Genomic DNA, 262,631 nt, shown 5'->3' with positions numbered 1-262,631 from the left:
ACTGCTCCCAATAGCCAGTTTCCTACTCCAGACTGATGAGGGGCAAATACCCCGAAACAGCTGTCTGTGGATGGGTAACATGTTTTGGCATAGGTGGTTTTCTTTTTTGGATGCTGCCCTTCCCGTGGTTGTTTCTTCCCGGTGAAAGACCTGGCTATTTATTGCTTGCGTTGAGAAACACGTGATGGTGTCTCCGTGGCTTTTCTACATGCATTTGCATATTTCCCATAAGGGATAGGAGCAGTGTTCTGGATCACTGCATTGAGAAACACGTGATGGTGTCTCCGCGGTGTTGGATGTTTTGATGTCCCCGAGGTCATTCATCCTTATGTTTTTAGCATAACAACACCATAAATAGAATTGATTGTATTTTTTTTTTAGTATTTTCTTCCAGATTTCTGGCAACCGGAGAGAGTTTATCATCCCTCCACTTCCAATAGCGGCTTGGAATTTCCACCCTGTCTGGAATAGTTGCGGAGACCTGCCGGGCTTTGTGGAATGTTCTCCGGGATGAGTTTATACTCCTACCCACCGCAGACATGTGGATTGAAATTGCTGAAAAATTCTGGAGTGTGTGTGATTTCCCCAACTGTTTGGGAGCGGTGGATGGAAAGCACATCCGCATTATAAAAAAAGCCAGAACAAGATCGGAGTACTTCAATTATAAAAAATATTTTTCTGTTGTGCTCATGGCAATAGCCGATGCGGACTGTCGCTTCATCGCCGTGGACATTGGAGCTTTTGGCTGTGGCAACGATTCCCAGACTTTTAAGAACTGGATATAGGCTGCCATGTGTATGGCAAAAATTTTAATTTTCCACGGCCACGACCTCTCCCCAACACTCAAGGTCCACCGATGCCATTTGTTATGGTTGGGGATGAGGCCTTTCAGATGTGTGAAAACCTACTGAAGCCATATTCCAGTCGGGACTTGAACCACACTAAAAGGATCTTTAACTACAGACTGACCTGGGCCCGAAGAACAGTAGAGTGTACCTTTGGCATTCTAGTCTCAAAATGGCGCATTCTTGCAACAGCCATTAATCTAAAAATGGAGACAGTCGACGAGGTGGTCAAAGCCTGTGTGGTTCTGCACAATTACATAATGGCTAAGGAGCGACCCAACATTGAACTGGATGAACCAGTTGCAAACCCATTGCCCGATTACCAGCATCACCCGCTGCGGTCAAATGCTGAAGTTGGCCACATGCGGGACCAATTTGCTGCCTTGGCAGGACAATGTTGTGTAAATGTCCTGTTGGTATTTTGTCTGTATTTTCTTAAATGTTACTAATATTTGTTGTTAATAAACTTTATTTTTTGGTATCTTGACCGTGTCTGCTATGTATTTCCTCTACAAACCAAGGCTGCCCTCACACTAGCAGTATTTTATATCAGTATTTGTAAGCCAAAACCAGGAGTGGGTGATAAATGAAGAAGTGTTAAATATGTTAATATTATACTTTTCCTCTAATTCAGTGTTCCCCAAGTGCGGTCCTCAAGAGCCACCAACAGGCCATGTTTTCAGTATTTCCTTAGTATTGCACAGGTGATAATTGCATCACCTGCACAGGCAATAATTCCATCACCTGTGCAATGCTAAGGAAATCCTGAAAACATGACCTGTTGGTGGCTCTTGAGGACCGCACTTGGGGAACACTGCTCTATTTGTTCCACTCCTGGTTTTGGCTTACAAATACTGATGTAAAATACTGACCACATACTGCTAGTGTGACAGCAGCCAGGTTGTTAGTGGTAAGGTTGTTGACGTCATTGCGCCCTGATTCTGTTCTGCAGTATCCATTGGACGCAGACTGAAGAGACAATGGCTGTTTAATACAAAACAGATCTATACTCATCAACTCAGGTGTCAGAAATAATGAATTCATGATGCACATATAACTATTTCTGACACATGTCCAGGTGAGCATAGATATGCCTTGTATGATCGCCATCGTCCCTTCACTTTGGGCGAAATAGATTACATACACAGAAGAGAAAAAGGAGGTTATACAATGCACTTCTCTACTCACCAGGTCAGGTGTCCTAACTAATGAAACCAAATTGAACAGGGCATGTCGGAAAACCTTACTCCTGATCTCCAGCTTAGTGTCATGCAGTCAGGCCTGCAATGCTGCTTACGTGCAGGCTATGCAGCAGAGGTCTATAGTTAGTGTGGCAGGTCCACTTGCTGCAGCGCTGCTGGATGGCTGGGACGGGTCCAGAACCTGGGTCAACAGTGCAGCTTCATGTGCTGTGAACAAAGGAAAAAAAAATAATACGAAAAACTGAATAAACGCCAACTAATGTGGAATGGAAACATACAGATTATGGTAATACTTACGTTCTCTGGGCAAGGACCGGTCTTAAACATGCCAGAATGCGATGGTATTTATACTTTCGGATCCTTGCTCCAGAACCACTGGGAACACGGCTCTCTTGGCGCAGGTCCTTGTTGAAGTGGTCCTTCATCGAACGCCAACGTGTTTTGACTTTGAGCACTGTTAAAAATACAAAACATAATGGTTAGACAATCTACTTTTGGCCATGCTCACACAACTGTGTGTGATGAGAGAAACTCCTGAGAGTTTGTGTCATCACACACAGTTGTGTGAGCACGGCCAAGGTCTCTGCTGCTTCACACTGCATTGCAATACTTACCAAATGCAGTTCGGACCCGAGTCGGGGCGTTGTCCCAGCCATCCCACCTCGCTTTGGCCACCTCATTCCATAGGCGCCGGATCGTCACGTCCGAGTGCTGTGGAACCTGGGTGTCCCACAAAGGAACTCGCTCATGGACCAGGGAGATGAGGATATCATCATCAATGAGGTCCTCATCCCATTCTGGAACCTAAAACATAAATGAAGACATTAAATGTTGTATACATTAACATAAGGAAAAGAAAGAAAACAGAGGCTGAGAAATGGCATGAGTAAGGAAAGTCAAGATAAGAAAGGAGTCCAGAAGAAAAATGTAAAGACAGAGGAAAGTAAAGAAAGGAAGATTCAAGAATACTAAAGTGAGGATACAGTAAAAACAGTCAGCCAGGTAAACTTACACGCTGCCGCCTTGACACCCGACCGTGACCCCGCTGCTCCTGCTCACCCTCTGCCGCAGTGGAAGAAGTGCTCTAAAAAAAGGAAAAAAAATTGTCATATGTGTAGATGTGACAGTGAATACCAATCTGAGGAGTTGAGTACTCACTTCACTGACATGTTCAGCTTGAGAAGGCCCATGACGTTGCTCCTCATCACAAGAAGAAGACATTCTGATGCATGCAGAAAGAAAGAAATGGCAGAAATTAGGACATGTAGAGATAGAAAATAGAAAATAAAGGCATTGGCTAGGATATACTCACATTGTTCAGAGTCTTGTTTCCTCCAAGGTGCTTTTGTCTGTCTGCTCTGCTTCTCTGTCTGCTGAGTAGTGACCTGCAACTGTCCACTCTTTATCACCTTGTATGTGGGGGGTGGCTAATCAGTGTCTAGACATGTTTTTCTCTGGTGCAACGCATGCGTTCACGAACGCAAGCAAACACATGTGCTTGCGGCTGCATGCGTTCACATCGACAGCAATGCGTTTTTTTGCCGCATTTCTTCCGCTAACCGCATACGTTTCTAGGCGGCAAATTGACGCCTCTAAAATTACTACATGTAGCGTTTACCACGCCAAGCCGCAGACGACGAAACGACGCATGCGTCGTCAAACACGGCAAAACGCAATCAAACGCAGACACATGCGTCCCTAATGTTAAATATAGGAATACACAACGCATGCGGATTATTGCAGAAGAAACACTGCGGACACAACCGCAAATGTGAAACCGGCCTAAAAGGTGTACGGAGCGGAACCGCGTGTGTACGAGGTGTACGGAGCGGAGCCGCATGTGTACGAGATGTACGGAGTGGAGCCGCATGTGTACGAGGTGTACGGAGCGGAGCCGCGTGTGTACAAGGTGTACGGAGGAGAGCCGCGTGTGTATGAGGTGTACGGAGTAGAGCCGGGTGTGTACGAGGTGTACAGAGCAGAGTCGGGTGTGTACGAGGTGTACTAAGAGGAGCCGGGTGTGTACGAAGCGGAGCTGCGTGTGTACGAGGTGTACGGAGCGGAGCCGCGTGTGTACGAGATGTACGGAGCGGAGCCGAGTGTGTATAAGGCGTACGGAGTAAAGCCGTGTGTGTACGATGTGTGCGGAGCAGAGTCATGTGTGTACGAGGTATACGGAGAGGAACCGGGTGTGTACGAGGTGTATGGAGCAGAGTCGTGTGTTCAAAGTGTATGGAGCGGAGCCGCGTGTGTATGGAACGGAGTCGTGTGTGTTCGAGGTGTATGGAACGAAGCCGCTTGTTTACGGAGAAGTGTCGTGTGTGTGTACGAGGTGTACATAGCGGAGCCGTGTATGTACGGAGCAGAGCCGTGTGTGTACGAGATGTACGGAACGCAACAGTGTGTGTACGAGGTGTATGGAGCAGAGCTGTGTATGTATGAAGCATACGGAACGGAGAAGTTTGTGTACAGGGTGGTACCGTGTGTGTACAAGGTGTACGGAGCGAAGTAGTGTGTGTATGGAGCAGAGCTGCATGTGCACGAGGTGAACGGAGCGGAGCTGCTTGTGTACGAGGTGTACTGACACCTCATACACACGCGGCTTCACTCAGTACACCTCGTACACACACGACACTTCTCCGTACACCTCGTACACATTTGGCTCCGCTTCGTACACACATGGTACCGCTCCATACACCTCGTACACATTCGGCTCTGCTCTATACACCTCATACACACGGCTCCACTCCGTACACACATGGCTCCGCAGTGTACACCCGGTACACACGACAATTCTCCGTACACATGCGGCTCTGTTCCGTACACCTCGTACGCACACCGATCTGCTCCGTACACCTCGTACGCACACGACTTTGTTCCGTATGCTTCGTACATACAAATCTATGCTCCGTACACCTCGTACACACGCGGCTCTGCTCGGTACACGTCGTACACACATGGCTCGGCTCCATACACACATGGTACTGCTCCGTACATCTTGTACACACATGGCTCCTCTCCGTACCACTTGCGTACACACAGGGCTCCGCTTCGTACACATTGTCCACACAAGGCTCTGCTCCTTACACCTCGTACACACACGGCTCCACTCAGGGTACGTTCAGACTAGCGTTGTGCTAGTGTGCGTCGGCGCCGCGTCGGGCGACGCAGCGGTGACGCACGCGTCATGCGCCCCTATGTTTAACATGGGGGACGCATGCGCTTTTGCTTGTTGCGTTTTGCGACAAATGCGTCTTTTTTGCCGCAAGCGTCGGACCAAGAAAACGCAACAAGTTGCATTTTTCTTGCGTCCGATTTTCGGCAAAAAACGACGCACGCGTCGCAAAACGCAGCGTTTTTGCCGCGTTTTTCTGTGCGTCGCGTCGCCGACGCAGCGGCGCACAACGCTAGTCTGAACGTAGCCTTATGTAAATAAAAGCTTATAACCTGAGGTTAAATTCATCCATTGGTTGTATAAATTATTCTTTTGAAAGCTGAAACCCTCCGAAATGTGGTTTAGGCCAGCGTCACACTGGCGTATTGCATCCGATGCGAGAGCATCGGATGCGATATGCTAATGACACTCGGCTCCTGCTCGCAATAGAGCAGGAGCAGAGTGTCATGCGTCTGTGCTCCGATTCTCTCGCACAGGGAGGATTGGAGCACAGCTGCGGAGGAGGCGGAGATATGAATTTCTCCATCTCCTCCATTGCTGGGGTCCGCTTATAACGCACATCACTCGGATGATATCCGAGTGATGTGCGCTGTCTCACTCGCACCCATAGGCTTATATGGGTGCGAGTGAGCCGAGAGTTTTCCTCGGTCCGAGACAATCGCAGCATGCTGCGATTGTCTCGGACTGAGGAAAACGGCCGACAAAAAGTCGGCTGGTGGGAGCTGCTCCATAGCTTAAAATTGGTCCGAGTGCAATGCTATTTTTTATTGGCCGTTTAAAACGCCAGTGTGACGCAGGCCTTAGGCTAAGTTCACACTGCGTTAGTGCAGTCCGTTCAACACATCCGTTAAACGGACTGCACTAATGCAAGTGCCGACGTTTGCACATCGCTAGCGCAGATGGAGCATCTGCTAGCTCCATCTGCGCTAGCAGTGCTGGATCCGGAAACGCTGCAGCCCGCGTCTCGGGTCCGTCACTCAATGACGGCACATCGCTAGCGCACGCCCATTGTGGGTGTGCGCTAGCGATGCATCCGCCATTGAAAGTAATTGCGGCGTTAACGGACTACGTTACACTGCGTTATGCCGCGGTGTAACGTAGTCCGTTAAACGGTTCACACTAACGCAGACTTAGGTTAAGAAAATAAATTGGCATCAATGCAGAAATACTGATCAGTTAATGGACACAGAATGGTCAGATTTTGGCAAGACAAACGTTTTGTCGCCCACAGAAAGTAATGTGATATTCAAACAAATAATTAACCTAAAATACAAATATATGTTGCATAACATTGGTGAATGAAGTTGTCGTGCTATTAGAGTCATATTTAACATTAAGTGTGACTTCCATGAGCTTGAAGGACTGCATCCATGCGGTTCAACATTGATTCATACAATTTATTAATGAAGTCATCAGGAATAGCAAAGAATGCAGTCTTATATTCTTCCCAGAGATTCTTTGGTTTTGTCTTCCAAGCTTCCTCTTTCATCCTACCCCAAACATGCTCAATGATGTTCATTAGTGATAAGCGAATATACTCGTTACTCGAGATTTCCCGAGCATGCTCGGGTGACCTCGGAGTATTTTTTAGTGCTCGAAGATTTAGTTTTCCTCACCTCAGTTGAATGATTTACATCTCTTAGCCAGCTTGATTACATGTGTGGATTCCCTAGCAACCAGGCAACCCCCACTTATGCTGGCTAACAGATGTAAATCATTCAGCTGATGTGAGGAAAACTAAATCTCCGAGCACTAAAAAATACTCGGACACCCGAGCGTGCTCAAGAAATCTCGAGTAACGAGTATATTCGCTCATCACTAAAGTTCATGTCTGGTGACTGGGCTGGCCAGTCCTTGAGCACCTGGATCTTTTTTGCCTGGAGGAACTTTGTTGTAGAGATGGATGTATGAGATGGAGCACCATCCTGCTGCAGAATTTTAACCCTTTTATGATTTGGAATATAAGAGGTAGCTAATACTTCTTGATATTTTAGGCTATTGATATTGCCTTCCACCTTGCAAATGTTTCGCACACCCCCATACTGAATGTAACCCCAGACCATGATCTTTCCACCTCCAAATTTAACTGTTTTCTTTTCTGGGTGTATTTTGGATCCATACGGGCTCCAGTAGGTCTCCTGCAGTATTTGAGGCAGCTGTGGTGTAATTCTACTAAAGATTCATCAGAGAAATCCACCTTCTGCCACTTTTCCAGCGTCCATCTGATTAGCAGGCTGTGGGACTTTGCAAATGCCACATGGTTTTTTTATTTGCCTTTTGTTTAGTGCTGGCTTCTGGGCACTGATTCGACCATGGAGGCCATTTCAAGACAGAATCCTACAAACTGTTCTAGTTGACACAGGGACTTGAGGTGATCAGGCCTGTTGGAGCTCTGCTGCAGTGGAAGAGGGTCTTGCTTTGGATTTTCTAAGCAATAAACTTTCCTCCTGAGCAGTTGTCTTGCAGGGTCTGCCGGACCTGGGCTTGTCAAACATATCTCCACTCTCTTCAAATCTTTTTTTTAATTCTTTGTACTTGACGCTGAGACACATAAAAGGTGCCAGCCACCTCTGCAATGGATCTTTTCTTCAGCCTCTTTATAATCCAGGCTTTGGTTGCAGGGTGGATTTTTGGCATGTTGTCAGAGCTCAAGTTGCAGTTCAAGTGAAGGTCTGGGGCGCTGGGTTTCTTTTTATACACACACACTAATTATCCGATCATTTACTGAGCACAGGGGAGTAGTGATGAGCAAATATACTCGTTACTCGAGATTTCCCGAGCACGCTTGGGTGTTGTCCGAGTATTTTTTAGTGCTCAGAGATTTAGTTTTCCTCACCTCAGCTGAATGATTTACATTTCTTAGCCAGCTTGATTACATGTGGGGATTACCTAGCAACCAGGCAACCCCCACATGTACTTATACTGGCTAACAGATGTAAATAATTCAGCTGCAGCGATGAAAACTAAGTCTCCGAGCACTTAAAAATACTCAGAGGACACCCGAGCGTGCTCGAGAAATCTCGAGTAACGTGTATATTCACTTGTCACTACAGGTGAGGTTGTAAACTAGGATTGGGTGCATTATATGGCCAGGGGACAAAATTTTTGTCTTGCCAAAGTCTGACCATTCTGTGTCCATTAAATGATCAATATTTCTGCATTAATGCCAATTTATTTTCTTAACCTAAACCACATTTCGGAGGGTTTCAGCTTTCAAAATAATAATTTATACAACCAATGGATGAATCTAACGTCAGGTTATAAGCTTTTATTTACATAACATGGATAAGCGACATAACTTCTGTCAGGGAGTGTATGGAGCAGAGCCGTGTGTGTACGAGGTCTACGGAGCGGAGCCATGTGTATAAGGTGTAAGGAGAAGTGTTGTGTATGTACGAGGTGTATGGAGCAGAGCTGTGTGTGTACGAGGTGTACGAAGTGTCGTGTGTGTACGAGGTGTACGGAGCGGAACTGTGTGTGTATGGGGTGTACGGAGAATTGTTGTGTGTGTACGAGGTGTACGGAGCAGAGCTGCTTGTGTATGAGGTGTATGGATCAAAGCTGTGCGTGTAAGGGGTGTACGGAGAAGTGGTGTGTGTGTATGAGGTGTACGGAGCGGAGCCTCGTGTGTACGAGTTGTGTGGAGCGGAGCAGTGTGTGTATGAGGTGTACGGAGAAAAGCTGCGTGTGTATGAGGTGCAAGGAGAAAAGCTGTGTGTGTATGAGGTGCACAGAGCGGAGCCGTCTGATGAGGGAGGATTGGCAACTCCGAATGTTCTTGTCTATTTTGGGTTTGAGAGTTAGGAAAAGGGACAGGAGGACCTTTTGGGTTTTGTTTTGGGTGGTCGGGGACAAGAGATACAAGATTTGTCCATATAGTGTAATATTAGTGATGAGCGAGCGTGCTGCCACTGCTCAATACTCGATCATCATCGGGGTCCTCAGGTACACTCTTAATTTGAAGACACAAAAGAGCATGGTAGAACCAAAAACACTCAAAAAATCACAGTAATCCGCAAGTGCTAGTAAAAAGATGTAAAAAACAGGGTATTTGGTTGATACGTTTTTTGCAAAAAATGTATACTAAACTGCTCCACCAAACGTCAAGGTATACCCATATCAGAGCAGTCCTAACTGATGTATGCAATCCCTATCTGATGTATTTAAAAACCTGATCATCTGTATATTGCCTGTGTGAACAGGGTTCAGAGAGGAAAAGTCCATGTGGACATGCTGAGTGGAACAGCTTTTGTGCAGATAGCCCAAAAGGAGTGGTGGGTATCTTGTAGACACAAGAGAACAATTATGGAAACAGGAACACATGGGCTACTCGCACAGTGATCAAGTCTGTAGGAACATACTCACACACCACCAAGAAACGATGTATGCAATCCCTATCTGATGTATTTAAAAACCTGATCATCTGATAGGGATGATGATAGGTAATACATCAGATAGGGATTGCATACATCAGTTAGGACTGCTCTGATATGGGTATACCTTGACGTTTGGTCTAGCAGCTTAGTATACATTTTTTGCAAAAAACGTATCAACCAAATACCCTGTTTTTTACATCTTTTTACTAGCACTTGCGGATTTCTGTGATTTTTTGAAACTGAGTGTTTTTGGTTCTACCATGCTCTTTTGTATCTTCAAGTTTCTTGGTGGTGTGTGAGCATGTTCCTACAGACTTGTTCACTGTGCGAGTAGCCCATGTGTTCCTGTTTCCATAATTGTTCTCTTGTGTCTACAAGACTGGGGAGTTACCCACCACTCCTCTTGGGCTATCTGCACAAAAGCTGTTCCACTCAGCATGTCCACATGGACTTTTCCTCTCTGAACCCTGTTCACACAGGTAATATACAGGTGATCAGGTTTTTAAATACATCAGATAGGGATTGCATACATCAGTTAGGACTGCTCTGCTATGGGTATACCTTGACGTTTGGTGGAGCAGCTTAGTATACATTTTTTGCAAAAAAACGTATCAACCAAATACCCTGTTTTTTACATCTTTTTACTAGCACTTGCGGATTACTGTGATTTTTTTAAACTGAGTTTTTGGTTCTACCATGCTCTTTTGTGTCTTCAAGTTTCTTGGTGGTGTGTGAGCATGTTCCTACAGACTTGTACACTCTTAATTTGAGTATAAAACCCGATGACACAATGTAGCCGGCCAATCACAGTAATGCTAATAACCAACATGTCTACTGACATTACCGTGTAAGGCAGGAAATCCCTGTATGTTTATTGGCTGTGTAGCAGACGCGAAACGTGGGAAGCGGATGCCAGCATGGTGCTCGAGCACGTGTGATATTCCACTGAGCACCCGAGCCTCCCGATAATCGAGTATCCAGCAGTAGTGAACACGCTCGCTCATCACTAGAAAATATATAAATATGAACAGATAGGTCCAGAAATATTTTGACAGTGACTGAATCTTCGTGATTTCTGCTCTGCAGGCCACTAATTTGGATGTTAATGAAAAACTAAGATACAACTGAAGTGGAGACTTACAGGTTTAATTAAAGGGGTTGAACAAAAATATCCTGTGAAACGTTTAGGAATTGCAGCCATTTTACAACAAAGCCCTCATTTCAGGGGCTCAGAAGTAATTGGACAAATTAACTTCACCATAAATAAAATGTTCGTGTTTAATTACTGTGAAACAAAATAATCAGAACAGAAAACATATTATATTCAGAATATGTTCAGGCCCTTATGCCCCAATGACAGCAGTGCTCACCAAATCATTTTTTTCTAAAAAGTCCTTTAATCCAATAAACGTGGCAGGATTGCTGGGGATATGTGTGGGTACGGAGTGGACATTGGCCATTTTGCATGTTGTTGACGCTTCTAAGGGTCTATAATAAGTGTGTGACAGCATCCAAACATAATAATAATAATAATAATTTTATTTATATAGTGCCAACATATTCAGCAGCGCTTTACAAATTATAGAAGGGACCTGTACAGACAATAGACATTACAGCATAACAAAAATCACAGTTCAAAATAGATACCAAGAGGAGTGAGGACCCTGCTCGCAAGCTTACATAGTAACATAACATAGTAACATAGTTAGTAAGGCCGAAAAAAGACATTTGTCCATCCAGTTCAGCCTATATTCCATCATAATAAATACCCAGATCTACGTCCTTCTACAGAACCTAATAATTGTATGATACAATATTGTTCTGCTCCAGGAAGACATCCAGGCCTCTCTTGAACCCCTCGACTGAGTTCGCCATCACCACCTCCTCAGGCAAGCAATTCCAGATTCTTACCGCCCTAACAGTAAAGAATCCTCTTCTATGTTGGTGGAAAAACCTTCTCTCCTCCAGACGCAAAGAATGCCCTCTTGTGCCCGTCACCTTCCTTGGTATAAACAGATCCCCAGCGAGATATTTGTATTGTCCCCTTATATACTTATACATGGTTATTAGATCGCCCCTCAGTCGTCTTTTTTCTAGACTAAATAATCCTAATTTCGCTAATCTATCTGGGTATTGTAGTTCTCCCATCCCCTTTATTAATTTTGTTGCCCTCCTTTGTACTCTCTCTAGTTCCATTATATCCTTCCTGAGCACCGGTGCCCAAAACTGGACACAGTACTCCATGTGCGGTCTAACTAGGGATTTGTACAGAGGCAGTATAATGCTCTCATCATGTGTATCCAGACCTCTCTTACAAACTATGAGGAAAAGGGAGACACGAGAGGTGAATGGTAACAATTGATTTGTTGTTCTGACCAGCCATAGTGTAAGGCTCAGGTGTTCATGTAAAGCTGCATGAACAAGTTAACAGCCTAAGTATGTAGCAATACAGACACAGAGGTCTATTAACTGTATAAATAGTATGAGAACATGATACGAGGAACCTGATTTAGTTTAACTTCTATGAATGGGTCACACAGGGATAGTTAGGTTAATGCGTTGAGGCGGTAGGCCAGTCTGAACAAATGCGTTTTTAGGGCACACTTAAAACTGTGGGGATTGGGGATTAATCGTATTAACCTTTTATTCTGGATTATCTCAATGAGAATAACTGTTTAACTCCATATCAGCATGGGTTTATGAGAAATCGCTCCTGTCAAACCAATCTAATCAGTTTTTATGAAGAGGTAAGCTATAGACTGGACCACGGTGAGTCATTGGACGTGGTATATCTCGATTTTTCCAAAGCGTTTGATACCGTGCCGCACAAGAGGTTGGTACACAAAATGAGAATGCTTGGTCTGGGGGAAAATGTGTGTAAATGGGTTAGTAACTGGCTTAGTGATAGAAAGCAGAGGGTGGTTATAAATGGTATAGTCTCTAACTGGGTCGCTGTGACCAGTGGGGTACCGCAGGGGTCAGTATTGGGACCTGTTCTCTTCAACATATTCATTAATGATCTGGTAGAAGGTTTACACAGTAAAATATCGATATTTGCAGATGATACAAAACTATGTAAAGCAGTTAATACAAGAGAAGATAGTATTCTGCTACAGATGGATCTGGATAAGTTGGAAACTTGGGCTGAAAGGTGGCAGATGAGGTTTAACCCCTTCAAGACCCAGCCTATTTTGACCTTAAAGACCTTGCCGTTTTTTGCAATTCTGACCAGTGTCCCTTTATGAGGTAATAACTCAGGAACGCTTCAACGGATCCTAGCGGTTCTGAGATTGTTTTTTCGTGACATATTGGGCTTCATGTTAGTGGTAAATTTAGGTCAATAAATTCTGCATTTATTTGTGATAAACACGGAAATTTGGCGAAAATTTTGAAAATTTCGCAATTTTCACATTTTGAATTTTTATTCTGTTAAACCAGAGAGATATGTGACACAAAATAGTTAATAAATAACATTTCCCACATGTTTACTTTACATCAGCACAATTTTGGAAACAAAATTTTTTTTTGTTAGGAAGTTATAAGGGTTAAAATTCGACCAGCGATTTGTCATTTTTACAACGAAATTTACAAAACCATTTTTTTTAGGGACCACCTCACATTTGAAGTCAGTTTGAGGGGTCTATATGGCTGAAAATACCCAAAAGTGACACCATTCTAAAAACTGCACCCCTCAAGGTACTCAAAACCACATTCAAGAAGTTTATTAACCCTTCAGGTGCTTCACAGCAGCAGAAGCAACATGGAAGGAAAAAATGAACATTTAACTTTTTAGTCACAAAAATTATCTTTTAGCAACAATTTTTTTATTTTCCCAATGGTAAAAGGAGAAACTGAACCACGAAAGTTGTTGTCCAATTTGTCCTGAGTACGCTGATACCTCATATGTGGGGGTGAACCACTGTTTTGGCGCACGGCAGGGCTTGGAAGGGAAGGAGCGCCATTTGACTTTTTGAATCAAAAATTGGCTCCACTCTTTAGCGGACACCATGTCACGTTTGGAGAGCCCCCGTGTGCCTAAAAATTGGAGCTCCCCCACAAGTGACCCCATTTTGGAAACTAGACGCCCCAAGGAACTTATCTAGATGCATAGTGAGCACTTTGAACCCCCAGGTGCTTCACAAATTGATCCGTAAAAAAGAAAAAGTACTTTTTTTTCACAAAAAAATTCTTTTAGCCTCAATTTTTTCATTTTCACATGGGCAACAGGATAAAATGGATCCTAAAATGTGTTGGGCAATTTCTCCTGAGTACACCAATACCTCACATGTGGAGGTAAACCACTGTTTGGGCACATGGTAAGGCTCGGAAGGGAAGGAGCGCCATTTGACTTTTTGAATGAAAAATTATTTCCATCGTTAGCGGACACCATGTCGCGTTTGGATAGCTCCTGTGTGCCTAAACATTGGCGCTCCCCCACAAGTGACCCCATTTTGGAAACTAGACCCCCCAAGGAACTAATTTAGATGCCTAGTGAGCACTTTAAACCCTCAGGTGCTTCACAAATTGATCTGTAAAAATGAAAAAGTAATTTTTTTTCACAAAAAAATTCTTTTCGCCTCAGTTTTTTCATTTTCACATGGGCAGTAGGATAAAATGGATCATAAAATTTGTTGGGCAATTTCTCCCGAGTACGCCGATACCTCATATGTGGGGGTAAACCACTGTTTGGGCACTCGGCAGGGCTCGGAAGAGAAGGCGCGCCATTTGACTTTTTGAATGGAAAATTAGCTCCAATTGTTAGCGGACACCATGTCGCGTTTGGAGAGCCCCTGTGTGCCTAAACATTGGAGCTCCCGCACAAGTGACCCCATTTTGGAAACTAGACCCCCCAAGGAACTTATCTAGATGCATATTGAGCACTTTAAACCCCCAGGTGCTTCACAGAAGTTTATAACGCAGAGCCATGAAAATAAAAAATAATTTTTCTTTCCTCAAAAATGATTTTTTAGCCTGGAATTTCCTATTTTGCCAAGGATAATAGGAGAAATTGGACCCCAAATATTGTTGTCCAGTTTGTCCTGAGTACGCTGATACCCCATATGTGGGGGTAAACCACTGTTTGGGCGCACGGCAGGGCTCGGAAGGGATGGCACGCCATTTGGCTTTTTAAATGGAAAATTAGCTCCAATCATTAGCGGACACCATGTCACGTTTGGAGAGCCCCTGTGTGCCTAAACATTGGAGATCCCCCAGAAATGACACCATTTTAGAAACTAGACCCCCAAAGGAACTAATCTAGATGTGTGGTGAGGACTTTGAACCCCCAAGTGCTTCACAGAAGTTTATAACGCAGAGCCATGAAAATAAAAAAAAAAATTATTTTCTCAAAAATGATCTTTTAGCCTGCAATTTTTTATTTTCCCAAGGGTAACAGGAGAAATTTGACCCCAAAAGTTGTTGTCCAGTTTCTCCTGAGTACGCTGATACCCCATATGTGGGGGTAAATCACTGTTTGGGCACATGCCGGGGCTCGGAAGTGAAGTAGTGACGTTTTGAAATGCAGACTTTGATGGAATGCTCTGTGGGCGTCACGTTGCGTTTGCAGAGCCCCTGATGTGGCTTAACAGTAGAAACCCCCCACAAGTGACCCCATTTTGGAAACTAGACCCCCAAAGGAACTTATCTAGATGTGTGGTGAGCACTTTGAACCCCCAAGTGCTTCATAGAAGTTTATAATGCAGAGCCGTGAAAATAATAAATACGTTTTCTTTCCTCAAAAATAATTATTTAGCCCAGAATTTTTTAATTTTCCCAAGGGTAACAGGAGAAATTTGACCCCAATATTTGTTGTCCAGTTTCTCCTGAGTACGGTGATACCCCATATGTGGGGGTAAACTACTGTTTGGGCACATGCCGGGGCTTGGAATTGAAGTAGTGACGTTTTGAAATGCAGACTTTGATGGAATGCTCTGCGGGCGTCACGTTGCGTTTGCAGAGCCCCTGATGTGCCTAAACAGTAGAAACCCCCCACAAGTGACCCCATTTTGGAAACTAGACCCTGAAAGGAACTTATCTAGATGTGTGGTGAGCACTTTGAACCCCCAAGTGCTTCATAGAAGTTTATAATGCAGAGCCGTGAAAATAATAAATACGTTTTCTTTCCTCAAAAATAATTATTTAGCCCAGAATTTTTTATTTTCCCAAGGGTTACAGGAGAAATTGGACCCCAAAAGTTGTTGCCAAGTTTCTCCTGAGTACGCTGATACCCCATATGTGGGGGTAAACCACTGTTTGGGCACACGTCGGGGCTCAGAAGGGAAGTAGTGACTTTTGAAATGCAGACTTTGATGGAATGGTCTGCGGGTGTCACGTTGCGTTTGCAGAGCCCCTGGTGTGCCTAAACAGTAGAAACCCCCCACAAGTGACCCCATTTTAGAAACTAGACCCCCCAAGGAACTTATCTAGATATGTGGTGAGCACTTTGAACCCCCAAGTGCTTCACAGACGTTTACAACGCAGAGCCGTGAAAATAAAAAATCATTTTTCTATCCTCAAAAATTATGTTTTAGCAAGCATTTTTTTAGATTCACAAGGGTAACAGGAGAAATTGGACCCCAGTAATTGTTGCGCAGTTTGTCCTGAGTATGCTGGTACCCCATATGTGGGGGTAAACCACTGTTTGGGCACACGTCAGGGCTCGGAAGTGAGGGAGCACCATTTGACTTTTTGAATACGAGATTGGCTGGAATCAATGGTGGCGCCATGTTGCGTTTGGAGACCCCTGATGTGCCTAAACAGTGGTAACCCCTCAATTCTACCTCCAACACTAACCCCAACACACCCCTAACCCTAATCCCAACTGTAGCCATAATCCTAATCACAACCCTAACCCCAACACACCCCTAACCCCAACACTAACCCCAACACACCCCTAACCCTAACCACAACCCTAATTCCAACCCTAACCCTAAGGCTATGTGCCCACGTTGCGGATTCGTGTGAGATATTTCCGCACCATTTTTGAAAAATCTGCGGGTAAAAGGCACTGCGTTTTACCTGCGGATTTTCCGCGGATTTCCAGTGTTTTTTGTGCGGATTTCACCTGCGGATTCCTATTGAGGAACAGGTGTAAAACGCTGCGGAATCCGCACAAAGAATTGACATGCTGCGGAAAATACAACGCAGCGTTCCCGCGCGGTATTTTCCGCACCATGGGCACAGCGGATTTGGCTTTCCATATGTTTACATGGTACTGTAAACCTGATGGAACACTGCTGCGAATCCGCAGCCAAATCCGCACCGTGTGCACATAGCCTAATTCTAAAGGTATGTGCACACGCTGCGGAAAACGCTGCGGATCCGCAGCAGTTTCCCATGAGTGTACAGTTCAATGTAAACCTATGGGAAACAAAAATCGCTGTACACATGCTGCAGAAAAACTGCACGGAAACGCAGCGGTTTACATTCCGCAGCATGTCACTTCTTTGTGCGGATTCCGCAGCGGTTTTACAACTGCTCCAATAGAAAATCGCAATTGTAAAACCGCAGTGAAATGCGCAGAAAAAAACGCGGTAAATCCGCCATAAATCCGCAGCGGTTTAGCACTGCGGATTTATCAAATCCGCAGCGGAAAAATCCGCAGAGGACCAGAATACGTGTGCACATACCGAAACCCTAACCCTAACCCTACCCCTAACCCTACCCCTACCCCTAACCCTACCCCTAACCCTACCCCTAACCCTAGCCCTACCCCTAACCCTAACCCTACCCCTAACCCTAACCCTACCCCTAACCCTAGCCCTACCCCTAACCCTAACCCTATTCTAACATTAGTGGAAAAAAAAAATTTCTTTTTATTCTTTATTTATTCTTTTTTTTCTTTTTATTGTCCCTACCTATGGGGGTGACAAAGGGGGGGGGGGTCATTTATTATTTTTTTTATTTTGATCACTGAGATAGATTATATCTCAGTGATCAAAATGCACTTTGGAACGAATCTGCCGGCCGGCAGATTCGGCGGGCGCACTGCGCATGCGCCCGCCATTTTGGAAGATGGCGGCGCCCGGGAGAAGACGGACGGGACCACGGCTGGATCGGTAAGTATGATAGGGTGGGGGGGGACCACGGGGGAGGGGATCGGAGCACGGGGGGGGGAATCGGAGCGCGGGAGGGGTGGAACGGAGCGCGGGGGGCGTGGAACGGAGCACGGGGGGGCTGGAATGGAGCACGGGGGGTGGAACGGAGCACGGGGGGGGGTGGATCGGAGTGCAGGGGGGGTGATTGGAGCACGGGGGGGTGATTGGAGCACGGGGGGAGCGGACACGAGCACGGGGGGGAGCGGAGCACTGGACGGAGGGGAGCCGGAGCAGTGTACCGGCCAGATCGGAGGGCTGGGGGGGCGATCGGAGGGGTGGGGTGGGGGCACACTAGTATTTCCAGCCATGGCCGATGATATTTCAGCATCGGCCATGGCTGGATTGTAATATTTCACCCGTTATAATGGGTGAAATATTACAAATCGCTCTGATTGGCAGTTTCACTTTCAACAGCCAATCAGAGCGATCGTAGCCACGAGGGGGTGAAGCCACCCCCCCCTGGGCTAAACTACCACTCCCCCTGTCCCTGCAGATCGGGTGAAATGGGAGTTAACCCTTTCACCCGATCTGCAGGGACGCGATCTTTCCATGACGCCGCATAGGCGTCATGGGTCGGAATGGCACCGACTTTCATGACGCCTACGTGGCGTCATGGGTCGGGAAGGGGTTAACAATGATAAATGTAAGATTATACACATGGGAAGAAGGAATCAATGTCACCATTACACACTGAACGGGAAACCACTGGGTAAATCTGACAGGGAGAAGGACTTGGGGATCCTAGTTAATGATAAACTTACCTGGAGCAGCCAGTGCCAGGCAGCAGCTGCCAAGGCAAACAGGATCATGGGGTGCATTAAAAGAGGTCTGGATACACATGATGAGAGCATTATACTGCCTCTGTACAAATCCCTAGTTAGACCGCACATGGAGTACTGTGTCCAGTTTTGGGCACCGGTGCTCAGGAAGGATATAATGGAACTAGAGAGAGTACAAAGGAGGGCAACAAAATTAATAAAGGGGATGGGAGAACTACAATACCCAGATAGATTAGCGAAATTAGGATTATTTAGTCTAGAAAAAAGACGACTGAGGGGCGATCTAATAACCATGTATAAGTATATAAGGGGACAATACAAATATCTCGCTGAGGATCTGTTTATACCAAGGAAGGTGACGGGCACAAGGGGGCATTCTTTGCGTCTGGAGGAGAGAAGGTTTTTCCACCAACATAGAAGAGGATTCTTTACTGTTAGGGCAGTGAGAATCTGGAATTGCTTGCCTGAGGAGGTGGTGATGGCGAACTCAGTCGAGGGGTTCAAGAGAGGCCTGGATGTCTTCCTGGAGCAGAACAATATTGTATCATACAATTATTAGGTTCTGTAGAAGGACGTAGATCTGGGGATTTATTATGATGGAATATAGGCTGAACTGGATGGACAAATGTCTTTTTTCGGCCTTACTAACTATGTTACTATGTAACCTGGGTAGTGCATTCCAGAGAATTATATATATATATATACAAATATATATATATATATATATATATATATATATATATATATCTATCTAATATATAAAGCTGAATGTGTGTGTGTGTGTGTGTGTGTGTGTATGTCCGGGATTGGCATCTGCACCGTCGCAGCTACAGCCACAAAATTTTGCACAGTCACACGTCTGGACCCCGAGAGCGTCATAGGCTATGTTGTGAGGCGAAATTTTAACCCCGCGCGTTCCAATTCACCAAACAATTTTGCCCCTATCTACATAATGGGGAAAAAAGTGAAAGGAAAAGTGTTGGAGGCGTCGCAGCTACAGCTACAAAATTTTGCACAGTGAAGGAGGCAAATTGACAGCTGCCAGATGTGAACAAGGGGGACTTAAAGAATGAGAGCGATGGCGCCAAAGAGTATATACCGTACAGTTGCTAAGGTGGGGCCCCGACATGGGATACTCACCACACACGGGGATATAAACACACACACAAAATGCGCCACACACTACCACATGCTTGAACACATATTACCCTCAGCACACATTTCACCACAAATACACCAACCTCGCCACATAAAAGTCGAAACACAAAAGTCGCCACTCAAAACTCGCCACGCGCAGAACTCGCCACATGCAAAAACTAGGCTCTTGCAAAACTCGCCACAAGTGCAAAACTCACCTCATGGAAAACTCGCCACACGCAAAACTTGCACACGCGGAAAAATTGCCACATGCACAAAACTTGCAACACATGCAAAAGTTGCCTCACACAAAACTTTCACATACTCAAAAGGCACCACACATAAAACTCGCCACGCGCAAATCTCGCCATGCGCAAAACTTGCTGCGCACAACTTGCTACACTAACCTGTCACATACAACTCGACACACAAAAAGTTGCTACACGCATGTTGCCACACAAAACTCATCTCACAAAAGTCGCTACATGCATGTCACCACATGTCACCACACGCAACTCAACACACACAACTTGACAAATGAAACTCGCCCTAAAACACACACAAGTCTGGTATTATCCTTCAAAAATAAAAATCTGATTAATAAGCAGACAAACTACAACAAATGTACCATATAGGAAATACGGCAGCTGTCAGTCACATGACCTGTCTATTATGTGTATGTGTGAGCTAATATATACTGCCAGGGGGAGGGCTTCCTGTTGGCTGGGGATTTATCAGGCTGCCAATTTAGCTTACAAATACTGAGGTAAAAATACTGAGCAAATAACGTGTGAACGAGGTCTAATACAGGAGGAGATGACACACAGGTATATATTATATACAGGGGAGATGACACAGATATATACTATATACGGGAGAGATGACACACAGGTATATACTATATAGAGGAGGAGATGACATACAGGTACATATATATACAGGAGGAGATGACATACAGGTATATACTATATACAGGAGGAGATGACACACAGGTATACACTATATACAGGAGCAGATGACCTACAGGTATATACTATATACAGGAGGAGATTACATACAGGTATATGGTATATATAGAAGATGACATACAGGTATATGGTATATATAGAAGATGACATGCAGGTATATACTATATACAGGAGGAGATGACACACAGATATATACTATATACAGGGGAGATGACACACAGGTATATACTATATACAGGAGGAGATGACATACAGGTATATACTATATATAGAAGGAGATGACATTCAGGTATATACTATATATAGGGGAGATGACACACAGCAGGTATATACTATATACAGGGGAGATGACATACAGGTATATACTATATACAGGACATGACATACAGATGTATACTATATATAAGGGAGATGACAAACATGTATATACTGAGGTGATGAGGTGAAAATGAGAGGTGTGAGGTGAAAATGAAAAGGTGTGAGTGCAAAATGAGAGGAGTGAGGAAAAATAGTGGAGTGATCAGAAAATGACAGATGTGAGGTTGAAATGACAAGTGTTAGGGGGGAATGAGAGGAGTGAGGGAGAAAATGAGAGGTGTGAGGGGGAAAATGAAAGATGTGATTGGGAAAATGAGAGGCGTGATGGGAAAATAAGACAAGTGAGGTGCTATAACTAACCACAGATGTTTACTATGCCCAGGCAACGCCGGGCTCTTCAGCTAGTCTAATATATAAAGCTGAATGTGTGTGTGTGTATGTATGTATGTATGTATGTATGTCCGGGACTGTCATCTGCACCGTCGCAGTTACAGCCACAAAATTTTGCACAGTCACACGTCTGGACCCCGAGAGCGTCATAGGCTATGTTGTGAGGCGAAATTTTAACCCCACGCATTCCAATTCACCAATTTTGCCCCTATCTACATAATGGGGAAAAAAGTGAAAGGAAAAGTGTTGGAGGCGTCGCAGCTACAGCCACAAAATTTTGCACAGTCACACGTCTGGACCCTGAGAGCGTCATAGACTATGTTGTGAGGCGAAATTTTAACCCCGCACTTTCCAATTCACCAAACAATTTTGCCCCTATCTACATAATGGGGAAAAGTGAAAGGAAAGGTGTTGAAGGCAAATTGACAGCTGCCAGATGTGAACAAGAGGGACTTAAAGAGTGAGAGCGATGGCGCCAAAGAGTATATACCGTACAGTTGCTAAGGTGGGGCCCCGACATGGGATACTCACCACACACTGGGATATGAACACACACAAAATGCGCCACACACTACCACGTGCTTGAACACATATTACCCTCAGCGCACATTTCACCACACATACACCAACCTCGCCACATAAAAGTCGAAACACAAAAGTTGCCGCTCAAAACTCGCCACGCGCAAAACTCACCACATGCAAAAACTAGGCTCACACAAAACTCGCCACAAGTGCAAAACTTACCTCATGGAAAACTCGCCACACGCAAAACTTGCACATGCGGAAAAATTGCCACATGCACAGAAGTTGCAACACATGCAAAAGTTGCCTCACACAAAACTTGCACATACTCAAAAGGCACCACACATAAAACTCGCCACGCGCAAAACTCGCCATGCGCAAAACTTGCTGCACACAACTTGCTACACTAACCTGTCACATGCAACTCGTCACACAAAAAGTTTCTACACGCATGTTGCCACACAAAATTCATCTCACAAAAGTCGCTACATGCATGTCGCCACACGCAACTCAACACACACAACTTGACAAACGAAACTCGCCTTAAAACACACACAAGTCTGGTATTATCCTCCAAAAATAAAAATCTGATTAATAAGCAGACAAACTACAAGAGCAACAAATGTACCATATAGGAAATACGGCAGCTGTCAGTCACATGACCTGTCTTATCTGTAAGCTAATATATACTGCCAGGGGGAGGGCTTCCTGTTAGCTGGGGATTTATCAGGCTGCCAATTTAGCTTAGCTTACAAATACTGAGGTAAAAATACTGAGCAAAAAACGTGTGAACAAGGTCTAATACAGGAGGAGATGGCACACAGGTATATACTATATACAGGGAAGATGACACACAGATATACTATATACAGGAGAGATGACACACAGGTATATACTTTATAGAGGAGGAGATGACATACAGGTACATACTATATACAGGAGGAGATGACATACAGGTATATACTATATACAGGAGGAGATGACACACAGGTATATACTATATACAGGAGCAGATGACCTACAGGTATATACTATATACAGGAGGAGATGACATACAGGTATATGCTATATATAGAAGATGACATACAGGTATATACTATATACAGGAGGAGATGACACACAGATATATACTATATACAGGGGAGATGACACACAGGTATATACTATATATAGGAGGATATGACTAAATACTATATATAGAAGGAGATGACATACAGGTATATACTATATATAGGAGGAGATGACATACAGGTATATACTACATACAGGGGAGATGACACACAGCAGGTATATACTATATACAGGGGAGATGACATACAGGTATATACTATATACAGGAGATGACATACAGGTGTATACTATATATAAGGGAGATGACAAACATGTATATGCTGAGGTGAAAATGAGAGGTGTGAGGTGAAAATGAAAAGGTGCGAGTGCAAAATGAGAGGAGTGAGGGAAAATAGTGGAGTGATCGGAAAATGACAGATGTGAGGTCGAAATGACAAGTGTTAGGGGGGAATGAGAGGAGTGAGGGAGAAAATGAGAGGTGTGAGGGAGAAAATGAGAGATGTGAGGGGGAAAATGAAAGATGTGATTGGGAAAATGAGAGGCGTGATGGGAAAATAAGAGAAGTGAGGTGCTATAACTAACCACAGATATTTACTATGCCCAGGCAACGCCGGGCTCTTCAGCTAGTATATATATATATATATATATATATATATATATATATATATATATATATATATATATATATATATATATATATATTTTCACACATACATACACACACACACGCACGTGGTCAAAATTGTTGGTACCCCTCGTTTAATAACAGAAAAACCCACAATGGTCACAGAAATAACTTGAATCTGGCAAAAGTAATAATAAATAAAAGATCTAAGAAAATAAACAAAAGAAAGTTAGACATTGCTTTTCAACCATGCTCCCACAGAATTAAAAAAACCTCATGAAATAGGCCCGGACAGAAATGATGGTACCCCTGAAAATGTGGCAAAAGGGACGTGTTACTCACCCATTTCTGCATCTATCCAAGTATGCAGTACGGCAGATCTGGGTAATATACGAGTTATTGTATTGAGGTGCGTTCTAATGAGCATTCTCTTTTTTTTTGGTGATGCCTCTGACATTATGGCAACAATACCAATACTTCCAGATGTGACTCACTCTTTATAGTACTTTTTTTTTTTTCTATTGGTGTCATTTATACAAGTCATATTGTTCTTCTAGGGCAATACCATATAGAAGGGACTGAGACCCCCTTTTTGTGTCCTCAGGGCCGTATTTGCCACTAGGCACTTGAGGGCACGTGCCTAGGGCGGCAGGATGCGGGGGGCGGCACCCGAACAAGGTATGTTTGTTTTTTGTTTTTGTTTGTTTTTTTAAAGTCCTTTTTGCAATGGAAAGAGCGGTCCCGGAAGCAGGACGCTCCGCCCTCATCTCAGATTGCTGGAGGACTGGGCGCCTCTCGCTGGTGGCTGCAGGGATAGTGCGGCTGTGCCAGGGGCGGCGCTCTCTGCTGCTTGGAGGACTGCCATAACGAGAGGAGCGGGCAGAGGAGGAAGAGAAAATGGTGGTGTGCCAGCATCTGCCGCCTCTCCCACTGCTAGTAAGTACCTTGGATCAGTACTTGCTCCTTCCATCCCTCCGGGTTGCTAGAGAAACGCCCCCTCCATGGCCGCCATTTGTTGCAACTTGCTATGGCATCATCACAGTTTCTCCTTCTCCCGAATGGCTCAAGTACAGAAATGTGCAGCTCTTGTGGTATCTCCCTGTCAGCTCTGGTCACCGGCCGTACAAAGGAACCAGACACTGAGGAGGGGGAGGCGGCACCTTTAGTATCGAGCGTCCTGCTCTGATCTGTGTAGTAACCAGGGGGCAAGTGCTACTGTACCTTGTGCTGCTGTGCCCCCTACATAACTGTACTCTGCTAATTGGCCCCATGTGCTGCTGTGCCCTGCTACACTACTGTACCCTGTGCCCCCTACTGTACTGTACTCTGCTAATATGCCCCATGTGCTGCTGTGCCCTGCTACACTACTGTACCCTGTGCCCCCTACTGTACTGTACTCTGCTAATATGCCCCATGTGCTGCTGTGCCCTGCTACACTACTGTACCCTGTGCCCCCTACATAACTGTACTCTGCTAATATGCCCCATGTGCTGCTGTGCCCTGCTACACTACTGTACCCTGTGCTCCTACATAACTGTACTCTGCTAATATGCCCCATGTGCTACTGTGCCCCCTACACTACTGTACCCTGTGCCCCATGTTCTGCTGTGCCCCCTACACTACTGTACCCTGTGCCCCATGTGCTGCTGTGCCACCTACACTACTGTACCCTGTGCCCCCTACACTACTGTACCCCATGTTCTGCTGTGCCCTCTGCAATACTGTACTTTGTGCCCCATGTGCTGCTGGGCCCCTTACACTACTCTACCCTTTGCTGCTGTGCCCCTATAGTACTGAGCTCCATGTGCTGCTGTATCCTCTCCCCCATGCACCTTTTTGCCTTCTGCTTCATGCACTACTGTGTCCCATTATTGTTGTGCCCTGTGTATTATGGTGCCTTGTGCCTCCTGTACTACTATGCCCCACGTGTTGTGGTGCGCTGTGCCTCCTGTACTCCATGTATTGTGGTGCCCTGTGCCTCCTGTACTGCTGTGCACCATGTATTTTGGTGCCCTGTGCCTCTTGCACTGGTGTGCCCCGTGTGTTGTGCCCTGTGCAACCTGCACTGCTGTGCCCAGTGTGTTGTGGGGCCCAGTGCCTCCTGCACTGCTGTGCCCAGTGTATTGTGGCTGGAGGGTCCAATGTTACTTGTCCCTGCCCCAATGGTCAAGCAACCCATTGCTCCCAGGGGTCTGTGGCCCTCTAAGCGCCACATACTTGCTGAGTGTAACCTGGCAGCAGTGCCGTATTTGTCTCTAGTCTGTTGAGGGCACCAGGATGCGGGGGAGGGGGGGGCACCTGAGCAAGGTTTTTTTTTCTTTTTATGTGGATAAGATGCCGGATCTGCCGCGAATAGCAAAAATCGCTGATGTGAAAGTAGCCCAAGGCTAGGGTCACAATGCGTTAGTGCAATCTGTTTAGCGCTAGCGGATTGCGCTAACGCAATTTTTTTTAAGGGGCCGCGTTTCGGGGTCGCGGTAACGTCCCCGCTCTCGCAGATCCCCGATCTGCGAGAGCGGAGAACGGACCTCGGGCGCGCCGCGGACGCTGCAAACAGCGTCCGCGGCGTGCCACAAAACACCAGCGCGTCGCTAGCGCGTGCCGAAAATGGCACACGCTAGTGATGCACATTCCCATTGCCGTGAATGGGCGCGCTAACGGACGCGTTGCATGGCGTTAATTTCGCTGTGCAACGCTGTCTGTTAGCGTTGTCCCATTAATGCAATGGGAACCTAGCCTTAGTCACTGCCGATAGTGTCATACTCACCAATGGGGGAGGCAGCACGAAAAGTGCCTAGGGCAGCAAAAACTCTAAATACGGCCCTGTGTGTCCTGAATACTAAAGTGAATATACTTGGGACGTATTGGGTATCTTTTTGGTCTCTCCTCTCCGTAGTATCACCACTACAGACAATAAGAGATCTTTTTGTGCAAAATATCTAAAATAACATCATTTTCAATTTCTCTCAGTATTTTTACTCATCTTTAGCTCACGCTACACGCCAGAGTAAATTGTATATCAGCTGAATTGTGCTATCTTTGCACCAATAGCCAGCATTTAGCAGCACTGTTATTTTATATATCACACTTTTTCTTCTTTTTCCTTTTTTGTGGTGTTTATTTTTGGTGGTGGCTTTTTGGTAGGGATCCCTGCTAGGGATTTTAGTGTCAGTCCATGTTGAGCGGGGGCGCCACATCGTATCCCAGGGTGCCAACCTCCGCTGCCAGGAAGGGAATTTTTTAGGGATAGGCACGTCTATCTTCCCTAGCCCTTTCCTGTATATTTGTATTTACATTTTTTTCTGGCATTTCAATATATACCAGAGACCCTTTATCCCGCAGGCTCTCTACTGTTGGTCTATATGATATTATCATTATCTGGTTTTAATTATTACATTAAAATATATTTTTTAGGTCTCTTGTTAGTTTTTTGGTTTTTCCACACCACTACATTGCCCTTGCACGCTACGCAGCCAGAATCTGACCCTGCTGAAAGTCAGCTTCCTATTCCCGCATACTATACCACCTTACACGGGGACAAAGAGGAAGGTGCAGATGAAAGTGCAGGTTCCTTCATCAGGTGGGGGGGCATACTCGTTGGCAATGTCATTGGCCCAGGGCCCCTCATAGTACGCAAAAGTGTCGCTGCCGGTGGGAGGCGCCCCCGCCGTGCAAACAAACCGCCATACTTTGAGGGGCCCTGTGCCAGTGCCAATGCGAACGAGTGGGCCCCCCTGCTTGCTCAGGATCACAGCACTTGCAAAGTTGAAATACTTACCTCTCCCTGCTCCACTGCCGTGACGTAGTCCACGTTTCCTGGGCCCACTAAAAACTTGAACCAGCCCTACCCCCCACAACATTAGCCAAATGACCCCCAATTTCCAGTGCCTAACTATTAGGGTTGAGCGACTTACTTTTTTAGGGTCGAGTCGGGTTTCGCAAAACCCGACTATCTCAAAAGTCGAGCCGAGTGAAATCGGCCGATTATGGCGAAAAGTCGGGGATCGACCGAAACACGAAATCCAATGCAAAGTCAATGGGAAATCTATATATATATTTTTTTTTTCTCTCTCTCTCTCTGTCTCTCTCTCTCTCCCCTCCTGGTGTTACACATTGCAAATCGCTACAGCGCACAAGCGAGAAGATGGCGATAAGCATCCACGCCCCTAAGAGCTATGTCATCACTCTGCCCACGCTCCTTCATTGGCTGAAAAAATGGCGCCAAACGCGTCATACGAAACGCGACTTTGGCGCGAAGATCGCCGACCGCATGGCCGATCCCACACTGCCAAAAGTCGGCGACTTTTGAATTTGTCCGATCCATTTAGCTCAAGCCTACTAACTATTATTATAAGGTAAATTAAGATTGACAAGCTTCAGTAACAAGAATGGATGTTTTTGCCATTAAAATGGGCACTGTAGGTGTTTTCCTGGCCTCCACTCACTGCCAACTATGCTTCCCAATTGACTTGCATTGGGTTTCATGTTTCGGTTGATCCCCGACTTTTCGCGATAATCGGCCGATTTCACTCGACTCGACTTTTGCGAAGTCCCTAAAAAAGTAAAAGTCACTCAACCCTAGTACTGAGTGTGCCTGCACTGTCCATGCAGCGGTGTTGTTTGTATATGTACACTGTAGATTGTTCATTAACCCCTTTACTCCCCAAGCCTGTTTGCACCTTCATGACCGGGCCAAACTTCACAATTCTGACCAGTGTCACTTTGAGATAATAACTCTTGAATGATACAACAAATCCCACTGATTCTGCAATTTTTTTTGTGTCATATTGTACTTCTTGATAGTGATAAAAAATTTTTGATATGACTTGCGTTTATTTGTTAAAAAAACAGAAATTTGCCGAACAATTTAGCAATTTTCAAACTTCAAATTTTTATGCTCTTAAAGCATAGTTATGTCACAAAATAGTTAATTAATAATAATTCCCACATGTCTACTTTACATCAGCACAATTTTTGAAACATATTTTTTTGTTTGAAAGTTATCAGGGTTAGAAGCTGACCAACGATTTCTATTTTTTCAACAAAATTTACAAAACCATTTTTTCAGGGACCACATTACATTTGAAATAACTTTGAGGGGCCTGTATGACAGAAAATAACCAAACGTTACACCATTGTAAAAACTGCCCCCCCTCAAGGTGCTCAAAACCACATTCAAGAAGTTGATTAAACCTTCAGGTGCGTCACAGGAATTTTTGGAATATCAAAGGATAAAATTAATATTTTTTCACAATAATTGCACTTTAGACCCATTTTTTATTTTCACAAGGGTACCAGGAAAAAAATGGAATCCAAAAATTGTGCCGTTTCTCCTGAGCATATCGATACTCCATATCTGGGGAAAAAATTCTGTTTGGGTATATGGCAGGGCTTGGAAGGAAATGAAGCCATTTGACTTTTGGAATGCAAAATTTGCTGGAATAATTAGCTTATGCCATGTTGTATGTGGAGAGCCCCTGATGAAACCCCCCCACAAGTGGCACCATTTTAGAAACTAGACCCCTCAGGGAACTTATCTAGATGTGTGATGAGCACCTTGAACCCCCAGGTGCTTCACAGAAGTTTATAACATTGAGCCATGGAAATAAAAAAAATGAAATTTTTCCCCCAAACATGTTTTTTTAGCCCCAAAATTTGTATTTTCATATGGGTAAAAGAAGTTGCACCATATAAAATTGTTGTACAATTTTTCCTGAGTGTGCTGATATCCCATATGTGGACGAAAACTAATGTTTGGGCGCACAGCAGGGCTTGGAAGGGAAGGAGCGACATTTGACTTTTTGAAAGCGAAATTTGCTGGAATAATTAGCTGACGCCATAGTGCGTTTGGAGAGCCCCTCATGTGCCTAAGCAGTGCAGACTCCCCACAAGTGACAACATTTTGGAAACTATATCCCTCAAGGAATGTATCTAGATGTGATGAGCACCTTGAACCTGCTGGTGCTTCACAGAAGTTTATAATGTTGGGCTGTGAAAATGAAAAATCACATTTTCTACAAAATATACCTTAGCCCAAATGTTTCTATTTTCACAAGGGAAACAGGATAAATTGTAAATTGTTGTGCAATTTCTCCTAAGTACAACAATACCCTATATGTTGAGGAAAACTACTGTTTGGGCGCACGGCAGGGCTTGGAAAGGAAGGAGTGACGTTTTAAAACGCAGACTTTGATGGAATTGCGTGCGGGTGTCAATTTGTGTTTGGAGAGACCCTGATGTGCCTAATCAATGAAAAACTCCAACAAGTGACCTCATTTTGGAAACTAGATGTGTGGTAAGGTGCTTCACAGAACTGTACGATGTTGACCTTTGAAAATGAAATTCATTTAGGAGTGCAGTGATCATATTGACACCACATGTGCCTCACAGATTTTTATACTATTGGACACTGAAGAAAGAATAATTACATTACCACTAGAATGTTGTTTTACATTTTTCTAGGAGGTAATAGGAAAAAATAGACCTTAGTTTGTTGTAAAAATTAGACCTGATTGTGCCAATATCCTACATGTAATCGTGAAATACTTTTCAGGCACAGTGTAAAGCTCAGAAGGGTAAGAGCGTAATATTATAGTGCAGATTTTACTGTTATGGTTTGCACATGCCATGACCCACTGGGAGAGCCTCTGAGGTGCTAGAACAGCAGAACTACTCATAATTGACCCCATTTTACAAAATATGCATCTTGATGAATTCATCTAGGGTTGCAGTGATCATATTGACAGCACAGGTGTGTCACAGAATTTTAGACCATTGGGCTGTGAAGAAAAAATAATATTTTTAGCACAAAACAAATTATTTTGGCCCCAGATTTTATGTTTTCACAAGGATAAATGGGTAAAAATGGCTCCAAAATGTGCCCTACACTTTAATTTTAGACATACCCCATATGTGGCTGTACAGTACAGCTTAGCCATATGGAGACACTTTGGAGGGACCTAGCACTATATGCCTCCTGGAGCGCAAATTTTCCTAGACTAGTTTGTGGACTCCATATACAGAGCACCTAAGTGCTAGAAAAGAAGAATACTCCCTCAAGCGTCCCAAATGTGGAAATTATACCACTTTGGAAATTTATCTACAGGTGTAGTGACTATTCTAACTCCACATGTGTTTTCCAGAAACAAGCAGCAGTAGATGTTACTGAGTAAATTGCAAACTGCCATTGTTCTGATCAATATGTTGTAGTGACCAGTGCGTTGTGGTGACCAGTACGTTGTGGTTCCCAGGTCATTCTTCTGGAGACACGCACCCGTGTCATCGCTACCGAAATGCAAAAAAAATTTGCGCTAAATGTGGTTTAGGTACACTGTGGCTCAGAATGGAGGGAGGCATTTGGATTTGGGAGCTCAGAAATTGCTAGGTTTCTTTTGGGATGTGAGAAGCCATAGCGCTTTTCCAGATCATTTGTGCTACCAATAACGTGGAAGCTCCCAATATTTCCATTGACAGGTGACAGACCTGGGGACTTGCTTTTTTTGTGGCTTGGATTGAAGCTTTTACTGGGAACATTTTACATAACATTTGGGATCACATTTATCCTGCGCTCTACGCTGAACACTTACTTTGTGGTTTCCATCTAAATCTCAGATTGACGTGATTCAGGTGAAACCCCTGATGGATCCATTAACTATAATGAGGCAGCAGAGTTATCCTGGACTTTGGTTCTTCTTTTCACAGATGCACATAACTGTGGTGGACCGCATTTTTATGCACACCTTAAAAGACGAACATCGCTGGATCATAGGCCAGATGGCAACCATCTGCCTCATTATAGGTAATTTACCGCCAGAGTTTCCATCTGAATCACGTGCTTCAGAGATTTACACAAAAACCCCAGTGTAAACACTCAGCGCAGAGCGCAGGATAAATGTGAGCCGGACCTTACTGCGATCTTTGTCAGGCAGTATTAAAAAATGAACAGCTGGTGAATATTTTGTTTTATTTATTTTTTACGCTGTTCCTCGTGCAGTATAAGTGATTAGGTGACTTTATTCTTCGGGTTGGTGTGATTACAGCGTTACCAGATTTATTTATGTTATAATATTATTTATTATAGCGCCATTTAAAACATGGCGCTTTACATGTGAGGAGAGGTATACATAATAAAAACAAGCACAATAATCTTAAACAATAAAAGTCACGACTGGTACAGTAGGAGAGAGGAACCTGCCCGCGAGGGCTCACAATCTACAAGGGATGGGTGAGGATACACTAGGAGAGGGTAGAGCTGGTCGTGCAACGGTTTGGGTCAATCGGTGGTTACTGCAGGTTGTAGGCTTGTCAGAAGAGGTATGTCTACAGGTTATTTTGAAGGTTTCGATGGTAGGTGAGAGTCTGATATGTTGTGGTAGAGAGTTCCAGAGTAGGAGAAATCTTGTATGCGATTGGGGGAAGAGGCGATAAGAGGGGAGTAGAGAAGGAGATCTTGTGAGGATCTGAGTTGCGTGCAGGTAAGTACCGGGAGACGAGGTCACAGATGTATGGAGGAGACAGGTTGAGGATGGCTTTGTATGTCATGGTTAGGGTTTTGTACTGGAGTATCTGGGCAATGGGGAGCCAGTGAAGGGATTGACAGAGGGGAGAGGCCTGGGAATAGCGGGGGGACAGGTGGATAAGTCGGGCAGCAGAGATTAAAATAGATTGAAGGGGTGCGAGTGTTCGAGGGGAGGCCACAGAGCAGGAGGATGCAGTAGTCAAAGCGGGAGATAATGAGGGCATGGACTAGGGTTTTTGCAGATTCAAGTTTCACAGTAGGGACATTGTTCTTTTCTTGATATGCTTCATTTTTCCATCTGTGAACACAGAGCTGATGTGCCTTGCTACAAAGTTCCATTTTTGTCTCATCTGTCCATAGAACATTCTCCCAGAAGCTTTTGTGCCTTGTCAACTTCCTTGTCAAATTCCAGTCTGGCATTTTTATGATTTTAGTTCAACAATGGTGTCCTCCTTGGTTGTCTCCCATGAAGTCCACTTTGGCTCATATAATGATGGATGGTGCGATCTGACACTGATGTTCCTTGAGTTTGAAGTTTACCTTTAATCTGTTTAGAAGTTTTTCTGGGCTCTTTTGTTACCATTCGCATTAACTGTCTCTTTGATTTCTCATCAATTTTCCTCCTGCGGCCACATCCAGGGAGGTTGGCTACAGTCCCATGGATCTTACATTTCTGAATGATATGTGCAACTGTAGTCACAGGAACATCAAGCTGCTTGGAGATGGTCTTATAACGTTTACCTTTAACATGTTTGTCTATTATTTTCTTTCTAATCTCCTGAAACACCTCTTTCCTTAGCTTCCTCTGGTCCATGTTGAGTGTGATACACATCATGTCACTAAACAGCACCGTGAGTATCTGTAGCCCTATATACAGGCCCACTCACTGATTCCAAGATTGTAGACACCTGTGATAGTAGTTAGTGGACACACCTTGATAATTACTCAATTTTGTTATCTAATGGCATCACCGCCAGGCAAGAAAATTCATTTAAATATAGAGAAGGGCATCCTCGCCAGAGATAAAGTAAAACATACTTGAGGGCATCAACGCCAGATATATATGCACGGGATATCGGTCACCTGGTCACATAAGTTTATTAGGTTCACATACAAGGGCATCCCCGCCAGATAAAAAATAAAAGGTGTTTTTCAGATGAATACTTATATGGCATCAACGCCAGAGAAAAAGAAAAGGGAATGTCCAAATAATAACCTAATCAAAGACCCAATGGCATCTCGCCAGAAAGACAATGTTTCCTGCATATAGAGGCGCCCTTATCAGAAATATCCTTGATCAGGGCACATAGCCTTTCAGCCAGGGCCGATATAGACTGGTGGTCTGGGTCAATGGGCAGGATGAGGAGGAAACACAGATATAGGCCCAAATAATAAACTGGGCTAAATGCAGTTCACAATTGGTAACAGGACTAACCAGGCGGCATTGCTTTGTTCAGTGGAGGACAACTGTAATGAGAGGCTGACACAGTGAGTAGGCCCAAATCAGTAAGTAGGCTAAATGAAGTTCAAAATTGGTAACAGTAGTAAACAGGCGGCACAACAGTAGGCCCAACCAAACTAGTAGGCCAAATGCAGTTAACAATTTGTAAATATATGCCGAAAGCCTGAAGATTAAAGGTCAGCTTTGTTCAGTGGAGGAGAAAAGCAAGGAGCGGCAGACACCGTTAGTAGGCCCAAACAAACATATTAGCCCAAATGCAGTTTCATATTAAAAATATAGGCCGAAAGCCTGACGATCGAAGCTCAGGAAAACAAAGCAGGAGAACACCAAGGAGCGGCAGACACCGTTAGAAGGCCCAACCTAACTAGTAGCCCAAATGCAGTTTCCTATTTTAAAAAATAGGCCGAAAGACTGAAGATCGAAGCTCAGGAAAAAATACCAGGAGAACACCAAGGAGCGGCAGACACCATTAGTAGGCCCCAACCAAACTAGTAGCCCAAATGCACTTTCTTATTAAAAATATAGGCCGAAAGCCTGAAGATCGAAGCTCAGGAAAAAATACCAGGAGAACACCAAGGAGCGGCAGACACCATTAGTAGGCCCAACCAAACTAGTAGCCACAATGCAGTCTCCTATTAAAAATATAGGCCGAAAGCCTGAAGATTGAAGCTCAGGATAAAAACCAGGAGAACACCAAGGAGCGGCAGACACCGTTAGTAGGCCCAACCTAACTAGTAGCCCCAATGCAGTCTCCTATTAAAAATATAGGCCGAAAGCCTGAAGATCGAAGCTCAGGAAAACAAAGCAGGAGAACACCAAGGAGCGGCAGACACTGTTAGTAGGCCCAACCAAACTAGTAGCCCCAATGCAGTTTTCAAATTCCTATAGGCTGAAAACCTGACAATTGAAGCTCAGCTTTTTGCAGAGGAGGACAGCTGTATTGAGTGGCGCAGACAGACACAGGTAGTAGGCCTTAAACAAAAAAGTTTGCTCAATGCAGTTTAAAAAAAGTTACAGGGGTACACAGGCAGCATTGGTGTGGTCAGCGGAGAACAATTGGAAGGAGGGACCGCAGACAGACTTACTAGGCCTAAAATAAAAAATTAGGCTCGATGCAGGTTTAATTAGTTTACAGGGGTACACAGGCAGCATTGGTGTGGTCAGCGGAGGACAATTGGAAGGAGGTACCGCAGACAGACTTACTAGGCCTAAAATAAAAAATTAGGCTCGATGCAGGTTTACTTAGGTTACAGGGGTACACAGGCAGCATTGGTGTGGTCAGCGGAGGACAATTGGAAGGAGGGACCGCAAACAGACTTACTAGGCCTAAAATAAAAAAATTAGGTTCGATGCAGGTTTAATTAGGTTGCAGGGGTGCACAGGCAGCATTGGTGTGGTCAGTGGAGGACAATTGGAAGGAGTGTCTGACCCAGTTAGTAGGCCAAAATAATAAAGTGAGGTTAATGTTTGGCAAAAAAATTTTTCCACAAATAAACAGGTGGCATACCTAGGTACAGGGGTGGGCTCCTCTGCTGACTTGCAGACAGTGGTATTTGGCGCAAAGTATTAACTGGTGTAAATGTAGAAAAGGGCCCCTGAATATTTTTACTAGCATCATACATGTCAACAAATTGGTATTGGCAGTGCCATTGAAGGATTTAACCGCATAGACTAAACAGTGGTGGAGCAGTGAGAGGTAATTTTGCAAGTGGTAGAGCACTGTTTGAGCTGGGGGGGGAACACTCTCATGGGCGGCGGTACTGGCCCAGGGCCCCTCATGTTACGACGGTGTGTTTGACGTTGGGTGCGCGCCACCACCGCCAGAGACACTTCATTGTACTATGAGGGACCCTGTGCCAGTGCCGTCGCCCAAAAGTGGGTGCACCCACCTCTTCAGGCAAACGGCACTCGCACGGGTGCTTGCGCCAAGTGGTGAACATGGCCCCGTGGGGGGAGTCAGCCCATTTAGGGAGGTGTAAAAATGGCGTATGCTGGACATACAGCAGCTGCAAATGGAGAAATTGGAACAGTCAGTAAGACCAGTCCAAAAGCAAGACCTTTTTACAGGAAAGCTAGGTGTCAGCCGGGAAAGGTGGGGCAAAATAATTAGAAATCCATGATTGGTTCATTTTAATGAAGGTTAGATCATCAAAATTTTGGGTAGCCAGACGACTCCTTTTTTCGGTCAGTATTGAACCAGCAGCACTGAATACTCTTTCTGATAGCACACTAGCTACTGGGCAAGCGAGCTTCTGCAATGCCCTCACGGGCAGGGTCCTCTCTCCTCCTGTACCAGTTGTGACTTGTATTGTTCAAGATTATTGTACTTGTTTTATTATGTATACCCCTCCTCACATGTAAAGCGCCATGGAATAAATGGCGCTATAATAATGAATAATAATAATAATAATAATAATGCATATTCTGCCAATTCAGGCCAGGTGTCTATTTTGGATGCCCAGTAATCAAAGGGGAATGACCTGTGAGGGAGAACATCGATAAGGGAGGAAAAATAGTTAGTAACCATACTGGACAAATGTTGTCTCCTGTCACTTTGATGCTGCAGTATCTGTCGTGTCTGCGGTCATTGCGAAATCACTCCACAACCTGGTCATAAAACCCCTCTGTCTAACGCCAATTCTGATTTGTGCACCTCTAACACCTCTGCCCTGTTGCCCCCTGCAGCTCGTGTGAGAACCATCACCACCGCTGTGTGCTGGGAATGCCTGAACCAAATGGTCTACAAGAGTTGCTTGTTTGGTTGCTAATATTTGCTCAAGGTTCTCATGTGGCATGATATTTTGCAATTTCCCTTTATAGCATGGATCCAGGAGGCAGGCCAACCAGTAATCGTCATCGGTCATCATTTTGATAATGCGGGGGTCCCTTTTTAGGATACGCAAGGCATAATCCGCCATGTGGGCCAAAGTTCCAGTTCCAGATCACTGCTTGTGCTGGGTTGAGGAGCACTTTCTGGCAAATCAACATCACTTGTCTCCCTCAAAAACCCTGTACCTGACCTTGCAACGCCACCAGTTTCTATTGACCCCTGAGAAGCTTCCTCCTCCCATAAATAGTCATCCCTATCATCCTCCTCGTCCTCCTCCTCTTCGTCCGCCACTTTGTCCAGGAGACTTCCCTGAGCAGACAATGGCTGACTGTCATCAAGGCTTCCCTCGTCCTCGGCTGCAGACGCCTGCTCCTTTATGTGCATCAAACTTTGCATTAGCAGACGCATTAGGGGGATGCTCATGCTTATGATGGCGTCGTCTGCACTAACCAGGCGTGTGCATTCCTCAAAACACTGAAGGACTTGACACAGATCTTGTAGCTTCGTCCACTGCACACCTGACAACTCCATGTCTGCCATCCAACTGCCTGCCCATGTATGTGTATCCTCCCACAAATACATAACAGCACGCCTCTGTTTGCACAGCCTCTGAAGCATGTGCAGTGTTGAGTTCCACCTTGTTGCAACGTCGATTATTAGGCGGTGCTGGGGAAGACCGCTGATGGTTCTGCATACCGCTGGAGTGTATGGGCGAACGGCGGATGTGCGAGCAAAGTCTTTGCACCTGCAGGAGCAGCGCGGGTAACCCCGGATAACTTTTCAGGAAGCACTGCACCACCAGGTTCAAGGTGTGAGCCAGGCAAGGAATCTGTTTCAGTTGTGAAAGGGTTATGGCAGCCATAAAATTCCTTCCGTTATCACTGACTACCTTGCCTGCCTCAAGATGTACAGTGCCCAGCCATGACTGAGTTTCTTTCTGCAAGAACTCGGACAGAACTTCCGTGGTGTGTCTGTTGTCGCCCAAACACTTAATTTCCAACACAGCCTGCTGATGCTTACCACTAGCTGTTCCATAATGTGACACCTCGTGTGCAACACTGGCAGCTGCGGATAGAGTGGTCGTGCGACTGCGCTCTGTGGATGAGATTTCCCTTCTGCTGGAGGACGAGGAGGAGGGGTGGTGAACGCCTACAGCCAACTGTTTCCTAGACCGTGGGCTAGGCAGAACTGTCCCAATATGGCTGTCCCCTGTGGACCCTGCATCCACCACATTAACCCAGTGTGCCGTGATGGACACGTAACGTCCCTGGCCATGCCTACTGGTCCATGCATCAATTGTGAGGTGCACCTTTCTACTGACAGATTGGCTGAGTGCATGGACAATGCGGTCTTTCACATGCTGGTGGAGGGATGGGATGGCTTTTCTCGCAAAGAAGTGTCGACTGGGTAGGTCATAGCTTGTTACTGCGTAGGCCATCAGGGCTTTGAAAGCTTCGCTTTCAACCAACCGGTAAGGCATCATCTCTAGCGAAATTAGTCTAGCAATGTGGGCGTTCAAACCCTGCGGATGAGTACAACCTTTTCCTAAGGAGAGTCTCTTGTAGGGTTAGCTGGACTGGAGAGCTGCATATGGTGGAACTAGCGGGGGTGGTGGTGGACATGGCAGACTGAGAGAGGGTTGGTGATTGTATGTAGGCCATCAGCAAGAATACCGTGTTTCCTACCAAGAACCTGGTGATTCCCTGACTGCTTTGGCCTTGCGACGATACGTCCACATTTGCTGCAGGTGGTGACGTAAATGGTGGGCTGACAGTGAGGGAAGGAATGTAGCGTTGCTGACTCACTTCATTGTTAGCGGGTGCAACAACGTTACGGGACGTTTGGTAGTTAGTCCAGGCTTGTAAGTGCATGGTGGTTAAATGTCTACGCATGCAACTTGGATTTAAATTTTTGACATTTTGACCTCTGCTAAAGGTCCTTGAGCATTTCTTACAGATCACTTTGCACCGATCATTCGGATCTTGGTTAAAAAATTGCCAGACTTCACTCTTCCTACTATCGGATACCTTTTCAGGCATTGCACACTGAGTTACTTTAACCGGATGGCCACGCTGTCCTACAACTGTTTTTGGTTTTGACACACGTTTTTGGCCAGATACGGGCCTGCCATATGAAAGCTGTTGCGATGTTGATGCCTGCTACGACTCCTCCTCCTCCGCTTCAGAGCTACTGCCAGCGGCACCCTGTTCCCCCAATGGCTGCCAATCGGGGTCAACAACTGGGTCATCTATCACCTCCTCTTCTATGTCCTGTGCACCTTCCGTGTAAGCCGGTGCTATAGCGTTCGGGACAGGGACACCATAGTCTCATCAGGGTCAGATTCTGGCTCAGTACACTGCGAGGGAAATGATGTGATCTGAGTCAATGGAACAGCATAATAATCTAGCTGTTGCTGTGCATCTGTGCACTCCATGTCCGATTCATCTTGTAATGGGCATGGCCTGTTAACAATTTCCCTTTCTAACCAAGGCACGGTATGTGTAAATAGCTCCATGGAGTAACCTGTTGTGTCGCCTGACACATCCTTCTCTGTTGTTCTGGGTGAAGGACACAAGGAAGCGACTTGTTCCTGACCGGGAGCATCCAATGACGACGCGCTGCTTTTAAATTTTGCACTTTCCGAAGAGGAGGCGAAAGAGCTAGAGGCAGAGTCAGCAAGGAAAGCCAAAACTTGTTCCTGCTGCTCTGGCTTTAAAAGGGGTTTTCCTACTCCCAGAAAAGGGAGCGTTCGAGGCCTTCTGTAGCCAGAAGATGACGCTGGCTCCACAACTCGAGACTTAGGTGCTATATTGCTTTTCCCACGACCACCTGATGCTCCACCACCACTACCATCATTACCAGCTGGCAATGACCGCCCACGGCCACGACCTCTTCCAGCAGACTTCCTCATTCTTGGGAAAATGTAACCAAACTAACAAACGTTATATGGTACTGTAAAACCAGTTAGAAGGTGTACGTAAACTTGTTGTGAATTTAAATCTCCCTTTATAGGTGTGTGAGACTGCTGGGAAAATCAGGCCCACTGTATTACACTACACAGCTCCAGTGGCAGACAGATATGCCACAAACAGGACTCACTCAGATGCACTTAGTGGCAATAGAAATTTCCCTTTATAGGTGTATGACACTGCTGGGAAAATCAGGCCCGCTGTATTACACTCCACAGTTTCTGTGTCAGAAAGTGGCAGACAGATATGCCACAAACAGGACTCACTCAGATGCACTTAGTGGCAATAGAAATGTCCCTTTATAGGTGTGACACTGCTGGGAAAATCAGGCCCACTGTATTACACTCCACAGTTTGTGTCAGAAAGTGGCAGACAGATATGCCACAAACAGGACTGATGCAGATGCACTTAGTGGCAATAGAAATTTCCCTTAATAGGTGTGGGAGACTGGGAAAATCAGGGCCACTGTATTACACTACACAGCTTCAGTGGCAGACAGTGGATAGCAGATTATATATATATACACACAGTGGGGCAAAAAAGTATTTAGTCAGTCAGCAATAGTGCAAGTTCCACCACTTAAAAAGATGAGAGGCGTCTGTAATTTACATCATAGGTAGACCTCAACTATGGGAGACAAACTGAGAAAAAAAAATCCAGAAAATCACATTGTCTGTTTTTTTTAACATTTTATTTGCATATTATGGTGGAAAATAAGTATTTGGTCAGAAACAAACAATCAAGATTTCTGGCTCTCACAGACCTGTAACTTCTTCTTTAAGAGTCTCCTCTTTCCTCCACTCATTACCTGTAGTAATGGCACCTGTTTAAACTTGTTATCAGTATAAAAAGACACCTGTGCACACCCTCAAACAGTCTGACTCCAAACTCCACTATGGTGAAGACCAAAGTTCTGTCAAAGGACACCAGAAACAAAATTGTAGCCCTGCACCAGGCTGGGAAGACTGAATCTGCAATAGCCAACCAGCTTGGAGTGAAGAAATCAACAGTGGGAGCAATAATTAGAAAATGGAAGACATACAAGACCACTGATAATCTCCCTCAATCTGGGGCTCCACGCAAAATCCCACCACGTGGGGTCAGAATGATCACAAGAACGGTGAGCAAAAATCCCAGAACCACGCGGGGGGACCTAGTGAATGAACTGCAGAGAGCTGGGACCAATGTAACAAGGCCTACCATAAGTAACACACTACGCCACCATGGACTCAGATCCTGCAGTGCCAGACGTGTCCCACTGCTTAAGCCAGTACATGTCCGGGCTCGTCTGAAGTTTGCTAGAGAGCATTTGGATGATCCAGAGGAGTTTTGGGAGAATGTCCTATGGTCTGATGAAACCAAACTGGAACTGTTTGGTAGAAACACAACTTATCGTGTTTGGAGGAAAAAGAATACTGAGTTGCATCCATCAAACACCATACCTACTGTAAAGCATGGTGGTGGAAACATCATGCTTTGGGGCTGTTTCTCTGCAAAGGGGCCAGGAGGACTGATCCGGGTACATGAAAGAATGAATGGGGCCATGTATCGTGAGATTTTGAGTGCAAACCTCCTTCCATCAGCAAGGGCATTGAAGATGAAACGTGGAAGGGTCTTTCAACATGACAATGATCCAAAGCACACCGCCAGGGCAACGAAGGAGTGGCTTCGTAAGAAGCATTTCAAGGTCCTGGAGTGGCCTAGCCAGTCTCCAGATCTTAACCCTATAGAAAACCTTTGGAGGGAGTTGAAAGTCCATGTTGCCAAGCGAAAAGCCAAAAACATCACTGCTCTAGAGGAGATCTGCATGGAGGAATGGGCCAACATACCAACAACAGTGTGTAGCAACCTTGTGAAGACTTACAGAAAACGTTTGACCTCTGTCATTGCCAACAAAGGATATATTACAAGGTATTGAGATGAAATTTTGTTTCTGGCCAAATACTTAGTTTCCACCATAATATGCAAATAAAATGTTAAAAAAACAGACAATGTGATTTTCTGGATTTTTTTTTTCTCAGTTTGTCTCCCATAGTTGAGGTCTACCTATGATGTAAATTACAGACGCCTCTCATCTTTTTAAGTGGTGGAACTTGCACTATTGCTGACTGACCAAATACTTTTTTGCCCCACTGTATATACTGTATATATATATATATCTATCTATATAATTGTCTAAGGGTTTTTCTGTCTGTCTGTCTGTCCTGGAAATCCCGCGTCTCTGATTGGTCGAGGCCGCCAGGCCTTGACCAATCAGCGACGGGCACAGCATGGCGACGATGATGTCATAAAGGTTGCCTCGACCAATCAGCGACGGGCACAGTCTGCCGAGAATTCGCCTCGACCAATCAGCGACGGGCACAGTATCGACGTAGATGTCATAATGGTTGCCATGGCAACGATGATGTCATAAAGGTTGCCTCGACCAATCAGCGACGGTCACAGTCTGCCGCGAATTCTGGAATCATCATTGTCCATATACTACGGAGACATGCATATTCTAGAATACCCGATGCGTTAGAATCGGGCCACAATCTAGTATATATATATATACTAGATTGTGGCCCGATTCTAACGCATCGGGTATTCTAGAATATGCATGTCTCCGTAGTATATGGACAATGATGATTCCAGAATTCGCGGCAGACTGTGACCGTCGCTGATTGGTCGAGGCAACCTTTATGACATCATCGTCGCCATGGCATATATATATACTAGTGTTATGTCTGCTAATGAAAGGTGTAATGAAGGCAATCCAGAGACACAGTGTGCCTAGCGATCAGAGCGCACACAGTGATCTGACAAATACCCAAAAACAAAAGAACGAGCTCCGAGACGTGGAAACTCTGTAGACTGCACACCTGATCCTATCCTAAACACAACTAAAAGTGGCTGTGGATTGCGCCTAACCACTACCTATGCAACTCGGCACAGCCTAAGAAACTAGCTAGCCTGAAGATAGAAAAATAGGCCTGACTTGCCCCCAGAGAAATACCCCAAAGGAAAAGGCAGCCCCCCACATATAATGACTGTGAGTAAGATGAAAAGACAAAACGTAGGGATGAAATAGATTCAGCAAAGTGGGGCCCGATATTCTTAGACAGAGCGAGGACAGTAAAGCGAACTTTGCAGTCTACAAAAAACCCTAAAGCAAAACCCACGCAAAGGGGGACAAAAAAGACCCACTGTGCCGGACTAACGGCACGGCGGTACACCCTTTGCGTCTCAGAGCTTCCAGCAAAACAAAAGACAAGCTGGACAGAAAAAAGGCAACAAAATAGCAAAAAGCACTTAGCTATACAGAGCAGCAGGTCACAGGAACAATCAGGAGAAGCTCAGATCCAACACTGAAAAAGAAAAAATAATCCATGCCATGACTAAGACCTGATGGTCGAAACGCGTCGGCGTTGACCACCTGGGACCCCCATCTCTTTTTTGCAAATGTTTGCATTTTAAAGTGTTTTCAATAAATTGACTTTTTAGAAGATCCATGCTGGAGATTATTTTTTCTTTTTCATTGCTGGCTCTGGACTACGCCCTTGACCAAGGCGGCTCCGTGCATGGACATCATTGCACTGTTGAGGGATTGGTGAGCTGACTTATTTTCTTCCCATTTTTTCCTTTTTCCCTATTTTTGTATTCAGATCCAACACTGGAACATTGACTAGGAGCAAGGATAGCAGCATCAGGTGGAGTTAAGTAACGAAGCAGCTAATGAGCTCACCAGAACACCTGAGGAAGGAAACTCAGAAGCTGCAGTACTACTTGTGACCACAGGAGTGAATTCAGCCACAGAATTCACAACAGTACCCCCCCCTTGAGGAGGGGTCACCGAACCCTCACCAGAGCCCCCAGGCCTACCAGGATGAGCCGCATGAAAGGCACGAACAAGATCGAGAGCATGAACATCAGAGGCAAAAACCCAGGAATTATCTTCCTGAGCATAACCCTTCCATTTAACCAGATACTGGAGTTTCCGTCTAGAAACACGAGAATCCAAAATCTTCTCCACAATATACTCCAATTCCCCCTCCACCAAAACCGGGGCAGGAGGCTCAACAGATGGAACCATAGGTGCCACGTATCTCCGCAACAATGACCTATGGAATACATTATGTATGGAAAAGGAGTCTGGGAGGGTCAGACGAAAAGACACAGGATTGAGAAACTCAGAAATCCTATACGGACCAATAAAACGAGGTTTAAATTTAGGAGAGGAAATCTTCATAGGAATATGACGAGAAGATAACCAAACCAGATCCCCAACACGAAGTCGGGGACCCACACGGCGTCTGCGATTAGCGAAAAGTTGAGCCTTCTCCTGGGACAAGGTCAAATTGTCCACTACCTGAGTCCAGATCTGCTGCAACCTGTCCACCACAGAATCCACACCAGGACAGTCCGAAGACTCAACCTGTCCTGAAGAGAAACGAGGATGGAACCCAGAATTGCAGAAAAATGGAGAAACCAAGGTAGCCGAGCTGGCCCGATTATTAAGGGCGAACTCAGCCAACGGCAAAAAGGACACCCAATCATCCTGGTCTGCAGAAACAAAACATCTCAGATATGTTTCCAAGGTCTGATTGGTTCGTTCGGTCTGGCCATTAGTCTGAGGATGGAAAGCCGAGGAAAAGGATAGGTCAATGCCCATCCTACCACAAAAGACTCGCCAGAACCTTGAAACAAACTGGGAACCTCTGTCAGAAACAATATTCTCAGGAATGCCATGCAACCGAACCACATGCTGAAAGAACAAAGGTACCAAATCAGAGGAGGAAGGCAATTTAGCCAAGGGCACCAGATGGACCATTTTAGAAAAGCGATCACAGACCACCCAAATGACTGACATCTTTTGAGAAACGGGAAGGTCAGAAATGAAATCCATCGAAATATGTGTCCAAGGCCTCTTTGGGACCGGCAAGGGCAAAAGCAACCCACTGGCACGAGAACAGGAGGGCTTAGCCCTAGCACAAATCCCACAGGACTGCACAAAAGTACGTACATCCCGTGACAGAGATGGCCACCAGAAGGATCTAGCCACTAACTCTCTGGTACCAAAGATTCCAGGATGACCAGCCAAGACCGAACAATGAAGTTCAGAGATAAGTTTATTAGTCCACCTATCAGGGACGAACAGTTTCTCCGCTGGACAACGATCAGGTTTATTAGCCTGAAATTTTTGCAGCACCCGCCGCAAATCAGGGGAGATGGCAGACACAATGACTCCTTCCTTGAGAATACCCGCTGGCTCAGATAAACCCGGAGAGTCGGGCACAAAACTCCTAGACAGAGCATCCGCCTTCACATTTTTAGAGCCCGGAAGGTACGAAATCACAAAGTCGAAGCGGGCAAAAAATAACGACCAACGGGCCTGTCTAGGATTCAAGCGCTTGGCAGACTCGAGATAAGTCAAGTTCTTATGGTCAGTCAATACCACCACGCGATGCTTAGCTCCTTCAAGCCAATGACGCCACTCCTCGAATGCCCACTTCATGGCCAGCAACTCTCGGTTGCCCACATCATAATTACGCTCAGCGGGCGAAAACTTCCTGGAAAAGAAAGCACATGGTTTCATCACTGAGCAATCAGAACCTCTCTGTGACAAAACCGCCCCTGCTCCAATCTCAGAAGCATCAACCTCGACCTGGAACGGAAGAGAAACATCTGGCTGACACAACACAGGGGCAGAACAAAAACGACGCTTCAACTCCTGAAAAGCTTCCACAGCAGCAGAAGACCAATTGACCAAATCAGCACCCTTCTTGGTCAAATCGGTCAATGGTTTGGCAATGCTAGAAAAATTACAGATGAAGCGACGATAAAAATTAGCAAAGCCCAGGAACTTTTGCAGACTTTTCAGAGATGTCGGCTGAATCCAATCCTGGATGGCTTGGACCTTAACTGGATCCATCTCGATAGTAGAAGGGGAAAAGATGAACCCCAAAAATGAAACTTTCTGCACACCGAAGAGACACTTTGATCCCTTCACAAACAAAGAGTTAGCACGCAGGACCTGAAAAACCATTCTGAACTGCTTCACATGAGACTCCCAATCATCTGAGAAGATCAAAATGTCATCCAAGTAAACAATCAGGAATTTATCCAGGTACTCACGGAAGATGTCATGCATAAAGGATTGAAACACTGATGGAGCATTGGCAAGTCCGAACGGCATCACTAGATACTCAAAATGACCCTCGGGCGTATTGAATGCAGTTTTCCATTCATCTCCTTGCCTGATTCTCACCAGATTATACGCACCACGAAGATCTATCTTAGTGAACCAACTAGCCCCCTTAATCCGAGCAAACAAGTCAGATAACAATGGCAAGGGATACTGAAATTTAACAGTGATCTTATTAAGAAGGCGGTAATCAATACACGGTCTCAGCGAACCATCCTTCTTAGCTACAAAGAAGAACCCTGCTCCCAGTGGTGATGACGATGGGCGAATATGTCCCTTCTCTAGGGATTCCTTCACATAACTGCGCATAGCGGCGTGTTCGGGCACGGATAAATTAAATAATCGACCTTTAGGGAATTTACTACCAGGAATCAAATTGATAGCACAATCACAATCCCTATGCGGAGGTAGGGCATCGGACTTGGGCTCTTCAAATACATCCTGATAATCAGACAATAACTCTGGGACCTCAGAAGGGGTGGATGACGAAATCGACAAAAATGGAACATCACCATGTACCCCCTGACAACCCCAGCTGGATACCGACATGGAATTCCAATCCAATACTGGATTATGGGTTTGTAGCCATGGCAACCCCAACACGACCACATCATGCAGATTATGCAACACCAGAAAGCGAATAACTTCCTGATGTGCAGGAGCCATGCACATGGTCAGCTGGGCCCAGTACTGAGGTTTATTCTTGGCCAAAGGTGTAGCATCAATTCCTCTCAATGGAATAGGACACCGCAAAGGCTCCAAGAAAAACCCACAACGTTTAGCATAATCCAAATCCATCAGATTTAGGGCAGCGCCTGAATCCACAAACGCCATGACAGAAAACGACGACAAAGAGCATATCAAGGTAATGGACAGAAGGAATTTGGACTGTACAGTACCAATGACGGCAGACCTAGCGGACCGCTTAGTGCGCTTAGGACAATCAGAAATAGCATGAGTGGAATCACCACAGTAGAAACATAGCCCATTCAGACGTCTGTATTCCTGCCGTTCCACTCTGGTCATAGTCCTATCGCACTGCATAGGCTCAGGTTTAACCTCAGGCAATACCGCCAAATGGTGCACAGATTTACGCTCGCGCAAGCGTCTACCGATCTGAATGGCTAAAGACAAAGACTCATTCAAACCAGCAGGCATAGGAAATCCCACCATGACATCCTTAAGAGCCTCAGAGAGACCCTTTCTGAACAAAGCTGCCAGCGCAGATTCATTCCACTGAGTGAGTACTGACCATTTCCTAAATTTCTGACAATATACTTCTATATCATCCTGACCCTGGCACAAAGCCAGCAAATTTTTCTCAGCCTGATCCACTGAATTAGGCTCATCGTACAGTAATCCGAGTGCCAGGAAAAACGCATCGACACTACTCAATGCAGGGTCTCCTGGCGCAAGAGAAAATGCCCAGTCTTGAGGGTCGCCGCGCAAAAAAGAAATAATAATCAAAACCTGTTGAATAGGATTACCAGAAGAATGAGGTTTCAAGGCCAGAAATAGCTTACAATTATTTTTGAAACTTGGAAACTTAGTTCTATCTCCAAAAAACAAATCAGGAATAGGAATTCTTGGTTCTAACATAGATTTCTGATCAATAGTATCTTGAATCTTTTGTACATTTATAACGAGAGTATCCATTGAAGAGCACAGACCCTGAAAATCCATGTCCACACCTGTGTCCAGAAACACCCAAATGTCTAGGGGAAAAAAAAAAAAAAAAAAAAAGTGAACACAGAGCAGAGAAAAAAAAAAAAAATGATGTCAGAACTTTTTCTTTCCCTCTATTGAGAATCATTAGATGGCTCCTAGTACTGTTAGGTCTGCTAATGAAAGGTGTAATGAAGGCAATCCAGAGACACAGTGTGCCTAGCGATCAGAGCGCACACAGTGATCTGACAAATACCCAAAAACAAAAGAACGAGCTCTGAGACGTGGAAACTCTGTAGACTGCACACCTGATCCTATCCTAAACACAACTAAAAGTGGCTGTGGATTGCGCCTAACCACTACCTATGCAACTCGGCACAGCCTAAGAAACTAGCTAGCCTGAAGATAGAAAAATAGGCCTGACTTGCCCCCAGAGAAATACCCCAAAGGAAAAGGCAGCCCCCCACATATAATGACTGTGAGTAAGATGAAAAGACAAAACGTAGGGATGAAATAGATTCAGCAAAGTGGGGCCCGATATTCTTAGACAGAGCGAGGACAGTAAAGCGAACTTTGCAGTCTACAAAAAACCCTAAAGCAAAACCCACGCAAAGGGGGACAAAAAAGACCCACCGTGCCGGACTAACGGCACGGCGGTACACCCTTTGCGTCTCAGAGCTTCCAGCAAAACAAAAGACAAGCTGGACAGAAAAAAGGCAACAAAATAGCAAAAAACACTTAGCTATACAGAGCAGCAGGTCACAGGAACAATCAGGAGAAGCTCAGATCCAACACTGGAACATTGACTAGGAGCAAGGATAGCAGCATCAGGTGGAGTTAAGTAACGAAGCAGCTAATGAGCTCACCAGAACACCTGAGGAAGGAAACTCAGAAGCTGCAGTACCACTTGTGGCCACAGGAGTGAATTCAGCCACAGAATTCACAACATACTAGATTGTGGCCCGATTCTAATGCATCGGGTATTCTAGAATATGCATGTCCCCTGTTATGACCTGGTGGTCAGGACAATAATGGACCTGGTGGTTAAGAGCACACGGAATGACCTGATAGTTACTGATAATAAAGGACGAGCTCTGGGACGTGGGAACTCTGCTGACTGCAATCCCTAAACCTATCAACCACACTAGAAATAGCCGTGGATTGCGCCTAACGCTCCCTATGCAACTCGTCACAGCCTAAGAAACTAGCTAGCCCTGAAGATAGGAAAATAAAGCCTACCTTGCCTCAGAGAAATTCCCCAAAGGAAAAGGCAGCCCCCCACAAATAATGACTGTGAGTAAAGATGAAAATACAAACACAGAGATGAAATAGGTTAAGCAAAGTGAGGCCCGACTTACTGAACAGACCGAGGATAGGAAAGGTTACTTTGCGGTCAGCACAAAAACCTACAAAAAGACCACGCAGAGGGCGCAAAAAGACCCTCCGCACCGACTCACGGTGCGGAGGCGCTCCCTCTGCGTCCCAGAGCTTCCAGCAAGCAAGACAACAAATTAAATAGCAAGCTGGACAGAAAAATAGCAAACCAAAAAAATACAAGCTGGAACTTAGCTTCTGATGGGAAGACAGGTCACAAGAACGATCCAGGAGTGAACTAGACCAATACTGGAACATTGACAGGTGGCGTGGAGCAAAGATCTAAGTGGAGTTAAATAGAGCAGCAGCTAACGAATTAACCTCGTCACCTGTGAAAAGAAACTCAGAAACACCCACCAGAGGAAGTCCATGGACAGAACCAGCCGAAGTACCATTCATGACCACAGGAGGGAGCCCGACAACAGAATTCACAACAGTCCCCGTAGTATATGGACAATGATAATTCTAGACTGTGCCCGTCGCTGATTGGTCGAGGCAACCTTTATGACATCATCGTCGCCATGGCAACCATTATGACATCTACGTCGATACTGTGCCCATTGCTGATTGGTCGAGGCCTGGCGGCTTCGACCAATCAGACGCGGGATTATCTACGTCCTTTATGACATCATCGTCGCTGTGCCCGTCGCTGATTGGTCGAGGCCTGGCGGCCTCGACCAATCAGAGAGGCGGGATTTCCAAGACAGACAGACAGAAAGACAGACAGACGGAAAAACCCTTAGGCAATTTTATATATATATATATATATATATATATATATATATATATATATATATATATATATATATATATATATATATATATAAAAAAGGGAGTGTGCTACAATAACAATCTCCCTACAATGATCTCAGGACAAGTATGGCAGCCAGCAGTAAAAAGGACTGCTGCACACAAAAGTGTGGACAAACAAAGAAACAAGAGAACTGTGCAGAAAGAAGCAACAGGATTTTTGCTTTGAAAAAAGCAGTTGGTTTGCACAGCGGCGTACAAACAGCAATGCAGCTATCAGGGAGCCTTATAAGCTGCAGAGCTGCTGCACAGAAATCTAGCCTCCACTGTCCCTGCAAAGAAAAGGTGGTGTTGGACAGTGGAAATCGCTACAGCACAAGCGTTTTGGGGGTTAATATTCAATCCCTAACAATATCCCTGCTTCTGACGAAGCTGCAGCAACCTCTCTCTATGCTCAGATCGGCAGAAGTAAGATGGCGGCTGGCGTGCACGCCCCTTTATAGCCCCTGTGACGCCGCTGAAAGCAAGCCAATCACTGTAATGCCCTTCTCTAAGATGGTAGGGACTAAGACCTATGTCATCACGCTGCCCACACTCTGCGAGCACCTTCATTGGCTGAGAAATGGCACTGAACGCATCATATGAAACGCGACTTTGGCGCGAAGGTCACCGACCGCATGGCCGATCCCACGCTGGGATCGGGTCGGGTTTCATGAAACCCGACTTTGCCGAAAGTCGGCGACTTATGAAATTGACCGATCCGTTTCGCTCAACCCTACTCAGTACTACTACATATACACATTTACATATCCTTCCAAGTCATGTGATTTCAGATCATGTAATCAAGGTTCTGGAGCTAGTCAGGTGGAAGGTTCTTCAGCTCCTCACTCAAGACGTGCAGCCTCTGTGCTGGTCTTGGAACCTTCCACTCCTGCTTTTAAAATCGCGCTTCCGGTCATCGGGCAGGAAATACACACACCGGTGACACCCGTCACGTGATCGTGGGTCACCGGTGTGTTGGCATGACAACCTGAGGTCTCCTGGAGACCTCTATGGTTGTCAATCCCGGCTTGTTGTGAGTGCACCCAGTAGTCGGTGAGTAGTAGTAGTAAGTGAGCAATTCTGCTATATAGAGGCGATCTGAACATCACCTCTATATAGCAGAAACGATCGGGATGTGGCAGCTTCTAGTCTCCTATGGAGTCTGTTGAAGTATGCCAAAAGTAAAAATAAAATGTTTCTAAAAATATTCAAAAAATATAAAAGTTCAAATCACCCCCCTTTTGCCCCATTCAAAATAAAACAATAAAAATAAAATCAAACATACACATATTTGGTACCGCCGAGTTTAGAATCGCATTATCTATCAATAAAAAGAAGGATTAATCTGATCGCTAAACGGAGTACCGAGAAAAAAAGTCAAAACTACGTTTTTTTGGTCGCCATGACATTGCATTAAAATGCAATAACGGACGATCAAAAGATCATATCTGCACCAAAATGGTATCATTAAAAACAGCAGCTCGGCACGCAAAAAATAAGCCCTCACCAGACCGGAGATCACGAAAAATGGAGATGATATGGATATCGGAATATGGTGCAATTTTTACTTTTAACAAAGATTGGAATTTTTTTGCACCACTTAGATAAAAAAGAACCTAGACATGTTTGGTGTCTTTGAACTCGTAATGACCTGGAGAATAATAATGGCAGGTCAGTTTTAGCATTTAGTGAACCTAGTAAAAAAGTAAAAAAAAAAACAAGTGTGGGATTGCACTTTTTTTTGCAATTTCACCGCACTTGGAATTTTTTTTCCCCGTTTTCTAGTACACGACATGGTGACATGGTAAAATCAATGGTGTCATTCAAAAGAACAACTCGTCCCACAAAAAACAAGCATTCACATGGCCATATTGTCAGAAAAATTAAAAAAGATATGGCTCTGGGAAGAAGGGGAGCGAAAAACAAAAAAGCAAAACCGAAAAAAGCTCCGGGGGTTAAGAGGAAGTGAAAGAGCAGCTGCAGCCCTGGCTTCCTCTCGATGTTCAAAAAGTACAAAGGCAGGGACAATGGAGCTGGCACTAATTGAGCACAGGGCCCACGTGACGCAACAGTCTCTCATGAGTCCCAAGAATATGAGTGCCGACATCGCTGGAATGGCGTCGGCAATGTCAGTCAGTATGAGTGTTTTTATTTTAAGGAGGCCAAACATGAGTGCACAACCCCAAATAATTTTTGGTTAAAACATTTCCAACATTATGAACATGAAAAAGGATTCTCCCCTGTGTGACTTCTCTGATGTTTATTAAGAATTGATTTCTGTGTATAACATTTCCAACATTATGAACATGAGAAAGTCTTCTCCCCTGTGTGACTGTGCTGGTGACTAAGAAGAGATGATTTCTGCACAAAACATTTTCCACATTCTGAGCATGAAAAGGGTTTTTCCCCAGTGTGGGTTCTCTGATGCTTAACAAAAACTGATTTCTGGTTAAAACATTTCCCACATTCTGAACACGAAAAAGGCTTCTCCCCTGTGTGAGTTCTTTGGTGTATAACAAGATTCCATTTCAGGTTAAAGCATTTCCCACATTCTGAACATGAAAAAGGCTTCTCCCCTGTGTGAGTTCTCTGGTGCTTAATAAAATTTGATTTCTGTGTAAAATATTTTCCACATTCTGTACAGGAAAAAGGTTTCTCCCCTGTGTGAGTTCTCTGGTGCTTAATAAAATTTGATTTCAGTGAAAAATATTTCTCACATTCTGTACAGAAAAAAGGCTTCTCCCCTGTGTGAGTTCTCTGGTGCTTAAAAAAATTAGATTTTTGATTAAAACACTTCCCACATTCTGAACATGAATAAGGCTTCTCCCCTGTGTGAGTTATCTGGTGCTTAACCAAATCTGAGTTTTGGTTAAAACATTTCCCACATTCTGAACATGAAAAGGGCTTCTCCCCTGTGTGATTTCTTTGGTGTATAACTAGATTCCATTTATGGTTAAAATATTTCCCACATTCTGAACAGGAAAAAGACTTCTCCCCTGTGTGAGTTCTCTGGTGCTTAACAAAATATGATTTCTGGTTAAAGCATTTCCCACATTCTAAACATGAAAAAGGCTTCTCTCCTGTGTGAGTTCTATGGTGTATAACAAGATTCCATTTCTTTTTGAAATATTTCCCACATTCTGAACAGGAAAAAGGCTTCTCCCCTGTGTGAGTTCTCCGATGTGTAACAAGAGCCGATTTCTGTGTAAAATATTTTCCACATTCTGGACAGGAAAATGGCTTCTCCCCTGTGTGAGTTTTCTGGTGCCTAACAAGATGTGATTTCTGGTTAAAACATTTTCCACATTTGGAACAACAAAATTTGTTCCCTGCTGTGTGAATTAATTTATGTGTAGGAAAAGAATTTTCAGCGGGAAAACAATTTCCATGTTCTGAACGAGAAAAGGACTTATTTGATTTTGGAGCAGTTTGTTTTTTAATGCTTATTTTGTGACTTTGATTTTCCTTCGTAGTCAATAATGAATTATAAGACGGGACATGTTTCAAAGGATCAGATGGCAGATCTTTGTTGTTAAGGGATGATGGTATATCTGGAGTAATGGCATTCACTTCGGTTGTATCCTCTGGGATCACAAGATCATCGGATTTAAAAACTGAAGATGTCAGTTGTCCCTCTGATCTCCTGGTACAGTCATCTGCCAAGAATAAAACCAAATATTTTTTATTAAAATATCCTTAAAATTTATATTTTTTAAATTTCTACTTAACATGCCATTTTTACGGCCAGTTTATGTAAAAATATTGAATCATTCACCAAGACAATGGCAGTTCACAGTCTGATAGAAAACCTCATATGATGAAGCCGTAAAGTGTGGTGTTCAACTGTTTGTTCATTCTGCCCCTCCCAAATATGGAATGAAAAGCCACAAAAAAATGTTATGTAAGTGAAAATAATACCAAAACAACTTCTACACATCTCTGTGTTGGGTAAATGCCAAATGTGCAATTTTCACTCTTCAACATTCACTGAGTGCTCCTATACGGAAAGTGGCTGTAGAGTAAAAATAGCCACTACTCCTATAGATTAATTCACTGAGGGCTATTGTTTCTAAAATTGAATCACTTTATGGGGATTTCTAATGCTCTGGTTTCTTCCATTTTGTCAAGTTAGGGCTTCTGCAAATGGTGTGTACCATCTCCTCTGGGATCTGCTCCTGCGACATCTGCTTCTGTCTAGAGGCACTGCCTTATTTATTCTGCAGGCAGAGCTGGGAATAGAAGAGCGTTGGAACCATAAGCTCTGGCCTGCACAGGTTGTGTCCAGCCACTAAGATTAACGTGCCTGGGACTTGTTGTACCATCTGATCTGGCAACATTGATGTGTGTGCTGTCACGCTGAAGTAGTCTGCTCCCTGCTTCAGCCAACTGGAAAGAACCACACCCTACTAAAGCTCAAAGCATACTGCTGGAAGCTGCCAGATACAGCCTTGTTCTCCTCTGGTTCAGTCCTCTGTGCTCAGCTCCTGGCTTGTGTATTTGTATCCTGTTGTGACCCTGCCACGTTTACTGACTACTCCTTTCTTCTGATTTTGTATTTTCTCTGCCGTGCTGGTTCTGACCAGGCTACCTGACTATTCTTCTTGCCATGTCACACCACAGTAGAGTAGGTAATACCATGGCCAAAGCCTAGGAGTCTCTGTGTAAGTCCAGAAACATGTAAGGGGTGCCGCTGGACAAGTCCTTAAGGGGAGATATGTGTCATTGCGGCTGTTAGCTGCATTGAGGTGAGCTCAGAAGTATGCTCCAGCACCTATAGTGCTGCAATAGTTATTTGGCCATTCCATGGCCGGGTTTTACGACCGATCATAAGAGATGGGTTGGAATGACCGCTCACATATCCCAACTCCAGGGGCGTGGTTTGGCAGATAAAAGGGAGGCCAAAGCGGATTCCCAAAGCACGCCAAGAGGTGATCTCAAAGGAGGTGAAGCAGATGCTGAGCCTGGGAGTCTAGAAAGCCAAGAGTGGCTGGTCTAGTCCAACAGTCCTAGTACCGAAACCAGATGTGGAATGACGATTTTGCACGACTATCGGAAGTTTAATGAGGTTTCTAAGACTCATGCCCTGTGTTGATGAATTAATTGTGAGGCTAGGGCTGGCTTGGTACATTACTAACTTTGACCTCACAAAAGGGTATAGGCAAATCCCCATATCCCAAGAAGCCAAAGAATAGACTGCGTTCTCAACCCCAGATTGATGCTTCCAATACACAAGGATGCCATTTGGGTTACAAGGCGCTCCAGCAACATTCCAGAGATCCATAGACCGGATCCTAGCTCCCCACAAGAGGTATGCAGCCGCCTACCTGGACAATATTGTGATCTTCAGCCTGGATTGGGGAAGCCATCTGAGCAAGGTCTAGGCAATACTTGATGTTCTACGGGAGGCAGCGTTTTCAATAAACCCGAAGAAGTGTGCCTTGGGAATGGAGAAAGCTAAATACTTGGGCTATGTTGTAGGCAGGGAGAAATAAAGCCCCAGATAAATAAAGTTGAGGCGATCCAGGGCTGGCCACAACTCCTCTCAGAAAAGCAGGTCAGGGCATTCCTGGGCATTGTGGGCTATCACCGCTGGTTTATCCCAAACTTAGCCATGGTAGCTGCCTCTCTGACAGACCTCCTTAAAGGAACACAAATTGGCTATGGCTAAGTGGTCTCCAGAAGCTTAGAGGCCTTCCAGGAACTGAAACTGGCCCTGTGCAAACAGCCGGTGCTGGTAGCCCCCAATTTCTGCAAGGAGTTTGTAGTCCAGACGGACGCGTCGGATGTTGGGCTGGGCGCTGTCTTATAGCAAGAGGTGAACGGGGAAGAGCACCCCATCATGTATCTTAGACGAAAGTTATCATCCTGCGAGAAAAACTATTCCATAGAGGAGAAGGAATGTTTAGCCATCAAGTGGGCGTTGGACTCTCTAAGGCACTACCTCTTGGACAGGAAGTTCAGACTGGTGTCAGACCATGCCCCACTGAAGTGGATGAGGGAGAAAAAAAGGGAACAATGCCAGAGTGACCAGGTGGTTCCTAGCACTTCGGGATTTTAACTTCCATATGGAGCATAGGTCAGGGAAACTGCTTGGCAATACTGACGCTCTGTCGAGAGTCCACTGTTTATTGGCAGAAGGTGCCAAGCATCCCGGCTTTGGGCAGAGGGGAGGGTATGTAAGAGGTCCGCTGGACAAGTCCTTGAGGGGAGATATGTGTCATCGCAGCTGTTAGCTGCGGTGATGTGAGCTCAAAAGTATGCTCCAGCTCCTAAAGTGCTGAGAAAGTTATTTGGCCATTCCAGGGCCAGGTTTTACGAGCGGTCAAAAGAGATGGGTGGGAATGCCACACATATCTTTCATTCAGTGTCTGTGGCTGGAGGTGTGGATACCTCCAGTGTGTATTGCTAAAGACCCTGACCTGAGCTGGCAGAACCGCAGTGCTATATGAACTATTTACTTGCAGTTCGTGTTCACCTTCAGTGTGTGTTGCTAAAGGCACTGACCTGAGTAGGCGGACCAGCAATACAATATGGACTGTTTGTTTTCAGTTTGTATTTCACTTTGTGCCTGACAAGGCTCTCTTTTGTTTTGCCACCTGAAGAGGTTTATGAAGTTGAATAAACTTGCCTGGACTTTGCATGAAAACCACCTCCTGTGCCTACCTCAAAAGCAGCTGGGTGAGTACAGACCTCTACAAGGGGGTTAAAGTGTGATGAGCAAGACAGTCCCTGGGATCAGGAAAAGAAAACGGAGTAGATCATGCCAAGCCTGTTCGTGGTAGCCATCTTTTGAGCAGCCAGTTTACCATGAACAGAGCCTCCAGTGCATTGTGTCTGCAAACTATTCCAGCAAGATCTGCATTCCAATAGCTAAATGTCGCTCCTTCCCTTCTTAATCCTTCCATGTGCCCAGACAGTAGTTAACAACCATACATAGGGTATTGTTGGATTCAAGAGAAGTTGGAAAATAATGTGTAAGATCCATTTGTTACTTATTATCCTTTGTGAATAATTCCAAAGTAATCACCACAAAAAGTAACAAACGTCAGAAAAATGGGCCCTGATTAGGAACACAAAACTGGCTGCGGAAAGTGGTAAATCAGAGTATTTTGGGCACTAACTACTGTAGTCAAAAACTGATCATAGACAATAACACATCTACTGAAATGATCAAACTCAACAGTCTTCATCAGTAAACAATGAGTAATTATTGGTGAAACCTCTCTGGGGTAATTAGAGTATTGGGCTCAGTGGTTCTTGGTAATCTAAACTATGGGGCAGCACGGTGGCGCAGTGGATAGCACTGCAGCCTTGCAGCGCTGGAGTCCTGGGTTCAATCCCCACCAAGGATAACATCTGCAAAGAGTTTGTATGTTCTCTCTGTGTTTGTGTGGGTTTCCTCCCACATTCCAAAGATATACTGATAGGGAATTTAGATTGTGAGCCTCATTGGGGACAGCGATGATGTGTGCAAACTGTAAAGCGCTGCTGAATATGTTAGCGCTATAGAAAAATAAAGATTATTTATTATTATTACTATCAGAAGGGCCAATATTTTTGTCAGATAAGTTTCAAGAAGAAATATTAGACATTCAAAGAGAACTGTTTTTAATAATGCAAAGCTAAGGCGTCTGAAATATAGATATCTGGCATTTGGAATAAGAAATGGAGACCTTTTTTTTTCTTTTTTTAAAGACTACTAGGGAGTTACAGACACATAAGTGAGGCAGGTCGATCCCACCACAATCAAACTATCATACAGGATGAACCTGCAAAAAAAGATATTAACTGATTAAAAGATATGTTATATCCCCAATAACTATGCATGCTTGGGGGAAAAACACCAACACTAAACCGGAGTTGCACTCATTTATGTTGGACCATTGGAGCTACCATGAGTCCTGACCAAAAGAGTAGAGAAAGTATTAGGCTATGTGCACACGTTCAGGATTTCTCGCAGAAAATTCCTGAGAAAAACCGGACATTTTCTACAAAAAATCCGCAAAAAAACCGCATGCGTTTTTGCCGCGGTTTTGCCGCATTTTTTTCCGGACACTTCCCAATGCATTTTGTAGTGGGAAATCCGCAAAAAAAAACGCGAAATTAATGAACATGCTGCGTTTTTTACCGTGATGCGTTTTTTTCGCGGAAAAAAACGCATCATGTGCACAAAACATGCGGAATTCATTCTAATTGATGGGATGCTTATTGTATGCGTTTTTTTTGCGTTTTATAGCGTTTTTATCGGGAAAAAACCACGAAAAAAAGCAACGTGTGCACACAGCCTTAGTGTTCCCCATTTCAGGAGAGATTGTGCAGTAATCTGAATTCCTTAGGAATTAAAACATAATGGAATTTATGACATGGAGTGAAACCATGAAACCAGGGCTTGAGCCATGCGAACACATCTCCTGCAGGTGTGAATAAATGTATATTACAGCCATCAGCCACAAACAGCTCAGAGATATATCATGGCACAGGTACAATGTTTTTGTATAGTTTATCACAATTCTATGTAAGTCTTAGCAAACTGGGAACTAAATACAAATTCACATACAACATAAAGAAAAAGTGGAAAGTGCAATTGTGCAAGAAACTAAATATAACATCCAGAGTACCAGTAGCAAAGTAGCATAACCCCCCCGTGTCATTCACTGTCAAGACAGAGGTATCAACTTTCTAAATACTGGACGATGTCAAAGGGCCCAGTTACAATACCAAGGTACCCACACCATGGGTCGATCACTGACAAATTAGCTGACCTGTTTGATCCAGAAAATAAGGCATCAAATAGCGGGCTAAATAGACCAATATCCGTACTTGGTGATAAACGTTATCTCACCAAAATACAGTAGATAGACAGAGTAACCACCCCAAATATACAATACTGGGTGCTGGGATTTGTGTTGGTCACACAGAACCACCATCTGTATCAATAACCTACCTATGAGACAAAACTAACTTTGTGCCCAAAGGAGGTTATTTCCACATAGCGGCACTACTTCCTGCACATACAGCTCTCGCAAAAATTAAGAGACCACTGCAAAATTTTCAGTTCGTCTGATTTTTATCTTTATAGGTATATTTTTGAGTAAAATGTAAATTGTTCTTTTATTCTATAAACTACTGACAACATGTCTCCGAAGTTCCAAGCAATAAATGTTGTATTTATTTTCTGAAAAAGAGAAATGGTCAAAATAACAAAAAAATGCATTGCTTGCAGACCTCAAACAATGCAAAAAAAACAAAAAAACAGGTTCATAATCATTTAGAAACAACAATACTAATGTTTTTACTCAGAAAGAGTTCAGAAATCAATATTTTGTCAAATAACCATGATTTTTAATCGCAGCTTTCATGCGTCTTGGCATGCTTTCCACCAGTCTTTCACACTGCTTTTGGGTGGCCTTATGCCACTCCTGGTACAAAAATTTAAGCAGTTCTTCTTTGTTTGATGGCTTGTGACTATCCATCTTCCTCTTCATTACATTCCAGAGATTTTCAATGGTGTTCAGTTCTGGAGATTGGACTGGCCATGACAGGGATTTGATGTGGTGATCCTTCATCCACACCTTGATTGACATACAGTACAGGCCAAAAGTTCGGACACACCTTCTCATTTAAGGATTTTTCTGTATTCTCATGACCATGAAAATTGTACATTCACACTGAAGGCATCAAAACTATGAATTAACACATGTGGAATTATATACTTAACAAAAAAGTGTGAAACAACTTAAAGTATGTCTTATATTATAGGTTCTTCAAAGTAGCCACCTTTTGCTTTGATGACTGCTTTGCACACTCTTGGCATTCTCTTGATGAGCTTCAAGAGGTAGTCACCGGGAATGGTCTTCCAACAATCTTGAAGGAGTTCCCAGAGATGCTTAGCACTTGTTGGCCATTTTGCCTTCACTCTGCGGTCCAGCTCACCCCAAACCATCTCGATTGGGTTCAGGTCTGGTGACTGTGGAGGCCAGGTCATCTGGCGTAGCACCCCATCACTCTCCTTCTTGGTCAAATAGCCCTTACACAGTCTGGAGGTGTGTTTGGGGTCATTGTCCTGTTGAAAAATAAATGATGGTCCAAATAAACGCACACCGGATGGAATAGCATGCCGCTGCAAGATGCTGTGGTAGCCATGCTGGTTCAGTATGCCTTCAATTTTGAATAAATCCCCAACAGTGCCACCAGCAAAGCACCCCCACACCATCACACCTCCTCCTCCATGCTTCACGGCGGGAACCAGGCATGTAGAGTCCATCCGTTCACCTTTTCTGCGTCTCACAAAGACACGGTGGTTGGAACCAAAGATCTAAAATTTTGGACTCATCAGACCAAAGCACAGATTTCCACTGGTCTAATGTCCATTCCTTGTGTTCTTTAGCCCAAACAAGTCTCTTCTGCTTGTTGCCTGTCCTTAGCAGTGGTTTCTTAGCAGCTATTTTACCATGAAGGCCTGCTGCACAAAGTCTCCTCAACAGTTGTTGTAGAGATATGTCTGCTGCTAGAACTCTGTGTGGCATTGACCTGGTCTCTAATGTGAGCTGCTGTTAATCTGCAATTTCTGAGGCTGGTGACTCAGATAAACTTATCCTCAGAAGCAGAGGTGACTCATGGTCTTCCTTTCCAGGGGTGGTCCTCATGTGAGCCAGTTTCTTTGTAGCGCTTGATGGTTTTTGCCACTGCACTTGGGGACACTTTCAAAGTTTTCCCAAATTTTACGAATGACTGACCTTCATTACTTAAAGTAATGATGACCACTCATTTCTCTTTACTTAGCTGCTTTTTTCTTGCCATAATACAAATTCTAACAGTCTATTCAGTAGGACTATCAGCTGTGTATCCACCAGACTTCTGCACATCACAACTGATGGTCCCGACACCATTTATAAGGCAAGAAATCCCACTTATTAAACCTGACAGGGCACACCTGTGAAGTGAAAACCATTCCCGGTGACTACCTCTTGAAGCTCATAAAGAGAATGCCAGGAGTGTGCAAAGCAGTTATCAAAGCAAAAGGTGGCTACTTTGAAGAACCTAGAATATAAGACGTAATTTCAGTTCACACTTTTTTTAAGTATATAATTCATCGTTTTGATGCCTTCAGTGTTAATTTACAATTTTAAGCTTTGTCGCCTTAAAAGGAGGGGGGCCCAGACATATTTCCTGCACAGGGGCCGCAAACTGTCTGTGTCCGCCCCTGTGCATGGGAGAGGGAACTGTACCTGTTCGGCCTCTAGAGAGGGCTAGAAGGACGGTCATAGATAGCAGTAATGCTATCACCAGGGGGCCCACACTAACCATCAACTGTAAATACAGTATGTTTTGAATGGGTCATCATTTGTAATAGGTTTAATTTACAAAAGCATTTCTTTACATGATGTCTACATGATTACTTATATGCTCTATGGTGGCACAACCCCTTTAAAGAGCCTTAATTGATATTTGGAGAGGCCGCCTCTTGACTGACCCCACACATAAACTTCCCCTCATCCAGCACCATGACAACCAGCACAGCAAAGTCCTGCATTCACTGTGGCCCCTGATCATGTGACCCCTGACTCCTCCCCTCCTGTGACCTCATCACAGGTCCTGTGCACACAAAGCAGCCATATATGTGGAGTGCGGCTCTGCAGGTGGAGGTAGGTGCTGGAGATTCCCCATTACTGGGCGCAGGGGACATTAACCCCTTCAGCACGGAGACTCTTTTTGGAATTTTTGTTGCCACTTTATAAGAATCATAACGTTTTGTTCTGTTTCCTGTAATAGATACATAGGACCCAACTATGGAAGACAGGAAGTGAGGAAACCGTTTGTTCTCATAGTACAGGGCCCCTTTATTACAGGGCACACCTGTGAAGTGAAAACAATACCCGGTGACTACCTCTTGAAGCCCATCAAGAGAATGCCAAGAGTGTGCAAAGCAGTCATCAAAGCAAAAGGTGGCTACTTTGAAGAACCTAGAATATAAGACATATTTTCAGTTGTTTCACACTTTTTTGTTAAGTGTATAATTCCACATGTGTTAATTCACATACAAGGTTATCCATGAAAAACAGTTGACTCCTTCTGCTCAGGCAATGATCCCCAACTCTGAGGACTGGTTTTTCCAGCAGGACAATGCACCATGCCACACAGCTATGTCAATCAAGGTGTGGATGAAGGACCACCACATCAAATCCCTGTCAGGGCTAGCCCAATCTCCAGTCCTGAACCCCATTGAAAACCTCTGGAATGTAATCAAGAGGAAGATGGATAGTCACAAGCCATCAAACAAAGAAGGACTGCTTAAATTTTTGTACCAGGAGTGGCATAACGTCACCCAAAAGCAGTGTGAAAGACTGGTGGAAAAATACAAAATATTGATTTCTAAACTCTCCCTGAGTTAAAACAGTAGTATTGTTGTTTCTAAATGATTATGAACTTGTTGTTTTTTTTTTTTGCATTATTTGAGGTGTGCAAGCAATGCATTTTTTTGTTATTTTGACCATTTCTCATTTTCAGAAAATAAATACAACTTTTATTGCTTGGAACTTCGGAGACATGTTGTCAGTAGAGATGAGCGAGTGTACTCGTTGCTCGGGTTTTCCTGAGCACGCTCGGGTGGTGTCCAAATTTTTGTAACTGCTCGGAGATTTAGTTTTCATTGTGGCAGCTAAATGATTTACAGCTACTAGCCTGCTTGATTATATGTGGGGATTCCCTAGCAACCAGGCAACCCCCACATGTACTCAACCTGGCTAGTAGCTGTAAATCATTCAGCTGCCGCGATGAAAGCTAAATCTCCGAGCAGTTACAAATACTCGGAGACCACCCGAGCAACGAGTACACTCGCTCATCACTAGTTGTCAGTAGTTTATAGAATAAAAGAACAATTTACATTTTACTCAAAAATATACCTATAAAGAAAAAAAACAAACTGAAAATTTTGCAGTGGTCTCTTAATTTTTTCCAGAGCTGTATGTGCCATCAAAATACAGAGTGAATGTAGAGGAGGATAAATTCAAGATCAGCTACTTCTACCTGCTTAATTACAGGATAGAGTAAGGATAAAGGGAAACTTTGCTGTTATTGCACAGAAATTCACACTTGGCCCTCACTGCACATTTAATGTTGTCGATCATAAAAGTGAAGTTTGGCCAGAAAGACTGGACCTGGTCTTGTAGGGACCATATGAGCACATTCAGCAGCACAGAAGGGAGAGAATGTAGATTCATCCAATATGATATCAGGGTTCTAGGAAGCCAACACCATCATTACCCTCCACTTTCTATATCGGGCTTGGTGGTGGAACCACTGTTCCGGAGCCCAAGCAAGATCTGGAGGGGCTTGACTAGAAGCCTCACCCAATCTGACCACGGATACGCAGCAGCATATGTTACCGAGACACGAGGAGAGACAAGGGAGGTGGTCCAGGTGCTACTCCAGGACTGACTATGGGGAGATGGGAGCTGAATTTTAGAAACAGGTAAGCTGGGGTGGCCTGAGGGAATGTCTAATAGATGGAGGTAGGCAGAGTAAGAAGAGAGGTAGCAGGAATGCAGGCTGGATCGGCTGAAGGAGAGATGTTTGCTAGCCAGTGCAATTGGACCAGGTGACGTAGAGGTGAGCGCTGGCAGGTGCTGCAGGACCGGTAGATGTAGAGATGAGAACTGGCAGGTGCATCAGGACCGGATGATGTAAGGATAAGAAATGGAAGGTGCAGCGGGACCGGCTGACATAGAGATGCGTACTGGCAGGTGCAGCGGAACCAGCTGACGCAGAGATAAACATTGGCAGTGTACAGTGATACATGCACTGGGAGTGTTAGGAAACAAACTCAACATTGCACAGGCACCTCCATGCTGGTGAACATGAGCTGCCCCTTTTAGAAAGGGGAAGTGTGCGTGTGTGCCTTAAGCACAGTGCCCAGGGTCCTGCGTGCACTGCACACTCCCCGGGCAGCTGCTGACCCGGAAGGAGGAGACTGAGAAGGACGGGGGCTGCAGCGGTGAGTACTCTGGCATCTCTGCTGGAGTAGAGGGACTGCACGCAGAGTCGACGGCCCTACACTTTCTCTTACAGTCCCATCATATTTTTCTTCAACTGATTTACTAATTTGTCAGCACATTCTATGAACACTGTAATTTGGCTTTGTAATTTGCAGATCTGGGCAGGTAACGGTCAGCATTTTCTAATCACAAGTAATAGGTGGATCCTCCAGGTTGTAAGTTCTACAGAAAAGGGCTTTCAATGCCCGAATTCATTTGAACAGTTTTGGGTGGAAAAGAATGTTGTGGTCTAGAGGCAAAATGGTGATCACACGATTGTGATACGGCCAAACTACACGACCGATAAAGCAGCCACAGCCGGTGACCAAGAAGACTTTGTGACTTCTCTGCATTTAAGGGTTGTTACTCACCTGAGTAGTCATATGTAGGAATCTCCCCTTTACACCGCTCATCAAACCTCACATATGTCTCTGTAGTATTAATATGGGTCAGATCTTCACCCTGAAACACATATTGTAAAAGTCACTGACAGACGGAGAAGTCACATCTATGATCAGCTCTAATCCTGACATTTCCACCGTTCTCATGACACAAGTATCTATAATATAACGCTGGGAGCGTCACTCTGTCCGAAGCCTCTATAGACTGCGCAAGCGCCGGCACAGTCTGGGCCTCACAGAGCGACGCTCCCGGGAGATCGCGGTGTGCGTTCACACTGAACGCACACCGCGATCTCCACCGCAGAAGCAGGGACCGCCAGGAGGGTGAGTATCGGCCTATATTCACCTGTCCCCGTTCCATCGCTGAGCGGCGCCATCTTCCCGGTCTTCGGCCTGTGACCTTCAGTTCAGAGGGCGCGATGACGCGCTTAATGGAACGCCGGACAGGTGAGTATAGTAAGTGCTGGGGGGCCTGAGCTGGCGGCGACACCGGCACCTGACCCCCACAGCGCGCCGGTGTCCCCGCCTGCTCAGGCCCCCCAGCACTCGGCGCCGAGCGGGTCAGAGGCAGTATGGGGACGCAGGATGGAGCAGCACATAAGGATGGGGACGCAGGATGGAGCAGCACATAAGGATGGGGACGCAGGATGGAGCAGCACATAAGGATGGGGATGCAGGATGGAGCAGCACATAAGGATGGGGACGCAGGATGGAGCAGCACATAAGGATGGGGACGCAGGATGGAGCAGCACATAAGGATGGGGACGCAGGATGGAGCAGCACATAAGGATGGGGACGCAGGATGGAGCAGCACATAACAGTATGGGGACGCAGAATGGAGCAGCACATAACAGTATGGGGACGCAGGATGGAGCAGCACATAAGGATGGGGACGCAGGATGGAGCAGCACATAAGGATGGGGACGCAGGATGGAGCAGCACATAAGGATGGGGACGCAGGATGCAGCATCACATAACAGTATGGGGACGCAGGATGGAGCAGCACATAAGGATGGGGACGCAGGATGGAGCAGCACATAAGGATGGGGACGCAGGATGGAGCAGCACATAACAGGATGGGGACGCAGGATGGAGCAGCACATAAGGATGGGGACGCAGGATGGAGCAGCACATAAGGATGGGGACGCAGGATGGAGCAGCACATAAGGATGGGGACGCAGGATGGAGCAGCACATAAGGATGGGGACGCAGGATGGAGCAGCACATAACAGGATGGGGACGCAGGATGGAGCAGCACATAAGGATGGGGACGCAGGATGGGAGCAGCACATAAGGATGGGGACGCAGGATGGAGCAGCACATAACAGGAAGGGGACGCAGGATGGAGCAGCACATAAGGATGGGGACGCAGGATGGGAGCAGCACATAAGGATGGGGACGCAGGATGGAGCAGCACATAAGGATGGGGACGCAGGATGGAGCAGCACATAAGGATGGGGACGCAGGATGCAGCATGAACATAAGGATGGGGACGCAGGATGCAGCATGAACATAAGGATGGGGACGCAGGATGCAGCAGCACATAAGGATGGGGACGCAGGATGCAGCATGAACATAAGGATGGGGACGCAGGATGGGAGCAGCACATAAGGATGGGGACGCAGGATGCAGCAGCACATAAGGATGGGGACGCAGGATGGAGCAGCACATAAGGATGGGGACGCAGGATGGAGCAGCACATAAGGATGGGGACGCAGGATGCAGCATGAACATAAGGATGGGGACGCAGGATGCAGCATGAACATAAGGATGGGGACGCAGGATGGGAGCAGCACATAAGGATGGGGACGCAGGATGGAGCAGCACATAAGGATGGGGACGCAGGATGGAGCAGCACATAAGGATGGGGACGCAGGATGGAGCAGCACATAAGGATGGGGACGCAGGATGGAGCAGCACATAACAGGATGGGGACGCAGGATGGAGCAGCACATAAGGATGGGGACGCAGGATGGGAGCAGCACATAAGGATGGGGACGCAGGATGCAGCAGCACATAAGTATGGGGACGCAGGATGGAGCAGCGCATGACAGGATGGGGACGCATGATGGAGCAGCGCATGACTGGATGGGGACGCAGGATGGAGCAGCACATGACAGGATGGGGACGCAGGATGGGAGCAGCGCATCACAGGATGGGAGCAGCGCATCACAGGATGGGGACGCAGGATGGGAGCAGCGCATGACAGGAAGGGGACGCAGGATGGGAGCAGCGCATGACAGGAAGGGGAACGCAGGATGGAGCAGCACATGACAGGATGGGGACGCAGGATGGAGCAGCGCATGACAGGATGGGGACGCAGGATGGAGCAGCACATGACAGGATGGGGACGCAGGATGGAGCAGCGAGGTGTGGATTCTGTTTTTGGGCTCCCTCTGGTGGTTACAGATGGTACTGGGTGACTTGTGTTTTCTGCAGTCTCTGGTGTCCACCTGTTCTATCAGGATATGGGAGTTTCCTATTTAACCTGGCTTTCTTGTCATTTCCTCGCCGGCTATCAATGTAATCAGTGTGTCTTGTTACCTCTGCTTCCCGCTTCTGTAATCTTCAGGACAAGCTAAGTTTTTGATTTTCCTGTTCCACGTTTTGCTTAATTTTTGTCTTAGTCCAGCTTGCAGATATGTGATTCCTTTTTGCTGGTTGCTCTAGTGGGCTGATATTACTCCTCATGTTCCATGAGTTGGCACATGAGTTCAAGTAATTTCAGGATGGTTTTTTGTAGGGTTTTTCGCTGACCGCGCAGTTCACTTTTGTATCCTCTGCTATCTAGCTTTAGCGGGCCTCATTTTGCTGAATCTGTTTTCATAACTACGTATGTGCTTTCCTCTCATTTCACCGTCATTACATGTGGGGGGCTGCTATTTCTGTGGGGTGTTTCTCTGGAGGCAAGAGAGGTCTGTGTTTCTTCTAATAGGGGAAGTTAGTCCTTCGGCTGGTGCGAGACGTCTAGGAATCATCGTAGGCACGTTCCCCGGCTACAGCTAGTTGTGTGTTTAGGTTCAGGATCGCGGTCAGCTCAGTTTCCATCACCCTAGAGCTTGTTTTGTTTTTTGTGCTTGTCCTTTTGTGATCCCCTGCCATTGGGATCATGACACAGCGCATGACAGGATGGGGACGCAGGATGGAGCAGCACATACCAGGATGGAGACAATATACCAATATAAATGCTCGCCACCCGGGTGTAGAACGGGTTCAATAGCTAGTAAAACATATAATACTGGTGGATAAAACAAGACTGAACACAGGAGCGTCACAGCCGTCTACACATAATAGGGGAGATCTCATGACACCTTCTCTCCATCTACCTGATGATCCTGAGGGACATTGGGATCTTCTTGTTTACAGTCCTGTGGAAAAAAAGGACGGGGACATCTCTCTGGTGTTGTCCTCTTACTGGATAGATCTGAAGGAAACACATACAGGGACTGAATTCATTCTTTACATTCGTATAATCATAGGCCGTGTGTATTTATTTCTGTCTATTACCTGGTGATGTGAGGGGCTGGGGAATTTCCCTCATGATGTACTTGTACAGATCTTGGTGTCCTTCTAAATACTCCCACTCCTCCATGGAGAAATAGATGGCGACATCCTGACACCTTATAGGAACCTGACATATACAATGATACAGCAAACAGGTGACCGACAGCACTCAATTATACGGGCGCTCGTTCCATATCCAGGGACCCTCCTGGGTAACACGTCAATATCCTCACAAAGGAACAGCAATGCTTGAAAAAGACCAGCATATGGTCGAAACGTTACTGATGTTATATGGCTGAATAAAGTTTTCTTTTGGACTATTACACCCGGTGGAGCGCTGTTCCTTTGTGAGGATATACAATGATACAGTCATCCCCCAATCCCTTCATAGCATTACTGTATAATGTCCCAGCATTCCCAGCAGTGTCACCTCTCCAGTCAGCAGCTCAATCATATTGTAGGCGAGTTCTAGGATCTTCTGGTCATTGATGTCCTCATGTATCAGGGGGTGAGGTGGAGGCCCTGTGATTGGGCTAAGGGGTCTTCCCCATCCGTCAGACACAGGGTCCTGACAGCGCTCACTAGAGGTCTTCTTTACTACTGTGTAATCCTGGTTATGGAGAGACACATTAATAAATCTCACTACAGACATTTCCAGAGTTCTCCCCTCTCCAGTTCTGTCCATCTGTTAATTCCATAGATATGATGTAATGTGATCATCATCTCTCACCTCTCCAGTAAGCCGGAAGAGGATCTCTAGGGTGAGATGTAATATCCTCTCCGCCATCTTGTCTCTGTCCTTATCTATCACTGATGGGAAAAATCAAGAAAATTCTCTTGCATAGAAGATCTTCACTGAGAGGATCCAATATTGTAGAGACCTTAATGAGAAGAACATGAACCAATTAGTTATGAGCGGACATGCTTGGATAACGTGTTATCAGAGTATCTTAGGCATGCTCGGATAATATGTTCAAGTTCCTGCGGCTACATCTTCTGCGGCAGTAGACAGATGCAACACCAGCAAGGATTGCCTGTTTCTCTTGTGTGCCCATGTAGCTCACAATGAGTGCACACACACAGTATGATGGCGCCCACAGACCATATATAGTATTATGGCCACATCAGCCTGCTACACAAAATGAGAACCCCCACTTAGTATGGAGTCCACTACAGCCTCCCACTCAGTATAAAGGCCCCTCCAGCCGCTCACTCAGTATGAGAGCTCCCAGAGCCCTTCACTTAATATGATGTCACCCATAATTCTTTAAAAAATATGCACACTACTCAACCATTCCCGTTCCCTAGGTATGCTGCTCCGATCAGTGAAGTGAGTAAAGAGGCGCCATACTACAGGTGTGATATAGTGACGTAATTGTGCCTGAAGTTCATGAATTCTCAAACTCACAGAAGAAGGTTTAATGGTGGATCGGGAGCATTCGACTCCCCAATTTACTAATCTATTCAATGATATCACCATCATGGGAATATGGATATCACTGAAATTGTGATGATGGGGAAGGAGAGGGAACCCATTGCTGAGCTGCACTGAGCCCTCTTAATTCAATGGCACCATAGTGGTCACGTGGGCTACCTTTATGGATGATACACTCCTGCCTATCCAACTATTGTGTGATAAATATCTCATAGATCCTGGTATCATTAGTATCCGCACCAAGAATGTGGCTAGATGAGTATTTATTAATTAGCTGTTGGGAAGCTGGTGGGATGGATGGTAGGAAATTTTCTCATTGAGTCCCTTAGGAGCTCATGAATATAGTCTAAAAATCCACTCACTTTCTTTTTTGAGGACACATCTATTGTGATCACCTCCTCTCACATTGGGTTTAACCACCTCAATGATACAAAAGAAGATGTCTCTGGTTTCACCTTGATGTACACTGTTCATGTGTCTCGCTAATGGGGTGTCCCAGCCATGACGTATATCACCCAAATGCTCTTCCACTGAAACTCCCTCTTGGTCTTGCCTACATAATCTAGAGGGCAAGTGCATGTGGCCACATATACAAGTTATGAGGTTTTACAGATGGAATGATCTCTATGGAAAAAGGTTTTAACCGTGGAAAAACGAGGGAAAGATTTACATGACCTCATCTAATTACATATACAACGTTCTCCACATCTAAAGAAACCATAGATTCTTCTATCTAGCCAAGTCCCCTTGGGTGAAAGTTTTTTTTTTTAGAGAAAATATGCACTAAATTGTCCCGAATTGACTGACTCTTTCTGAAAGTTACTGTGGGAGTAGATTCAACAGCACTTTTGAGATCCGGGTCAACCACAAGTATATCACAGTGTTCTCTGAGGGTATTAACCCCTTCATGACCCAGCCTAATTTGACCTTAATTACCTGGCCATTTTTTGCAATTATGACCAGTGTCCCTTTATGAGGTAATAACTCAGGAACACTTCAACGGATCCTAGCGATTCTGAGATTGTTTTTTCGTGACATATGGGGCTTCATGCTAGTGGTAAATGTAGGTCGATAATTTTTGCGCTTTTTCACAGATAAACGGAATTTTGGCGAAAATTTCACAATTTTCAAATTTGGAATTTTTATTCTGTTAAACCAGAGAGTTATGTGACACAAAATAGTTAATAAATAACATTTCACAAATGTCTACTTTACATCAGCACAATTTTGGAAACAATTTTTTTTTTGCTAGGAAGTTATAAGGGTTAAAATTTGACCAGCAATTTCTCATTTTTACAACAAAATTTACAAAACCATTTTTTTAGGGACCACCTCACATTTGAAGTCAGTTTGAGGGGTCTATATGGCTGAAAATACCCAAAAGTGACACCATTCTAAAAACTGCACCCCTCAAGGTGCTCAAAACCACATTCAAGAAGTTTATTAACCCTTCAGGTGTTTCACAGCAGCAACAAGGAAAGAAAAATGAACATTTCAATTTTTAGTCACAAAAATTATCTTTGGCAACAGGACCCTGAAAGTTGTTGTACAATTTGTCCTGAGTACGCAGATACCCCATATGTGGGAGGGGACCACTGTATGGGCGCATGACAGGGCTCGGAAGGGAAGGAGCGCCATTTGATTTTTTGAATGAAAATTTGGCTCCAATCTATAGCGGACTGTTATGATCTGGTGGCCTTGGAGCAGCATGAGACATACTCTGGAGAAGGTGGAACCTGTACTGTCCGCAAACCCTGAACTTAACAGCACAACTAGAAGTAGCCGTGGTACCTAACACTCCCTAGACCCCTCGACACAGCCTAAGAAATAACTACCCCTAAAGACAGAAACAGGAAACCTATCTTGCCTCAGAGAAAATCCCCAAAGGAAAGACAGCCCCCCACAAATATTGACTGTGAGAGGAGATGGAAATAACATACGCAGAAATGAAATCAGGATTTAGCATAGGAGGCCATACTAGCTAAAAAGAAAGAATAGAACAGAGTACTATGCGGTCAGTATTAAAACACTAGAAAATATCCACCACAGAAAATACAAAACACCACATCTGACTAAAGACATGGAGGGTATATCTGCATCTCCAGAGAAATAGCTAGGCTGCAAAAAATCCTTCACAGACTAAACTGGACAAGACAAAAACATGAAAATGCACAGAACTATAAGGTCCACAGCAGGTGGACAGCAAAAACAAAGCCAGGACTTATCGTTGAAGAAAAGCACAGCAAACAGGAGAGACCAGAAGGGATGTGAATCCTCCAAAAACAATGGACAACTGGCACTGACTAAAGGATAAAGCAAGGCTATATAGCCCAGCCCAAATTGCAAAAAATAGATACACCTGATAAATGCTGCGATCCAACTACCGCAGCACTACCACTCATAACCACCGGAGGGAGCCCAAGAGCAGAATTCACAACAGCGGACACCATATCACGTTTGGAGAGCCCCTGTGTGCCTAAAGATTGGAGCTTCCCCACAAGTGACCCGATTTTGGAAACTAGACTCCCCATAAAATGGATCCTACAATTTGTTGGGCAATATCTTACACCGATACCTCACATGTGGGGGTAAACCACCGTTTGGGCACACGGCAAGGCTTGGAAGGGAAGGAGCGCCATTTGACTTTTTGAATGAAAAATTAGCTCGAATCTTTAGCGAACACCATGTCGCGTTTGGAGAGCCCCTGTGTGCCTTAACATTGGAGCTCCCCCCACAAGTGACCCCATTTTGGAAACTAGACCCCCCAAGGAAGTTATCGAGATGCATAGTGAGCACTTTGAACCCCCAGATGCTTCACAAATTGATCCGTAAAAATGAAAAAGTACTTTTTTTTCACAAAAAAAAATTCTTTTAGCCTCAATTTTTTCATTTTCACATGGGCAACAGGATAAAATGGATCGTAAAATTTGTTGGGCAATTTCTCCTGAGTACACCGATACTTTACATGTGGGGGTAAACCACTGTTTGGGCACACGGCAAGGCTCGGAAGGGAAGGAGCGACATTTGACTGTCACGCTCCACTGGAAGGGGCGTAACTAAGTAGCTTCCCTGGTATTCGCTGCAGCCTCTGATGGTGAGGTCAGACTTGTGCGGCAGGAAGCTACCAGGTACCACTCCAGGGTGGTGTCTTGATGTGACTGCTGATCCCACCAGGAACGGAACTTAGACAGGCAAGCGGGCACGGCTGGCACTCTGGCAGACAGGCAGGCACGGCTGGGACACAGGCAGGCGGACAGGTGCAACAGAGACACTGGCAGGCAGGCGGGCACGGCTGGCTCTCTGGTTGGCAGGCAGGTAAGGCTGGCTCTAGCAGGACTGGCAGACAAGGCTGGTACACTGGAAGAACCGGTAGGGACCGGTCTGCAGGCAGGTATGTAAAACAGGTAAGAACCTGTTCAGACAGGAGGACTTATGAATAGGTAGAGAAAAACCGCAAGAACGGATGCAAAGCGGAAGCACAGTAGCTAGAGCCAATAACCGAAACGCAGGAGGCGGGGCCAAGAGCAGGAGGCAGAGCCAAGTGCAGTAACGCAGGAGGTGGAGCCAAGTATGCAAACGCAGGAGGTGAAGCCAATGGCAGGAGGCGGAGCCAAGTGCTGAAACGCAGGAGGTGGATCCAAGAGCAGGAGGCGAAGCCAAGTGCGGAAACACAGGAGCCGGAGCCAAGTACGGAAACGAAGGAGGCGAATCCAAGAGCAGGAGGCGGAGCCAAGAGCAAAGACGCAAGAGCCAAGTGCAGAGACGCAGGAGACAAGCAGGGAAGAACAGCAAGAAGCGGAGCAAGGTAGAACAATAAGGAGCGGAGCCACAGAGTGCAGAGCTGAGAGCAGAGCAAAGTCAGAGTGCAGAGCTGAGTGCAAAACCACAGAGTGCAGAGCAAGGTCACAGAATGCAGAGCAACGAGCAAAGCAAGGTCGCAGAGAGCAGAGACGAAAGCAGAGCAAAGTAAGACACAGAGTGCAGAACAGAGCTAGATACAGAGTGCAGAGCAAAGCAAGACAGAGTACACACAGCAGAGAAAGCAAAGCAAGACAGGGATATAAACGAACACAGGAACAGGACTAGACTAAGACAGAGTCAGGAACGGGACAAGGCAAAGAAACACAGACACAAGCCAGGGTACGACACCCCACTGGGTGGCAGACATAGGCCACCGTACGAAGCCCCACTGGGTGGCTACACAAAGACACAAGCCAGTGTACTAAGCCCCACTGGGTGGCGGACACAAGAGTAAGGGTATGTGTCCACGTTCAGGATTGCATCAGGATTTGGTCAGGATTTTATGCAGGTAAAATCCTGACCAAATCTGCACCTGAGTTCACTGGCAGGTCACTTGCGTTGTCCTTGCGTTCTTTCAGCAATGTAAGGACATGCTGCGTTCTTTAATGAGCCGCATGTCCATTTCCGCGGGTATGCCGCATGCATCTTTTAATGCATAGTGGAGACGGGATTTCATGAAATCCCCTCCACTATGCTGTAACATCTGGATGCTGCGTGTTTGACGCTGCGGCCCAATGCAGCGTCAAACACGCAGCATTTCCTGAACGTGGAAACATACCCTAAGGGTATGTTTCCACGTCAAACACGCAGCGTTTCCTGAACGTGGAAACATACCCTAAGGGTATGTTTCCACGTTCAGGAAATGTTGCGTGGTTGACGCTGCGTTGAGCTGCAGCATCAAACACGCGGCGTCCAGATGTTACAGCATAGTGGAGGGGGATTTCATGAAATCCCGTCTCCACTATTCATTAAAAGACGCATGCAGCAGACCCGCGGAAGCGGACATGCGGTGCATCTTTTAAGAACGCAGCATGTCCTTACATTGCTGAAACAACGCAAGGACAACGCAAGTGACCTGCCAGTGACCTCAGGTGCAGATTTGGTCAGGATTTTACCTGCATAAAATCCTGACCAAATCCTGATGCAATCATGAACGTGGACACATACCCTAACAGAGACAGGGCATGGCACCTCAGCAACTAAGAACTGACTGAGGGAGTAAGATGCACAGGCCTCCACCAATGGGTGGGGATGTCTTAAATACAGGAAGCCTCATGGCGATTGGCCGGGGACACCTTAGCAAGTCTCAATAAGACACAGGAGTTGCCGGCGCCGCCCCCATATGCACACAGACAGATCATGCACAGAGCAAGCAGCAGACATGAGGCACACAGCATGGGGCTGGCAGCAGAGAGAAGTCACAATATGGCCCAGAGAAGTGAGTTTGAGTGTAATGCAGGTGTAGGATGGGAGGCCATGCAGTGATGCCAGCAGGGTTGTTACATTGACTTTCTGAATGAAAAATTAGCTCCAATCGTTAGCGGATACCATATCGCATTTGGAGAGCCCCTATGTGCCTAAACATTGGAGCTCCCCACACGTGACCCCATTTTGGAAACTAGATCTCCCAAGGAACTAATCTAGATGTGCGGTGAGCACTTTGAACCCCCAAGTGCTTCACAGAAGTTTATAACACAGAGCTGTGAAAATAAACAATCATTTTTCTTTCCTCAAAAATTATTTTTTAGCCTGCAATGTTTTATTTTCACAAGGGTAACAGGAGAAATTGGAAAACAAAAGTTGTTTTCCAGTTTGTCCTGAGTACGCCGATACCCCATATGTGGGGGGGAACCACTGTTTGGGCACATGTTGGGGCTCGGAAGGGAAGTAGTGACGTTTTGGAATGCAGACTTTGATGGAATTGTCTGCGGGCGTCATGTTACGTTTGCAGAGCCCCTGATGTGAGTAATCAGTAGAAACCCCCACAAAGTAACCCCATTTTGGAAACTAGACCCACCAAGGACCTTATCTAGATGTGTGGTGAGCACTTTGAACCCCCAAGTGCTTCACAGAAGTTTATAACGCAGAGCCGTGAAAATAAAAAAATCATTTTTCTTTCCTCAAAAATTATTTTTTAGCCCGCAATTTTTTTTTTCACAAGGGTAACAGGAGAAATTGGACCCCAAAAGTTGTGGTCCAGTTTGTCCTGAGTGCGCTGGTACCCCATATGTGGGGGGGGGAACCACTGTTTGGGCGCATGTCGGGGCTTGGAAGGGAGGGAGCATCATTTGACTTTTTGAACCAAGATTGGCTGGAATCAATGGTGGCGCCATGACGCGTTTGGAGACCCCCTGATGTACCTAAACAGTGGAAACCCCTCAATTCTAACCCCAACACACCCCTAACCCTAATCCCAACTCTAACATAACCCTAATCAGAACCCTAACCCCAACACACCCCTAACCACAACCCTAACCCCATCACACCCCTAACCCTAATATTAACCCTAAGTCCAATCCTAACCCGAATTCCAAACCTAACCCTAAGGCTATGTGCCCACGTTGCGTGCTGATTTACCATGGATTTCCAGTGTTTTTTGCGTGGATTTCAGCTGCGGATTCCCATTGAGGAACAGGTGTAAAACGCTGTGGAATCCACACAAAGAATTGACATGGTGTGGAAAATACAACGTAACGTTTCAACACTGTATTTTCCGCACAATGGGCACAGCGGATTTGGTTTTCCATAGGTTTACATGGTACTGTAAACATGATGGAAAACTGCTATGAATCCGCAGCGGCCAATCCACTGCCGATCCGCAGCCAAATCCGCACCATGTGCACATAGCCTAATTCTAACCCTAACCCTAATTGCAATGCTAACCCTAATTGCAACCCTAAACCTAATTCTAACCCTAATTGGAACCCTAACCCTATTTCTAACCCTAACCCTAGTGGAAAAATAAATATATTTTCTTTATTCATTATTTTCCCTACCTATGGGGGTGATAAAGGGGGGGGGGGGGTATTTACTATTTTTTTTAATTTTTATCACTGTGATAGGTTCTATCTCAGAGATCAAAATGTACCTGGAATGAATCTGCCGGCTGGCAGATTCGGCGGGCGCACTGCGCATGCGCCCACCATTTTGGAAGATGGCGGCGCCCATGGAGAAGACGGATGGACACCAGGAGTGAGACCGGGACTCGGTAGTACGGGGGGAGGTGAGATCAGACTGTGGGGGGAGCGGAGGGGAGGGTAGCGGAGGAGAGGACAGAGGGGTGGAAAGACTGACGGTGGCGGAAGATCGCCATCATCAGTTGGTGGCGGGGCCAGATCGGGGTCTCCAGCCGTGGCCGATGATATTGCAGCATCGGCCATGGCTGGATTGTAATATTTCACCAATTTCTATTGGTGAAATATAACGATTGCTCTGATTGACTGTTTCACTTTCAACAGCCAATCAGAGCTATCATAGCCACGGGGGCAAAGCCACCCCCCTGGGCTCAAGTACAACTCCTCCTGTACCTGCAGGGCGGATGAAATTTCAATTAAACCTTTTACCCGACCTGCAGGAGCGCGATCCAACCATGACGCATATGCTGCATCACAGGTCAGATTGGCAAAGGTTTTCATGACGCATGCACTGCGTCACAGGTCGGGAAGGGGTTAAAGGGTGTGTATGGGACAGAACAAAAAAAAAATGTATCTAAGCACTAACAGGCAGGTAACTGCAACTTACCTGCGTGTTGCACACAGCGCCGTTCTTCCTTGGCATAAAGCTATCACAGACCTCTCATGCCGGGGATTCAGAAGCCTCTTTTGACGCAACGGGCTGTGACCTTCGAGGTCATTCTGACTGACAGCCAGCTACCCGAGTTAGGAGGTGGGGATCTGGCTGACAATCATAATGACCTCATAAGTCCCGCCCTGTCTACAGAGCGGACCAGAAAAGCCTCCGCTCTGTAGACGAGATGTCTGCAGACTCTTCTGAATCCCTGGCAGGAGCGTCTGTGACCGCTACGTGCCGGGGAAGAAAGGTGCCATGCACAATAGGCAGGCAAATAGCAACTACCTGCCTTTTATTGCTTCGGTAAATTTTTTGTAAAGTCCTGGATATCTCCTTTAAAGATATGGTCACTCTGATAGTCGTAAGTTCCTATTACTCATGTTATCCCATCTTTTTCTTGATTTCTTGGTTATGTATGGAGGAGTGCCTGTCTCTCCAGGTTTTCTGCAAACGATCGTGCAGAATTAAAAAATATATAGTGTGGGTACCATTTTTCTCTGATTCTGGTGTTCATGTCTACTGACGGTATATTAAAATATGTGACATTAAAACAGTTCCTTCTCAACCATAAAAAGTGGTCATTCGATATTCCTTTTTTATGAGAATGGGGTGGTGGCTATCTCACTTCAACAGTTTATCTATACCACACCCAATATATGGCTGCCACCACTTATGATCATCCTTGAATATTGTGGTTTCTTCACACCAGCCCAGGAATAGATTAGCAAATTAGGAGGCACAGGGGCTCCCCATCGTAGTGCACCTGAGCTGGTGGAAATCCTTCATGTCAAAAAGAAAGAAGTTAGGAGTAGGAGTGAATTTTAGAAGGGTCTTAATAACTCTCTCTGAGAAACCTTTGGATTTTAGAATCGAGAACTCAGAAGCCAGGCTGCTAGATGTAGGTTCTTGATGTCCGGTTGGTAGATTGGCCTTTGGTGTAGGAGATCCCTGACTGATAGAAGGATTAGGGGACCATCCACACACAGGCTGGTTATGGTGCCGAACCAGCTCCCTTTCAGCCTGAGTTGTGCTACCACAATTACTCTGGTCCGCTCGATCCTTATCTTTTGCAGAGTTTTTGGCAAAACGAGAATTGGAGGAAAGGCGTTTGCCAGGTTGAACCTCCATTGGTGGGCAAAGGCGTCCACACCTAGACAAGCATCATCTGGGTTAAGTGAAAAATATCGGGCTACCTTCGCATTCTGGTATCCAGCGACCAGGTCCACTTCTGGGTACCCCCACCTCTTGGTCAATATGTGGAAAGCTTCTGAACTCAGACTCCTCTCTCCTGGGTGGATATCCTTTCTGCTCAGGAAGTCGGCTTGTATGTTGGCTGTTCCTTTTATATGGAGAGCTAACAAGGAAATAAGATTTTCCTTGGCCCAGGAGAATATTCTTGTCGAGATACCTTTCTGGTCGTGGTGCCTCGTGTTTGCCTGGCAACAGGTGCGCGACTGTAATAACATTGCCTAAATAGATTTTCACATGGGTGTTTCGAATTAATGACGATGCTGCTCTGAGGATCTCTTCCACCGCCTTTAGTTATCTGAAATTGGAAGATTATCTGCTGATTTTGGCTATCAGTGACCCTGGAAGGAGGTCTGAGAAACCATGGCACCCCATCCTCTTATGCTGGCATCCACTTCTATGTTGATAAGCGAGACTTGAATCCAAGGAACTCCTTTGTTCAGATTCCTTAGGTTGCTCCACCAAGATATAGACGTTTTTATACAGGTGGGTATTGAAATCCTTCTGTTCAGAGGCTTTGAGGATCCATGACAATTTGCTAGAACATAGGTCTGAAGGGTTCTAGTGTGTGCTTGGGCCCAGGCGACTGTCAGGATGCAGGATGTCATCGAGCTGAGGACTGACATGGCAAACCTCATTGATACGGACTTCCTGCTCCGCATGATGTTTATCTTCTAACTCAATTGGATCTGCTTCTGTCTGGGCAAAAAAGATATTTGCTTCTGAGAGTCCAGTAGAAATCGTAGGAACGTCTTGCTTATGGATGAAACCATATCCAATGTCTGTTGGTCTACTAACCTCCTCAGCGGTCTTAGAATCTGGGTCGTTGTCTGTATATGCTCCTGGAGTAATAATACCGATGGAGCTACTAGCAGGAAGTCGTTGAGATATGGTATAATGCAGCTCTGTTGACCTCTGATGTGAGCCATGACCTCCTGCATAATTTTTGTAAATAATTGTGGTGATGAGGTTATTCCAAATTTGAGCACATTGAACTGATAATCTGTTATCTGCTTCCCCTGGGCAAATGCAAACCTTAAAAACTTCCAATAATTTGGATGAATCGGAACATGATAGTACGCGTCCTGCAGGTCGATTGTAGTCATGGCAAAGTCTTTCCCTATCAGGGGCACTGTTGATTTCATGGATGCCATCTTGAACCTCCTGTATGCAATGTACTGGTTCAGGGGTTTCAAGTTGATTGTGATCCTGTAGAATCCACTTGTTTTTTTTATAATAAGAACAGACAGGAGTAGTGTTCCTTGTACTTCAACATTTGCGGGACTAATGAGACAACTCCTACAGTAAGCAGGTTTTTTAGGCCGGAATTTAAGGTGTTTTGGAGCCCTTGTGAAGAGAGTTGGCTTACTCTCACCCTCTGTAGGGGATAGGAGGCAAACTATCTTCACTCCTTCCTGGATGAATTTTAGGACCCACGGGTTGGTGCACACTTCTTGCAACTGTGGAAGGAACTCGGCAATGCGACCTCCCATTCTCCTTTTGGAGTCATGGCTTATTCTGAGGCTGGCCCTGGGAGAGAAATAAATTCCTGCATTTGGTGTAGCTCCACCTCCCTGCTTTTCCTTTACCTTTATACTGGGGAGGCTGCTCCTGAGGGGGCCAAAAGGACATCTTCCTGGAACTTCTTGGCTCGGGCAGGGGTTTCTTCTTATCCAAAGACTTCTCCAATAAGTCATTTAAGGCTGTTCCGAACATGTATTTCCCCTTGAAGGGAACAGAACACAGATTCATTTTTGAGGCTATGTCACCACCCCATGACTTCAGCCAGAGAGCCCGTCTCACTGAATTGGATAAGGCTGATGATCTTACTGCTACTCTAAGTGACTCTGCCGAGGCATCCGCTTGAAATCCTGTACCATTCTGGAGAAGGGGTAATGAGGCAAGAATGTCTTCTCTGGGAGTAACCGCAGCAAGGTTTTCCTCTAGCTCACGGGTGGGGAACCTCAGGCCCCAAGGCCATTTACGGACCTTGATGACCTTTTATCAGGCCCCCGAGCAGATTTTCAGGGACCGCATTCTTCGGCAAGGAGCTGTATTTTGATTGCCACCAGCTCATTAATTTCTTCTTGCTCTGTTAGCACACACATGCAGTGTTCACTCATGAAAACTGAAGGGCATGCAATGAAAGATTGCGTCCTGAAACCAGTGCCAGAGTCAGGATGTACTTTGTGGGCGGAGTTTGTATGGCCCCCAAAGGATGGAATAAATATCCAAATGGCCCTTGACAGAAAAAAAAAAAGATTCCACACCCCTGCTCTAGCTGAACTAGCCAACGAGACCTAGATCTGGCTATGAACGTAGAGACCGCATTAGTATTTAGCAGCGCTGCTGAGGTTTCTCATGATTTCATCAGGAGGCCTTCCATCTTGGGCTCTAGAGGATCCTTTAGCCGGGAGGAGTAAGCAAATGATAAGGTAGTATTCTTAGCCACCCATGTCACTTGAATGTCTACCTCAAGCCAGCATTCCACAGTTTACTCATCCACTGGAAATCTGTCCTTCAGTTCTGATGGGGTGCTTAGCCTCTTTTCTGGGAAATCTCATTCTTCCAGAACCAAATCCCGGATGTTCTTATGTATAGGGAACACAAGTCTCCTCCTTGTCCAGAGACCACCGAACATCTCTTCCTGCACTATAGATGTAGTTTTCTCATCTTCCACCTCCATGGTCCTCCTTACCGCCATAAGGAATTCTTCCATGTTTTCCAAGGAAAAATAGTACTACCTATCTCAAATGGTATCAGCTCACCCTCCTCCTGAAGCTCTTCTAGTATGAACCTTTCTTCCTGGGAATCCGAATCCTCGTCATGATAGATCTTACTTTTTTTGCCGCTGGAGTGGCGCTGAGAGCAGGTATCGCTTGGGAGAAGGAAGCCAGGGAGGACTGTATTTCCTGGCTGACTATCCCTACAATTTCCTCCCTTAAATAATCTATGATAATGAACAAATGAAAGATAGACATTGCTCTTCAACCATGCTTCCACAGAATTAAAAAAAAATTAAAAAAATTCATGAAATAGGCCTGGACAGAAATGATGGTACCCTTAACTAAATATTTTGTTGCACAACCTTTTGAGGTAATCACTGCAATCAAACGATTCCTGTAACTGTCAATGAGTCTTCTGTGTTGTGAATTCTGCTTTTGGGCTCCCTCCGTTGGTTGTAGGTGGTAATGCAGTTGTCCCTGGGCTGCAGTCTTGGACAGGTGTATCTGCTGATTGCAATTCTGACTGGGGTATTTAGGTTTGCAGGACTCATTAGTCCTTGCCAGTTGTCAATGTTTCTTGGGAAGTGTTGGATCTCTGTCTGGCTTCTCCTGTTTAGCTGCCAATTCAGCAAAGATAAGTGTCTGTTTCTTTTTCTGTGGCACACATGCTGTGTGCTTATATTCTCTGCTATTCCTTTGTTTTCTCTTGTCCAGCTTAGACTGTGTCAGTGTTTTCTTAGTCTTGTTGGATTCTCTGGAGTTGCAGATATACGCTCCACATCTTTAGTTAGATGGTGGAGTTTTTGTATTTTCTGCTGTGGATATTTTTGGAAGGATTTTAATACTGACCGCTTAGTATCCTGTCCTATCCTTTCCTATTTTAGCTAGTGTGGCCTCTTTTGCTAAATCCTGTTTCCTGCCTGCGTGTGTCTCTTCCTCTACTACTCACACTCATTATTTGTGGGGGGCTGCCTATCCTTTGGGGTTCTGCTCTGAGGCAAGGTAGAATTCCTATTTCCATCTATAGGGGTATTTAGTCCTCCGGCTGTGTCGAGGTGTCTAGGATTTGTTAGGCACACCCCACGGCTACTTCTAGTTGCGGTGTTAAGATCAGGGTTTGCGGTCAGTATAGTTACCACCTACTCCAGTGAAAGTTTTCATGCTGCTCCAAGGTCACCTGATCATAACAGTACAACTGGCCCATAATGAGTTAAATGCATCTCAGAAGAAGGGAAGAAAGGTCTTGAGCCATTTTTTTTTTCTTCAGTCTGCTTTGTCTTCTCCTCCCTCTTTATCTCTTGGTGGCTGAGGAGCCTTGTGCTAGCATGAATGTTCAGGAATTAGCTTCTCGTGTAGACCAGCTTGCTGCTAGGGTACAGGGTATTTCGGATTATATTGTTCAGACTCTCCTGTTTTAGAACCGAAGATTCCTACTCCTGATTTGTTTTTTGGTAACAGGTCCAAATTTTTGAGTTTTAAAAACAACTGTAAACTGTTTTTTGCTTTGAGACCTCAATCCTCCTGTGATTCCATTCAGCGGGTTAAAATCGTCATCTCCCTGCTGCGTGGCGATCCACAGGATTGGGCATTTTCCCTGGAATCTGGGAATCCGGCTTTGCTTAATGTAGACTCCTTTTTTCAGGCTTTAGGATTATTATATGATGAACCTAATTCTGTGGATCAAGCTGAGAAGACCTTGTTGGCCCTGTCTCAGGGTAAAGAGGCGGCAGAATTGTATTGTCAGAAATTCAGAAAATGGTCTGTGTTGACTAAATGGAATAATGATGCTTTGGCGGCAATTTTCACAAAGGGTCTTTCTGAATCCGTTAAAGATGCTATGGTGGGGTTTCCCACGCCTTCCGGTCTGAGTGATTCTATGTTTCTGGCCATTCAGATTGACCGGCGCTTGCGGGAGCGCAGAACTGTGCGCGCTGTGGCGTTATCCTCAGAGCAAATTCCTGAGCCAATGCAGTGTGATAGGATTCTGTCTAGAACGGAACGACAAGGTTTCAGACGTCAGAATAGGTTGTGTTATTATTGTGGCGACGCTTCTCATGTCATTTCTGTCTGCCCTAAGCGGACAAAGAGGATCGCCAGTTCATTTACCATCAGTACTGTACAACCTAAATTTCTGTTATCTGTGTCCTTGATCTGCTCATTGTCATCATTTTCTGTCATGGCGTTTGTGGATTCAGGCGCCGCCTTGAACTTAATGGACTTTGAGTTTGCCAGGCGTTGTGGTTTTCCCTTGCAGCCTTTGCAGAACCCTATTCCTTTAAGGGGCATTGATGCTACACCCTTGGCTAAAAATAAGCCCCAGTTTTGGACACAGGTGACCATGCGCATGGCGCCAGCCCATCAGGAAGATTGTCGATTTCTGGTGTTGCATAATTTGCATGATGCTATCATGCTGGGTTTTCCGTGGTTGCAGGTACATAATCCTGTGTTGGATTGGAAGTCCATGTCTGTGACTAGTTGGGGTTGTCAGGGGGTTCATAATGATGTTCCTTTGATGTCAATCTCCTCTTCTTCCTCTTCTGAAATTCCAGAGTTTTTCTCTGATTTTCAGGATGTATTCGATGAGCCCAAGTCCAGTTTCCTTCCACCGCATAAGGACTGCGATTGTGCTATTGACTTGATTCCAGGCTGTAAGTTTCCTAAGGGTCGACTTTTCAACCTGTCTGTGCCTGAACATACCACCATGCGGAGCTATATTAAGGAGTCTTTGGAGAAAGGGCATATTTGACCATCTTCTTCACCGTTGGGAGCGGGGTTCTTTTTTGTTGCTAAAAAAGATGGTACCTTGAGACCCTGTATAGATTATCGCCTCTTGAATAAGATCACGGTCAAGTTTCAATACCCTTTACCTTTGCTTTCCGATTTGTTTGCTAGGATTCAGGGGGCTAGTTGGTTTACGAAGATTGACCTTCGGGGGGCATATAATCTTGTTCGTATTAAGCAGGGTGATGAATGGAAAACTGCGTTTAACACGCCCGAAGGCCATTTTGAATACCTTGTGATGCCATTCGGGCTCTCTAATGCTCCATCTGTTTTTCAGTCCTTCATGCATGATATCTTCCGGACTTATCTTGATAAATTCTTGATTGTATATTTGGACGATATTTTGATTTTTTCCGATGATTGGGAGTCTCATGTGCAACAGGTCAGGATGATATTTCAGATCCTTCGTGACAATGCTTTGTTTGTGAAAGGGTCTAAGTGTCTCTTTGGGGTGCAGAAGGTTTCTTTTTTGGGCTTTATTTTTTCTCCCTCGTCTAAAGAGATGGATCCGGTTAAGGTTCAGGCCATTCATGATTGGATTCAGCCCACATCCGTGAAGAGCCTTCAGAAATTTTTGGGTTTTGCAAATTTTTATCGCCGTTTCATTGCTAATTTTTCCAGCGTGGTTAAACCCTTGACCGATTTGATGAAGAAAGGCGCTGATGTGGCGAATTGGTCCTCTGCGGCTGTCTCTGCCTTTCAGGAGCTTAAACGTCGATTTACTTCTGCTCCGGTGTTGCGCCAACTGGATGTTTCTCTTTCGTTTCAGGTTGAGGTTGACGCTTCTGAGATTGGGGCAGGGGCCATTTTGTCTCAGAGGGATCCTGTTGGTTCCTTAATGAAAGTGTGCCTTCTTTTCCCGTAAGTTTTCGCCTGCTGAACGCAATTATGATGTCGGCAATCGGGAGTTGTTGGCTATGAAGTGGGCGTTTGAGGAGGAGTGGCGACATTGGCTTGAGGGAGCTAAGCACCGTATTGTGGTCTTGACCGATCATAAGAATTTGATTTACCTCGAGTCTGCCAAACGGCTGAATCCTAGACAGGCTCGATGGTCCTTGTTTTCTTCCCGTTTTGATTTCGTGGTCTCGTACCTTCTGGGTTCTAAGAATATTGAGGCTGATGCCCTCTCTAGGAGTTTTTTGCCTGATTCTCCTGAGGTCTTGGAACCGGTCGGTATTCTGAAAGAAGGGGTGGTCCTTTCTGCCATTTCCCCTGATTTATGACGGGTTCTTCAGGAATTTCAGGCTGACAAACCTGACCGCTCTCCTGTGGGGAAATGGTTTGTTTCTGACAGATGGACTAGTAGAGTGATTTCTGAGGTTCACTGTTCCGTGCTGGCTGGTCATCCTGGCATTTTTGGTACCAGAGACTTGGTTGGTAGGTCCTTTTGGTGGCCTTCTTTGTCGCGTGATGTGCGTTCTTTTGTGCAGTCCTGTGGGACTTGGGCGCGGGCCAAGCCTTGTTGCTCCCGTGCTAGTGGGTTGCTTTTGCCATTGCCGGTCCCTGAGAGGCCCTGGACGCATATTTCTATGGATTTTATTTCCGATCTTCCGGTTTCCCAGAGGATGTTGGTCATCTGGGTTGTTTGTGACCGATTCTCTAAGATGGTTCATTTGGTGCCTTTGCCTAAATTGCCTTCCTCTTCGGATTTGGTTCCGTTGTTTTTTTCAGCATGTGGTCTGTTTGCATGGCATTCCGGAGAATATTGTGTCCGACAGAGGTTCCCAGTTTGTTTCTAGGTTTTGGCGGGCCTTTTTTGCTAGGCTGGGCATTGATTTGTCTTTTTCTTCTGCATTTCATCCTCAGACAAATGGCCAGACCGAGCGAACTAATCAGACTTTGGAGACTTATTTGAGATGCTTTGTGTCTGCTGATCAGGATGATTGGGTGGCTTTCTTGCCATTGGCCGAGTTTGCCCTTAATAATCGGGCTAGTTCGGCTACTTTGGTTTTGCCTTTCTTTTGTAATTTTGGTTTTCATCCTCGTTTTTCTTCTGGGCAGGTTGAGCCTTCTGACTGTCCTGGTGTGGATTCTGTTGTTGACAGGTTGCAGCAGATTTGGGCTCATGTGGTGGACAATTTGTTGTTGTCTCAGGAGGAGGCTCAACATTTTGCTAACCGTCGTCGGTGTGTTGGTTCCCGGCTTCGGGTTGGGGATCTGGTCTGGTTGTCTTCCCGTCATGTTCCTATGAAGGTTTCTTCTCCTAAGTTTAAGCCTCGGTTTATTGGTCCTTATAGGATTTCTGAGATTATTAATCCGGTGTCTTTTCGACTGGCGCTTCCGGCCTCTTTTGCTATCCATAATGTCTTCCATAGATCTTTATTGCGGAAATATGTGGAGCCCGTTGTTCCCTCTGTTGATTCTCCGGCCCCTGTGTTGGTTGATGGAGAGTTAGAATATGTTGTTGAGAAGATTTTGGATTCCCGTTTTTCGAGGCGGAAGCTTCAGTACCTTGTCAAATGGAAGGGTTATGACCAGGAGGATAATTCTTGGGTTTTTGCCTCTGATGTCCATGCCGCTGATTTGGTTCGTACCTTTCATCTGGCTCATCCTGATCGGCCTGGGGGCTCTGGTGAGGGTTCGGTGACCCCTCCTCAAGAGGGGTACTGTTGTGAATTCTGCTTTTGGGCTCCCTCCGGTGGTTGTAGGTGGTAATGCAGTTGTCCCTGGGCTGCAGTCTTGGACAGGTGTATCTGCTGATTGCAATTCTGACTGGGGTATTTAGGTTTGCAGGACTCAGTCCTTGCCAGTTGTCAATGTTTCTTGGGAAGTGTTGGATCTCTGTCTGGCTTCTCCTGCTTAGCTGCCAATTCAGCAAAGATAAGTGTCTGTTTCTTTTTCTGTGGCACACATGCTGTGTGCTTATATTCTCTGCTATTCATTTGTTTTCTCTTGTCCAGCTTAGACTGTCAGTGTTTTCTCAGTCTTGTTGGATTCTCTGGAGTTGCAGATATACGTTCCACATCTTTAGTTAGATGGTGGAGTTTTTGTATTTTCTGCTGTGGATATTTTTGGAAGGATTTTAATACTGACCGCTTAGTATCCTGTCCTATCCTTTCCTATTTTAGCTAGTGTGGCCTCTTTTGCTAAATCCTGTTTCCTGCCTGTGTGTGTCTTTTCCTCTACTACTCACAGTCATTATTTGTGGGGGGCTGCCTATCCTTTGGGGTTCTGCTCTGAGGCAAGGTAGAATTCCTATTTCCATCTATAGGGGTATTTAGTCCTCCGGCTGTGTCGAGGAGTCTAGGATTTGTTAGGCACACCCCACAGCTACTTCTAGTTGCGGTGTTAAGATCAGGGTTTGCGGTCAATATAGTTACCACCTACTCCAGTGAAAGTTTTCATGCTGCTCCAAGGTCACCTGATCATAACACTTCTGCACCTCTCGACAGGTATTTTGTCCCACTCCACAAGAACAAACTGTTCCAGTTGTCTTCTGTTTGAAGGTGGCCTTTTTCCAGAAGGCATGTTTTAGCCCTTTTCAAACATGCTCAATAGGATTTAGGTCAGGGCTCATAGAAGGCCACTTCAGAATAGTCTGTTTTCCTCTTAGCCATTCTTCGGTGTTTTTAGATGTGTGTTTTAGGTCATTATCCTGTTGCAAGACCCATGACCTGTGACTGAGGCCAAGCTTTCTGACACTGGGCAGCACATTTCTCTCTAGAATTCCTTGATAGTCTTGAGATTTCATTATAGCCTGCACAGATTCTAGACACCTGTGCCAGATGCAGCTGCCGATCACGGTCGGGTGTCAGCTGATTATCACAGCTGACACCCGGCACTATGTGCCAGGAGTGGTCACGGACCGCTCCCGGCACTTTAACCCCTGGAACACTGCGATCAAACAAGATTGCAGCGTTCCGGTGGCATAGGGAAGCATCGCGCAAGGATGGGGCTCCCTGTGCACTTCCTTGAGACCCTCAGAACAACGCAATGTGATCGCCTTGTTCCGAGGGCCTCCTCCATGGACGTCCCCGGATCAAAGATGGCTGCGGGGTCCTTCCAGGTACTGCAGGGAGGTGGCTTGTCAGTGCCTGCTGAGAGCAGGCGCTGGCAAGCCTTCTGCTCTGCCTGTCAGATCGCTGATCTGACACAGTGCTCTGCAAAGTGTCAGATCAGCGATCTGACACTATATAGTGATGTCCCACCCTGGGACAAAGTAAAAACGTTAAAAAAAAATTAAAAAATAAATGTGTAAAAATATATTTTTTTAAATTCCTAAATAAAGAAATTTTTTTTTTCCAAAAAATACATTTATGTATATAAAAAAATAAAAGTACACATATTTAGTATCATCGTGTCCATAACGACCCAACCTATAAAACTGTTCCACTAGTTAACCTCTTTAGTGAAACCCTTAAAAAAAAAAAAGAATGCAAAAAGCAATGCTTTATCATCATACCGCCGAACAAAAAGTGAAATAGCACGTGATCAAAAAGACGTATATAAATACATGCAGCTGGGTTGGGACTAAAGTTAGGATTAGGGTTAGGGGTGTGTTAGGGTTAGGGTTATGGTTGGGGTTGAGATTAGGGTTAGGTGTGTGTTGGGGTTAGGGTTAGGTGTGTGTTGGGGTTAGGGTTGGAGTTAGAATTGGGGGGTTTCCACTGTTTAGTAACATCAGGGGCTCTCCAAACGCGACATGGCTTCTGATCTCAATTCCAGCCAATTTTGCATTGAAAACTCAAACGGCGCTCCTTCCCTTCCGAGCTCTGTCATGTGCCCAAACAGTGGTTTACCCCTACATATGGGGTATCAGCGTACTCAGGACAAATTGCACAATAACTCTTAGGGTCCAATTTCTTTTGTTACGCTTGGGAAAATAAAAAGTTGGGGGCGAAAATATCATTTTTGTGGAAAAAAATATGATTTTTTTTCATTTTTATGGCTCTACGTTACAAAACTTCTGTGAAGCACTTAGGTATTCAGAGTTCTCATCATCAGGGGCTCTCTAAACGGGACATGACATCCGCAGACCATTCCATCAAAGTATGCAATTCAAAACGTCATTACTTCCCTTCCGAGCCCCGACGTGTGCCAATACAGTAGTTTTCTCCCACATATAGGGTATCAGCGTGCTCAGGACAAATTGGACAACCACTTTTGGGGTCCAATTTTACCTGTTACCCATGGGAAAATATAAAATTGGGGACTAAAAGATCATGTTTGTGGAAAAACTATGATTTTTTTATTTTCACACTCAGGCGTTACAAACTTTAGTGAAACACCTGAGGGTTCAACGCTCTCACCCAGGGGCGGATTATCAGAGGGTCAATATGGGCGGTAGCCCAGGGCCCAGTGGTCTGGGGGGGCCCAGGGCTACCGCAGATTAACCCTCTGAAAATCGTCTGTGACTGCCCGCCGGGCGGCGTTTATGTGCCCCCCGGACCCGGTGGGCAGAGAGAGGGGGCCCGCATTGGGCCCCTTCTCATCTGCTCACCGGGCCCCTTCCGGCGCTGCGGCGGTTTCCTATTGATGTGCGGGCGCGCGCCCGCACGTCAATAGTTAACAACAACAGCCGCCAGCCAATTGGAGGCTGGCGGCTGATGTCGGCCGCAGCGCACACGTCGCCGGCGTCTGACGTCATTGTCAGTCGCCGGCGAGTGTGTGCTGCTGCAGGGAGCTCGCAGCCTGGAGCGCGGACAGGTGAGGAGACTGCTTGTTTTTTTTTTTTTTTTTGGATCAGTTATCGGTGGACACACTGGGGGGCAATGCTGGAGGACACACTGGGGGGCAATGCTGGAGGACACACTGGGGGGCCATGCTGGAGACACTGGGGCAGATTGGAGGACACACTGGGGGCAATGCTGGAGACAGTGGGGCAGATTGGAGGACACACTGGGGGGCAATGCTGGAGTCGAGACACTGGGGCAGATTGGAGGACACACTGGGGGCAATGCTGGAGACAGTGAGGCAGATTGGAGGACACACTGGGGGCAATGCTGGAGACAGTGAGGCAGATTGGAGGACACAGTGGGGCAGATTGCTGGAGACAGTGGGGCAGATTGCTGGAGACAGTGGGGCAGATTGCTGGAGACAGTGGGGCAGATTGCTGGAGACAGTGGGTCAGATTGCTGGAGACAGTGGGGCAGAATGCTGGAGACAGTGAGGCAGATTGGAGGACACACTGGGGGGGGCAATGCTGGAGACACTGGGGCAGATTGGAGGACACACTGGGGGCAATGCTGGAGACAGTGGGGCAGATTGGAGGACACACTGGGGGGCAATGCTGGAGACACTGGGGCAGATTAGAGGACACACTAAGGGCAATGCTGGAGACACTGGGGCAGATTGGAGGACACACTGGGGGCAATGCTGGAGACAGTGGGGCAGATTGGAGGACACACTGGGGCAATGCTGGAGACAGTGGGGCAGATTGCTGGAGACAGTGGGGCAGATTGCTGGAGACAGTGGGGCAGATTGCTGGAGACAGTGGGGCAGATTGCTGGAGGCAGTGGGGCAGATTGATGGAGGCAGTGGGGCAGATTGCTGGAGACAGTGAGGCAGATTGGAGGACACACTGGGAGGGGGCAATGCTGGAGACAGTGGGGCAGATTGGAGGACACACTGGGGGCAATGCTGGAGACAGTGTGGCAGATTGCTGGAGACAGTGGGGCAGATTGCTGGAGACAGTGGGGCAGATTGCTGGAGACAGTGGGGCAGATTGTTGGAGACAGTGGGGCAGATTGCTGGAGACAGTGGGGCAGATTGCTGGAGACAGTGGGGCAGATTGCTGGAGACAGTGGGGCAGATTGCTGGAGACAGTGGGGCAGATTGCTGGAGACAGTGGGGCAGATTGCTGGAGACAGTGGGGCAGATTGTTGGAGACAGTGGGGCAGATTGCTGGAGACACTGGGGCAGATTGCTGGAGGACACACTGGGGGCAGATTGCTGGAGGACACACTGGGGGCAGATTGCTGGAGACACTGGGGCAGATGATTGCTGGACACACTGGGGCAATGCTGGATACACTGCGGCAGATGATTGCTGGACACACTGGGCCAGATTGCTGGACACACTGGTGGTAATATGCTGGACACACTGGGGCAGATTGCTGGACACACTGTCTGGGGGCAATATGCTGGACATACTGGGGCAGATTGCTGGACACACTGGGGGTAATATGCTGGACACACTGGGGGCAGGACTGGAGGCATGGGCAGAATGTAGACACGGGGCATGATTGGAGACATGGGGCAGGATTGGATCATGGGGCAGGATGGATACGATGGAGACAGATGGGGCAGGATGGGGAGATCATATGGTGTAGAATGGATACTCATGAGTGCAGTATGGGAGAACATATGGCTGGAGCCAGGAATGAGATAAACGGAGCCAGGGTGGGGAATATTATTACCATAGGGGCTAATTAAGGGATATTATTACTGCAGTGATGTATTTATTTTATTTTTTGAGTATACTGTTTTAAATGGGGGGGGGCGGTCCTGTTATTGTGCACTATATCGCATTTTTATCTTCATGTGGTGTAATGTAGAAGATGTGAAAAATTAAGTAATGTGTTCTGCAAGTGGAGCTCGAGATAACTGTTATTTCCTGCAGAAACGAGTCCTGGCTGGAAGAAATGATGGCGGTCTGTGCTGGTTGAAAGATGAAGGACTTCACCTAGAGACGTCACTGGTGAGTCAGTGTTGCCTATACACTGACACTATACACTGTATACTATATACAGCGGTCCTGTGTATAATGTCACCAGTGATCACTGTATTACGCTACGTTCACATTAGCGTCGCGTCGCTGTTGCGTCGGCGACGCAGCGGCGACGCACGGAAAAACGCGCGCCATCGCGCGCAAAAACGCGCGCGTTTTGCGACGCGTGCGTCGTTTTTTGACGAAGTCGGACGCACAGAAAATGCAACTTGTAGCGTTTTCTTGCGTCCGACGCTAGCGTCTAAAACGACGCACGTGTCGGAAAACGCGTGCAAAAAGACGCACGCGTCCCCTATGTTAAACATAGGGGCGCGTCGCCGCTGCGTCGCCGACGCAACAGCGACGCACATTAGCGTAACGCTAATGTGAACGTAGCCTTACCTCTACACAGACACTGCATACTAAGTACAGATCTCCTGTGAATACTGGCACTTATGGTGATAGTATTGTGTTTTTTGTTTTTTTATTACTGATCAGTATTGTGGTACTCAGTCACTATGTGGTGGTAATATGTGGTCTGGAAATGGTGTTGTGGTATTTGTCCCTTGTATGTGCTATTTGGTCACCAAGTGGTGGTAATATGTGGTCTTGACATGGTGCGGTGGTATTTGTTCCTTGTATGTGATATTATTCGATCACTGTGGTTGTAATTTGTGGTCTGGTCACGGTGCGGTTGTATTTGTTCCTTGTATGTGATATTATTGGTCAAGATATACCTAAATTGTATTGCAGATTTTAACAAATATTTAATAGGTTACAGTAGAGTAGGGCCCGGCCATTTTTCTGGAATAATCTGGTTCGGATATATCATGACCCCCGTCTCATGACCCCCGTCTCATGACCCCCGTCTCATGACCCCCGTCACATGACCCCCGTCACATGACCGGGGGGGCCCATAGTGTGTGAACAGCCCGGGGCCCTGGCTACCCTTAACCCACCCCTGCTCTCACCACACATCTAGACAAGTTCCTTGGGGGTCTAGTTTCCAAAATGGTGTCATTTGTCGGAGGTTTCCACTGTTTAGACATATCAGGGGCTCTCCAAACGCGACATGGCATCCAGACAATTCTGAGTTGAAAAAGTCAAGCGGCGCTCCTTCCCTTCCGAGCTCCTTCCCTTGCCATGCGCCTAAACAGTGGTTTACCACCACATATGGGGTATCACCGTACTCAGGATAAATTGCACAATATCTTTTGGGGTCTTGTTAACCTTGGGAAAAAAAATTGGGGGTGAAAAGATCATTTTTGTGGAAAAATATGATTTTTTAAATTTTACGGCTCTACGTTATAAACTTATGTGAAGCCCGTGGTTGTTCAAAGTGCTCACCACACATCTAGTCTCTGGGGGTCTAGTTTCCAAAATGGTGTAATTTGTGAGGGATTTCCACTGTTTAGGCACATCAGGGGCTCTCCAGACACAACATGGCATCCAATCTCAATTCCAGCCAATTTTGCATTGAAAAAGTCAAATGGCGCTCCTTCCCTTACATGGTCTGTGGGTCCAATTTCTCTTGTTACCCTTGGGAAAATAATAAAATTGGACCTGAAGTAATTTTTTTGTGAAAAAAAGTTAAATGTTCATTTTTTAAAAACATTTAAAAAATTCCTGTGAAGCATCTGAAGGGTTAATAAACTTCTTAAATGTGGCTTTGAGCACCTTGAGGGGTGCAGTTTTTAGAATGGTTAAATAGTAAAAAATTCACTGAAAACTCTAATGTAATTATTTGCAACCATCTGTGGAATTTTATTTTAGACAAAGAAGATAAGTGCCAAGTTACAAAAATTGGTCCAAAACCCAGTAAAGTAGAGACATCTGTTGTTTCGACCCTCCTGGGTCTTAACCATGGGGTTTACTAAAATACAAAGGGTAAGCAAATAAAAAACATGTACATATATACAAGAAAAACAATAAGAACATACAGAAAAAAAAACAATATAACAATAAAAAGAAATTCTCAAGGTGTAAATGACACAAATAGAATTGCAACCAGGTCTACTACATTAGTCGATATCTAGCTACATAATATAGAGCCATCTGAACAGGAATAAGGTAGGGAATAAGCCATAAAGTATCAACAAGTTTATGAGCATGCTTGTGTCCTAAATGGGGTAGGAAATAAGTCATACAGTATCAACAAGTTTATGGCCATTTTTAGAATGGTGTCACTTTTGGGTATTTTCTATCATATAGACCCCTCAAAATGACTTCATATGTGATGTGGTCCCTAAAAAAGAAAATGGTGTTGTAAAAATGAGAACTCGCTGGTCAACTTTTAACCCTTATAACTCCCTAACAAAAAAAAACTTTTGGTTGCAAAATTGTGCTGATGTAAAGTAGACATGTAGGAAATGTTACTTAATAAGTATTTTGTATTTGTATTTGAATTGTAAAAATTGGTCTGGTCTTTAACGTGCAAACTACCCTGGGGGTAAAGGGTTAAATCCTGTGGAAGCATGGTTGAAAAGCAGTATCTGACTTTCATTTGTTCATTATCATAGATTTTTTTTAGTTATTATTACTTTTGTCAGATTCAAGTTATTTCTGTGACCATTGTGGATTTTTCTGTCAATAAACGAGGGGTACCAACAATTTTGACCACGAGTGTATCTGTACTTTCTTGACAAAGGGGCTTTCTAAGTGAAGATTACAAGTCTTTGTGCAGATTGCACACTTGCGGCTCGTGGCCTTGAATTTGCTCCTTGATGCAGGTTCCTTGTCCCTCTGAAAAAGAAGGGAGAAGGAAAGAAGTTTCTTATAGCACCATTTATCCAATGCCTGTATACTTCCAGGCACTGAAACAGCACTGGGCTCCACAGATACAGAGCAGAAAGGACCTGAACTGTAGATGCTACCACCATGTCCTACCTTACTTGGTCCTCTTTCTGGGGCACTTTTATGCCAGAGGGACTCCCCCCACGTTTAAGGTGTTGAGGGAACCTTCAGGAGGTATCCGTCTGCCTCCTGCACTTTCTCTTTGGTGCGTTCCACCGTGAAATGCAAACCCGGAAGTGACACGAAAAGACACCCAGCGTCACTTCCGGACGCCTTGACCACGTCACACGAGCTTCAGCTAGAAAAGCTGAATGCATCCCTCGCTGCACCCGGCTTCTCCGATCTAGCCAAGGAAGGAGAGGGAAGAGATGGGCTGGAGAGCTCAGATAGGCCGCCAGCCTGAAGACCCCCAGACTATACCCGAAGGCGCAGATTGCAGGTGGAAAGTCCTGAGTCTGATGGAGTCAGGAACAGCGCAAGGAGAGCGTTTCCTGTTCCTTTTAGGCTGAGATGACATTCTCCTGTGTGCTTTCATGGGGGTATTAAAGAAGATTATGAGGCAACTAGATGGTGGCCCGATTCTAACGCATCGGGTATTCTAGAATATGCATGTCCATGTAGTATATTGCCCAGTGATGTAGTATATTGCCCAGCGATGTAGTATATTGCCCTGCTACGTAGTATATTGCCTAGCCACGTAGTATATTGCACAGCCACGTAGTATATTGCACAGCCACGTACTATATTGCCCAGTCACGTAGTATATTGCCCAGTCACGTAGTATATTGCCCAGCCACGTAGTATATTGCCCAGTCACGTAATATATTGCCCAGTCACGTAATATATTGCCCAGTCACGTAGTATATTGCCCAGCCACGTAGTATATTGCCCAGTCACGTAGTATATTGCCCAGCCACGTAGTATATTGCCCAGTCACGTAGTATATTGCCCAGTCACGTAGTATATTGCCCAGTCACGTAGTATATTGCCCAGTGACGTAGTATATTGCACAGTGACGTAGTATACAGCACAGAGCCACGTAGTATATTGGCCAGTCACGTAGTATACAGCACAGAGCCACGTAGTATATTGGCCAGTCACGTAGTATATTGCCCAGCTACATAGTATATTGCCCAGCCAGGTTTGTCACATTTTAAAAAATAAAAAATAAATATATACTCACCTTTCTGAGGGCCCCTTGTAGTCCACGGCAGCTTTGGGTCCCAGCAGTGGTATGAGCGCAGGGCCTGTGATGACGTTGCGGTCACATGACTGTGACGTCATGGCAGGTCCTTCTCCCATACCATCTTTGCCACCGGAACCTGCAACGGAAGGCGGCCGGCGCGAGCGACTACGGAGGGTGAGTATAGCAGTTTTTTTTTTATTATTATTATTTTTAACATTACATGTTTTACTATTGATGCCGCATAGGCAGCGTCAATAGTAAAAAGTTGGGGACACACAGGCTTAATAGCGGCGGTAACAGAGTGCGTTACCCGCGCCATAACGCGGTCCGTTACCGCCAGCATTAACCCTGTGTTAGCGGTGACAGGTGGGGAGTATGCGGGCGACAGGCACTGACTGCGGGGAGTAAGGAGCGGCCATTTTCTCCTGGACTGTGCCCGTCGCTGATTGGTTGCGGCGGCCATGACAGGCAGCTTGCAAGACCAATCAGCGAATGAATAACCGTGACAGAAGGACAGACAGACGGAAGTGACCCTTAGAAAATTATATATATATGTCAGTGAGACACATATATGTATATATATTAATATTTCATCCAGCACGAGATCGCTTTAAAGCCGGTAATTCAATTGCTGGCTTTTCATTTCTCCTTCCCAAACCCGACATGATATGAGACATGGTTTACATATACAGTAAACCAACTCATATCCCTTTTTTTTTTAGTATTTTCCACACTACTAATGTTAGTAGTGTGTATGTGCAAAATTTTGGCGCTCTAGATTAAATTAAAGGGTTAAATTGCGGAAAAAATTGGCGTGAGCTCCCGCGCAATTTTCTCCGCCAGGATGGTAAAGCCAGTGACTGAGGGCAGATATTAATAGCCTGGAGAGGGTCCATGGTTATTGGCCCCCCGTGGCTAAACATCTGCCCCCAGCCACCCCAGAAAAGGCACATCTGTAAGATGGTATGGGAGAAGGACCTGCCATGACGTCACAGTCATGTGACAGCAACGTCATCACAGGTCCTGCGCTCATACTAACCCTGGGACCGGAAGCTGCCGTGGACTACAAAGGGCCCTCAGAAAAATATTTATTTTTTATTTTTTAAAATGTGACAAACCTGGCTGGGCAATATACTACATAGCTGGGCAATATACTACATGGCTCTGTGCTGTATACTACGTCGCTGTGCAATATACTACGTGACTGGGCAATATACTATGTGGCTGGGCAATATACTCTGTGGCTGGGCAATATACTCTGTGGCTGGGCAATATACTACGTGGCTGGCCAATATAGTACATGGCTGTGCAATATCCTATGTGGGCTTGGCAATATACTACGTGGCTCTGTGCAATATACTACGTTGCTGTGCAATATACTACGTGGCTGGGCAATATAGTACGTGACTGGGCAATATAGTACGTGGCTGGCGAATATAGTACGTGGCTGGCGAATATAGTACGTGGCTGGGCAATATACTACGTGGGCTGTGCAATATACTACGTGGCTGGGCAATATTCTTCGTGGGCTGTGCAATATACTTCGTGGGCTGGCGAATATAGTACGTGGCTGGGCAATATACTTCGTGGACATGCATATTCTAGAATACCCGATGCGTTAGAATCGGGCCACCATCTAGTGTGTGCGTGTGTGTGTGTGTGTGTGTGTGTGTGTGTGTCTATATATATATATATATATATATATATATATATATATATATATATATATATATATATATATATACATACATACATATATCCCTATACCATGTGTAGACATTTATTTTAGCTATTCTATTCTAACCTGTCAGTGTGATTTTACTGTACACTGCACTTAATTTCCAGCTTTTCGATAGAACACCGCTGCGTATTTCTCGCAAGTCACACTGCTGGTCCGTGTGTAATCCATATTTTTCTGGCCCCCATAGCGGCCCTGCGCTTAGTAACCTGATATTTACCCTGGTTACAAGTAAACACATCGCTGGATCGGCGTCACACACGCTGATCCAGCGATGACAGCGGGTGATAAGCGACCAAAAAAAGGTCCTGATCATTCCCCAACGACCAACGATCTCCCAGCAGGGGCCTGATCGTTGGTCGCTGTCACACAATAATGAGATTGTTAGCGGGATCGTTGCTACGTCACAAAAAGCGTGATGTTGCAACGATATCCTTAACGATATCATTATGTGTGAAGGTACCTTAAGGCAAAATTTTTCGATAAAGATATACTTAGGGATACACTGTTTATTTGAAATGTAAACTTATTATATAGGAATGTATGAATTAACATTGTTGAAAACAGAATTACATTTTTAAGCTCTGTGTTTCTTGCTGGAAAAAGTTCATATTAATGACAAACTTATTTTCAAAGTTTCATCAAGATCTTCTTAGGGATTCAGTGTTTATTTCAAATTTTAAGTTACTATATAGAAATGTATGGGTTTGCCTTGTTGAAAACGCAATTAAAGTTTAACCTCCGCTAATTTATTTTTAAATAGAGTGAACTGGAAAGAAAAAATAGATTAAAAAAATTCAACTTTAGAAAAAAAACTACCATAGGCATAGGTATGGCAGAATATGGCGCATAAAGACGGAATCCCTAAAAAGATCCTAATGAAACTTGGAAGATAACATTGTTGTACTAATATGAACATATTCCAATAAAAAAAAAACGGAGCTCAAAACCGTTATTCAGTTTCCAACCATGATAACACACTAGGCATAGGTATGGAAGAATATGGCGCATAAAGACTGAATCCCTAAAAAGATCTTAATGAAACTGGGAAAGTAACTTTATGTCACTAATATGAACTTTTTCCAATAAAAAAAACGGAGCTCAAAACCGTTATTCAGTTTCCAACCATGATAACACACTAGGCATAGGTATGGAAGAATATGGCACATAAAGACTGAATCCCTAAAAAGATCTTAATGAAACTGGGAAAGTAACTTTATGTCACTAATATGAACTTTTTCCAATAAAAAAAACGGAGCTTAAAACCGTTATTCGCAATACTTACCAAAGTGATGATGGGAGAGCCTGATGTTGCAGCTTGACTTCAGTAAGGTACCGTCACACTAAGCGACGCTGCAGCGATATAGAGAACGATCCAACCTAAACTAGATCGCTGCAGCGTCGCTGTAGAGACGTCAAACACTGTAACAGCAGAACGATGCAGGAGCGATCCAGTGATGTAACGGCGACTCGCTTATCGTTCTCGCTCCATGTAAAACGTTGCTGGCATCGTTGCTTTTGATGTCAAACATGACGATACACGCCGATCTAGCAACCAAATAAAGTTCCGGACATCTAGCTCCGACCAGCGATGTCACAGCGGGATCCTAATCGCTGCTGCGTGTCAAACACAACGAGATCGCTATCCAGGACGCTGCAACGTCACAGATCGCTGTCGTTCTCGCTGCAAAGTTGCTGAGTGTGACGGTACCTTAAGATATGCCCCAGCTAGCATGTCCACTTACTCTGCATTCTGTGGTTGCTATGGTACTGGATGTGTGAGAGGAGGGTTTATAAACTATCTCAAGGTAGACAATATTAGGTAGGTTCTCATTGCGTTAGCGCAATCCGTTTAGCGCTAAGCGCTAGGGGATTGCGCTAACGCAATGTCTTTTTAGGAGTCGCGTTAAACGTCCCCGCTAGCGCAGATCCCCGATCTGCGAGAGCGGGGAAAGGACCTCGGGTGCGCCTCGGACGCTGCAAGCAGTGTCCGAGGCGCGCCACAAAAGAACGGCACATCGCTAGCGCGTGCCGAAAATGGCACGCACTAGCAATGCGCTTTAACATTGCTGGCAATGGGAGCGCTAACGGACACGTTGCACGGCGTTAATTTCGCCATGCAACGCTGTCTGTTAGCGCTCACCCGAAAACGAAATGAGAACCTAGCCTTAATATTATCTCACTCAAAACATCCCCCTCCATCTCTCAGTTCAGGTACACAGAGAAGGGAGTTGTAAGGCTATGTGCACACGTTCAGTATTTTTCGTGTTTTTTTTGCTATAAAAATGCGATAAAAACGTGAAAAAAATGCTTACATATGGTTCCCAATCATTTCAATGTAATCTGCAAAACTTGTGCAAATGTTGCGATTTTTTTCAGCGAAAAAAACGAATCGCGGAAAAAAAAAGCAACATGTTCACTAATTCTGCGGAATTGCTGATTTCCCGCACACTGTAAAAAATCTACCATAGGTATAGACAAATATGACTAAAAAAATCTACCATAGGCATAGACAAATATGACACATAGGGTTTTAGTATTTTCCGCATGGCAGCACTGTGGGAACAATATACTGTGTGTGGGTGGGGGATTGGTGGTACTGTGGGAACATTATATTGGGTGTGTGGGAGGTGACATTACCCTGGGAACATAATACAGTATGTGAGGGGATGGAGGAAGTGTGGGAACAATATACTGTGTGGCGGCATGGCAGCACTGTGGGAACAATAAACTGTGTGTGGGGAAATGGCAGTACAGTGAAAATAATATACTGTGTGTGGGGGGGTGGAGGTACTGTTGGAACACTATGCTGGGTGTGGGAGGATCGTAGCACTGTAGGAATATTATACTGTGTATGAGGGATGGCGGTACTGTGGGAACATTATACTGCTTGGTGGATGGCAGTACTGTGGGAACATTATACAGTTTGTGGGTGGATAGCGGTACTATGGAAAACATTATACTGTGTAGGGGATGGCGGTACTGTAAGAGCATTATACTGTGTGGGGGGCATCAAACACACTGCATAAAGGACATAATTTGGGGCATTACATTGTGTGGGGACTAATAAAGGGGCCCTGTACTATGAGAACAATCCCTTCCCCCACTTCCTGTCTCCCATAGTTGGGTCCTATGTATCTATTACAGGAAACAGAACAAAACGTTATGATTCTTAAAGTGGCAACAAAAATTCCAAAAGAGCCTCCGTGCTGAAGGGGTTAATGTGCCCCCCCGCCCAGTAGCGGGGAATCTCCAGCACCTACCTCCACCTGCAGAGCCGCACTCCACATATATGGCCGCTCTGTGTGCACAGGACCTGTGATGAGGTCACAGGAGGGGAGGAGTCAGGGGTCACATGATCAGGGGCCTCAGTGTATGCAGGACTCTGCTGTGCTGGTTGTCATGGTGCTGGATGAGGGGAAGTTTATGTGTGGGGTCAGTCAAGAGGCGGTCTCTCCAAATATCAATTAAGGCTCTTTAAAGGGGTTGTGCCACCATAGAGCATATAAGTAATCATGTGCACATCATGTAAAGAAATGCTTTTGTAAATTAAACCTATTACAAATGATGACCCATTCAAAACATATTTACAGTTGATGGTTAGTTTGGGCCCCCTGGTGATAGCATTACTGCTATCTATGACCGTCCTTCTAGCCCTCTCTAGAGGCCGAACAGGTACAGTTCCCTCTCCCATGCACAGGGGTGGACACAGACAGTTTGCGGCCCCTGTGCAGGAAATATGTCTGGGCCCCCCTCCTTTTAAGGCGACAAAGCTTAAAATTGTATATTCACACTGAAGGCATCAAAACTATGAATTAACACATGTGGAATTATATACTTAACAAAAAAGTGTGAAACAACTGAAAATATGTCTTATATTTTCAGTTGTTTCACACTTTTTGTTAAGTATATAATTCCACATGTGTTAATTCATAGTTTTGATGCCTTCAGTGTGAATATACAATTTTCATAGTCATGAAAATACAGAAAAATCTTTAAATGAGAAGGTGTGTCCAAACTTTTGGTCTGTACTGTATATATATTGTATATACACACACAACTAAAGTCATTTCAAATGGCAACTTTCTGGCTTTAAGAAACACTAAAAGAAATCAAGAACAAAAAAATGTGGTAGTCAGTAATGGTTACTTTTTTTAACCAAGCATAGGGGGGAAATTATGGAATGACTCAATTCTGAGGATAAAAAATATGGATTCACCCTGTAAATTTTCATGCCCAAAAATAACACCTGCATCAAATTAGATCTGTTTGTTAGTCTGCATCTAAAAAGTAGTGATCACACCTTGGAGAGCTGTTGCACCAAGTGGACTGACATGAATCGTGGCTCCAACACAAGAGATGTCAATTGAGACAAAGGAGAGGATTATCAAAAAGGGAATCTGTCACCCCAAAATTTGCCTATAAGCTAAGGCCACCAGCATCAGGGGCTTATCTACAGCATTCTGTAATGTATATATAGCCACACACACATACATGTATATACAGTTAAGTCCATATATATTTGGACAGAGACAACATTTTTTTTATTTTGGTTACAGATATTACCACAATGAATTTTAACCCCTTAGCGACCGCCGATACGCCTTTTAACGGCGGCCGCTAAGGGTACTTAAACCACAGCGCCGTTAATTAACGGCGCTGTGGAAAAAGTGTATAGCGCCCCCCACAGGCCGATCTTCTCCGGGGTCTCGGCTGCCGAGGGTAGCCGAGACCCCAGAGAACATGATTCGGGGTTTTTTTAACCCTCCCCGCATTTGCGATCGCCGGTAATTAACCATTTACCGGCGATCGCAAAAAAAAAAAAAAAAGCGATCTCTTTTTAATTTCTCTGTCCTCCGATGTGATCGCACATCGGAGGACAGAGAAAAGGGGTCCCAGGTGGCCCCCCAATACTCACCTAGCTCCCCCGATGCTCCTCGTGTCTCCCGGTGGGCGCCGCCATCTTCAAAATGGCGGGCGCATGCGCAGTGCGCCCGCCGGCCGGCACCGGGAGAATCTTTGGGGTCTCGGCTGCCTGGGGTAGCCGAGACCCCAAAGAGCATGATCGGGGGTCGGTTTTAGCGACCCCTGTTTTGCGATCGCCGGTAATTAACTGTTTACCGGCGACCGCAAAAAAAAAAAAAAAAAGTAAAGTGTAATTCTCTGTCCTCTGATGTGATCGCACATCAGAGGACAGAGAAATAGGGGGATTCGGGGACCCTAGCATACTCACCTAGGTCCCTGGATCCTCTTGCTGCTCCTCCTGGCCGCCGGCAGAAGAACATGGCGGACGCATGCCCAGTGCGCCCGCCATCTGTCTCCATCTGCCGGCCGGCAGGAGAACAGCGGTTAGGGCTAAAATTAGGGTTAGGGTTAGGGGTAGGGTTAGGGGTAGGTTAGGGTTAGGGGTAGGGTTAGGGTTAGGGGTAGGGTTAGGGGTAGGGTTAGGGCTAGGGTTAGGTTAGGGGTAGGGTTAGGGGTAGGGTTAGGGGTAGGGTTAGGGGTACGGTTAGGGTAGGGGTAGGGTTAGGGCTAGGGTTAGGTTAGGGGTAGGGTTACGGCTAGGGTTAGGTTAGGGGTAGGGTTAGGTTAGGGTTAGGGGTAGGGTTACAGCTAGGGTAGGTTAGGGGTAGGGTTAGGTTAGGGGTAGGGTTAGGTTAGGGGTAGGGTTGGGGCTAAATTTAGGGTTAGGGTTGGGGCTAAATTTAGGGTTAGGGTTGGGGCTAAATTTAGGGTTAGGCTTCTTTCACACTTACGTCGGTACGGGGCCGTCGCAATGCGTCGGCCCGACATACCGATGCACGTTGTGAAAATTGTGCACAACGTGGGCAGCAGCTGTAGTTTTTCAACACATCCGCTGCCCAATCTATGTCCTGGGGAGGAGGGGGCGGAGTTACGGCCACGCATGCGCGGTCAGAAATGGCGGATGCGACGTACAAAAAAAGTTTCATTGAACGTTTTTTTGTGCCGACGTTCCGCCAAAACACAACTGATCCAGTGCACGACGGACGCGACGTGTGGCCATCCGTCACGATCCGTCGGCAATACTATGGGCAAAAAACGCATCCTGCAGGCACATTTGCAGGATCCGTTTCTTGTCCAAAACGACGGATTGCGACGGAATGCCAAACAACGCAAGTGTGAAAGTAGCCTTAGGGCTAGGGTTGGGGCTAAAGTTAGGGCTAGGGTTGGGGCTAAAGTTAGGGTTAGAGCTGGGATTAGGTTTAGGGTTTGGATTAGGGTTGGTATTAGGGTTAGGGTTGGCATTAGGATTACGCTTGGGATTAGGGTTAGGTTTGGGATTAGGGGTGTATTGGGATTAGGGTTAGGTTTGAGGTTAGGGTTGAGATTAGGATTAGGGGTGTGTTGGATTTAGGGTTTTGATTAGGGTTATGGTTAGGGTTGACATTAGGGTTGTTTTGGGGTAAGGGTTGTGATTATGGTTAGGGTTAGTGATTAGGATTATGGATCAGGTTGGGATTAGGGTTAGGGGTTGGAGCTAGAATTGGGGGGTTTCCACTGTTTAGGTACATCAGGGGGTCTCCAAACACGACAGCCAATTTTGCGCTCAAAAAGTCAAATGGTGCTCCCTCCCTTCTGAGCTCTGCCGTGCGCCCAAACAGTGGGTTACCCCCACATATGGGGCATCAGCGTACTCGGGATAAATTGGACAACAACTTCTGGGGTCCAATTTCTCTTGTTACCCTTGTGAAAATAAAAACTTGGGGGCTACAAAATCTTTTTTGTGAAAAAAAAAAATATTTTTTATTTTCACGACTCTGCATTCTAAACTTCTGTGAAGCACTTGGGCATTCAAAGTTCTCACCACACATCTAGATAAGTTCCATGGGGGGTCTAGTTTCCAAAATGGGGTCACTTGTGGGGGGTTACTACAGTTTAGGTATATCAGGGGCTCTGCAATCGCAACATAATGCCCACAGACCATTCTATCAAAGTCTGCATTCCAAAAAGGCGCTCCTTCCCTTCCGAGCTCTGCCGTGCGCCCAAACAGTGGTTTACCCCCACATATGGCACATCAGCGTACTCGGGATAAATTGGACAACAACTATTGCAGTCCAATTTCTCCTGTTACCCTTGTGAAAATAAAAACTTGGGGGCTACAAAATCTTTTTTGTGAAAAAAAAAATATTTTTTATTTTCACGACTCTGCATTCTAAACTTCTGTGAAGCACTTGGGCATTCAAAGTTCTCACCACACATCTAGATAAGTTCCTTGGGGGGTCTAGTTTCCAAAATGGGGTCACTTGTGGAGGGTTTCTACTGGTTAGGTACATCAGGGGCTCTGCAAATGCAACATAATACCCGCAGACCATTCTATCAAAGTCTGCATTCCAAAACGGCGCTCCTTCCTTCCGAGCTCTGCCGTGCGCCCAAACAGTGGTTTACCCCCACATATGGGGTACCAGCATACTCAAGACAAATTGGACAACAACTTTTGGGGTCCAATTTCTCTTGTTACCCTTGTAAAAATAAAAACTTGAGGGCTACAATATCTTTTTTGTGGAAAAAAAAAATATTTTTTATTTTCACGGCTCTGCATTATAAACTTCTGTGAAGCACTTGGGCATTCAAGGTTCTCACCACACATCTAGATAAGTTCCATGGGGGGTCTAGTTTCCAAAATGGGGTCACTTGTGGGGGATTTCTACTGTTTAGGCACATCAGGGGCTCTCCAAACGCGACATGGCGTCCGATCTCAATTCCAGCCAATTCTACATTGAAAAAGTAAAACGGCACTCCTTCTCTTCCAAGCTCTGCGGTGCGCCCTAACAGTGGTTTACCCCCACATATTGGGTATCAGCGTACTCAGGAGAAATTGCACAATAACTTTTGTGGTCTAATTTCTCCTGTTACCCTTGTGAAAATAAAAATTTGTGGGCAAAAAGATAATTTTTGTAGAAAAAATGCGATTTTTTTTTTTTCACGGCTCTACGTTATAAACTTCTGTGAAGCACATGGGGGTTCAAAGTGCTCGCCACACATCTAGATAAGTTCCTTAAGGGGTCTAGTTTCCAAAATGGTGTCACTTGTGGGGGGTTTCCACTGTTTAGGCACATCAGGGGCTCTCCAAACGCGACATGGCGTCCGGTCTCAATTCCAGCCAATTCTGCATTGAAAAAGTCAAACGGCGCTCCTTCACTTCTAAGTTCTGCGGTGCGCCCTAACAGTGGTTTACCCCCACATATGGGGTATTGGCGTATTCAGGAGAAATTGCATAACAAAATTTATGGTTACATTTCTGTTTTTACACTTGTGAAAATAAAAAAAATGGTTCTGAATTAAGATGTTTGCAAAAAAAAGTTAAATGTTCATTTTTTCCTTCCACATTGTTTCAGTTCCTGTGAAGCACGTAAAGGGTTAATAAACTTCTTGAATGTGGTTTTGAGAACCTTGAGGGGCGTAGTTTTTAGAATGGTGTCACACTTCATTATTTTCTATCATATAGACCCCTCAAAATGACTTCAAATGTGATGTGGTCCCTAAAAAAAAATGGTGTTGTAAAAATGAGAAATTGCTGGTCAACTTTTAACCCTTATAACTCCCTAACAAAAAAAAATTTTGTTTCCAAAATTGTGCTGATGTAAAGTAGACATGTGGGAAATGTTATTTATTAACTATTTTTCGTGACATATCTCTCTGATTTAAGGGCATAAAAATACAAAGTTTGAAAATTGCAAAATTTTAAAAATTTTCGCCATATTTCCGTTTTTTTCATAAATAATCGCAAGTAATATCGAAGAAATGTTACCACTAACATGAAGTACAATATGTCACGAAAAAACAATCTCAGAATCAGCGGGATCCGTTGAAGCGTTCCAGAGTTATAACCTCATAAAGTGACAGTGGTCAGAATTGCAAAAATTGGCTCGGTCATTAAGTACCAAATTGGCTCTGTCACTAAGGGGTTAAACAAAACAAATCAGATACCGTTGAAGTTTAGACTTTCAGTTTTCATTTGAGGGTAGCCATTGAGGGTTTAGGAGTTTCAGCTCCTTAACATGTGCCACCCTGTTTTTAAAGGGACCAAAAGTAATTGGACAGATTAAATAATTTTAAATAAAATGTTCATTTCTAGTACTTGGTTGAAAACCCTTTGTTGGCAATGACTGCCTGAAGTCTTGAACTCATGGACATCACCAGATGCTGTGTTTCCTCCTTTTTGATGCTCTGCCAGGCCTTCACTGCAGTGGTTTTTAGTTGCTGTTTGTTTGTGGGCCTTTCTGTCTGAAGTTTAGTCTTTAACAAGTGAAATGCATGCCCAGTTGAGTTGAAATCAGGTGACTGACTTGGCCATTCAAGAATATTCCACTTCTTTGCTTTAATAAACTCCTGGGTTGCTTTGGCATTATGTTTTGGGTCATTGTCCACCTGTAGTATGAAACGACGACCAATCAGTTTTGCTGCATTTGGCTGGATCTAAGCACACAGTATGGCTCTGAATACCTCAGAATTCATTCGGCTGCTTCTGTCCTGTGTCACATCATCAATAAACACTAGTGACCCAGTGCCACTGGCAGCCATACATACCCAAGCCATCACACTGCCTCCGCCGTGTTTTACCGATGATGTGGTATGCTTTGGATCATGAGCTGTACCACGCCTTCGTCATACTTTTCTCTTTCCATCATTCTGGTAGAGGTTGATCTTGGTTTCATCTGTCCAAGGAATGTTCTTCCAGAACTGTGCTGGCTTTTTTTAGATGTTTTTCAGCAAAGTCCAGTCTAGCCTTGATGCTGAGTGGCTTGCACCGTGCAGTGAACCCTCTGTATTTACTTTCATGCAGTCTTCTCTTTATGGTAGACTCCTTGCAGGCTCCTTGCATCTTCTCGCCCGACCACTTGCACCAGTGACCCCATTCCGTCACATCTCCTCCAGTCCCTTTCCCCGGCTGTCACCTCTCACCTAACAAAAATATTCAACCTTTCCCTCACTTCCGGTATTTTTCCCTCCTCATTTAAGCATGCCATCATACATCCATTACTTAAAAAACCATCCCTCGATCAAAACTGTGCCGCTAATTATAGACCTGTCTCTAATCTTCCCTTCATCTCTAAACTCCTCGAACGCCTGGTCCACTCCCGTCTTACCCGCTATCTCTCAGATAACTCTCTTCTCGACCCTCTTCAATCTGGCTTCCGCTCTTTACACTCTACTGAAACTGCCCTCACTAAAGTCTCTAATGACCTACTAACAGCTAAATCTAATGGTCACTACTCCATGCTAATTCTCTTGGATATCTCCGCAGCTTTCGATACTGTGGATCATCAGCTCCTCCTCACTATGCTCCGCTCCATCGGCCTCAAGGACACCGTTCTCTCCTGGTTCTCCTCATATCTCTCTGACCGATCCTTCACTGTATGTTTTGCTGGTTCCTCCTCCTCTCACCTTCCCCTTACTGTTGGGGTTCCTCAAGGATCAGTCCTAGGCCCCCTCCTCTTCTCGTTGTATACTGCCCCTATTGGACAAACAATCAGTAGATTTGGTTTCCAGTACCATCTCTATGCTGACAACACCCAATTATACACTTCTTCTCCTGATATCACACCGACCTTTTTAGAAAACACCAGTGATTGTCTTACCGCTGTCTCTAACATCATGTCCTCCCTCTATCTGAAACTTAACCTGTCAAAAACTGAACTCCTCGTGTTCTCTCCCTCTACTAACCTACCTTTGCCTGACATTGCCATCTCCGTGTGCGGTTCCACCATTACTCCAAAGCAACATGCCCGCTGCCTTGGGGTCATCCTTGATTCTGACCTTTCATTCACCCCCCACATCCGATCACTGGCTCGCTCTTCTTACCTGCATCTCAAAAACATTTCTAGAATTCGCCCTTTTCTTACTTTCGACTCTGCAAAAACTCTTACTGTTTCACTTATTCATTCTCGTCTGGACTATTGTAACTCTCTACTAATCGGCCTCCCTCTTATCAAACTTTCCCCGCTCCAATCTGTCCTGAATGCTGCTGCCAGGATCATATTCCTCACCAACCGTTACACCGATGCCTCTACCTTGTGCCAGTCATTACACTGGCTACCCATCCACTCCAGAATCCAGTACAAAACTACTACCCTCATCCACAAAGCACTCCATGGCTCAGCACCACCCTACATCTCCTCCCTGGTATCAGTCTACCACCCTACCCGTGCCCTCCGCTCCGCTAATGACCTCAGGTTAGCATCCTCAATAATCAGAACCTCCCACTCCCGTCTCCAAGACTTTACACGTGCTGCGCCGATTCTTTGGAATGCACTACCTAGGTTAATACGATTAATCCCCAATCCCCACAGTTTTAAGCGTACCCTAAAAACTCATTTGTTCAGACTGGCCTACCGCCTCAATGCATTAACCTAACTATCCCTGTGTGGCCTATTTATAAAAAAAAAAAAAAAAACTATCAGGTTCCTCGCATCATGTTCTCATACACTTTATGCAGTTAATAGCCCTCTGTGTCTGTACTGCTACATACTTAGGCAGTTAACTGGTTCATGCAGCTTTACATGAACACCCGAGCCTTACACTATGGCCGGTCCGAATAACTAAAGCAATTGTTACCATCCACCTCTCGTGTCTCCCCTTTTCCTCATAGTTTGTAAGCTTGCGAGCAGGGCCCTCATTCCTCCTGGTATCTGTTTTGAACTGTATTTCTGTTATGCTGTAATGTCTATTGTCTGTACAAGTCCCCTCTATAATTTGTAAAGCGCTGCGGAATATGTTGGCGCTATATAAATAAAAATTATTATTATAAATAAAAATTATTATAGTAGATTTGGATATTGATACGCCAACCTCCTGGAGAGTGTTGTTCACTTGGTTGGCTGTTGTGAAGGGTTTATCTGCGATCTGCGATCATCCACCACTGTTGTCTTCTGTGGGCGTTCAGGTCTTTTTGCATTGATGAGTTCACCAGTGCTTTCTTTCTTTCTCAGGATGTACCAAACTGTAGATTTTGCCACTCCTAATATTGTAGCAATTTCTCGGATGGGTTTTTTCTGTTTTTGCAGCTTAAGGATGGCTTGCTTCACTTGCATGGAGAGCTCCTTTGACCGCATGTTTACTTCACAGGAAAACCCTCCAAATGCAAGCACCACACCTCAAATCAACTTCAGGCCTTTTATCTGCCTAATTGAGAATGACATATCGAAGGGATTGCGCACACCTGTCCATGAAATAGCATTGGAGTCAATTGTCCAATTACTTTGGTCCCTTTAAAAACAGGGTGGCACATGTTAAGGAGCTGAAACTCCTAAACCCTTCATCCAATTTTAATGTGGATATCCTCAAATGAAAGCTGAAAGTCTGAACTTCAACTGCATCTGAATTGTTTTGTTTAAAATACATTGTGGTAATGTCTATAACCAAAATTAGAAAAATGTTGTCTCTGTCCAAATATATATGGACTTAACTGTATATTACATAGTCTACATTATTATGTATATTGCTGTCCCTTACATATTGGATTTTATAGAGCCCTGTTTTTTATTACATACCATCCTGTCTTGTTAGCTGTACAATGCAATGATGGCTGATGGACCACGGGAAAGCTTCTTTTCTAAAGGAGGAGCGGATGGACTGGTAGTCTGGTCACTGGCTCCCCCATCAATAGTCATTTTATATCTAATAAGAGAGGGGCTATATAATAAAAGTGGGCGCTGTATATAACAAAAATAACATGAATACACTACGTAAGAGACAGCACTGTACATAACAGCAGAGGAAGCTATATAATAAGGGAGGACATCATATTTAACTAGAGAGAATGGTACGTAATAAGGGACGGTGTTATACATAACAAAAGAGGAAACTATGTAACTAAGGATGGTGCGATACATAAGCGAGTACACTGTACACTAAGGGACTGTGCTATAAATGAGTGCACTATATACTAAGGGACTGTGCTATTCATAATAAGTGAGTACACTTTATACTATGGGACTGTTAGACATAATAATCGATAATAACGTCTTCCTCCACCTCCTCCTGTTCCTAAATCCATTATAAATCCCCATTCCTCCCATCTCAATCCTCCATACCCCTCATTATCCTTCTCCCCCCGCATCCCATTATTGCCCTCCCCCCCACCCCCATGATTGCCCTCTTCACCCCCTCCATCATTGCCTCCTCCCCACCACCCCATCATTGTCCTTTCCATTGCCACCATCATTGCCTTCTCTCCCACCACCCCATCATTACCCATTTCACAACCTCCATCATTATCTCCTCCCCATCATTGTCCTTTCCACCGCCATCATCATTGTCTTCTCCCCCACCATTACCCATTTCACGACCTCCATCATTTCCTCCTCCCCACCACCCCCATCATTACCCATTCCACCACCTCCATCATTTCCTCCTCCCCACCACCCCATCATTGTCTTCTCCCCCATCATTACCCATTCCACAACCTCCATCATTTCCTCCTCCCCTCCACCCCCATCATTACCCATTCCACCACCTCCATCATTTCCTCCTCCCCACCACCCCATCATTGTCTTCTCCCCCATCATTACCCATTCCACAACCTCCATCATTTCCTCCTCCCCCACCATTGTCTTTTCCCCCACCACCCCATCATTGCCCATTACATCGCCTCTATTATATCCTCCTCCCCACCACCCCCATTATTGTTCATTCACCACCTCCATCATTTCCTCCTCCTCCACCACCCATATTATTGCCCTTTCCACCACCCCATCATAGCTTTCTCCCCCACCACCCCTATCATTACCCTCTCCGTCAACCCAATTATTGCCTTCTGCTCCATCACTGCACTCCCTGTCAACCCAATCATTGCCTTCTGCGTTCGGCCATGCGCTAGTTTAAATCTGAAATCGTGTGTGTGTGCGGATGTATGACTGGAGCTGGTGAAAGCTCCTTAATCATTCCCATACCTAGTGTTGTTGAAAGTAATTGGGTGTTTGAGCTACCTAGTGCCAGATTAGACATGAATTACTGTGTCAATTAGCAGTCACGGCCAGTGTGGCACTGTGCGCAACCAGTACGCTTTCCTAACCCTAGTTAGGGTGGTTAGTGGCGTCTGCCAGAGTGGCTCTGTACGCACTCTGTGCGGTAAATCTTTAGTTAGTCCTGACAACCGGTCAGTATAGGATGGACTCTGCATCTAACTCATGAACTCCTCAGGCACAGGCTCAAAACCACCGAGGGTCAGAGCGAGGCCAATCACCAGCATAGAGGGGGTGAATCATAGGGATCCCACCAGCATCCACCAGCTACACCCTCTATTAACAGGGCACAGCGTTCATTTAAGCAACTCTATGAAGCAACAGAGTTCGCTTCCATTCACACTGGGTGAGGTCTAACCCATGTGTGAGCAAGAGTTCAACCGCCATTACTTAGCAACAGGTTCCATCTTTGCACGGTGGACCCCGGGCTGTGAACACACCTCATATCTCCCTTTATATTATTTGGTGCATTCCACTAGCCCTAACATTACACTAGCGCCAGGGTCTGGCTAGTAATGGCAGACGAACAGCAACTACAGCAGCACATCCAGCAGCTGGAGGGCAGGTTGGCGGCTCTTGAGTGCACAACCTCGGCCGTGGATGTTACCGCAGTTGCTGTTCAGGCTGCTAGTGTAGCTGCAGCCACTTTGTCCACTGCCACCCCTGCTCCGACTTTATCCCATCTCCTGTTGCCTGATAAGTTTGCTGGTGACAGTAAACTGTGTCGGGGATTCGTGAGCCAGTGTGCTATACAACTTGAGCTTCTGGCTGCACGTTTTCCCACGGAACGGGCTAAGATGGCATTCCTTATATCCTTTCTGTCGGGCAGGGCATTGGAGTGGGCAACGCCGCTGTGGGAGCGCGACGATCATGTGGTGCAGAGTGCTCCGCGGTTCTTGGGCACTCTGAAACAGGTCTTTTTGGGACCTTGTGTCGCCCATGATACGGTGCTCCAACTGCTGGCATTGACATAGGAAGGGTTTGTCCATGGTCAGCCATTTTGCCGTCCACTTCTGGACTTTGTCATCTGAGCTGGAGTGGCCGGATAAAGTCCTTATCCCAGTATTTTGGAAGGGACTGGCTGACCATGTGAAGGATACATTGGCCACTAGGGAGATTCCCGCCACACTGGAGGAGCTAATAGCAATATCTAACGGCATCGACCTACGTTTAAATGAACGAAGGTTTGAGCAAGCCAAGGAGCTCCCACCTTCGCCAGACTTCTGGAATCTCCGGTTCAGGTGTCCGAGCCACATGAGGCCATGGAGGTTTCTCGAGTGGGATCTAAGTCCCGGGCCGCTCGAATACCCATGATCTGTACTGTCTGCCAGCAGTCAGGACATTATGCCAAGAAATGTCCTCAGCGGTCGGGAAATGATCACGTCTAGTAACCATTGGAGGTTGACTAGACACAGCGGCATTTTCCTCCAAACTGTCCTTCAAGGGGACAATTACCTTAAGCCTTTCCACTCTTATGGTAGAGCTTTGTGTAGATTCCGTGATTGAGGGAAATTTTATGTCTTCTGCCTTCGCCCAATATCGCGCAATACCCCTGGTGATGCTCGCCAAACCTCTGACTGTACAAGTGGTAAATGGGTCGACACTGCCCTCACAGATAACACACCAAACCATCCCATTTACTTTATCCATGTCTCCATCCCATCAGAAGATTATCTCCCTGCTGGTCATTCCCGAGGGGATTGATGAAGTTCTGTTAGGGATACTATCTCTACTTTACCACTCTCCTCATATAGAGTAGTCCTCTGGGAGAATTTTAGGATGGAGTGAATCCTGTGAGGGTAAATGTCTGCGGGACTGCATTCAGGTTGCTACTACCGAAGTATCCGCAGATCTTTCCTCTCTCCCCAAGCACTATAGCCCTACGTGTTCTCCAAGAGGGCTGAGGAGACTCTTCCACCCCATCGCCCCTATGACTGTCCTATTGACCTCTTGCTGGGTGCTGAGCCTCCCTGGGGTCAAGTCTATGCCCGGTCTCTCCCGGAGATGGAGGCAATGACCAAATACATCCAAGAGAATCTAGCAAGAGGATTCATTAGGAAGTTAGTGTCACCTGCAAAGACGGGGTTCTTCTTTGTGAAGAACGGAGAACTACGTCCATGCATAGATTACACGGGTCTTAACGCCATCACCTTTAAGAACTGATATCTGAGCTCTTCGATAGGTTGCGGGGAGCGAGGGTATTTACTAAACTTGATCTCCGGGGTGCTTACAACCTGATTCGCAGCTGTGAGGGGGACGAATGGAAGATGGCATTTAACACCAGGGACGGGCACTATGAATACCTGGTGATGCCCTTAGGGCTCTGTAATGCCCCAGCCGTTTTCCAAGACTTTGTGAACGATATCTTCCGGGATATGCTCTCCACCTCGGTTATAGTCTATCTGGATGATATTCTCATCTACTCTCCAGATATAGACTCCCACCGGAGAGATGTTTGCAAAGTCTTCGACCTCCTACGGGCAAACTCCCTCTATGCCAAGTTGGAGAAGTGTGTGTTTGAGCAGGAGTCCTTGCCTTTCCTGGGCTATATCATCTCCGCCCAGGGATTGGCTATGGATCCTGCCAAGCTACAGGCTGTAATGGACTGGCAGGAACCCCATTCTCTCAAAGCGGTGCAGCGCTTTATGGGGTTCATTAACTACTATCGCCAGTTCATTCCCCACTTCTCAACTTTGGTAGTTCCCTTGGTTGCCCTCACCAAAAAAAGAGCAAATCCCAAATTGTGGTCGGAGGAGGTCTCCAAGGCCTTCCTCTCTATTAAGTCCCACTTTGCTATTGCTCCCATTCTACATCGCCCTGATGTAGATAAACCGTTTATAATGGTGGTGGATGCCTCATCTGTCAGTGCTGGAGCAGTCCTATTCCAAAAGGATGCTCAAGGTCGGAAGCATCCTTGCTTCTTTTTCTCTAAGACCTGTAACATATGGGATAGCTGACGCACCACTGCAATATGCAGATATAATATATAAAGGGGGTGCAAGACTGATGGCTAATAATGCAAACTAACAAAAGCACAAGAAACAAGAGCCATCAAAATATCTGCACACCACCAAAGTTATGATAAAAATAATATAAGCTTTATTGGGAACATAATTAAAAACATCTAAAATCACACATAACCTCCGTGCAGATGCCCCTGTGAACACTGTATGCCAAAATATACATAGATATATAAACGTATGAAATCTTCCAGACGTGTCCCTGCCCTCTGCACTTAATATTATTAATGTAACTATATATAGTCAAAATTTGAAATGAACACGCTGTATACAACCATATAACAACAAATATGCACACAGTCAAGTATAATACAAGCCACACAGCATGCAAATAGCATGCAACACCCCACCACAATATGCAGCTTCCAGCAAAAAAAACCCCTATGGACCCAGAGGAGCAGATAAAATAAACTGCCCTAGATATCCAAAGAAAGGGACAGGGGAAGATGTCCAAATATAAACACTGAAATACCCTGCATAGTCTGATCCTAGGAGTGGTCAAAAGGTGAAAATAGTGCTGGAGAAAGCACCATAGGATAAATCCTGCTGCAGGAGGCTGTGAGGCTGAATAGTCACAGGGCAAATGCGACCGGAGGAGAAGCCCAACGCGTGTCGCTGTTCTAGGACAGCTTCGTCAGGGGAAGTAGTGCAAATACCCCCAATAGCGCTTAAATACCTTATAAGCGCTATTGGGGGTATTTGCACTACTTCCCCCTGTATATTTTGGCATACAGTGTTCACAGGGGCATCTGCACGGAGGTTATGTGTGATTTTAGATGTTTTTAATTATGTTCCCAATAAAGCTTATATTATTTTTATCATAACTTTGGTGGTGTGCAGATATTTTGATGGCTCTTGTTTCTTGTGCTTTTGTTAGAGAAAAACTAAGACCTTCACACCGGCAGAGAGGGATTATTCCATCGGGGACAGGGAGTTTTTAGCTATGAAGTTGGCCTTCTCTGAGTGGAGACACCTCCTGGAGGGGGCCCGTTTTCCATTCCAAGTTTACACCGACCACAAAAATTTGGTGTATCTTCAGACTGCCCAGCGGCTAAATTCTCGCCAGGATAGATGGTCCCTGTTCTCCCGGTTTCATTTTACCCTCCATTTCCTCTCTGTGGAGAAGAAAATTCGTGCTGACGCTCTCTCCCGCTCTGTAGTCATCTGAGGAGGAGGAGCCTCGGCTTATTGTTCCTTCAGAGAGCATGAGGACTGTGGCTCCGGTTTCACTAGAGTCTGTGCCCCCAGGCAAGACTTTCGTTCCACCTAATTTGCAACAGGAGGTTCTCTCTTGGGCTCACTTGTCCAGAGTGGGTGGACATTTTGGGATCAAGAGGACATCTGAGCTTCTGGCTAGGATATGGCATATGTCATGATATGGCAGCATATGGTCCATGACATCAGGGACTATATTCAGGTGTGTGTCTCCTATGCCAAGAATCGGACTCCTCGACCTGCTGGATTACTTTACCCCCTGCCGGTGGCAGACAGGCCCTGGGAGATGGTCGGGATGGACTTTTTGGTGGGCGTACCCAAATCTCGTGGCTGCACCATTATCTGGGTTGTCACCGACCATTTTTCCAAAATGGTGCACTTGATGCCTCTTCCATGTGTAACTTCTGCATGAGCCTTAGCGACGTTGTTTATTAAACATGTTTTCCCCCTACATGGTATGCCAGACAAAATTGTCAGTGACCGGGGTCCCCAGTTTACGTCTTGGTTCTGTCGTTTACTCAGCACTGAGCTGAATCTCTCTTCAGCATACCATCCCGAGACGAATGGGTTGGTAGAGAGGACAATCCAGACTCTGGTGACATACCTGCGATATTTTGTCTCTGTCAGGCAGGATGACTGGGCATCCTTGCTATCTTGGGCAGAATTTGCATTGAACAACGCCGTTGCAGACTCCACTGGGCAGACCCCATTCCTCCTTAACTACGGCCAGCATCCGCATGTCCTTGTTCCCATGCCCGTGTCATCCTTGTGCAGGCATGTACTACGGAGGACAGAGAATGAACTTCAATCCAATATTGCAGCCAGCATGCAGCCAGCGGGTAAGGAAAGGGTGAATCAAAAACCCAAAAACCCCGCCTCCATGGCTGAAGATTGTTCCCTCCAAATTCAGGTGACAGTGTCCCTTTAAGCAACTCTGTGAAGCAAGCGTTCGCTTCCAGTCACACTGGGTGAGGTCTAACCCACGTGAGAGCAAGCATTCATCTGCCATTATTCAGAAGCAGGTTCCATCTCTGCACGGTGGACCCTGAGCTGTGAATGCACCTCATAGATATTATTTGGTGCGTTCCGCTAGCCCTAACACTCTGTCAACCCAATCATTGCCTTTTGCCCCATCGCCTCCATCATTGCCCTCTCTGTCATCCCATTTATGGTCTTCTGCCCCATCATTGCCCTCTCCTTCAACCCAATCATTGCCTTCTGCCCCATCATTGCCCTCTCCTCCAACGACACACACACAGCACCATTCACCTCTTTGCATACACACACAACCATTCACCTCTCTGCATACACATACAAACACACACAACCATTCACCTCTGCATGCACATACACACACAACCATTCACCTCTCTGCATACACACAACCATTCACCTCTCTGCACACACACACAGCACCATTCACCTCTCTGCACACACACACAGCACCATTCACCTCTCTGCACACACACACAGCACCATTCACCTCTCTGCACACACACACAGCACCATTCACCTCTCTGCATACACATACACGGCACCATTCACCTCTCTGCATACACACACACGGCACCATTCACCTCTCTGCATACACACACACGGCACCATTCACCTCTCTGCATACACACACACGGCACCATTCACCTCCCTGCATACACACACACGGCACCATTCACCTCTCTGCATACACACACACGGCACCATTCACCTCTCTGCACACACACACACAACCATTCACCTCTCTGCATACACACACACAGCACCATTCACCTCTCTGCATACACACACAGCACCATTCACCTCTCTGCATACACACACAGCACCATTCACCTCTCTGCATACACACACACAGCACCATTCACCTCTCTGCACACACACAGCACCATTCACCTCTCTGCACACACACAGCACCATTCACCTCCCTGCATACACACACACAGCACCATTCACCTCTCTGCATACACACAGCACCATTCACCTCTCTGCACACACACACACACAACCATTCACCTCTATGCACACACAGAACCATTCACCTCTCTGCACACACACACAGCACCATTCACCTCTCTGCACACACACACAGCACCATTCACCTCTCTGCATACACACACACGGCACCATTCACCTCTCTGCACACACACACACAACCATTCACCTCTCTGCATACACACACACAGCACCATTCACCTCTCTGCATACACACACAGCACCATTCACCTCTCTGCATACACACAGCACCATTCACCTCTCTGCATACACACAGCACCATTCACCTCTCTGCACACACACAGCACCATTCACCTCCCTGCATACACACACACAGCACCATTCACCTCTCTGCATACACACACAGGACCATTCACCTCTCTGCACACACACACACAACCATTCACCTCTCTGCATACACACAATCTCTTTCACCTCTCTGCATACACACAGCACCATTCACCTCTCTGCACACACACAGCACCATTCACCTCTCTGCATACACATACACACAGCACAATTCACCTCTCTGCATACACACACACAGCACCATTCACCTCTCTGCATACACACACAGCACCATTCACCTCTCTGCATACACACACATCACCATTCACCTCTCTGCATACACACACCCAGCACCATTCACCTCTCTGCATACACACAGCACCATTCACCTCTGCATACATACACACAACCATTCACCTCTCTGCATACACACACACAACCATTCACCTCTCTCCATACACACACAGCACCATTCACCTCTCTGCATACACACACAGCACCATTCACCTCCCTGCATACACACACAGCACCATTCACCTCTCTTCATACACACAGCACCATTCACCTCTCTGCATACACACACACAGCACCATTCACCTCTCTGCATACACACACAGCACCATTCAACTTTCTTCATACACACACACAGCACCATTAACCTCTCTCCATACACACACAGCACCATTCACCTCTCTTGATACACACAGCACCATTCACCTCCCTGCATACACACAGCACCATTCACCTCTCTGCATACACACACAGCACCATTCACCTCTCTGCACACACACACAACCATTCACCTCTCTGCATACACACACAGCACCATTCACCTCTCTGCACACACACACACAACCATTCACCTCTCTGCATACACACACAGCACCATTCACCTCTCTGCATACACACACACAACCATTCACCTCTCTGCATACACATACATACAGCACCATTCACCCCTCTGCATACACAGACAGCACCATTCACCTCTCTGCATACACACAGCACCATTCACCTCTCTGCACACACACACACACAACCATTCACCTCTCTGCATACACACACAGCACCATTAACCTCTCTGCATACACACACAGCACCATTCACCTCTCTGCACACACACAGCATCATTCACCTCTCTGCATACACATACACACAGCACCATTCACCTCCCTGCATACACACACACACAGCACCATTCACCTCTCTGCATACACACACAGCACCATTCACCTCTCTGCACACACACACAACCATTCACCTCTCTGCATACACACACAGCACCATTCACCTCTCTGCACACACACACACAACCATTCACCTCTCTGCATACACACACAGCACCATTCACCTCTCTGCATACACACACCGCACCATTCACCTCTCTGCATACACACAGCACCATTCACCTCTCTGCATACACACACACAGCACCATTCACCTCTCTGCATACACACACACAGCACCATTCACCTCTCTGCATACACACACAGCACCATTCACCTCTCTGCATACACACACAGCACCATTCACCTCTGCATACACACACAGCACCATTCACCTCTCTGCATACACACTCAGCACCATTCACCTCTCTGCATACACACACAGCATCACTCACCTCTGCATACACACACAGCACCATTCACCTCTCTGCATACACACACACAACCATTCACCTCTGCATACACACACACAACCATTCACCTCTCTGCATACACACACAGCACCATTCACCTCTCTGCATACACACAGCACCATTCACCTCTCTGCACACACACAGCACCATTCACCTCTCTGCATACACACAGCACCATTCACCTCCCTGCATACACACACACACCATTCACCTCTTTGCACACACACACAGCACCATTCACCTCTCTGCATACATACACATACACAGCACCATTCACCTCTCTGCATACACATACACAGCACCATTCACCTCTCTGCACACACAGCACCATTCACCTCTCCGCATACACACCCACAGCACCATTCACCTCTCTGCACACACACACAGCACCATTCACCTCTCTGCATACACACACATAGCACCATTCACCTCTGCACACACACACACAGCACCATTCACCTCTCCGCATACACACACACAGCACCATTCACCTCTCTGCATACACACACAGCACCATTCACCTCTCTGCATACACAACCATTCACCTCTCTGCATACACACACAGCACCATTCACCTCTCTGCATACACACACAACCATTCACCTCTCTGCATACACACAACCATTCACCTCTCTGCATACACACACAGCACCATTCACCTCTCTGCATACACACACACAGCACCATTCACCTCTCTGCATACACACAGAGCACCATTCACCTCTCTGCACACACACACAGCACCATTCACCTCTCTGCATACACACACACAGCACCATTCACCTCTCTGCACACACACACACAACCATTCACCTCTCTGCATACACACACAGCACCATTCACCTCTCTGCATACACATACATACAGCACCATTCACCCCTCTGCATACACAGACAGCACCATTCACCTCTCTGCATACACACACAGCACCATTCACCTCTCTGCACACACACACAGCACCATTCACCTCTATGCACACACACAGCACCATTCACCTCCCTGCATACACACACACAGCACCATTCACCTCTCTGCATACACACACAGCACCATTCACCTCTCTGCACACACACACACAACCATTCACCTCTCTGCATACACACAGCACCATTCACCTCCCTGCATATACACACACACACACCATTCACCTCTCTGCATACAAACACATACACAGCACCATTCACCTCTCTGCATACACATACACAGCACCATTCACCTCTCTGCACACACACAGCACCATTCACCTCTCCGCATACACACCCACAGCACCATTCACCTCTCTGCACACACACACAGCACCATTCACCTCTCTGCATACACACACATAGCACCATTCACCTCTGCACACACACAGCACCATTCACCTCTCCGCATGCACACACACACCACCATTCACCTCTCTGCATACACACACAACCATTCACGTCTCTGCATACACACACAACCATTCACCTCTCTGCATACACACAGCACCATTCACCTCTCTTCATACACACAGCACCATTCACCTCTCTTCATACACACACACAGCACCATTCACCTCTCTTCATACACACACACAGCACCATTCACCTCTCTGCATACACACAGCACCATTCACCTCTCTGCACACACACAGCACCATTCACCTCTCTGCACACACACAGCACCATTCACCTCTCTGCATACACACACACACAGCACCATTCACCTCTCTGCATACACACCCACCTCACCTCTGCGCACGGTATCCTGAATCTGCACTTTCATCGCCGGCAGCGTCCTGTCTCGCACAGCCGCGGCACTGATTGATGATGTCATTCAGCCGCTGCTGTGTGATACAGGAAGCACGGGCAGGAAGGAACCATTCTCTCTTGCAGGCAGCGGAGCTGCAGGGATTGCTCCCTGTCCGCTGCATATGAGGGCAATCTGGCCACGGGCCCCCGGAGCCGGATAAACTGGCCAGATTGCCCTCATTATTAGCCGCCCTGCAGGGGCCCCCCGGAGTAGAATGATGTCTGCCCATGTAGGGCGCTGTCAGGCGGCCATATAAATTGAGCTTAGATTGAAATGCGATGGTCGGACTGGCCGGCAGCTCTCCCGACTGGAGAGTGACAGCTTCTTGTTTTCCTATACAGCTGTCGCACTGGAGTCGGCAGAGCTGCCGGCCAGTCCGAACATTACAGTCTGATCTACATCCGATAATTATGGCACACAGTCAGACTGCGCCCTTAGCCCCATATATAAAACCAGAAAGCCATCCTTCCCATCTCCACACATCTCCATGGGGCTGCAGTGCTCCTCCCTCCTCACTGGCTCCCTCCTCCTCCACGTATATTCACTATTACCTGCATCACTTGGATGCACAGATCTCTGCAAGTGTTCTGAGCAACAGACATCTCAGCACAGTGGGTGCCAAGTAGTGATGTCATCGCGCGTGCACGCTGCACTGAGACGTTGGATGCTAAGGAAGAATAATGGGGGAGGGAGCGACAGCATTGCTCAAGGTTGGACCCTCTGAGCACGGGGCCGGATCGATCACTATCTCTGCCCCACCCCCAGTAGCTACGCTACTGCTTAGATTAGATGTACCACTCCAGGACTGCAAATAAAATAAAACACTGCAGTGACACTTTAAAAGCTGCTAAAGACATAAAAGAAATAGTCAGCGAGCTCTGAATGATTTAGTGTGGTAAACAATTTTGCCTTTAACCACATATTCAATTAATTCTTGGTGTCCTCCAAACTGGTAAATCACATGTTCCCATCCTGGGGCATTGAGGATAACCACATCTCCTTGTTTTCCAACCTCTAATGAGCCGTGTGTATGAGATCTTCCCAAAGAGTAAGCAGCATTGATGGTGGCAGCAGCCAGAGCCTCACTCAAAGACATCTTCAAATTGACACAGGCAAGGTGCATGACCATGGGCATAAAGAAGCAGTATGCATTGGGATTGAAGTCACTGCCTAGAGAGACTATCACTCCAGCATTAAGCATGTCCCTTGGGACATTAAGTATGTCCCGAGGCTGCTTAAGTCTCAGGCTGTAGGCAGTTTTAGGCAAAAGAACGGCCGAACATCTTGCAGCAGCCAGTGCAGTGATCCCTTCATCACTTATTTCTTCTAAATGACTAACCGCAAGTGCTTCCAGCTCTGCACCCAACTCTGCTGCATGCATCAGGTTAAGTTCATCTCCATGAAAGTTCAGATGAAGGCCAATGTCTTTCCCAGCAAGAAGAATTCGTCTTGTGGACTCCAGGTCAAAGACTCCTTTTTCACAAAAGACATCGATATTTTCCACATGAATTCTGCCATTTATAGCCAAATGCTTGAAGGCGGGAAGATGAAGGTCTATGATGTCATCTGCGGCTTCTTTTGCAGTTTTTCCTTTTGGTATTGAATGAGCCCAACAATATGTGCAGGAAATGCCAATTTCCACCTTCCTCTGAGCTTGTTCAATCACTCTCAGCATCTTAAGCTCTGTCTCCAATTTTAACCCATATCCACTCTTGCACTCAACCAACGTGGTTTCAGGCGCTGTTGAAAGCTATCGAACAGCTCTTCATCTGTAGCCGCTTCTGTGTGTTGCACTGTAAAATTTATTCCTCCTCCAGCCTGATGTACATCCATGTAAGTAGCACCTGCAAGTTTCATAGCAAATTCATGTACTCTGTCACCTGCCCACCCAGGATGGGTGTGAGCATCTACAAAGCCTGGTAACACACATTTTCCTGAGCAGTCAATCAGTCTCAAACTCTTCATGACAAAATTGATTATGTATGAAGTTTGTGGGTCCTAAAGCCTTGATGAAGCCGTCTTTGCCCACCACCATGCTGGCTTTCTCCAGTATGGCTAGATGTTGCATTCCCTCCTTGAGCAGGTACTCTTCTGGTTTCTGACAGACAACAACCAGTTGTTCTGCATTTTGCAACAAAAGCCTAAATTTGATAGGCAACTTGGTAGCTGCAGCCCGATAGAGGGTTCTGTCCTAAATGGTGAGTCATGATTTAGTGTGGGTCTATTAGTGAGGACTTTGCTGCAGATTGTTTATTCAACAACTCGCAATGTGTGAACACACCCCGATACAGGTAAAACTGGCAGTTAATAATGTCACACAAAGCTTTATAATTATAGAAACGAAAATTCAGCCCATAGTTCTAGAATAGTTTTATTAGAAATATATGTAAATAATTATAACAAAAAGTAGAAAGATCTAAATATATTTACACATGCAAGTGTATAACAATGAACTTTACAAATCAATAAGTAGAATTAAGCCACGTTGGAGATAAGTAATAATAAAAGCAAATAGCATCAAAAGGATGTCACATCACCTCATTTGTCGTACAGCAGCCCACGCAAGTGACATTAACCCCCTTCATAGCGCAACCAGCATGCAGCACCACATGAGTGACATTACCCCTCTTCACCGCGCAGACCCAAAACATGCAGTGCCCCATGAATCATCACATCACCCCCTTCCACCCACAGCCTCCTAGCAAGCAACCCCCCCCCAAAGTGACATTACATCCTTCACCACGCAGACCCCTCAGCAGTGTGTAGCTCCCAGCGTGCAGCTCCACGCAGCACCCCATAATGTATCAACATCCTCTTCATCACACAGCCCCCCAGCACGTATCATCTCCTTCTCTACACAGCTTGAATCACCCCCTTCTCTGCACAGCCTTCATTATCATCCTCTTCTCTGCAGTCAACAGCAAGCAAAATCACCCCATTCTCTGCACAGCAACCACAGCATGCAGCATCCAGCATCCTCCCTTTCTCCACACAGCATCATCCCCCTTCTCTGCACAATTTTCTAGTAATTAATTTTTCACACTCTTGGTATGATAATTAATGACATTTCCCCATGTGAAATTTTTGATATTAAAAAATGGTTGTCCACTACTTGGACAACCCTTTATCATTCCTCATGTTTGGTCAAAATATTTCCTCATTTTGGTTAAAATAAAAACAATTGTACAAACCTCCTATGCTGGAGCTATTTCCGCGCTTGCGTTTTCGAGGCTCATGTGAGCCCTAAGCCCAATCAGCACTCGCATCACTGTTGCCACCTTCGGACAAGAGGAACGTCAGAGCAGCAGCAGCCCTGGATTCCTGTTGAGGTTCAATACATATTAAGGTGGGAACAGTGAAGCTGACACTGATTGAGGCAAGGCTCGTGTGATGTAACATCTTCATGTGAACATTTCCCTCATTAAGAACATGAAAAACGCTTCTCCCCTGTGTGATTTCTCTGGTGTATAACAAGACTCCATTTCTGTTTAAAATATTTCCCACATTCTGAACAGGGAAAAGGCTTCTCCTTTGTGTGGGTTCTCTGGTGCTTAACCAAAGCCGATTTATAGTTAAAACATTTCCCACATTCTGAACAGGAAAAAGGCTTCTCCATTATGTGGGTTCTCTGGTGCTGAACCAAAGCTGAATTATGGTTAAAACATTTCCCACATTCTGAACAGGAAAAGGGCTTCTCCCCTGTGTGAGAACTTTGATGTACAACAAGATTCCATTTCTGGGTAAAATATTTCCCACATTCTGAACAGGGAAAAGGCTTTTCCCCTGTGTGGGTTCTCTGGTGCTTAACCAAAGCCGGTTTCTGGTTAAAACATTTCTCGCATTCTGAACAGGAAAAAGGTTTCTCTCCTGTGTGGGTTCTCTGGTGCATAAGCAAAACTGATTTATAGTTAAAACATTTCCCACATTCTGAACAAGCAAAAGGCTTCTCCTGAGAATGGGTTCTCTGGTGACTAACCAAAGCTTTTTTCTGGTGAAAATATTTCCCACATTCTGAACAGGAAAATGGCATCTCCCCTGTGTGGGTTCTCTGGTGACTAACCAAAGCTGATTTATCGTTAAAACATTTTCCACATTCCGAACAGGAAAAAGGCTTCTCTCCTGTGTGAGTTCTCTGGTGGCTATCAAAATATGCTTTCCGGTTAAAACATTTCCCACATTCCGAACAGGAAAAAGGCTTCTCCCCTGTGTGAGTTCTCTGGTGATTAACCAAAGAGGATTTATGGTTAAAACATTTGCCACATTCTAAACAGGAAAAATGCTTCTCCCTTGTGTGAGTTCTCTGGTGATTAACCAAAGCGGATTTATGGTTAAAACGTTTCCCACATTCTGAACAGGAAAAAAGCTTTTCCCCTGTGTGAGTTCTCTGGTGGCTATAAAGATGCGTTTTCCGGTTAAAACATTTGCCACATTCTGAACAGTAAAAAGGCTTCTCCTCTGTGTGAGTTTTCTGGTGCTTAACCAAATGTGATTTCTGGTTAAAACACTTCCCACATTCTGAACAGGAAAATGGCTTCTCCCCTGTGTGGGTTATCTGATGGTTAACAAAAACTGGTATGCAGTTACAACCTTTCCCACACTTGGAACAAGAAAATCTATTCTCTGCTGTGTGAAATTTTTGATGTTTATGAAAAGACTTTTTGAGGGGAAAACTATTTCCACATTCTGAACGTGAAAACAGCTTCTTTGCTTTAGGAACAGTTTGTTTTTTAATGCTTATTTTGTGACTTTGATTTTCCTTAGAAGACAATAATGAATCAGAAGACAGGACCTGTTTCAAAGGATCAGTTGACAAATCTTTGCTGTAAAGAGATGATGGTATATTTGGAGTAATGGCATTCACTTGAATTGTATCTTGTGGGACCTCAAGATCATCTGATTTAAAAACTGAAGATGTCAGCTGTCCCTCTGATCTCCTGGTACAGTCATCTGCCAAGAATAAAACCAATTATTATTTTTGAATAAAAAAAATCCTTAAATTATATATTTTGTAACATTTCTACTTAAACTATCAATAAAAATGGCAAGTTACTTAAAAAACGTAATTCTTCACCAATACATTGACAGTTTATTAGAAAAACCTCATAGGAAGAACTAGTAGAATAAAAAGCCACCACACATTGTTATGCAAGCAAAAATAATACCAATAAAAACTTCTACTCATCCTGCAAAAAAACAAGTCCCCACTTAGGTTCATCATCTGTCAGTGGAAAAACAGAGGTTTCCACATTACTGGATCAAAGGCTCTTGATAAGCAACACAGCTTCCATAAACCAATCTAGCAATATCCACTCTCCGAAAGTCAAATCTCCCCTTCGCTTCAGAGCCTTGCAGTGTGCCCAAATCACATTTAACATAAATGTATTTCGTATTAATATAGTGAGAACTTAAAGTAGTTTACGGTGCATGTGTGTCTCCTGGAGCACAATCTGGGCACTATATGTTATGTAATAAAATTATATATTTGCAATTTTTACCCTCCAACATTCACTGCACTGTGTGCTAATTTCCGGAAAGCGTCTGTGGAGTCAAAATAGTTACTACTCTTATAGATTAATTCACAGAGGTTTATAATTTCCAAAATGCAGTCACTTTATGGGGATTTCTACCTCTTTAATTTTCTGACATTTTGTCATACTAGGGCTTCAGCAAATGGTGTGTCCTATCTCCTCTGGGAATACATTTCAAAAAACCTGATCTGCACATCCAAACATAGACACAGTGTGAACAGGTGCTGAACCCAGAGTCGCCAACTCGTATATATTTAAGTAAATAGGGCAGCACACTGCAGCGCCAAAACATGCAAACTTGAAAACACAAAATTTGAACTGCATTACTGCACTGAAAATATGAAAAATGAGAGCTTTTAGCGCATAAAAATGGCCAATTTTATGTGTACCTCGTAGCCACGATAAGGCATCTCTCTTATACGAGGCCCTACGCTTGACCTACCTCTCTGAGAATAAACGTCTCCATCTGAATGGGTACATGTGAAACCTCTCCTTGGACTCAAATTCTCGCTCACTGTGGAGGGGTATTGGACCTATTATAATTAAAACACCTGAAGCTAGGAGGCGGGGAGTGCACGATCAGAAGGCTAGAGAATACATTTCAAAAAACCTGATCTGCACATCCAAACATAGACACAGTGTGAACAGGTGCTGAACCCAGAGTCGCCAACTCGTATATATTTAAGTAAATAGGGCAGCACACTGCAGCGCCAAAACATGCAAACTTGAAAACACAAAATTTGAACTGCATTACTGCACTGAAAATATGAAAAATGAGAGCTTTTAGCGCATAAAAATGGCCAATTTTATGTGTACCTCGTAGCCACGATAAGGCATCTCTCTTATACGAGGCCCTACGCTTGACCTACCTCTCTGAGAATAAACGTCTCCATCTGAATGGGTACATGTGAAACCTCTCCTTGGACTCAAATTCTCTCTCACTGTGGAGGGGTATTGGACCTATTATAATTAAAACACCTGAAGCTAGGAGGCGGGGAGTGCACGATCAGAAGGCTAGAGAATACATTTCAAAAAACCTGATCTGCACATCCAAACATAGACACAGTGTGAACAGGTGCTGAACCCAGAGTCGCCAACTCGTATATATTTAAGTAAATAGGGCAGCACACTGCAGCGCCAAAACATGCAAACTTGAAAACACAAAATTTGAACTGCATTACTGCACTGAAAATATGAAAAATGAGAGCTTTTAGCGCATAAAAATGGCCAATTTTATGTGTACCTCGTAGCCACGATAAGGCATCTCTCTTATACGAGGCCCTACGCTTGACCTACCTCTCTGAGAATAAACGTCTCCATCTGAATGGGTACATGTGAAACCTCTCCTTGGACTCAAATTCTCTCTCACTGTGGAGGGGTATTGGACCTATTATAATTAAAACACCTGAAGCTAGGAGGCGGGGAGTGCACGATCAGAAGGCTAGAGAATACATTTCAAAAAACCTGATCTGCACATCCAAACATAGACACAGTGTGAACAGGTGCTGAACCTGTTCACACTGTGTCTATGTTTGGATGTGCAGATCAGGTTTTTTGAAATGTATTCTCTAGCCTTCTGATCGTGCACTCCCCGCCTCCTAGCTTCAGGTGTTTTAATTATAATAGGTCCAATACCCCTCCACAGTGAGAGAGAATTTGAGTCCAAGGAGAGGTTTCACATGTACCCATTCACATGGAGACGTTTATTCTCAGAGAGGTAGGTCAAGCGTAGGGCCTCGTATAAGAGAGATGCCTTATCGTGGCTACGAGGTACACATAAAATTGGCCATTTTTATGCGCTAAAAGCTCTCATTTTTCATATTTTCAGTGCAGTAATGCAGTTCAAATTTTGTGTTTTCAAGTTTGCATGTTTTGGCGCTGCAGTGTGCTGCCCTATTTACTTAAATATATACGAGTTGGCGACTCTGGGTTCAGCACCTGTTCACACTGTGTCTATGTTTGGATGTGCAGATCAGGTTTTTTGAAATGTATTCTCTAGCCTTCTGATCGTGCACTCCCCGCCTCCTAGCTTCAGGTGTTTTAATTATAATAGGTCCAATACCCCTCCACAGTGAGAGAGAATTTGAGTCCAAGGAGAGGTTTCACATGTACCCATTCAGATGGAGACGTTTATTCTCAGAGAGGTAGGTCAAGCGTAGGGCCTCGTATAAGAGAGATGCCTTATCGTGGCTACGAGGTACACATAAAATTGGCCATTTTTATGCGCTAAAAGCTCTCATTTTTCATATTTTCAGTGCAGTAATGCAGTTCAAATTTTGTGTTTTCAAGTTTGCATGTTTTGGCGCTGCAGTGTGCTGCCCTATTTACTTAAATATATACGAGTTGGCGACTCTGGGTTCAGCACCTGTTCACACTGTGTCTATGTTTGGATGTGCAGATCAGGTTTTTTGAAATGTATTCTCTAGCCTTCTGATCGTGCACTCCCCGCCTCCTAGCTTCAGGTGTTTTAATTATAATAGGTCCAATACCCCTCCACAGTGAGAGAGAATTTGAGTCCAAGGAGAGGTTTCACATGTACCCATTCAGATGGAGACGTTTATTCTCAGAGAGGTAGGTCAAGCGTAGGGCCTCGTATAAGAGAGATGCCTTATCGTGGCTACGAGGTACACATAAAATTGGCCATTTTTATGCGCTAAAAGCTCTCATTTTTCATATTTTCAGTGCAGTAATGCAGTTCAAATTTTGTGTTTTCAAGTTTGCATGTTTTGGCGCTGCAGTGTGCTGCCCTATTTACTTAACTATCTCCTCTGGGATCTGCTCCTGCGACAACTGCTTCTGGCACCAGGAGCCGCCTTATTCATTCTGCAGTAGGCACTGGTGATGGAGGATACATAGGAACCAGATGCTCTGTCCAGGTACTAATATTCAGGTACCTGGGACAAGTAGCACAATCCAGTCTGACAGAATGGGTGTGTGATGTCCACCTGAAGTAATCTGTTCAATTCAGGCAATTGGAAAGCACCACACCCTACTAAAGCTTGAAGCATATTTCCAGAAGCTGCCAGATACAGCATTGTTCTCCTCTGGTTCAGTTCTCTGTGCTCAGCTCCCGGCTTTTGTATTTGTTTCCTTTACAGACTACTTGTGTCTTCTGGTTTTGTATTTTCTCTGCTCTCCTGGTTCTGACACGGCTATCTGACTATTCTTCTTCCCATATAAATCCACAGAGAAGCAGGTAACACCGTGGCCCAAGCCTAGGGGTCTATGTACAGGTCCTTCTCAAAAAATTAGCATATAGTGTTAAATTTCATTATTTACCATAATGTAATGATTACAATTAAACTTTCATATATTATAGATTCATTATCCACCAACTGAAATTTGTCAGGTCTTTTATTGTTTTAATACTGATGATTTTGGCATACAACTCCTGATAACCCAAAAAACCTGTCTCAATAAATTAGCATATCAAGAAAAGGTTCTCTAAACGACCTATTACCCTAATCTTCTGAATCAACTAATTAACTCTAAACACATGCAAAAGATACCTGAGGCTTTTATAAACTCCCTGCCTGGTTCATTACTCAAAACCCCCATCATGGGTAAGACTAGCGACCTGACAGATGTCAAGAAGGCCATCATTGACACCCTCAAGCAAGAGGGTAAGACCCAGAAAGAAATTTCTCAACAAATAGGCTGTTCCCAGAGTGCTGTATCAAGGCACCTCAATGGTAAGTCTGTTGGAAGGAAACAATGTGGCAGAAAACGCTGTACAACGAGAAGAGGAGACCGGACCCTGAGGAAGATTGTGGAGAAGGACCGATTCCAGACCTTGGGGAACCTGAGGAAGCAGTGGACTGAGTCTGGTGTGGAAACATCCAGAGCCACCGTGCACAGGCGTGTGCAGGAAATGGGCTACAGGTGCCGCATTCCCCAGGTAAAGCCACTTTTGAGCTACAGAGAAGCAGCACTGGACTGTTGCTAAGTGGTCCCAAGTACTTTTTTCTGATGAAAGCAAATTTTGCATGTCATTCGGAAATGAAGGTGCCAGAGTCTGGAGGAAGACTGGGGAGAAGGAAATGCCAAAATGCCTGAAGTCCAGTGTCAAGTACCCACAGTCAGTGATGGTGTGGGGTGCCATGTCAGCTGCTGGTGTTGGTCCACTGTGTTTCATCAAGGGCAGGGTCAATGCAGCTAGCTATCAGGAGATTTTGGAGCACTTCATGCTTCCATCGGCTGAAATGCTTTATGGAGATGAAGATTTCATTTTTCAGCACGACCTGGCACCTGCTCACAGTGCCAAAACCACTGGTAAATGGTTTACTGACCATGGTACTACTGTGCTCAATTGGCCTGCCAACTCTCCTGACCTGAACCCCATAGAGAATCTGTGGGATATTGTGAAGAGAAAGTTGAGAGACGCAAGACCCAACACTCTGGATGAGCTTAAGGCCGCTATTGAAGCATCCTGGGCCTCCATAACATCTCAGCAGTGTCACAGGCTGATTGCCTCCATGCCACGCCGCATTGAAGCAGTCATTTCTGCCAAAGGATTCCCGACCAAGTATTGAGTGCATAACTGAACATTATTATTTGATGGTTTTTTGTTTGTTATTAAAAAACACTTTTATTTGATTGGATGGGTGAAATATGCTAATTTATTGAGACAGGTTTTTTGGGTTGTCAGGAGTTGTATGCCAAAATCATCAGTATTGAAACAATAAAAGACCTGACAAATTTCAGTTGGTGGATAATGAATCTATAATATATGAAAGTTTAATTGTAATCATTACATTATGGTAAATAATGAAATTTAACACTATATGCTAATTTTTTGAGAAGGACCTGTATAAGTTCAGAACCATGCAGAAGAGTTAAAAAAGTTAAAGGGTGATGGGAAAAATTGAGACTATAAACAATAACACGTCTACTGAAATGATCTAGCTGAACAGTCTTCATCAGTAAAAAAAAAAAAATTAGATGGGTAACTGGTGGTGAAATCTCTCTAGGGTAATTAGAGTATGGAGCTCGATGGCTCTTGGGAATCTAAGCTGTCATAATGGCCAATACTCTCCATCAGTGAGTTTCCAGAAGAAATGTTAGAAATTTAAAGAGAACTATTTATAATACTGCAGAGCTGAAGTGTTTTAAATTTAGATATGGAATGTTAGGGATTTGGAAAAGGCAATGGAGACCTTTTTTAAAGACTTCAAAAGAGTTGCAGACGCGCATAAGTGAGGCAGGCCAATACTACCACAAATCAGACAAAATTGAAAACTGTAAACCAATAGACATAGAATAAAAAAAACATGTTACATCCCCAACATGTATGTGGGACGAGCTCCAACACTAATCCTGAATTGCACTATTTTATGGTGGACCATTGGAGCTACTATGACTTCTTACCAGAAGAGTAGAGAAAGCATTACAGCTCCCCATTTCAGGAGAGATTGTACAGTAATCTGAATTCCTTAGGATCGAAAACAATGTAATTCATGAGGAAGAGTGAAGCCATGAAACCAGGGCACGAGCCATGCCGACATTTCTTGCAGGCGTAAATAAATGTATATTCCAGCTATCGACCACACACACCTTAAAGCTGTATCATGGCACAGGTGTAATGTTATTTGTATAGTTTATCGTGATTGTTTGAAGTTAGAAGGTTTTAAAAGAAGTTGAAAAGTCAGGACAAAGGAAAACTGTTGCTATTGTACAGAAATTTACACTTGGCCCTCACTGCACATTTAATGTTGTCAATCATATAATAAAAGTTTAGCCAAAAAGATTGGACCTGGTCTTGTAGGGACCATGTCCATGTGAGCACATTCGGCAGAAGAGGAGAGAAGATAGATTCATCATCCAATAAGATATCAGGGATCTAGGAAGCCAACAGCATCATTACCCTCCGCTTCCTCTTACAGGTCCATCATAATATCCTTTTAAGTGATTTTCTAAGTTGTCAGCACATTCCACATACTCTGTCATTTGGCTTTGTAGTTTACCCTCTTGGTCAGGTAAGGTTCAGTTTCTTCTAATACCAGGGGGTAAGTGGATCATCCAGGTTTTAAGTTCTATAGAAAAGGCTTTTTAATTGCAAATGTCATTTGAAGAGTTTTGGACGAAGGAGAATGATGTGGTCTACAGGGAAAATGGTTATCACACTATTGTGATATAGCTGGGATACACCACCAATAAAGCAGCCACAGCTGGTGACTGAGAAGAATCTGTGACTTCTCTGCATTTAGTGGTACTACTCACCTGGGTAGTCATATGTAGGAATCTCCTCTTTATACCACTGATCACCCCTCACATATATCTCTGTAGCATTAATATGGGTCAGATCTTCACCCTGAAACAAATATTGTAAAAGTCACAGACAGATGGAGAAGTCACATCTATGATCAGCTCTAATCCTGCCATCTCCACCATTCTCAATACACAAGTATAAAACATATAATACTGGTGGATAAAACAAGACTGAACACAAGACCTTCACAGCCATCTACACATCATAGGGGAGATCTCATAACACCTTCTCTCCATCTACCTGAAGATCCTGAGGAACATTGGGATCTTCTTGTTTACAGTCCTGTGGAAGAAGAGGACGGGGACATCTCTCTGGTGTTGTCCTCTTACTGGATAAATCTGAAGGAAACACATACAGGGACTGAATTAATTCTTTACATACAGATAATTATAGACCGTGTGTATTTAGTCCTGGCTATTACCTGGGGATGTGAGGGGCTGGGGAACCTCCATCATCACGTCATTGTACACATCTTTGTGTCCTTCTAAATACTCCCACTCCTCCATGGAGAAATAGACGGCGACATCGTGACACTTTATAAAAACCTGAGACAGATAATGATGCCATCATCCCCCGATCCCTTTATAGTGTTACAGTATAGTATCGAAGAAAAAATATATATCTTTGTACTATGTTAGCCAGTAGATAGAAAAATATAAAAAATTGAGAGTCCTCAGTGATGGATACCTTTTAATGGCTTATTGAAAAGATGGTAACAAATTGAAAGCTTTTGAGACTACTCAGGACTCTTCATCACGCATAGAATAACAGAAAATCTGAAGAGTCACATATTTATGCACAAGAGAACACATGAATAATGTAAAGGCTAAAACAAGTGATGTGAAGCAGAACTGTCAATATGGGATGGGGAGAGAACAGTTGTGGCTTTAAATATTGGAGCAGTTCATAGATAAGGAGTGTGAGTTTTATTGACTTGTGATTGAGGGCTGGTCTATCATTGTGATGCCCCCACACGTCTGAGAAGCACACTCCTTAGTTGATAGAAAGACAAATCCATGCAACACATTCATTCCTGCATTGAGTGTGTCAAAGGTTGTCATAAGTTTATACTCCTCTCTGAGAAGTTACCTTTTGGGGGCAACCCGATCAGATGTCAATCACAGGACATTAAAACTTTTACACTCCTTATCTATGAACTGCTCCAATATTTACGGCCACAAATATTTTCTACCCGTCCCACTAAACAGTTCTGCTTCATGTCACTTGACTTATCTATTGCATTATTCTTGTGCCTTCTTGTGCATAAAATATGAAAAAGTGGCTTTATTCAATGCGTTTCGGAGTACTATGACTCCTTCATCAGTAAACCACAAAGTATATACTTTTGTGGTTTCCTGATGAAGGAGTCCTAGCACTTCGAAACGCGTTGAATAAAATCACTTTTTCATCTGAATATCCTTTTGGACTTCTATCTTTCAAGCAGCGCGGAGTTAATCCACCTTTGTATCCCACTTTTTTTTTTTGTCTGGCTGGTCAGGAGGAGACTGGTGGATCTGCAGCAGCTAATATTTCTAAGAGCCTGTGTGTTTGGGCTCTATCTGGTGAGTAAAATCTGATTAGAAGTATCTCTTAATACCCAGATAAGACCCTGTTGCGCTTTTACTTTCCTTCCAGCTTTTTATTGTGCATAAAATATGTGACTTCAGATTTTCTGTTATTCTATGCCTGATGAAGAGTCCTGAGTAGTCTGAAAAGCTTGCAATTTGTTATAATCTTTTCAGTTAGATATTAAAAGGTATCAACCACTGAGGACTTTATAAAATTTTGATACTTTTCTGTATAATGATCCAGCATTTCCTAGCAGTGTCACCTCTCCAGTCAGCAGCTCAATCATCTTGTAGGCGAGATCTAGGATCTTCGGTTTATTGATGTCCTCTTGTATCAGGGGGAGAGGTGGAGGTCCAATAACTGGGTTGGTTCAAGGGTCTTCCCCATCCCACGGACTCTGGGTCCTGACAGCGCTCACTAGAGGTCTTCATTACTGTGTAATCCTGAGAGACAGAATAATAATTCTCATTACAGACATTTCCAGAGTCCTCACCTCTCCACTTCTGTCCATCTGTTATTCCCATTGATGAGAATGATATAATGTGACGTCATCAGAATCTCTCACCTCTCCAGTAAGCTGGAAAAGGATCTCTAGGGTGAGGTGTAATATCCTGTCTGCCATCTTGTCTCTGGCCATATCCATCTTTGATGGGTAAATCAGGACAGGAAAGTTCTCTTATATAGAAGATCTTCACTGAGAGGATCCGATATTGCAGGGACCTGGATGAGAAGAAGATGAGCTGATGGAACATTATAAAAATCCTGTGTAATAATACAATTACTGGAGATAATAAGGGAAATGAGATTGTTTTACATTATTTATTTTAATTTTTTACATATCCTAATAAAACCTACATACAATTGCTTCTCACAAAAATATAATCAAAAAGTTAATTTATTTCAGTTCTTCAATACAAAAAGTGAAACTCTCATATTATTATAGTCATTACAAACAGATTGATCTATTTCAAGTGTTTATTTTTTGTTAATGTTGATGATTATGGCTTACAACCAATGAAACCCAAAACTCATTATCTCAGTAAATTAGAATACTTTATAACACCAGCTTGAAAAATGATTTTACAATCCGAAATGTTGGCCTACTGAAATGTATGCTCAGTAAATGCACTCAGTACTTGGTCGATGTTCCCTTTGCATCAATTACTGAATCATTGAGGCATGGCGGCGATCAGCCTGTGGCACTGCTGAGGTGTTATGGAAGCCTAGGTAACTTTGACTGCAGTCTTCAGCTCGTCTGCATTGTTGGGTCTGGTGTCTCTCATCTTCCTCTTGACAATACCCCTTAGATTCTCTATGGTGTTAAGATCAGACAAGTTTGCTGGCCAATCAAGCACAGTGATACTGTTATATTTAAGCCAGGTATTGATACTTTTGGCAGTGTGGACAGGTGCCAAGTCCTGGTGGAGAATGAAATTTCCATCTACAAAAAGCTTGTCGGCAGAGGGAAGCATGAAGTGCTCTAAAATTTCCTGGTAGACGGCTGCGCTGACGTTGGTCTTGATAAAACACAGTGGTCCTACATCAGCAGATGACATGGCTCCCCAAACCATCACTGATTGTGCAAACTTCATACTAGACCTCCAGCAGCTTGGATTGTGTCCTCTTCACTCTTCCTCCAGACTCTGGGACCTTGATTTCTGAATGAAATGCAACATTTACTTTCCTTGTGAAGTGTCAATGACTGCCTTCTGGGTATCTGTCAAATCAGCAGTCTTCCCCATAATTGTGGAGCCTACTGAAAGCGACTAATGGACCTTTTTATACACCCAGGCTATGTTCACACGTAGAAAGGGGGCTGTGGGTTCTCCCGCGGGTTTTCCCGCAGCGGATTTGATAAATCTGCAGGGCAAACCCGCTGCGGTTATCCCTGCAGATTTATCGCGATTTGTGTTGCGGGTTCCGCTGCGGGATTTACTCCTACTATTGATGCTGCATATGCAGCAATATGCAGCATCAATAGTAATGTTAAAAATAATAAAAATAATGATATACTCACCCTCTGACGTCCCAATCTCCTTGGCGCTGCTGGCGGCGGTCCGGTTCCAAAGATGCTGTGCGAGAAGGACCTACGTGACGTCACGGTCATGTGACCGCGACGTCACCGCAGGTCCTGGTCGCATAGCAAACCTAAGACCGGACGGCCGCGTGCAGCGCTGAGAGGTGAGTATAGCATATTTTATTTTAATTTTTTTTTTTTTTTTTTACACACATATGGAGTCTCCTCTCCTCCACCCCGGGTACCACCCGCACATTATCCGTTTACTTCCCGCATGGTGGGCACAGCCCCATGCGGGAAGTAAGCGGATCAATGCATTCCTATGGGTGCAGAACCGCCGCGATTCTGCAGAAAGAAGTGACATGCTGAGGGTTATAAACCGCTGCGTTCCCGCGCGGTTTTTCCCGCAGCATGTGCACAGCGGTTTGCGGTTTCCATAGGGTTTACATGTTACTGTAAACGCAATGGAAACTGCAGCGGACCCGCAGCTGCAAAATCACTGCGGTTCCGCGGTAAAAACCGCAAAGTGTGAACAAGGCCTTAGGAAGCCTTTGCAGGTGTTTATTGTTAACCCCTTTAGCCCAAGGGTGGTTATCATGTTAATGACTGGGCCAATTTTTACAATTCTGACCACTGTCCCTTTATGAGATAACTCTGGAAGGCTTCCGTGGATCCCGGTGATTCTGATGGATCCCGGTGATTCTGAGACTGTTTTCTCGTGACATATTGTACTTCATGATAGTGGTAACATTTCTTTGATATGACTTGCGTCTATTAGTGAAAAAACTGAAATTTGGTGAAAATTTCACTATTTTCCAACCTTTAATTTTCATATCACACAAAATACTTAATAAGTAACTTTTTCCACATGTCTACTTTACATCAGTACAATTTTGGAACCATTTTTTTTTTTGCTAGGAAGTTACAAAGTGTGAAAAGTTGAACAGCGATTGCTCATTTTACAACACCATTTTTTTTTTAGGGACCACATCTACCGTAATTTGAAGTCACTTTGAGCGGTCTATATGACAGAAAATACACAGAAAATACCAAAAAGTGACACCATTTTAAAAACTGCACCCCTTAAGGTGCTCAAAACCACATTCAATTTTTGGGAATGTTTTTTAAAAAAAAAAAGAACTTTAACTTTTTTTCACAAAAAAATGATTTCAGATCCAATTTTGTTTTATCAAGGTTAACAGGTGGAATTGGACCCCAAAAGTTGTTTTGCATTTTGTCCTAAGTACGCTAAAACTCCATATGTGCGGGTAAACCACTGTTTGGGTGCACGGAAATTATGTCACAAAAAAATAATCTCAGAATCGCCGGGATCCATTGAACAGTTCCAAAGTTATTACCACATAAAGGGACAGTGATCAGAATTGTAAAAATTGGCTTGGCCATTAACATGCTTGCAAAAGACCCTCGGGGGTAAACATGTTAAAGTAATTGTTTTAAGGGATTACACACGTAGTCAAAATTGTTGGTACCCCTCATTTAATGACAGATAAACCCACAATGGTCACAGAAATAACTTGCATCTCACAAAAGTAATAATAAATAAAAAATCTCTATGAAAATTAACAAATGAAAGTCAGACATTGCTTTTCAACCATGCTTCCACAGAATTTAAAAATAAAATTCCACTCTACAGCTACTGCAAATATCTATAAGGCTACTTTCACACTTGCGTCGTGCATCGCACGTCGCTATGTGATGTTGCGGCGCACCGACGCAAGCAGTGAAAGCACCGCACAACGGGGGCAGCGGATGCATTTTTCCAGCGCATCCGCTGCCCCATTGTGAGGTGCGGGGAGGTGGGGGCGGAGTTTCGGCCGCGCATGCGCGGTCGTAAAAAGCGGACCGTCGGCAGCAAAAAACGTTACATGTAACGTTTTTTGCTCCCAGCGGACTGCCACAACATAGCGCAACCGTCGCACGGTCAATGCGTCGCGGTGCGTCGCCAATGTTAGTCTATGGGGCAAAAACGCATCCTGCAGACAACTTTGCAGGATGCGTTTTTTCTCCTAAACCCAAACTACGTCACGGATTGTGGTGACTTTAGGCCAACAGTCGGCTATCACATGTGCAGGGGGGCTTATCTTAGTTATCCCTCCACTGCTAACAATGTGATGAGAAAACACACACAAGGCTATTGACCTCTTAGTTTACAGCAGGGGCTTATTGTAGGTATCCCACTGCTTTTCAATATACCACGAACTGCAGGGATTTATGTATATCCCGCTTACAGTTCCACTTAAAACTTGCAGCTCTCTGGCGCCCCCCTTACTCTCAGGTCAGATTAGGTACTGCACCCTGGGTAATTGGTCGCCCGACAGGCTGCCTGCTATGTACTGGCTATTGGGCACGCTGCAGCGACGCGATAAACTACTCCCACTCAGGCAGGAACAATAATTATCAACACCGCAGTCGCTACAACATAACCCAAACGTCTGCACACGGCCGCTGCCACCAGCTTTGATTAAACGGGTCCGAAGCTAACCCAACACAGTAGCGTATTTCCCTTCAAGAGACAGGGTACGTTTAGAGCATGGAGAATGAACTAATATTAAATATTATATCCCATAAAAATTAGGCAGTGCTTTATCAAAAATATTTTATAAAGATGTTATAAATGAGACAATTGCAAATATGTACAAGGGTAATTATGAAATAAACAGGGATTAAATGAGAAAAGGTAACACATGTTGAAAGCATGGCAGGCAACCATACGTCCCAGCTCATTGGACGTGCGCAGGGCTTTCCAGAAGAAGAAGCAAGCAAACAAGAAGGAGCTGGGGATCTGGCAGAGATTTAAAAAACCTGCAGCCTGTGACATCACAGAAAGGCTGGCTTATCCAGACCCTCCTCTCTCTGCATTCTGAGTACTGCAACCTTAAATTTATCGACTTTCTATAACTTCGCTACCAAACATGTCATAGTCATAACAAACCCATCATTCATCTCGGATTAACGTGAGCATTCTAATGAGATCAAATATGTCCTATCTGGGATACATATTTACAGAGAAATCCCTACTTCTTTACCAGATGGAGTTAGAAGCCCGTGTTTCAAGGGATGGGTAGATACACCGAGTGAGAATACGAATATATATTTTCGTGTTCCTAACGTAAACATTGTGCAAAAACCAAACAAAGAATCTTTCATGGATCCTAGAAGTTTCTAGTTCACTTATAGCTGGACAAGAGCTTGCACGGCAGGAAATGCCGGTCTTAAATACCTTTGGCGAGGGGTGATGGGGGATTTGGGAGTTGAAAGTCAGGAATTTGAAGCTACAAACTGTTGCAGCATCACTCCAAGAAGGGGGGCTTAGCCCACGCAGGCTAGCAAGAGAACTAACTTATTAATATTAACATAGTTAGTAAGGCCGAAAAAAGACATTTGTCCATCCAGTTCAGCCCATATTCCATCATAATAAATCCCCAGATCTACGTCCTTCTACAGAACCTAATTGTATGATACAATATTGTTCTGCTCCAGGAAGACATCCAGGCCTCTCTTGAACCCCTCGACTGAGTTCGCCATCACCACCTCCTCAGGTAAGCAATTCCAGATTCTCACTGCCCTAACAGTAAAGAATCCTCTTCTATGTTGGTGGAAAAACCTTCTCTCCTCCAGACGCGAAGAATGCCCCCTTGTGCCCGTCACCTTCCTTGGTATAAACAGATCCTCAGCGAGATATTTGTATTGTCCCCTTATATACTTATACATGGTTATTAGATCGCCCCTCAGTCGTCTTTTTTCTAGACTAAATAATCCTAATTTCGCTAATCTATCTGGGTATTGTAGTTCTCCCATCCCCTTTATTAATTTTGTTGCCCTCCTTTGTACTCTCTCTAGTTCCATTATATCCTTCCTGAGCACCGGTGCCCAAAACTGGACACAGTACTCCATGTGCGGTCTAACTAGGGATTTGTACAGAGGCAGTATAATGCTCTCATCATGTGTATCCAGACCTCTTTAATGCACCCCATGATCCTGTTTGCCTTGGCAGCTGCTGCCTGGCACTGGCTGCTCCAGGTAAGTGAATGAGGATTTAGGAGAGGAAAGTGAGATTGATTCTCATGATGAGGTGGAAGAATGTGTCCTGGATTCTGAAACAGAGCAAGATGGTGACAGTGGTGAGGATGAAGAAGTTGGATCATATTATATTGGAAAAGATAAAAATACTAAATGGAACAAGAAGCCATTCCAGAAAAAACGTACTTCTATCAACACTTCATGATGATGCTGCCATCGATCCTGGGACTGGGGCAGAAAAAAAACCGGAGATAATTACATTTTACAATGCCACCAAAGGGGGTGTGGATACAGCAGATCAGATGTGCTCCACTTTCAACGTCAGCAGAAACATCAAACGCTGGCCAATGGTCATATTTTTTGCTATGTTGAATTTGGGTGGTATAAATTCACAAGTAATTTATCTTGAAAACAAGCTTGAACCACTCCGTAGACGATTGTATCTGAAAAAATTGGCCCATAAACTAGTACTTGGAGAGCTACGCAGGAGAAGCGTGAAAACAATCGGTATCCCCTCTCGCCTTCAAGTTCAGCTCAAAAGGTTCCGCCCAGAAGATGATGGTGAAAAGTCACCATCTGCACCACCTCACAAAAGAAGGAGATGCACCACCTGCCAAACGGAAAGCGGAACCAGAAGGCTTTCAAATTATGAATGTCTCAAATGTCATAAAGCAATTTGCCTGACACATGCAAAAATGGTGTGTAATTCTTGCTATTTGCTCTGCAAGTGTGACTTTTCTGGGGAAACCTCAGCATCTACTTCTGATTGAATATGTTTTTAATAGTACTTAAGGTACCTTAAAATTAAGTTTGTGTTCAAAAATTTTCTTTGTACATTTTTTTGAGAGAGTCGAACTGGGGACTATTTGGCGGGAGTTTTGAAAAGTTTGTATTTCATAGTTATTAGTTTTATGTTAAGTAAATGTTTTTTTTTGCAACTGATTATGTGTAGTCTCTTTTATTACATCCCTATGAAGGTCACTGATCACTTTTAGAGCACTGAAATTGCAAACATTAGATATTATAGGTATTTTTCCAGCAGGCGCCTGACAGGCACATTGTATGTGAACTCGTTAGTCCGAATATTGTATGTGACGGAGGGTTAAAGATGCATTGTGCGCCTTTTAAGGAGCCCCCCCCCTTTTTTGCAACTCCCCCCATATTGCAGGATGAGTACCCCCGGTGTAAATCCAGCGGGGGGAGGGAAACGACGGTGCAGGCACCCTAGCTCCATTATCTGCCCAGGATAAGGAGAGGGACCGTCTATCACCCCATCTATCACCGCTGCAGCAGAGGTGTAGGAATAGGGAAGGGTCACATGGACATCAAACGGGCACCTGTACAGCCCAGGGTCTAAATACCTCAGGGTGGTCAGGGCCAAGTCCGGTGAGGGATCCCACGTTGCGGGAAAGGATACGTGGTGGAACTCGCACCTGCTTGCCCGTTGTTGGTTTGGGAAGATCGGCCCCTCAAAAGGGTCCGTCGCCCCCTCAATCCATAGAAAGTGATGAAGAAACAGGGTCCAAAGGATCCGGGACCCAGAGGTGTGCCTCCTTGAGACACTAAGCATGAACTGGAGTCTCCAGTAGCCAGTGTCAGGGTGTATACGATGGAGGATTAGCTAACTTTTTTTCAAGTTTACTTAGTGTCAGCCTCCTGGCGGCAGAAGCATACACCCACAGTCCTGTGTCCCCCAATGAGGCGAAGGAGAAAAAAAAAATCTGGTGGTAATTCTTGCTCTATACTGAGGGTGGCAATAGTCACTGATTTAGAACCCACCAATAGCTCCGACTTACCCGAACACCAATGTTATTAATGACATGAACGACATTACCGACTTCCTTGCTTTTACCAGCATGGATACATTTGTGGGTAAGAGTGCCAAGGCTGGCAGGAATTCTACATGTAACCAGACAAACACCTCTCCAACATCAAAAAACCCTGATGCCAACGGCGATAGTCCACAGTCTATTGCAAATGCCATAATAGAACGCTTGATGCCTGAAATAGATAACCGGCTGGCAGCTTTTCAAACTTCTTTGGACACGATTATTTCACAAGTTAATGCCCAGGGATCACGTATACAAGAAGCTGAACAAAGAATCTCAGATTTGGAGGACTCTACTAAGGCCCTTAAGGAAAAACTGGACAATAAAGAGAAATATATTTCAGGTCTATTAGATAAGGTGGATGACCTTGAAAACAGGTCTCGCCGTAACAATTTAAGGATCATAGGCCTTCCAGAATCAAATCCTCCTTCGGAGCTGGTTAAGATAACCTCAGAATGGCTGCCAAAATCACTAGGTATCTTACCTACAGCAGGAGCAATAGCCATTGAAAGAGCCCACAGACGGTGTCCCCTAAGGGGAGGAGAAGGAGACAGACCAAGACCAGTCATCTTTAGAGTCCTTGACTTTCAGGACAAAGTACGTATAATGTCAGCTTACAGGAAGAAACAATCCCTGTTTTATGAAAAAAGTAAAATCCTCCTGTGTCAAGATTATTCGGCCGCTCTGGCAGCTAGGCGCAGGGCTTTCAATCCTGCCTACAAAATTTTGGTAGACAAAAACATTCGCTTTGGATTGCAGTACCCTATAGTTCTGCGTTTCACTATGTCTGGGAAAAACTGGATCTTTGACGACCCAGTAAAGGCTTTGAAGTTTCTTCAAGGGGATCCCCAGCCACAATCTGATCCTGGCAATACTTGATCTAAAGATGCTGTCTCAATTCAATTGTCTTCGGTGATGTCGCTGTTTATGACTTTGTTTATTTACCCATCGAGGGAATGTTTAATTTTTTTGCTTTGTTCATTTTGCTCTCGAGCAAAGTTGTTATAGGTACAAAGTTTAAACTGTTAGGGGTTGCGGGAAGGGGGGAGGGTCTCTGCGTGCACAAACATACTACTTTAGCTCTGGGAGCTTTCGCACCTACTCGCTGGGATGGGTGGGGGGCTCACTTACAACTTTTGAATACTGATCAAATGTTTAACCCCTTCAAGTCGCGGCCCTTTTTTGTTTTTGCGTTTTCATTTTTCACTCCCCTCCTTCCCAGAGCCATAACTTTTTTATTTTTCCATCAATATGGTCATGTGAGGGCTTATTTTTTGCGGGATGAGTTGTACTTTTGAACAACACCATTGGTTTTACCATGTCTTTTACTAGAAAACGGGGAAAAAAATCCAAGTACGGTGAAATTGCAAAAAAAGTGCAATCCCACACTTGTTTTTTGTTAGGCTTTTTTGCTAGGTTCATTAAATGCTAAAACTAACCTGCCACTGTGATTCTCTAGGTCAGGGGTGTCAAACTGCATTCCTCGAGGGCCGCAAACCATGCGTGTTTTCAAGATTTCCTTAGCTTTGCACAAGGTGCTGTAATCATTGTGTGTGTATGTGATTAAATTATCACCTGTGCAGTACAAGGAAATCCTGAAAACATGACCTGTTTGCAGCCCTCGAGGAATGCAGTTTGACACCCCTGCTCTAGGTCATCACGAGTTCATAGACATCTAACATGTCTAGGTTATTTTTTATCGAAGTGGTGAAAAAAAATTTGAAACTTTGCTTAAAAAAATAAATAAATAAATAAATAAATAAATAAATAAAGTGCCATTTTCTGATACCCGAAGCGTCTCCATTTTTCGTGATCTGGGGTCAGGTGAGGGCTTATTTTTTGCATGCCGAGCTGACGTTTTTAATGATACCATTTCGGTGCAGATGCATTCTTTTGATCGCCCGTTATTGCATTTTAATGCAATGTCACGGCGACCAAAAAAACGTAATTCTGGCGTTTCGGATTTTTTTCGCGCTACGCTGTTTAGCGATCAGGTTAATGCTTTTTTTTATTGATAGATCGGGAGATTCTGAACGCGGTGATACCAAATACGTGTAGGTTTTCTTTTATTGTTTTATTTAGGATGGGGCGAAAAGGGGGTGATTTAAACTTTTATATTTTTTATATTTTTTTCATATTTTTAAAAACATTTTTTTTTTTACTTGTGCCAAGCTTCAATAGCCTCCATGGGAGGCTAGAAGCTGGCATAGCCTGATCGGCTCTGCTACATAGCAGCGATCTGATGATCGCTGCTATGTAGCAGAAATGCAGGTGTGCTGTGAGCGCCGACCACAGGGGGGCTGTTGTGAAAGGTAATTCAGTACCACAATGGACATAGAGGTCAGCGCACATACAGTGACCTGGCAATAACCCAAAAAACAAGAACGAGCTCTGAGACGTGGGAACTCTGTTGACCGCAATCCCTAATCCTCTCAAACCACACTAAAGGCAGCCGTGGATTGCGCCTAACGCTCCCTATGCAACTCGGCACGGCCTGAGAAACTAGCTAGCCTGAAGATAGAAAATAAGCCTACCTTGCCTCAGAGAAATACCCCAAAGGAAAAGGCAGCCCCCACATATAATGACTGTGAGTTAAGATGAAAAGACAAACGTAGAGATGAAATAGATTTAGCAAAGTGAGGCCCAACTTTCTGAACAGAGCGAGGATAGGAAAGGTAACACTGCGGTCAACACAAAACCCTACAAACACCACGCAAAGGGGGCAAAAGGACCCTCCGTACCGAACTAACGGCACGGAGGTACACCCTCTGTGTCCCAAAGCTTCCAGCAAGCAGTAAAAAGCAAATTGACAACCTGGACAGAAAAAAAACAGCAAACAAATAGCAAAGAGGAACTTAGCTATGCAGAGCAGCAGGCCACAGGAACGATCCAGGAGGAAACAGGTCCAATACTAGAACATTGACTGGAGGCCAGGATCAAAGCACTAGGTGGAGTTAAATAGAGCAGCACCCAACGACTTCACCACATCACCTGAGGAAGGAAACTCAGAAGCCGCAGTACCACTTTCCTCCACCAACGGAAGCTCACAGAGAGAACCAGCCGAAGTACCACTTGTGACCACAGGAGGGAGCTCTGCCACAGAATTCACAACAGTACCCCCCCCCCCCCTTGAGGAGGGGTCACCGAACCCTCACCAGAGCTCCCAGGACGACCAGGATGAGCCATATGAAAGGCACGAACAAGATCAGGAGCATGGACATCAGAGGCAAAGACCGAGGAATTATCTTCCTGAGCATAACCCTTCCACTTAACCAGATACTGGAGTTTCCGCCTTGTAACACGAGAATCCAAAATCTTCTCCACAATATACTCCAACTCCCCCTCCACCAAAATCGGGGCAGGAGGATCAACAGATGGAGCCATAGGTGCCACGTATCTCCGCAACAATGACCTATGGAATACGTTATGTATGGAAAATGAATCTGGAAGGGTCAGACGAAAAGACACAGGATTAAGAACCTCAGAAATCCTATACGGACCAATAAAACGAGGTTTAAACTTAGGAGAGGAAACCTTCATAGGAATATGACGAGAAGATAACCAAACCAAGTCCCCAACCCGAAGTCGGGGACCCACACAGCGTCTGCGATTAGCGAAACGTTGAGCCTTCTCCTGGGACAAAGTCAAATTGTCCACTACATGAGTCCAAATCTGCTGCAACCTGTCCACCACAGTATCCACACCAGGACAGTCCGAAGACTCAACCTGCCCTGAAGAGAAACGAGGATGGAACCCAGAGTTGCAGAAAAACGGTGAAACCAAGGTAGCCGAGCTGGCCCGATTATTAAGGGCGAACTCAGCCAAAGGCAAAAAGGACACCCAGTCATCCTGATCAGCAGAAACAAAGCATCTCAGATATGTTTCCAAGGTCTGATTGGTTTGTTCGGTCTGGCCATTTGTCTGAGGATGGAAAGCCGAGGAAAAAGACAAGTCAATGCCCATCCTACCACAAAAGGCTCGCCAAAACCTCGAAACAAACTGGGAACCTCTGTCAGAAACGATATTCTCTGGAATGCCATGTAAACGAACCACATGCTGGAAAAACAATGGCACCAAATCAGAGGAGGAAGGCAATTTAGACAAGGGTACCAAATGGACCATCTTAGAGAAGCGATCACAGACCACCCAAATGACTGACATCTTTTGAGAGACGGGAAGATCTGAAATAAAATCCATAGAGATATGTGTCCAAGGCCTCTTCGGGACCGGCAAGGGCAAAAGCAACCCACTGGCACGAGAACAGCAGGGCTTAGCCCGAGCACAAATCCCACAGGACTGCACAAAAGTACGCACATCCCGCGACAGAGATGGCCACCAAAAGGATCTAGCCACTAACTCTCTGGTACCAAAGATTCCAGGATGACCAGCCAACACCGAACAATGAACCTCAGAGATAACTTTATTCGTCCACCTATCAGGGACAAACAGTTTCTCCGCTGGGCAACGATCAGGTTTATTAGCCTGAAATTTTTGCAGCACCCGCCGCAAATCAGGGGAGATGGCAGACACAATTACTCCCTCTTTGAGGATACCCGCCGGCTCAGATACACCCGGAGAGTCGGGCACAAAACTCCTAGACAGAGCATCCGCCTTCATATTTTTAGAGCCCGGAAGGTATGAAATCACAAAGTCAAAACGGGCAAAAAACAACGACCAACGAGCTTGTCTAGGATTTAACCGCTTGGCGGACTCGAGATAAGTCAAGTTCTTATGATCAGTCAAGACCACCACGCGATGCTTAGCTCCTTCAAGCCAATGACGCCACTCCTCGAATGCCCACTTCATGGCCAGCAACTCTCGATTGCCCATATCATAATTTCGCTCAGCAGGCGAAAACTTCCTGGAAAAGAAGGCGCATGGTTTCATCACCGAGCAATCAAAACTTCTCTGCGACAAAACAGCCCCTGCTCCAATCTCAGAAGCATCAACCTCGACCTGGAACGGAAGCAAAACATCTGGTTGACACAACACAGGGGCAGAAGAAAAACGACGCTTCAACTCTTGAAAAGCTTCCACCACAGCAGAAGACCGATTGACCAAATCAGCACCTTTCTTGGTCAAATCGGTCAATGGTTTAGCAATACTAGAAAAATTGCAGTTGAAGCGACGATAAAAATTAGCAAAGCCCAGGAACTTTTGCAGACTTTTCAGAGATGTCGGCTGAGTCCAATTATGGATGGCTTGGACCTTAACAGGGTCCATCTCGATAGTAGAAGGGGAAAAGATGAACCCCAAAAATGAAACCTTCTGAACACCAAAGAGACACTTTGATCCCTTCACAAACAAAGAATTAGTACGCAGGACCTGAAACACCGTTCTGACCTGCTTCACATGAGACTCCCAATCATCCGAGAAGATCAAAATGTCATCTAAGTACACAATCAGGAATTTATCCAGGTACTCTCGGAAGATGTCATGCATAAAGGACTGAAACACTGATGGAGCATTGGCAAGTCCGAATGGCATTACTAGATACTCAAAATGGCCCTCGGGCGTATTAAATGCAGTTTTCCACTCATCGCCTCGCTTAATACGCACAAGATTATACGCACCACGAAGATCTATCTTGGTGAACCAACTAGCCCCCTTAATCCGAGCAAACAAATCAGATAACAATGGCAAGGGGTACAGAAATTTAACAGTGATCTTATTTAGAAGGCGGTAATCTATACAAGGTCTCAGCGAACCATCCTTCTTGGCTACAAAAAAGAACCCTGCTCTTAATGGCGACGATGACGGGCGAATATGCCCCTTCTCCAAAGACTCCTTAACATAACTCCGCATAGCGGCGTGCTCAGGCACAGATAAATTAAACAGTCGACCTTTTGGGAATTTACTACCAGGAATCAAATCGATAGCACAATCACAATCCCTATGCGGAGGTAGGGTATCGGATTTGGGCTCATCAAATAAATCCCGGTAATCAGACAAGAACTCAGGAACCTCAGAAGGGGTGGATGACGAAATAGTCAGAAATGGGACATCACCATGTACCCCCTGACAACCCCAGCTGGACACAGACATGGATTTCCAATCTAATACTGGATTATGGACTTGTAGCCATGGCAACCCCAACACGACCACATCATGCAGATTATGCAACACCAGAAAGCGAATAACCTCCTGATGTGCAGGAGCCATGCACATGGTCAGCTGGGTCCAGTACGGAGGCTTATTCTTGGCCAAAGGCGTAGCATCAATTCCTCTCAATGGAATAGGACACTGCAAGGGCTCCAAGAAAAACCCACAACGCCTAGCATACTCCAAGTCCATCAAATTCAGAGCAGCGCCTGAGTCCATAAATGCCATGACAGAATACGATGACAAAGAGCAGATCAAGGTAACAGACAAAAGAAATTTTGACTGTACCGTACCAATGGTGGCAGACCTAGCGAACCGCTTAGTGCGCTTAGGACAATCAGAGATAGCATGAGTGGAATCACCACAGTAGAAACACAGCCCATTGAGACGTCTGTGTTCTTGCCGTTCAACTCTGGTCAAAGTCCTATCGCACTGCATAGGCTCAGGTTTAAGCTCAGGTAATACCGCCAAATGGTGCACAGATTTACGCTCGCGCAAGCGTCGACCGATCTGAATGGCCAAAGACATAGACTCATTCAGACCAGCAGGCATAGGAAATCCCACCATGACATCCTTAAGGGCTTCAGAGAGACCTTTTCTGAAAATAGCTGCGAGCGCACCTTCATTCCACTGAGTGGGTACGGACCACTTTCTAAATTTCTGGCAATATACCTCTATTTCATCCTGACCCTGACACAGAGCCAGCAAATTCTTCTCTGCCTGATCCACAGAATTAGGCTCATCGTACAGCAATCCGAGCGCCAGGAAAAATGCATCGATTACTTAATGCAGGATCTCCTGACGCAAGAGAAAATGTCCAGTCCTGAGGGTCGCCACGCAAAAAAGAAATAACGATCCTAACTTGTTGAACTGGGTCACCAGAGGAGCGAGGTTTCAAAGCCAGAAATAGTTTACAATTATTTTTGAAACTCAGAAATTTAGTTCCATCTCCAAAAAACAAATCAGGAATAGGAATTCTCGGTTCTAACATAGAATTCTGAACCACAAAGTCTTGAATACTTTGTACTCTTGCCGTGAGCTGATCCACACATGAAGACAGACCTTTAATGTCCATTGCTACACCTGTGTCCTGAATCACCCAAATGTCTAGGGTAAAAAAAAAGGCAAAACACAGTGCAAAGAAAAAAAAATGGTCTCAGAACTTCTTTTTTCCCTCTATTGGGAATCATTAGTACGTTAGGCCTCCAGTACTGTTGTGAAAGGTAATTCAGTACCACAATGGACATAGAGGTCAGCGCACATACAGTGACCTGGCAATAACCCAAAAAACAAGAACGAGCTCTGAGACGTGGGAACTCTGTTGACCGCAATCCCTAATCCACTCAAACCACACTAAAGGCAGCCGTGGATTGCGCCTAACGCTCCCTATGCAACTCGGCACGGCCTGAGAAACTAGCTAGCCTGAAGATAGAAAATAAGCCTACCTTGCCTCAGAGAAATACCCCAAAGGTAAAGGCAGCCCCCACATATAATGACTGTGAGTTAAGATGAAAAGACAAACGTAGAGATGAAATAGATTTAGCAAAGTAAGGCCCAACTTTCTGAACAGAGCGAGGATAGGAAAGGTAACTTTGCGGTCAACACAAAACCCTACAAACACCACGCAAAGGGGGCAAAAGGACCATCCGTACCGAACTAACGGCACAGAGGTACACCCTCTGTGTCCCAGAGCTTCCAGCAAGCAGTAAAAAGCAAATTGACAAGCTGGACAGAAAAAAAACAGCAAACAAATAGCAAAGAGGAACTTAGCTATGCAGAGCAGCAGGCCACAGGAACGATCCAGGAGGAAACAGGTCCAATACTAGAACATTGACTGGAGGCCAGGATCAAAGCACTAGGTGGAGTTAAATAGAGCAGCACCCAACGACTTCACCACATCACCTGAGGAAGGAAACTCAGAAGCCGCAGTACCACTTTCCTCCACCAACGGAAGCTCACAGAGAGAACCAGCCGAAGTACCACTTGTGACCACAGGAGGGAGCTCTGCCACAGAATTCACAACAGGGGGCGCTCACAGCAGGCCTGCATCAGTAACCATAGAGGTCTCAAGGAACTCTATGGTTACCTTCCTGATGAATCGCCGACCCCGATCATGTGACGGGGGTCGGCGATGACATCATTTCCGTCCGCCCGTCCGGAAGCGCCGGTTAAATGCCGCTGTCTGCGTTTGACAGCGGCATTTAACAGGTTAATAGCGGCGGGTGAATAGCGATTTCACCCGCCGCTATTGCGCGCACATCTCAGCTGTACAAAACAGCTGACATGTCGCGACTTTGATGTGGGCTCTCCGCCGGAGCCCACATCAAATGGGGAGACACGACATGCGCCGTACTATTACGGCGAATGTCGTGAAGGGGTTAAGAGTATGGGTGTGGGTTGATGTCAGATCAGGTCAGTTCTGAGGATACCACGATTCGCTCTTTACAATGGTGCTCGTGGAATGTTAATGGGTTAAATACGCCAATCAAGAGGAAAAAGGTATTGAATTTTCTACACGATAAAAATTTCCATTTTTTTTTTTTTTATAGGAAACACTGGATAAAAAAACAATCACCCGTCTCTATATAGTAGGAAGTATACCATGTGCGCCGAAGCCATACTAATTCACAAATGCCTTAATTATGAGATTCTCGATGTGTTGGAGGACCCACAGGGAAGATTTCTTCTGGTTAGAATTGTTATAGAGGGGATGAGCTTTAGCCTGGTTAACATTTACGCCCCTAACATCCCGGACCCACAATTTTAAGCTAAAATATTAGAGAATATGGCGGGTGGGACACATCTCGGACAGTCATGGGAGGCGATTTCAATGAGGTGTGTGATGCCTCCATGGACAGATCTAAGATGCGGATTACACAACAAACAACACAGGGAAATTGTATACATTCACTGTCGGATCAACTGGATTTGGTGGATGTCTGGAGGATGCAACATCCAGTGGAGAGAGATTACTCTCATTACTCACATGTGCATGACACGCACGCCAGGATTGATTGCTGGCTGTTGCATTCATCACTACTACCATTAATACTGCAGTTATTATAACGACTCCAGAGCACATATATAAACAAAGAAAAAAGGGGCAATTTTACACTAAATAGAAGAAAGCCCCAACGCCTACACAAGAGGCAACCCACTCCATATTAACACTATAAAACAGGAGAACCAGGAGTATAATAGGTATATAAGGCTAAGGCAAGTGTCCAGGGTTGCGGAGCGGCGTTGGAAGAGAACACACTCGCAAGACGACTTCACTGTATTCAAACAAGCAACACTCGCTTTTAAATCTGCACTCACCTCTGCTAAACAGGCCTACTTCACAACCCTCGTATCTTCCCTATCCCACAACCCCAAACAGTTATTCAAAACATTTAACTCCCTCCTCCGCCCCCCACTGCCCCCTCCAACCTCCCTCATCTCTGCTGAGGACTTTGCCACACACTTTAAAAATAAGATCGACCAGACAAGGCAAGACTTTATTGTTCAACCACCACAACCCCTTTGTATACCAGACCAATGCCCAAACCCCATAACCTCCCTATCCAACATCACTGAAGGGGGACTTAATTTTCTCCTCTCCAAATCCCACCTCACCACCTGTGCGCTCGACCCCATCCCATCCCACCTCCTCCCCAACCTCACCACCACACTTATCCCATCCCTAACCCACCTCTTCAACCTATCACTAACTTCTGGCACCTTCCCCTCTGCGTTCAAACATGCCACAATCACGCCTATCCTTAAAAAGCCAACCCTCGATCCAACTGCTATGTCCAGCTATCGCCCAATATCGCTGCTCCCATTTGCTTCCAAACTCCTGGAGCAGCACGTCCATGCTGAACTCTCCTCCCACCTCTCATCTAACTTGTTGTACGACAATCTACAATCTGGTTTCCGCCCCCATCACTCAACTGAGACTGCCCTGACCAAAATCACTAACGACCTACTTACCGCCAAAGCTACTGGACAATACTCTGTACTCCTCCTTCTAGACCTGTCCTCTGCTTTCGACACAGTTGACCACTGCCTCCTACTGCAGATGCTCTCCTCCTTTGGCATCAAAGACCTCGCCCTATCCTGGATCGCCTCGTACCTTTCCAACCGCACATTCAGCGTCTCCCACTCCCATACTACCTCCTCATCCCACCCTCTCTCTGTTGGAGTCCCCCAAGGCTCTGTTCTAGGACCCCTACTCTTCTCAATCTATACACTTGGCTTGGGACAACTCATAAAGTCCCATGGATTCCAGTACCACCTCTATGCTGACGACACTCAGATCTACCTCTATGGCCCAGACGTCACCGTTCTGCTGTCCAGAATCCCAGAGTGCCTATCAGCCATATCCTCCTTCTCCTCTCGCTTCCTCAAACTCAATGTGGACAAATCTGAACTCATCATCTTTCCTCCATCCCACAAATCTTCCTTACTTGACCTATCTATCTCAGTCAATGACATCATGCTTTCCCCTGTACCCGAAGTCCGCTGCCTCGGAGTAACCTTCGACTCTGCCCTGTCCTTCAAACCACACATCCAAGCTCTTTCCACCTCCTGTCGCCTCCAGCTCAAAAATATCTCCAGGATCCGTCCTTTCCTCAACCCCCAATCTACTAAAATGCTTGTGCACGCCCTCATCATTTCCCGCCTTGACTACTGCAACATCCTTTTCTGTGGCCTCCCTGCTAACACCCTTGCACCTCTCCAGTCCATCCTTAACTCTGCTGCCCGACTAATCCATCTCTCTCCTCGCTACTTCTCCGCTTCCCCCCTCTGCAAATCTCTTCACTGGCTCCCATTCCCTCAGCGTATCCAGTTCAAATTGCTAATACTGACCTACAAAGCCATCCACAACCTGTCTCCTCCATATATCTCTGAACTAATCTCTCGATATCTTCCCTCACGTGACCTCCGGTCCTCCCAAGACCTCCTTCTCTCCTCCACACTTATTCGCTCCTCATCCAATCGCCTCCAAGACTTCTCCCGAATATCCCCCATCCTCTTGAACTCTCTGCCCCAACACGTCCGACTATCAACCACAGTCGGATCCTTCAGACGGAACCTGAAAACTCATCTCTTCAGGAAAGCCTACAGCCTGCACGGACACCGCTGCTGCCTCATCATTATCGAAGCTACCGCCTCACCAACACCGGAGCTACCGCCTCACCAACACCGGAGCTACCACCTCACCAACACCGGACCTCCTGCAACCCTCAACCTACTGTCTCCTTCCCCATAATCATGTAGAATGTAAGCCCGCAAGGGCAGGGTCCTCGCCCCTCTGTATCAGTCCGTCATTGTTAGTTTGTTTACTGTATGTGATATTTGTAACTTGTATGTAACCCCTTCTCATGTACAGCACCATGGAATCAATGGTGCTATATAAATAATAATAATAATAATAATAATAATAATAATAATAATATAAATTTATTACAAATACAGGGTATAAATATACATACAGTAAGTAACGTAAGATAATAATATATAGACAGAGAACACAGTACAAAGTGCAAGAAAGGATGGAAACACGGGAAACCAGTATCCACCCAGTGTGCGGGAGCACAACAAGTCCAAAGCAGTCTGATACAGCAGACTGAAAATACACAGCGCTGCAGGAAGCCAATGGTACATATAATAAGGTGACAAACCGTCACTGGTGGTAAAATATTGGGGCTTACCGCAAATAGGAGGGGCTACACCGCACACCGGACCGGAACCAGGATAAAACGACCCCCGACGTACGTTTCGCTTATTCCATATAACCGCTTTATCAAGGGACCGTCGTTTTATCCTGGTTCCGGTCCAGTGTGCAGTGTAGCCCCTCCTATTTGCGGTAAGCCCCAATATTTTACCACCAGTGACGGTTTGTCACCTTATTATATGTACCATTGGCTTCCTGCAGCGCTGTGTATTTTCAGTCTGCTGTATCAGACTGCTTTGGACTTGTTGTGCTCCCGCACACTGGGTGGATACTGGTTTCCCGTGTTTCCATCCTTTCTTGCACTTTGTACTGTGTTCTCTGTCTATATATTATCTTACGTTACTTACTGTATGTATATTTATACCCTGTATTTTTAATAAATTTACATACCCATTAATACTGCAGACAGATATTCAAAATCTCCATATATCAGATCATGCTCCAGTAACATTTAAATCAAGCTTAACAAACCCAATACATCGAAAGAGAAGATGGCGTTTCCCCTCAAACCTTTATCAGTTAGACGATTTTAAAAAATATCTCCAATTATCATGGGAGGCCTATAAAAGTGACAACCGCAGTCATTGTGATGACACGCATTTATTTTGGATGGCCTCTAAGGTCGTGTTGAGGGGTCAGATTATCTCCTATGTTAGTTATAAAAGAAAGAAATTAATGAAACGAACACTAGAAACACAAAAATCATTAACCCAAGCATATAAAGAATTCAAATCAAACACTACACCACTAACAAAACAGAAATTTTTGGAGGCCAAAGAGGAAGCAGATGCTTTGGCTCATGACTTGGCCTTGCACAATTTGGATTATCAAAAACATAATTACTTTAAATGGGGTAACAAACCAGGGAGGGTATTGGCCTCTATTACGCGACTATACAGGACGGCCACGAGAATACATAAGATACAGCAACAAAACAGTCCCATATTAACAAAAGATGAGGAGATAGTGAATGAATTTAGGTCAAAAAGCAAAAGCAGGGTGGAGAAAATGGGCATTTCTTAAAAAGCAATCTAGCTCCGACACTCACGGAGGACGAGAGGTGGGCCATTAACTCCCCTATTACCCCCACGGAGGTTCTACAGGTCATCAACAAACTTAAAACATCCAAAGCCCCTGGCCCGGATGGGTTTAGCAATGAACATTATAAAATTCTGGGAGCTAATGTAGCATCCCACCTTTGTGAGTTGTATAACAGCATAGTCGAGGGTGGCTGTCTCCCGCAGCGATTTAACAAAGCTGTTGTTGTTGTTCTTCCAAAGCCAGGCAAGGACCACATGCAGGTTGAGGGATACAGACCAATATCATTACTCAATTCCGACTTCAAGATTTTTACGAAAATTCTGGCCGACTGGCTCCAAAAAATAATTCCAAATCTGATTATGCCCCAACAAACTGGATTTATACATGGAAAATCTATTAGGCTAGGTTCAGATTGCGTTAGTGCAATCCGTTTAGCGCCTAGCGCTAGCGGATTGCGCTAACGCAATGTTTTGTAAAGGGGTCGCGTTAAACGTCCCCGCTCTCGCAGATCTCCGATCTGCGAGAGCAGGGAACGGACCTCGGGCGCACCTTGGACGCTGCAAGCAGCGTCCACGGCGCGCCACAAAACACCGGCACAACGCTAGCGCGTGCCGAAAATGGCACGCGCTAGTGATGCGCGTCCCCATTGCTGTTAATGGGCGCGCTAACGGACGCGTTGCACGGCGTTAATTTCGCCATGCAACGCTGTCCGTTAGCGCGGTCCCATTGACGCAATGGGAACCTAGCCTTACATATAACATTAGAACAGCACTGGGAGCTATATCTTACAGTAGAGTACATAAACATATGAAAACTATTGTGGTCAGCTTGGATGCAGATAAGGCATTCGATAGAGTGGCCTGGGACTATTTACATGAGCTGCTAACATTTAGAAATCTAGGTCCATGGTTTTGCAATGCTGTTAAGCCCTTCATGACCCAGCCTATTTTGACCTTAATGACCTGGCCGTTTTTTGCAATTCTGACCAGTGTCCCTTTATGAGGTAATAACTCAGGAACGCTTCAACGGATCCTAGCGGTTCTGAGATTGTTTTTTCGTGACATATTGGGCTTCATGTTAGTGGTAAATTTAGGTCAATAAATTCTGCGTTTATTTGTGATAAAAACGGAAATTTGGCGAAAATTTTGAAAATTTCGCAATTTTCACATTTTTTATTTTTATTCTGTTAAACCAGAGAGTTATGTGACACAAAATAGTTAATAAATAACATTTCCCACATGTTTACTTTACATCAGCACAATTTTGGAAACAACATTTTTTTTTGCTAGGAAGTTATAAGGGTTAAACTTTGACCAGCGACTTCTCATTTTTACAACGAAATTTACAAAACCAATTTTTTTTAGGGACCACCTCACATTTGAAGTCAGTTTGAGGGGTCTATATGGCTGAAAATACCCAAACGTGACACCATTCTAAAAACTGCACCCCTCAAGGTGCTCAAAACCACATTCAAGAAATTTATTAACCCTTCAGGTGCTTCACAGCAGCAGAAGCAACATGGAAGGAAAAAATGAACATTTAACTTTTTAGTCACAAAAATGATCTTTTAGCAACAATTTTTTTATTTTCCCAATGGTAAAAGGAGAAACTGAACCACGAAAGTCGTTGTCCAATTTGTCCTGAGTACGCTGATACCTCATATGTGGGGGTAAACCACTGTTTGTGCGCACGGCAGGGCTTGGAAGGGAAGTAGCGCCATATGACTTTTTGAATGAAAAATTGGCTCCACTCTTTAGCGGACACCATGTCACGTTTGGAGAGCCCCCGTGTGCCTAAAAATTGGAGCTCCCCCACAAGTGACCCCATTTTGGAAACTAGACGCCCCAAGGAAATAATCTAGATGCATAGTGAGCACTTTAAACCCCCAAGTGCTTCACAGGAGTTATTATCGCAGAGCCGTGAAAATAAAAAATACGTTTTCTTTCCTCAAAAATAATTATTTAGCCCAGAATTTTTTAATTTTCCCAAGGGTAACAGGAGAAATTTGACCCCAATATTTGTTGTCCAGTTTCTCCTGAGTACGCTGATACCCAATGTGTGGGGGTAAACCACTGTTTGGGCACACGTCGGGGCTCAGAAGGGAAGTAGTGACTTTTGAAATGCAGACTTTGATGGAATGGTCTGTGGGCGGCATGTTGCGTTTGCAGAGCCCCTGGTGTGCCTAAACAGTAGAAACCCCCCACAAGTGACCCCATTTTGGAAACTAGACCCCCCAAGGAACTTATCTAGATATGTGGTGAGCACTTTCAACCCCCAAGTGCTTCACAGACGTTTACAACGCAGAGCCATGAAAATAAAAAATCATTTTTCTTTCCTCAAAAATGATGTTTTAGCAAGCAATTTTTTATTTTCACAAGGGTAACAGGAGAAATTGGACCCCAGCAATTGTTGCGCAGTTTGTCCTGAGTATGCGGGTACCCCATATGTGGGGGTAAACCACTGTTTGGGCGCACGGAAGAGCTCGGAAGTGAGGGAGCACCATTTGACTTTTTGAACGCAAGATTGGCTGGAATCAATGGTGGCGCCATGTTGCGTTTGGAGACCCCTGATGTGCCTAAACAGTGGAAACCCCTCAATTCTAACTCCAACACTAACCCCAACACACCCCTAACCCTAATCCCAACTGTAGCCATAACCCTAACCACAGCCCTAATTCCAACCCTAACCCTAAGGCTGTGTGCCCATGTTGCGGATTCGTGTGAGATTTTTCAGCACCATTTGTGAAAAATCCGCGGGTAAAAGGCACTGTGTTTTACCTGCGGGTTTACCGCGGATTTCCAGTGTTTTTTGTGCGGATTTCACCTGCGGATTCCTATTGAGGAACAGGTGTAAAACGCTGCGGAATCCGCACAAAGAATTGACATGCTGCGGAAAATACAACGCAGCGTTTCCGCGCGGTATTTTCCACACCGTGGGCACAGCGGATTTGGTTTTCCATAGGTTTACATGGTACTGTAAACCTGATGGAACACTGCTGCGAATCCGCAGTGGCCAATCCGCAGCCAAATCCGCACCGTGTGCGCATAGCCTAATTCTAAAGGTATGTGCACACGCTGCGGAAAACGCTGCGGATCCGCAGCAGTTTCCCATGAGTTTACAGTTCAATGTAAACCTATGGGAAACAAAAATCGCTGTACACATGCTGCAGAAAAACTGCATGGAAACGCAGCGGTTTACATTCCGCAGCAGTTTACATTCCGCAGCAGTTTACATTCCGCAGCATGTCACTTCTTTCTGCGGATTCTGCAGCAGTTTTACAACTGCTCCAATAGAAAATCGCAGTTGTAAAACCGCAGTTAAATGCGCAGCAAAAACGCGGTAAATCCGCCATAAATCCGCAGCAGTTTAGCACTGCGGATTTATCAAATCCGCTGTGGAAAAATCCGCAGAGGACCAGAATACGTGTGCACATACCGAAACCCTAACCCTAATACGTGTGCACATACCGAAACCCTAACCCTAACCCTAGTTCTAACCCCAACCTTAGTGGAAAAAAAAATTTCTTTATTTTATTATTGTCCCTACCTATGGGGGTGACAAAGGGGGGGGTCATTTATTATTTTTTTTATTTTGATCACTGTGATATGCATTTTGATCACTGTGACAAAACCTATTGGAACGAATCTGCCGGCCGGCAGATTCGGCGGGCGCACTACACATGCGCCCGCCATTTTGGACGATGGCGGCGCCCATGGAAAAGACGGACGGACCCTGGGAGGATCGGTAAGTATGATGGGGTGGGGGGGAGCACGGGGGTGGGGGGGGGGGGGGGTGGATCGGAGCATGGGGGGTGGATCGGAGCACAGGGGTGTGGATCGGAGCAGGGGGGGGGTGTGGATCGGAGCCCGGGGGGGGGGGGGTGGATCGGAGCAGGGGGTGGATGGGAGCAGGGGGGGTGGATCGGAATGCAGGGGGGTGGATCGGAGCGCGGGGGGTGGATCGGAGCGCGGGGGGAGCGGACAGGAGGACGGAGGGGAGCGGGGCAGTGTGCAGGACTGATCGGAGGACTGGGGGGGGCAGACCAGTGTTTTCAGCCATGGCCGATGATATTGCAGCATCGGCCATGGCTGGATTGTAATATTTCACCAGTTATAATAGGTGAAATATTACAAATCACTCTGATTGGCAGTTTCACTTTCAACAGCCAATCAGAGAGATCGTAGCCATGGGGGGGGGGAGGGGGGAAGGGGGGCGGGGGTGAAGCCACCCCCCCTGGGCTAAACTACCACTCCCCCTGTCCCTGCCCCTGTCCCTGCAGACCGGGTGAAATTGGAGTTAACCCTTTCAACTGATCTGCAGGGATGCGATCGTTCCATGACGCTACATAGGCGTCATGGGTCGGATTGGCACCGACTTTCATGACGCCTACGTGGGGTCATGGGTCGGGAAGGGGTTAAAGCAATTTACAAGCACCCTGAGTCCAGGCTGTCCGTAAATAACACCTTGTCAAGGCCTTTTGAAATTCAACGAGGAACACGTCAGGGCTGCCCACTGTCTCCCTTGTTGTTTAATATGGCACTAGACCCACTCCTAAGAACATTGCAAACTGAGTCGGCATTCGAAGGCGTAAAGATTGGAACCACCTCAATTAAAATTTCAGCTTTTGCTGACAATATCCTATTGTTCATTGCTAACCCAGTCCGCGCAGTTCTGGCCATAATGGAAATTCTAAAGGTACCTTCACACATAACGATTTTGTTAATGATATCGTTGCAACGTCCCGCTAACGATCTCGTTATGTGTGACAGCGACCAACGATCAGGCCCCTGCTGGGAGGTCGTTGGGGAATGATCAGGACCTTTTTTTCGTCGCCGATCACCCGCTGTCATCGCTGGATCGGCGTGTGTGACGCCGATCCAGCGATGTGTTCACTTGTAACAGGGTAAATATCGGGTTACAAAGCGCAGGGCCGCACTTAGTAACCCGATATTTACCCTGGTTACCATTGTAAAATTAAAAAAAAAAAAAACCAGTACATACTCACATTCTGATGTCTGTCATGTCCCCCAGCGTCCACAGGGTTAAAACTGCTTTCGGCAGGAGCGCTGCTAATGCACGCACTTCAGCCGAGAGCTTCCCGCACTGACTGTGTGAGCGCCGGCCGTAAAGCAGAGCACAGCGGTGACGTCAGGAGAGGAATAACTTGGACGGCTTCATTAGAAATACAAGATCACAGCTGGCGTCCACAAGTAGCATTTACTCTCTACTACGTCAAAGGTGGTCATGGGAAGGGAGGGACACGGGTTTAGCAAAATGTTCAGCAGATATTCCGGGCTTTGGGGTGGGGGACTTCCTTGATGCCACTACGGTACAAAGAAAGATCCTGACATATAGTAGCTATACGGACATGGCCCTATTGATATTGCATAGGGCCTATATTACCCCATACTTACAATCTAAGATGTCTCCTTCAACTCTCTATTTTTGCTCCAAATGTAAAACACGAAATACAGATATATACCATCATCTTTGGAGCTGTTCAAAGATTCAGGAGGTGTGGGGCATCGTGCATAATGAGCTGCAGGGATTGTGTGGGATTAGCTTTCCACTCACACCACAGTGGGCTATTTTTAACATCTTAGAAGAAACACAACATAAACTACCTAAACATATTAAGGCTACCCTCACAATCTGGGCTTCGGCAACCAGAAAAAGTATATTACAACACTGGTTGAGTCCGGTGGTTCCACCACAGTCTCTTATACAGGCTAAGATTATGTTCCTATTCAAAATGGAGTGGATGGATGCATTGACCAGCAAAGAAAGGTTGTCCAGTAAATTTCTAAGTACATGGTCTTTATTTATTCCGTCTCTCCCATTGGGGGTTAAGGAAAAGCTACGAGCTCACTTTGAAAATACCCAATGGTATCTAATGCAGCAAATAGGTGGTCACACATCAATTCCATAACACAACTCAAATATTCGGTGCACGCAGAGAAGGGTTGGGGAGGGATTTAGGAGGGTTAGGGTTGTGTGGACTGGTTATCGCTACGTGATAAGTCTAACTACCGTATATTGTTTATATGCTTGTTATCTTTAAATTAATAAAAAGAATTAAAAAAAAAAAAAAAAATCAACAACAAGTGGAACACAATTGTGAAGTTGATCGAAATTTATTGGTTATTTTAAATTTTTCGGAAATTCCAAAAACTGAAAAGTGGGGCGTGCAATATTATTCGGCCCCGTTACTTTCAGTGCAGCAAACTCACTCCAGAAGTTCATTGTGGATCTCTGAATGATCCAATGTTGTAGTAAATGCCTAATGATGATAAATATAATCCACCTGTGTGTAAATGCACTTGCTCTGTGATAGTCTCAGGGTTCTGTGTGAAGCACAGAGAGCATCATGAAGACCAAGGAACACAACAGGCAGATCCAAGATACTGTTGTGGATAAGTGTAAGGGCCCCGTCACACTTAGCGACGCTAAAGCGATCCCGACAACGATACGACCTGTCAGGGATCGTTGCTGCGTCGCTGTGTGGTCGCTGGTGAGATGTCAAACAGTGAGATCTTCCCAACGACGCAGCAGCGATGCGGCGACCTGTACAACGATGTCGTTGTGACCCTGTCACATGGCAGCTATTATGACGATTCAGACCTCGATGAGGGACGTCCTGTGTGACGTTGTAGTCGCACAGGCGTGCATTTGCGTTGCCATTTCCGCGCCCATTCAGTTCCGATTGGTGGTCACTACTGCGTTCTGATTGGTGGCGGCCTTGCCTTATGAGGCGACACAGTAGCCCTTCCGTCCTTTGTTCCTGACCGCGTGGCGGTTTGTAGATTAAGGAAAAATGAAAACGCATTTGAGATCCCAAATGATACCTACCGTGCACAAAATATAGGTGTCAGAAGAACCGTTGAAGAATAGATAAATCGAAGAGGAGTCGAAGGCCGGAGAACTCTACAACGATCTGCAAACCATCACGCGGTCAGGAACAAAGGATGGAAGCGCTACTATGTCGCCTTCTGTTGAAGGCATGACCCCCAATCAGAACGCAGTAGCGACCACCAATCGGAGCGGAGGGGTGGGGAAAAGGCAACGCAAATGCACGCCTATGTGTCGGTGTCTGAGTCGTCAACGAGGTCGTTGGTAAGGTGTCAAACACAGCGATGTGTGCTACCCAGCGGGACCTCAACGATCAAAAAAAGGTCCAGGCCATTCCGACACGACCAGCGATCTCACAGCAGGGGCCTGGTCGCTGCTACGTGTCAAACATAGCGAGATCGCTACTGAGGTCGCTGTTGCGTCACAAAACTTGTGACTCAGCAGCAATCTCGCTAGCGACTTCGCTTAGTGTGAAGTAGCCTTAAAGCCGGATTTGGATACAATATGATTTCAAAAACTTTACACATCCCAAGGAGCACTCTGCAAGCGATCAGGGCCGGCTCAAGGTTTTTGAGGGCCCCGGGCGAAAGAGTCGCAGAGTCCCCTTTAACACATACCATGATTTATGATCGCATATAACACAGCCATGTAGTATATAACACAGCCTACGTAGTATATAACACAGCCACGTAGCATAGAGCACAGCCCACGTAGTATATAGCTCAGCCCACGTAGCATATAGCACAGCCCAAGTAGCATATAGCACAGCCCACCTAGCATATAACAGCCCAGCCCACCTAGCATATAACAGCCCATATAGTATATAGCACAGCTACATATTATATAAACACAGCCCACGTAGTATGAAACACGGCCCATGTAGTATATAAAACAGCCATGTAGTATATAGCTCAGCCCACGTAGCTTATAACAGCCCATATAGTTTATAGCATAGCCACATAGTATATAACATGGCCCACGTAGTATATAGAACAGCCATGTAGTATACAGCACAGTCCACGTAGCATATAACAGCCCATATAGTATATAGCACAGCCCATGTAGCATATAACAGCCCATATAGTATATAGCACAGCCCACGTAGCATATAACAGCTCATATAGTATATAGCACAGCCCACGTAGCATATAACAGCCCATATAGTATATAGCACAGCCCACGTATTATATAACACAGCCATGTAGTATATAGCACAGACATGTAGTATACAGCACAGCCCCCTTCCCCCAAGAATGGCCCCATAGTCCAGTACTCACTGTTATAGTTACACAAAAAAAAGCACTCCTCACCTCTCAATGTGCCCGTGCTGCTCCCTGCTACACTCTTGGCGGCTGCCGTCATCGCGCACCTGCAGCGGCAGTTTCAGAGGCAGAGTGGGGAATGATGGGAGAGAGAGCGTCAGGTGACGCTCTCTCCTCCATCATTTGCTTTGAACTTCACCGGCCTGTATAGTTCAATGCGGCGGCAGCGGAGGGGGAGTTGGCGCTGGCGACAGGCGGGCCCCCCTGCCTCACAGAGGCCCCATAGCGGCTGCGTGATGTGCCGCAAGCTGGAGGCCCCTGGGGGAGCGGGGACACTAGGCAGCTGCCTGCCCCTAACGCCGGCCCTGAATGGGCCCCCCTTTCTTGCCAGGGCCCTTGCACTTGCCCGGGTACGCCGGGTGCTGACGCCGGCCCTGCAAGCGATCATATTGAAATGGAAGGAGTATCATACCACTGCAAATCTAGGAGCACTGTGCAAGCGATCATATTGAAATGGAAGGAGTATCATACCACTGCAAATCTACCAAGACCCGGCCGTCCCTCTAAACTTTCATCTCAAACAAGGAGAAGACTGATCAGAGTTGCAGCCAAGAGGCCCATGATCACTCTGGATGAACTGCAGAGATCTACACCTGAGGTGGGACAGTTTGTCCATAGGACAAAAATCAGTCGTACACTGCACAAATCTGGCCTTTATGGAAGAGTGGCAAGAAGAAAGCCATTTCTCAAACATATCCATAAAAAGTGTCATTTAAGGTTTGCAACAAGCCACCTGGGGAACACACCACACATGTGGAAGAAGGTGCTCTGGTCAGATAAAACCAAAATCCAACATTTTGGCAACCATGCCAAACAATATGTTTGGCGTAAAGGCAACACAGCTCATCACCCTGAACACACCATCCCCACTGTCAAACATGGTGGCCTGCTTTTCTTCAGCAGGGAGAGGAAAGATGGTTAAAATTGATGGGAAGATGGATGGAGCCAAATACAGGACCATTCTTGAAAACCTGTTTGAGTCTGCAAAAGACCTGAGACTGGGACAGAGATTTGCCTTCCAACAAGACAATGATCCCAAACATAAAGCAAAATCTACAATGGAATGGTTCCCAAATAAACGTATCCAGGTGTTAGAATGGCCAAGTCAAAGTCCAGACCTCGATCCAATCAAGAATCTGTGGAAAGAGTTGAAAACTGCTGTTCACAAACTATCCACATCAAACCTCACTGAGCTCGAGCTGTTTGCCATGGAAGAATGGGCAAGAATTTCAGTATCTCGATGTACAAAACTGACAGAGACATACCCCAAGCGACTAGCAGCTGTCATTGCAGCTAAAGATAGCGCAACAAAGTATTAACTTAAGGGGCCGAATAATATTGCACGCCCCACTTTTCAGTTTTTGATTTTACACAAAAATTTAAATTAACCAATAAATTTTGTTTGAAGCATGATATGTGGGAAAAGGTTGAAAAGTTCCAGGGAGCCGAATACTTTCGCAAGGCAATCAATATATATATTATATACAGTATCTATCCTGGTCTTCCCATATGTATCCATCCTGACTCCCCGTGCCCCATATGTATCCATCCTGGACCTTTTTTCCTGCCCCTTATATACCCATCCTGGCTTCACGGACAGAAAACAGACAGAAAGACAAACACAGACAGACAGAAGATTCTTCTTACCTTCCTGCGCTCCCGACAGCATCCTCCTCCTCCTCTGCAGGTCCGGCGCACAGATAGTAAAATGGCCGCCGACATAGAGGCCGGCGGATGATATACGCACACGTGCCAGTATCGATCGGGATGTGTGACGCCACGGTTCAGGTAATGACTGCCTTCACGTGCACCTGCCCTTTCTCTGTGCCTTTAAAGGGCCAGTGACCCTAAAAACCGCAGACTTTTTTTTTCCGCCTCCTCTCCTTGCCACTGCCAAGGGCCCACCGGGATTTCCCCGATGCCCTGCCTGGCCAGTCCGACCCTGTTGGTATTGCTGTGCAGAGATTCTCTGCTTGGCAATACATTTCAATCTCTCTCTCTGTAAAAAGGATCGCTCTGCTGCTGAAAAGTGTTAAATAGTGCAATGCCTTGGACAAGGTATGAAAACATTAGATATTTCATGAAAACTTGTAGCCTGTAGCACCACAATCCCTGCTTAAGAAAGACGACAACTAAACGTAAGTTTTATCCCTGATCCCTGCCCAATCCTTGTTCATCCACCCCAATCCCCATTCATCCACCCCAATCCCCACATCCACCCCAATCCCCACATCCACCCCAATCCCCACATCCACCCCAATCCCCCCTTCCCCCTCTTTTTACCCCCTCCACCCCCATTTGTGCCGCCACCGTGCGCACATTTAGTAGCCGCCGAGCGTTGATTGGTGACGCAGTTCACCGATCAACGCTCGGTTTTTTTTCCTCACCCCCATTGCGCCAACGCCGTACACACATCCTGCAGCCGCCATACTTTGATAAGTGACACAGTTCACTTATCAGAGTTTGTGCCTGCCGTTTTCCTTTTTTTTTTTTTCACCCCCCTTTGCGCCACCTGACTACAACCGTACGTTTTGATCACTGATCCCTGCCCAATCCCCACATCCACCCCCATCTCCCTTCCCCCTCTTTTTACCCCACTTTGCACCTCCTTCCGTGCGCCCATTTAACAGCCGCCGAGCGTTGATTGGTGACGTAGTTCACCGATCAACTCTCGCGCTCGCTTTTTTTCCCTCAGCACCATTGCGCAACCTCCGTACACACATCCCGCAGCCGCCAAACTTTGATAAGTGACGCAGTTCTCTTATCAGAGTTTGTGCCTGCCGTTTTCTTTTTCATCCCCCCCCCCCCTTGCCCGACCCTCGTGCACACATCAAGCAGCGGCCAAACTTTGATAAGTGAAACAGTTCACTTACCAGAGCTGGGCCTGCTGTTTTAGACACTTTTACTTTTTTTGTCATCTCCGTGCGCACATCCAGCAGCCGCCGAATTTTGATAAGTGACGCAAGTTCACTTATCAGAGCTAGGGCCTGCCGTTTTAGACTTTTCTTTTTACAACTTTTTATTTCTCCTTTTAGCGTTTTCTTTTCAGATAATAGTTTGCACAAATCACTATCCCCCCCACACATACAGTTATCAATAAAGTGCACCCAAGCACCATATTCACACAAAAATGTCCCGCTCGTCCCAACAGCGCTATTCATTGGAGGAGGCATATGCTTTCCTTGCCTCCGACACTGATGGCAAGGGAGAGGATCCCACTTTTCTTTACTTTTCTGATTCTTCATCCTCTTCTTCATCCTCCTCCTCATCTTCCTCCTCGGGTCCTGCGGAACCGCCACGCAGATGCCCCAGTACAGAAGATGAGGCAGCCCCCACCATTCCTGAACCAGCGCTCCCCACTGCGGACCCCATATGGACCTCGCCCCCCGAAAATTACGAGCCACTGATTCCCGATTTTGTGGCAGAATCTGGAATCAAGTTTGACACCGCCAGCCTCACAGAAACAGACTTTTTCAAAGTCTTTTTCTCTGAGGATTTTATTAACCTCATGGTGGAGCAAACTAATTTGTATGCTCGTCAATTTTTGGAGCAAAACCCCGGTACATCATTTTCCAACTGGTCTCTTGTAGACGCAGTTGAAATGATGCAGTTTTGGGGCCTGGTCCTCCACATGGGGATCGTGAAGAAGCCAGAAATTCGGCAATATTGGAGTGTAGATATTTTATATAACACTCCAGTGTTCCGAATGGTCATGGTTCGGAAGCGTTTTGAGGCCATCCATAAGTTCCTGCATTATTCCGATAATGCACAGTGTCCCGCACGAGATGACCCCAACTTTGACCGTCTGTTCAAAGTTCGGCCGGTCATCGAACACTTCAACAAAAAGTTTTCTGAAGTGTATGTGCCCAAAAGGGACATCTGCGTGGATGAGTCCTTGGTCCATTTTAAGGGGCGGCTTGGATTCCATCAATACCTGCCCAACAAAAGAGCCAGGTACGGAATCAAACTCTACAAGCTGTGTGAGAGTGCCTCAGGGTACATCCACAGGTTTAGAGTGTATGAAGGGAAGGACAGCAGGATTGAACCCCCTGAGTGTCCTCCTGTCCTGGGAGTGAGTGGGAAGATCGTGTGGGATTTGGTGCACCCACTGCTGGATAAAGGTTATCACCTCTACACTGACAACTTTTATACCAGCATCCCACTCTACAAATCCCTCTCTGCGCGAGGTACTGCAGCCTGCGGTACTGTCCGCAAAAATCAGAGAGGCCTCCCAAAGACACTACTTGGGCAGATGCTCAGAAAAGGTGAGAGCAAGGCCCAATATAGCGACCACCTGCTGGTGGTCAAGTACAAGGACAAGAGGGATGTCCTTCTCTTGACCACCATACACGGCGATGGCAGAGCCCTCAGCACTGTACGGGGTACTTCTACACAGGTCAGCAAACCGGACTGCGTACTGGGCTACAACAAAAGCATGGGGGGGGGGGGGGGGGTTGATCTCTCTGATCAACTCCTCCAACCGTACAGTGCTTTGAGAAAGGCCAAGGTGTGGTACAAAAAGCTAGCCAAGCACATTGTACAAATGGCAATGCTGAACGTTTTCCTGCTGTTACGATGTGCACGCCACACAGATACGTCGTACCTTCAGTTCCAGGAGGTAGTGGTTAAGGCCCTGATATTTGGCACTCCGGAAGGAGAGGGCCCCAGTACTTCCGGAACTGAAGGTGCTCGTATCGTACCAGGCCAGCATTTTCCGGGGGTGGTCCCGCCAACTGGAAGAAAAGGGAAGCTGCAAAAAAGGTGCCGAGTGTGTTACAAAAGGGGAATACGCAAGGACACCATTGATCAATGCGACACCTGCCCCGAAAAACCTGGCCTGTGTATGAAAGATTGCTTCAAATTGTACCACACCTCCATGCACTACTAATTTACTTTACAGGAAAGCGTACATTAGTTCCAAAAAGGGGGCACATCTAGATATGTTCCTTGGGGGGGGGGGTCTAGGTTCCAAAATGATGTCACTTGTGGTTTTTTTTTTACTGTTTAGGCACATCAGGGGCTCTGCAAACGGAACATGACGACCGCAGACCATTTCATCAAAGTCTGCATTCCAAAACGTCACTACTTCCCTTTCGAGCCCCAACAATTTTTTCCCACATATGGCGTACCAGCGTAATCAGGACAATTTGGACAACAACTTTTGATGTTTAATTTCTCCTGTTACCTTTGGGAAAATTAAAAATTGGGGACTAAGAGATCATTTTTGTGGGGAAAAAAATAGGATTTTTTATTTTCACGCCTGGGCATTACAAACTTTAGTGAAGCACGTGGGGGTTCAAAATTCTCACCACACACCTAGATAAGTTCCTTAGGGGGTACAGTTTCCAAAATGGGGTCACTTGTGGGGGGTTTCTACTGTTTAGGCACATCAGTGGCTCTGCAAATGGAACATAATGCCCGCAGAACATTTCATCAAAGTCTGCATTCCAAAACGTCACTACTTCCCTTTCGAGCCCCAACGTGTGCCCAAACAGTAGTTCCTCCCCACATATGGGGTATCAGTGTACTCAGGACAAATTGGACAACAACTTTTGGGGTCCAATTTCTCCTTTTACCCTTGAGAAAATAAAAAGATTATTGCTGAAAGATCATTTTTGTGACTAAAGTTAAATGTTCATTTTTTCCTTCCATCTTGCTTTTGCTGTTGTGAAACACCTGAAGGGTTAATAAACTTCTTGAATGTGGTTTTGAGCACCTTGAGGGGTGCAGTTTTTAGAATGGTGTCACTTTGGGATATTTTCTGCCATATAGACCCCTCAAAATGACTTCAAATGTGAGGTGGTCCCAAAAAAAATGGTTTTGTAAATTTGGTTGTAAAAATGAGAAATTGCTGGTTAAATTTTAACCCTTATAACTTCCTAGAAAAAAAAAATTGGTTTCCAAAATTGTGCTGATGTAAAGTAGACATGTGGGAAATGTTATTTATTAACTATATTGTGTCACATAACTCTCTGGTTTAACAGAATAAAAATTCAAAGTTGGAAATTTGCAAAATTTTTAAAATTTTTGACAAATTTCCGTTTTTTTCACAAATAAACGCAAGTTATATCGAAGAAATTTTAGCACTATCATGAAGTACAATATGTTACAAGAAAACAATGTCAGAATCGCTAAGATCCGTTGAAGCGTTTCGGAGTTATAACCTCATAAAGAGACAGTGGTCAGAAATGTAAAAATTGGCCTGGTAATTAACGTGCAAACCACCCTTGGGGGTAAAGGGGTTAAGCATCCTGAAGGTGTGAAAATGACTTCTGCAAAGTATATAGAGTGTCTGACTGACAACTTTCTTCCATGGTATAAAAAGCAGAAACGTGCCTTCAGGAGCAAAATCATCTTCATGCATGACAATGCGCCATCTCATGCTGCAAAGAATACCTCTGAGTCATTGGCTGCTGTGGGCATAAAAGGAGATAAACTCATGGTGTGGCCACTATCTTCCCCTGACCTCAACCCTATAGAAAACCTTTGGAGTATCATCAAGCAAAAGATCTATGAGGATGGGAGGCAGTTCACATCAAAACAGCAGCTCTAGGAGGCTATTCTGACTTCATGCAAAGAAATACAAGCAGAAACGCTCCAAAAACTCACAAGTTTAATGGATGCAAGAATTGTGAAGGTGATATCAAAGAAGGGTCCTATGTTAACATGTAACTTGGCCTCTTAGGAGGTTTTGGAGTTAAATAGCTTTCTTGTTCAGTGAATGTGACCTCCTAATGCTGCAAATTCCACAAATGAGCATTTTCAGTTCTTTAAGGCTATGTGCACACGTTCAGGATTTCTTGCATAAATTTCCTGAGCAAATCCGGACATTTTCTGCAAGAAATCCGCATGTGACGCATTTTTCCGGAGCTTCCCAATGCATTAAATAGCGGGAAAAACATGAAAAATCCACAAAATTAAAAAACATGATGCATTTTTTACCGCGCTGCATTTTTTTCCGCGTGCAGAAAAATTGCGGAATGCATTCTAAATGATGGGATGCGTTTTTATAGCGAAAAAACGCAAAAAAAACCCCCGAAAAATCCACAACGTGTGCACACAGCCTAAAACATATCAAATGTTTAGAAATTCTACTGTGCCTAATAATTTGGAACAGTGCATTTTTTTGAGTTTTTATTCATTTTGGAGATTATACTGTTATCATTGGGAGGTTTCTTCAATAACATTCGATGTATACTCTAACGGGTGATGACTTTTATGAGACTGACTGTCATTTGCACCGACCATTTAGGAAAATCCGAGAAAAATGTAATTTGCATAATAATTTGGAACATGGTGTAGAAAAAAATGGTATCACTAAAAATGTCACTTTGTTCTTCAAAGAATGTGGCCCCCCAAATTCAAATGTTTTCTATATACGGCCCAGATATCTAGCCGAGTTTGAGATCCCTGATATAAAGTATGCCTATGGAGGTGCATTATACTAGAGAGGCCTATGGGGAATGCATTATATTATAGTGAGGACTATCTGGTGCATTATACTATATGGAGGCTATTTAGGGGCCATCATACAGTGTCGGAGCCATCAAACAGTTTGGGGTCTACTAAGGGGTCAGGATACTGTGTGGGTGGTACTATACAGTGAGGGAGCATTATACTGTGTATTAGAGAGCATCATACTGTGCATAGGGGAGCTGTACAGGGGGAGACTTGGGACATTATTAAATGTAAAGTAGGCACTTATTGTTATACTAGATGGTGGCCCGATTCTAACGCATCGGGTATTCTAGAATATGCATGTCCACTTAGAATATTGCACAGCCAACGTAGTATATTGCCCAGCCACGTAGTATATTGCACAGCCACGTAGTATATTGCACAGCCCACGTAGTATATTGCACAGCCCACGTAGTATATTGCACAGCCCACGTAGTATATTGCACAGCCACGTAGTATATTGCCCAGCCACGTAGTATATTGCCCAGCCACGTAGTATACAGCACAGAGCCACGTTGGAAACAGCACAGAGCCACGTAGTATACAGCAGAGCCACGTAGTATACAGCACAGAGCCACGTAGTATACAGCACAGAGCCCCGTAGTACTGTATATTGCCCAGAGCGACGTAGTATATTGCCCAGCCACATAGTATATTGCCCAGCCACATAGTATATTGCCCAGCTACGTAGTATACAGCACAGAGCCACGTAGTAGATTGCCCAGTCACGTAGTATATAGCACAGCCCACGCAGTATATCACAGCCCACATAGTATATAACACTGCCTATGTAGTATACAGCACAGAGCCACGCGGTATGTAACACAGCCCACGTAGTATACAGCAGTGTGGGCACCATATCCCTGTTAACCCCTTCATGACCCAGCCTATTTTGACCTTAAAGACCTTGCCGTTTTTTGCAATTCTGACCAGTGTCCCTTTATGAGGTAATAACTCAGGAACGCTTCAACGGATCCTAGCGGTTCTGAGATTGTTTTTTCGTGACATATTGGGCTTCATGTTAGTGGTAAATTTAGGTCAATAAATTCTGCGTTTATTTGTGATAAAAACGGAAATTTGGCGAAAATTTTGAAAATTTCGCAATTTTCACATTTTGAATTTTTATTCTGTTAAACCAGAGAGATATGTGACACAAAATAGTTAATAAATAACATTTCCCACATGTTTACTTTACATCAGCACAATTTTGGAAACAAAATTTTTTTTTGTTAGGAAGTTATAAGGGTTAAAATTTGACCAGCGATTTGTCATTTTTACAACGAAATTTACAAAACCATTTTTTTTAGGGACCACCTCACATTTGAAGTCAGTTTGAGGGGTCTATATGGCTGAAAATACCCAAAAGTGACACCATTCTAAAAACTGCACCCCTCAAGGTACTCAAAACCACATTCAAGAAGTTTATTAACCCTTCAGGTGCTTCACAGCAGCAGAAGCAACAAGGAAGGAAAAAATGAACATTTAACTTTTTAGTCACAAAAATTATTTTTTAGCAACAATTTTTTTATTTTCCCAATGGTAAAAGGAGAAACTGAACCACGATAGTTGTTGTCCAATTTGTCCTGAGTACGCTGATACCTCATATGTGGGGGTAAACCACTGTTTGGGCGCACGGCAGGGCTTGGAAGGGAAGGAGCGCCATTTGACTTTTTGAATGAAAAATTATTTCCATCGTTAGCGGACACCATGTCGCGTTTGGAGAGCTCCTGTGTGCCTAAACATTGGCGCTCCCCCACAAGTGACCCCATTTTGGAAACTAGACCCCCCAAGGAACTTATTTAGATGCCTAGTGAGCACTTTAAACCCTCAGGTGCTTCACAAATTGATCTGTAAAAATGAAAAAGTACTTTTTTTTCACAAAAAAATTCTTTTCGCCTCAATTTTTTCATTTTCACATGGGCAGTAGGATAAAATGGATCATAAAATTTGTTGGGCAATTTCTCCCGAGTACGCCGATACCTCATATGTGGGGGTAAACCACTGTTTGGGCACACGGCAGGGCTCGGAAGGGAAGGCGCGCCATTTGACTTTTTGAATGGAAAATTAGCTCCAATTGTTAGCGGACACCATGTCGCGTTTGGAGAGCCCCTGTGTGCCTATGCATTGGAGCTCCCCCACAAGTGACCCCATTTTGGAAACTAGACCCCCCAAGGAACTTATCTAGATGCATATTGAGCACTTTAAACCCCCAGGTGCTTCACAGAAGTTTATAACGCAGAGCCATGAAAATAAAAAATAATTTTTCTTTCCTCAAAAATTATTTTTTAGCCTGGAATTTCCTATTTTGCCAAGGATAATAGGAGAAATTGGACCCCAAATATTGTTGTCCAGTTTGTCCTGAGTACGCTGATACCCCATATGTGGGGGTAAACCACTGTTTGGGCGCACGGCAGGGCTCGGAAGGGATGGCACGCCATTTGGCTTTTTAAATGGAAAATTAGCTCCAATCATTAGCGGACACCATGTCACGTTTGGAGAGCCCCTGTGTGCCTAAACATTGGAGATACCCCAGAAATGACCCCATTTTGGAAACTAGACCCCCAAAGGAACTAATCTAGATGTGTGGTGAGGACTTTGAACCCCCAAGTGCTTCACAGAAGTTAATAACGCAGAGCCATGAAAATAAAAAAAAAAAAATTATTTTCTCAAAAATGATCTTTTAGCCTGCAATTTTTTATTTTACAAAGGGTAACAGGAGAAATTTGACCCCAAAAGTTGTTGTCCAGTTTCTCCTGAGTACGCTGATACCCCATATGTGGGGTTAAACCACTGTTTGGGCACATGCCGGGGCTCGGAAGTGAAGTAGTGACATTTTGAAATGCAGACTTTGATGGAATGCTCTGTGGGCGTCACGTTGCGTTTGCAGAGCCCCTGATGTGGCTTAACAGTAGAAACCCCCCACAAGTGACCCCATTTTGGAAACTAGACCCCGAAAGGAACTTATCTAGATGTGTGGTGAGCACTTTGAACCCCCAAGTGCTTCATAGAAGTTTATAATGCAGAGCCGTGAAAATAATAAATACGTTTTCTTTCCTCAAAAATAATTATTTAGCCCAGAATTTTTTATTTTCCCAAGGGTAACAGGAGAAATTGGATCCCAAAAGTTGTTGTCCAGTTTCTCCTGAGTACGCTGATACCCCATATGTGGGGGTAAACCACTGTTTGGGCACATGCCGAGGCTCGGAAGTGAAGTAGTGACGTTTTGCAATGCAGACTTTGATGGAATGGTCTGCGGGCGTCACATTGCGTTTGCAGAGCCCCTGGTGTGCCTAAACAGTAGAAACCCCCCACAAGTGACCCCATTTTAGAAACTAGACCCCCCAAGGAACTTATCTAGATATGTGGTGAGCACTTTGAACCCCCAAGTGCTTCACAGACGTTTACAACGCAGAGCCGTGAAAATAAAAAATCATTTTTCTTTCCTCAAAAATGATGTTTTAGCAAGCATTTTTTTAGATTCACAAGGGTAACAGGAGAAATTGGACCCCAGTAATTGTTGCGCAGTTTATCCTGAGTACACTGATACCCCATATGTGGGGGTAAACCACTGTTTGGGCACACTTCAGGGCTCGGAAGTGAGGGAGCACCATTTGACTTTTTGAATACGAGATTGGCTGGAATCAATGGTGGCGCCATGTTGCGTTTGGAGACCCCTGATGTGCCTAAACAGTGGTAACCCCTCAATTCTACCTCCAACACTAACCCCCCCACACCCTTAACCCTAATCCCAACTGTAGCCATAACCCTAATCACAACCCTAACCACAACCCTAATTCCAACCCTAACCCTAAGGCTATGTGCCCACGTTGCGGATTCGTGTGAAATATTTCCGCACCATTTTTGAAAAATCCGCGGGTAAAAGGCACTGCGTTTTACCTGCGGATTTTCCGCGGATTTCCAGTGTTTTTTGTGCGGATTTCACCTGCGGATTCCTATTGAGGAACAGGTGTAAAAAGCCGCGGAATCCGCACAAAGAATTGACATGCTGCGGAAAATACAACGCAGCGTTTCCGCGCGGTATTTTCTGCACCATGGGCACAGCGGATTTGGTTTTTCATATGTTTACATGGTACTGTAAACCTGATGGAATACTGCTGCGAATCCGCAGCGGCCAATCCGCAGCCAAATCCGCACCGTGTGAACATAGCCTAATTCTAAAGGTATGTGCACACGCTGCGGAAAACGCTGCAGATCCGCAGCAGTTTCCCATGAGTTTACAGTTCAATGTAAACCTACGGGAAACAAAAATCGCTGTACACATGCTGCGGAAAAACTGCACGGAAACGCAGCGGTTTACATTCCGCAGCATGTCACTTCTTTGTGCGGATTCCGCAGCGGTTTTACAACTGCTCAAATAGAAAATCGCAATTGTAAAACCGCAGTGAAATGCGCAGAAAAAAACGCGGTAAATCCGCCATAAATCCGCAGCGGTTTAGCACTGCGGATTTATCAAATCCGCAGCGGAAAAATCCGCAGAGGACCAGAATACGTGTTCACATACCGAAACCCTAACCCTAGCCCTAACCCTAGCCCTAACCCTAGCCCTAACCCTAGCCCTACCCCTAACCCTACCCCTACCCCTAGCCCTAACCCTAGCCCTACCCCTAACCCTAACCCTATTCTAACATTAGTGGAAAAAAAAAATTTTCTTTATTTTTTTATTGTCCCTACCTATGGGGGTGACAAAGGGGGGGGGTCATGTATTATTTTTTTTATTTTGATCACTGAGATATAATCTATCTCAGTGATCAAAATGCACTTTGGAACGAATCTGCCGGCCGGCAGATTCGGCGGGCGCACTGCGCATGCGCCCGCCATTTTGGAAGATGGCGGCGCCCAGGGAGAAGACGGACGGGACCCCGGCTGGATCGGTAAGTATGATGGGGTGAGGGGGGGACCACGGGGGGGGGGGATCGGAGCACGGGGGGGGATCGGAGTGCGGCAGGCGTGGAACGGAGCACGGGGGGCGTGGAACGGAGCACGGGGGGGCTGGAACGGAGCATGGGGGGGGGTGGAACGGAGCACGGGGGGGTGGATCTGAATGCAGGGGGGGGTGATTGGAGCACGGGGGGGTGATTGGAGCACGGGGGGAGCGGACAAGAGCACGGGGGGGAGCGGAGCACTGGATGGAGGGGAGCCGGAGCAGTGTACCGGCCAGATCGGGGGGCTGGGGGGGCGATCGGTGGGGTGGGGGCACACTAGTATTTCCAGCCATGGCCGATGATATTGCAGCATCGGCCATGGCTGGATTGTAATATTTCACCCGTTATAATGGGTGAAATATTACAAATCGCTCTGATTGGCAGTTTCACTTTCAACAGCCAATCAGAGCGATCGTAGCCACGAGGGGGTGAAGCCACCCCCCCTGGGCTAAACTACCACTCCCCCTGTCCCTGCAGATCGGGTGAAATGGGAGTTAACCCTTTCACCCGATCTGCAGGGACGCGATCTTTCTGGGACACAGCATATGCGTCACAGGTCGGATTGGCACCGACTTTCATGACGCATACGCTGTGTCACAGGTCGGGAAGGGGTTAAAAAAAATAATTAAAATAAAAAAAAGTTATATACTCACCTCTTGGGGTCCAGCGGAGCTCCGGCAATAGGCGCGCAGCTGCCGCCATCTTCCATTCCCAGGATGCATTGCGAAATTACCCAGATGACTTAGCATAGGCAGCAGCAATAGTAAAAAGTTGGGGACACACAGGGTTAATAGCGGCGGTAACGGAGTGCGTTACCCCCGGCATAACGCGGTCCGTTACCGACGGCATTAACCCTGTGTTAGCGGTGACCGGAGGGGAGTATGCGGGTGTCGGGAAGTAAGGAGCGGCCATTTTCTTCCGGACTGTGCCCGTCGCTGAATATCCATGACGGACAGACGGAAGTGACCCTTAGACAATTATATAGTAGCTGGGGGATGGCAGTACTGTGAGAACATTATACTGTGTGGTGGATGGCGGTACTGTGGGAACATTACCCTGTGTGTGGGGGATGGCGGTACTGTGGGTACATTATACTGTGTGTGGGGGATGGCGGTACTGTGGGTACATTATACTGTGTGTGGGGGATGGCAGTACTGTGGGTACATTATACTGTGTGTGGGGGATGGCGGTACTGTGGGTACATTATACTGTGTGTGGGGGATGGCGGTACTGTGGGTACATTATACTGTGTGTGGGGGATGGCGGTACTGTGGGTACATTATACTGTGTGTGGTTGATGGCGGTACTGTGGGTACATTATACTGTGTGTGGTTGATGGCGGTACTGTGGGAACATTACCCTGTTTGTGGGGGATGGCGGTACTGTGGGAATATTATACTGTGTGGGGGATGGCGGTACTGTGGGAACATTATACTGTGTGTGGGGGATGGCGGTACTGTGGGTACATTATACTGTGTGTGGGGGATGGCAGTACTGTGGGTACATTATACTGTGTGTGGGGGATGGCGGTACTGTGGGTACATTATACTGTGTGTGGGGGATGGCGGTACTGTGGGTACATTATACTGTGTGTGGGGGATGGCGGTACTGTGGGTACATTATACTGTGTGTGGTTGATGGCGGTACTGTGGGTACATTATACTGTGTGTGGTTGATGGCGGTACTGTGGGAACATTACCCTGTTTGTGGGGGATGGCGGTACTGTGGGAATATTATACTGTGTGGGGGATGGCGGTACTGTGGGAACATTATACTGTGTGTGGGGGATGGCAGTATCGTGGGAACATTATACTGTGTGTGGTTGATGGTGGTACTGTGGGTACATTATACTGTGTGTGGGGGATGGCGGTACTGTGGGAACATTATACTGTGTTTGGGGGGCATCATATACAATGCATAAGGGGCATAATGTGGGCATTACACCGTGTGGGGCCAGAATGGGGCTCTGTACTATGAGAACAATCCCTTCCCTCACTTCCTGTCTTCCATAGTTGGGTCGTATGTATCTATTACAGGAAACAGAACAGAAACGTTATGATTCTTATAAAGTGGCAACAAAAACCCAAAAAGGAGTCTCCGTGGTGAAGGGGTTAATGTGCCCGCCCGCCCAGTAGTGGGGAATCCCCAGCACCGACCTGCAGAGCCGCACACCAGATATAGCCCAGGTCCTGTACACAGAGAGTGCCAGCACAACTGCTGCTTCCTGGTCTGGGCGGGGTCTGCTCTGCACTGAGGAAGAGAGAGAGGCCCCGCCCCTTCCTGTGACATCATCATCCCCTCACACAGGAGCAGCTCCACTCTGTGTAGGACCTGGGCTATATGTGGAGTGCGGCTCTGCAGGTGGGTGCTGGGGATTCCCCACTACTGGGCGGGGGGACACATTAACCCCTTCAGCACGGAGACTCCTTTGGGGTTTTTGTTGCCACTTTATAAGAATCATAACGTTTCTGTTCTGTTTCCTGTAATAGATACATACGACCCAACTATGGAAGACAGGAAGTGAGGGAAGGGATTGTTCTCATAGTACAGGGCCCCCTTCTGGCCCCTCACATAGTGTAATGCCCACATTATGCCCCTTATGCAGTGTATATGATGCCCCCAAACACAGTATAATGTTCCCACAGTACCGCCATCCCCCACACACAGTATAATGTACCCACAGTACCGCCATCAACCACACACAGTATAATGTACCCACAGTACCACCATCCCCCACACACAGTATAATGTACCCACAGTACCGCCATCAACCACACACAGTATAATGTACCCACAGTACCACCATCCCCCACACACAGTATAATGTACCCACAGTACTGCCATCAACCACACACAGTATAATGTACCCACAGTACTGCCATCAACCACACACAGTATAATGTTCCCACAGTACCGCCATCAACCACACACAGGATAATGTTCCCACAGTACTGCCATCCACCACACACAGGATAATGTACCCACAGTACCGCCATCCCCCACACACAGTATAATGTACCCACAGTACTGCCATCAACCACACACAGTATAATGTACCCACAGTACCGCCATCAACCACACACAGGATAATGTTCCCACAGTACTGCCATCCACCACACACAGGATAATGTACCTACAGTACCGCCATCAACCACACACAGGATAATGTACCTACAGTACCGCCATCAACCACACACAGGATAATGTACCCACAGTACCGCCATCAACCACACACAGGATAATGTTCCCACAGTACTGCCATCCACCACACACAGGATAATGTACCTACAGTACCACCATCAACCACACACAGTATAATGTACCCACAGTACCGCCATCAACCACACACAGGATAATGTACCCACAGTACCGCCATCCACCACACACAGTATAATGTACCCACAGTACTGCCATCAACCACACACAGGATAATGTACCCACAGTACCGCCATCAACCACACACAGGATAATGTACCCACAGTACCGCCATCCACCACACACAGTATAATGTTCCCACAGTACTGCCATCAACCACACACAGGATAATGTACCCACAGTACCGCCATCAACCACACACAGTATAATGTTCCCACAGTACTGCCATCAACCACACACAGGATAATGTACCCACAGTACCGCCATCAACCACACACAGGATAATGTACCCACAGTACTGCCATCAACCACACACAGGATAATGTTCCCACAGTACTGCCATCAACCACACACAGGATAATGTACCCACAGTACCGCCATCAACCACACACAGGATAATGTACCCACAGTACCGCCATCCACCACACCGGATAATGTACCCACAGTACCGCCATCCAGCACAGAATATAATGTTCCCACAGTACCGCCATCAACCACACACAGTATATTGTTCCCACAGTACCGCCATCCCCCACACAGTATAATGTACCCACAGTACTGCCATCCCCCACACAGTATAATGTTCCCACAGTACTGCCATCAACCACACACAGGATAATGTACCCACAGTACCGCCATCCCCCCACACAATATAATGTTCCCACAGTACCGCCATCAACCACACACAGTATATTGTTCCCACAGTACCGCCATCCCCCACACAGTATAATGTACCCACAGTACTGCCATCCCCCACACAGTATAATGTTCCCACAGTACTGCCATCAACCACACACAGGATAATGTACCCACAGTACCGCCATCCCCCCACACAGTATAATGTTCCCACAGTACCGCCATCAACCACACACAGGATAATGTACCCACAGTACCGCCATCAACCACACACAGGATAATGTACCCACAGTACCGCCATCCACCACACACAGTATAATGTACCCACAGTACCGCCATCCACCACACAATATAATGTTCCCACAGTACCGCCATCAACCACACACAGTATATTGTTCCCACAGTACTGCCATCCCCCACACAGTATAATGTTCCCACAGTACTGCCATCAACCACACACAGTATAATGTACCCACAGTACCGCCATCAACCACACACAGGATAATGTACCCACAGTACCGCCATCAACCACACACAGGATAATGTTCCCACAGTACTGCCATCCACCACACACAGGATAATGTACCTACAGTACCACCATCAACCACACACAGTATAATGTACCCACAGTACCGCCATCAACCACACACAGGATAATGTACCCACAGTACCGCCATCCACCACACACAGTATAATGTACCCACAGTACCGCCATCAACCACACACAGGATAATGTACCCACAGTACCGCCATCAACCACACACAGGATAATGTACCCACAGTACCGCCATCCACCACACACAGTATAATGTTCCCACAGTACTGCCATCAACCACACACAGGATAATGTACCCACAGTACCGCCATCAACCACACACAGTATAATGTTCCCACAGTACTGCCATCAACCACACACAGGATAATGTACCCACAGTACCGCCATCAACCACACACAGGATAATGTACCCACAGTACTGCCATCAACCACACACAGGATAATGTTCCCACAGTACTGCCATCAACCACACACAGGATAATGTACCCACAGTACCGCCATCAACCACACACAGGATAATGTACCCACAGTACCGCCATCCACCACACCGGATAATGTACCCACAGTACCGCCATCCAGCACACAATATAATGTTCCCACAGTACCGCCATCAACCACACACAGTATATTGTTCCCACAGTACCGCCATCCCCCACACAGTATAATGTACCCACAGTACTGCCATCCCCCACACAGTATAATGTTCCCACAGTACTGCCATCAACCACACACAGGATAATGTACCCACAGTACCGCCATCCCCCCACACAATATAATGTTCCCACAGTACCGCCATCAACCACACACAGTATATTGTTCCCACAGTACCGCCATCCCCCACACAGTATAATGTACCCACAGTACTGCCATCCCCCACACAGTATAATGTTCCCACAGTACTGCCATCAACCACACACAGGATAATGTACCCACAGTACCGCCATCCCCCCACACAGTATAATGTTCCCACAGTACCGCCATCAACCACACACAGGATAATGTACCCACAGTACCGCCATCAACCACACACAGGATAATGTACCCACAGTACCGCCATCCACCACACACAGTATAATGTACCCACAGTACCGCCATCCACCACACAATATAATGTTCCCACAGTACCGCCATCAACCACACACAGTATATTGTTCCCACAGTACTGCCATCCCCCACACAGTATAATGTTCCCACAGTACTGCCATCAACCACACACAGTATAATGTACCCACAGTACCGCCATCAACCACACACAGGATAATGTACCCACAGTACCGCCATCCACCACACAATATAATGTTCCCACAGTACCGCCATCAACCACACACAGTATATTGTTCCCACAGTACCGCCATCCCACCCACACAGTATAATGTACCCACAGTACCGCCATCCACCACACAATATAATGTTCCCACAGTACCGCCATCAACCACACAGAGTATATTGTTCCCACAGTACCGCCATCCCACCCACACAGTATAATGTACCCACAGTACCGCCATCAACCACACACAGTATAATGTACCCACAGTACCGCCATCCCCCTACACACAGGATAATGTACCCACAGTACCGCCATCCCCCACACAGTATATTGTTCCCACAGTACCGCCATCCCCTACACACAGGATAATGTACCCACAGTACCACCATCCCCCACACACAGTATAATGTACCCACAGTACCGCCATCCACCACACACAGTGTAATGTTCCCACAGTACCGCCATCCCCCACACACAGTATAATGTACCCACAGTACCACCATCCCCCACTCACAGTATAATGTACCCACAGTACCACCATCAACCACACACAGTATAATGTACCCACTGTACCACCATCAACCGCACACAGTATAATATACCCACAGTACCGCCATCCACCACACACAGGATAATGTACCCACAGTATCGCCATCCCCCACACACAGTATAATGTACCCACAGTACCGCCATCCACCACACACAGGATAATATACCCACAGTACCGCCATCCCCCACACCCAGTATAATGTACCCACAGTACCGCCATCCCCCACACACAGTATAATGTACCCACAGTACCGCCATCCCCCACACACAGGATAATGTACCCACAGTACCGCCATCCCCCACACACAGGATAATGTTCCCACAGTACCGCCATCCCCCACACATAGGATAATGTTCCCACAGTACCGCCATCCCCCACACACAGTATAATGTACCCACAGTACCGCCATCCACCACACACAGTATAATGTTCCCACAGTACCGCCATCCACCACACACAGGATAATGTACCCACAGTACCGCCATCCACCACACACAGGATAATGTCCCCCAGTACTGCCATCCCCCCACACACAGTATAATGTTCCCACAGTACTGCCATCCCCCACACACAGGATAATGTACCCACAGTACCGCCATCCCCCACACACAGTATAATGTTCCCACAGTACCGCCATCCCCCACACACAGGATAATGTTCCCACAGTACTGCCATCCCCCTACTCACAGTATAATGTTCACACTGTACCGCCATCCCTTCACACACAGTATAATGTACCACCATCCCCCACACACAGTGTAATGTACCCACAGTTCCGCCATCCCCCACACACAGTATACTGTACCCACAGTACTGCCATCCCCCTACTCACAGTATAATGTACCCACAGTACTGCCATCCCCCACACACAGGATAATGTACCCACAGTTCCGCCATCCCCCACACACAGTATAATGTACCCACAGTACTGCCATCCCCCTACTCACAGTATAATGTACCCACAGTACTGCCATCCCCCACACACAGGATAATGTTCCCACAGTACTGCCATCCCCCCACACAGTATAATGTTCTCACAGTACTGCCATCCCCCAGCTACTATATAATTGTCTAAGGGTCACTTCCGTCTGTCCTTCTGTCTGTCACGGATATTCAGTGACGGGCACATTCCGGAACAAAATGGCCGCTCCTTACTTCCCGCAGTCACTGCCCGGCGCCCGCATACTCCCCTCCGGTCACCGCTAACACAGGGTTAATGCCGGCGGTAACGGACCGCGTTATTTCGCGGGTAACGCACTCCGTTACCGCCGCTATTAACCCTGTGTGTCCCCAACTTTTTACTATTGCTGCTGCCTATGCTAAGTCATCTGGGTAATTTCGCAATGCATCCTGGGAATGGAAGATGGTGGCAGCCGCGCGCCCATCGCAGGAGCTCCGCTGGACCCCAAGAGGTGAGTATACAACTTTTTTTTATGTTAATTATTTTTTTTAACAGGGATATGGTGCCCACACTGCTGTATACTACGTGGGCTGTGTTACATACCGCGTGGCTCTGTGCTGTATACTACATAGGCAGTGTTATATACTATGTGGGCTGTGTGATATACTGCGTGGGCTGTGCTATATACTACGTGACTGGGCAATCTACTACGTGGCTCTGTGCTGTATACTACGTAGCTGGGCAATATACTACGTGACTGGGCAATATACTACGTGACTGGGCAATATACTACGTGACTGGGCAATATACTACGTGACTGGGCAATATACTACGTGACTGGGCAATATACTACGTGACTGGGCAATATACTACGTGACTGGGCAATATACTACGTGACTGGGCAATATACTACGTGACTGGGCAATATACTACGTGACTGGGCAATATACTACGTGACTGGGCAATATACTACGTGACTGGGCAATATACTACGTGACTGGGCAATATACTACGTGACTGGGCAATATACTACGTGACTGGGCAATATACTACGTGACTGGGCAATATACTACGTGACTGGGCAATATACTACGTGACTGGGCAATATACTACGTGGCTGCGCAATATACTACGTGGCTGCGCAATATACTACGTGGCTGCGCAATATACTACGTGGCTGCGCAATATACTACGTGGCTGCGCAATATACTACGTGGCTGCGCAATATACTACGTGGCTGCGCAATATACTACGTGGCTGTGCAATATACTACGTGGCTGTGCAATATACTACGTGGGCTGTGGAATATACTACGTGGGCTGTGCAATATTCTAAGTGGACATGCATATTCTAGAATACCCGATGCGTTAGAATCGGGCCACCATCTAGTATAACAATAAGTGCCTACTTTACATTTAATAATGTCCCAAGTCTCCCCCTGTACAGCTCCCCTATGCACAGTATGATGCTCTCTAATACACAGTATAATGCTCCCTCACTGTATAGTACCACCCACACAGTATCCTGACCCCTTAGTAGACCCCAAACTGTTTGATGGCTCCGACACTGTATGATGGCCCCTAAATAGCCTCCATATAGTATAATGCACCAGATAGTCCTCACTATAATATAATGCATTCCCCATAGGCCTCTCTAGTATAATGCACCTCCATAGGCATACTTTATATCTGGGATCTCAAACTCGGCTAGATATATGGGCCGTATATAGAAAACATTTGAATTTGGGGGGCCACATTCTTTGAAGAACAAAGTGACATTTTTAGTGATACCATTTTTTTCTACACCATGTTCCAAATTATTATGCAAATTACATTTTTCTCGGATTTTCCTAAATGGTCGGTGCAAATGACAGTCAGTCTCATAAAAGTCATCACCCGTTAGAGTATACATCGAATGTTATTGAAGAAACCTCCCAATGATAACAGTATAATCTCCAAAATGAATAAAAACTCAAAAAAATGCACTGTTCCAAATTATTAGGCACAGTAGAATTTCTAAACATTTGATATGTTTTAGGCTGTGGGCACACGTTGTGGATTTTTCGGGGTTTTTTTTTGCGTTTTTTTGCTATAAAAACGCATAAAAAACGTATCCCATCATTTAGAATGCATTCCGCAATTTTTGTGCACGCGGAAAAAAATGCAGCGCGGAAAAAAATGCATCATGTTTTTTAATTTTGCGGATTTTTCACGTTTTTCCCGCTATTTAATGCATTGGGAAGCTCCGGAAAAATGCGTCAAAAACACGCAAAAAATGCGACAAAATCGCGAGAAGAACACATGCGGATTTCTTGCAGAAAATGTCCGGTTTTGCTCAGGAAATTTATGCAAGAAATCCTGAACGTGTGCACATAGCCTTAACCCCTTAGTGACAGAGCCAATTTGGTACTTAATGACCGAGCCAATTTTTGCAATTCTGACCACTGTCACTTTATGAGGTTATAACTCTGGAACGCTTCAACGGATCCCGCTGATTCTGAGATTGTTTTTTCGTGACATATTGTACTTCATGGTAGTGGTAACATTTCTTCGATATTACTTGCGATTATTTATGAAAAAAACGGAAATATGGCGAAAATTTTTAAAATTTTGCAATTTTCAAACTTTGTATTTTTATGCCCTTAAATCAGAGAGATATGTCACGAAAAATAGTTAATAAATAACATTTCCCACATGTCTACTTTACATCAGCACAATTTTGGAAACTTTTTTTTTTGTTAGGGAGTTAAGGGTTAAAAGTTGACCAGCAATTTCTCATTTTTACAGCACCATTTTTTTTTAGGGACCACATCACATTTGAAGTCATTTTGAGGGGTCTATATGATAGAAAATAATGAAGTGTGACAACATTCTAAATATTACACCCCTCAAGGTTCTCAAAACCACATTCAAGAAGTTTATTAACCCTTTACGTGCTTCATAGGAACTGAAACAATGTGGAAGGAAAAAATGAACATTTAACTTTTTTTGCAAACATCTTAATTCAGAACCATTTTTTTTATTTTCACAAGTGTAAAATCCGAAATGTAACCATAAATTTTGTTATGCAATTTCTCCTGAATACGCCAATACCCCATATGTGGGGGTAAACCACTTTTTGGGCGCATCGCAGAACTTAGAATTGAAGGAGCGCCGTTTGACTTTTTCAATGCAGAATTGGCTGGAATTGAGATCGGACACCATGTCACGTTTAGAGAGCCCCTGATGTGCCTAAACAGTGGAAACTCCCCACAAGTGACACCATTTTGCAAACTAGACCCCTTAAGCAACTTATCTAGATGTGTGGTGAGCACTTTGAGCCCCCATGTGCTTCACAGAAGTTTATAACGTAGAGCTGTGAAAAAAAAAAAAATCGCATTTTTTCTACAAAAATGATCTTTTTGCCCACAAATTTTTATTTTCACAAGGGTAACAGGAGAAATTAGACCACTAAAGTTGTTGTGCAATTTCTCCTGAGTACGTCGATACCCAATATGTGGGGGTAAATCACTGTTTGGGCGCACCGCAGAGCTTGGAAGAGAAAGAGTGCTGTTTTACTTTTTCAATGTAGAATTGGCTGGAATTGAGATCGGACGCCATGTCGCGTTTGGAGCGCCCCTGATGTGCCTAAACAGTAGAAATCCCCCACAAGTGACCCCATTTTGGAAACTAGACCCCCAAGGAACTTATCTAGATGTGTGGTGAGAACTTTGAATGCCAAGTGCTTCACAGAAGTTTAGAATGCAGAGTCGTGAAAATAAAAAATATTTTTTTTTTCACAAAAAAGATATTGTAGCCCCCAAGTTTTTATTTTCACAAGGGTAACAGGAGAAATTGGACCACTAAAGTTGTTCTCCAATTTATCCTGAGTATGCTGATGCCCCATATGTGGGGGTAACCCACTGTTTGGGCGCACGGCAGAGCTCAGAAAGGAGGGAGCACCATTTGACTTTATGAGCGCAAAATTGGCTGTCGTGTTTGGAAACCCCCTGATGTACCTAAACAGTGGAAACCCCCCAATTCTAGCTCCAACCCTAACCCCAACACACCCCTAACCCTAATCCCAACCTGATCCATAATCCTAATCACTAACCATAATCACAACCCTTACCCCAAAACAACCCTAATGTCAACCCTAATCAAAACCCTAAATCCAACACACCCCCTAATCCTAATCTCAACCCTAACCTCAAACCTAACCCTAATCCCAATACACCCCTAATCACAACCCTAACCTTAACCCTAATCCCAAACCTAACCCTAATCCCAAGCGTAACCCTAATGCCAACCCTAACCCTAATAACAACCCTAATCCAAGCCCCAACCCTAGCCCTAACTTTAGCCCCAACCCTAGCCCTAAGGCTACTTTCACACTTGCGTCGTTTGGCATCCGTCGCAATCCGTCGTTTTGGACAAGAAACGGATCCTGCAAATGTGCCCGCAGGATGCGTTTTTTGCCCATAGACTTGTATTGCCGACGGATCGTGACGGATGGCCACACGTCGCGTCCGTCGTGCACTGGATCAGTTGTGTTTTGGCGGACCGTCAGCACAAAAAAAGTTCATGAAACGTTTTTTTTGTACGTCGCATCCGACATTTCTGACCGCACATGCGTGGCCGTAACTCCGCCCCCTTCTCCCCAGGACATAGATTGGGCAGCGGATGCGTTGAAAAACTACAGCCGCTGCCCACGTTGTGCACAATTTTCACAACGTGCGTCGGTATGTCGGGCCGACGCATTGCGACGGCCCCGTACCGACGTAAGTGTGAAAGAAGCCTAACCCTAAATTTAGCCCTAACCCTAGCCCTAACCCTACCCCTAACCCTAACCCTAATTTTAGCCCCAACTGCTGTTCTCCTGCCGGCCAGCAGATGGAGACAGATGGCGGGCGCACTGCGCATGCGCCCGCCATTTTCTTTTGCCGGCGGCCAGGAGGAGCAGCAGGAGGATCCAGGGACACAGGGGAGTATGATAGGGTCCCCGAATCCCCCTATTTCTCTGTCCTCTGATGTGCGATCACATCAGAGGACAGAGAATTACACTTTACTTTTTTTTTTTTTTTTGCGGTCGCCGGTAAACAGTTAATTACCGGCGATCGCAAAACAGGGGGTCGGTAAAACCGACCCTGATCATGCTCTTTGGGGTCTCGGCTACCCCCGGCAGCCGAGACCCCAAAGATTGTCGCGGGGCCGGCCGGCGGGCGCACTGCGCATGCGCCCGCCTTTTTGAAGATGGCGGCGCCCACCGGGAGACACGAGGAGCACCGGGGGAGATAGGTAAGTATCGGGGGGCTATCTGGGACCCCCTTTCTCTGTCCTCCGATGTGCGATCACATCGGAGGACAGAGAAATTAAAAAGAGATCGCGTTTTTTTTTTTTTTGCGATCGCCGGTAAACGGTTAATTATATGCGGGGTGGGTACAAAACCCCCCGAATCATGTTCTCTGGGGTCTCGGCTACCCCCGGCAGCCGAGACCCCAAAGAAAATCCGACTCTGGGGGGCGCTTTACACTTTTTCCACAGCGCCGTTAATTAACGGCGCTGTGGTTTAGGTACCCTTAGCGGCCGCCGTTAAAAGGCGTATCGGCGGTCGCTAAGGGGTTAAAGAACTGAAAATGCTCATTTGTGGAATTTGCAGCATTAGGAGGTCACATTCACTGAACAAGAAAGCTATTTAACTCCAAAACCTCCTAACAGGCCAAGTTACATGTTAACATAGGACCCTTCTTTGATATCACCTTCACAATTCTTGCATCCATTAACCCCTTAATCCCATATGACGTACTATCCCGTCCAGGTGACCTGGGACTTAATTCCCAGTGACGGGATAGTACGTCATATGCGATCGGCCGCGATCACGGGGGGAGCGCGGCCGATCGCGGCCGGGTGTCAGCTGACTATCGCAGCTGACATCCGGCACTATGTGCCAGGAGCGGTCACGGACAGCTCCCGGCACATTAACCCCCGGCACACCGCGATCAAACATGATCGCGATGTGCCGGCGGTACAGGGAAGCATCGCGCAGGGAGTGGGCTCCCTGCGTGCTTCCCTGAGACGATCGGTACAAGGTGATGTGCTCACCTTGTACCGAACGTCTTCTCCCTGCAGGCCCCGGATCCAAAATGGCCGCGGGGCTGCATCCGGGTCCTGCAGGGAGCACTTCCGGATCGCCTGCAGGTGCTGGTAAGCCTGCAGCGATGTCAGTGAGATCGCCGATCTTACAGAGTGCTGTGCAAACTGTAAGATCGGCGATCTGTGATGTCCCCCCGGAACAAAGTAAAAAAGTAAAAAAAAAAATTTCCACATGTGTAAAAAAAAAAATTAAAAAAATAAATAAATAAATAAAAAGAAAAAATATTATTCCCATAAATACATTTCTTTATCCAAAAAAAAAAAACAAGTACACATATTTAGTATCGCCGCGTCCGTAACGACCCGACCTATAAAATTGTCCCACCAGTTAACCCCTTCAGTGAACACCGTAAGAAAAAAAAAAAGCCAAAAAACAACGCTTTATTATCATACCGCCGAACAAAAAGTGGAATTACACGCAATCAAAAAGACGGATATAAATAACCATGATACCGCTGAAAACGTCATCTTGTCCCGCAAAAAACGAGCCGCCACAAAGCATAATAAGCAAAAATATAAAGTAAATAATATAGTCCTGAGAATAAAGCGATGCCAAAATAATTATTTTTTCTATAAAATAGCTTTTATCGTATAAAAGCGCCAAAACATAAAAAAATGATATAAATGAGGTATCGCTGTAATCGTACTGACCCGACGAATAAAACTGCTTCATCCACTTTACCAAATGCGGAACAGTATAAACGCCTCCCCCAAAAGAAATTCATGAATAGCTGGTTTTTGGTCATTCTGCCTCACAAAATCGGAATAAAAAGTGATCAAAAACTGTCACGTGTTCACAAATGTTACCAATAAAAACGTCAACTCGTCCCGCAAAAAACAAGACCTCACATGACTCTGTGGGCCAAAATATGGAAAAATTATAGGTCTCAAAATGTGGAGACGCAAAAATTTTTTTGCTATAAAAAAAGCGTATTTTAGTGTGTGACGGCTGCCAATCATAAAAATCCGATATAAAAAACGCTATAAAAGTAAATCAAACCCCCCTTCATCACCCCCTTAGTTAGGGAAAAATAATAAAATTAAAAAAATGTATTCATTTCCATTTTCCCATCAGGGCTAGGGTTAGGGCTAGGGTTGGGGCTAGGGTTAGGGTTGGGGTTGGAGCTAAGGTTAGGGTTGGGGCTAAAGTTAGGGTTGGGGCTAAAGTTAGGGTTGGGGCTAAAGTTAGGGTTGGGGCTAAAGTTAGGGTTTGGATTATATTTACGGTTGGGATTAGGGTTGGGATTAGAATTAGGGGTGTGTCAGGGTTAGGGGTGTGGTTAGGGTTACCGTTGGGATTAGGGTTAGGGGTGTGTTAGGGTTTCAGGTAGAATTGGGGAGTTTCCACTGTTCAGGCACATCAGGGGCTCTCCAAACGCGACATGGCGTCCGATCTCAATTCCAGCCAATTCTGCGTTGAAAAAGTAAAACACTGCTCCTTCCCTTCCGAGCTCTCCGGTGCGCCCAAACAGGGGTTTACCCAACATATGGGGTATCAGCGTACTCGGGACAAATTGGACAACAACTTTTGGGGTCCAAGTTCTCTTGTTATCCTTGGAAAAATAAAAATGTGGTGGGCTAAAAATCATTTATGTGGGAAAAATAAGATTTTTTTTATTTTCGCGGCTCTGCGTTGTAAACTGCAGTGAAACACTTGTGCAGGGTGGATAAAAATCAATGTTTTTATAAAAAAAATCGGATTTTTTTCATTCGGATTTTTTTCAATAAACTGCTTTTTGAGGAAAATATTTTACCATCCAAAGGTTCTTCCATCATGAGATAAAGCTGAGTTGTTTAACTCATTAGAATAAAGGCTGTACAGGTCCTTCTAAAAAAATTAGCATATAGTGTTAAATTTCATTATTTACCATAATGTAATGATTACAATTAAACTTTAATATATTATAGATTCATTATCCACCAACTGAAATTTGTCAGGTCTTTTATTGTTTTAATACTGATGATTTTGGCATACAACTCCTGATAACCCAAAAAACCTGTCTCAATAAATTAGCATATTTCACCCATCCAATCAAATAAAAGTGTTTTTTAATAACAAACAAAAAAACCATCAAATAATAATGTTCAGTTATGCACTCAATACTTGGTCGGGAATCCTTTGGCAGAAATGACTGCTTCAATGCGGCATGGAGGCAATCAGCCTGTGACACTGCTGAGATGTTATGGAGGCCCAGGATGCTTCAATAGCGGCCTTAAGCTCATCCAGAGTGTTGGGTCTTGCGTCTCTCAACTTTCTCTTCACAATATCCCACAGATTCTCTATGGGGTTCAGGTCAGGAGAGTTGGCAGGCCAATTGAGCACAGTAATACCATGGTCAGTAAACCATTTACCAGTGGTTTTGGCACTGTGAGCAGGTGCCAGGTCGTGCTGAAAAATGAAATCTTCATCTCCATAAAGCATTTCAGCCGATGGAAGCATGAAGTGCTCCAAAATCTCCTGATAGCTAGCTGCATTGACCCTGCCCTTGATGAAACACAGTGGACCAACACCAGCAGCTGACATGGCACCCCACACCATCACTGACTGGGGGTACTTGACACTGGACTTCAGGCATTTTGGCATTTCCTTCTCCCCAGTCTTCCTCCAGACTCTGGCACCTTGATTTCCGAATGACATGCAAAATTTGCTTTCATCAGAAAAAAGTACTTGGGACCACTTAGCAACAGTCCAGTGCAGCTTCTCTGTAGCCCAGGTCAGGCGCCTCTGCCGCTGTTTATGGTTCAAAAGTGGCTTTACCTGGGGAATGCGTCACCTGTAGCCCATTTCCTGCACACGCCTGTGCACGGTGGCTCTGGATGTTTCCACACCAGACTCAGTCCACTGCTTCCTCAGGTTCCCCAAGGTCTGGAATCGGTCCTTCTCCACAATCTTCCTCAGGGTCCGGTCTCCTCTTCTCGTTGTACAGCGTTTTCTGCCACATTGTTTCCTTCCAACAGACTTACCATTGAGGTGCCTTGATACAGCACTCTGGGAACAGCCTATTTGTTGAGAAATTTCTTTCTGGGTCTTACCCTCTTGCTTGAGGGTGTCAATGATGGCCTTCTTGACATCTGTCAGGTCGCTAGTCTTTCCCGTGATGGGGGTTTTGAGTAATGAACCAGGCAGGGAGTTTATAAAAGCCTCAGGTATCTTTTGCATGTGTTTAGAGTTAATTAGTTGATTCAGAAGATTAGGGTAATAGGTCGTTTAGAGAACCTTTTCTTGATATGCTAATTTATTGAGACAGGTTTTTTGGGTTATCAGGAGTTGTATGCCAAAATCATCAGTATTAAAGCAATAAAAGACCTGACAAATTTCAGTTGGTGGATAATGAATCTATAATATATGAAAGTTTAATTGTAATCATTACATTATGGTAAATAATGAAATTTAACACTATATGCTAATTTTTTGAGAAGGACCTGTATATGTGTAACATTCACAATGCCATGCTCTTCCAGAGGTTTCTGTAGGATTAATGGGCAGTTTCTCTCCTATAATATCACAGACGCTCGCTTTACTTACGCAGTTCTCAAAACTGAATTTGACTCCGCATAGGTCTCAGCCTCTTCTTCACGGCAAAAATGTTACAACATGAACAGAGTTGAGAAAAAGACCTTAATCCTATTGTTCTACAAACCTATGAATACAGAATCAACCCCTTCAGTGCTAAGTCCAAGAAGTTAGACAATATGTTTCTGATTGTTTGGAGTGGAATAGATCTGCACAACACAAGAAGAATGTGAAGCTAAGTGTGAGGAGGAGGAAGGGCAAGCAGACAAGAAAATGAAAGTGAAACTTTGAGCACAATACTGCAGCATAGCCACAGACAGACAAGTCTGGATCTGTTTGTGTGTACGATCTGAGGTTTATTACATTCTTTCCTTATAATGGCAGCAGGCCGTAAAAGAGACCCAGTTTGGGAATATTTTAATGAAGCTCCTTCGCCTATCGGTAAGGCAGGCATGCGTGCAAAATGCAAACAATGTAACAAAGAGATGCAAGGCCTGGTGGCGCGAATGAGGCAACATCATGAGAAGTGCGGTGATGAAGATGACCAAAGAAACACTTCTGAACAGGCAGGATCTTCAGGTTGGTAAGCATTTTTATTGAATCCTATTTCTAAAGACTGAACTGTCATGTGTGAGAAAAATTATATTTCTTATTATTACTGCATGTTACTGTCATTTGGTACAGTTATGAAGAAAAACAAATATTCCTTTTGGGGCAGGGGCAGTGATGTGTTGTGTACAATAAGCAGAAATTGTATAAACAATAAAATAACAGCATTGACTTTTTTTGTTTAGGGGAATTCATGGATTCTGGAAACTATCCACCTCCAAGATCACCATCATCCTGTTCTACAGTTTCAGAGTTATCCATCCAGGATAGTGCTTCATTAGCAGCAGCATCATCATCAGACACCCACAGCCACATATCACCATCACCCAAAAGGAAGAAAAAACCTTTACCTCCTGGAACCACCATAGATAGGTTTGTGATAAGAACTAGCAGATTAGAAAAAGAGTTGATTGATGAAAAAATTGCCCAGTTTATTTATGCAACAAACTCTTCTTTCCGTCTGACTGAGAACCCACATTTCATTAATATGGTTCAGTCACTGAGACCAGGATACAGTCCACCCAGCAGAGCTGATGTTGCAGGGAAACTGCTGGATCAAGTGTATGACCGAGAAATGGAGCAATGTGCAACAGCTCTGGAGGGTAAAATTGTTAACCTACTGTAAGTATTGATGGGTGGAGTAATGTCCACAATGATCCTATTGTATGTGCTTGTATAACAACAGAAGAAGGTAAAGTCTTCCTTGCACAAACAACTGATACGTCAGGAAATGCACACACAGCAGAATACTTACAAGAAGTATATAGAGGTTATTTGGCGTGCACTCAGCCTGTATATGGCGAGGTGCTGGTGAAATGGACCAAAGGCCCGAATACAATAGAGAAACAAAATTCACCGCACTCTCTATGGATCAAATGCAAAAGGTGCCGAAATTTATTAACATAAACTAGGAGCGTAACAGAATATTGCAGTATATGCGATTAACAACGTTTCGGCTCAACCAGAGCCTTTATCACGTATCGCTGTGGAAAGAAAAATACGCAAAGAAACAAACAAAAATAAATAACATAAATAAAATAACATAATAAAATAAAATAACACTGATAAGTCGTCCTTGAGATCAAGAGACATATGTCCACCAACAGACATATGCGGGTGTCTGGAGAAGTGAAGGATCAGGGATCAGGGTAGGGTGCAAAAAGAGTCCTGCGTATCCTGTGGGTAGGGATAGTATGGTGAGTATACTACGATATAGAAATTCGCCAAAGAGAAAGGAGATAATCTAAATAGATTGTACAAAACATACATACACCCCATAGCATATAGAGCCCATGATCTGAGACAGTCGCAAAGGTGGTTACCTTGTTCCAGTAATGGAATAGAGTGTAGAGTGGGAAAAAAATCCCAGCAATAAAGTGTAAGTTCTGTAGAAGATAGTAAACAAGGATTAGCTAGGATAAGTTAGGAAGAACGTGCCCATAGACACTGATAAAGTACCTTAAGTAATGAGTACGCCTAGAGTACATATATAGAGGCTTCCTACAGGAATTGTGGACCTGTTTAGGGTAAATGGTATGATTGTAATGCCCCTGAAGAGTTAATGAAATAGTGCATAAGGGTAAGACGCTGTGCCCATAGAGACTAACTAAATACCTTGCAGCAATGTTATAGCTACGCTAGTAGCAGCTCAATAATGGATGGTATGGACCTGTTGAAGAAAACGGAATGCTGGTAACTCTAATGGGTTGATCAGATATCTACCAAGAGGAATGCAAATGGTCTAGGTAATGTACCTGTGTTAGAGCGGCGCTCCCGCGCTGTGCTCTGGTGCCGCGTGTGCCTGGTCTGCAGCTGGGGCGGCATGTGTATGTTAAATGGCCGCCGCACCGGAAATGGAAGGTGCGGACCGGAAGTGACATATCGCTACTCACTAGGATCCTAATGCGCATGCGCAGCCCTGTTGTGACAACCCAGTAGCTATGCGTTTGTCTATGGCTGGGAGTACAGCCCTGTGTGGATGAATGAGAGGCTCTGGCGGGGATATAGTATGTATGGGGACTGTGTAATGGTCATAACAGTAGTAACTCTAAGTAACCGCTACAGGATAATAAAATAAATGAGACCAGAACATCTAGACTCAAATGAGATTATAGTAGGAACGGATTAAAACAAAGCAGGAAGGATAACAAGAAAGGGGCTGGGGGCAACTCACCCAGTTCAGTAATAGTAGGTCTAATGCAGTCATGAATTATCGGGTCTGAAAGAAAGGGGATATAATTATTCAGTAAGCTACATTAACAAGGCTCATACTGACCAATCAATCTCTCTATTGAGTCCTTTGGGGGTCAGAGTATCTAATTTATAGATCCAGTGAGTTTCACGTGCTTTAAGAAGTTTAATGTGGTCACCCCCTCTTCTAGGGCGAGGGACATGTTCGATGACTTGAAATTTAAGCTGGGCCACAGTGTGTCTGGATTTTGTAAAGTGGTCCGGTAGAGGTAACCAGTTTTTGCCGCATCTGATTGTAGACTTGTGGCTGGCAATTCTATCCCTTATGTGTTGCGTGGTTTCCCCTATATAAAGGAGGCCACATGGGCATTTTATAAGGTATACAACGAAATTTCAGTCACACGTGTGGAATCCACGTACTGGAAAGGACTTTCCGGTTCTGGGGTGGGTTACAGTGTCTGATTTAATGACGTTTGAGCAGGCTGCACAGTTGAGGCAAGGAAAGGTGCCATTACGTCGGGTGCTTAATACTCTCTGCGTAGTAGTAGGCCGTTTACTGCCAGCATCAGCCCTCACGAGCTTATCCCTGATGTTGGGTGGTCTTTTATTGCATACCATGACTGGTTCTTTGAAAGGAGGGATGGAAGGATAGGATTTGGCCAAAAGAGGCCAGTGCCTCTTGATGATGGAGTGAACTTTTGGTACCAATGGGTGAAATACATGTACGAATGGGATCCTATCTTGTGTGTTTCTCGGAGGTCGGGGTGATGGGGGTGAAAGGATACGTGTTTTTTCTTCTATGAGGAGTTTTGCAGGATAATGTTGTGCTTTGAATTTGGAGGTCATGTCATCCAGTCTGTCACTCAGCGTAATTGGATCGGAGACAATACGTGCTACCCTGTTAAACTGGGAACGCGGTAGACTGTCTTTCAGTGAGCGTGAATGGCAGCTGGTGTAAAGAAGGAGACTGTTGCAGTCGGTAGGTTTGCAGTAAATGTCGGTAGACAAGTTTCCGTTAGAGTCTTTGAGGACCATAGTGTCTAGAAAAGGTACAGAATGGGTGTTGTGATGAATGGTAAACTGGAGTTCCGGGAGGATAGAATTTAAGTAGGAATGGAAAGATAACAGTGTATCTGTGGTACCCGTCCAGATGAGAAAGATGTCATCAATGTATCGGTGATAACATGCTACGTGTTGTAAGAAGAGACCACTGGTGAAGACATGGATAGTTTCAAAATGGTTCATAAACGCGTTGGCATAAGCCGGCGCGACGTTCGAACCCATAGCGGTACCGCACTTTTGGATATAGAAAGTATCTTCAAATAGAAAATAGTTTTCATACAACACTAGGGTAAGCAGGTCCAGGCAGAACTCGATGGCGTCTTCCGATAGTGAAGACTGACATAATAGGTGTCTAGTGGCCTCAATGCCTTTGGTGTGCTGAATTGACGTGTACATACTATATCCCCGCCAGAGCCTCTCATTCATCCACACAGGGCTGTACTCCCAGCCATAGACAAACGCATAGCTACTGGGTTGTCACAACAGGGCTGCGCATGCGCATTAGGATCCTAGTGAGTAGCGATATGTCACTTCCGGTCCGCACCTTCCATTTCCGGTGCGGCGGCCATTTAACATACACATGCCGCCCCAGCTGCAGACCAGGCACACGCGGCACCAGAGCACAGCGCGGGAGCGCCGCTCTAACACAGGTACATTACCTAGACCATTTGCATTCCTCTTGGTAGATATCTGATCAACCCATTAGAGTTACCAGCATTCCGTTTTCTTCAACAGGTCCATACCATCCATTATTGAGCTGCTACTAGCGTAGCTATAACATTGCTGCAAGGTATTTAGTTAGTCTCTATGGGCACAGCGTCTTACCCTTATGCACTATTTCATTAACTCTTCAGGGGCATTACAATCATACCATTTACCCTAAACAGGTCCACAATTCCTGTAGGAAGCCTCTATATATGTACTCTAGGCGTACTCATTACTTAAGGTACTTTATCAGTGTCTATGGGCACGTTCTTCCTAACTTATCCTAGCTAATCCTTGTTTACTATCTTCTACAGAACTTACACTTTATTGCTGGGATTTTTTTCCCACTCTACACTCTATTCCATTACTGGAACAAGGTAACCACCTTTGCGACTGTCTCAGATCATGGGCTCTATATGCTATGGGGTGTATGTATGTTTTGTACAATCTATTTAGATTATCTCCTTTCTCTTTGGCGAATTTCTATATCGTAGTATACTCACCATACTATCCCTACCCACAGGATACGCAGGACTCTTTTTGCACCCTACCCTGATCCCTGATCCTTCACTTCTCCAGACACCCGCATATGTCTGTTGGTGGACATATGTCTCTTGATCTCAAGGACGACTTATCAGTGTTATTTTGTTTTATTATGTTATTTTATTTATGTTATTTATTTTTGTTTGTTTCTTTGCGAATTTTTCTTTCCACAGCGATACGTGATAAAGGCTCTGGTTGAGCCGAAACGTTGTTAATCGCATATACTGCAATATTCTGTTACGCTCCTAGTTTATGTTAATAAATTTCGGCACCTTTTGCATTTGATCCATAGAGAGTGCGGTGAATTTTGTTTCTCTACTTACAAGAAGTGGCAGTAAAAGCTATAACGACATGTGAACAAAAATTCAAATGTCTAGTACGCAGTTTGGTCACTGACAATGCTGCAAACGTATCTAAGATGAGAAGAGATTTAGAAGAGCAGGGAGGGAATACAAAGCTGCTAATAACATATGGTTGCAGTGCTCATTTGCTGCACCTCTTAGACAAAGACTTAAGTGTTCCAGAAATAAAGGCTAATGTTGTTGAAATTGCTAAATTCTTCCGTAATAATCATTTTGCTGCAGCAGCTCTGAAAAGGATGGGTGGAACCAAGCTAACGCTCCCACAAGATGTTAGATGGAACTCTGTGGTGGACTGTTTTGAGCAGTATATCAAAAACTGGCCTATTCTGATGACACTTTGTTAAGAAAATCGAGATAAAATAGATGGCACTGTCACGGCCAAAATCCTCAACATTGGGCTTAAGAGAAATGTTGAACATATGCTGAGCTTCCTGAAACCCATCTCTCAAGCTTTAAACAAAATACAGAAAAATAGCTGTTTTATTGCGGATGCTGTTGAAATTTGGAAGGAACTGAGTGAACACTTAAAAACAGAGCTACACATGGACAGAATTAAATTACAAGCAGTAAACAAACGAATGGGACAAGCACTGACTCCAGCTCATTTTTTGGCAAATATTGTCAATATCCAATATCAGGGTCAAAGCCTAAGTGCTGAGGAAGAGGAGTTAGCTATGACATGGGTATCCAGCAATCATCCATCTTTAATGCCAACTATAATAAACTTCAGAGCTAAGGGGGAACCATTCAAGAAATATATGTTTGCTGAAGATATTTTAAGGAAGGTCACACCAGTAAACTGGTGGAAGTCACTTAAGCGCTTGGATTTAGAGACTGTTCAAGTAATGATTTCACTTTTAGCAGCAGTAGCTTCTTCTGCAGGCGTTGAAAGAATATTCTCTTCCTTTGGACTCATTCATTCTAAATTGAGAAATCGGTTGGGACCCAATAAAGCAGGAAAGCTTGTTTTTCTTTTCCAGATTATGAATAGGAACAAAGAAGAAGATGATGATGATGAAGATGACGACAAGTGAGCTACAGAGGACAGCAGGGACAGTAGTATTTAACTTTTTCATGTGTCGGCTGGGCTGACAGTCTAAGTTTCTTAAAATATATATATATTTTGTTTAGCCAAATTAGTTAACAAACATGGATGTTTGTTTAAGCAAATAACTTATGCAGTAATGTTGTTATTGTTTCAGTTGAATAAATCTATTTAAATTGTTATTAAGGTCAGGATTATTTTTCTCCTTCCTAAGTACAAGAGAACAGTGGTGTCCAAATATGAATGATTAACCCATTAAACTGGGGAGAAAAAAGTAATATAAAAAGTGATTCTAAAAATCTTCATCTACTTGCATGTTAAAGTAGCAAGAACTACTTTAGGTAGAAACTTTGATTTAAGTCACTGATTTAATTCAAGCCTTACTGACTAGTGATTTAAATCGTGATTTAAATCGTGATTTAAATCAGTTAGATTTAAATCAAATCCACCCTGGTCATGCATGAAGATGATTTTGCTCCTGAAGGCACGTTTCTGCTTTTTATACCATGGAAGAAAGTTGTCAGTCAGAAACTCTATATACTTTGCAGAAGTCATTTTCACACCTTCAGGATGCTTAACCCCTTTACCCCCAAGGGTGGTTTGCACGTTAATTACCAGGCCAATTTTTACATTTCTGACCACTGTCTCTTTATGAGGTTATAACTCCGAAACGCTTCAACGGATCTTAGCGATTCTGACATTGTTTTCTTGTAACATATTGTACTTCATGATAGTGCTAAAATTTCTTCGATATAACTTGCGTTTATTTGTGAAAAAAACGGAAATTTGTCAAAAATTTTAAAAATTTTGCAAATTTCCAACTTTGAATTTTTATTCTGTTAAACCAGAGAGTTATGTGACACAATATAGTTAATAAATAACATTTCCCACATGTCTACTTTACATCAGCACAATTTTGGAAACCAATTTTTTTTTTCTAGGAAGTTATAAGGGTTAAAATTTAACCAGCAATTTCTCATTTTTACAACCAAATTTACAAAACCATTTTTTTTGGGACCACCTCACATTTGAAGTCATTTTGAGGGGTCTATATGGCAGAAAATATCCCAAAGTGACACCATTCTAAAAACTGCACCCCTCAAGGTGCTCAAAACCACATTCAAGAAGTTTATTAACCCTTCAGGTGTTTCACAACAGCAAAAGCAAGATGGAAGGAAAAAATGAACATTTAACTTTAGTCACAAAAATGATCTTTCAGCAATAATCTTTTTATTTTCTCAAGGGTAAAAGGAGAAATTGGACCCCAAAAGTTGTTGTCCAATTTGTCCTGAGTACACTGATACCCCATATGTGGGGAGGAACTACTGTTTGGGCACACGTTGGGGCTCGAAAGGGAAGTAGTGACGTTTTGGAATGCAGACTTTGATGAAATGTTCTGCGGGCATTATGTTCCATTTGCAGAGCCACTGATGTGCCTAAACAGTAGAAACCCCCCACAAGTGACCCCATTTTGGAAACTGTACCCCCTAAGGAACTTATCTAGGTGTGTGGTGAGAATTTTGAACCCCCATGTGCTTCACTAAAGTTTGTAATGCCCAGGCGTGAAAACAAAAAATCCTATTTTTTTCCCCACAAAAATGATCTCTTAGTCCCCAATTTTTAATTTTCCCAAAGGTAACAGGAGAAATTAAACATCAAAAGTTGTTGTCCAAATTGTCCTGATTACGCTGGTACGCCATATGTGGGAAAAAATTGTTGGGGCTCGAAAGGGAAGTAGTGACGTTTTGGAATGCAGACTTTGATGAAATGGTCTGCGGTCGTCATGTTCCGTTTGCAGAGACCCTGATGTGCCTAAACAGTAAAAAAAAAAACACAAGTGACATCATTTTGGAACCTAGACCACCCCCCCCCCCCCAAGGAACTTATCTAGATGTGCCCCCTTTTAGGAACTAATGTACACTTTCCTGTAAAGTAAATTAGTAGTGCATGGAGGTGTGGTACAATTTGAAGCAATCCTTCATACACAGGCCAGGTTTTTCGGGGCAGGTGTCGCATTGATAAATGGTGTCCTTGCGTATTCCCCTTTTGTAACACACTCGGCACCTTTTTTGCGGCTTCCCTTTTCTTCCAGTTGGCGGGACCACCCCCGGAAAATGCTGGCCTGGTACGATATGAGCACCTTCAGTTCCGGAAGTACTGGGGCCCTCTCCTTCCGGAGTGCCAAATATCAGGGCCTTAACCACTACCTCCTGGAACTGAAGGTACGACGTATCGGTGTGGCGTGCACATCGTAACAGCAGGAAAGCGTTGAGCATTGCCATTTGTACAATGTGCACGGCTAGCTTTTTGTACCACACCTTGGCCTTTCTCAAAGCACTGTACGGTTGGAGGAGTTGATCAGAGAGATCAACCCCCCCCCATGCTTTTGTTGTAGCCCAGTACACAGTCCGGTTTGCTGACCTGTGTAGAAGTACCCCGTACAGTGCCGAGGGCTCTGCCATCACCGTGTATGGTGGTCAAGAGAAGGACATCCCTCTTGTCCTTGTACTTGACCACCAGCAGGTGGTCGCTACATTGGGCCTTGCTCTCACCTTTTCTGAGCATCTGCCCAAGTAGCGTCTTTGGGAGGCCTCTCTGATTTTTGCGGACAGTACCGCAGGCTGCAGTACCTCGCGCAGAGAGGGATTTGTAGAGTGGGATGCTGGTATAAAAGTTGTCAGTGTAGAGGTGATAACCTTTATCCAGCAGTGGGTGCACCAAATCCCACACGATCTTCCCACTCACTCCCAGGACAGGAGGACACTCAGGGGGTTCAATCCTGCTGTCCTTCCCTTCATACACTCTAAACCTGTGGATGTACCCTGAGGCACTCTCACACAGCTTGTAGAGTTTGATTCCGTACCTGGCCCTTTTGTTGGGCAGGTATTGACGGAATCCGAGCCGCCCCTTAAAATGGACCAAGGACTCATCCACGCAGATGTCCCTTTTGGGCACGTACACTTCAGAAAACTTTTTGTTGAAGTGTTCGATGACCGGCCGAACTTTGAACAGACGGTCAAAGTTGGGGTCATCTCGTGCGGGACACTGTGCATTATCGGAATAATGCAGGAACTTATGGATGGCCTCAAAACGCTTCCGAACCATGACCATTCGGAACACTGGAGTGTTATATAAAATATCTATACTCCAATATTGCCGAATTTCTGGCTTCTTCACGATCCCCATGTGGAGGACCAGGCCCCAAAACTGCATCATTTCAACTGCGTCTACAGGAGACCAGTTGGAAAATGATGTACCGGGGTTTTGCTCCAAAAATTGACGAGCATACAAATTAGTTTGCTCCACCATGAGGTTAATAAAATCCTCAGAGAAAAAGACTTTGAAAAAGTTTGTTTCTGTGAGGCCGGCGGTGTCAAACTTGATTCCTGATTCTGCCACAAAATCGGGAATCAGTGGCTCGTAATTTTCGGGCGGCGAGGTCCATATGGGGTCCGCAGTGGGGAGCGCTGGTTCAGGAATGTTGGGGGCTGCCTCATCTTCTGTCCTGGGGCGTCTGCGTGGCGGTTCCGCAGGACCCGAGGAGGAAGATGAGGAGGAGGAGGATGAAGAAGAGGATGAAGAATCAGAAAAGTAAAGAAAAGTGGGATCCTCTCCCTCGCTATCAGTGTCGGAGGCAAGGAAAGCATATGCCTCCTCCAATGAATAGCGCTGTTGGGACGAGCGGGACATTTTTGTGTGAATATGGTGCTTGGGTGCACTTTATTGATAACTGTATGTGTATGTGTGGGGGGATAGTGATTTGTGCAAACTATTATCTGAAAAGAAAATGCTAAAAGGAGAAATAAAAACCTGTAAAAAGAAAAGTCCAAAACAGCAGGCCCTAGCTCTGATAAGTGAACTTGCGTCACTTATCAAAATTCGGCGGCTGCTGGATGTGCGCATGGAGATGACAAAAAAAGTAAAACTGTCTAAAGGTACTGTCACACTAGACGATATCGCTAGCGATCCGTGACGTTGCAGCGTCCTCGCTAGCGATATCGTCCAGTGTGACAGGCAGCAGCGATCAGGCCCCTGCTGTGATATCGCTGGTCGGGGAAGAAAGTCCAGAACTTTATTTCGTCGCTGGACTCCCCGTAGACATCGCTGAATCGGCGTGTGTGACACCGATTCAGCGATGTCTTTGCTGGTAACCAGGGTAAACATCGGGTAACTAAGCGCAGGGCCGCGCTTAGTAACCCGATGTTTACCCTGGTTACCATCCTAAAAGTAAAAAAAACAAACAGTACATACTTACCTACAGCTGTCTGTCCTCCAGCGCTGTGCTCTGCTCTCCTCCTGCTCTGGCTGTGAGCGTCGGTCAGCCGGAAAGCAGAGCGGTGACGTCACCGCTCTGCTTTCTGGCTGCCCGGCGCTCACAGCCAGATCAGAGAAGCAGAGCGCCGAGGACAGACAGCGGTAGGTAAGTATGTAGCGTTTGTTTTTTTACTTTTTAGGATGGTAACCAGGGTAAACATCGGGTTACTAAGCGCGGCCCTGCGCTTAGTTACCCGATGTTTACCCTGGTTACCGGGGACCTCGGGATCGTTGGTCGCTGGAGAGCTGTCTGTGTGACAGCTCTCCAGCGACCAAACAGCGACGCTGCAGCGATCCGGATCGTTGTCGGTATCGCTGCAGCGTCGCTATGTGTGACGGTACCTTAAAACAGTAGGCCCAGCTCTGATAAGTGAACTGTTTCACTTATCAAAGTTTGGCCGCTGCTTGATGTGCGCACGAGGGTCGGGCAAGGGGGGGGGGAGTGAAAAAGAAAACGGCAGGCACATACTCTGATAAGTGAACTGCGTCACTTATCAAAGTTTGGCGGCTGCGGGATGTGTGTACGGAGGTTGCACAATGGGGCTAAGGGAAAAAAAGCGAGCGCGAGAGTTGATCGGTGAACTACGTCACCAATCAACGCTCGGCGGCTGTTAAATGGGCGCACGGAAGGAGGTGCAAAGTGGGGTAAAAAGAGGGGGTCGGGAGATGGGGGTGGATGTGGGGATTGGGCAGAGATCAGTGATCAAAACGTACGGTTTGTAGTCAGGTGGCGCAAAGGGGGGGTGAAAAAAAAAAAGAAGGAAAACGGCAGGCACAAACTCTGATAAGTGAACTGCGTCACTTATCAAAGTTTGGCGGCTGCGGGATGTGTGTACGGAGTTGGCGCAATGGGGGTGAGGAAAAACACGAGCATTGATCGGTGAACTGCGTCACCAATCAACGCTCGGCGGCTACTAAATGTGCGCACGGTGGCGGCACAAATGGGGGTGGAGGGGGTAAAAAGAGGGGGAAGGAGGGATTGGAGTGGATGTGGGGATTGGGGTGGATGTGGGGATTGGGGTGGATGAATGGGGATTGGGGTGGATGAACAAGGATTGGGCAGGGATCAGGGATAAAACTTACGTTTAGTTGTCGTCTTTCTTTAGCAGGGATTGTGGTGCTACAGGCTACAAGTTTTCATGAAATATCTAATGTTTTCATACCTTGTCCAAGGCATTGCACTATTTAACACTTTTCAGCAGCAGAGCGATCCTTTTTAGAGAGAGAGAGATTGAAATGGTATTGCTGTGCAGAGATTCTCTGCTTGGCAATACAACAGGGTCGGACTGGCGTGGCAGGGCATTGGGGAAATCCCCGGTGGGCCCTTGGCAGTGGGAAGGAGAGGAGGCGGAAAAAAAAAGTCTGCGGTTTTTAGGGTCACGGGCCCTTTAAAGGCACAGAGAAAGGGCAGGGGCACGTGCAGGCAGTCATTACCTGAACCGTGGCGTCACACATCCCGATCGATACTGGCACGTGTGCATATATCATCCGCCGGCCTCTATGTCGGCGGCCATTTTACTATCTGTGCGCCGGACCTGCAGAGGAGGAGGAGGATGCCGTCGGGAGCGCAGGAAGGTAAGAAGAATCTTCTGTCTGTCTGTGTTTGTCTTTCTGTCTGTTTTCTGTCCGTGAAGCCAGGATGGGTATATAAGGGGCAGGAAAAAAGGTCCAGGATGGATACATAGGAGGGGCCACGATGGATACATATGGGGCACGCGGAGTCAGAATGGATACATATGGGAAGACCAGGATAGATATATAATATATATATTGATTGCCTTGCTAAAGTATTCTGCTCCCTGGAACTTTTCAACCTTTTCCCACATATCATGCTTCAAACAAAATTCATTGGTTAATTTAAATTTTTGTGGAAAATCAAAAACTGAAAAGTGGGGCGTGCAATATTATTCGGCCTCTTAAGTTAATACTTTGTTGCGCTGTCTTTAGCTGCAATTACAGCTGCTAGTCACTTGGGGTATGTCTCTGTCAGTTTTGTACATCGAGATACTGAAATTCTTGCCCATTCTTCCATGGCAAACAGCTCGAGCTCAGTGAGGTTTGATGTGGATCGTTTGTGAACAGCAGTTTTTAACTCTTTCCACAGATTCTCAATTGTATCGAGGTCTGGACTTTGACTTGGCCATTCTAACACCTTAACACCTGGATACGTTTATTTGGGAACCATTCAATTGTAGATTTTGCTTTATGTTTGGGATCATTGTCTTGTTGGAAGGCAAATCTCTGTCCCAGTCTCAGGTCTTTTGCAGACTCAAACAGGTTTTCAAGAATGGTCCTGTATTTGGCTCCATCCATCTTCCCATCAATTTTAACCATCTTTCCTCTCCCTGCTGAAGAAAAGCAGGCCACCATGTTTGACAGTGGGGATGGTGTGTTCATGGTGATGAGCTGTGTTGCCTTTACGCCAAACATATTGTTTGGCATGGTTGCCAAAATGTTCGATTTTGGTTTCATCTGACCAGAGCACCTTCTTCCACATGTTTGGTGTGTCTCCCAGGTGGCTTGTTGCAAACCTTAAATGACACTTTGTATGGATATGTTTGAGAAATGGCTTTCTTCTTGCCACTCTTCCATAAAGGCCAGATTTGTGCAGTGTACGACTGATTTTTGTCCTATGGACAAACTGTCCCACCTCAGGTGTAGATCTCTGCAGTTCATCCAGAGTGATCATGGGCCTCTTGGCTGCAACTCTGATCAGTCTTCTCCTTGTTTGAGATGAAAGTTTAGAGGGACGGCCGGGTCTTGGTAGATTTGCAGTGGTATGATGCTCCTTCCATTTCAATATGATAGCTTGCACAGTGCTCCTAGATTTGCAGTGGTATGATACTCCTTCCATTTCAATATGATCGCTTGCAGTGCCGGCGTCAGCACCCGGCGTACCCGGGCAAGTGCCAGGGCCCTGGCAAGAAAGGGGGGCCCATTCAGGGCCGGCGTTAGGGGCAGGCAGCTGCCTAGTGTCCCCGCTCCCCCAGGGGCCCTCAGCTAGCGGCACATCACGCAGCTGCTATGGGGCCTCTGTGAGGCAGGGGGGTCCGCCTGTCGCCAGCGCCAACTCCCCCGCCACGGCATTGAGCTATACAGGCCGGTGAAGTTCAAAGCAAATGATGGAGGACGCTCTCTCTCCCATCATTCCCAACTCTGCCTCTGAAACTGCCACTGCAGGTGCGCGATGACGGCAGCCGCCAAGACTGTAGCAGGGAGCAGCACGGGCACATTGAGAGGTGAGGAGTGCTTTTTTTGTGTAACTATAACAGTGAGTACTGGACTATGGGGCCATTCTTGGGGGAAGGTGGCTGTGCTGTATACTACATGTCTGTGCTATATTCTACATGGCTGTGTTATATAATACGTGGGCTGTGCTATATACTATATGGGCTGTTATATACTACATGGGCTGTGCTATATACTATATGGGCTGTTATATGCTACATGGGCTGTGCTATATACTATATGGGCTGTTATATGCTACGTGAACTGTGCTATATACTACATGGGCCGTGTTTCATACTACGTGGGCTGTGTTTATATAATATGTGGCTGTGCTATATACTATATGGGCTGTTATATGCTAGGTGGGCTGTGTTATATACTACGTAGGCTGTGTTATATACTACATGGCTGTGTTATATGCGATCATAAATCATGGTATGTGTTAATGGGGGGGGCCCACTGCGACACTTTCGCCTGGGGCCCTCAAAAACCTAGAGCCGGCCCTGATCGCTTGCGCAGTGCTCCTTGGGATGTGTAAAGTATTGGAAATCATATTGTATCCAAATCCGGCTTTACACTTATCCACAACAGTATCTTGGATCTGCCTGTTGTGTTCCTTGGTCTTCATGATGCTCTCTGTGCTCCACACAGAACCCTGAGACTATCACAGAGCAAGTGCATTTACACACAGGTGGATTATATTTATCATCATTAGGCATTTACTACAACATTGGATCATTCAGAGATCCACAATGAACTTCTGGAGTGAGTTTGCTGCACTGAAAGTAACGGGGCCGAATAATATTGCACGCCCCACTTTTCAGTTTTTGGAATTTCCCAAAAATTTAAAATAACCAATAAATTTCGATCAACTTCACAATTGTGTTCCACTTATTGTTGATTCTTTTTTTTTTTTTTTTAATTCTTTTTATTAATTTAAAGATAACAAGCATATAAACAATATACGGTAGTTAGACTTATCACGTAGCGATAACCAGTCCACACAACCCTAACCCTCCCAAATCCCTCCCCAACCCATCTCTGCGTGCACCGAATATTTGAATTGTGTTATGGAATTGGTGTGTGACCACCTATTTGCTGCATTAGATACCATTGGGTATTTTCAAAGTGAGCTCGTAGCTTTTCCTTAACCCCCAATGGGAGAGACGGAATAAATAAAGACCATGTACTTAGAAATTTACTGGACAACCTTTCTTTGCTGGTCAATGCATCCATCCACTTCATTTTGAATAGGAACATAATCTTAGCCTGTATAAGAGACTGTGGTGGAACCACCGGACTCAACCAGTGTTGTAATATACTTTTTCTGGTTGCCGAAGCCCAGATTGTGAGGGTAGCCTTAATATGTTTAGGTAGTTTATGTTGTGTTTCTTCTAAGATGTTAAAAATAGCCCACTGTGGTGTGAGTGGAAAGCTAATCCCACACAATCCCCGCAGCTCATTATGCACGATGCCCCACACCTCCTGAATCTTTGAACAGCTCCAAAGATGATGGTAAATATCTGTATTTCGTGTTTTACATTTGGAGCAAAAATAGAGAGTTGAAGGAGACATCTTAGATTGTAAGTATGGGGTAATATAGGCCCTATGCAATATCAATAGGGCCATGTCCGTATAGCTACTATATGTCAGGGTCTTTCTTTGTACCGTAGTGGCATCAAGGAAGTCCCCCACCCCAAAGCCCGGAATGTCTGCTGACCATTTTGCTAAACCCGTGTCCCTTCCCATGACCACCTTTGACGTAGTAGAGAGTAAATGCTACTTGTGGACGCCAGCTGTGATCTTGTATTTCTAATGAAGCCGTCCAAGTTATTCCTCTCCTGACGTCACCGCTGTGCTCTGCTTTACGGCCGGCGCTCACACAGTCGGTGCGGGAAGCTCTCGGCTGGAGTGCGTGCATTAGCAGCGCTCCTGCCGAAAGCAGTTTTAACCCTGTGGACGCTGGGGGACGTGACAGACATCAGAATGTGAGTATGTACTGTTTTTTTTTTTTTTTTTAAATTTTACAATGGTAACCAGGGTAAATATTGGGTTACTAAGTGCGGCCCTGCGCTTAGTAACCCGATATTTACCCTGGTTACAAGTGAACACATCGCTGGATCGGCGTCACGCCGATCCAGCAATGACAGTGGTGATCGGCGACCAAAAAAAGGTCCTGATCATTCCCCAACGACCAACGATCTCCCAGCAGGGGCCTGATCGTTGGTCGCTGTCACACATAACGAGATCGTTAGCGGGACGTTGCAACGATATCGTTAACAAAATCGTTATGTGTGAAGGTACCTTTAGAATTTCCATTATGGCCAGAACTGCGCAGACTGGGTTAGCAATGAACAATAGGATATTGTCAGCAAAAGCTGAAATTTTAATTGAGGTGGTTCCAATGTTTACGCCTTCGAATGCCGACTCAGTTTGCAATGTTCTTAGGAGTGGGTCTAGTGCCATATTAAACAACAAGGGAGACAGTGGGCAGCCCTGATGTGTTCCTCGTTGAATTTCAAAAGGCCTTGACAGGGTGTTATTTACGGACAGTCGGACTCCGGGTGCTTGGAAATTGCTTTAACCCCTTCCCGACCCATGACCCCACGTAGGCGTCATGAAAGTCGGTGCCAATCCGACCCATGACGCCTATGTGGCGTCATGGAAAGATCGCGTCCCTGCAGATCCGTTGAAAGGGTTAACTCCAATTTCACCCGATCTGCAGGGACAGGGGGAGTGGTAGTTTAGCCCAGGGGGGGTGGCTTCACCCCCTTCCCCCCCCCGTGGCTACGATCGCTCTGATTGGCAGTTTCACTTTCAACAGCCAATCAGAGTGATTTGTAATATTTCACCTATTATAACTGGTGAAATATTACAATCCAGCCATGGCCGATGCTGCAATATCATCGGCCATGGCTGAAAACACTGGTCTGCCCCCCCCAGTCCTCCGATCAGTCCTGCACACTGCCCCGCTCCCCTCCGTCCTCCTGTCCACTCCCCCCGTGCTCCGATCCACCCCCTGCATTCCGATCCACCCCCCTGCTCCCATCCACCCCCCGCCCCGTGCTCCGATCCAACCCCCCGGGCTCCGATCCACACCCCCCCTGCTCCGATCCACACCCCTGTGCTTCGATCCACCCCCCATGCTCCGATCCACCCCCCATGCTCCGATCCACCCCCCCGTGCTCCCCCCCCCACCCCATCATACTTACCGATCCTTCCAGGGTCCGTCCGTCTTCTCCATGGGCGCCGCCATCGTCCAAAATGGCGGGCGCAGATTCGTTCCAATATGCATTTTGATCACTGTGACAAAACCTATCACAGTGATCAAAATAAAAAAAATAGTAAATGACCACCCCCCCTTTGTCACCCCCATAGGTAGGGACAATAATAAAATAAAGAAATTTTTTTTTCCACTAAGGTTGGGGTTAGAACTAGGGTTAGGGTTTCGGTATGTGCACACGTATTCTGGTCCTCTGCGGATTTTTCCACAGCGGATTTGATAAATCCGCAGTGCTGAACTGCTGCGGATTTATGGCGGATTTACCGCGTTTTTTCTGCGCATTTCACTGCGGTTTTACAACTGCGATTTTCTATTGGAGCAGTTGTAAAACTGCAGCAGAATCCGCAGAAAGAAGTGACATGCCGCGGAATGTAAACTGCTGCAGAATGTAAACCGCTGCGTTTCCATGCAGTTTTTCTGCAGCATGTGTACAGCGATTTTTGTTTCCCATAGGTTTACATTGAACTGTAAACTCATGGGAAACTGCTGCGGATCCGCAGCGTTTTCCGCAGCGTGTGCACATACCTTTAGAATTAGGCTATGCGCACACGGTGCGGATTTGGCTGCGGATTGGCCACTGCGGATTCGCAGCAGTGTTCCATCAGGTTTACACTACCATGTAAACCTATGGAAAACCAAATCCGCTGTGCCCACGGTGCGGAAAATACAGCGCGGAAACGCTGCGTTGTATTTTCCGCAGCATGTCAATTCTTTGTGCGGATTCCGCAGCGTTTTACACCTGTTCCTCAATAGGAATCCGCAGGTGAAATCCGCACAAAAAACAGTGCCTTTTACCCGCGGATTTTTCAAATATGGTGCTGTAAAATCTCACACGAATCCGCAACATGGGCACAAAGCCTTAGGGTTAGGGTTGGAATTAGGGTTGTGGTTAGGGTTATGGCTACAGTTGGGATTAGGGTTAGGGGTGTGTTGGGGTTAGTGTTGGAGTTAGAATTGAGGGGTTTCCACTGTTTAGGCACATCAGGGGTCTCCAAACGCAACATGGCGCCACCATTGATTCCAGCCAATCTTGCGCTCAAAAAGTCAAATGGTGCTCACTTCCGAGCTCTTCCGTGCGCCCAAACAGTGGTTTACCCCCACATATGGGGTACCCGCATACTCAGGACAAACTGCGCAACAATTACTGGGGTCCAATTTCTCCTGTTACCCTTGTGAAAATAAAAAATTGCTTGCTAAAACATCATTTTTGAGGAAAGAAAAATGTTTTTTTATTTTCATGGCTCTGCGTTGTAAACGTCTGTGAAGCACTTGGGGGTTGAAAGTGCTCACCACATATCTAGATAAGTTCCTTGGGGGGTCTAGTTTCCAAAATGGGGTCACTTGTGGGGGGTTTCTACTGTTTAGGCACACCAGGGGCTCTGCAAACGCAACGTGACGCCCACAGACCATTCCATCAAAGTCTGCATTTCAAAAGTCACTACTTCCCTTCTGAGCCCCGACGTGTGCCCAAACAGTGGTTTACCTCCACACATGGGGTATCAGCGTACTCAGGAGAAACTGGAAAACAAATATTGGGGTCAAATTTCTCCTGTTACCCTTGGGAAAATGAGAAAATTCTGGGCTAAATAATTATTTTTGAGGAAAGAAAACGTATTTTTTATTTTCACGGCTCTGCGATATAAACTCCTGTGAAGCACTTGGGGGTTCAAAGTGCTCACCACACATCTAGATAAGTTTCTTTCGGGGTCCAGTTTCCAAAATGGGGTCACTTGTGGGGGAGCTCTAATGTTTAGGCACACAGTGGCTCTCCAAACGCGACATGGTGTCCGCTAACGATGGAGATAATTTTTCATTCAAAAAGTCAAATGGCGCTCCTTCCCTTCCGAGCCTTACCATGTGCCAAAACAGTGGTCTACCCCCACATGTGAGGTATCGATGTACTCAGGAGAAATTGCCCAACAAATTTTAGGATCCATTTTATCCTGTTGTCCATGTGAAAATGAAAAAAATTGAGGCTAAAAGAATTTTTTTGTGAAAAAAAGTACCTTTTCATTTTTACGGATCAATTTGTAAAGCACCTGGGGGTTTAAAGTGCTCACTATGCATCTAGATAAGTTCCTTGGGGCGTCTAGTTTCCAAAATGGGGTCACTTGTGGGGGAGCTCCAATTTTTAGGCACACGGGGGCTCTCCAAACGTGACATGGTATCCGCTAAAGAGTGGAGCCAATTTTTCATTCAAAAAGTCATTTGGCGCTACTTCCCTTCCAAGCCCTGCCGTGCGCACAAACAGTGGTTTACCCCCACATATGAGGTATCAGCGTACTCAGGACAAATTGGACAACGACTTTCGTGGTTGTTTCTCCTTTTACCATTGGGAAAATAAAAAAATTGTTGCTAAAAGATCATTTTTGTGACTAAAAAGTTAAATGTTCATTTTTTCCTTCCATGTTGCTTCTGCTGCTGTGAAGCACCTGAAGGGTTAATAAACTTCTTGAATGTGGTTTTGAGCACCTTGAGGGGTGCATTTTTTTTAGAATGGTGTCACGTTTGGGTATTTTCAGCCATATAGACCCCTCAAACTGACTTCAAATGTGAGGTGGTCCCTAAAAAAAATTGGTTTTGTAAATTTCGTTGTAAAAATGAGAAGTCGCTGGTCAAAGTTTAACCCTTATAACTTCCTAGCAAAAAAAAATGTTGTTTCCAAAATTGTGCTGATGTAAAGTAAACATGTGGGAAATGTTATTTATTAACTATTTTGTGTCACATAACTCTCTGGTTTAACAGAATAAAAATTAAAAATGTGAAAATTGCGAAATTTTCAATTTTTGCCAAATTTCCGTTTTTATCACAAACGCAGAATATATTGACCTAAATTTACCACTAACATGAAGCCCAATATGTCACGAAAAAACAATCTCCGAACCGCTAGGATCCGTTGAAGCGTTCCTGAGTTATTACCTCATAAAGGGACACTGGTCAGAATTGCAAAAAAACGGCCAAGTCATTAAGGTCAAAATAGGCTGGGTCATGAAGAGGTTAACAGCATTGCAAAACCATGGACCTAGATTTCTAAATGTTAGCAGCTCATGTAAATAGTCCCAGGCCACTCTATCGAATGCCTTATCTGCATCCAAGCTGACCACAATAGTTTTCATATGTTTATGTACTCTACTGTAAGATATAGCTCCCAGTGCTGTTCTAATGTTATATGTAAGGCTAGGTTCCCATTGCGTCAATGGGACCGCGCTAACGGACAGCGTTGCACGGCGAAATTAACGCCGTGCAACGTGTCCGTTAGCGTGCCCATTAACAGCAATGGGGACGCGCATCACTAGCGCGTGCCATTTTCGGCACGCGCTAGCGTTGTGCCGGTGTTTTGTGGCGTGCCGGTGTTTTGTGGCGCGCCGCGGACGCTGCTTGCAGCGTCCGAGGTGCGCTCGAGGTCCGTTCCCTGCTCTCGCAGATCGGAGATCTGCGAGAGCGGGGACGTTTAACGCGACCCCTTTACAAAACATTGCGTTAGCGCAATCCGCTAGCGCTAGGCGCTAAACGGATTGCACTAACGCAATCTGAACCTAGCCTAATAGATTTTCCATGTATAAATCCAGTTTGTTGGGGCATAATCAGATTTGGAATTATTTTTTGGAGCCTGTCGGCCAGAATTTTCGTAAAAATCTTGAAGTCGGAATTGAGTAATGATATTGGTCTTTATCCCTCAACCTGCATGTGGTCATTGCCTGGCTTTGGAAGAACAACAACAACAGCTTCGTTAAATCGCTCCGGGAGACAGCCACTCTCGACTATGCTGTTATACAACTCACAAAGGTGGGATGCTACATTAGCTCCCAGAATTTTATAATGTTCATTGCTAAACCTATCCGGGCCAGGGGCTTTGGATGTTTTAAGTTTGTTGATGACCTGTAGAACCTCCGTGGGGGTAATAGGGGAGTTAATGGCCCTCCTCTCGTCCTCCGTGAATGTCGGAGCTAGATTGCTTTTTAAGAAATGCCCATTTTCTCCACCCTGCTTTTGCTCTAATTTGTACAATTCACCAAAGAATTACCTAAATTCATTCACTATCTTCTCATCTTTTGTTAATATGGGAATGTTTTGTTGCTGTATCTTATGTATTCTCGTGGCCGTCCTGTATAGTCGCGTAATAGAGGCCCATACCCTCCCTGGTTTGCTACCCCATTTAAAGTATTTGTTTTTGATAATCCAAATTGTGCAAGGCCAACTCGTGAGCCAAAGCGTCTACTTCCTCTTTGGCCTCCAAAAATTTCTGTTTTGTTAGTGGTGTAGTGTTTGATTTGAATTCTTTATATGCTTGGGTTAATGATTTTTGTGTTTCTAGTGTTCGTTTCATTAATTTCTTTCTTTTATAACGAACATAGGAGATAATCTGACCCCTCAACACGACCTTAGAGGCCATCCAAAATAAATGCGTGTCATCACAATGACTGCGGTTGTCATTTTTATAGGCCTCCCACGATAATTGGAGATATTTTTTTAAATCGTGTAACTGATAAAGGTATGAGGGGAAACGCCATCTTCTCTCTCGATGTATTGGGTTTGTTAAGCTTGATTTAAATGTTACTGGAGCATGATCTGATATATGGAGATTTTGAATATCTGTCTGCAGTATTAATGGGTATGTAAATTTATTAAAAATACAGGGTATAAATATACATACAGTAAGTAACGTAAGATAATATATAGACAGAGAACACAGTACAAAGTGCAAGAAAGGATGGAAACACGGGAAACCAGTATCCACCCAGTGTGCGGGAGCACAACAAGTCCAAAGCAGTCTGATACAGCAGACTGAAAATACACAGCGCTGCAGGAAGCCAATGGTACATATAATAAGGTGACAAACCGTCACTGGTGGTAAAATATTGGGGCTTACCGCAAATAGGAGGGGCTACACCGCACACCGGACCGGAACCAGGATAAAACGACCCCCGACGTACGTTTCGCTTATTCCATATAACCGCTAAACGACCCCCGACGTACGTTTCGCTTATTCCATATAACCGCTTTATCCCCCGCAATAGCGGCGGGTGAAATCGCTATTCACCCGCCGCTATTAACCTGTTAAATGCCGCTGTCAAGCGCAGACAGCGGCATTTAACCGGCGCTTCCGGCCGGGCCGCCGGAAATGATGTCATCGCCGACCCCCGTCACATGATCGGGGGTCGGCGATGCATCAGAAGGTAACCATAGAGGTCCTTGAGACCTCTATGGTTACTGATGCAGGCCTGCTGTGAGCGCCCCCCTGTGGTCGGCGCTCACAGCACACCTGCATTTCTGCTACATAGCAGCGATCTGATGATCGCTGCTATGTAGCAGAGCCGATCAGGCTATGCCAGCTTCTAGCCTCCCATGGAGGCTACTGAAGCTTGGCACAAGTAAAAAAAAAAAATGTTTTTAAAAATTCGTTCAGAATCGCCCGATCTATCAATAAAAAAAAAGCATTAACCTGATCGCTAAACAGCGTAGCGAGAAAAAAATCCGAAACGCCAGAATGACGTTTTTTTGGTCGCCGTGACATTGCATTAAAATGCAATAACGGGCGATCAAAAGAACGCATCTGCACCAAAATGGTATCATTAAAAACGTCAGCTCGGCACGCAAAAAATAAGCCCTCACCTGACCCCAGATCACGAAAAATGGAGACGCTTCGGGTATCGGAAAATGGCACTTTATTTATTTTTTTTTTTTTTTAAGCAAAGTTTGGAATTTTTTTTCACCACTTGGATAAAAAAGAACCTAGACATGTTAGATGTCTATGAACTCGTGATGACCTAGAGAATCACAATGGCAGGTTAGTTTTAGCATTTAATTAACCTAGCAAAAAAGCCAAACAAAAAACAAGTGTGGGATTGCACTTTTTTTGCAATTTCACAGCACTTGGAATTTTTTTCCCGTTTTCTAGTAAAAGACATGGTAAAACCAATGGTGTCGTTCAAAAGTACAACTCATCCCGCAAAAAATAAGCCCTCACATGACCATATTGATGGAAAAATAAAAAAGTTATGGCTCTGGGAAGGAGGGGAGTGAAAAATGAAAACGCAAAAACGAAAAAGGGCCGCGACTTGAAGGGGTTAAACATTTGAAAAGTATTCAAAAGTTGTAAGTGAGCCCCCCACCCATCCCAGCGAGTAGGTGCGAAAGCTTCCAGATCTAAAGTAGTATGTTTGTGCACGCAGAGACCCTCCCCCCTTCCCGCAACCCCTAACAGTTTAAACTTTGTACCTATAACAACTTTGCTCGAGAGCAAAATGAACAAAGCAAAAAAATTAAACATTCCCTCGATGGGTAAATAAACAAAGTCATAAACAGCGACATCACCGAAGACAATTGAATTGAGACAGCATCTTTAGATCAAGTATTGCCAGGATCAGATTGTGGCTGGGGATCCCCTTGAAGAAACTTCAAAGCCTTTACTGGGTCGTCAAAGATCCAGTTTTTCCCAGACATAGTGAAACGCAGAACTATAGGGTACTGCAATCCAAAGCGAATGTTTTTGTCTACCAAAATTTTGCAGGCAGGATTGAAAGCCCTGCGCCTAGCTGCCAGAGCGGCCGAATAATCTTGACACAGGAGGATTTTACTTTTTTCATAAAACAGGGATTGTTTCTTCCTGTAAGCTGACATTATACGTACTTTGTCCTGAAAGTCAAGGACTCTAAAGATGACTGGTCTTGGTCTGTCTCCTTCTCCTCCCCTTAGGGGACACCGTCTGTGGGCTCTTTCAATGGCTATTGCTCCTGCTGTAGGTAAGATACCTAGTGATTTTGGCAGCCATTCTGAGGTTATCTTAACCAGCTCCGAAGGAGGATTTGATTCTGGAAGGCCTATGATCCTTAAATTGTTACGGCGAGACCTGTTTTCAAGGTCATCCACCTTATCTAAGGCTATGTTCACATTAGCGTTACGCTAATGTGCGTCGCTGTTGCGTCGGCGACGCAGCGGCGACGCGCCCCTATGTTTAACATAGGGGACGCGTGCGTTTTTTTATTAGCGTTTTTCAACATGTGCGTCGTTTTCTACGCTAGCGTCGGACGCACGAAAATGCAACAAGTTGCATTTTTCGTGCGTCCGATTTTCGTCAAAAAACGACGCACGCGTCGCAAAACGCAGCGTTTTTGCGCGCGTTTTTGGTGCGTCGCGCGTTGCGTCGCTGACGCACCGGCGCGCAACGCTAATGTGAACGTAGCCTAATAGACCTGAAATATCTTTCTCTTTATTGTCCAGTTTTTCCTTAAGGGCCTTAGTAGAGTCCTCCAAATCTGAGATTCTTTGTTCAGCTTCTTCTATACGTGATCCCTGGGCATTAACTTGTGAAATAATCGTGTCCAAAGAAGTTTGAAAAGCTGCCAGCCGGTTATCTATTTCAGGCATCAAGCGGTCTATTATGGCATTTGCAATAGACTGTGGACTATCGCCGTTGGCATCAGGGTTTTTTGATGTTGGAGAGGTGTTTGTCTGGTTACATGTAGAATTCCTGCCAGCCTTGGCACTCTTACCCACAAATGTATCCATGCTGGTAAAAGCAAGGAAGTCGGTAATGTCGTTCATGTCATTAATAACATCGGTGTTCGGGTAAGTTGGAGCTATTGGTGGGTTCTAAATCAGTGACTACTGCCACCCTCAGTATAGAGCAAGAATTACCACCAGATTTTTTTTTTCTCCTTCGCCTCATTGGGGGACACAGGACTGTGAGTGTATGCTTCTGCCGCCAGGAGGCTGACACTAAGTAAACTTGAAAAAAAGTTAGCTAATCCTCCATCGTATACACCCTGACACTGGCTACTGGAGACTCCAGTTCATGCTTAGTGTCTCAAGGAGGCACACCTCTGGGTCCCGGATCCTTTGGACCCTGTTTCTTCATCACTTTCTATGGATTGAGGGGGCGACGGACCCTTTTGAGGGGTCGATCTTCCCAAACCAACAACGGGCAAGCAGGTGCGAGTTCCTCCACGTATCCTTTCCCGCGACGTGGGATCCCTCACCGGACTTGGCCCTGACCACCCTGAGGTATTTAGACCCTGGGCTGTACAGGTGCCCGTTTGATGTCCATGTGACCCTTCCCTATTCCTACACCTCTGCTGCAGCGGTGATAGATGGGGTGATAGACGGTCCCTCTCCTTATCCTGGGCAGATAATGGAGCTAGGGTGCCTGCACCGTCGTTTCCCTTCCCCCGCTGGATTTACGCCGGGGGTACTCATCCTGCAATATGGGGGGAGTGGCAAAAAAAGTGTGGGGCTCCTTAAAAGGCGCACAATGCATCTTCAAGGATGTTGATTTACCTGGCATCCCTCGGGCGTTTTTTTTCTATGCGACGGTGTTTCGGCGGTGCTGTGCGGCAGCTCCTGCTGTAATTGTCCTGCGCCGTGGCTGTGCGGTGCACCCGCTGCCGCGGTGTTTCCGGCGCTGCGGTCGGTACTGCCAGCGCCTCGGCCTTCCAGAGGCTTCAGGATCCGGCCTGGCCTCCAGTAAACACTTCCGGGTTGCTCTGACCCGGGCTTCCTCCCAGCAGACCGCGCCGTGAGACCCCGCCCCCTCCAGCGCATCTACTTCCGGTTTCGGTTTCCCTTTTTGCTCAAAGGAGAAATTGAGGCCCCGGCTTCTGGCCTACTACAGGCTGCACCGCTTGATGGCGGTCCCGCCTCCTGAGGTCTGCTGGGGATAAAGGTGAGCTCTTTTTGGCTCCGCATCGCGTGTTCGTTTCATCGCGGTATTCGTGGGGACACAGGACTGTGGTTAGGTACCCCTTTGCTACTGAGCTGTGTAGTAAATGGGCAGAAAATCTGTTTGTAGATCCTCCGGTGTCCCGTTTAGCCTCTAACACGTTACTATCTCTTCCTAATGGCTCATCAATTAAGGACCCTACGAATCGTCTTAGAGAGCTTGGCTCGCTCCGTTTTTGAGGCTTCAAGTTCGGCACTTTTTCCTTCTTTTGCGGCAACCTGGGTTGCTAAGGCTATGATTTCTTGGTCAGTCTTTAACAAAGGCTCTTCAAGAAGGTGATTTGCCAGCAGAGTTGGCAGAAATGTCATCTCAGATAGCTCTTGCTGGTAGCTATCTGATCAATGCATCCTTAGATGCTGCAGACTGTGCCTCTTCGGCTGCGGCTAATGCTATCGCTATTAGAACGGCTCTCTGGTTAAGAACATGGCGGGCAGGCTCTACCTCTAAAAAGTCTCTGACAACCCTACCGTATCAGGGGGGTTGCTTATTCGGAGCGAAGCTGGATCAGCTTATCTCTGACTCCACAGGAGGGAAGAGTAAGTTCCTTCCTCAGCAAAGGATTAGGCAGCCTTTTCGTCGCCAATTTCAGGCCCCTTTCAGACCCATTCGCAATGCTAGATGGGCCCCAGCATCGGGCGCTGCGGCGCAGGGTCGACCCACTCAGGACCGAGACGTTCGGGTCTCTTTGTGAGGAAAATGTGTATCATAAGTTAGTTCTCTTGCTAGCCTGCGTGGGCTAAGCCCCCCTTCTTGGAGTGATGCTGCAACAGTTTGTAGCTTCAAATTCCTGACTTTCAACTCCCAAATCCCCCATCACCCCTCGCCAAAGGTATTTACGACCGGCATTTCCTGCCGTGCAAGCTCTTGTCCAGCTATAAGTGAACTAGAAACTTCTAGGATCCATGAAAGATTCTTTGTTTGGTTTTTGTAAGATATTATGCACAATGTTTACGTTAGGAACACGAAAATATATATTCGTATCCTCACTCGGTGTATCTACCCATCCCTCGAAACACGGGCTTCTAACTCCATGTGGTAAAGAAGTAGGGATTTCTCTGTAAATATGTATCCCAGATAGGACATATTTGATCTCATTAGAATGCTCACGTTAATCCGAGATGAATGATGGGTTTGTTATGACTATGACATGTTTGGTAGCGAAGTTATAGAAAGTCGATAAATTTAAGGTTGCAGTACTCAGAATGCAGAGAGAGGAGGGTCTGGATAAGCCAGCCTTTCTGTGATGTCACAGGCTGCAGGTTTTTTAAATCTCTGCCAGATCCCCAGCTCCTTCTTGTTTGCTTGCTTCTTCTTCTGGAAAGCCCTGCGCACGTCCAATGAGCTGGGACGTATGGTTGCCTGCCATGCTTTGAACATGTGTTACCTTTTCTCATTTAATCCCTGTTTATTTCATAATTACCTTTGTACATATTTGCAATTGTCTCATTTATAACATCTTTATAAAATATTTTTGATAAAGCACTGCCTAATTTTTATGGGATATAATATTTAATATTAGTTCATTCTCCATGCTCTAAACGTACCCTGTCTCTTGAAGGGAAATACGCTACTGTGTTGGGTTAGCTTCGGACCCGTTTAATCAAAGCTGGTGGCAGCGGCCGTGTGCAGACGTTTGGGTTATGTTGTAGCGACTGCGGTGTTGATAATTATTGTTCCTGCCTGAGTGGGAGTAGTTTATCGCGTCGCTGCAGCGTGCCCAATAGCCAGTACATAGCAGGCAGCCTGTCGGGCGACCAATTACCCAGGGTGCAGTACCTAATCTGACCTGAGAGTAAGGGGGGCGCCAGAGAGCTGCAAGTTTTAAGTGGAACTGTAAGCGGGATATACATAAATCCCTGCAGTTCGTGGTATATTGAAAAGCAGTGGGATACCTACAATAAGCCCCTGCTGTAAACTAAGAGGTCAATAGCCTTGTGTGTGTTTTCTCATCACATTGTTAGCAGTGGAGGGATAACTAAGATAAGCCCCCCTGCACATGTGATAGCAGTCTGTTGGCCCAAAGTGACGTAGTTTGGGTTTAGGAGAAAAAACGCATCCTGCAAAGTTGTCTGAAGGAAACGTTTTTGCCCCATAGACTAACATTGGCGACGCACCGCGACGCGTTGACACACGTCGCAACCGTCGTGCGACGGTTGCGCCATGTTGTGGCAGTCCGCCGGGAGCAAAAAATGTTACATGTAACGTTTTTTGCTGCCGACGGTCCGCTTTTTACGACCACGCATGCGCGGCCGGAACTCCGCCCCCACCTCCCTGCACCTCACAATGGGGCAGCGGATGCGCTGGAAAAATGCATCCGCTGCCCCCGTTGTGCGGTGCTTTTGCTGCTTGCGTCGGTGCGCCGCAACGTCACATAGCGACGTGCGATGCACGACGCAAGTGTGAAAGTAGCCTTATAGATATTTGCAGTAGCTGTAGAGTGGAATTTTATTTTTAAATTCTGTGGAAGCATGGTTGAAAAGCAATGTCTGACTTTCATTTGTTAATTTTCATAGAGATTTTTTATTTGTTATTACTTTTGTCAGATGCAAGTTATTTCTGTGACCATTGTGGGTTTATCTGTCATTAAATGAGGGGTACCAACAATTTTGACTACGTGTGAAAGTAATTGTTTTAAGGGATTAAACATGTTTACCCCCGAGGGTCTTTTGCAAGCATGTTAATGGCCAAGCCAATTTTTACAATTCTGACCACTGTCTCTTTATGTGGTAATAACTTTGGAACTGTTCAATGGATCCCGGCGATTCTGAGATTATTTTTTTGTGACATAATTTCCGTGCACCCAAACAGTGGTTTACCCGCACATATGGAGTTTTAGCGTACTCAGGACAAAATGCAAAACAACTTTTGGGGTCCAATTCCACCTGTTAACCTTGATAAAACAAAATTGGATCTGAAATCATTTTTTTGTGAAAAAAAGTTAAACTTCTTTTTTTTTTTTTTTTTTTTTTAAACATTCCCAAAAATTCCTGTGAAGCACCCGAAGGGTTAATAATCTTCTTGAATGTGGTTTTGAGCACCTTAAGGGGTGCAGTTTTTAGAATGGTGTCACTTTTTGGTATTTTCTGGGTATTTTCTGTCATATAGACCGCTCAACGTGACTTCAAATTAGATGTGGTCCCTAAAAAAAAAAAATGGTGTTGTAAAATGAGCAATCGCTGTTCAACTTTTCACACTTTATAACTTCCTAGCCAAAAAAAAAATGGTTCAAAAATCGTACTGATGTAAAGTAGACATGTGGAAAATGTTAATTATTAAAGGGCACCTGTCACCCCGAAAATCGCGGGTGAGGTAAGCCCACCGGCATCAGGGGCTTATCTACAGCATTCTGTAATGCTGTAGATAAGCCCCCGATGTTACCTGAAAAAGGAGAAAAAGACGTTATATTATACTCACCCAGGGGCGGTCCCGCGGCTGGTCTGGTCAGATGGGCGTCTCCGGTCCGCTGCGGCGCCTCCCATCTTCATTCCATTACGTCCTCTTCTGATCTTCAGCCACGGCTCCGGCGCAGGCGTACTTTGCTCTACCCTCTTGAGGGCAGACAAAGTACTGCAGTACGCAGGCGCCTGGCCTCTGACCTTTCCGGCGCCTGCGCACTGCAGTACTATCCTCTGCCCTCAAGAGGGCAGAGCAAAGTACGCCTGCGCCGGAGCCGTGGCTGAAGATCAGAAGAGGACGTCATGGAAAGAAGATGGGAGGCGCCGCAGCGGACCGGAGACGCCCATCCGACCTGACCAGCAGCGGGACCGCCCCTGGGTGAGTATAATATAACGTCTTTTTCTCCTTTTTCAGGTAACATCGGGGGCTTATCTACAGCATTACAGAATGCTGCAGATAAGCCCCTGATGCCGGTGGGTTTACCTCACCCGCGATTTTCGGGGTGACAGGTTCCCTTTAAGTATTTTGTGTGATATGAAAATTAAAGGTTGGAAAATAGTGAAATTTTCACCAAATTTTAGTTTTTTCACTAATAGACGCAAGTCATATCAAAGAAATGTTACCACTATCATGAAATACAATATGTCACGAGAAAACAGTCTCAGAATCACTGGGATCCACGGAAGCCTTCCAGAGTTATCTCATAAAAGGACAGTGGTCAGAATTGTAAAAATTGGCCCAGTCATTAACATGCTAACCACCCTTGGGGTAAAGGGGTTAACAATAAACACCTGCAAAGGCTTCCTAAGGCCTTGTTCACACTTTGCGGTTTTTACCGCGGAACCGCGGTGATTTTGCAGCTGCGGGTCCGCTGCAGTTTCCATTGCGTTTACAGTAACATGTAAACCCTATGGAAACCGCTGTGCACATGCTGCGGGAAAAACCGCGCGGGAACGCAGCGGTTTACAACCCGTAGCATGTCACTTCTTTGTACAGAATCGCGGCGGTTCTGCACCCATAGGAATGCATTGATCCGCTTACTTCCCGCATGGGGCTGTGCCCACCATGCGGGAAGTAAGCGGATAATGTGCGGGTGGTACCCGTGGTGGAGGAGAGGAGACTCCATATTTGTGTAAAAAAAAAAAAGAATTAAAATAAAATATGCTATACTCACCTCTCAGCACTGCACGCGGCCGTCCGGTCTTAGGTTTGCTATGCGACCAGGACCTGCGGTGACGTCGCGTTTACATGACTGTGACGTCACGAAGGTCCTTCTCGCACAGCATCTTTGGAACCGGACCGCCGCCAGCAGCGCCGAGGAGATTGGGGCTTTAGAGGGTGAGTATATCATTATTTTTATTATTTTTAACATTACTATTGATGCTGCATATTGCTGCATATGCAGCATCAATAGTAGGAGTAAATCCCGCAGCGGAACCCGCAACACAAACCGCGATAAATCTGCAGGGATAACCGCAGCGGGTTTGCCCTGCAGATTTATCAAATCCACTGCGGGAAAACCCGCGGGAGAACCTGCAGCCTCCTTTCTACGTGTGAACATAGCCTGAGTGTATAAAAAGGTCCATTAGTCGCTTTCAGTAGGCTCCACAATTATGGGGAAGACTGCTGATTTGACAGATACCCAGAAGGCAGTCATTGACACTTCACAAGGAAAGTAAATGTTGCATTTCATTCAGAAATCAAGGTCCCAGAGTCTGGAGGAAGAGTGAAGAGGACACAATCCAAGCTGCTGGAGGTCTAGTATGAAGTTTGCACAATCAGTGATGGTTTGGGGAGCCATGTCATCTGCTGATGTAGGACCACTGTGTTTTATCAAGACCAAAGTCAGCGCAGCCGTCTACCAGGAAATTTTAGAGCACTTCATGCTTCCCTCTGCCGACAAGCTTTTTGTAGATGGAAATTTCATTCTCCACCAGGACTTGGCACCTGTCCACACTGCCAAAAGTATCAATACCTGGCTTAAATATAACAGTATCACTGTGCTTGATTGGCCAGCAAACTTGTCTGATCTTAACACCATAGAGAATCTAAGGGGTATTGTCAAGAGGAAGATGAGAGACACCAGACCCAACAATGCAGACGAGCTGAAGACTGCAGTCAAAGTTACCTAGGCTTCCATAACACCTCAGCAGTGCCACAGGCTGATCGCCGCCATAATAATAATAATCTTTATTTATATAGCGCCAACATATTCCGCAGCGCTTTACAGTTTAACAGTTTCACACACAAAAGTCATAAGTAACAACGTTAACAATACAATAATTAAAGCAAAATAAGACGACCCTGCTCGTGAGAGCTTACAATCTACAATGAGGAGGGGGAGATGCAAAGTACAGGTGTGTATTTACAATGATGTATTTACAATCATGGTCCAGCCATCTTCAGGGGTTGGGGAATAGATGGGGATAGTGAATGGGCTACACACACACAAACATAACTTTGATTAGTGAACGTGATAGGCCGCTCTGAACAAATGTGTTTTGAGCGAGCGCCTAAAACTATGCAAATTATGGATGGTCCTAATATCTTGGGGTAGACCATTCCAGAGGATTGGCGCAGCACGGGAGAAGTCTTGGAGTCGGGAGTGGGAGGTATGGATTAGTGCAGAGGTTAATCGAAAGTCATTTGCAGAGCGCAGTGGTCTGTTAGGCTGATAGACAGAAATGAGGGAGTAGATGTAAGGGGGTGCCGCACTGTGGAGAGCTTTGTGGGTGAGAACAAGTACTTTGAATTGTATCCTGTAATGAATGGGTAGCCAGTGTAACGACTGGCGAAGAGCGGACGCGTCCGAGTAACGATTAGCCAGATGGACGACCCTGGCTGCTGCATTAAGGATGGACTGGAGAGGGGAAAGTCGAGTGAGGGGGAGGCCAATTAATAGAGCGTTACAGTAGTCCAGGCGGGAGTGGATCAGGGCGACAGTGAGGGTTTTAGCTGTCTCCATGGTGAGAAAAGGGCGGATTCTAGAGATGTTCTTTAGCTGTAAGCGGCACGAGCGGGCAAGAGATTGTATATGGGAGGTGAAGGAGAGATCGGAGTCAAACATAACACCCAGACAGCGCGCCTGCTGCCGGGGTGTTATTATGGTGCCACCCACGGAGAGGGAAATGTCAGATTTAGGGAGGTTAGTAGATGGTGGGAGCAGAAGAAGTTCAGTTTTGGAGAGGTTGAGTTTCAGATAGAGAGCGGACATGATGTTGGAGACTGCGGACAGACAGTCAGTGGTGTTCTGTAGTACAGCAGGAGTAAGGTCAGGGGATGACGTATATAGTTGTGTGTCGTCGGCATAAAGATGGTACTGAAAGCCAAATCTGCTGATGGTCTGTCCAATTGGGGCCATGTAGAGAGAGAACAGAAGGGGGCCAAGGACTGAGCCCTGAGGTACCCCAACAGTGAGAGGAAGAGGAGATAAAGTGGAGCCAGAGAACAGAACACTGAAGGAGCGGTCAGAAAGGTAGGAGGAGAACCAGGAGAGAGCAGTGTCCTTAATGCCTAGTGACTGGAGCCTAGAGAGAAGGAGAGGGTGGTCAACAGTGTCAAAAGCTGCAGAAAGGTCGAGAAGAATGAGCAGAGAGTGGTCACCATTACGTTTTGCTGTCAGAAGGTCATTGGTCACTTTGATGAGTGCAGTTTCTGTCGAATGTAGGGGGCGGAAACCGGACTGTGAAGGGTCTAGGAGGGAGTGAGTGGAGAGGTAACGGGTAAGGCGGGAGTATATCAGGCGCTCCAAGAGTTTAGAGATGAAGGGGAGATTGGAGACCGGTCTGTAGTTGTTTGTGCAGGATGGGTCGAGGGTGGGTTTCTTTAGTAATGGAGTAATGATAGAGTGTTTGAAGGAGGAGGGGAAAATGCCAGAGGAGAGGGAGAGATTAAAGATTGTAGTTAGGTGACTTGTGACAACTGGAGAGAGAGACTGGAGGAGATGTGAGGGAATGGGGTCGGTAGTGCATGTAGTCGGACGAGAAGAGGAGAGGAGCTTGGAGACTTCTTCTTCTGTGATGGGATCGAATGTGGAGAGTGAGCCAGGGGCAATGAGGGGAGGGATGGGAGTCACTGAACTTAGTTGTTGGGAGCGGATTTCCTGACGGATATTGTCTATTTTCTCTATAAAGTGGGAGGCCAGGTCACCAGCACAAATATCTGTGATAGGGGCTTGTGCTTTTGGCCTGAGGAGGGAGTGAAAGGTGTCAAAAAGTTTCTTGGGGTTGTTGGATAGTGAGGAGATCAGAGTGGTAAAGTAGGTCTGTTTAGCGAAGTGAAGGGCAAAGTTATAGGTCCTTAACATAAATTTGAAGTGTATGAAGTCTTCTGGTGTGCGTGTTTTCCTCCATAAGCATTCAGCACACCTAGAGCATCGCTGGAGAAATCGGGTTTGCAATGTAAGCCAGGGCTGTTTTATTCTGTGTTTGGAGGTTCTGAGGGTGAGGGGAGCTACTTGGTCAAGGGTGCTTCTAAGAGTGTCATTGAAGTGATGTACAGCCAGATCAGGACAGGAAAAGGAAGAGATTGGGGACAATGATGAGCGTAGGGAGTCTGAAAGTGTAAGAGGGTTAATGGCTTGTAGATTTCTGACTGAATGGTGTGTAGGAGGGTGCTGGGGTGAGCGAGGATATGTGAGTGTGAAGGAGAGAATGTTGTGGTCAGAGAGGGGAAGCGGTGAGTTATCTAGGTAGGAGATTGAGTAGAGCCGGGCAAAAACCAGGTCCAGGGTGTTACCGTCTTTGTGTGTTTCAGAGGTTGACAGCTGTGAGAGGCCGAGAGAAGTGGTTAGTGACAGAAGCTGGGATGCAGATGTGGAAGTGGGGCTGTTAATGGGAATGTTGAAGTCTCCCAGGATAAGGGTTGGTAGTTCTGAGGACATGAAGTGCGGCAGCCAGGCAGAGAAATGGTCCAGGAAGCGGGTGGGTGAGCCTGGGGGCCGGTATATGACCGCTACTCTGAGGGAGAGGGGACAAAAGAGCCTGATTGTGTGGACCTCAAAAGAAGGGAATGAGAGTGATGGAACTGAGGGGATGACCTGGAAAGTGCATTGTGGGGACAGGAGTATGCCAACTCCACCACCAGGTCTGTTTGTTGGTCTCAGGGAATGGGAGAATTGTAAGCCACCATGGGTAATGGCAGCAGGAGAGACAGTGTCAGAATCCTGAATCCAGGTTTCCGTGAGGGCCAGCAGATTCAGAGAGTTTTTCAGAAAGTAATTGTGCAGGAAAGGAAGCTTGTTACATACAGACCGTGGATTCCAAAGGGCACAATTAAAAGAAGGAGGAGATGAAGGAGTGCAAATAATATTAGTAAGATTATTAAGGTTCCGATGTGAGGCAGGGTTGAGGTTGGTGGATGGTGGACCGGGGTTTGGGGAGATGTCTCCTGATATCAGCAGGAGTAGGAAGATAAAAAGCAAGTAGCTTTTGGGATTGTATGAAGTTTTTTATGCAGTCTGTTTGGGTAAGATGGACTGAGGTTTTTCAGGAAGGTGTAAAGTGCATGGGAGCTGTACATGGGAGAGGGAAGGAGAGAGGAGCTGATGTATATGAGTCGTGATGGAGGGGGGATTGGGCGGTGAATGTGGATTGCAAGGGAACATAGGAGGATAGGAATAAAGCACATGGATAGACGGGAGAGCAGAGTGTGGGTTACCTGACTCCTGCCCTGACTAACTGCCATGGAATAACTGCGGTATCACGACGCTTATCTTCTGTGACGCTTTGCTTATGGGACGCTAGCATGCACCCCCACTTGCGTGCACCCCTAAGGAAGGTTCTAAATTTATAGCCCAGAAGAGATGGATTGTGGGAACTGGTTGAGGATAATTTGGCAGCTGGCTTGCACACCAGGGGCTTTTTTTTTTTTTTCTTTTAAAAGATGATCAAAGACACTCAGCCTGGTAAAATCTACTTTCACACCTTCCACCAGATAAGATCTACACTGATCCCAGTCATGGATAGTAAGTGGACAGTAAGTTTTAAGTGCAATGCAACAAATGAATTATACCAATGAATTAGCAAACACATTAAATTATGTTTCTAGATGGTAAAGGAGCAGATGACAGACAGCAAGCAGAGGAGGGAGTTAATACCATTAGAATCTATTGCAGCAGATGGGACAGCTATCAGAGGTAGGAAGTTGCACCATTTGATTGCAAAGCAGGAGACAGCAAGCAGAGGGAGTTAATACCTGTGTGAAGAGAGAAGATGGATGTTAGTTCTGTGCCATGGAATAACTGCGGTATCACGATGCTTATCTTCTGTGACGCTTTGCTTATGGGACGCTAGCATGCACCCCCACTTGCGTGCACCCCTAAGGAAGGTTCTAAATTTATAGCCCAGAAGAGATGGATTGTGGGAACTGGTTGAGGATAATTTGGCAGCTGGCTTGCACACCATGGGCTTTTTTTTTTTTTTTTTTTCTTTTAAAAGATGATCAAAGACACTCAGCCTGGTAAAATCTACTTTCACACCTTCCACCAGATAAGATCTACAGTCATGGCCAAAAGTTTTGAGAATGAGACAAATATTAATTTTTCCAAAGTCTACTGCTTCATTTTTTCTAATGGCAATTTGCATATACTCCTGAATGTCAGAGTGATCAGCTTAACAGCAATTACTGTACTTGCAAAGTCAATATTTGCCCAGAAAATGAACTTTAACCCCCAAAACACATTTCAACATCATTGCAGTCCTGCCTTAAAAGGAGCAGCTAACATCGTTTTAGTGATTGATCCATTAACACAGGTGTGGGTGTTGATGAGGACAGGGCTGGCGATCAATCAGTCATGATTAAGTAAGAATGACATCACTGGACACTTTAAAAGGAGGCTGGTATCATTGTTTCTCTTCAGTTAACCATGGTTATCTCTAAAGAAACACATGCAGTCATCATTGCACTGCACAAAAATGGCCTAACAGGGAAGAGTATCGCAGCTACAAAGATTGCACCTCAGTCAACAATCTATCGCATCATCAAGAACTTCAAGGAGAGAGCTTCCATTGTTGTCAAAAAGGCTCCAGGGTGCCCAAGAAAGACCAGCAAGCGCCAGGACCATATCTTCAAACTGTTTCAGCTGCGGGATCGGACTACCAGCAGTGCCGAGCTTGCTCAGGAATGGCAGCAGGCTGGTGTGAGTGCTTCTGCACGCACTGTGAGGCGGAGACTCTTTGAGCAAGGCCTGGTTTCAAGGAGGGCAGCAAAGAAGCCACTTCTCTCCAGAAAAAACATCAGGGACCAACTGATATTCTGCAAAAGGTACAGGGAGTGGACTGCTGAGGACTGGGACAAAGTCATTTTCTCTGATGAATCCCCTTTTCAATTGTTTGGGACATCTGGAAAACAGCTTATTCGGAGAAGAAGAGGTGAGCGCTACCACCAGTCTTATCTCATGCCAACTGTAAAGCATCCTGAAACCATTCATGTGTGGGGTTGCTTCTCAGCCAAGGGAATCGGCTCACTCACAGTCTTGCCTAAAAATACAGCCATGAATAAAGAATGGTACCCGAATGTCCTCCAAGAGCAACTTCTCCCAACCGTCCAAGAGCAGTTTGGCGCCCAATAATGCCTTTTCCAGCATGATGGAGCACCTTGCCATAAAGCAAAGGTGATAACTAAATGGCTCATGGAACAAAACATAGAGATTTTGGGTCCATGGCCTGGAAACTCCCCAGATCTTAATCCCATTGAGAACTTGTGGTCAATCATCAAGAGACGGGTGGACAAACAAAAACCAACAAATTCTGGCAAAATGCAAGCATTGATTATGCAAAAATGGACTGCTATCAGTCAGGATTTGGTCCAGAAGTTGATTGAGAGCATGCCAGGGAGAATTGCAGAGGTCTTGAAGAAGGGTCACTGCAAATATTGACTTGCTGCATTAACTCATTCTAACTGTCAATATAACCTATTGGTACTCAAAATGATTGCAATTATATTTCTGTATGTGATATAAACATCAGACAAACACTAATAAAAACCAGAGGGCAGCAGATCATGTGAAAATATAATTTTAGTGTCATTCTCAAAACTTTTGGCCATGACTGTACACTGATCCCAGTCATGGATAGTAAGTGAACAGTAAGTTTTAAGTGCAATGCAACAAATGAATTATACCAATGAATTAGCAAACACATTAAATTATGTTTCTAGATGGTAAAGCAGCAGATGACAGACGGCAAGCAGAGGAGGGAGTTAATACCATTAGAGTCTATTGCAGCAGATGGGACAGCTATCAGAGGTAGGAAGTTGCACCATTTGATTGCAAAGCAGGAGACAGCAAGCAGAGGGAGTTAATACCATTAGAGTCTATTGCAGCAGATGGGACAGCTATCAGAGGTAGGAAGTTGCACCATTTGATTGCAAAGCAGGAGACAGCAAGCAGAGGGAGTTAATACCTGTGTGAAGAGAGAAGATGGATGTTAGTTCTGTGCCATGGAATAACTGCGGTATCACGACGCTTATCTTCTGTGACGCTTTGCTTATGGGACGCTAGCGTGCACCCCCACTTGCCTCTATGATTCAGTAATTGATGCAAAGGGAACCTCGACCAAGTACTGAGTGCATTTACTGAGCATACATTTCAGTAGGCCAACATTTCGGATTGTAAAATCATTTTTCAAGCTGGTGTTATAAAGTATTCTAATTTACTGAGATAATGAGTTTTGGGTTTCATTGGTTGTAAGCCATAATCATCAACATTAACAAAAAAAATAAACACTTGAAATAGATCAATTTGTTTGTAATGACTACAATAATATGAGAGTTTCACTTTTTGTATTGAAGAACTGAAATAAATTAACTTTTTGATTATATTTTTGTGAGAAGCAATTGTATGTAGGTTTTATTAGGATATGTAAAAAATTAAAATAAATAATGTAAAATAATCTCATATTTCCCTTATTATCTCCAGTAATTGTATTATTACACAGGATTTTTATAATGTTCCATCGGCTCATCTTCTTCTCATCCAGGTCCCTGCAATATCGGATCCTCTCAGTGAAGATCTTCTATATAAGAGAACTTTCCTGTCCTGATTTACCCATCAAAGATGGATATGGCCAGAGACAAGATGGCAGACAGGATATTACACCTCACCCTAGAGATCCTTTTCCAGCTTACTGGAGAGGTGAGAGATTCTGATGACGTCACATTATATCATTCTCATCTATGGGAATAACAGATGGACAGAAGTGGAGAGGTGAGGACTCTGGAAATGTCTGTAATGAGATTTATTATTCTGTCTCTCAGGATTACACAGTAATGAAGACCTCTAGTGAGCGCTGTCAGGACCCAGAGTCCGTGGGATGGGGAAGACCCCTGAACCCAATTATTGGACCTCCACCTCTCCCCCTGATACAAGAGGACATCAATAAACCGAAGATCCTAGATCTCACCTACAAGATGATTGAGCTGCTGACTGGAGAGGTGACACTGCTAGGAAATGCTGGATCATTATACAGAAAAGTATCAAAATTTTAAAGTCCTCAGTGGTTGATACCTTTTAATATCTAACTGAAAAGATCATAACAGATTATAAGATTATAACTACTCAGGACTCTTCATCAGGCATAGAATAACAGAAAATCTGAAGTCACATATTTTATGCACAATAAAAAGCTGGAAGGAAAGTAAAAGCGCAACAGGGTCTTATCTGGGTATTAAGAGATACTTCTAATCAGATTTTACTCACCAGATAGAGCCCAAACACACAGGCTCTTAGAAATATTAGCTGCTGCAGATCCACCAGTCTCCTCCTGACCAACCAGACAAAAAAAAAAAAAAGTGGGATACAAAGGTGGATTAACTCCGCGCTGCTTGAAAGATAGAAGTCCAAAAGGATATTCAGATGAAAAAGTGACTTTATTCAACGCGTTTCGGAGTGCTAGGACTCCTTCATCAGGAAACCACAAAAGTATATACTTTGTGGTTTACTGATGAAGGAGTCATAGTACTCCGAAACGCATTGAATAAAGCCGCTTTTTCATATTTTATGCACAAGAAGGCACAGGAATAATGCAATAGATAAGTCAAGTGACATGAAGCAGAACTGTTTAGTGGGACGGGTAGAAAATATTTGTGGCCGTAAATATTGGAGCAGTTCATAGATAAGGAGTGTAAAAGTTTTAATGTCCTGTGATTGACATCTGATCGGGTTGCCCCCAAAAGGTAACTTCTCAGAGAGGAGTATAAACTTATGACAACCTTTGACACACTCAATGCAGGAATGAATGTGTTGCATGGATTTGTCTTTCTATCAACTAAGGAGTGTGCTTCTCAGACGTTTGGGGGCATCACAATGATAGACCAGCCCTCAATCACAAGTCAATAAAACTCACACTCCTTATCTATGAACTGCTCCAATATTTAAAGCCACAACTGTTCTCTCCCCATCCCATATTGACAGTTCTGCTTCACATCACTTGTTTTAGCCTTTACATTATTCATGTGTCCTCTTGTGCATAAATATGTGACTCTTCAGATTTTCTGTTATTCTATGCGTGATGAAGAGTCCTGAGTAGTCTCAAAAGCTTTCAATTTGTTACCATCTTTTCAATAAGCCATTAAAAGGTATCCATCACTGAGGACTCTCAATTTTTTATATTTTTCTATCTACTGGCTAACATAGTACAAAGATATATATTTTTTCTTAGATACTATACTGTAACACTATAAAGGGATCGGGGGATGATGGCATCATTATCTGTCTCAGGTTTTTATAAAGTGTCACGATGTCGCCGTCTATTTCTCCATGGAGGAGTGGGAGTATTTAGAAGGACACAAAGATGTGTACAATGACGTGATGATGGAGGTTCCCCAGCCCCTCACATCACCAGGTAATAGCCAGGACTAAATACACACGGTCTATAATTATCTGTATGTAAAGAATTAATTCAGTCCCTGTATGTGTTTCCTTCAGATTTATCCAGTAAGAGGACAACACCAGAGAGATGTCCCCATCCTCTTCTTCCACAGGACTGTAAACAAGAAGATCCCAATGTTCCTCAGGATCTTCAGGTAGATGGAGAGAAGGTGTTATGAGATCTCCCCTATGATGTGTAGATGGCTGTGAAGGTCTTGTGTTCAGTCTTGTTTTATCCACCAGTATTATATGTTTTATACTTGTGTATTGAGAATGGTGGAGATGGCAGGATTAGAGCTGATCATAGATGTGACTTCTCCATCTGTCTGTGACTTTTTCAATATTTGTTTCAGGGTGAAGATCTGACCCATATTAATGTTACAGAGATATATGTGAGGGGTGATCAGTGGTATAAAGAGGAGATTCCTACATATGACTACCCAGGTGAGTAGTACCACTAAATGCAGAGAAGTCACAGATTCTTCTCAGTCACCAGCTGTGGCTGCTTTATTGGTGGTGTATCCCAGCTATATCACAATAGTGTGATAACCATTTTCCCTGTAGACCACATCATTCTCCTTCGCCCAAAACTCTTCAAATGACATTTGCAATTAAAAAGCCTTTTCTATAGAACTTAAAACCTGGATGATCCACTTACCCCCTGGGATTAGAAGAAACTGAACTTTACCTGACCAAGAGGGTAAACTACAAAGCCAAATGACAGAGTATGTGGAATGTGCTGACAACTTAGAAAATCACTTAAAAGGATATTATGATGGACCTGTAAGAGGAAGCGGAGGGTAATGATGCTGTTGGCTTCCTAGATCCCTGATATCTTATTGGATGATGAATCTACCTTCTCTCCTCTTCTGCCGAATGTGCTCACATGGACATGGTCTCTACAAGACCAGGTCCAATCTTTTTGGCTAAACTTTTATTATATGATTGACAACATTAAATGTGCAGTGAGGGCCAAGTGTAAATTTCTGTACAATAGCAACAGTTTTCCTTTATCCTGACTTTTCAACTTCTTTTAAAACCTTCTAACTTCAAACAATCACGATAAACTATACAAATAACATTACACCTGTGCCATGATACAGCTTTAAGGTGTGTGTGGTCGATAGCTGGAATATACATTTATTTACGCCTGCAAGAAATGTCGGCATGGCTCGTGCCCTGGTTTCATGGCTTCACTCTTCCTCATGAATTACATTTGTTTTCGATCCTAAGGAATTCAGATTACTGTACAATCTCTCCTGAAATGGGGAGCTGTAATGCTTTCTCTACTCTTCTGGTCAGAAGTCATAGTAGCTCCAATGGTCCACCATAAAATCGTGCAATTCAGGATTAGTGTTGGAGCTCGTCCCACATACATGTTGGGGATGTAACATGTTTTTTTATTCTATGTCTATTGGTTTACAGTTTTCAATTTTGTCTGATTTGTGGTAGTATTGGGCTGCCTCACTTATGCGCGTCTGCAACTCTTTTGAAGTCTTTAAAAAAGGTCTCCATTGCCTTTTCCAAATCCCTAACATTCCATATCTAAATTTAAAACACTTCAGCTCTGCAGTATTATAAATAGTTCTCTTTAACTTTCTAACATTTCTTCTGGAAACTCACTGATGGAGAGTATTGGCCATTATGACAGCTTAGATTCCCAAGAGCCACCGAGCTCCATACTCTAATTACCCTAGAGAGATTTCACCACCAGTTACTCATCTAATTTTTTTTTTTTTACTGATGAAGACTGTTCAGCTAGATCATTTCAGTAGACGTGTTATTGTTTATAGTCTCAATTTTTCCCATCACCCTTTAACTTTTTTAATTCTTCTGCATGGTTCTGAACTTATACATAGACCCCTAGGCTTGGGCCACGGTGTTACCTGCTTCTCTGTGGATTTATATGGGAAGAAGAATAGTCAGATAGCCGTGTCAGAACCAGGAGAGCAGAGAAAATACAAAACCAGAAGACACAAGTAGTCTGTAAAGGAAACAAATACAAAAGCCGGGAGCTGAGCACAGAGAACTGAACCAGAGGAGAACAATGCTGTATCTGGCAGCTTCTGGAAATATGCTTCAAGCTTTAGTAGGGTGTGGTGCTTTCCAATTGCCTGAATTGAACAGATTACTTCAGGTGGACATCACACACCCATTCTGTCAGACTGGATTGTGCTACTTGTCCCAGGTACCTGAATATTAGTACCTGGACAGAGCATCTGGTTCCTATGTATCCTCCATCACCAGTGCCTACTGCAGAATGAATAAGGCGGCTCCTGGTGCCAGAAGCAGTTGTCGCAGGAGCAGATCCCAGAGGAGATAAGACACACCATTTGCTGAAGCCCTAGTATGACAAAATGTCAGAAAATTAAAGAGGTAGAAATCCCCATAAAGTGACTGCATTTTGGAAATTATAAACCTCTGTGAATTAATCTACAAGAGTAGTAACTATTTTGACTCCACAGACGCTTTCCGGAAATTAGCACACAGTGCAGTGAATTTTGGAGGGTAAAAATTGCAAATATATAATTTTATTACATAACATATAGTGCCCAGATTGTGCTCCAGGAGACGCACATGCACCGTAAACTACTGTAAGTTCTCACTATATTAATACGAAATACATGTATGTTAAATGTGATTTGAGCACACTGCAAGGCTCTGAAGCGAAGGGGAGATTTGACTTTCGGAGAGTGGATATTGCTAGATTGGTTTATGGAAGCCATGTTGCTTATCAAGAGCCTTTGATCCAGTAATGTGGAAACCTCTGTTTTTCCACTGACAGATGATGAACCTAAGTGGGGACTCGTTTTTTTGCAGGATGAGTAGAAGTTTTTATTGGTATTATTTTTGCTTGCATAACAATGTGTGGTGGCTTTTTATTCTACTAGTTCATCCTATGAGGTTTTTCTAATAAACTGTCAATGTATTGGTGAAGAATTACGTTTTTTAAGTAACTTGCCATTTTTATTGATAGTTTAAGTAGAAATGTTACAAAATATATAATTTAGGGATTTTTTTTATTCAAAAATAATAATTGGTTTTATTCTTGGCAGATGACTGTACCAGGAGATCAGAGGGACAGCTGACATCTTCAGTTTTTAAATCAGATGATCTTGAGATCCCACAAGATACAATTCAAGTGAATGCCATTACTCCAAATATACCATCATCTCTTTACAGCAAAGATTTGTCAACTGATCCTTTGAAACAGGTCCTGTCTTTTGATTCATTATTGTCTTCTAAGGAAAATCAAAGTCACAAAATAAGCATTACAAAACAAACTGTTCCTAAAGCAAAGAAGCTGTTTTCACGTTCAGAATGTGGAAATAGTTTTCCCCTCAAAAAGTCTTTTCATAAACATCAAAAATTTCACACAGCAGAGAATAGATTTTCTTGTTCCAAGTGTGGGAAAGGTTGTAACTGCATACCAGTTTTTGTTAACCATCAGATAACCCACGCAGGGGAGAAGCCATTTTCCTGTTCAGAATGTGGGAAGTGTTTTAACCAGAAATCACATTTGGTTAAGCACCAGAAAACTCACACAGGGGAGAAGCCTTTTTACTGTTCACAATGTGGAAAACGTTGCAGCCAGAAATCAGATTTGGTTATTCACCAGAGATCTCACACAGAGGAGAAGCCTTTTTACTGTTCAGAATGTGGGAAACGTTTTAACCATAAATCCGCTTTGGTTAATCACCAGAGAACTCACACAAGGGAGAAGCATTTTTCCTGTTTAGAATGTGGCAAATGTTTTAACCATAAATCCTCTTTGGTTAATCACCAGAGAACTCACACAGGGAAGAAGCTTTTTTCCTGTTCGGAATGTGGGAAATGTTTTAACCGGAAAGCGCATTTTGATAGCCACCAGAGAACTCACACAGGAGAGAAGCCTTTTTCCTGTTCGGAATGTGGAAAATGTTTTAACGATAAATCAGCTTTGGTTAGTCACCAGAGAACCCACACAGGGGAGATGCCATTTTCCTGTTCAGAATGTGGGAAATATTTTCACCAGAAAAAAGCTTTGGTTAGTCACCAGAGAACCCATTCTCAGGAGAAGCCTTTTGCTTGTTCAGAATGTGGGAAATGTTTTAACTATAAATCAGTTTTGCTTCTGCACCAGAGAACCCACACAGGAGAGAAACCTTTTTCCTGTTCAGAATGTGGGAAATGTTTTAACCAGAAACCGGCTTTGGTTAAGCACCAGAGAACCCACACAGGAGAAAAGCCTTTTTCCTGTTCAGAATGTGGGAAAAATTTTACCCAGAAATGGAGTCTTGTTGTACATCAAAGTTCTCACACAGGGGAGAAGCCCTTTTCCTGTTCAGAATGTGGGAAATGTTTTAACCATAATTCAGCTTTGGTTAAGCACCAGAAAACCCACATAATGGAGAAGCCTTTTTCCTGTTCAGAATGTGGGAAATGTTTTTACTATAAATCAGATTTGACTAAGCACCAGAGAACCCACACAAGGGAGAAGCCTTTTCCCTGTTCAGAATGTGGGAAATATTTTAAACAGAAATGGAGTCTTGTTATACACCAGAGAAATCACACAGGGGAGAAGCGTTTTTCATGTTCTTAATGAGGGAAATGTTCACATGAAGATGTTACATCACACGAGCCTTGCCTCAATCAGTGTCTGCTTCACTGTTCCCGCCTTAATATGTATTGAACCTCAACAGGAATCCAGGGCTGCTGCTGCTCTCTGACGTTCCTCTTGTCCGAAGGTGGCAACAGTGATGCGAGTGCTGATTGGGCTTAGGGCTCACATGAGCCTCGAGAACGCAAGCGCGGAAATAGCTCCAGCATAGGAGGTTTGTAGAATTGTTTTTATTTTAACTAAAATGAGGAAATATTTTGACCAAACATGAGGAATGATAAAGGGTTGTCCAAGTAGTGGACAACCATTTTTTAATATCAAAAATTTCACATGGGGAAATGTCATTAACCCCTTAATCCCATATGACGTACTATCATAGTAACATAGTTAGTAAGGCCGAAAAAAGACATTTGTCCATCCAGTTCAGCCTATATTCCATCATAATAAATACCCAGATCTACGTCCTTCTACAGAACCTAATAATTGTATGATACAATATTGTTCTGCTCCAGGAAGACATCCAGGCCTCTCTTGAACCCCTCGACTGAGTTCGCCATCACCACCTCCTCAGGCAAGCAATTCCAGATTCTCACTGCCCTAACAGTAAAGAATCCTCTTCTGTGTTGGTGGAAAAACCTTCTCTCCTCCAGACGCAAAGAATGCCCCCTTGTGCCCGTCACCTTCCTTGGTATAAACAGATCCTCAGCGAGATATTTGTATTGTTCCCTTATATACTTATACATGGTTATTAGATCGCCCCTCAGTCGTCTTTTTTCTAGACTAAATAATCCTAATTTCGCTAATCTATCTGGGTATTGTAGTTCTCCCATCCCCTTTATTAATTTTGTTGCCCTCCTTTGTACTCTCTCTAGTTCCATTATATCCTTCCTGAGCACCGGTGCCCAAAACTGGACACAGTACTCCATGTGCGGTCTAACTAGGGATTTGTACAGAGGCAGTATAATGCTCTCATCATGTGTATCCAGACCTCTTTTAATGCACCCCATGATCCTGTTTGCCTTGGCAGCTGCTGCCTGGCACTGGCTGCTCCAGGTAAGTTTATCATTAACTAGGATCCCCAAGTCCTTCTCCCTGTCAGATTTACCCAGTGGTTTCCCGTTCAGTGTGTAATGGTGATATTGATTCCCTCTTCCCATGTGTATAACCTTACATTTATCATTGTTAAACCTCATCTGCCACCTTTCAGCCCAAGTTTCCAACTTATCCAGATCCATCTGTAGCAGAATACTATCTTCTCTTGTATTAACTGCTTTACATAGTTTTGTATCATCTGCAAATATCGATATTTTACTGTGTAAACCTTCTACCAGATCATTAATGAATATGTTGAAGAGAACAGGTCCCAATACTGACCCCTGCGGTACCCCACTGGTCACAGCGACCCAGTTAGAGACTATACCATTTATAACCACCCTCTGCTTTATATCACTAAGCCAGTTACTAACCCATTTACACACATTTTCCCCCAGACCAAGCATTCTCATTTTGTGTACCAACCTCTTGTGCGGCACGGTATCAAACGCTTTGGAAAAATCGAGATATACCACGTCCAATGACTCACCGTGGTCCAGCCTATAGCTTACCTCTTCATAAAAACTGATTAGATTGGTTTGACAGGAGCGATTTCTCATAAACCCATGCTGATATGGAGTTAAACAGTTATTCTCATTGAGATAATCCAGAATAACATCCCTCAGAAACCCTTCAAATATTTTACCAACAATAGAGGTTAGACTTACTGGCCTATAATTTCCAGGTTCACTTTTAGAGCCCTTTTTGAATATTGGCACCACATTTGCTATGCGCCAGTCCTGCGGAACAGACCCTGTCGCTATAGAGTCACTAAAAATAAGAAATAATGGTTTATCTATTACATTACTTAGTTCTCTTAGTACTCGTGGGTGTATGCCATCCGGACCCGGAGATTTATCTATTTTAATCTTATTTAGCCGGTTTCGCACCTCTTCTTGGGTTAGATTGGTGACCCTTAATATAGGGTTTTCATTGTTTCTTGGGATTTCACCTAGCATTTCATTTTCCACCGTGAATACCGTGGAGAAGAAGGTGTTTAATATGTTAGCTTTTTCCTCGTCATCTACAACCATTCTTTCCTCACTATTTTTTAAGGGGCCTACATTTTCAGTTTTTATTCTTTTACTATTGATATAGTTGAAGAACAGTTTGGGATTAGTTTTACTCTCCTTAGCAATGTGCTTCTCTGTTTCCTTTTTGGCAGCTTTAATTAGTTTTTTAGATAAAGTATTTTTCTCCCTATAGTTTTTTAGAGCTTCAAGACTTTTTTAGAGTTTTTTAGACTTAATTCCCAGTGACGGGATAGTACGTCATATGTGATCGGCCGGGTGTCAGCTACCTATCGCAGCTGACATCCGGCACTATGTGCCAGGAGCGGTCACGGACCGCTCCCGGCACATTAACCCCCGGCACACCACGATCAAAAATGATCGCGGTGTGCCGGCGGTGCAGGGAAGCATCACGCAGGGAGGAGGCACCCTGCGGGCTTCCCTGAGACGATCGGTACACGGTGATGTACTCACCGTGTACCAAGCGTCTTCTCCCTGCAGGCCCCGGATCCAAAATGGCCGCGGGGCTGCATCCGGGTCCTGCAGGGAGCACTTCCGGGTCAGGATCAGGCTGCAGCTCTAATCCTGCCCGGCTGTATGTCAGATCACCGATCTGACAGAGTGCTGTGCACACTGTCAGATCGGTGATCTGTGATGTCCCCCCTTGGGACAAAGTGAAAAAGTAAAAAAAAAAATTTCCACACGTGTAAAAAAAAAAATTCCTAAATAAAGAAGAAAACAAAAAATATTATTCCCATAAATACATTTCTTTATAAAAAAAAAAAAACAAACAATAAAAGTACACATATTTAATATCGCCACGTCCGTAACGACCCAACCTATAAAACTGGTCCACTAGTTAACCCCTTCAGTGAACACCATAAGAAAAAAAAAAAAAACGAGCCAAAAAACAACGCTTTATTATCATAACGCTGAACAAAAAGTGGAATAACACGCGATCAAAAAGATGGATATAAATAACCATGGTACCTCTGAAAACGTCATCTTGTCCCGCAATAAACGAGCCGCCATATAGCATCATAACCAAAAATATAAAAAAGTTATAGTCCTCAGAATAAAGCGATGCCAAAATAATTATTTTTTCTATAAAATAGATTTTATCGTATAAAAGCGCCAAAACATAAAAAAATGATATAAATGAGGTATCGCTGTAATCGTACTGACCCGAAGAATAAAACTGCTTCATCAATTTTACCAAACGCGGAACGGTATAAACGCCTCCCCCAAAAGAAATTCATGAATAGCTGGTTTTTGGTCATTCTGCCTCACAAAAAATCGGAATAAAAAGCGATCAAAAACTGTCACGTGTCCGAAAATGTTACCAATAAAAACGTCAACTCGTCCCGCAAAAAACAAGACCTCACATGACTCTGTGCACCAAAATATGGAAAAATTATAGGTCTCAAAATGTGGAGACGCAAAAACTTTTTTGCTATAAAAAGCGTCTTTTAGTGTGTGACGGCTGCCAATCATAAAAATCCGATATAAAAAACGCTATAAAAGTAAATCAAACCCCCCCATCATCACCCCCTTAGTTAGGCTAGGTTCACATTGCGTTAATGGGTTAACGCTAACGAACAGCGTTGCACGGCGAAAATGTCGCAATTAACGCCGTGCAACGGGTCCGTTAGCGCACCCATTGACAGCAATGTGATTTTCGGATGTAGCGCATCGCTAGAGCGTGCCATTTTCGGCTCGCGCTAGCAAGGTGCCGTTCTTTTGTGGCGCGCCTCGGACGCTGCTTGCAGCGTCCGCGGCGCGCCCGAGGTCCGATCCCCGATCTTCCAAAGCGGGGACGTTAACGCGACCACTAAACGCGACACCTAAAAAGACATTGCGTTAGCGCAATCCGCTAGCGCTAAACGGATTTCCCTAACGCAATGTGAACCTAGCCTTAGAGAAAAATAATAAAATTTAAAAAAATGTATTTATTTCCATTTTCCCATTAGGGTTAGGGCTAGGGTTGGGGTTAGGGTTTGGATTACATTTACGGTTGGGATTAGGGTTGGGATTAGAATTAGGGGTGTGTCAGGGTTAGGTGTGTGGTTAGGGTTACAGTTGGGATTAGGGTTAGGGGTGCGTTTGGATTAGGGTTTCAGTTATAATTGGGGGGTTTCCACTGTTTAGGCACATCAGGGGCTCTCCAAATGCGACATGGCGTCCGATCTCAATTCCAGCCAATTCTGCATTGAAAAAGTAAAACAGTGCTCCTTCACTTCCGAGCTCTCCCGTGCGCCCAAACAGGGGTTTACCCCAACATATGGGGTATCAGCGTACTCGAGACAAATTGGACAACAACTTTTTGGGTCCAAGTTCTCTTGTTATCCTTGGGAAAATAAAAATTTGGGGGGCTAAAAATCATTTTTGTGGGGAAAAAAAAAGGATTTTTTATTTTCACGGCTCTGCGTTGTAAACTGTAGTGAAACACTTGGGGGTTCAAAGTTTTCACAACACATCTAGATGAGTTCTTTGGGAGGTCTAGTTTCCAATATGAGGTCACTTGTGGGGGGTTTGTACTGTTTGGGTACATCAGGGGCTCTGCAAATGCAACGTGACACCTGCAGACCAATCCATCTAAGTCTGCATTCCAAATGGCGCTCCTTCCCTTCCGAGCTCTGCCATGCGCCCAAACAGTGGTTCACCCACATATGGGGTATCAGCGTACTCAGGACAAATTGGACAACAACTTTTGGGGTCCAATTTATTCTGTTACCCTTGTAAAAATACAAAGCTGGGGGCTAAAAAATCATTTTTGTGAAAAAAAAAAATTATTTTCACAGCTCTGCGTTATAAACTGTAGTGAAACACTTGGGGGTTCAAAGCTCTCAAAACACATCTAGATAAGTTCCTTAGGGGGTCTAGTTTCCAAAATGGTGTCACTTGTGGGGGGTTTTAATGTTTAGGCACATCAGGGGCTCTCCAAACCAACATGGCGTCCCATCTTAAAGGGAACCTGTCACCCCGTTTTTTGAGATTGAGATATAAATACTGTTAAATAGGGCCTGCGCTGTGTGTTACTATAGTGTATGTAGTGTACCCCGATTCCCCACCTATGCTGAGAAATAACTTACCAAAGTCGCCGTTTTCGCCTGTCAATCAGGCTGGTCAGGTCGGGAGGGCGTGTTCACAGCGCTGGTTCTTCCTCAGCTTTACGTTGGTGGCGTAGTGGTGTCCGCCTGTTGAGGTGACTAATCCACTGTGGGCACGTGAACAAGCAGCGCGCGATCTGCGCTGTCATCCCTTTCGTCGGTGGGGGCGGCCATCTTCCTGGGGCCGCGCGTGCGCAGATCGAGTGCTCTGCTGCACGGGGCTTCAGGAAAATGGCCGCGGGATGCCGCGCGTGCGCATTAGAGATCGCGGCGGCCATTTTCCCAAAGCCGAGTTTCTGAGGAAGAACCAGCGCTGTGAACACGCCCTCCCGACCTGACCAGCCTGATTGACAGGCGAAAACGGCGACTTTGGTAAGTTATTTCTCAGCATAGGTGGGGAATCGGGGTACACTACATACACTATAGTAACACACAGCGCAGGCCCTATTTAACAGTATTTATATCTCAATCTCAAAAAACGGGGGTGACAGGTTCCCTTTAATTCCAGTCAATTTTGCATTGAAAAGTCAAATGGCGCTCCTTCCCTTCCGAGCTCTGCTATGCGCCCAAAAAGTGGTTTACCCCCACATATGGGGTATCGTCGCACTCAGGACAAATTGCACAACAACTTCTGTGGTCTAATTTCTTCTCTTACCCGTGGGAAAATAGAAAATTGGGGTGAAAAGATAATTTTTGTGAAAAAATATGATTTTTTATTTTTACGGCTCTGCATTATAAACTTCTGTGAAGCACTTGTTGGGTCAAAGTGCTCACCACACATCTAGATAAGTTCCTTAAGGGGTCTACTTTCCAAAATGGTGTCACTTGTGGAGATTTCAATGTTTAAGCACATCAGGGGCTCTCCAAACGCAACATGGCATCCCATCTCAATTCCAGTCAATTTTGCATTGAAAAGTAAAATGGCGCTCCTTCCCTTCCGAGCTCTGCCATACGCCCAAACAATGGTTTACACCCATATATGGGGTATCAGTGTACTCAGGACAAATTGGACAACAATTTTTGAGGTCCAATTTCTTCTCTTACTCTTGGGAAAATAAAAAATTGGGGTGAAAAGATCATTTTTGTGAAAAAATATGATTTTTTATTTTTACGGCTCTGAATTATAAACTTCTGTGAAGCAATTGGTGGGTCAAAGTGGTCACCACACATCTAGATAAGTTCCTTAGGGTGTCTACTTTCCAAAATGGTGTCACTTGTGGGGGGTTTCAATGTTTAGGCACATCAGGGGCTCTCCAAACGCAACATGGCGTCCCATCTCAATTCCTGTCAATTTTGCATTGAAAAGTCAAATGGCGCTCCTTTCCTTCCGAGCTCTGCCATGCGCCCAAACAGTGGTTTACCCCCACATATGGGGTATCAGCGTACTCAGGACAGATTGTACAACAACGTTTGGCATCCATTTTCTCCTGTTACCCTTGGTAAAATAAAACAAATTGGAGCTGAAATAAATTTTGTGTGAAAAAAAGTTAAATATTCATTTTTATTTAAACATTCCAAAAATTCCTGTGAAACCTCTGAAGGGTTAGTAAACTTCTTGAATGTGGTTTTGAGCACCTTGAGGGGTGCAGTTTTTAGAATGGTGTCACACTTGGGTATTTTCTATCATATAGACCCCTCAAAATGACTTCAAATGAGATGTGGTCCCTAAAAAAAAAAATGGTGTTGTAAAAATGAGAAATTGCTGGTCAACTTTTAACCCTTATAACTCCCTAACAAAAAAAAATTTTGGTTCCAAAATTGTGCTGATGTAAAGTAGACATGTGGGAAATGTTACTTATTAGGTATTTTGCGTGACATATCTCTGTGATTTAAGGGCATAAAAATTTAAAGTTGGAAAATTGCGAAATTTTCTACATTTTCGCCAAATTTCCGTTTTTTTCACAAATAAACGCAAGTTATATCGAATAAATTTTACCACTACCATGAAGTACAATATGTCACGAGAAAACAGTGTCAGAATCACCGGGATCCGTTGAAGCGTTCCAGAGTTATAACCTCATAATGGGACAGTGGTCAGAATTGTAAAAATTGGCCCGGTTATTAACGTGCAAACCACCCTCGGGGCTTAAGGGGTTAATTATCATACCAAGTGTGTGAAAAATTAATGACTAGAAAATTGTGCAGAGAAGGGGGATGATGCTGTGTGGAGAAAGGGAGGATGCTGGATGCTGCATGCTGGGGTTGCTGTGCAGAGAATGGGGTGATTTTGCTTGCTGTTGACTGCAGAGAAGAGGATGATAATGAAGGGGGTGATTCAAGCTGTGTAGAGAAGGAGATGATACGTGCTGGGGGGCTGTGTGATGAAGAGGATGTTGATGCATTATGGGTGCTGCGTGGAGCTGCACGCTGGGAGCTACACACTGCTGAGGGTCTGCGTGGTGAAGGATGTAATGTCACTTTGGGGGGGGTTGCTTGCTGGGAGGCTGTGGGTGGAAGGGGGTGATGTGGTGATTCATGGGGCACTGCATGTTTTGGGTCTGCACGGTGAAGAGGGGTAATGTCACTCATGTGGTGCTGCATGCTGGTTGCGCTATGAAGGGGGTTAATGTCACTTGCGTGGGCTGCTGTACGACAAATGAGGTGATGTGACATCCTTTTGATGCTATTTGCTTTTGTTATTACGGTACTTTTCTCCAACGTGGCTTAATTCTAATTGATTTGTAAAGTTCATTGTTATACACTTGCATGTGTAAATATATTTAGATCTTTCTCCTTTTTGTTATAATTATTTATATATGTTTCTAATAAAACTATTCTAGAACTATGGGCTGAATTTTCGTTTCTATAATTATAAAGCTTTGTGTGACATTATTAACTGCCAGTTTTACCTGTATCGGGGTGTGTTCACACATTGCGAGTTGTTGAAGAAACAATCTGCAGCAAAGTCCTCACTAATAGACCCACACTAAATCATGACTCACCATTTAGGACAGAACCCTCTATCGGGCTGCAGCTACCAAGATGCCTGGCAAATTCAGGCTTTTGTTGCAAAATGCAGAACAACTGGTTGTTGTCTGTCAGAAACAAGAAGAGTACCTGCTCAAGGAGGGAATGCAACATCTAGCCATACTGGAGAAAGCCAGCATGGTGGTGGGCAAAGACGGCTTCATCAAGGCTTTAGGACCCACAAACTTCATACATAATCAATTTTGTCATGAAGAGTTTGAGACTGATTGACTGCTCAGGAAAATGTGTGTTACCAGGCTTTGTAGATGCTCACACCCATCCTGTGTGGGCAGGTGACAGAGTACATGAATTTGCTATGAAACTTGCAGGTGCTACTTACATGGATGTACATCAGGCTGGAGGAGGAATACATTTTACAGTGCAACACACAGAAGCGGCTACAGAGGAAGAGCTGTTCGATAGCTTTCAACAGCGCCTGGAACCACGTTGGTTGAGTGCAAGAGTGGATATGGGTTAAAATTGGAGACAGAGCTTAAAGGGAACCTGTCACCTGAATTTGGCGGGACTGGTTTTGGGTCATATGGGCGGAGTTTTCGGGTGTTTGATTCACCCTTTCCTTACCTGCTGGCTGCATGCTGGCCGAAATATTGGATTGAAGTTCATTCTCTGTCCTCCGTAGTACACGCCTGCGCAAAGTAATCTTACCTTGCGCAGGCGTGTACTATGGAAGACAGAGAATGAACTTCAATCCAATATTTCGGCCAGCATGCAGCCAGCGGGCAAGGAAAGGGTGAATCAAACAACCAAAAACTCCGCCCATATGACCCAAAACTGGTCCTGCCAAATTCAGGTGACAGGTTCCCTTTAAGATGCTGAGAGTGATTGAACAAGCTCAGAGGAAGGTGGAAATTGGCATTTCCTGCACATATTGTTGGGCTCATTCAATACCAAAAGGAAAAACTGCAAAAGAAGCCGCAGATGACATCATAGACCTTCATCTTCCTGCCTTCAAGCATTTGGCTATAAATGGCAGAATTCATGTGGAAAATATCGATGTCTTTTGTGAAAAAGGAGTCTTTGACCTGGAGTCCACAAGACGAATTCTTCTTGCTGGGAAAGACATTGGCCTGCATCTGAACTTTCATGGAGGTGAACTTAACCTGATGCATGCAGCAGAGTTGGGTGCAGAGCTGGAAGCACTTGCGGTTAGTCATTTAGAAGAAATAAGTGATGAAGGGATCACTGCACTGGCTGCTGCAAGATGTTCGGCCGTTCTTTTGCCTACAACTGCCTACAGCCTGAGACTTAAGCAGCCTCGCGCAAGGGACATGCTTAATGCTGGAGTGATAGTCTCTCTAGGCAGTGACTTCAATCCCAATGCATACTGCTTCTTTATGCCCATGGTCATGCACCTTGCCTGTGTCAATTTGAAGATGTCTTTGAGTGAGGCTCTGGCTGCTGCCACCATCAATGCTGCTTACTCTTTGGGAAGATCTCATACACACGGCTCATTAGAGGTTGGAGAACAAGGAGATGTGGTTATCATCAATGCCCCAGGATGGGAACATGTGATTTACCAGTTTGGAGGACACCAAGAATTAATTGAATATGTGGTTAAAGGCAAAATTGTTTACCACACTAAATCATTCAGAGCTCGCTGACTATTTCTTTCCTGTCTTTAGCAGCTTTTAAAGTGTCACTGCAGTGTTTTATTTTATTTGCAGTCCTGGAGTGGTGCATCTAATCTAAGCAGTAGCGTAGCTACCGGGGGTGGGGCAGAGATAGTGATCGATCCGGCCCCGTGCTCAGAGGGGCCAACCTTGAGCAATGCTGTCGCTCCCTCCCCCATTATTCTTCCTTAGCATCTGACGTCTCAGTGCAGCGTGCACGCGCGATGACATCACTACTTGGCGCCCACTGTGCTGAGATGTCTGTTGCTCAGAACACTTGCTGCAGAGATCTGTGCATCCTAGTGATGCAGGTAATAGTGAATATATGTGGAGGAGGAGGGAGCCGCTGGCTCCTTCTTCTGCTATGCGGCGTGAGTGACTGTGACAGCATCTCATCTGCTGTGCAGTGCCTCAGTGCACACAGAAAAGACAGGAGCAGAGAACCAGGGGAATGGGAGAGTGAGGTATTTTTTTTTATATGTGTGAATTTGTGGGGGGCTCACACCGTATTTAGGGGGGCTGTGTGTGAGAGCTCATACTGTATATAAGGGGGCTTCGTGTGTGGGATCATACTGTATATAGGAGGGCTGTGGTGACCATAATACAGTCTGGGGTGTTGTGGGGAATCATACTGTGTATAGAGACCTGTGAGAACCATTATGCCATGTGTGTGGCTGGCTGTGAGGACTATCATTACTGACTGTGGAGGGACATGGGGGCCATCACTACATATTGGAGGCTGTGTATGGGGGGGGGGCTGTGATTACCATCAAACCATGTGTGGGGGCCTGTGACATCCATTATATATTGTGGGAATCTGTGGAGCCATCATACTATATGTGGGAGCCATCAAATTATGTTAGTATGATGTCCTCACAGCTTCCCATGTGGGAGCCGTCAAATTATGATGGGGAGCTGTGGAGACATCAAATTATGGTGGGGAGTTGTGGTTTATCAAGGTGCAATGGCTGAATAACAGTAGCATATGGTTAAACTTTATAAAATGCAGTAAACTACACCTTTCCTATCATGTAGAATCGAGTCAGCACAATTAATTGTGCTCAGTATTACGTGATACAGATAATATAAAATAATAATATTAATACTTATCCACATGCATGCCAGTTGGCAAATGGTAAAGTTTTAATATTAGAGCTTAGGAACGTCATGACTAGGGTCACTGTGACGTGGTAGGATGGCTTTTTGCATTTTTAATCAAAATTAGGTTAACTAAGTACCCTATATGATTTTTATGCACTATTGCTGTTTATTTACTGCAGGGCATTTTCTTATTATGTTTCTCGAGTTTTGCCAGTATTAGGTAATACAAATAGTATAAAATAATAATGTTAATATTAATATTCAGCTGTATTAATTTTAGCCTATTGGCTGAGCCATCTATAACAGTCTTGGTCTTTCTTGTGGCCCCTTGGGGAAAATTAAAATCTCACTATTTATGAGGGGAAACTGTGTCTTATAAGAATGGTCTAAGCATGAATACAATGAACTTTTCTATCAGACAACCAGTTAAGCAGAGCGGACTCACACCATGAGGTGGATGCTCTAAGCCAAAGGTCTGGGTGTGCACATGGACGTCGGTGCAACAGACAGGTATAGCATGTGGGAAACAGAAAGGTAAGACACTAGAAGCCACAGTTGGATGTATAAAGGCAAACTAAAAGTGTGTTCACTTCCCCGTCCATGCCCTCTCAGCGTCTGTCTGCACCCAGGACCTGCACATGGCATGCTGTTCTCTGAGAGCGCACGCGCTCCCTGCCTCCTCAAGAGCCAGCTTGCGCATTGCTAAAACCATGCAAATCCCAAGCCAATGAGACATCTGGTGTGTAAGGCACCCTACACTATTGGGAGATGCCTTAGCAACTTTAGTCAATCAGTGTATATCCTGCTATCTTTCCTGTCCGCATCTGTTACAGTCCTTTCTGCTGAAATCATACCTATATCCATCCTGCCCATGCCTAGTCTTGATCCTGATCCCCTGAAACTGCACCCATGATACCACCTGGTTATGCCCCTCCAGTCTCTCTCCGGACAGTACCACAGTGAGTCCACAACCATGTGCGTAACAAAAGTCCTGGAAACCACAGATAAGCAAGCCGGATGCTGGAAATCGCAGGCAAGCAGAAAAAATTCAGAACACAGGCAAGCTGGCAGGATCCTGGAAACCGCTGGCAGATGGGAGACATCCAGAAGATCACAGGCAATCAGGCAGGTTGTGATACTGGAAACTGCTGGAAGGTGGGAGATGTCCAGGAGACCACAATCAAGCAAGTTGTGGTGCTGGAAACCGCAGGCAGGTAGGTGAGCAAGGTTACTGAAAATCACAAGAATGTGAGATCCTCCACAGACAGGTGACAAGGTTACTGGAAACTGCAGGCATTTCTCCATCTTTTTCACTGCATCAGTACGCAGAAATTTTACTGCACTCATAGATGAGGCTAAAATAACAGAATAGATGTACTGAGAGTCAAATAATAGCAAGATTTATGAAAAAAATACTGGGAGAATAAAGTCTGGTCAGATGACACCAAAATTGTACCCTTTGGATCGCATAAAACACTGTTTGGAGACCAAAAGGCACTGCACATCGCCCCCAAAACACCGTAACATCAGTGAAGTTTGATGGTGGGAACATCACGGTGTGGGGCTTTTTTTTTGTTTTTTTTTAGCATACGGCACTGGCAAACTTCTTATAATTGAAGGAAGGATACATTGTCAAATGTACTGAGATATTTTTGATAAAAATCTGCTGCCATCTACCAGGATGATGAAGATGAAATGAGGGTTTGTATTTCAGCAAAAGAATTATTCCAAACACACAGCCAAGGACACTATCAATTGGTTTCAGATCATAAGAAAATAAAGCAGCTAGAACAACCCTGACCTGAATCCAATAGAAAACTTATGGAAGGAACTAAACCTCAGAGTTCATAGAACAAACTCACGGGACCTGTAAGATTTGAAGAATGTTTGTGTAGAAGAATAGACCAAACTCACACCTGAGCAATTCAAGTGACTAGCTTCTCCATACAGGAGGCATCTTGAAGCTGTCAAAACCAACAAAAGCTTTTGTACGAAGTATTATATGCCTTTCAGTAAGTGAGTTCAATACTTTTTCCGTGTAATTTCTCGTTATTACACATAACTTGTGGCCATCTATGGTTTGATTTATTTGCCTGCATGGATTAGATAGGTTGTTACCGACATCTGGTGAGAATTTCATGGCAATAGCCCCTTTAGATAGTGGTACTCGCCCGAGCATTTCTCTGCTCGAGATGCTCAGAGCTCACCGAGTATTTCTGGAGTTGCTCGGCGGAAGCTCTGGTCCCCGCCCTGCATGTTTGGCGCTCTCTAGAGAGGCATTGAACATGCAGGAATTTTCTGCCACACACACTAATGCCGCAGCCATGTTGGTTGTGGCATTACAGTGATTGGCTGTCCGCACAGCGTGATCAGGTCTATATCAGACCTGCACCGCCATGATTGTCACAGTCTACTCCGGAATCAGGCAGCGTAGGGAGAGTTGCTGCTGAGCCAGGGGGAGATTTGCATGCGTCTTAGTGTAGGTATACCACAATACATTATACACATATCCATCTCAACTAACAATCCTTCTGAGGACTAATCCAGCTGCATACTGTAGATATCAGTGCTAGGCAGACAGGCAGTGTATGTGGCAGACTGCAGTGCATATAGCAAGAGGATCCATTCCCGTTCTGTCAGCGGCTGCTGCTGCTTTGACAGATATTTCTAGACATAGCCACAGGTATCACACGGATCACATATAATTCTGCCATTTCTGGCCTCCATTTAAATTTTGTTGCAGTGTGTTAGCGAAGTTATTGACACTAGTTTGCAGGCAAAATAGTTACCTACAGGCCATCTATTTAAAACTGGTGTTCCGTCATACGGATCGCATATAATTGCGCTCAAAATTCTGCCATTTCTGTCCTCCATTTAAATTTTGTTGCAGTGTATTAGCGAAGTTATTGACACCGGTTTGCTGGTAAAAATAGTTACTTACAGCCCAGCTATTTCAAAATGTGGTTAAATAGAATAGCGGTACAGAGAGGAACATCAAGAGCATGTATACTAACTGACGTAAGACTGCTACATAGCATTGGAGAGAGTGATCCTAATTTATCAGGTATAGGCCCCTTTACACAGCTAAAGGAGAAAAGCCATAAGATGCCTCCTCCAACTGGTGATCTCTCAGCCATTGATATTTTCTCTAACCTCGTTACATCAGATTTGGTAAACCTTTCTCAATCTCGGGTGTCGTGCAAGTTTAACTGCACAAAGAGTGAGATGGAAGCAATTAATCGTCTTGAACGTGATGACTCCATTGTCATTAAGCCCTCAGACAAGGGTGGCAATGTGGTCATTCTAGACATGACCCATACCAGCAAATGTGTGAGCTTATTCTCTCTGATGAACTGTACTAACAAGAAGAAAAATCCGCACTCACCGCCGGTCAATAGCCGAGACACTGGGTCATGGAATACTCCGTTATCGCGTGTATACTTGCCGTTGGGTCGGGTCCGGGTGCCTCTCATGAAACGAACAAACTTGTATCCAATGTACCACTGAAGAACTTGAAAGAAGGCACTCACCGCCCGATATCCAATTTCCAGACTTTATTGTGGCATAAAAAACTTTTGCAGTAGCAGGATCTTATGGGAGAGCGTGGATGTCACGAGACGACGGACCGTTTTGCGCCGGTGCGCTTCTACAGGTCTAAGGTATGTCCGGGGGGGGGGAGGGGAGCTTTATGCGATAATGACGCTACAAAGTAACCCCTTCCAACCCAGTACCAGCTGGGACATCAAACTCCTTCTACTCAGTTAAAAACATAACGTGGTTAAAAACAAAAATCTCTGTATAACGTGACATATTATAAACGAACAATCTAACCAATATAACATAGAGCTACTATTAATTATAAAAAAACTGACATCTCGGATCTCTCATTTAGGCCCAGAGGTCCCGTGGCATTTGCTCGTAGTATCCATTTTTCTTCCCTTTGGAGGAGCAATTTGTGCAAATCTCCCCCCCCCGAGGAGGAAGCACAACCTTCTCTAAACCTGCAAATCGCATGACTCCTGAATTACCTCCATGATAAGTTTGTATGTGACTAATCAATCGTGGAGCCCCTTTTCCTGTTTTAATCGAGTTACAGTGTTCCCTGAATCTTATGAATAACGGGCGAATGGTCTTGCCCACATAATAGAATCCACAAGGGCAAAATATTGTGTACACCACATGTGTGGTTCTGCATGTTATCAAATCTCGGACTACATGGCGTACCAAAAATACACAAGTCCGCCATAGCACCGCCAGGTCGCCCTATAGTCTCGGGGGTGGGTTCCTTAACGGAACCACTCTCGAGGTATTTAGATTGGCTCTTACATCCCATCTTATCTGATATTCCCTCGTATATACGGGATACGAAGCATTTTCTAAAAATCCTAAAAGAATTTTCTTGGCAGGAGAGCTTTGTTATGGCCTCTATAGATATAGAGAGTTTGTACACCCGCATACCACAAAATTTAGGAGTACAAGCAGTTCGAGAAATACTTTCTTGCACGACAACGGATTCAAATACGGTCAATTTTATCTGTGACGGTTTACTTTTTATTTTGACACATAATGCCTTTCAATTTGATTCTGCTTGGTATAAGCAAGTAGAAGGTACTGCGATGGGCACGCCCGTCGCATGTACTTTGGCGAATCTTTTTTTGGCCGTTTTTGAGAACCGTTATGTGTATACAGACACCAATCCTTTTTTGAAACACATAAAACTGTTCATAAGGTATGTGGATGATGTATTTATTGTTTGGGATGGGGCAGAAGGAGATTTTAGCCAGTTTGTGTGTTACCTAGAACGGGTCAATAATATGAACATGAGACTGACATCAGTTTTTGGTGGGTCTAGTCTGGAGTTCCTAGATGTAAAACTCCGAATTCATGAGGGCCGAGTATTGACAGAAGTATTTCGCAAACCCTCAGAGAGCGGAAGAAGAATTAGGTACGGGTACCAATAAGAACAGAGAACAAGATAAAGTACAAAACAAGAGATTTGTCTTTAGCTTTAAATTCAGTCCTATGGACAATTGTATAAGGACAGCTATTAGGAATCAGTGGCACATATTAGGAAAAGACCCGTCTCTTAATATTCCCGTTGCTAATGGACCACTCTTTGCATGTAGGAGGGGAAAAAATTTAAAGGACATATTGGTCCAGAATAGGGTAGTCACACACAAACAGAATTGGTTACAAACTGGAACCCCAAAGGGCAACTTTAAATGTGGACACTGCAATTTTTGTAAATTTCATTTGGTGGACAAATATATACAATTAGGAGCAATACGCCATGTAGTCCGAGATTTGATAACATGCAGAACCACACATGTGGTGTACACAATATTTTGCCCTTGTGGATTCTATTATGTGGGCAAGACCATTCGCCCGTTATTCATAAGATTCAGGGAACACTGTAACTCGATTAAAACAGGAAAAGGGGCTCCACGATTGATTAGTCACATACAAACTTATCATGGAGGTAATTCAGGAGTCATGCGATTTGCAGGTTTAGAGAAGGTTGTGCTTCCTCCTCGGGGAGGAGATTTGCACAAATTGCTCCTCCAAAGGGAAGAAAAATGGATACTACGAGCAAATGCCACGGGACCTCTGGGCCTAAATGAGAGATCCGAGATGTCAGTTTTTTTATAATTAATAGTAGCTCTATGTTATATTGGTTAGATTGTTCGTTTATAATATGTCACGTTATACAGAGATTTTTGTTTTTAACCACGTTATGTTTTTAACTGAGTAGAAGGAGTTTGATGTCCCAGCTGGTACTGGGTTGGAAGGGGTTACTTTGTAGCGTCATTATCGCATAAAGCTCCCCTCCCCCCCCCGGACATACCTTAGACCTGTAGAAGCGCACCGGCGCGAAACGGTCCGTCGTCTCGTGACATCCACGCTCTCCCATAAGATCCTGCTACTGCAAAAGTTTTTTATGCCACAATAAAGTCTGGAAATTGGATATCGGGCGGTGAGTGCCTTCTTTCAAGTTCTTCAGTGGTACATTATTCTCTCTGATGTTAGCTCCTATGAGATTCTTACACGTGATCCAAGTATGGACTATCTGGAAGAACTCCGTCTTATCCTGCAAGAGGGTTTGGAGAGTGGCGTCATAAGTAAAACAGAGTTTGACTTCATTTTTCCATGCCATCCTGTCATGGCTACCTTCTACTGCCTTCCCAAGGTACACAAGGGCCTTAACCCATTAAAAGGTAGGCCCATTGTGTCTGGGGTAGGCAGTTTGTGCCAAAATGCAGGGATTTATTTGGACCGTGTATTGTGCCCATTTGTGGCTGCTCTACAATCCTTCGTTAAGGACACTCCTGACCTCCTTTGTCGCTTGGAGGGTCTTACTGTTGAACCGGATGCCTATTTGGCAAGTATAGATGTGGAGGCCCTCTATTCCTCCATCCCTCATGATAAGGGTTTGGAGGCTGTGAATTTTTTTCTGCAAATGAGAGGACGCCAGTTTCGGGAACACAACCATTTCATTTTAAAACTCCTTAGGTTTTGTTTGACACACAATGTCTTCACCTTTGACCGCAAGATCTTCCACCAGCTGAGGGGGACGGCCATGGCCAGCCCCTGTGCCCCGGCCTACGCCAACCTCTTCCTCGGCTGGTGGGAGGAGACGGTAGTTTGGAGTGATGATCTTGGGGGTGATTCTTCTATGTGTCGTGTCCCGGACATTTGGACACGATACATAGATGACGTTTTTTTGATTTGGATGATCTCTATTAGTGATTTTGAGAGCTTTGTAGACAGACTTAACCACAATGACATTGGTTTGTTCTTTACGTCAGTGATTGAGTCCTCTTCATTACCCTTTCTGGACATCCTAATCACTAAGGGGGCCGATGGTAGTTTAGATACATCTAATTACAAAAAGCCTACAGCTACAAATGCCCTACTCCACTGGAATAGTCATCATCCAGATCACTTAAAAAGAGGGATCCCTAAGGGGCAGTACCTCAGGGTCCGGAGGAATTGCTCGGATGATGCAACCTTCGAGGTCCATGCAAAGGAATTGAGGAATAATTTTCAAGATAGAGGGTATCCATCCACAATTCTAAAGAAGGCTTATCACGAAGCGAGGAGCAGAGATAGAACAGCACTTTTGAACCCTACTACTAAGACGCAGGATAATGAAGCAATACGTTTTATCACTACCTTTGACAATGGGAGTACGTATGTAAGGGAGATTATTAAAAAACATTGGTCCATTTTACAAATGGACTCGGACATCTCCAATTATCTCAGTGACACCCCCGCTATTACTTATAGAAAGGCCCGCTCGCTTAATGATAGACTGGTTCGTAGTAATTTTGTTAGTCCTGTTAATGAGACTTGGCTCAGAAGTGATGTAACAGGCTGTTACAAATGTGGTCACTGTACGGCCTGTCAATATATCGGTACAGGTAAACAATTTGTCAGCAATGTTACGGGCAAAAGCTATAAAATCAATCAGTTTATGAACTGCAGCACCAAGGGGGTGGTTTACAAGATATCCTGTGTCTGTGGTATTGAATATGTTGGTAAGACCATCAGGGAGTTTAAAAGAAGAGTTCTGGAACACATCGGTGACGTGGAACATGGTAGAGATATTTCTGTCTCTCGGCATGTTAATACCATGCATAATGGCCAGGTTAGACATCTTAATTTTATGGCCATTGAAAAGGTAAATAAACCGACACGGGGAGGTGACTGGGATCAAATGTTGTTACAACGTGAGGCCAAGTGGACTTTTTACTTGAATACAGTGAGCCCACAAGGCCTTAATGATCAAATCAACTATAGCTGCTTTATCTGAGTGCCCCTCTTTGCCTACGAATTTAGTCCTTCTTTTGGTGTGACACAGCCAGTGTTATCTCAGCATGCCGAAGTCCTTATTTTTTCCACCCAATTATGCTATGGGATTCTCATGTTTAACAATTTATTCTTTTTCATACCATAGATTTTTGGTTTGGGTTTTCTTTTTCATTATGTGGCTTCATTTATGGGTTAATTTATTTTTCTAGCCTTGGTAACCATTATATACATGCGACCTCTTAGCCCTACGTGTTCCTGCTGTTATTCATTGCAACACTGTGTGCGTCTTGTAGTTCTCTATCTAGCCTTTGGTGGGGTCTTTGTTTAGTTTTGGATACCTCTGCCTGGCTTTTTAATGTCACTCACCTTTGTTATGAGTGCACTTAATAGTTAATATCAGGTTTGTCATTTGCGGCGTCTCTGTCTATCCAGGGTTACACTCTGGGCACATAACCTAGCATCTTTTGCTATTTAGCTCACTTACTTCCGGTGCGATCGCACTTAACAGGTAGTATTGGTAGCGCTACTAGCTTACAGCGCGGCGTTTCTATCACTGGGTAACGCTCAGTGTCGGCACATGTGCGCACGACAGACACGTAATCCAGCGTTGCTTGGCAACACTCACTTCCGGTGCGAGCGCACCTTACAGGAAGTATCAGGGGCGCCATTAACTCACAGCGCGACGTCTCTATCACTAGCGTACGTTCAGTGCTGGTACTTGTACGCAAGACAGGAAGCACCTCCTATTCCTCAGCTGGGGGTTGGCTAGTCTTTCTGGCCCTTGGCGTGTGACGTCACCGATATCGCCAGTATACTGGGCACATTAGAGCCACGTGGATTTTCGGTGCAGCAGGACACCATTAATCAGTAGGTCTCTCACATGGTTTTGTTTATTGTGTCTTATACAGTTAGGTCCATATATATTTGGACATAGACAACATTTTTCTAATTTTGGTTATAGACATTACCACAATGAATTTTAAACAAAACAATTCAGATGCAGTTGAAGTTCAGACTTTCAGCTTTCATTTGAGGGTATCCACATTAAAACTAGACGAAGGGTTTGGGAGTTTCAGCTCCTTAGCATGTGCCACCCTGTTTTTAAAGGGACCAAAAGTAATTGGACAATTGACTCCAAGGCTATTTCATGGACAGGTGTGTGCAATCCCTTTGTTATGTAGTTCTCAATTAAGCAGATAAAAGGCCTGGAATTGATTTCAGGAATGGTGCTTGCATTTGGAAGGTTTTGCTGTGAAGTAAACATGCGGTCAAAGGAGCTCTCCATGCAGGTGAAACAAGCCATCCTTAAGCTGCGGAAAAACAGAAAAAACCCATCCGAGAATTTGCTACAATATTAGGAGTGGCAAAATCTACAGTTTGGTACATCCTGAGAAGGAAAGAAAGCACTGGTGAACTCATCAATGCAAAAAGACCTAGGCACCCACGGAAGACAACAGTGGTGGATGATCACAGAATAATCTCCATGGTGAAGAGAAACCCCTTCACAACAGCCAACCAAGTGAACAACACTCTCCAGGAGGTAGGCGTATCAATATCCAAATCTACCATAAAGAGAAGACTGCATGAAAGTAAATACAGAGGGTTCACTGCACGGTGCAAGCCACTCATAAGCATCAAGAATAAAAAGGCTAGACTGGACTTTGCTAAAAAACATCTAAAAAAGCCAGCACAGTTCTGGAAGAACATTCTTTGGACAGATGAAACCAAGATCAACCTCTACCAGAATGATGGAAAGAGAAAAGTAAGGCAAAGACGTGGTACAGCTCATGATCCAAAGCATACCACATCATCTGTAAAACACGGCGGAGGCAGTGTGATGGCTTGGGCATGCATGGCTGCCAGTGGCACTGGGTCACTAGTGTTTATTGATGATGTGACACAGGACAGAAGCAGCCGAATGAATTCTGAGGTATTCAGAGCCATACTGTGTGCTCAGATCCAGCAAGATGCAGCCAAACTGATTGGTCGTCATTTCATACTACAGATGTACAATGACCCAAAACATAAAGCCAAAGCAACCTAGAAGTTTATTAAAGCAAAGAAGTGGAATATTCTTGAATGGCCAAGTCAGTCACCTGATCTCAACCCAATTGAGCATGCATTTAACTTGATAAAGACTAATCTTCAGACAGAAAGGCCCACAAACAAACAGCAACTGAAAACCACAGCAGTTGAAGGACTGGCAGAGCATCAAAAAGGAGGAAACACAGCGTCTGGTGATGTCCATGAGTTCAAGACTTTAGGCAGTCATTGCCAACAAAGGGTTTTCAACCAAGTACTAGAAATGAACATTTTAGTTACAATTATTGAATCTGTCCAATTACTTTTGGTCCCTTTAAAAACAGGGTGGCACATGTTAAGGAGCTGAAACTCCTAAACCCTTCATCCATTTTTAATGTGGTTACCCTCAAATAAAAGCTGAAAGTCTGAACTTTAACTGCATCTGCAATGTTTTGTTTAAAATTTATTGTGGTAGACTTCGCCCCCTGAGCTCAGAGCATGAGGCTGTAGAGTGAGAGGCTCCAGGGGAAAGCATCACAATCCGGCAAAAAACCGACTAAATCCCAGCCATCCAGTCCCAAAAACACACAGGATTGGTCCGGGATACAACCTAGTCCCTTCCCAGACCTACATTTCCCACTTTGGAGGACTTTTGTAATTGAGGCCTACTCACACCTCTGAGGCCTGGGCCTAAATTTCTACAGCCAGCCGGCTGCAACGCTTCTACAGCGTCACCGCACATCCCCGGACACAGCGAGGTTCCTCCAGGGCCCAGACAAGACCGAAAAGGGCTGAATATCAGGGCCCCCCACGGGCACCGGGACCGCTGTGACAAGGTGAGGCTGAAGCAGCTGAGCCGCCATTGAAGTGCCTCCCTCCCTCTCCCTCAGCGCCCGACAGCGGTGAGCGGGTGCCCAAGAGCCCGCATCATCCACCGCCAGGAGCGCCAGGAACAGAGAAGCGGCACAGAAGACCCGGTCACCGGAACTACAACGGAGGTGACCGGCGAGGCGGTGAGTGTCACCGCTGCAGAGCTGCCTCAGAGAAATCTCTTCCACCTCCACGGCACCCGGCAACGGAGCGGGTGCACAAAGCCTGCGGCCCACACCGAGACCGGGCGCAGAGGGGCGCAGAGAAGCGACCGTCGCGGCAGCGGCCGGCAGCCCTACAACCTCACTGCCGACGGATTAGCAGCAGAAGCTGTCCGGGACTCGGCGCGGGGCGGGAGATACATCCGGTCTCCGGCCGCGCCGGAGTCCTCTGCCTGTGAGCCCGCAGCAGCGGCGGGAAAGCAACCGCTCCCCTCCTCTCCCCACACCGAGTGAGCGATACAACAAGCGGGGGAGAGACCAGACCCTGCTTTACCCACCTGGACACAGCAGCAGCACAGCTCCAGAGGCAGCACAGATCCAGATCCAGTGCCTGGGTCACCCTGAATCAACAGGACAGCAGACACAAGCAAAATCACTACCAAGGCACAGCAGGTAGGAGGTAAGAGCCCCTCCTCCCCCTGCTCCAAGCACCCGGCCAGTCTGCCCACATAATATAATACAATAGCTGCAGCACAGCAGCAGCAGCTCACAGGTCTCACTGCCCCTGCCAGCTAAATCATTACAGTAACTGTTACCCTTCTGCGCTCCAAAACTCCTCTCAAGAAGCTCCAGCGCCATTTTCTCACAGCTACCAGCGCTCCATAATAAGTGCCCAGAGACGTATTCACAAAGCTGCTGAGCAACTTCCGTAGCATCACAGCGCTACACAGCCCTATCTAAAACGCTCCAGCGACATATCCTTACTTACTCTTCAACATATTCATTAATGATCTGGTAGAAGGTTTACACAGTAAAATATCGATATTTGCAGATGATACAAAACTATGTAAAGCAGTTAATACAAGAGAAGATAGTATTCTGCTACAGATGGATCTGGATAAGTTGGAAACTTGGGCTGAAAGGTGGCAGATGAGGTTTAACAATGATAAATGTAAGGTTATACACATGGGAAGAGGGAATCAATATCACCATTACACACTGAACGGGAAACCACTGGGTAAATCTGACAGGGAGAAGGACTTGGGGATCCTAGTTAATGATAAACTTACCTGGAGCAGCCAGTGCCAGGCAGCAGCTGCCAAGGCAAACAGGATCATGGGGTGCATTAAAAGAGGTCTGGATACACATGATGAGAGCATTATACTGCCTCTGTACAAATCCCTAGTTAGACCGCACATGGAGTACTGTGTCCAGTTTTGGGCACCGGTGCTCAGGAAGGATATAATGGAACTAGAGAGAGTACAAAGGAGGGCAACAAAATTAATAAAGGGGATGGGAGAACTACAATACCCAGATAGATTAGCGAAATTAGGATTATTTAGTCTAGAAAAAAGACGACTGAGGGGCGATCTAATAACCATGTATAAGTATATAAGGGGACAATACAAATATCTCGCTGAGGATCTGTTTATACCAAGGAAGGTGACGGGCACAAGGGGGCATTCTTTGCGTCTGGAGGAGAGAAGGTTTTTCCACCAACATAGAAGAGGATTCTTTACTGTTAGGGCAGTGAGAATCTGGAATTGCTTGCCTGAGGAGGTGGTGATGGCGAACTCAGTCGAGGGGTTCAAGAGAGGCCTGGATGTCTTCCTGTAGCAGAACAATATTGTATCATACAATTATTAGGTTCTGTAGAAGGACGTAGATCTGGGGATTTATTATGATGGAATATAGGCTGAACTGGATGGACAAATGTCTTTTTTCGGCCTTACTAACTATGTTACTATGTTACTATGTTACTGTCACATACGCTTTAATCACAGTTCTCTGAAACCAGTTCACATCTTGAATTAATCCCACAGATCATCTAGTGGCCTTACTCTGTCCCGCACAGACCCAAAAAAAGACCACTGAGCCACATAATTCCCGCTAAAAATCACTCAAAAGCGGCGGCTCCCACACCGGATCGCCCCGGTACTATCCTACCATTACCCAGCTAACTCAATCCAACCATCATGAGCTTCTCTAGACCTAAGGGGCTCTCACAGTCCCAACAATCTCCTAAATCACAAAATGCTGCAAAACAAAACAAAACATATAGCAGCCACAAACCTCACAAGGACCAAGTAAACCTCATTAGTCACATTAGAGCCAGATCCAGATCGCCTCAGAGAGACGCTAACCAACAACCATTAGTTAGAAGAAAAACAAAAATGGATGAAAATCCCCACCAGTTGGAAAAAATGGACTCCTCCCTTTCCTCAAAAAGAAGTATGCCAGGGGCAATGGGCGAAAAACACGTAAACCTCAGAAACATTAGCGACTCTGATGAATCATACAATGACTGCAGCCCCAACCAAAGTGCTGAAAAAATTCTCAGAAGTGAGAGCCCACCCCGTGCCCAACCAGGATTAAACCACCATAACCAAGAACTACAACCAAACATGATTGAGGAAATCAGATCCATGATCAGAGATGAATTCAAAATTCTAAAACAAGAATGGAGAGTAGAGTTCGACACGATGTGCGACAAAATCAATAAACAAGTTGAGAACCACGAAAAAAGAATCCAAAAAATAGAAAAGAGCACTGCAGAATCAACCGTTGACCTAGAGTACCTTTCAGCAGAGATCCACAAACTAAAAATTAAAATGGCAGACATCGAGGACAGGGGACGCCGAAATAGCTTAAAAATCAGAGGGATTTCGGAATCAGTTAAACAGGAAGATCTCACACAACACATCCAGGACATATTCAAAACAGCAATCCCGGAATTGTCCCCCTCCGATCTTATAATCGACAGAGCCCACAGACTCCCCCGTCCTCCCAAAATAGCCTCAGATGTCCCAAGGGACACCATCCTAAGGATTCACTTCTTCCAAACCAAGGAGAAAATTACCAACTACCTTAGAGCGAACAAGTTTTTCCCCGAACCCTACAAGGACCTGAAGGTCTTCCCAGACCTATCTAGAGAAACTCTAGAAGGCCGCAAGGATTTCAGCAAGGTCACTTCTTTCCTTAGGGAAAAAGACATTCCCTACAAATGGGGCTTTCCGCTAAAATTACTGGTGAGCTTCAGAGGACGGACCATTCCGATCTTCTCACCTAGAGATGGAATGGACTTCATTGACTCAATCAAAGACTCCCCCACCTCCACCAGAACCAAAATTTGAAGAATGTCACTTATATTCCTGTTGGGAGACTGCAAGTTGTAAATTGCTGATTAGATTTCTCTGCTACCAGGATGCTTTCCCTGTTTGCTTCCCTTTTTTCACAGGAGTTTTCCCGTCGAGAGGAGGTAGCATCCCTTCGGGTCTACCTGTCCATATATTCTACATTAATAAACAGGACTAACCATTTTTTCTCTTTCAGGAACTGATACCAAAATCTGAAAATTGTTGTATAGTTAATTCAAGTTATAGCCGTTTCCAGTAATTGTAATTTTTCTGGTTACTTCCTAAACTTATCCCTATTTTCCAGTCACTCAGCAAAAACGCATAATGGAGCTGAACTTGACCTCATACAACGTGAGAGGGCTCAACAACCCTAGAAAAAGACACGCACTGTGGAGAGAGCTGACCGAGTCCAAGGCCAACATTATCTGCTTACAGGAAACCAAATTCCTGGAAGGTAATCACCCTTATTTTAAACACCACAAATACCCACACATGTTCGAATCTTGTAACACAAAGAAAAGAGCAGGAGTCCTAACATTGATTGAGAGCTCAATCCCGTTTGAGACCCTAGGTGAATTTAAAGATAAAAATGGCCGCTTCCACATACTCATTTGTAAAATAAACGATCAGGAGTGTACGATAGCAAACATTTACGCCCCAAATGTTGGCCAGGTCCCATTCCTGAACAAAATCGTGAAAAAAATCGAAGAGGTCAGGAGAGGCAATCTGTTTCTGCTGGGGGACTTCAATGTCACCCCGGACAACAGGTTGGACTCCTCCTCCAAAAACAGACCCGCTAATGACTGCCTCAATAACTGGCTAGATAACCATGAACTATTTGACGGCTTCAGGTGCCTTAACGCCAATTCTAAAGAATATACACACTTCTC

General features: G+C 45.1%; 2 protein-coding genes and 3 pseudogenes across 3 annotated transcripts; 2 read left to right on the top strand and 3 right to left on the bottom strand.

Annotated features, from left to right (window-relative positions):
- Positions 1 to 51,542: 51,542 nt before the first annotated feature.
- LOC138663696 (oocyte zinc finger protein XlCOF22-like) lies at positions 51,543 to 99,691 on the bottom strand. The gene is made up of 7 exons (XM_069749996.1): positions 99,644 to 99,691; positions 67,967 to 68,117; positions 67,667 to 67,846; positions 67,240 to 67,363; positions 67,059 to 67,156; positions 63,703 to 63,793; positions 51,543 to 52,954 (listed from the first exon to the last, which is right to left on the bottom strand). The coding sequence occupies exons 2-7, from the start codon at positions 68,021 to 68,023 to the stop codon at positions 51,597 to 51,599; spliced, it is 1,908 nt and encodes a 635-aa protein (XP_069606097.1). The 5' UTR covers positions 68,024 to 68,117; positions 99,644 to 99,691; the 3' UTR covers positions 51,543 to 51,596.
- A 21,466-nt stretch (positions 99,692 to 121,157) lies between these two features.
- On the bottom strand, positions 121,158 to 122,357 carry LOC138666517 (probable imidazolonepropionase pseudogene; annotated as a pseudogene).
- A 287-nt stretch (positions 122,358 to 122,644) lies between these two features.
- LOC138663694 (oocyte zinc finger protein XlCOF6-like) lies at positions 122,645 to 177,201 on the bottom strand (annotated as a pseudogene).
- A 73-nt stretch (positions 177,202 to 177,274) lies between these two features.
- LOC138663695 (oocyte zinc finger protein XlCOF6-like) lies at positions 177,275 to 240,925 on the top strand. 2 transcript variants are annotated; one of them, XM_069749995.1, is made up of 8 exons: positions 192,307 to 192,484; positions 192,700 to 192,886; positions 230,340 to 230,494; positions 230,617 to 230,793; positions 232,079 to 232,202; positions 232,286 to 232,383; positions 232,582 to 232,672; positions 235,285 to 237,184. In XM_069749995.1, exons 3-8 carry the CDS (start codon positions 230,417 to 230,419, stop codon positions 236,808 to 236,810), a joined length of 2,094 nt encoding a protein of 697 aa, XP_069606096.1. In that variant the 5' UTR covers positions 192,307 to 192,484; positions 192,700 to 192,886; positions 230,340 to 230,416; the 3' UTR covers positions 236,811 to 237,184. The 2 variants fall into 2 exon arrangements, with proteins under 2 accessions (XP_069606095.1, XP_069606096.1); XM_069749994.1 differs by lacking the exons at positions 192,307 to 192,484; positions 192,700 to 192,886 and adding an exon at positions 177,275 to 177,336 and having other exon boundaries at positions 235,285 to 240,925.
- Positions 240,926 to 245,022: 4,097 nt separating this feature from the next.
- On the top strand, positions 245,023 to 246,778 carry LOC138663701 (probable imidazolonepropionase; annotated as a pseudogene).
- The last annotated feature ends 15,853 nt before the right edge of the window (positions 246,779 to 262,631 follow it).

This window comes from Ranitomeya imitator, chromosome 2 (genome assembly GCF_032444005.1).
Source record: "Ranitomeya imitator isolate aRanImi1 chromosome 2, aRanImi1.pri, whole genome shotgun sequence".
In the NCBI taxonomy this organism is placed as follows: Eukaryota; Metazoa; Chordata; class Amphibia; order Anura; family Dendrobatidae; genus Ranitomeya; species Ranitomeya imitator.
The sequence above is the reverse complement of the archived record's forward strand: the minus strand, read 5'-3'. Positions and strand labels throughout refer to the sequence as shown.

Bases quoted from the DNA above. Each gene is read 5' to 3' on its own strand.
- LOC138663695 (XM_069749994.1), top strand. From the start codon at position 230,417: ATGGATATGGCCAGAGACAAGATGGCAGACAGGATATTACACCTCACC. The intron at 230,794-232,078 runs GTGACACTGCTA...TATCTGTCTCAG, and splicing joins TTGAGCTGCTGACTGGAGAG to GTTTTTATAAAGTGTCACGA. The intron at 232,384-232,581 runs GTAGATGGAGAG...TATTTGTTTCAG, and splicing joins ATGTTCCTCAGGATCTTCAG to GGTGAAGATCTGACCCATAT.
- LOC138663696 (XM_069749996.1), bottom strand. From the start codon at position 68,023: ATGGCGGAGAGGATATTACATCTCACCCTAGAGATCCTCTTCCGGCTT. The intron at 67,847-67,966 runs GTGAGAGATGAT...CTCCATAACCAG, and splicing joins TCTTCCGGCTTACTGGAGAG to GATTACACAGTAGTAAAGAA. The intron at 67,157-67,239 runs GTAATAGACAGA...TGTTTCCTTCAG, and splicing joins CCAGCCCCTCACATCACCAG to ATCTATCCAGTAAGAGGACA.